This window comes from Ochotona curzoniae, unplaced genomic scaffold, assembly GCF_017591425.1.
Source record: "Ochotona curzoniae isolate NIBS_2020 unplaced genomic scaffold, NIBS_Ocur_1.0 contig_2210, whole genome shotgun sequence".
Classification (NCBI taxonomy): Eukaryota; Metazoa; Chordata; class Mammalia; order Lagomorpha; family Ochotonidae; genus Ochotona; species Ochotona curzoniae.
Genome location: NW_024465369.1, coordinates 3,457,991 through 3,667,011, shown reverse-complemented (window position 1 = coordinate 3,667,011; position 209,021 = coordinate 3,457,991). Strand labels below are relative to the sequence as shown.

The following is a 209,021-nucleotide window of genomic DNA, read 5'->3' as shown; positions in this document are numbered from 1 at the left end:
AAGGTTGAGTCCTTTCGTCCAGAGAGCTCAAAGTCATTATAAAGACAGACCCAGGCATTCTGTACCCTATCGCTTGGCAGATGTCATCACTCTTGGGGAGACCATAAAAACAGTCCGTACTCACAAGCCATCTGAGAAACAAGCTTGCTGGGCCCGGCGGCGTGGCCTAGTGGCTGAAGTCCTCGCTTTGGACATGCCGGGATCTCATATGGGCGCCGGTTCTAATCCCAGCAGCTCCACTTCCCATCCAGCTCCCTGCTTGTGGCCTGGAAAAGCAGTCAAGGATGGCCCCAAACCTTCTGACCTTGCACCTACATGGAAGATGCAGAGAGGTTCCTGGTTCCTGGCTTCAGATCAGCATAGCATCGGCCGTTGCACTCACTTTGGGAGTGAGTCATTGGACGGAAGATCTTCCTCTGTCTCTCCTCCTCTCTGTATATCTGACTTTCCAATGAATAAATCTTTAAAAAAAAAAAAAAAGAAAAAAGAAACAAGCTTGCCCACAGCTAAGGGAATAGCAAGGAATTGGGTTTTTCCTAGTGGCATTTGGAATGAGTGGCTCAGGAGGCTAACAGAGGTTCCTACCATAGCGAAGTTAGCACAATTTAGGTGTGCATGACTTACACATGGATATTCACTACTTAAAAAAAGGGAAGACAGTTCTTTCATTGCTAAAATTGTTTTTAGAACCGTTAACAAAGATAAAGATTTGGACTCTAGTGGTGGCTTAGTGGGCTATCCACCTGCAGCACCAGCAATGTGCCAGTTTGAGTTCTGGCAGCACTACTTCCAACCAAATTCCTTAATAGCCTAGGAAAGCAGTAAAGGAAGGTGTAAGATTTTGACCCTGCACTCATATGGGAGATCTGCTGGAAACTCTTGGCTCCCAGCTTTGGATAGGTCCAGCTCTGGCCATTGCGGCCATTTGGAGAGTGAACCAGGGGGTGAAAGCTCTCTCTTTTCTCTCTCTCTCTCTCTCTCTCTCTCTCTCTCTCTAACTCTTTCAAGTAAAATAAATATTTTTTGAAACAATAGGTAAAGAGCGCCCAGTATTGTGACACAGCAGGTTAAGCAGCCAGCTGTGATACCATCATCTCATATGAGTGACTGATTTGAGTCCAAGCCACTTCATTTGCAGTCCAGCTCTGTGTCAGTGCACCTGGGAAAGTAGTGGAAGACAGCTCAAATACTTAGGCCCCTGCCACCTATTTAGGAGATCCAGATTAATATCCTGGTTCCCTGGATGCTGCAAGCATTTGAGGAGTGAACCAGTGGATGGACACTTCTCTGTGTTGTTCTCTTATTTTGTTGTCAGTCTGCTTTTCAAATAAATAAGTAAATTTAAAAAAAAAATTTTTTTAAGGATACTGGGTTAGAGAAAAATAAATATCTATGAAGTACATTTTAAAAGAAATTTATAAAAAATAAAGGTAAATATCAAACCCTTATATTCCTTAAATAATGACAATGGTGAACTTATCATGAAAAACTAAACAATATTAAGTTAAATTGAACAAAGTAAAAAATAGCAAAAGAGAACCTGGATAATGACTTGGGAGAGTCAGACAAGAGCCCATGAGAGTCTTGTAGTCGCAGTTACTAAGGTTATGCTTTTTCTCTCATGTACAAGTCTTTTCATATGTATTTACCTTTGCTTTGTATTTTACATCTGAATTCCCTGGGGAGAAGCTTTCTGAAGCCTTTACAGAGTTTCTGGATGTAACTGCTGTGATAGATGGAATTACAAAATAAGACTGGAGATAATCTAGCCAAATGAATTATTGTGTACCTTGAACTCTCCAGTTCCCCACAGTTGTAGAAAATCTGGTCTTTGAGATAAGTTAGAGATGGATAATGTTAAAAAGGGAAAAGCAACAAAGATTTTGGCTGATTTTTGAATGTTAGGGAGAAAAGAGAGTCTTAGAAAAATGAGACAAAGATTAGGACCTAGCTGAAAAATGAATGGTTAAACTTCCAAGAGTGGTTAGGGAGGTGAGTGGAAGGGAAAGTGAACTGTATTGCAAGAAAGTATTACAAAAACCAGTTTGGATCTGATAGAACATATTAAGGGAACCTAGAAACCATCCAGCATTTTCTAAACATCCTGATAACCCTGGCCTACTTGTATCTAAGACAGGGTCCCCCTCATTGTCACTTTATGAGACTATAACTTTTTATTATTCATTTTACTGTTTGTCATTTATTGAGTTGTTTGTACCCAGTGTGCTTACAGCTCACATAAAATACTGAAGACAATCAAATATACAGAAACAAGTCCAGGAAATGCAACTTCCCCAGTGAAAATGTCATTAGCATCTAGTGGCAGCTGCATACTGTAAAACAATTGGAATTGCCTCGGATAGGAGGCAAATGAAAAACAAGGGAAATGAATATCTAGATTCCTTGATGGAAAGCTTGCTTTCTTCTTTTTTTTTTTTTTAACAGAAGTTGGTTTTAAATGGGCCATCGGGGAAGGAGGATAAGTTGTCCAAGTGAGAAACAAGACAATCAATCAAGAACAGAATCCCCCGAAGAGAAAAAAAGGTAAAGTTCTCATGGGAACAGGATATACAATTGATGACAATAGGCCTCCATAGAGGATGAAGAGCAACCTAACAATGTGTGCAACGCAGCATTTGCATAAACTCCAAAGAACTTGGCACCATTTGTATTTTCCACATCACAACCATAAACCAGGAAGTAAGAAAAAAGGGCATTTCAAGCAGCCAAAACAGGAGTGGGAATATCCTACTTTACTCAAGGGAGTCCTCAAGTTCTCACTTTAGAAGTAATTCCAACATGCTTGGCTATCTGCTTTTCCATATTTAACCGTGTAAGAGATTCAAAGTCAATATTTACAAGTTATCTGCCACAGTGTTGTTGGGTGGTAGCTATACATGAAGCATTGCTCTAAATTCCATCTAGAAGGACTGATTTACCGCCGTATCAACCTAAGATGTAGGAACTGGATTGTTCACATTTTACAGATGAGCGAATTAAAACATCCCAAAGTACTCAGCTGGTTAAGTGGAAAAGTTGGGATATGAACCTAGGCTACTCAGACTCTTAAGTCGTTAACAAATTAGACCAGCCTTCTGTAAGCTGAGTGTGTGTAGAAATTACTTGAAGTGCATTTAAAACACAAATTTCTGGGCTTTACTCTCAGAATCTCTAATTTGGAAGATCTTGGCTGGGCAGTCCCCCAGCTGTACTGGTTTGCTACAGCTTTTCTCACATACACAGTGTGGCTTAAACAGCAGAGGTTTGTTTTCTCAGTTATGTAAGCTGTAAGTCCAAAATCAAGATGTTGACAGATTGGTTTTTCTCCAGCACCTCTCTTGGGTCTCTCAATAGCTGCCTTCCCCCTGTATGCTCAGGCACTATTCCCTCTGTAATAAAAGTCTAATTTCCTCTTCGTATAAAGACACTAGTAGCTTGAATTGAAGCCCACTCCAATGATTTTATTTTACCTTATTACCATTACAAGATCCTGTCTTTAGGTATTGGGTCTTGAACACATATTTTAGGAATGTAGAGATGGCAGATTAGGGGAGACACCACAATTAAACCCATCCACTGTGCCGGTGTTGACGTTGTGGGTTCAGGGATCACAGTTAAGACCTACTGAACCAGGTGATAGCACGTGCCATGGACTGTCTTGGGTGTTTTGTATGTGTGTGTTTTCATTTCAGTGATCATGTCACTCAATTCTTACATAAGTAAAATACTGTTATTCTCATTCTCTTGCAAGAACTGAGGGTTCAAGACGGTTAGTGACTTTCCTTACCCCATATAGCTAACATAGTGGACGTTGCTAGCTGTTTATTCATGTGCAGTCTCTCTTTCTTCCTCCTTCCTAACAGAATCTGATTTTATTTTATTTATTCATTTTTTTAAAGATTTATTTATTCATTTATTTATTTATTGGAAAGGCAGATATACAGAAAAAAGGAGAGACAGTGAGGAAGATCTTCCATCCAATGGTTCACTTCCTAAGTGGCTACAATGGCTGGAGCGGAGCAGATTCGAAGCCAGGAGCCAGGAACCTCTCTGCATCTTCCATGCAGGTGCAGGGTCAGAAGGTTTGGGGCCATCCTTGACTGCTTTCCCAGGCCACAAGCAGGGAGCTGGATGGGAAGCAGGGCCGCCAGGATTAGAACCAGCATCCATATGGGATCCTGGCACGTTCAAGGTGAAGACATTAGCTGCTAGGCTACCGCCCTGGGCCCAGAATCTGATTTTATTTATGTGCACCCTCCCATGTATTCACTTGATTCAGAGGAGATGATGTCCCCATCTAATCCTCCAATGTCAGCAATACCCGCGTCTTACCCTAGCCAAATGGAGGGACTAGGGTTACAAAAAAGACAACACACAGTGGGTCATTCTTGTGAAGAGAATGCCCTTTATTCAAACTTGATCCGCATCTTTTAGTCTGCTTGGCTCCTCCCAGTATTTTCCCAATGCTCAAGCAACACCTAAGCTCTCCCAAGGGCATCTTAAAAAAGGGGAAGCAGGGAAGAGGCAACTTGCTGTCAAGCCAGGAGCTAAATGTATCAGGCCAAGATTGCCCATCCTGCTACACCTTGAGAAACAAGCTAAGCTGTGGAGTTAACCCTTGGGAGACCGGGGCCTACACCCCAAGTTCTGGGAAAGGCCTCATTGGTCTGTTGATCCCATATCCTTTTCAGATAAATGGTTCAGACCTAGGCACATGATCCTATTCTGGTCAAGATGTGAAGGCAGGTTTCAGGGATGGGAGGAAAGGCTTCTATGTTTCAGAGAAAGGCAGTAGCCAGTAGGGAACATCACCCCTCCTCCGATGATGCCAGACTAGATGTGATGCCTGAATCAGTAGCAGTTAACTTTCTATCAACTATCAAGGAAGCCTACAGAACTACAGGGAGAAGGGAAAAGCTACTTTGGTTCACATTGTCCTTCCTGAATTGGCCAAACCTTGACTCTTTCTTTTTCTAAATTTCCTATTATGCCAACAGCATGTTACTCTACCGTTTGAAGCATCTGAGTCAGGTCTTTTTTTTCCCTCACAGCCCAAGGTATCCTATTTGTTTCAGCTGGTAAATAGAGAGCTAAGATTTGAATTAACGTAGGCAAGAAAGAAGTAACAGCTAAATTCAGCATGACATTAGGGCTGGAGCCAAAACAGATCTGCAAAGCAAAGAATTCAAAAAGCTTGGAGACTTACAAAAGGGCAAAAATAATTCCTCTTATGTGCGTTATCCAGAGTAGTCAAAGTCATGAAAATAGAAAAGAGAATAATGCGCGGTAAAGATTGCAAAAGGAGAATGAGTTATTGTTAAATGGTGTCTTAGTCTGTATTGTGAAGCAATGACAAAATGCCTGCGGTTTGCTGTTTTATGAAAAATTTAAAAAGGGGTCTGTTTGGTTCATGGTGTTGGTAGCTGGAATGTCCAAACAAGATGGTGTCTGACATCTGGCTGTGTCCCAATGTAGCAAAGAGAACATTCCAAAGGGGTGTGTATGTGAGTAAAACATCAGAGTGGGGAGGAATCAGGCTGACACTTCTATAATAACTACTCACATGTGAATTATCCTGGTCCTGTGAAAACTGCATTAATCCCCTGTTGAGTGTGGTATTCCATGATTGATTACTCTTCATTGGACCCTCACTACCTTACCACCACCTATACTGGAGCTTTAATGCATGAATTTTTGGGGGTATAAACTACATCTAAACCATAGCACATGGTATGGAGCTTCAGTTTTTAGAAATTTTTAAAATTTCATGCACATAAAAAGTGACTTCTGTATTAAAATAACAAATCTAATTTTGCTCTCAAGACTAATCCCATCACAACTATTATGAAGGCAAGGGGAAAACAGGAGGCAGAATTCCCTAAATGTGGGATGCTAAAAAGCAGCAGGTCAGTGGTAACCTACCTGAGAGGTATGAATGCTGAGAAACAATCTAATTTGTACCACGGAAACCTCAAAGGACTCAGGACAAGCAGCACCTGGCATCTCTGCATGTTACACTGAGGAGCAGGTGTTTAAAGAAGACATATTTGGGAAATGTACATGAGAAGACTGATCCCTGATCCTTCCCTATTCTACTGTTTTAGAAGGGTTGTCTCCCACCCCGACAAGACACAACTGTCTGGAAAGATTATAAGCACGGATATCTGACTTCAGGAAATGGTCACTGTACCAAAACTAGGGAAATTCAGTGATCACATGTAAATTGAATGCTGGCTATTCCCAGGACACAGGGAGGCAGGCCTTCATCCTTCAGGTAAGAAATAAAAAAAAAAAAAAAAGATTTGTTTGTCTATTTTGAAATTTTATTTTTGATGATTTTTACATAGGTGATTAGGGTGGGAAGCTTCAAGGGCTGGAGGAAAGTGGATGAGACCATTGCTTCCACATTCTGTTTTTTCCTTCCTGTATATAGGGACAAGAGGGAGACAAGCGGAGAAAAAAACACATCCAGCCTCCAACTGCCTCTGTACACTGAGATGTGGGACAACCATTGATGCTATACCAGGGTTCCCAATGTGGCGCATGTTCCGAAGGTCTGACTCAAGTGGTTTTGATAGTTCAACAGTTCTGAATTACTGCCAATCTCGCCACTCAAAGTATGATGGAATCTCTCCAGAATCCACTGGCTGACACAGTTCACCTTAGAGTCTCTATTTGCCTAGATATTCACTACCAAAGCTTGGCTGGAGTAGTTGATCAATTTGACCTGTCCTCCATCTTCTGTTGTGGTACCAGGTGTCCTCTGCAGGCTCCAGTATACTGCCATATTCTCCATGTGCATCTGGCTATGCTGTCCACTGCTCCATCCAAGCCACTGAGGAGGCTCGGCTCTGACATACGCACTCCACAGTCAGTCCATGGAACCTGCAATTCTTTCTGTGGTTCAAGTTCTGACTCCAGTGGTTCAGTTGTGGGGAATCCCCCCAATAAAACCTCATCTGAGGTGATCCCAGATCTGACTCCCATGTGTGTGCTTGCCAATATAGGGTGTAGCACAGTCCATTGCCCTAATTGGCCTACACGCAAACTGGTGGTTACTTGCTGGATCAGTTCTGTCTGCAGCCCTATCTTTTACGCAAAGCAATGGATGTTGCAGCCTAGCCCAGTCCTGCCCACCACACACTCAGCCTTCATGTAAACCAGCAGGAGTGAAGCCTAGTTGGAGCAACCCTGCCTCCTGTCCTTGGGCAGTATGAACAACAGATAGGTACATTCTGTCCCACATTCCATTCAGCTCTCATACATGTCAATGGGCATTGAAGCCTAGTTCAAAACAACCAGACCCACTATTTAGTACACACTGATGACAGTGGGTGTCACTCTCTGTCTTGCCATGCCTGTTCCTAGTCCTGGTTTTCAAGCTCACCAGTGGGAGTGGCAACCCAAGAGGAAGGTGCCTACTATTTCCCTAATGAGTCCACTTCCACATCTTGCACATCTGCAGTTTAGTTTGACAGAATTTGCCCCCAATGCCAGCATCTGTCAGCTGATGCTGCAGCAGAGCCCAACCAACCTACACTCACTCTGGCTTATGCATGCACCAGTAGGAATAGTCAGCCCAGCCTGGCTTTCCCCATGTTCAGCTCACTTGCAGGCCACAGGTGTTGTAGCCCTGTCCAGTCTAATCTGACCCCAATCCCAGCATTCACACTCGCCAGTGGGAATAGTGGCTCAGCAGTGGAGCCCTCAAGGCCCTTCTACTGAGCTTACCCTCCTGCCCCTGACTCTCATGTGTGCTGGTTGGGTACTGTGGGCCAGACTGGCATGGCCCGCCTCACCTCGGCATTTGTCAGTGGGTGCTGTAGCCTGGCCCAGCCTGCCCACCCCAGCTTCAGTTCATGCTGGTGGGGGCTACAGCCCAGCCCAGCCCAGTCAATCTCTAGTCCCAGCCCTAATGTAAACTGGCTGGTATTGCGGCCCAATCCAGCACGTCCCACACATCATCCTGGTTCTCAGATCTGTCAGCAGGTGACATGAACTGGCCCAGGCTGGCTTGTCCAGTCCTGAACCAAATGTATGCCAGTGGGTACCATAACCTGGCCTGGTCTGGACTGCTCCCTATCTTGGTTCTTGCACTCATCTGCAGGGATTGCGTCCCAACAGAGGAGTTCCCCAAAATCCTCCATCAGAACCCCTCCAAATGCCAGATCTTGCATATACTGGTGGGTTCATGTTCCAACCCTACTTAGTCTACCTCCTGTCCTAGCAAGAACAGTGGCCTTTCCTGACCAGCCCTCACACATTCCTAGTCCCAACTCTCATTGGCGGATGCAGCAACTGGATCCTGCTCAGTCCACTCTCATCTCTAGCTTGAGCAAACCAGCAGGTGTGACAGCCTAACCTGGCATGACCTGTGCTCCAGCATGGCTTCTTCACTTTCTAACTGAACTAAGATTTGCTCAGCCCTTCCTGGTTCATGCCCTTCCAAGACACACTTGCCAATGAGTGGATCTACCTTGCCCAGCCTGTCTAACCCAGGCCTGAAGCACCTGGAGCTATGACCCACTAAGGGAGTTTCCCAACTTCTCCTGCTTGGGCCAATTTCCAGACCCATATCTCACACTTGCCAGCAGGTACTTGGCCCTTACCCAGCATAGCCTGCCCAATCCATCCTGGCTTTTTTTTTTTTAAGATTTATTTATTTTTATTGCAAAGTCAGATATACAGAGAGGAGGAGAGACAGAGAGGAAGATCTTCCCTCCAATGATTCACTCCCCAAGTGAGCACAACAGCCAATCTGAAGCTGGGAACCAAGAATCTCTTCTGAGTCTCCCACACGGGTGCAGGGTCCCAAGGCTTTGGGCTGTCCTCGACTGCTTTCCCAGGCTACAAGTAGGGAGCTGGATGGGAAGTGAAGCTGCCAGGATTAGAACCGGTGACCATATGGGATCCCGGCAGGTTCAAGGCGAGGACTTTAGCTGCTAGGCCACGCTGCCAGGCCCCATCATAGCCTTTGTATGAGCCAGTGGATTTTGCAGCCTGGCCCGCCCCACACCCTGTTTTAGGGTGCACATGTGGGTGCTGCAGCTTGGACCTGCTCAGCTTGTTCCCAGCCCCTGTACCTGTGAGTTTTGTTGGATTCCATGATCATGCCTAGCTTAGCTCATCACCACCCCAGCTCTTAAACTAGTCAGGGGGACTTGCACTTCCACAGGGGTAGGCCGACAGAATATACTCCTGGACCTGGTTCTCTTGCATGCTGGTTAGTGTCATGGCCCAGCCTAATGTGACCTGTCCCCTGTTCCGACATTGTCAGGTACTGGCATCTAGCACTGCCATACAGGCCGCATGTGGGCTTTTATGTGGGCTGGCATGTGTTGGTCAGCAGCGTGCCATGCTAACAAGCCCAGCTCAGGTCTCCCATGTGGGCTGGTGCATCCATCTGACCCATAAAGGCCTTCCGGTCTCACCTTTCCAAACCACCAGGTCTCAGTCCCCTAGCTTACCAGCAAGTACAGTGGCCTTGTCATTGGGAGTTCCTCGGGAGTCATTCCTCACCTACAACATACTCCCCCGGCAGTGCTTCCTACCCCGTATCCCTTTGCTCCATTCTGTAATCAATCTATAATTCTTTTATTTTAAATAAGATTTATTTATTTATTTATTTATTGCTTGCAAAGTTAGATATATCGAGAGGAAGAGAGGCAGAAAGGAAGATCTTCCATCCTATGACTCACTCCCCAGGTGACCACAATGGCTGGTGCTGCACCGATCTGAAGCCAGGAGCCTCTTCCGGGTCTCTTCCAGGTGTCTTCCATGGGTGCAGGGTCCCAAGGCTCTGGACTGTCCTTGACTGCCCTCCCAGGCCACAAGCAGGTTGCTGGATGGGAAGTGGAGCAGCCAGGACCAGAATCAGCACCCACATGGGATCCCAGCAAGCTCGAGGCGAGGACCTTAGCCACCAGGCTACCGCACCGGGCCCTAATTTAGCATTCTTGTGCCCAAGAGCACATGAGTTTTTTAGCCCAGCCCTCAAAACCCAGTGGGCGGTGTGCTGTTTCAGAGCTCTGCCCACCCACAAGAATCGCAAGCTGCTGGCACATGTGCTGGCCTGGAGCCTTACCCTTCCACACACCCAAGATCCAGACCCATTGAAGATCTCCAGGCCTGACATACCACACACCAGGGCAGCGAGCTGACCTGAGGCTCATTCCTCCCCTCCCCTCATCTTGTCCTGGGCCAAGCGCATTGGGAAATTCCCAGGTTTGCTCCACCTGCCTAGAGGTGAGCTCCCAGGTCCTCAGATGTCCCACCCCTAGTACTCCTCTGACCCAAGCCCACATCCCCCAGGGGCCAATACTGGCACCGAGCAGGAGCTTCTTCCAGTTCTCCCACATGGGTGCAGGGTTCCAAGGCTTTGGGTTGTCCTTGACTGCTTTTCTAGGCCAGAAGCAGGGAGCTGGAGGGAAAGTGGAGTTGCCGGATAACAAAACAGGGCCCACATGTGATCCCAGTGCATGCGAGGCAAGGACTCTAGCCACTAGGCTACCATGCCAGGCACTCAAAAGGGTTTTTGCTGAACAGCCTGACCAACCAAAGCAAAATATCTAAAGACAGTGACACATGGGGTTGCTATTAATATTGTCCAAGCAGATCATGATACAGTAAAACTCAAACTTTACAAGCCACATGCAAGGGTGCTGTGTTTCTAATCAGTTCTTCAGTTCTCTTTTTAATGTTAGCAGACTATCATTGCTTCACAATGTACATCTCTAATTCAGATCATAGATAATGAAAACAAGACTGAACAATTAAAAGCACCATGTGAAAAATTGAGTATATAGGGGCCCAGCACAGTAGCCCAGTAGCTAAAGTCCTCGTCTTGCATTTTCTGATTACTGACCCAGCTGCTCCACTTCCCTTCCTGCTCCTTGTTTGTGGCCTAGGAAAGCAGTAGAGGATGACCCAAGCCCTTGGGATCCTGTATCTGCGTGGCTTCATGTCAGTTTAGCTCCAGCTGCTATGGCCACTTGGGGCGTGAATCAGCAGATGGATGATCTTTTTTTCTGTTTCTCCTTCTCTCTGTAAATATGACTTTTCAATAAAAATAAATAAATCTTTAAAAAAAGAAATTGTCTTTTTAGAGAGCACTTTTTGTAGATCTAATTATTATTTCTTGGAAAAAGTAGAGTTACAGCAAAAAGAGTAAAGAGGGAGAGAGACAGAGAGAGATCTTTCATCCACTGGTTCACTTCCCAAATGGCCACAACAGCCAGGGCTGGGCCAGGCCAAACCTTAGAGCCTGGGACTCCGATCTGGTCTCCTAACCAGGGTCAAAGCACTTGGACTATCTTCTGCCATTTTATCAGGTGCATTAGCAGAAAGCTGGATCAGAATCGAAGCAGCCAGGACTCAAATCAGCACCCATATGACCACCACTGGCTCCATGAGTTTCTTTTTTTTCTAGGAGAAAAAGAATCATTCAAAAGATTACAAATCACAATGATGTTTTACATGTCTCAGTAGTATCACCCCAAATGCAGTCAGCAAGCAAGCCATCTATCTGGTCTACTTGGATGGTTTAAGATGGACATGTTGGTAGTTGACAGAATACCACATTGATTCCTGTTAACACAGGAACACAAAATAAGCAAGGCCAAGTTCAAGGGTGATTAATTTAATTGATAAAACTGCAAAAAGTCAGTTTTAGATTTAGACAGTTTATTACTTACACTGAGAAAAGAAGGATAAGCCATAGGGGCAAGCTTTGTCCCACATGCCAACATGGAGTACACTAAAACAAAATGATCCAGATTAGTGCCACGTGAGTTGCAGAGCACACCCTTGCTGAAGGGCCATGACTAGGCTCCAGCTACGCAATTTGTACTCTGCAGTTACACTGGGATAAGAGACAAGGAATTCTGTACCTTATCAGAACCCTGGAGGTGATGAGGGAGCAGCCCAAGACAGCCTCCAAGGGAGACAGTGAAGGGAAGCGAAGACAATCTCCCATTCTCCTGTGTTCCAGAAAGATCACAAGGGATCTATCACACTCAGATCAGCCGTGGCTTTGCCCATTCTGCAAGATACCCGGGACAACATGGTGCAGCTATTCCCCTGGAGTTGCTTGATCTTTGAGATAAGACTATCTTGCTGCAGAAATCTAAAAGAGACTTCTACAATCACGTCCCCAGTCCTGCCTCCCCTGTTAGAATGGCAAATCCTCAGGAGTATGACAGATTAGCGTAAACCTTAAGTAGCTGATATTTGATAGAGTCTATCATCTTCCTGTTTCTACCAGTATGACTGCTACAGAAACCAGACCGACACAGGAAGTAGATAGTAGACCACTGCACATTCAAGCTAAGTGACGAGAGTGGTGGATTCATAAATGCCCAGGCACACTATTGTGAACCTTTATGGCAAATACTACTTTCCATTACTACAGGAGAGAGTGCCAAGAAGCAAGAGTACATATTTAGCCCTATTCCTGAATAAGAATAATCTATCAAGAGAGTCAAAAATAGATGAAAAGTGGTTGGAGAAGTCACAGAGACAGATGGAAAGACGAGGTTTGTCTAGCAGGGAGATAGCAGAGAAGGTTTATATTCAGATGTCTGACCATCATTTTGCGAGAGGAGTTAGCCTTGGGTAGTAGGCAGTTAGGGTATTCTGGGTCCCCAAGTCATTTTTCCTCAAATATAAAAGAGTATTTTCCCCACCATGTCTTGGATTCACCTGAGCACCTCTCTTCCAAGGGACAAGGGTGATATTAGCATATCAATTGCCCACCTGAAGCATTAGCCATTATCTCCAGCCATTGTGTGGGAGGGCCTCAGGCTGGTCTCCTCATCATTGAAAAGAGGACTGGAGAAAGTACTCCTATTCCCAAGGCCAGGAATGTCCAGTGTCTGACACCTGTCTGGTCTGTTGCCCCAAAGCCAGATACCAGGGGGACCAGAAATTTTGTTTTGTCCTTGGAGAGCCCCTTTGAAGTAAACCTTTAAAGGTGTTTTCCCCACCATTAATATGGGTCTCTTTTTTCTCCACTTTTCCTCCTGCCACTATGGCAGGGGGTAAGAGTCCTTTCTATCTCAGAGCCCCCTCCCTACAAGTTCATATGTCAGGACTATTTCTATTAGAAAGAATAGGGCCTGGCGGCATGGCCTAGTGGCTCAAGTCCTCGCCTTGAATGCCCAGGATCCCATATGGGCACCGGTTCTAATCCCGGCAGCTTCACTTCCCACCCAGCTCCCTGCTTGTGGCCTGGGAAAGCAGTCAAGGACAGACCAAAGCCTTGGGACCCTGCACCCACGTGGGAGACCTGGAAGAAGTTCCTGGATCCTGGCTTCGGATCGGCATAGCATCAGCCATTGTGCTCACTTGGGGAGTGAATCATTGGATGGAAGATCTTCCTCTCTGTCTCTCCTCTTCTCTGTATATCTGACTTTCCAATAATAATAAAAAAAAAAAAAGAATAAAAGCTTTAAAAATTTGAAGATGAAGCAGCTTCACAGCCTCCATCTATGTTCGGATGCTGTTAGCATAATAAATTATACATTTATTAATGGAATGCCTTTGTGATCACAAACATGTATTATTGCTCCCTCAGGAATGATTCAATGTCCAAACCCTATAAACTCGGGAATGGCACTTGAGCAGGACCCTCAGAGCATGGCCCACATCGGGGACCTGGGATAAGTGGGAGACTGGGTGGGGCTTCTCCTTTTATCTCCCCCTTTACCCCAGATACAAAAAAAAAAGTGGAAATAATAGTCTTACCGACTTTCCTGTAGCCCTTGAACCTTTGTGCCCTAATTTAAAGATTGTTAAAAAAAGGCATGAAAATAAATAAGTATTTTAATTAAAAAAAACTCAGGAATGGCTATGTGACATTTTTTGACTAATGAAATAGGAGAAGATTGTATGATGTGTCACTTTCAGAAAGCCAGTTTCAGAGCTAGGATCTCTTCCTGTCTCTGTGATCACAAAAACATTTGTCAAGATGTGGTATTAAGAATAGAAAGATAGTAGTAAGAACAGAAACAGAGGCCAGTGTGGTGCTACAGCGGGTAAACCTGCCATCTGGCACCCAACTTCCCATGTGGACACCATTCGGCATTCTGGCTGCTCTCATTTGATCAGCTCTCTGTAGATGCACCTGGAAAAACAGCCCAGGATGGCCCAAGAGTCCCACACCACGCTGGAGACCTGGGAGAAGTTCCTGGCTCCCGACTTCAGATGGGACCGGCTCTGGCTGTCACCACCATGTGAAGGAATGAAGCAGTGGCTAGAAGACATCTCGGTCTCTATGTAAATCTGGTTCTCAAATAAAATTAAATCTTTAAAGAAAAAAAAGGTAAAAAGGAACTTTCAAAAACTAGATGCTTGTAATTACTGATCAATTAAATGGGGACAAAATTTTATCCCACCTACAGAGAATAAGCTATATGAGAGTAGCTTCCTGTTACTGTATCCCAAGACCCAAAATGAGGGAGCTTGTAGACTTTTCATTTGTTTTTTTGTTTTTGATCTTTTATTTGTTTGGTGTGTACCTGAACCCTTTGACAAGCATTAGCTAAACCACTTTGTGTGAATCTAAGGCAATAATACAAGCAGAAAAAATTTGATGGAGTTCAAACGCTGGCAGAGCAAAGAATATTAAATCAAATCCCCTACATCACTACTCATTTTGATAAGACACTCATTAATCGCAGCGTTTTTTTAAAAAAAAGTCTAACGTGAGAAAGATTTGTTCATTGAACAACCCAAGCCAGTCCCTGGCAACCAAGTACGCTTGCGTGGGTCTTGGATGTTGCTGTGGTTGTATCTACACCCCGCGGATCACGTAGGTACTGAGACCCCATAGGACCCCAGGAGCCACCCCATCGGACCCCAGGTGCCACCCCATCGGACCCCAGGTGCCACCCCATCGGACCCCAGGAGTCACCCCATAGGACCCCAGGAGTCACCCCATAGGACCCCAGGTGCCACACCATCGGACCCCAGGAGTCACCCCATAGGACCCCAGGAGTCACCCCATAGGACCCCAGGTGCCACACCATCGGACCCCAGGAGCCACCCCATCGGACCCCAGGAGCCACCCCATCGGACCCCAGGAGCCACCCCATCGGACCCCAGGAGCCACCCCATAGGACCCCAGGAGCCACCCCATCGGACCCCAGGAGCCACCCCATCGGACCCCAGGAGTCACCCCATCGGACCCCAGGTGCCACCCCATCGGACCCCAGGAGCCACCCCATCGGACCCCAGGAGCCACCCCATCGGACTCCTGGGTCCAACACACAGAGCAACGTGCCTTCTAAGAGAACTCTGACCCCAAGAAGAGTGAAAGCAGGGAGGTCCGACGAAGGACAAACCGAGACCGGACCTTGGGTGGATGTTTTATTGACTAGTCTTCATTACGGGAGCAATCAGAAGGACTGGGAAAAGGACAAAGCAGGAATGACAGCTGGGATGAGGACAGATGCCATTTAACACCCGGAACCGACAGCACCAAGACACTCTGGGATCCCGCGGCTTAGGGTAAATCCCGCGATATTGCCTCGAATTCCCGAGGGCCGCGCCCGCCTGCGCGGAGCGCTCCCGCAGGGGCGGGGCTGGCGGCGGTTCGCGCGGACCCTCGCCGCGTCGTGCTCTGAGATATCGCGACAATCTAGGCTCTCGCGATCTCTCCGCAGCCCACGCCGCACGCGGAGGTTGCTGGGCCGGGAGGGCGGAGACGGGGCCGGAGGGAGAAGCTTGCGCTACGGAAGCCTGCAGGGGAGAGCAGGGTCTGCTGCCCGATTTGGGGTCGCGATGCCCAGTGCCAACGCCAGCCGCAAGAGTCAGGAGAAGCCGCGGGAGATCCTGGACGCGGCCGAAGTGGGTTTCCTCCTTCCGTCCGCGCTGAGGGAGGGCGGGGGTGCCGCGTGCGGGGGGGTCCCTGGCAGTTCCTGGCTGACCGGCCGTGGGGCTGGGGCTGCCCCCATGCCTAGGGCTACTGCGGAGGCTGGGGGTCGGGGGGCGTGCAAGCACCAGCTGCCCCGGAAGGAGGAGAGGCCCCACTTGAGCCTCTCGGGGTCAGGCACGTCCTGCACGTAGCGCTCCTTGGCCCGGGTGCATTTCCATGTTACCTAGCGGGTGCTAAGCAAGCCTTCCTTTTCCTAAAGCTTTGGCTGGGGATTGACGGCTCTTCTGCCCCCCCAAAACCACACCGTCTGCCAGATTGCTGAGTGACCCACTTTGCATGTGGCAGCATTAAAGGGCACCTGTCGTTTAATTTCCTTTTGCCCTCACGAGTAAGGGAGCTTGAAGTTTGCGAGACACCACATGTGAGATCGCTTGCCCCCGAACCCCGTGATTAAAATAACATCCAGTGATTTTTTTCACTGCTTTTCAAAAATGGAAGTTTAAAACCAAGGAGATTGTGTGTGTTGTCATGACATTGACATCCGCTTAGCCTTGCGTGGCCTCTGGTTTTCTTTTGAACAATTGTGAACTTGGGTTAAACTATACATGAAGTAGCTTATCTGGGGATACTAAAGGGAGTGTCTGAATAGCACCAAATAGAAGGGGGCGGGCTCTTCTCTGCATATCTTTGACCTATTAGTACTGCTTTCAGGCCTCATTGTGCCACTGTATGTCTCTTGTGCCCAGGTTAACCTGGTCTTTAAAGTGTGCTTTGTATTTGGGGGAAAAAAGCCAGGTAGGCACCTGAATGTTTTTTGGTTTGTTTTGCTATAGGTACAAAATCCGATATGCTCCAGATGCAAAGGAGAGATTCCAACAGTTAGCTATGCAGTAAAATAAACTGATTTTGCCATACTCATCTTGGGTTACCTTTTAAGAATCTAAGGAAGTTATTATAATTATTTTTAAAACATTTATTTTTATTGGAAAGTCAGATTTACAAAGAGTAGGAGAGGAAGGAAGATCTTCCATCTGCTGGTTCACTCTCCAAATGGCTGCAGTGACTGGAACTGAGCCCATCTGAAGCCAGGAGCCAGGATGCAGGGGCCCAAGGCTTTGGACTGTCCTGGACTGCTTTCCCAGGCCACAAGCAGGGAGCTGAAAGGGAAGTGGAGCAGTTGGGACACAAACCGGCACTCATATGAGATTCTGGCCCTTTCAAGGGGAGGATTAGCCAACTGAGGTATCACCCTGGGCCCTCTGTTTATTCTTGATTTTATGAATTATATGAACCAGCAGTGTATCCTTCCACATACATAGGTCTAATGATATTAAAAAAAAATACTGTGGCAAAGTTATGTGATTTTTATAGCTAGAAGGATCTTGAGATAATTTTATTAGTAAAGTAAGATTAGAGGCCATGTACCTATTTTAATAGATAGTTTATTAATAGTCTAAAATCCAAGTCTCCTGTTGCCTGTTCCTTATTTTAAATCTGTAACAAGAGATATTATTGGGTTGTCACTTTTGAGTGCTTATAACCTGATGCCCTGAAAGCCGGTTTTTAGATACTGGAGCTGGTGATTTTTTTTTGATGATATTTTACAGAAGGAAAGTTGCAGTTGATATCCAACATTCCCAGTTTCTAGAAACTGTGAATGTCTGAGGTTCAACAGCTTACCCGAAACATTGATTCTTTAAACATCTTTTCCTGCAATAGTTATAAAATGGTGATATTTCATCCCACTTCCTTCACAGAGGAAACTTATATTCCTGTTTTGAAATCTTTTGATCTCTTTTTTAAAGAAAGTAGTTTAGATGTTGTGCATGTGTGTAGATTTTATGAGACTGTTATGTATCGTATATCTATCCAGGAGTGGTGATCTCCAAAAGCAACTAGAAACTGGGTGATTTTTTTTTCTTTATAGAGTATTTATGTAAATGGATGGCAGATTTCCACATTTTGAAGCTACTGATTTTGAAATATTGCTGAAGGTTAAATCTGGCTCGTTTTTATATTTTGTTACTATGTTTGCACTTACTTTGCTACTAATGTTTAATTAAAATCATGCAAACTTCTTTTGTAGGATTATGCTAAGGAGAGATATGGAATATCTTCAATGATACAGTCACAAGAAAAACCAGGTCAGTAGCTAACTGATAAGAAATAAATCCTTTTTTTTTCTCATTCCAAGAAAATTTTTAATGAGGTTTTAAGTAAGAGGGCTGGTGTTGTGGGTCAGCGTGTCAAGCTTTCACCTACAATAGTGGCATCCCGTATGAACACTGGTTCATGTCCAGCTGCTCTCCCACCAGTACATCTGTGAAAAGCAGTAGAATATGGCCCAGGTACTTGGGTCCCTGCCAACACCATGGGAGACCCAGCTGGACTTTCAGGGGCCTAGCTTCAGCCTGTCCCTACCCAGCTGTTACCACCATTTGAGGAGCAAACTCAAGAATAGAAGATTGCTCTCTCTCTCTGTATCTCTATCTTTGTAACTCTGACTTTGAAATAAATAAATTAGTCTTTAAAAAGAGAAATTTTAGGAGCCAGCATGATGGCTAAGATGGCTAATCCTCAATCTACAAGTACCAGCATCTTATGTAGGCACCTGTTTGTGTCTTGGCTGCTCCACCTCTGATCCAGCTCCTTGCTTACTTATGGCTTGCAAAGTCAATGTACAAAAGGGTGGTCCAAAGGCTTGGGACCAGGGACCCTACACCTTCATGGGAGGACGAGGCTCCAGATTCTGTTTCTGGCCTTCGATCAGCTCAGCTCCTGCCATTGCAGCCATTTCAGGAGTGAACCAGAGGAAAGAGAATCTTTCTGTCTGTCCCTGCTTCTCTCTAAATCTGTCTTTGCAATAAAAATAAAATCTTTTTAAAATGAAATTTTAAGTAAGATTGAGATAATTAAAGGCATGATGCTGCAAAAACTGAAATGACATTAATAACCCAAGTAGATGCCATACCCCTTGTAAAGAGGTCTCTGTTTAAATAATTGAGAAGCAAATGGGTGAAGTGATACTGTAGATTTGGTGACACATTTCAAAGGGTAGGTGCTTTTTAAAATATTGCTAAATAATTAGGTAAAAGGTTTAACTCTTGGGATAAAGAAAAGTTGTTAATAGTGGTAAATGCCTTCATCACTTGCTTTTTTTTTTTTGGCATGCTTTATTGACACTGTCATCATTTCTGTACCTTTCTTAACATCTGACTAGTTTGGGTTATTATTTATCAGACTTCTGTTCTGCTTGTCTCTTTTCCAAAAATCTTATTTTTCTATCCCATCTTTAAAACATCCTCAAATTCTAAGCCAAGCTGAAAGATAAGAAACTGAATCTCACAAGGCAGGAAAGCATATACCAGACCTGGAATACAAGAACCAGGTTTATCTGATCCTGGAGTCCGTTTGTCTTTGCACCCCTTTGAGGCCTAAGGTTGAGCAATAACCTAAAACTCAGTTCCCTGTCCCCTCACATTTTGCTTATTTTTACCTGAGTATCTTAAGAATGAAACTATTCTTAGACTCTAGTCTGTCTTTTCTTATTACAACTTTCTTTAAAAAAAAAAAGAGTTTCATCTTCATGCTTCTTTGAAATTGCTTTTATTCATGTTAATTGGCTCTGACCTGTATTCTTTTGAGGAAGGTTGCTAAGATTTATTCTAAAAGGGCAGTGTTGGCCTTCGTGTTGCCCATTTGCCTTTGGAAACTGGCGAACGTGGTGTCAAGGAGGGCGTACATTGACTGCTTGGCAGCCTTTTCCAGCCCGGAGATTCCGTATCTCTGGTGAAGGATCTGCACAAGTGACAGTTGAAGCTAAAAAAAAAAAATCATTACCATAAATCAAGCATTATTTTGTCATAGTTAATGATGTTTCAGACCATTTGATGTTATAATAAATGCTGATGACCTAAAATCCGTGCTGTGCCTCTCAATTTTGATGTCTTAAAATCATCGTGATGTCATAAACCATTATGTTGCTCTAATTGTAATGTCATAAACCGCCATTCACATGTTTTAATCAATTATGATATAAGCTAACCATTTTAATGTTTTGAATTCTTACATGAGGGCCCAGCGCTATAGCGTAGTGGTTAAAGTGCTCACCTTGCACACACTGGGATCCCACATGGGCGCTGGTTCTAATCCCGGCGGCCCCACTTCCCATCTAGCTCCCCGCTTGTGGCCTAGGAAAGTGGTCGAGGACGGCCCAAAGCCTTGGGACCCTGCAACCCATGTGGTAGACCCGGAAGAGGTTCCTGGCTTTGGATTGGCTCAGCTCCAGCCATTGCAGCCACTTGGGGAGTGAACCATCAGACGAAGACCTACCTCTCTGTCTCTTCTTTCTGTATATCTGCCTTTCCAATAAAAATAAATAAATCTTTAAAAAAAAATTCTTATGTGATACCACATTCAGTTGTAAAGTCACAAAAATGATAGTTATAAGCCAGTATTATGCTATAAACCATCGTGATTTAATAGTCAAACATAATTCATGACAACCATTATGACTTAACCTGGTATCATTTCTTACTTGTGATGTCATGAGCATTTGTGTTGTCAAGAGCCAGTTATTGTGATGTCATATTCAACTGCAATGTCATAAACCTACCATTGTGAGATTATAATCAATCATGATGTCATAAAACATGTTTGTGATAGTTTTATGTAAAAAGTATTACTTGGTTCAAAACAACATGTTGGTGCCATAAACCTACCATTGTGATATCATAATCAACCGTTGTGTTGTCATGATGAATTTTGAAGTCAAAATCTATTATGACATCATAAACCCAGAATTGTTATGTCATACACCTTTATTGTGATGTCATGTCAAGATTTCAATGCTATAAAAGCAACATAATGATATATTAACTGATGTCATAGACAGTTGGCTAGAAATCTATTGTGATCACATAAAAATTATTGTGATGTTATAAGCTGCCGTTGTGATGACATTAAAATCCTTGTGCTGTCATAATGGATGGGGGATGGAAACATGGTGTTAGGGAAAGAGAGGGGAGAGAGATCTTCTGTCACCAGTTTACTCTGCACATTCTGGCTGGGCCAGGCCAAAGCCAGGAGTCAGAAATACATCCTGGTCTGCCATGTGGGAGCTGGGACAAAGTATGTGTGTGCTCTTCCATTATCTTCCCAGATAACTTTGCAGGGATCTGGTTCAGAAGTGAAGTAGCTGAGGCTTGAACCTGCTCCAATTTGGAATGTTGACATCATAGGCTGCGTCTTAACTGGCAAGGTTTTTTTTTTTTTTTAGTAGACACCCATAAATGTATTTTAAGACCTACCTCTAAGAAGACTGGTTTTTATGTTTTGGAATTAATACATATTCACATTGATTTTATTGCCATTTTAGATGTGGTTTTACTACATGATTATAAAATCACTTTTACTTCTTTTTTTCCTATTTTGTTGGAAAAATATATGAAATTAAAAAAAAATCAAACTAGTTTTCTAAGAATTCAAGTGAAGTATTTCAGTCATCATTTGCATCCCTAGATTGGATTTAGGGGGTTCAGGCAGCATCTTAAGGGGTTCCTTTACCCTTGGCAGCTTCTTCTAAGATATCAACAATTGGCCGCATTTTCTTGTCTTGACACTCATGCTAAATGGGACAGAAGGTAGCTGCAAATCCTGAGCTTATATCATCTCACCCAAAAGAAGAGGGCCTGGATACATCACTTGCAGACCCGGGAATGACTTCCTAGAGAGGGACTTTGTGCATCTCCCAGTGTAAGGGTACATACTCTAACTATGTCATGAGGAATGTGGCACTAGGACAGCTTTCCAGGCTAGCTAATTTATATGCTATGTCAGGCAAGCAAAACTACTGTGTCTACTTAGGGATGAGCAGGTAAGGGCAGGCTATGTTTGACCTTCAAAATCTTTCAGGTGTTTGGCAGATTTACATTTTCAAGCTGCCCCTGCCTACATTACAGACTGTTGCAGAAGGGGTCAGAGATTGTTAGATCTCTCACACTGTTGCTAGAATTTAAGAGATAATAGTTCGTGTCAAGGTAGTAACAGTGAAGAGAAAGAATTGCATGGATTCTACAGATAAATTTGGAAAGTTTAATTTACAAAACTTGAGAATTACATATGGAAAGGATAAAGGAAAAAGTGTCATCAAGGATTGAGATTTATTTAGAATGCTACCAAGTGCTTATGCTAGCTGCCAGGCAGAAACAGGTATATCATTGTAAATTCTGAATTTAGAATTGTTTTACCGTTTTTCACAGATCGAGTGTTAGTTTCGGTTAAAGACTTGACCGTACAAAAAGCTGATGAAGTTGTTTGGGTGCGTGGGAGAGTTCACACAAGCAGAGCTAAAGGTAAGTTTAATGTAGTAGTTACAGCCCTTTTGATAAAAGACCTGAGTATTTTTGTCTTGCAAATTCCTAACAGATTAAAGTACATCTTTAGAAATGGAACAACATAAGCATAATTATCTCTGTTAAGTTACTATGCCATGGTTAATCAGTTTTGAATTCTTGTAAAATATTGTTAAGGACAGCTTGACCGCAAAGACTAATGAAGTGTAAGACTTATTGGTGCCTTTCTAGCATCTCTTAAAAATTTAATTATTTGAGCAGAGAGATAAGGCTAAGACATTGGGCTGTTGAATATGGAAGCCACTGATCATACATATGTGTTTAAGTTTTGATTCAAATGCAACAGTTTTGTCACACTAGCTGTGATTTGGAATGTGGCTAGTGGCTTCCATTTGGGATGGAGAGCACAAATATAAAAGTTAAGTCATTTTGAACGGTGCAAGGATTTAGTGTGAGCTATACAGAAGAAACACTAGGATAATTTAGATGAACCTTGGATTCTTATGAAAAGTTGGTCTAACCTAATATTCAAAGTTATATGAAGATATTAGTGATGCTTGTATTATTTTATATGTTCATATTTCTCACACACTGTTTCACATTTGATCATCCCAAACAAAATAGGGAAAATAGGTATTGGTGTTCTACTTGATAAAAACAAAAAGACTGAAGTTAAGAATGATGATGTTATACCAATGTCTCAAAATAATTGTTACAGTATGCACAGAATTCAGGGGCTTTCTATTATGTGGCTCTTTTTCAGACTTCTTTGTTTTTATATTTACCAAGTTAGAAAGTTTTGTAATAGTTTTTAAATAAATTTTATTGTAAAATTAGTATAAAGCTATTTCAGTTTGTAGGGAAAATGAAATTAATGGTTGATTTAAATATCTAAAAACATTGAAATCTATTCATAAGTTTTTTTCAGAATATACATTTTTTAAGAAACTTTTGAAGATTCTTTGTATACATGAATTTAAAATTTTTATTGCACCAAAATAAAGTTTTTAATTCTAGAAATTTCTGGAGCCGTCCCCATATGTGTTCATTGTTTTAAAAATTCTAGTATTTTTTACATCTGTCTCAGTCTCATATCCTGCCTGCACAAACATGAATATGTTGGACTTTAGGAACAGTACTGATAGTGTATAATACTAAGTTCCCTTGCATAGACTTGACAAAAGATAATCACATTGTATTATTATTCTTTATTTACTTTCCTTTATCCCATTAGACTGGGAACCTTTGCTGTTTCCAAATTGAGCATTTTGTTTCCTAATCAGTAACTTAGCAAATTTAAAAATAGAACACAAACTACATGTAAACCTTCACTATAATACTTACGTTCATACCCACTGCTCCATTTCGTTCTTTACATTTGTTTATCTTTCTTCTCAGCATTTAAAACACAAAACTGAGTGATATCTCCGACAGGTTTATGTTATGGGCATGTATATGTATCTCAATTTTTATTCTAAATTCTTGCCCCTACAGAGATAAGAATTTGAAGCCAAGGCACAAACAGTGACAAGTGAAAGTAGGACTTATTTAAAAGCAAGAGAGTGAATATACCTTCATTGGGCGGGGGTTGCTGGGAGGGGCTCCTGTATATAGTCATGAGTTTGTATTTGGAAAGAGTGACAGGAGGTCAGAGAAGGGCCCAGAAGCATGTGTATTAGTTCCTTATATGAAGTAGAGGGTGGTGCCCCAACTGAATAACAAACACAGTGGCGTTTCAAGTATAGCAGGCTCTGTGGTAATCAATAGTTCCAGCTTGTGGGAAAGTGGGCATACTAGATTGACAGTTGAGGGGGTGGGACTGTAGTCCATGACAATGCAGAAATTATGAGAAAATATTCCAGCACAACTATTCCTACCCAATTTTCTTGCCTAGTTCACCACATCAGTTATGATCGTGGACTTTGGCATTAGATTGAGCTATGTTAGAATACTGGGTTTGTATTTACTTGCATTTCATGGTAGATTTTGTATATATTTTTTTCCTATCGTAGGCTCATGCAAGGTAATACTGCTGTTTATTTTATTTCTTTTTTGATGCACAACACCCAGTAAAATCCCTAGCATATAATTGATGACTAAATTAAATACTAAGTGAGAGTTGTTTTATACAAATATAATAGAGCATTGTTGCCTAGGTCTTATAATTGACCTACATTAGCTTGAGATGATCAGGCAGATAGTTTAAGAAAGTAGAGACCATTATAAATCATCACACAAATAAAAGAAGTGTCATCTGCTCGTGGTTTTTTCAAGTTGTAACAAATAATTTTTGCCTTCCAAGTGATAGTGCTTGTCTAAAAATATGCAAAAATTGTAAAGAATTTAAAATGATCATGTAAGGTGATAATGTAGCTTAGGCATTTCTCCTGTGTGTGTATGATTCTGTTTCATAATTTAATGACTATATAGTATTTGTAGCATGGCTGTACTTATGTTTTTCCACTTGTGGAAGGTTTAATTTTAATTTACATTTCAATCATTGGTTAGAGTAAACTTTTTTTATACTATGCTAGCTATTTTTCACTTCTGTTGTACATTGTTTCTTCTTGTCATAACAGGTAGCAAAGAAGGTAGTAAAGACTATGGTTCCATGAAAAGGAATTTCGGAACCAACTTAAAGAGACTGCCACAGATTGAAAAAGAGTAGTTTGAGGATTAATAAAAATAACAGTGGTTAGTTGAAACACCTCAGACATGTTTAAATCTGTAACCTTGTAAGAATGCAAAGACAGGAGCCCGTTGCAGTGGCCCACTTGACTTATCCTTCTCTCACAAGCACCAGGATCCCATATGGACACCAGTCGTGTCCCATGTCCTGGCTGCTCCACTTTCTGATCCAGCTATCTCCTGATGACTTGGGAAAGTAGAGGAGGATGGCACGTTGGAGACTTGGAAGAAGCTCCTGACTCCTGGCTTCAGATCAGCTTAGTTCTGGTCATTATGGCCATTTGGGGAGTGAACCAGCAGATGGAAGATCTTTCTATCTTTCCTTCTCTGTAAATCTTCCTTTCTGGTAAAATAAATGAATCTTAAAATGGTTAAAGTCATTGCCTTGCACATGCCGGGATCCCATATGGGCACCGGTTCTAGTTCCATCAGCCCTGCTTCCCATCCAGCTCCCTGCTTGTGGCATGGGAAAGCAGTCAAGGACAGCCCAAAGCCTTGGGACCCTGCACCCACGTGGGAGACCTGGAAGAAGTTCCTGGTTCCCGGCTTCGGATCGGCACAGCACTGGCCGTTGCGCTCACTTGGGGAGTGAATCATCAGATGGAAGATCTTCCTCTCTGTCTCTCCTCCTCTCTTTATATCTGATTTTGTAAGAAAAATAAATAATCTTTAAAAAAAAAAAAGACAAAGTAACAAATATCTTGGGACCAAGGTAATTATATGGAAAACTGGCAAAGGGTTTTGTGTATAGATTATGTATCACTTGTCAACAAAATGCTAGATAAGATATGAGGAAGGTTCTGGTTAGAGAACTCTTCCAGCCTGTAAAATGAACAAAAAAATGTTAAAGTGTTGCCATTTGCCCCTAATAAATTATGCCTGCATGGATCATCAGTGAATGCTAACCTAGCAATGGAGACACAATCAGAAATAGTCTGCTCTTCAAAGAATACAACTACAGCTGTGGAATAGTCTTGCTCAAGCCATGCCTGAATTTGACCTTAGATATATTTACAAACATTGGACTTTCAAAGGAACGTGTGAAATGAAAAGGGATAGATTTATTGTAATCCAGTAGGGAACTACCAAGTAAAAACATCCTAGTTCCTTCAATAAATTTGAAAGGAGGACCCAGCATGGTGGCCTAGTAGCTGGGGTCCTCACTTTGCACATACTGGGATCCTATATCGGCACAGGTTCTAATCCTGGCAGCCCCGCTCACCATCCAGCTCCCTGCCTCTGGCCTGGGAAAGCAGTGGAGGACAGACAGCACAAAGCCTTGGGACCCTGCACCTGTGTGGGAGACCTGGAAGGGCTCCTGGCTTGGGATCAGTTAAGCTCTGGCCATTGCAACTGTCAGGAGAGTGAATCATTGGACAGAAGATCTTCCTCTCTGTTTGTCCTCCTCTCTGTATACCTGACTTTGCAATAAAAATAAATAAAATACATCTTTAAAAAATGAGAGTTGAAACATATGAATTAAACCTTAAAATTTAAGATATCTCTTATCACTTATTTATTTATTTGTTTGTTAGATTTATTTATTTATTCATTTATTTATTGTTGCGCTCCCCAAGTGAGCGTAACAGCGGATCCGAAGCCAGGATCCAGGAACTTCTTCCAGGTCTCCCACACAGGTGCAGGATCCCAAAGCTTTGGGCCGTCCTTGACTGCTTTCCCAGGCCACAAGCAGGGAGCTGGTTGGGAAGCAGAGCTGCCAGGATTAGAACCAGCGCCCATATGGGATCCTGGCGCATTCAAGTTAAGGACTTTTAGCCACTAGGTCACGCCATTGAAGCCCTGTAGGTTTTTTTTTTTTTTTTTTGTAAGGTATAACATTTGTATTGTCGGATGTTTGAATGTTAGCTGGATGTTTGAAAATTTTTAAAAATTCTTCAGAGGTTCATACTAAAATGTGTATAGATTAAATAATATGGTTACAGTTTGTGTTGGAACAGTACCAGAATTGAGGGAAAATGGGATGGGGTGAAGCTGAAATAGGAATGCCATAAGCTGATATTTATTGAAATGCAGTGGGATTATAGTTAATGATATTGTTGATGTATAATGGCCATTCTGGTCTTTCTGTATATTTGTATCTCAATACTTGTTTCTTTTGGCAATAAATACATTCTTCTTACCATGAAGAATGTTTTCAGCAGTGGAGATTTAAGCTGCCAATGACTCTTTCAAGCTTTAGCAATTCTACATAAAATATCATTTGAAAATAATGAGGCAGTTTAAAAAGTACATTAAGAGTAGTTTTCATCTGACTATTAAGAACAGGTGCTGATTTTTGTCTGATGTTTTCAAAATATAGTGGTTTTGAGTGATGCATGTACAATGAAAAATTTAGAGATACAGTTGATTCTCATTCATGTATTATGTATTTGTAAATACACATAAGTATATTTGCAGCTCTCAAAACAATGCTCATAGCATGTGCAGATCCGTAACATTTGAATTACCTAGTGTTTATATTTCCCACTAAAAAGCAGGATGTTTTCCTCCTTATTTCAGCTCTCATAAAATGGTAGCTTTACCTTCTTGCTACAACACCACCCCCTCTGTATTTTTTTCTGTTTATTTCAAAGGAATGGTAGTAACAGGGAGGCAAAGATGGAATGATCTCATCCCTCCCTAAATGGCTTCAACAGCCTGGCTGAGCCAGGCCACAGTCAGGAACCTGGAGCTCTATCTGGGTCTTCCATGTGGGTGACCGGGACTCAAATTCTTGGGGCATCTCCTGCTGTTTTTCCTGGTGCATTTGCAGGGAGCTGAATCAGAAATGGAGTAGCCAGGACTTGAACCAGTACCCATATGGGATACCAGTGATGCAGGTGGCCCCTTATTTTTGTATTTAAAATGGCTACCTAATATAGCACTTAGTGTTCTAGCATTCCTCAGCACGTGAAGGCTATGCTGTTCCTTGTGAAAATACCTGTGTTCAATATCGTCTTTGTTTCAGCTTGAGGTACAGTGTTTTTGGCTCTGACGTACATGTTAATGACTCAACATCTGCCAAATAAGCTACCTTTAAAAGGAAACACACAAAACAAGACCATGTGTTTATTCATCGGTTAATGAAAATGAGGATTATAGGCTTGAAAGAGGAAACCCTATATTTCCCCTAGGAACAGTATTTTTAAAAAAAGATTTATTTGTTTTTGAAAGGCAGATTTACAGAGTGAAGGGGGAAGTGGGAGAGTGTCTTCCATTTACTGGTTTACTTTGCAGATGACCAAAATGGACAGTGCTGAGCCAGTCCAAAGCCAGGAGCCAGGAGCTTCTTCCAGATTAGCCCATGTGCAATCAGAGGCCCAGGGACTTGAGCCATCTTCTGTTGCTTTCCCTGTTCCATAAGCAGGTAGCTGGATTGGAAGTGGAGCAGCTAAGACTAGAACCAGCACCCATATGGGATACCAGTACTACAGAGAATTAACTTGTTAAGCCGTTTCACCTGGCCCTGTGGCAATTCAGTAATTAAGTGTTATGGCAACTCAGTGCACATAAAGTGAGCTTGTGTAATTATGGTAGTTTATAAGAATGGAGATGGAAAAACAAAAATAATCTTCCAGCTACTGGATCACTCCTCCAATGGCCACAGGGCCAGAATTGGGCCTGTCTGAAACCAGGATCCAGGAACTCCCTCTAAGTTTCCCTTTTGGTTGCAGGGTACCAAGGATTTGAGCCATTCTCTGCTGCTTTTCTTGGAGGCCAGGGGAGGGAACTGGATCAGCAGTGGAGCAGCCACAACTCAGATCAGTGCCTGCGTATTCCACTTCTAAACCAGCTTTCTGTTGCCCCAAGTAAGGACTAAGTACTGGGCCCTGCCACCCATGTGGAGATACGGATGGCATTCCTGACTCCTGATGAAGCCTGGCTGTTATGAGCATTTAGGGAGTGAGGCAGATGAAGGGGCTCTCCATATTTCCCTCTGTATTACTCTACCTTTCGCATAAGTAAGTGAATCTTAAAAAGTGAGATGGAGAATCTGCTCCACAAAACCAGGGCTGAGACCCAGAACTCAATCCAAGCCTCCCACACCTAGGTAGAAGGGACCTGAATGTCTGTTCTGTCCTCCAACGCCTCCTGGGGTGGGCATTAGCAGGGAAGTGGAGTGGAAGCAGAACTGTAACTTGAGCCAGATGCTCCAGCGTGGGATCAAGTATCCCATTTGGCATCTTTTTTATTCCTAAACAGTTATCTGTTTGTTTTTAAAATTGGTTTATTTATTTGAAATAGTTATGGAGGTGGGGGAAGATGACAGAGAAAGATCTTCCATCCAGTGGTTCACTCTTCAATGGCCGCAACATGTGGTGCTGGGCCAGTCTGAAGCCAGAAGCTAGGATCTTCATCTGGGTTTCTCAAGTGGGTTGCAGGAAGCCAAAGACTTAGGCCATCATTCTTGCTCTTTTTCAGCACATTAGCAGAGCCAGTTTGAAATTGGGGCAGCTAGAACTTGGAACTGGGGCACTTTCGGGATGCTGGTGTCGCAGGTAGAAGCTTCACCCACTACAGATGGCAGGTTAACCCACTACACCAGAATGCTCCCCACAGGTCTCACAGTTTATCTCCTCTGTTCTGCCAAAATCTTTCTTTCCCAAAATAACCACTGTTGTCTCTTGTGGTTCCTACCAGGAAAAATGTATTAATAAGTATGATCAAATCCTTTGTTTTTAGAGTTTGCATAAAATAAGAATTATAAAAACGCTGCTCCTAGTTATTTCTTAGTGAATGTTAGGTAGTTCTTTGCAAAACACTGAAGTAAGCAAATCATGCCGTGAATGTAGTATGTCACCAAATAGAACCAAAAATACACTTTTTAAAAGAAGATTTATTTTTATTGCAAAGCCAGATATACAGAAAGGAAGATCTTCTGTCCGATGAATAATTCCCCAAAGTGACTGCAACGACTGGTGCTGCGCCAGTCCGAAGCCAGGAGCTAGGAGCTCAGAGTTCTTCTGGGTCTCCCACATGGATGCAGGGTCCGAAGGCTTTGGGCCATCCTCCACTGCCTTCCCAGGCTACAAGCAGGGAGCTGGATGGAAAGTGGAGCTGCCAGGATTAGAACTGGCTCCCATATGGGATTCCAGCACGTTGAAGGTGAGGACTTTAGGCGCTAGACCACCACGCTAGTCCCAAGTTATTTTAATACTACAAGAATGAACTTCAGTCTCAAAAGTACTTTAAAGTGCTTGAGACACAGAAAGCTTAGGTGCCATCATATTGATCACATGTTCCACTGACAGACTACATACAAGTGAAATGAGTGATAATAGAAATTCATTTTTATACAGATAACATTTTTTAGAATGTTTATTTAGAACATTTTCAACTTTTACTTAACCTTTTAATGCCCACTCTCCAGTTCTTCAAAAACATGGTGCAAGTGTACCCCACCGATAACAGTTTATGAAGTGTTTTTATTCAGTTTATTCAAGCATCAGATTCATAAAAATCTTTGCTCATTTTAGGAGTGAGTGATATGTTGTTATTGCTTCAACTTGCTTTGTTTTCGTTAACTTTTTTTGTGTGAGTTTGTGCTTTTCTTTTTCCTTCAAATTAGCTGTTTTGGTGTATTTTCTATTTATTGGAAATCTCAGTATTTTCTCATAAATCTTAGAGATCTGCATGTATTAAAGATAGTCTTATATTTCCTCTTTTAAACTTGGAATGTGTTGTTCCTTAAAAGTATAGTTTAATATGCAATTGCATTTTTTACTCTGTTTTCTTCTTTGTTGCTTTTTAATTTGCTAAATTCTTAAAGGGTAATACATTTTCTCTAATAGGATCTAGTCTTTATTCTTTCTTATGCTTGTGTGTGTTGGTATATTTTTATGTACCATATTGGTTTATAATATAACATGGTTACAGTACTGGTCACTTCTTTGCTCCTTTCTGCCCCATCAATTGCCTACTTTTAAAATGAGAAAAGATTTCATTTTTATAGGATAATATCTAATATACACACTAAGCATTTAAAGGGAACAGTGAACATCCTTCAGTTCCCTTGTAAGCATTGATTTTGTGATTCCTTTTCCTTTTAGGCATGTCAGATCCTAGGGGTGCATTTCCCCGCGTGTTAAACCTCCTAGAGCTTTGCGAGTTCTACTTCTCGTGGTGAATCTTGAATTTGGCCAAGATTTTCTTTCAGTGCTTACATTTTCTCTATACCTACAAGTACTTCTCCCTTTAAAATCTTTTTCTCAGTAAAAAAAAAATATATTATAGAGAGTATGGAAAAATATAAAAAACAGAATAATTCCTTGGTAATTTCGCTATCTTTTTGTAACCACAGCTTGATATTTTTGCCCAATGCAAACATAATATAAATGTAACACAAAATTGGAATTATACCTCATACATGGTTTAGTCATTTCCTTTCTTTTTTTTTTCTTCCTTTTTTTTTTTTTTTTTTTATTACATTGCATCATGAGACAGTTTTACAGGCACTTGGATTCCCAGTCATTTCCTTTCATGAACTGCTCTGTCATGGGTGTCTACTATTTAATTTGTGTTTCCAGTACTCAGCATGAGTTTTGTACAGAGTCATCCCATTTTGAAATAGGAATAATAATCAGTCCTCAAATAAGTAGCCATTGGTGATGACACTATTAATAATAATCAATCCTAATTGATTTGGATCTGTCTTGACTTTAAATGTATCATATGCTCTTTAGAATTACAAAAGAAAACCTCATGAGTAGTATACTGACATTTTCTCCATTTTACAGATGAAACACCAAGATACATGAAGTGGCTTAATAATTTTATATTAGGCCCCTTTATTGGAAGTGAGAAGATAAATTCACAGGCCTTTTCACTTCAAAGTTTTTACTCTTTACTAAACCCATCCACTAAATGTTATACCCTGGTGCTGACTTACAGTCTGTTTTCTGTACTTACCCTTTGTAAGTACGTAAGTGCTTTAGTGCTTCCAGTTCTGTCAAGGTCTTTGTGTTGGATTAAAGATTGTTTGGCTTGGCTGCCTCTCTCTCCACTGTCAGAGAGAGTAAAATATCCTGATTAAATCATGACTTGGGCTGGTGCTGTTGTGAGCACATAACCCTCCTTTTCTCACTAAGTGGGGGAATGTCAGACTGTACTTGGAGTTGTAGATCCTAGGATAATGTCATTTTGATCCATCTGCAAGTTTCCCTGGGCTACCAACCTTTGCTCATCTAGTATCTTAAAATCCCTTAAAGTTTGTTTAACACATTTCTTCTATTTTAAGATTTTGCTTTCTGAGTCATTCACACTTCAGAGGAAAAGAGAAAATTACTGTCTCTTTAGTGGCAAAACGTGTCAGTCACATGACTGCAAGTTAGTAGATGGAGTTGGCACTTTGCAGCATTTTTAACAAATCATGATATCTGATTTGCATTTCAAAATAACATGTATTTGAACAAGTAACTATCATTTGCATGCATTTTTGCTTTTTTAGTAAGGATAATTGTCAGCATAAAAGCTAATTCTCAGTTTAAAAATTAACATCTTTTGATATTTTCTGAAGCAGTCTAGAGAAAAAAGTGATATTGAGGAAATTTCGCTAGTTTTTGTGAGGAAGTAGTTTCTCAGAACTTGATCAGCGACTTTAAAATGGTCTGTTTTGGTGGCCAGCTCAACAACTCAGTTGGCTAATCCTCTGCCTGCAGACGCTGGCAGACGGTATTCTGGCAGTTCCACTTTCCATTCAGCTCCTTGCTTGTGGCCTGGGAGGAGTGGAAGATTTCTCAAGCCTTTGGGATCCTGCATCCATGTGTGAGACCCAGAGGAGGATCTTGGCTCCTGGTTTCAGATGGGCTCAGCTCCAGCCTTTGTGGTCATTGCGGACTGAACTAGTAGATGAGAGATGTGTATGTGTGTTTCCTTTTCTCTTTATAAATTTGATTTCCAGTTAAAATTTTTTTTAATCTGCTTTTAAGGAAAAGGGATTGACAAAAGGATATATAATGACTGAAGTCTATTATGAATACTGTTTTTCAGAAGGTTTTAAAAAATGGCAGTTCAGGTCCAGCATGATAGCTTAGTAGCTAAATCCTCACTTTGCATCTGCCAGGATTCCATATGGGCAATGATTCGTGTCCCAAATGCTCCACTTCCCATCCAACTCTCTGCTTGTGGTCTGGGAATGGCCCAAGGCCTTGGAACCTTGCACACGTATGAGAGACCTAGAAGAAGCTACTGGCTCCTGGGTTTGGATCAGCTCAGCTCCGGATGTTGCAGCCACTTGGGGAATGAACCAGCAAATGGAAGATCTTTCTCTCTGTCTCTCCTTCTCTTTGTAAATCTGCCTTTTCAATAAAATAAAATAAATAATGAAGGAAGAAAGGAAGGAATGGAGGAAGGGAGAAAAAAATGGCAATTCTTTGTGAAAGGAGGAGGCTTCAAAGCTTAAGGAAAGTTTTTTTGCTTTGTTTTGTTTTGTTTTAGTACATAGGCAAAGTAGGCGTTTGGAGTCCAAGAGACTATAAGTGAGAAGGAGACATTTAGCTTAGTTATTAAGTCACGAATGTACCATAATACAGTACCTGGTTTCAAATTCCACGTCTGGATCTTGATTCCAACTTATTACCTGTGCAGCCTCTGGGAGTTGGCACTGATAGCTAAATAATTGAATTCTTGCTACGCACATAGGATATCTGGATTGAATGCCTGGCATGCAGCTCTTGGCCCTTGTAGGGGTCATTGCAAGACACTTGGCACTCAGTATACGAATTTTATGAAACTGAAGAATTAGGAATATGATAAAGGAAAAAAATAGAATACCATAGAAAACATCCTGTTAATAACTCAAGAAAAATGCTCACTCTGCAAAGTACATTGTGTTAGAGCTCTGCGGGTAGACCAGCCCCTATAACGTTTGTGTTCTTGTTTTTGAGCACTTTTGTGGTTGTGTCAATGAAACTTCCATAGAAGTCAGGTTGTATTGCTGGTAGAGTATCCTTCATAGTTTTGAGACTGACACCACGGTATAGTACTTGTGGCATCAATGTTCCATATGGGTGCCAATTTGAATCTTAGCTGTTCCACTTCTGATTTTGCTTCTTGATGATTCACCTCAGAAAACAGCAGAGGGTAGTTCAAGTGCTTGGGCACCCAGAAGAAGCTCCTAGCTTCAACCTGGCCCATCCCCAGCTGTTACGGCCATTTGGGGAGTGGGCAAGTGGATGAAAGGTCTCTTTCTCATGTCTCTCTCCTTCTCTCTCTAACTCTGCCTTTCAAATAACATCTAAAAAAAAAAAAAGGACTAGTCTAGACTATACTAGAGTGCTTAAGTTACTTTAAATTTGTTTAATAAATCATCTCAGTGATGGGGCCTGCATGATGATGTAGCTAGTAAAACCACGGCCTGCGGTGCCAGCATCCCATTTGAGTACTGGTTCAAGTCCTGGCTTGCTCTGCTTACAATCCAGCTCACTACTAACGGCCTAGGAAAGTAGCAAAAGATGGCCCAGGTCCTTGGCTCCTGCCACCAAAGACACATATGAAACTTAAACCTGGTTTGGCCTGGCCTGGCACTATTGTGGCCACCTGGGAAGTAAGCCAGTAGAAGGAGATCTCTCTCTCTCTCTTCTCTCCCTCTATGTAACTCTGTAATAAGTACATTTGTAAAATGAGTAAGTAAATAAAAATAAATAGTGCAATGACAAAATAATTTTTTAACTTTACTATTTGTTTTTGAAATTAGTAATTGGTCTGTGTTTTCATAAGAGAAGTGCTACTTACAGTCTTAAGTTGGGTTTCTTTAAACCTTGTAGGTTGAGTGTGAATGTTTTGGCTGTGGAAGCTGGATGAATACTCATCTGATTATGGTAGATTCTGGCCCAATTCTGTAAAATTTGAAGAGCCATATCCTTAATACACACACTTGTGTTCTTTCTTCTTTAGGGAAGCAGTGCTTCTTAGTCCTTCGTCAGCAGCAGTTTAATGTCCAGGCTCTTGTGGCAGTGGGAGACCATGCAAGCAAGCAGATGGTTAAATTTGCTGCCAAGTAAGTAAGCAATTATATCCTGTTGTCAGAGTCAACAATGGTGGGAACTAAGACTCCCTAGGGTTTGGACCATTTTCATACATTAACATCAATGCTTCGTTTGTATAAAAATGTAGTTATTTAAATTGTCAGTTCAGTATTGCTGAATACATTAAACTTACAAAAGACAAAATATGGAGCACAGGCTTGAAATTCATTTGGAATTGCTGAAGCAGCACTCTCCACAGACAAGTCAAATTTACTTTCAAGTAGGGTAACGAAAGCCTGGCTGTCTCAACACAACAGAGCAACTTTATTTTGTTGTTTGTTGAGCTTCATTTCCTCCCTCCGTCCCCTCCACCCCTCTGCCCTCCCCCTGCCAGTTTTAGATTTGCATATTGAGCAACAAGTTCCCTAACTGAGTAATAAAAGTATATAAAATTAAGGAATCCAGTTTGCAAAGTGTTTCCTCTGGAAAGAAAGAAAACACATGTTCTAATGTGTTAGAGCTTTTAGCTTTGACACCAAACGGTTTAGGGAAAAGATAAAACTTGCCTTTCTCCTTCAGCTTTGCCATCTAACTCTGAGTTCCTATACAAGTACTTTGTTTTGTTCAGCTTGCAAGAAGCAGGATGTTGAAACAGAAAAAAAGAGTGTTTGTGAATGCCGGGGCTGAAAGGCAAAAGAGTATTTCACTTAGTAGTTGCTTTTGTGGCTCATTTAGTTGGCATGTGAGAGAATACTTCTTGGAAACATGGAATTTTTCTAAAAGAAAAGCTTGTTTTGGTACAAAATTTTTTGAAATCCTTTTATAGCCTTTGCATGAAACACATTTTCCATGAATATTTTGAAAGAACACTTGTATTTCTTAGTTTTTTATTTTCATAATGGTCAAAGAAGACTTGAAAGACATTTTAAGTAATAGAATACTTCATCAGTGTAAATTTTTTTAAATTCAATTGAGTTAATGGTGTATTTTTTCTAAGAGCTATTAAAAGTCTATTTTATTTGTATCTGTATTTTCAACAATGGAGTGATAGAGATAGAAACATGAATTTTAGAATTAGAAAAAAAATTGATCAAATTTGACATCCTGATTAATGTTTGACCCTCTTTTTACCTCTGTCATAGTGTTCCCATATAGTGTTTTCAAAGTAACTGGCTTTGGTTTAGAAATTTATCATATTGAATGTTACTGTATCATTGTAAGACTTGTACTCATGTCTCAAAACTATATTGTCATGAAATAACAGCAATGTGTTGATGAGTTCAGTAGTGTTAGTACTACTATCACCGTAGCCCTCCTCTCTGTGACACATAGTCCTGCACCCAGATAGTGCCACCTTCGTGTCTTCTACCGTCTCTGCTGGTAAATAGATTTGCTTGTTTTCATCTCAGTCATTGAGGGTGTCCGCTTGGAGGGTGCTTTTGTCACCTAGCATTTTAAGGTCAGTGCATATCCTGTGAAGTGGGGGACACTCATGAGCTTGATTGCAGGAAGTAGACTTTATCTAAAGAGATTACCTTCTGTAAAGAAAAAAAAAATGACTCTGGAAACTGCAGACATCTGTGGTAAATTCTACAGTAAATCTCCTAGAAAAACCCAGTCTCAAATCAACAAAGAAATCTTTGTTTTTGGTTTTTTTATACATTAAATTGATTCTGAAAACTAATATATAAAACTGACAGTTTTATAGAGCATATATTTCTTCCATTACTGCATCAGAACCTTAGTGTTACATTAAAAAAGAAGGGATTGTAATATAAAATTCTTGTAAAAATCCTACTTGCCCATAATATTCACTGAGACAGTTCTGTTCACGGTGAGCAGTCAATCTACTTGAAGTAATCCACAAGTAAGTTACTCTTTATTTCTGATCTTCTCAGAAACTGAAATTTGAGTAACAAAAATGGACTTTATCAAATTAAACCAAAGCCTACTAGCTGGAAGAGTTACTTGCATAGTCTCTCAAACAGAGCCTGGATCACTGTGGCCTCATGATACTTTTAAAAAGGCATACATTCAATTGTGATCATAAAGAGATAATCTTCCAAATAAAAAATTAGATGATTCAGCCTTAATATCATATTTTCTGAAATGGAACTCAATCAAGATCAAGATGTAATTCAAATTTAACAATTTGTTTGTGACTTGGAGTTTTTTGTTTTAACAAAGAGCAGATAGCTATTTTTAGTACCTTAGAAGAGCAGACTTAGTGTGGTTAGTAATGTGTGAGAAAAGATTGAACTGTAACAAATTATAAAGTCTTGGACCGGTTATATACAAGCAAATGGAGCCAATTTCAACAATAGATTTAACATGTGGTACTCAGATTATAATTATTTAACTTTTGGCTCTAGTATATTAAGGAATCAAGCTTGAGTAATTAAAAGTAGGTGCGTAATGGTTTTTACTAGCTTGTGAAAAAGAAAAATTCTCATGACTGAATTTGTGATGATAAATGATGACTTTTTTTCTGGTAGATTAATAATCTGATTTCCTAGGAATATGATTTCATACTCCAGAAAAGTCAATAAATTTGTCTTTTGAATGTAATTGTAGTCTAATTTTTGGTTCTGAAAGCTTGACCTTGATAGTCACATCTCCTTTCTGGTAGTCAGCAGTGTGACAGTTCAAAGTCCCATTTTTTAAATATCTTTTAAAGTGTTATTAATTTATTTACTCAGATAAGTACCAGTACTTAATATCTTCTGAACTGTTATTTGTTCATTTACTCACTCAGAGATAAACACAGTTCCTAGCTGCTGACTCACTCCCCAGATGCCTACAGTACCTGGCTGATAGAGAACTCCCATATGGGTTTCAGTAACTTAGTTACTTGAGCCACCTGCTGCTTCATTGGGTCTACATTAGTGTGAAGTGGGAGTCTGGAGCAGAGGCAGGTGTGGAATCCAGGAACCTTAATATGGGACACAGGTCTAGTTCACAAAGGACTGGTTTTCTTTTTTTTTATTAATTAATTTGTTTGAGAGACAGAGTTACAGAGATAAGAAGAGACAGAGAGAGAGATCTTCCATTTGCCATTTTACTCTCTAGATGGCCACAATGGCCGGTGCTGGGCCAGTGTGAAGCCAGGAACCAGGAGCTTCTTCCTGGACTCCCATGTACATGCAGGAACCAAAGTACTTGGACCATCTTCCACTGCTCTCCCAGGCACGTTAACTGGGAGCTGGATCAGAAGCCTAGCAGCAAAGGCGCAAACCAGTGCCCATATGGAATGCTGGTGGAAGCTTAGCTCACTATGCCATGGTGCTGGCCCCTGTGCGTATACATTTTTAGGAGCCTGGATATTTTCTAGCTATGTTTATATTAATTTTAGTGTAACTTTATTTTTTGGTTTATTCTGTGGCACCTTGAGGACCAGTTTGTAACTGAGAACAGCTGTGTGAATGCAGTGCTTTCGTTAGCATTTGCTCTCAGGTTTATGGTTGCATTCATATCATCTGAAGCCAAATGATACCCATATTCTGTAGAAGTGGTTTCATAGTAACTCAAATAGAAACTTATGCTGACTGACCTGTGTTACCTGCTGGTGAAGAGACATTCTGAATTCATACACATGTGTACCATTCTAGAAGTTGTACCTCAACCCTGTTTTTGTTATTATAGGGGCAGTGTTGTCACTAATAGTATAGTAGTGCTCATGCAAGGAAATATGTGTCTAATTCCAGTTTCAGTAACTATATTAGGTGTTTGAACTACATTTTGAATTTTGACATAAACAAGGAGTTTTATAAAATATCAGTGAATTGGGCCCGGTGCAGTAGCTTCTTCGCTAAAGTCCTCGCCTTGAAAGTGCCAGGATCCCATATAGGGCACCAGTTCTAATCCTGGCGGCCTCGCTTCCCATCAAACTCCCTGGTAGTAGCCTGAGAAAGCAGTTGAGGACAGCTCAAAGTCTTGGGACCCTGCACCCACGTGGGAGACCTGGAAGAAGCTCTGGCTCCTGGCTTCAGATAGATGCAGCTCCGGCCATTGCAGCCACTTGGGAAGTGAATCATTGGATGAAAGATCTTCCTTTTTGTCTCTCCTGTCTATATCTGACTTTGTAGTAAAAATAAATAAGTCATTAAAAATAATAAAATTTCAGTGGATACTTTATATAGATTGTTATTCTTGAATTGTTCTCTGGAAAATTTTGGTTAATTCTAACATCCAGTATCCTGAACCAAGCTCAGCATTAATGTGTTATATAATTCTAACAGGCGTTCTTCACATTGCTAGCCTTGAAGGCAAATGCAGATTAAATATAGAATTAGAGCTGAGTCTACAGCTTTTTCAGTAAACCAAATGTCAGCAATTTTGTCTTAGCAAGTTGATATTGTTTATCATTTTGTTACTTTCTTTAAAAATTGGTTTTGATTGTAATGTTAAAGATTGTAAGCACAAGCATTTATATTAATTTCATACTTGTAAATATAAGCTAATTTCATTGATTACTGAGAGTACCTGACTTTTTGTTCCACTAAAGAAAGCATGCCTCTTGTAGTTTCTGAACCGTCTTATGCGTATTGAATTGTACATACTTCTCACCTAGATTATTTTAGATTTGGAATTCCCAGAGTTTTGGTGCAAAGGCATGAATTCATGATTAAGTCATCCTAGAACTGATTGATTCTTTGTCAACTGATGACAAAGAGTACCTCATTGACTAAACTCACACTGCTTCTAAAGTTTCTAGTCAACTAAGCCGAGTTTTGGACTTCGGAATTTTTATTGCATGTGAAATATTTTAATATTTGAATATACTTTATAAATTAAAATTCAGTATGGTGACTGTTCTAATTTTATCTTGCCAAGGTGACTAGCATGAATTTTTATACTTTTTGTGACTCTTTTTGGTTAATATCATGCCTAAAAAGTACATTGCAGTGGTGTGGTCATCAGAACATTTGCCTGTCCTGGCATACAGGGAAAATAAGTTAGCTTATAAGAATAGCAAAGACAGGAGCAAGCTTTCCCTACCACAGGGAAGAGAGTGCTTGTGGGGCCAGCATAATGACTCCAATGGCTAATCTCCCACCTGCAAGCACCAGCATCCCATGTGGGCACTGGTTCACGTCTAGGGAGTCAACCAGCAGATAGAAGATCTTTGTCTCCTTGTCTCTATTCATCTGCCTTTCCAATAAAAACAAATAAAGCTTTTTATTTTTTTTAAAGATTTATTTATTTTTATTGCAAAGGCGGATATTCAGAGAGGAGGAGAGACAGAGAGGAAGATCTTCCACCTGATAGTTCATTCCCCAAGTGGCTGCAATGGCCAGAGCTGAGCCAATCCGAAGCCAGGAGCCAGGAACTCTTCCAGGTCTCCCACGTGGGTGCAGGATCCCAAAGATTTGGGTCGTCCTCAACTGCTTTCCCAGGCCACAAGCAAGGAGCTGGATGGAAAGCAGGGCTGCCGGGATTAGAACTGGTGCCAATATGGGATCCTGGCGTGTCCAAGGCAAGGACTTTAACCACTATACTATAGCGCCGGGCCCAAATAAAGCTTTTTAAAAACAAAAAAAGAAAGGAAAAGACCGTGCTTAGGGTTAAGTTCTAGCCGTACTCCACATTCCAGCTGCCTGCCAATACTCTGGCAGGTAGCAGATGATGAGTCAGTTAGGGGCCCCTGCCACTGACGTGGGCAATTTGGTTTGAAATTCCGTGGTTCTGGTTTCAGTCTGGCCCAGTATCAGAGGCATTTGGGGAACGAACTGGCTTATGGAACTGTCTAACTCTTTCTGTCTCTGAGGTTTTGAAACAAAGAAAATCCATACATACATACTTTTTCAAAATAAAAGCCATAATAGTTGACTATACTAAGTGTGGAGATGTGAAGTGCCTTGTTTGAGTTTTCTTGTACTTCGTGATACCCCTAATAGGGGTATTCTTTTGCTTGGTTTTCTTCAGCTTTTTTTTTTTTTAAGAATAAGGATTGAAATTTGAAATATTAGATTTTTCAAAATACTTATTTTTATCCAAAAGGCAGATTTATAAAGAGAACAAAGATAGAAGGGTCTCCCACGCGGGTGCAGGGTCCCAAAGCTTTGGGCCGTCCTGGACTGCTTTTCTCGGCCACAGGCATAGCTGGATGGGAAGCGGAGCTGCTGGGATAGAACCGGCACCCATATGGGATCCCAGGCGTGTAAGGCGAGGATCCTAATCACTTGTGCCACCGCGCGGGGCCCTGCAGGCAGGTTCTTAACTTGCTCTGCCACTACACCAGCTTTATATTAAATATTTTGACTAAGATCTTGACTGTGTGGGTCACACTGTAGTCCTTTTATAATCTTGCTGTTCTGAGATAACATAAGGGTGTTAATTCAAAGCCCTTCACAATCTAAGTCTACTTAGTCTGTAGTCTTTTAGACACTTCCTACAAGTTATTGAGAATGAGAACTAGCAGCGAATGTAACTTAGGGGCTTGTGTTTGGCCTAAAGACTCTACTTGATCCCTGCATTTTGTATCCTAGCATCTGATGTAAGTGCTGGATTAATTGCTATTTTACTTTTCTGCTCTTGTGATCCTGGTTGCAGTAATAACAGGCTGAAATGCTTAGGTCTCTTCCACCCACATGAGAGATTTGAACTGATCTTATTGATTCTACCTGCTACCCAGCCCAGTCCAGCTGTGACAGACATTTGGGGAGTGAATCAATTGGTGCAAGGGATCTCTGCTTTTCAAATAATTAATTGAAAAGCTTTTGAAACGTGGTTGCAGGGTAATAAAAAGCTTTTTATTTGGGGAATAAGTTGATGCAAAAATCAAAGAAGTGGTCCCAGCACTGTGGCACAGTGGCCAAAATCCTCAGCTTGAATGCGCTGGGGTCCCATATGGGTGTCAGTTCTAATCCTGGCAGCTGTGTTTCCCATCCAGCTCCCTGCTTGTGGCCTGGGAAAGCAGTCGAGGATGGACCAAAGCCTTGGGACCCTGCACCTGCTTGGGAGACCTGGAAGATGTTCCTGGCTCCTGGCTTCGGGTCAGCACAGCTCTGGTTGTTGCAGTCACTTAGGGAGTGAATCATTGGGTGGATGATTTTCCTCTCTGTCTCTCCCCCCTCTCTGTATATGTGACTTAGGAATAAAAAAATAAATTAATCTTAAAAAAAAAGGAATGTGGAAGTTTCCTAATCTTGAGTTGTGCTGATGAATTTTTCTCTTCTATGAAGCAGTAGTTGCTTTCCCAATGAATCACTTAATTGTTAAAAAGTACGCTATAAAACAATGGAAAGAGAATTGAAAGCTAGAGAGTTTTGTGGTTGCATTTAGTTATTTTTCCTGAATAATTTAATAATAAAAGTTTGATATTTTTGTTACTACAAACACAAAACTCAACATTCCTGGGCAGATTTAACAATTAACTGCATCTACTTTTTTTAAGCTTTTACCTTTGTTTTTTCTTACAAGCACTGCACATTAACACAGTGTTATCTTCCCCGTTCTTACCACTCCCACTGTGAGAAACAGAACACAGTCACTCAGCAAGGCAGCTCTGCCATGTGCCACCGATGTGCAAAAGGGCCACACCATGTCTGTTCTAAGAAATATTCTCACTGCAACTTTATCATCTGTTCTCCATCTCTGTTTTTCTACAAACCCCCCCATCCCACACATACCTGATTCCATTATGTGGTATGGACATTGAAATGGATCGTGTGTTGTATGTTGGTATAATGATTAATTCTAAACTTTGCTCTTGTTTTATATATCCTGCTTTTTAATGAAAATTGAGATTTTTAGATCACCTGTATTTTCATTATTGTGATAAACTCTTTAGAATCTCATTGCTCTTTATTCCTTTATTTTTATAATTACAAAGGAACCATTTGGGAAACACTGTGAGACCCATTCTGTAATATTCTATCAACGTTCAGTCTTATTTTAAAAGCATATATCAAGCAAAATGTGAATCAGTCCTGGTGGATTGTGTTGCTTAAAAAAAGCAAAAATCCTTATTTATAAATAGTCTCAGCTTAGGTTGGAAATTTGAGAAACAATGAAGCATGACATAACCCAACAGTGTGTTTAGTAGCACATTCTTTAGTGGGCCAACTAACCATTCTGCCAAAATCTGATTTAGAAAATAGTGTGCATAGAAATATATCTATGAGAGAAAGAACGTTCTAAACTCCGTTTCATTTTTTTCTGCCTTATATCAGTTTTTGTGTATGAAATGCTTGTAATTATTCTTAGTATTCTGAGAGTGCCTAAAGACTATTGACTTAATTCTCAAGAAGTTTCCATTTTACATGTTACTACCCAGAGAGACCAGACATTAAAACCTATGAACTCTCTCAGCAAAATGGGAGAAATAATGGTATTTATATGTTAATTCTACCGGGCCTTACGTTTACTCTATTCCCTCTGGCCATACCAGGTGGAAAAAAGCAAGGACTCCACTATTAAAAATATCACATCAGATAGTTCCAGCTGGGGTTTTATAATCATTTAAAAGGCAAAAAAAAATATGAGGTCACTTTTAATATCGTAAGTAGATAACCATCTTAGCATTTACTTTAGATATTAAATCTGAAGTACTTATTTTTGCCTTATTGACTAGATTAAACCTGCTAGAAATTTCTAGCTTTTTAGCATTTTCTTTAAAAGAAACATTGGAGTTTACTGTGTGGATATCTATTTTTACTAAAATTTGTCCTAGGAATATTCAATTTATCAATATACTAATTTAGAAAGTTGACTCACTAATTGGATTTAAGTGCCAGTGGAGTCTTTACCACATTACTTTAATCAGTTTGTTGGAAAGATCAATTTTCTCATGGCTGAGTGCATATATATAAAAAATGAGAGAACTGAATGAAATACTAGAGAGGCTTACAGATACAATTTCCTAGAGATTTTAAGAACAGATTCTTAATTGTGCATCTGCAATGGTTTGAGCTTTTTAAATGAAATTTGTCTGCAAGCAGGAAGATGTACTCCCAATCTAGGGCCCATGTGTCTGGGTCCTCATCTTCTGTGCATATTAATTACCTAACATTTAGCAGCTAATACTGGAGGAGTCAAGGCAGAAAAATTTCCCTTTTATCTTTTTAAATTTTTTATCGAATGCCTTTAAATTTTTGAAGACGTGATTATCCTGAGAGCAGATTCGGTTGAGTCCTGTGAAGCTCAAGCTTTTAGAAGGCAGCCCTGATGGTGTTTGTGTTTTGATTGCTATAGAAGTCAACACTAAATGGAAAGTGATAGTGACTGTATCAGGGTTACAGTTACTGGTAACAGTGTTTTAGAAGTGAAAAGTTCTGCGTATATAACACATACCCAGTGAAGAGATGTTTTGAAAATAAGATTTATATACAGTACCATTATTTGTGTATGTATTTATTTTATTTTTCTTGGTGTTAGTCATTGTGGTTACATGACTTATTGGTAGCTGGTGAGTCATAGCAGTGTTTTTCAGGCTCTAATGCATCACCTAGCTGCACACAAGTTTGCTTACCTACTTATTTCCCCTTTCTAGATCTTTCACTTAAAAACAGGTACTTTACTGCTTGGCAGGTTAGGATTTCAAATTGCCACCTAAACTGTTAGATTTAGAAAAGACCATAAAAACATTAAGGAAAAGTGTCCTTGATGTAGAAAACTATTATTTGTGGTCATGGCACTCTTGAGGGATTGAGAATATGAAGATGTGTATATGATACATGTGTTGTAAAAGAAGCTGTATTGTTGGAGAGAAATAAAGATTAAAAAGTGCTTGCTGGAGTTACAGGCTCAGTCGTAGGAATATTTATGGTATATAGTGGAGGCAAGTTTCTGTCACAAACGGTAAAGGAGAATGGCAGCTCATGAACTTCTAAAAATAAGAATGTATTATTTATTTTTCTAAGATTTACTTTTATTTGAAAAGCAGAGTTTCAGAGAGAAGGAGATAGATTTTCTACCCACTGGATCACTCCCCCAAATGTCTGCATCTGCTGCTTTCCCAGGCCATACAGTAAGACAATGGATGAGAAGCAGAGTAGCGGGGACAGAAACGGATGCTCGGATGCTTGTATGAAATGCCAGCACCACATGGGAGGCCCAGCCTGCGATGCTTTGGCTTCAACCCTGATAATGTATTATAAAAATAAAAAAATAAAATAAAAAAAAATGGGCCCCCGTGGCATGGCCTAGCAGCTGAAATCGTTGCCTTGAACCCGCTGGGATCCCATATGGGCGCCGGTTCTAATCCCGGCAGCTCCACTGCCCATCCAGCTCCCTGCTTGTGGCCTGGGAAAGCAGTTGAGGACAGCCCAAAACTTTGGGTCCCTGCACCCGCGTGGGAGACTCAGAAGAGGTTCCTGGCTTCAGATTGGCACAGCACCGGCCGCTGCACTCACTTGGGGAGTGAATCATCGGACGGGAGATCTTCCTCTCTGTCTCTCCTCCTCTCTGTATATCTGACTTTGTAATAAAAATGAATAAATCTTTTTTTTTTAAAAAAAAGAAGTGAATTGATGAGGTCAGTGTGGTGGCACAGCTAGCTATTGCTCCATCCTGTAGCCCCAGCATCCCCTAAGAACGCCAGTTTGTGACTCAGCTGCTTTACTTCCGATCCAGCTCCAGCTTCAGATCTCCTCAGCTTGAGCCACAGTGGCCATGTGGAGAGTGAGCAGGCAAATAGAAGACCTTCTCTATCTCCCTTCCCCTCTGCAAAATCTGCCTTTCAAATCAAAACATAATACATCTTTAGAAAAGAAAGGTGAGCTGATGATACATTCTCAAGTATTTAAATTTGATGCTGATTTCTGAGTATCTAACAAGTAGGACAGGTTTTTGTTTTTTTTAAGATTTATTTATTTTGAATGGAAAATCAGATATACAGAGAGGAAGAGACAGAGATAAGGATCTTCAGTCCTCTGATTCACTCCCCAAGGAGCCACAACGGCCAGAGCTGAGCCAATCTGAAGCCAGGAGCCCAGAGCTTCTTCCGGGTCTCCCACAAGGTGTAGAGTCCTGAGGCTTTGGTCCGTCCTCGACTGCTTTCCCAGGCCACAAGCAGGGAGCTGGGTAGGAAGCGGGGCCGCCAGGACATGAACTTACACCCATATGGGATTTCTGTGTATGCAAGGTGAGGACTTTAATCACTAAGCCACCACACCAGACCCTTGGGCAATAATCTTAATAGTGTTGTGCTGGTAGGCTTAATATGTTGAGTCTCAGTTTTCTCATCTGTTAAAGGTTGTTAAAACCCACCTTTAGACTTTTGTGAATCATAATTGGCTGTGTAAAGCATCCCACACAGCAACTGTAACATAAAAGGAAAGTATTAAATGATAATGTAACAACACTGTGGGGATTTATACATATTAAGATCTCTTTTAGCACAAACAATTCTATTTTCCATTGCTCACTCAGAAGGCGCAATCTGGATTGGAGCTCTTTGCTGTTCTCCAAGAAGACTTTATCTGGGTCAGCCCCTTAGGTTGGGACCCAGCAGCAAGAGATATATGAACTGCTTTTGTCTGTCATTTTTATACAAAGTGGTAATCCTTTGATGAAAGTTGTGTGCTATCAGAGATGTTTTTGCTTAAATCCTCCGCTAGGAAACTCCAAATTGCCTACTTTAAAAACAGCCTTTTCTTAGTGTTTGTCGTTCTTGTTCTCTACCCCAGTCTCTATCAGTGGTTTTCAAAGTGTGATTTGCTTTAAGAGGAAGAAAATAATGAACCAGGGCCAGCACTGTGGTGTAGTGAGTAAATCTGCTGCCTGTAGCTCTGGCATCCCATATGGATGCCACTTTGAGTCCTGGCTGCTCCATTTTCAATCCCCTTCACTCCTGAAACAGCAGAACGTGGCCCAACTACTTGTTCCCCTGCATATCCATGTGGAATATCCATGTGGGAAACCTGGATGAAGTTCCTGGTTCCTGGCTTCTGTCTGTTTCTATTTCTCCCTCTTTCTCTCTAACTCTGCCTTTCAAATAAATAAAGTCTTTGGAAAATCAAAACAAAACTCATTTTTTTCTGACTGCTCATGTACCCTTCTCAGTCTTTGTCACTTCTCTCTAATCCAGAATTATACTATGATCTTCAGTATTTCTGAAGGATAGTTAAGCAATCTGCAAAAATAGATAAACCTGCCCAGAAGAAAGCAAATTTATGACAGGTTACTCCAGATGTATTTCAAAGCCTTTATGGCACACCATAGCTTTGAACTTTTATAAAGTTAATTATAACTTTATCACTTTCTTAAGATTGTGGAGTCAAAAAAATGTGTAGCAAATCATCTCAAAACTCAGCATGGGGCTGACGCAATGGCAGTGAGCTGGATGGGAAGCGGGGCCGCCGGGATTAGAACCGGCGCCCATATGTGGGATCCCAGCACATTCAAATTGAGGACGTTAGCTTCTAGGCCACCGCACCGGGCCCATCAACGTACTTTTAAATAGTACATTATCAGGGTTGAAGCCAAAGCATCGCAGGCTGCGCCTCCCATGTGGTGCTGGCCCTATTTTATTTTATTTAAGATTTGTTTGGAAGACAAAGAGAGATAAGGAGAGAGAGCTGTCTTTGACCTGTTGGTTCACTCCCCATATGGCTTTAAGCTTTGGAGCTAGGCCAGCCTGAAGCCAGGAGCCAGGAGCTTTTTACAAGTCTCCCATGTGGGTGCAGGGGTCCAAGAAATTGGGTCATGTATTGCTTTCCCAGGTCATTAAGCATTGATACCAAGTGGAGCAGGACTCAAAGCAGCACTCATGGAATGCTGGCACCACACAGGTAGAGATTTAAATTACTAAACATGGTGCCAGATCCCCTCCTCCTTCAAGCGATCTTTAAAAGAATGAAGTTGGAGGACTCCTACTTCTTGACTTTAAAATTTACTAAAGATAGATAGCATCCCTAATCTGCAAATCCAAAATCTGAGACTTTTTGAATCAATGTGATTTCACTGTTTGAAAGGTCTGCACATGCCCTAAAGAACAGGTCTGCATCATGATCTTGGAACTACAGATAGTGGAAGTGACCCTGAAGTGAGGGGTGAGGCCACAAGTAGTTAAGTGTATTTCACTAAATCCTTTCCTTTGAGATTACTGGGTACTGCTTAGTTTTCAAAGTTACATAGTTTGTAACTGTGAATTAGTCATGCTTTATATAATTTTTGATAAGAAGCTTTAGGAGGGAGTGGAGTAGTATATAGCCTAATTGTTAAGATATTTGACTGTCTGTTATGAGAGTACCTGGATTCAATTCCCAGCTGGATTCAATTCCCAGCTTTGGCTCCTGACTCAAGAAGTGAGATCCTAGGGTAGAAGCAGTGATGACTGAACTAACTGGGTCCATGGCACTCATGTGGGAGACTTGGTTTAAGTTCCCAGCCCTCAACTTTAACCATGGCTGTTATGAACATTTGAGCAGTGGGCAAGCGAATGGAGTTCTGTCTCTGTAACTCTGTTGTTCGAAGAAGTAAATTAAAATTAAAAGCAAAAAACGCTTGATAGTTACCTCTATTTTTATAGACTACTTTTCATAAAGATTTATGCTTATTTTCTTTTATAAAGACAGCTTTAGTTACCACTAAACTATGTAAATTGATGGTTGACAGTTCCTAATGGATTACATAAAATCTGCTCTTCCTGTTAGCTGGAGCACTTTAATATCAAGATCATAGTAATGTATCTTATTTGACGAGTGATTAATTACACAGAGGGTCAAAAGGGTAGTTAGAAAATGAAAGAGGTATAAAATGCAATACAGTGATAGTATGTGAGGGGGGAGATAGTAATAATAAAAATAGCTGACTTAGCTTTTGAGAAGATGTGTTTAATTTACTTGATCCATTTCCCCTGCAATAAAATAGTTATTCTTTCCACCATGGTTACTCCCATCCCCCTCCCCACTCTATCTTCTGTAAAAACCCAAGCTTTTAGTTGTTAGATGCAAGCTTAAAAAAAAATAGAGACATAGTAGTAAGTTTTAAAATGGAAATCTGAAACCTTAATAGGGTCATTTATGGTAGCAGTCAAAACTGTAACATATATACTATGTAGTGTACCATCTTTATGGATGATGTCAGTTAAAATATCAATTATACTGTATTTCTACAGTCCTGGGAATTTTTTTTTCTTCCATAGGTAACAACTTACTGGGTATTCCTATTCCTCTTGACTTGTAATGTTGTACACATATGAACCCCTCTTAAGCATTTTACCAATTCTAACTAGCAAATTTTGTCTGACCCTTTCCCACAAACCTTTGAATTTGCTATTATGAAAAATAGATAAGAGTAAGTTTGGATATAGATATTTGAGATGAAGTATCCAAAGTTTAAAAGATTAGAATGATTTTAATGGTACGTTAATAGGCTTATTTGTTTATTTTCATTTACTTGAAAGAGTTGACAGGGAAATCTGTCTTCGAGTACTAGCTTCCCCAAGGTACTTGGCAAAAGCTGGGACCCTGGCCCAACCCTTTAGGGACCATTTAGGTCTCAGAAGAGTCTTATCTTAGTTCACCAACTGTTTCTTGTGCTATAATAAATTCTGAGTTTCTTTAGTGCACAAGATTATTAACTAGTTTATAGGTGATAGTTTTAATTCATATAAAAGTCTAATTAATACAGGAGATATTGATTGATGTTTTTAAGTGGTAGTTTATAACAAGTGATGCAGAATTCTAGGCAGTGTAACAAAATGAAAAATGTTCTTACTTCACCACTCTTCAGCTCTTAGCCTTGTTTTGATCCTTTGAAACTTGGAGCAAATGTTCATTAAATTGGATTGTGGTATTCTTGTGTAAAATAAGTTGAGTTTCTGGAATACCTAGCAATGCCACAATTAGTAAAAATCCAGTTTCCTCATCAGAATGAATTAAATTTTCCCACAAAAACTCCTTTTCACTGAATATTGTGACATTCTATCAGTGCAACACTTGACACAAAACTGGTGAGTTTTATATCAGAATCACTATTTTGGTTTATAACCTTTCTCCTCTGGTATGTGCTAGAGATAAATAATTGTGTTTATTAATAAGCTACTTCGTAGGGTTTGGATATTCAGATTTCAAGTTTGTTATAGAGTAAGCTGCCCTAGAGATCCATTTGTTTTATGCTTATTGTATATTAACATTATTATGGGTGTTCTTTTAAGTGGGAATATATAGTTCAGTAGGCTATTAATAAATTGATGACAAAATATTATCAGAATCTATAGGTGATGCAAGTATAATTGCAAAACAGCACCCTAATGTCCTTTTACTACCCCGAGATCTTTTTAGTTGACCTTCTTTGTTTAATTCCATTTTATATCAGTAATTGCGTTTGTTGAAACCATTGTTTTTCATTATAGGAAATGCTGATCATAGTGAATCTCAGCTATAAGGAGAGAAATGCTCTTTCATAAATAATTGAAAGAGGGTTTTTTTAGGGGACTTTTTGGGTTGTTCGTTCATTTTATTTTGATTTGCTTTTGTTTGGTTTTTTACAACTTGTCACTATCCCGTGCTGCTCCTGTTAACTTTTGCATTCAGAGTATTTTATAAACGGAAATCAGATTATGGCATCTAAAAACACAATCTCTTCAAGGAATCTCGCAAAGTATGATACATAATAGCTCACTGTGAGTAGTTAATAGACTATTTTGTCTGCATTGGTTTACTGTGTTAAGGAAGAGCATAGTATATTCAGCTTTATTGCTGAAATGCTAAATAAATTCTGACATCAGATAAGATGATTAAAACTGTAAACTGCTTTTGACAGCATTAACAAAGAAAGCATCGTTGATGTAGAAGGCGTTGTGAGAAAAGTGAATCAGAAAATTGGAAGCTGTACACAGCAAGATGTTGAGTTACATGTTCAGAAGGTAATTTTCATTAAAATATAAAAATGTGTAGAAATAGATTTGAATAGTTGTTAGAACTTTTCATGTCAAATCTATGTGTTGGTAATAATTACAGTTGATGTGTAAGTTGATTGCTGAATTAGGTGGCTTTTGTCGTATAACAGATCTTCCCAATATTTGGTAACCTAAAACAGCAAACACTTATTTGCTTACGCTTCTATGAATCAGGCAGTTTGGATGGGCCCATCCTCAGTGGTTTGGCTGCTTCTTGTGGCATTGACAGTGTGGTACCAACAGGGCTCCCAGAAGAAAGGTGGCAGCACTGCTGCACACTTTTTAAGCATCAGCTTATTTTATGTGTTTTGAATATTCCATTGGTCAGAGAAACATGCAAAAACAGACTTATGGGATAGAAAAATATTTTCCAACTCTTGGAGGGAGGACAAGTAAGAGCATGGCGAAAGAATGTCATTACAAAAGAACAGAAGCAGGAGGAATTATTGCAGCTCTTTTTATACAGCCCACCACAGTCACTTTGGGAAAAGTTTAGACCACTTCTAAACAGTTTTTACTATTATGAACCTACTCTGGGAAATTTCTTCTGAAGGTGTACTTTTGAGGATTCAGTAACCTGATTCATAGTCATTATATTTAATTGTAGTTATTTTATGACATAGAAAAATCTTTATATTTCAGCAGTAATTTCTGTCCTCATTTTGATTGAAGCTCTGAAATAGTTTCCGGCAGGTTATTCATGACAAAATTAGGCCTGCAGTTCAGTTCCATCCATCCCAGTCTACATACTAGAGTCATATGACCCTAGGATTTGCAAGTATTTGTTGGTTTAGCAGCATAGAGCTAGACAAAAAAATTATCATTATCTTTATTTTATAGATCAAGAACTTTTTTTTCTTTTTTTTTTTTTTAGCAAGCAGTTTCAGTTAAAGATGTATGCTAATGCTACCTCATGTTTTAAGTCAGTGGCAGATTTTTTTTAGCTGAAAGATAGCAGTTTTGTTATGCTTCCAACTATTTTTAGCAGTGTCTCACTTTCAGATTTATGTGATCAGTTTGGCTGAGCCCCGCCTGCCCCTGCAGCTGGATGATGCCATTCGACCTGAAGTGGAGGGAGAAGAGGTAAAAACCACCTTTCAAAAATACTGTGCTGATTTGTCTATAAAACCCTGAAAGTCTGATGCCCTGTTTGATACTTGTAGACTGTTTGGAACTCTGTTTTTATTTATACTTACTCTTAAGTCAGTGAACCTGAAATTTCTTGGTCTCAGAATTCTTTTTTATAAGTTAGGACTCTAAAAACTTATTTTTGTTGTTGTCTGTCACAATTTATAGTTTTAGAAATTGAAATGAATTTTTAAATATTCATATAAATATATTGTATGTGTTATATAAATAAAAATTTAAGAAAAATAGCTATTTTCAAAACCAAAAAATAATTACATTTTAGCAATGACATTGTATTATGTATGTGTCTACTAATTTTCAGAGTATTTCACGTAGTGGAAAATGACTTGATTCTTATATTGCCTCTGTATTCTGTTGTGATGGTAAACACATCATGTAACCTTTGGAAAACTCGATACTAAAGTGAGTGCAAAAGCGTTTTTATGGGAGAAAAAACTAGTTTTAACTTCATTGACTCCCCTAAAGAAAATACACAGAGACTGTTATGTCAGCCTTTATCTGTTCCTCCAATTTAAGACTAGCAGGTTAAATCCAGGAATCACTGAAGGTAAGGCAATTACTTCTTCTGTTGTACCAATGATGAGATGAGGTTTTTGGAGGTACAGAAGATAAAGAAAACTTAAACATCTTTCTGTTCATTCCCATTTATCCACTTACTATTTCTCTCTTTCTGCATTAACTTTTCTCTAGCCCCACTTGTTTTTGTCATTATTTTGAATCCCTCATTTTCACATGTATAATTGTCATACCCGTATCCATCCTCACTTAAAAGTAAATAAGATTTCTAAAAGTGTTTTTCTGTATTCTTAAAAAACTTAATAAAACCTGATTTTTTGTTTGTTCGTTTTTGTCTCTTCTTTTTTTCCATAGGAGGGAAGAGCTACAGTTAACCAAGATACAAGATTAGACAACAGAGTCATTGATCTTAGGGTATGCCTCATTTGTTAAATGAAATGATTATGCCAGCATTGAGATGGACAGGAATATTGCACCTTTCAGGCATATCAGACCATTTGTATTTGCATATACAAGAAACCATTTACCTTTCTAACTGTTCTCATTAACCCTTCTTCTAAAAAGAACTGTAGACAAAGTCAGCAAATAAAGCTGTTTACCAAGACTGGCGTCCCCCATCAGAGGACCAGTTCAAGTCCAAGTCCTGGCCCTTCCACTTTGATCCAGCTTCCTGTCTGTGTACCTAAGATGGCAGCAAATGTTGACCCAAGTGCTTAGGTCACTGCCATCCTCATAGGAAAACCAGGTAGAATTAATGCATCCTGGCTTAGGCCTGGCCCAGCCTTACAGTTTTGCAGCCATTTGCGTAGTCACTCAGCAGATGAAAGATCTGTGTCTACTAATATGCCTTTCAAATATATTTTAAAAATTAGAAATCTTTTTTATTTCTTACAAGGCAGAGGAATAATCAAATACTGTTGTTCTATTGGATATTGATTCGATTTATTTCATAAGTCACAGATGACCATAAAGCCAATAAATGAGCTTGCTTCCAGGTAATACTTATTTGGGGCAAGTTAGGTTGTAAGGTGAAACATTACATTGAAATCACTGTGAAACTGTGAAAGAATCATGTTCACACTTTAAAAAGACCAAGTGGAAATGAATAATTAATGCCTTAATGCTTTGAATTTGAACTATGTATAGAATTTATAAAGACTTTTACCGTAGTCTTATGAGTTTTCCGTTTCTGTTACCCTTTCTGGTTTGGTTGCAAACGAAAGAGTTCAGTGGTTTCATCGTCATAATAAAATGATTATCTTTCTTGATGTTTTGACCACATCTTCCTCTTGAAATAGATACTCAACCTGAAGCTCAAACTCTTCGTCACCTTCCAAGTTCTGTCAAATTCTTCTAGAGCCTGCCCTTATTTTTCACTCATGCGTGACTACTACATATTGGTTTTTTGTCAGTTCTTACTGTCTTCATTCTAATTTGCATAGAAAAAGTGAGTAGGAATCAAAAGTCCTCTAGATTCAACATAGAAACCTCAGGTTTTTTGTGTATTTCGGCCACAGGAGTTAGGGAGGCATCATACAGTATGTGCCCTTGCTGTGTATTCAAAAGAATTGTTACTGGTTTGTGCTATGGCCCTGGGTTTTTGGTGTTTTCTTAATTTAAATTTATTTTCACAATTGAAAAAATATAAGGATTCACGGTAAAATCTGGATACCTTTTTAGGAAGTTGGAAAAGAGTGGACCGATGCACTGGTATAGGTGCTAGAACTGCTCCCTGTTGTGCTGCATCCCTTCTGAATGCCAATATGAGTCTTGCTGCTCCACTTCCAGTCCAGCTCCTTGATAATATACCTGAGAAAAAAGTAGAGGGTGGCCCAACTCCTCAGGATCCTACACCCATATGGGAAACCTGGAGGAAGCACATGCCTTATGACTTTGGCCTGGCCCAGCTCCAGCTGTTAGAGCCATTTGGGCAGTGAACCAACAAATGGAAGAAGACCTTTGTAAATCTTAAAAAAAAAAAAAAAAAAAAAAAAAACAGAAAGAAAGAAAGAGAGAGAGGGAGGGAGGGAGGGAAAGAAAAGAAAAGAAAAGAAAAGAAAAGAAAGAAAGAAAGAAAGAAAGAAAGAAAGAAAGAAAGAAAGAAAGAAAGAAAGAAAGAAAGAAAGAAAGAAAAGAACGAGAGAAAGAAAAAGTTGGAACAAGAGCAATTTTTTTTTTTTTAGATTTATTTATTCCTAAGTCAGATATACAGAGAGGAGGAGAGACAGAGAGGAAGGTCGACTGCTCTCCCAGGCCACAAGCAGGAAGCTGGATGGGAAGTGGAGCTGCCGGGATTAGAACCGGCGCCCATATGGGATCCCAGTGCATTCAAGGCGAGGATTTTAGCCACTACATCACGCCGCGGGGCCCAATACAGCATGATCTTATTACTTCTATTGAAAATCATTTCGTTTTTTTAGGATCTGCTTATTTGTTGGTGGTGGTGGTGGTTTTTTTGTTGTTGCTTTGTTTTGTTTGTTTGTTTTGGGTCTTTTTTGGAAAGCCAGAGTTACAGAGACAAGGAGAGAAAGACAGGGAAAGGATTTTGCATCCCCTGGTTCTCTCCCCAAATGGCTTCAATAGCTGGAGCTGGTCTGCAGCTAGGAGCCAGGAACTTCTAGGTCCCTGCTAATGCACCCGAGGAAGCAATAGAGGATAGCCCAATTCTTTGGATCCCTGTCTCTTTAGAGGAGACCCACATAGAATTCCTGACTCCTGATTTTGGGCATTGTCATTGCTGCCATTTAGGGAATGAGCCAGTGGATGGAAAATCTCTTTGTCTTTTTCTCTGTAACTCTGCCTTTAAAATAAATAAGTAAACCTTTAAAAAGTGTAATGAGGAAAAAGTACTCTTTCTTATACAAATCATAGATGTTTTTCTGAAAAATATACATTAGCACATTTGTTTATGTAATCAGGAAATCAAGAATAGGAGCAGAGAACACTGACTCTATAAAACTCTGCCTTTAAAGAAAAAACACATGCAGCTTTTTAAAAAGGTACATAGGCTGTCACAATCAGTTTAGTTTCCATTGATTGTTGACGTGAGTTTAGTTAGGCTAAGTAAAAGAAAAGTGGGGGTAAAGTGAGTTCAATGACTATTTTGTTGACATAAGTAGAGTATAAGTAATAGTGAAACAGCGGGCCCTGCATGATGGCCTAGCAGCTGAAGTCCTTGCCTTGAACACACCAGGATCCCATATGTGTGCTGGTTCTAATCCCAACAGCCACACTTCCCATCCAGCTCCCTGCTTGTGGCCTAGGAAAGCAGTTGAGGAATGGCCCTAAGCCTTGGCACCCACATGGGAGACTTGGAGAAAGTGTTTGGCTCCTGACTTTGCATCAGCTCAGCACTGGCCGTTGTGGTCACTTGGGGAGTGAATCATTGGATGGAAGATCTTCTCTGTCTCTCTTCTCTGTATATCTGACTTTGCAATAAAAATAATTTAAAAAAAAAAAAATTAGTGAAACGGCATTTGATTTTAAGCAGGTAGAAGGTTTTTGGAAGCAAAAATTTACGCAATTTGTTTTGATTGGATCTACCAAATAGCTCCCTAAACCATATATAAAACAGAGGTCACAAATCTTCCTGACATAAATGTAAACATCTTTTAAATAAACAATTAAATGGTCTAACAAATCCTAAAGATCTTCACAGTGCTGCTCTCCATTGTTTTGTGAAAAACTTTTTATTTGATTTAGAAAATGTTATTTAAATATGACCTGGCTTCAGTCCTGCTTTTTATAAATTCAAGATTATTAAATGTTGTTCTTTATAGTGAAAGAAATGCAGAGCAACTATTCTGTCATATTCAGTGTTTCCAAAAGGCAACTGTTCTCTAAATGAAGAATGTTATGTATGTTGAGTCCTTTGATAAGGATATGGGATCTAAAAGTGAAATTTCTGAAGCAAGATAATTTCTCATCAAACTTTGTGCACAGTTAAATTAGTGCCTGAGGTCAGGTATTTTACTGAACACATAGTCATAGAATAATAATTTTAATAGGCAAGACCTGAAGATAAAAGCTACGTTTTTGATTAGAGAAACAGGTAAAAAAAAAATCGGACCACTAGTAAGACTGATTTTTTTTTGTTTAAGATTTATTTATTTTCATTGGAAAGGTAGATATACAGAGAGGAGGAGAGACAGAGAGGAAGATTTCCATCCGATGATTCACTCACGAAGTGATCGCAATGGCTGGAGTTGAGCCAATCCGAAGCCAGGAGTGTAGAGCTCTTCCGGTTCTTGCATGCGGGTGCAGGGTCCCAAAGCTTTGGGCCGTCCTTGACTGCTTTCCCAGGCAACAGGCAGGGAGCTGCATGGAAAGCAGGGCTGCTGAGATTAGAACCAGCGACCATATGGAATCCCGGACTTTAACCACTGTGCTATCGTGCCGGGCCCTGATTTTTCTTCTTTAAAGATTTATTTGTATTTATTGGAAAGTCAGACTTACAGAGCTAAGGAAACACAAAGATCTTCTATCCAACGGTTCACTCACCAAGTGGTCACAGTGGCCAGAGCTGAGCTGATCTGAAGCCAGGAGCTTCTTCTAGATATCCCATGTGGGTACAAGATCCCAAGGCTTTGGGCTATCCTCTGCCTCTCTCCCAGGACACAAGCAGGGGAGCTGGATGGAAAGTAGAGAGGCTGGAATATGAACTGGCTCCCATATGAGATCCCAGCAAATGCAAGATAAGGACTTTAGCCACAAGGTTATTGTGCTAGGCCAAGACAGTACTGATTTCAACCAGAAGTAAAATAGGGGGAAACAGAGAAAGAAAGAAGAGGGAAGAAGAAAACAAAAAATAGAAACGGTGATTGTGATTGACACACTGTTGTCACTGATTGCTTTGTGTCATTTGAAAAATCATCATGGTTAGGAGACCTACCCTTTTTTGTTTACTTGTAGCAGACACATGAGTATCTGCAGTTACTATATTGTTGAGTAATAGTTGAAATAAAAATGAACATGGGAATATTGTTTGTCTGTTTTCAATTGTTATATTTAACTTCCCTAAAGAAAGCATTCATATACTTCAACCTTTAGTACATTTCATTTAATGGGTTGCCTTTAAAAAATAAACTAAGAGCATTTGCAAGTACCACTTTTTACTAATTGGTTTAGTGCAATTCTTAGACATTAAGACATCTGCTTCACCAGCCTTTGCAGGGAGGTGGTTGCTAGAGCCATCATACCATATCACTTCTGCCTCCTGCTTTGTTTGTGTGCTTTTGCCTTCTCCCCCTTGTACTAGGCTTTTAGGCTTTCTTCAGTGCTTGGCATATAGAGAGTGCTGAATAAATGTGACAAATGGATTTAATCAGAGTATTGCTATCTTACAGACGTCAACTAGTCAGGCAGTCTTCCGTCTCCAGTCTGGAATCTGCCATCTCTTCCGAGAAACTTTAATTAACAAAGGTTTTGTGGAAATCCAAACTCCTAAGATTATTTCAGGTATGTTTCATACTATTTCCCTTAATTTTTAAAAGTAAATATTCCTTCCCCAAATTTATTTATATTAAACCTTTGGTAACTTTAGAATTCCAAGCATCTTTCAAGGTTTATTGCTACATGCCAAGTCATAGATCAGCACAATCAGTAGCACGTATCCTGAAGCTGTAAGACACAAAGCAAGAGTCTTGTTTTGTTCTTGTCAGGCCAATAACAATTTACATTAGGTAGGTTTTATTTAAAACTGGTAGTCTAATTTTGTTTTCTACAAACTGTGTTCTAAAAGCTATTAAATACTGCAAGTTCAAAAATAACATTGATTCTCATCCTTACATGAATATCTTCTAGATCATTTTGTCTGCTTTAAGAGTTACTTAACTAACCCTTTAAAGGAATATACACAACGGACAATTATTAAACACAAAATTGTATGTTGTCTTTTTTTTTTTAATACCTTCAAAGCAGCTGTAATAGGTTTCAGATGAAATAAAAAAGACACTGCATGTATCTAAAGAGATCAATCTAGCTAGTCTAAAATGTGTAGACTTGAATAAAATAGTTTATATATACACATATATAGGCTATGATTAACCTGAAATTACTGATTTTCTATATGTTTGTTTTTAAATGAACTACTTGGTTCAAAAATATAAACTTAATTTTGAAGTGTTATTCTTTTCATTAACTGCTTGCTTTTGGAATTAATTTTAATAATGTAAATGTTTCAGCTGCCAGCGAAGGAGGAGCCAATGTATTTACTGTGTCATACTTTAAGAATAATGCATACCTGGCTCAGTCCCCACAGCTGTACAAGCAGATGTGCATCTGTGCTGACTTTGACAAGGTTTTCTGTATTGGACCAGGTAAGATCTTAGCAGTTACGGTTTTTTCCAGGTTTATTAATTATATTGTCATTATAGGTTCCGAAAACATTGGGAAAGCTTATATTCTTGTGTCCACTGACTGCATGAGAACTAGACTTTGAGGCAGAAATAACATTGTATTTGGTTAGAAGCTTGAAAAAGAAACTGTGTGTGTCAACAATTGTAAACATTTGGGCAAAATTCAAGTGGGTAGGATCCTAAGTATTATATTTCTATAGAAAATAACAGAAGAAAAGTTTCATCTTGGGAATATCTTATTTTAAAAATGAGTGCTTTTGTGGACTGACATGGTGGTTTATCAGTTTAATCCTCCAGCTATGGTGCCAGTACCCATTAGGGGCACCAGTTCACATTTCAGCTGAACTACTTCATATCCCAACTGCTCTATTTCTGATCCAGCTCTCTGCTTATCACCTGGAAATGGAGCAGAGAATAACCCAACTTCTTCTTCTTTTTTTTTTTTTTAAAGATTTATTTATCTTTATTTTTATTTGAAAAGCAGATTTACAGAGAGAAGGAGAAAGATTTTCTATATGCTGGTTCACTACCACAATGGCTACCATGGCTGGAGTTGAGCAGATTTAAAGCCAGGATATAAGCAAAGAACTGATTCGGAAGTGAGGCAGCCAGGACACAAACCAGTGCTTATAGCCTACTGAGCTGCTATATCAGCCCCAAAATAAAGAAAGGTTTTGTATTAAAAAAAATAATGCTTTGAAAATATATACCATCTGAAATGTATCTAATTATTATTTTTTAAGAGCAATTAGAATAGTATGAGCTTCTATTTGGCATTTGCTTTTAGCTGTTAGTACTATAGAAGGAAGAACTACATATATATATATTTTAAAATTTATTTATTTTTATTGCAAAGTCAGATGTACAGAGAGGAAGATCTTCCGTCTAATGATTCACTCCCCAAGTGACCGCAACGACTGGAGCTGCACCGATCTGAAGCCAGGAGCTAGGAACTTCTTCCAGGTCTCCCCTGCAGGTGTAGAGTCCCAAGGCTTTGGGCCAACCTCAACTGCTTTCCCAGGGCACAAGCAGGGAGCTGGATGGGAAGTATGGCTGCAGGGATTAGAACCAGCGTCCATATGGAATCCTGGCACGTTTAAGCTTTGGACTTTAGCTGTTAGGCCACCACACTGGGTCCAGGAAGAACTATATCATAACTGTCTTATACTGTTGAAAGTTTGCAGGTTGGCTCTGCTTCCTGCTTACAAGTTTTTTCCACAGGCTAGTCTTTTTACTACTATTATTTGTACTGTCTGTAGTGTTAGGAATAGGCTAAATTTCATTAGATTCTGGGTCTCCTGTGGGAGACCTGGAAGAAGGTCCTGGCTCCTGGCTTTGGACTGGCTCAGCTCCAGCCACTGTGCAGAACTCTATTAACTTGGCTTTAAAAATAAATTTGCTGGTGCCTGGTGCAGTAGCCTCGTGGTTAAAGTCATTGCTTTGCTCATGCTGGGATCCCATAGGGGTGACAGTTCTTGTCTCAACAGCCCTGCTTCCCATCCAGGTCCCTGCTTGTGGCCTGGGAAAGCAGTCGAGGATGGCCCAAAGCCTAGGGCACCCGTCACCCATGTAGGAGACTAAGAGGATGCTTTGGATCAGCTCAGCTCTGGCCGTTGTAGCCACTTGGGAGTGAATCAGTAGATGGGAAATCTTCCTCTCTGTTTCTCCTCCTCTCTATATTTCTGACTTTCCAATACAAATGAATTTGCTGGGCCTGGCAAAATTCTCGCCTTGTGTTTGCTGGGATCACATTTAGGTGCCGGTTTATGTCCTTACTGCTCCACTTCCCATCCAGCTCCCTGCCTGTGCCCTAGGAAAGCAGTGAAGGATGACCCAAAACCTTGGGATCCTGCACCTACCTATGTGGGAGTTCCAGAAGAGGGTCCTGGCTTCAGATAAGCTCAGCTCTGGCCACTTGGGAGGTGAACCAGTGAATGAAGGTCTTTCTGTCTCTTCTTCTTTCTGTAAATCTGACTTTCCAATAAAAATAACTCTATATAAACAAATAAATTTGCTAGAAGTCAACTGCAGAACATAATCATTTGGCAGTTTTTAATAAGGCTGATTACATACAAAATCAAGCTTTAGTCTATTGTTTGAAGCTTACCAAGTTTCATTTGATAGCATAATAAAATTAGAATATTGTTTATTTGTTTGATTGCATAATGAAAATTAAATACTTGACAGTAGAGAAAGTGGCAAGTTCATGAAGTGTCTTCATTTTCCTAATTTATTAACCAGTTGTTTATTGAGCACCTGGTGCCTATGTCGCATTGTACTGGATAATATGTTCATAAAGGAACAATCCATTAGCACTTCTCAAGTGCTAGTTAACAGGAATCATCAGTGAATCTTGTTAAAATGTAGATTCTGACCAGTAGAACTGGGATGCCATGATTCTGTAGCTCTGTCGCTTCTGTTCATGTTGTTGATTTGTAGACCATGCTTTTGACAAGGGAACAAACATTGTTCCAGCTCCCAAAACTAAGATTGACAACTTGTAACAGTGACAGGGAATAATCAAATGATTTTCAATACAAGTAATAAGATTATGCTGTATTGGTCGCAGCGGCGTAGTGACGTAGTGGCTAAAGTCCTCGCCTTGAAAGTGCCGGGATCCCATATGGGCGCCGGTTCTAATCCTGGCAGCTCCGTTTCCCATCCAGCTTCCTGCTTGTGGCCTGGGAAAGCTGTCGAGGATGGCCCAAAGCCTTGGGATCCTGCACCCATGTGGGATACCTGGAGGAGGTTCCTGTCTCCTGGCTCCTGATCGGCGCAGCACTGGCCGTTGCACTCACTTGGGGAGTGAATCATCAGATAGAAGATCTTCCTGTCTATCTCTCCTCCTCTCTTTATATCTGACTTTGTAATAAAAAAAAAATATTATGCTGTGTTAATCAGTAAATGAGTATTAATTAGTAAGTTTAAAAAAGGGCGAAAGTAAAGTTTGTCAGTCACCATAATGAAAATTTAAATTTAAATGAGCTTTAGCAACATTTATAGGCAACAAAGATGCCATTCTAAGCAGAATAAATAAACAGAATATAAAACAGTAGTTTTCTACAAAAGCAATAGTAAGACTAGTTATCGTTAAGGAATGAGAAATGGGCTGATATTGTAGTATAGTAGGTCTGTGGTGCTGGCATCCCGTGTGGGTGGTGGTTTGATTCCCAGCTGTCCCACCTCCAATTTAGATCCATGCTTGTGACAGCCACGGATGGCCAGAGTCCTTGGGCCTCTGCTCCCGCATGGGAGATTTGGAGGATGCTCCTCCCTTTTGGTTTCACATTGGTTCAGCTCTACCATTGTGGGCATTTAGGTTAATGAACCAGCAAATGAAAGATTCATCTCTCACTTTCTCTTTTTCTCTGTAAACCTAGTTTTAAGTAAAAATAAATCTTTAAAAAAATAGAGAAGTTTAGGTTAGAATGAAATTGTGAAAGCATAAAGATTTTTGACATTTTATGACTTAGAACCATCATTCTTGACCAATCGTAAGTTGCTAAGCAAGGATGTGTTGCAGGAATATGAATTTGGTAGTAATGTAAAAGATGAACTGAGCTAGATTCAGGAATTCTGGAAAGGCTATTGCAGTGAGGATATAATAAGAGTTAGACTAAGATTATGGCTGTAGTATCTATAATGTTACTTTGTTGGTATACTTTCATTTACTTGAGTCTAGTTTTGATAAAATTGCGGACCCTTATTCAAAATCAAATTTTTTTATTTATTGAGAAAATATCTCAGGAGCTTACATTCCCTTGCAGTTCTCATGAACCTGCACTATTCCTTTACATTTGATCCAGCTGTTTATGCATCACTGTAGGAGTTTGTAATGCACGTGCTGTACAGAAGAATGCTGAAATGATAGTTTGTTAAACCATTAAATCACTGTAGTGATAACCGTTGGGTACTACTAAATTGAAGTTCATGCTTAAATTGCCATTTACCAAACATTTTAAATAACATTTACTGTTTAACTTCATAGTATTCAGAGCTGAAGACTCTAACACTCATAGACATCTAACTGAATTTGTTGGTTTGGACATTGAAATGGCTTTCAATTACCATTATCATGAAGTTATGGAAGAAATTGCTGACACTTTGGTACAAATATTCAAAGGACTTCAGGAAAGGTAAAACATTTTATATCTCTAAATTAATTTGTTATCAGTTTGGGTTCTTTTTTTAAAGATTTGTTTATTTGTTTGAAGAGCAGTTTAAGGAGGTGGGGTGGTGCTTAGAGAAATCTTCCATCTTTTGGTTCACTCTCCAAATGGTTGCAACTGCCAGAGCTGGGCCAGTGCAAATCCAATAGCTCAAGTACTTGGGCCATCTTTCACTGCTTTCCTAGGTGCATTAGCAGGGAACTGGATCAGAAGTGGAGTAAACAGGGCTTTGAGCCATGCCCATATGGGATACTTGTGCTGCAGGTGGTGCCTTTATGTGCTCTGCTGCACCATGCCCTAGTGCTGGCCCCTAGGTTCTTTTTAAACAAAAATCATAAGTTGGAGACATATTTCTGTTGGAGCTGTTCGCATGCGCACCCAGAATTCTTACAATGCTGCATTGGTCACAGTAATATGGTACAGAAGAACATTTTGGGGACCAGACCTCAAATTTAAGGTCTCCATAGGGTTATGTTATGTTTCCCAGCTGCTCTACTTGTGATTCAGCTGCCTGCTAAAGGGCTGGGGAAAGCAGCAGAGGATGTCTAACTACTTGCTTTCCTGGCTCAGTCTCAAACGTTGGGATCATTTGGAGAGTGGACCAATGAATGAAAGATACCTCTATCATTTGCATTGCCCTGTGTTCTCCTTTCACATAAATAAATCTGTAACACATGAAAAGAAAAGGTGACGTGGCCTAATAAGCATCTGTGGTAGTCATACAGTAGCAAAATCACCTAACAATGCATTTGTCATAAGATTTCCTCATCTTTAGGTGATACATGACTGTAGCTGGGAATATACATACCCAAAATAATGCTGTAGAGGATTCTTTTTGTAGTAATACAGGTTAAGTCACTTCCTGGAGAGCTAGCATCCAATATAGGTGCTGTTTTAAGTCCTGACCACTCCACTTCCTATCCAGCTCCCTGCTAATGTGGCTGGAAATGGTGGAAAATGACCGAAGTGCCTAGAGTCTGTCACCCATGTGGGAGACCAAGATGAAACTCCTGGCTTAGCCTGGCTTAACTCTGGCCATTGTGCCTGGTTGGAAAGTAAGCCAGTGGATGGAAGACCCACTTCTGTTGTTTTCTGTCTCTCTAACTCTGCCTTTCAAATAAATAAATCTTTAAAATGTGTGTGTGATGCCTTAGTATCAAAGTCAATTGAATGTTCAAGTGATTAGCTTCCTTTTGGTAATGAAACTTTACCAGATTGTGAACAGCCCAACTATATTTGTTACTTCCTTCATAGTGATATCCTGAATGTCTGAACACAAAGAAGTGTATTATTTCTCTAATGACTTATGATTTGAGAGGTAGTATGAAACGGTAGGTAAGAACTTAAATTCAGGGTCATGTAGACAACCTGAACTCAAAGTCTTTCTGTATTGCTCAAATGTTTGGGTCATGAAAAAGTAATTTAATTCTGTGCCTCAATTTCCTCAGCTATTAAATGGAATGTATCATTCAGAGGCAAGAAGTTTTTTCAATCTGTTTATTATTTTTGTGAACCTGTCCATTTGTTACTTAAGTCTGTGTTAGAGATGATGAATTCTTAAATTGATTTGTATTTAGATGAAGTGCTCAGTAAAGATTAGAAACTACTAGCCTGAAAGAACTTTTTTTAAAATTTGTTTGTTGTTATTTGAAAGGCTGATTCACAGAGAGAGGGATAGACAGAGGGAGAGAGAAAGAAAGATATCTTCCATCTGCCGTTTCCTGTCCCAAATGGCTGCAAATGCCAGAGCTGAGCTGATCTGAAGTCAGCAGTGCCTTTTGAATCTCCCACATTGGTTCAGGATTCCAAGTACTTAAACCATTCTGTTGTTTTGCTTGGCAATCAGCAGGGAGCTAGATTGGAAATGAGCAACCAGGATATGATCCGGAACCCATATGGGATGCCAGAGCTATGGGCAAAGGATTAGCTTGTTAAGCTACTGTGTCAGTCCCCTGAGGAGACTTTTTACCTGTTTGGGTGTATAAATTAACATTTACCAAAATATTAGATGTGTTCCATTTTAGGTACAAATTAGCAAATCTTTTTTTTTCCCTTAAAATCATTGGAAATGGTTTATTCTCATGATGTTTAGCAGAGCAAATAGGAAAAACAGATGGAAATCAAATTAAGTTGAACAACAGAGATTCTTTTTTTCCTATATTTGAACATATGTCAAATATTAAGTGGATATAATTGAGTTATCTAGCATTTTAATAGCATGAGGGATTAACTTTGAAGGTTTTCTTTAAAATTGCAGATCTGTTTTTTTTGATAGATAGCTGCATTGATATGTGTTCAAAATAAGAATTTTATTTACTCTATTGCAAAGCTAAGAAGTAAGTCCAAGAATTTATGAATCGCTCTTAATATAGGCAGCCTTAGGTGATTTGCAAAAACGGGTTGCTACTCATTTGACCCAGAAAAAGCTCACAGAATTCTGCAAATCAAGAGATTCAAATCTTCATGTTTACTTAAGGAGCACCAAGAAACTGCCTGTCCATTAAGGGTATGCACATCCAAAAAGCCACTGAGTATCTGAAAGATAACACATTAAAGTAGCAGTGTGTGCCATTTTGTCATTAAAATGATGGTACTAGTGGGTGTGCCTAGCTTGGACAGTGAGACTAGACATGGTGTGCAACCCAAAAAGACTGCTGAATTTCTACTGTAAATGGCTTAAAAATACCAAAAGGAACTTAGGGGTTTGGTTGTAGAATTTTTGGCCATTAAGTATATCCTGGTTAACAAAGCACCCAGGATGTACTATCACACCTTCAAAATTCATGAATTAACTCACCTGTGAGCTCCATTGTGCCACGCTGAGATGGTTGTTACTGAAAAGAAACAGAGTGTCCCTAAACCAGAAGAGAATGTAGTAGGGAAGAAAAAGATATTCTAGGAAAAACTGAAAAAAAAAATACATACAACCCTGAAATAAATTTGGCACAAAATAATGCAAATTGAAAGAAAAAATTTACATGGGCCAGAATTGTGATGATTAAGGCACGTCTTCCAATATGTCTCAGCAGAAGATGGCCCAAGTGTTTGGGCATTTGCCACCTGCTTGAGAAACCTGCATGAAGCTCTTTGTTCCAGGCTTCATCCTGGCTCAGCATTGGCCACTGCAATCAGCCGGAGAGTGAACCAGTGGGTGTCCCTGTCTCACTTGCTGTTTGTCACTGTCTCTGTAACACTGAGTTTCTAATAAGTCATTAAGTTTTTTTTTTTTTTTTTAAGATTCACTGTTATTCAAAAGAAAAATCTTCCATCTGCTGGTTCACCCTCTAATTGACCACAACGGCCAAAGATGAGCCAGTCTGAAGCCAGGAGCCTCTTTCAGGTTTCCCACACAGGTGCAGGGTTCTAAGGCCTTAGGCTGTCCTCAACTGCTTTGCTAGGCCACAAACAAGGAGCTAGATGGGCAGTGGATCAGCCAAGACATGAACCAGTGCCTATCTGAGAATGTGTTGCTTGCAAGGTAAGAATTTAACAATTGAGCCATCATACCAGGGCTATACGTAAGTCTTTAAAAACAGAAATAGGGGCTGACACAGGTTTGCAGCAAGTTGATCATCCTGTGACCCTGACATCACATATGGGAGCTAGTTTGTGTTCTGAATGGTTCGTTTCTGATCCAGCTCTCTGCTTGTGGCCTGGGAGAGATGTTTGCAGTCCTTGAGACGCTGAATCCATATGGAAGACCCAGAAGAAGCTCTTGGCTCTTGGTTTCAGATTGGCTCAGCTCTAGCCATTTTGGCCATGACAGGAGTAAACCAGCACATAGAAGACCTTCTCTCTCTCTTTCCTTGTCTCTGTAAAAGTCTACCTTTCAAATGAAAGGTAGATTCCAAGTATAAATTAAGCACTGGTCTTAAAGGTATGGTGGTAGAATGGATATTGTAGTGGGATAAGCGTTGTGGTACAGTAGATTAAGCCATTGCCTGGGTGTCTACATCCCATAGAGGAGTACCACTTCAAATCCTGGCTAGAGCCAGCTTCCTACTGCATGAATTCACCAATTTAAGTGATAGCTAACCTGAAGTGTTTGGAATACTACCCAGATGGATGCTGGGATTCAGTTCCCAGTTCTGGCTTTCGCCTGGTCATTACCTGGCTTGGACATTTGTAGAGATAGCAAGCTACTGGGAGGTTAGTTAAAATGTGTGTGTGTGTATGTGTGTGTCCACTCTGCCTTTCAAATAGATAGAAATAACATTTTAAGAAGTACTAAGGAATATGCGCCAACATTTTCTAGGGTTTGTATTGCTTTGTACCTTTGAGGAGCTAATTGCTAACAGCCATTTTTTAACCTTTAAATTCCGAAGCATTTTTTAGGTTTTCAGCAATATCTATTCAAGCAGTCTATGAAACAACTGCTATTATAAAGTAAAATCTCCCTTGGAACTGCAAAAAAAAGAGCATACTTTTATAATCTCTTTTCACATTTATAATTTAAGTTTCTGAAACTTTAATATCAGAACTGGAAATTTCTACTTCAGCTTTTATACAATAGTCTAAGAATAATTCAGGCTCTTGAGAATAGTCAGAGCTCTACAAAAATTAAAGACTTGGACACTATTATTGCTGAACCTTTTTGTGATAATTTGAAAATAAAGGCTTTCAGGCCTGACACGGTAAACAGGCAGCTAAAGTCCTCATCTTGCACATGCCATGACCCATATGGGCACCGGTTCTAATCCCAGTGGCCCCACTTCCCATCCAGCTCCCTGCCTGTGGCCTGGGAAAGCAGTCGAGGATGGCCCAAAGCCTTGGGACCCTGCACTCTTGTGGGAGACCTGGAAGAGAGTCCAAGCTCCTGGCTTTGGATTGGTGCAGCTCCAGCCATTGTAGCCACTTGGGAAGTAAATAATCGGATGAAAGATCTTCCTCTCTGTCTCTTCTCCTCTCTGTATATCTGACTTTCCAATAAACACAAATCTTTAAAAAAAAGATTTATTTTATTTCCAATAAACACAAATCTTTAAAAAAAAGATTTATTTTATTTTCATTGGAAAGTCAGATATACAGAGAGGAGAAGAGACAGAGAGGAAGATCTTCCGTCCAGTGGTTCACTCCCCAAGTGACTGCAATGGCTGGAGCTGAGCCAATCTGAAGCCAGGAACCTGGAACTGTCCAGGTCTCCCACGTGGGTGCAGGGTCCCACGACTTTGGGCTGTCCTCTACTGCTTTCCTAAGCCACAAGCAGGGAGCTGGATGGGAAGTGGGGTCGCTGGGATTAGAACCAGCGCCCATATGGGATCCTGGCGCATGCAAGGCGAGGACTTTAACCACTACATTGTTGCGCCAGGCCCATAAATCTTTAAAAAAAAAAGAAAAGAAAAGAAAAGCTTTGTTTCTCTAGTCCATGAATCATTTAGGAATTTTAGGTTTCTGAGTTGAGTCATTTATATGTTAGGTTATCTGATTTGTATCTGGTTCTTAAATTTTTAGTATTTATTTGGTTTTATTTTGTTGTTTTCATAATTTATTTATTTTTACTGGAAAGGCAAATATTTAGAGAGGAAAGACAGAGAAGATGATATTCTATCCACTGATTCACTTCCCAAAGGGCCACAGTGGTTAAAGCTGAGCTGATCCGAAGCCAGGAGCCCAGAGATTCCACTGGATCTCCCTCATGGTGCAAGGTCCAAGTGATTGGCCCATCCTCTACTGCTTTCCCAGGTCACAAGCAGGGAGCTGGGAGGGAAGTGGGGCCCCCCGGGTACAAATCATTGCCCATATGGGAGCCCAGTGTATGCAAGATGAGAACTTTAGCCATTAAGCTATCGTGCCAGGTCCTACTATTTATTTCTAATAGAACACCGTACAAATTTTTTCTTAAATTGTGGATAGTCTTTTGTGCTATCATTCATAGCTTTGATTAGAGATTAATAATAACTAGAACAAAAAAAAAGCTATTTAAATAGCAGTCATTGAGGTCTTCCTAGCCATTTTTAAATCCCATGGTGTAAGCCTCATTAAATCAAGATTTGAATAACTCAGACTAAACTTTGTTTTTTATGTCATGAAATCCACTCAAGAAGGAATAATGTCTTCATTTCTAGAATGTAAATTCTCGTTAAAGGATTCTATATAGGGCCATCCACAGTAGCCTGATGGATGGATGCTTGCCTTGCATGTGCCAGAATCTGATATGGGCACCAGTTCATGTTGCAACTGCTCTGCTTCCCTCCCAGCTCCCTGCTTATGCCCTGGGAAAGCAGTCAAGGACAGCCCAAAGCTTTGGGACCCTGCACCTGCCTGGGAGACCCGGAAGAAGCTCCTAGCTTCTGGCCTCAGTTTGGCTCAGCACTGGCCATTGTGGGCTCTTGGGGAATGAGCCAGTGAATGGAGAAAGTTCTTTCTTTCTATAACTCCTTCTCTCTGTAGATCTGCCTTTACAATAGAAATAAATTATTTTTTTATTAAAAAAAAGATTATAGAGAACTGAAATAGCAATTTTAGAAATCTACAAACTAAACAGCTTCACAATACACAAGTATGGAAACTAGCCTAATGATTTCTCAGGTACTCATCACCTATTGTCAACCCATGACAAATTTGGGATTTTCCTTGCTTTTGCTTCTTTTTTAGTTTATATGAGGCACATAGAGACAGAACTATGTGTGTCCTGTCTGCCTGTCTTTCCTCATATGCCCACAACAGCCAGAACTAGTCCTGGACTGAGAACTCAGTCTAGGTCTCCCATGTGAGTGGCTGAGAAGTGGTATTAAATATTTTAAATAGTTACATTTCAGTTTTAAGGGCCCGGCGGCATGGCCTAGCAGCTAAAGTCCTCGCCTTGAGCACGCCAGGATCTCATATGGGCGCCGGTTCTAATCCCGGCAGCTCCACTGCCCATCCAGCTCCCTGCTTGTGGCCTGGGAAAGCAGTCAAGGATGGCCCAAAGCCTTGGGACCCTGTACCCACGTGGGAGACCTGGAGAGGTCCAGGTTCCTGGCTTCAGATTGGCTCAGCTCCAGCCATTGTGGTCACTTGGAATGAACCATCGGACGGAAGATCTTCCTCTCTGTCTCTCCTCCTCTCTGTATATCTGACTTTCCAATAAATAAATAAATCTTTTTTTAAAATTTCAGTTTTAAATTTAAATACTTAAATTTAATATCTTGACAACTTGGTAACGCTTTTCCTAGTGCATATGCTGATTGAAATAATTTAATATATTGCTAGAGTGACCTCTTGTGGCAGAAACATTAATCTAACATTAACTCAATCATCTTATGACTAGGTTTCAGACCGAAATTCAAATGGTGAATAAACAGTTTCCTTGTGAGCCATTCAAATTTCTGGAACCAACTTTAAGACTGGAATATTGTGAGGCATTGGCTATGCTTAGAGAAGCTGGAGTTGAAATGGGAGATGAAGATGATCTGAGGTTTGTCCTTTCTCTTTTTAATTATTTTTGGAACATTGGTAATTAGGTATAGGGATTGAAATGGCAAAGTTATGAATGCATTATTTTTATGTAGCTAATAAGTTTATATTCCAATAATTTGGTATATATTATGCTGCTTTGTATAATGTATGTTCTGAAACAAAAATATTTCGTGTGATTTACCTAAGTTTCAATAATTTTGTTTTCAAGCATTATTTTTTATTTCTTCCTTCTCACATTTATAAACCTTTAGAGAAAATGGGAGTTTTCCTGTGATTTTATAACTTAATATATTATTTCAGTTTTCAGAATTGATGATATTATTTAGAGTTGGTGGCAAATTAAATCCATCTCCTCCGGGATTTTAGCATAAAGGTGTTGCTATCTCTAGAAGACCACAAAAATTACTATTAATTACATGGCATATAGTACTGTCTAAATTCAGATCATAAAGCTTATGATTTTGAAATATTATAAATTTGGTAAATATGAAAGTTGCTTTCAACTCTTTTTTATTCAGGGGTTCCTAGTGAAAATATTTAAGCCCTCATAGCAATATACATACATATTTATATAGTAAAAAAGATGATTCTCAGTTTTCAGATTTTTAAAGAAAGGTTTCATTTAAAACCCTTATTTTCATTTGGTTAATGTACATGCACAAGTTTTTAAGTCTTTAAGCATCTCCTATATTGCTAGGTGACATTTTAAAACAAATTATAAATTTAATATTAAGTATTTCTGAAATTATTCCTAAATAAAATAGAAGTATCACCTTACTTTGTGCAGAAATTTAATTTTTTGTATAAATACAATTACATTTTAAGGACTTAGAAATACAGATTTTTACGTTACAAACCTTTGATAAATACAGGCAAAGGTGGCAACTAGACCATGTTATTTTGAGTCAGTGAATTGCTAGATCATGTTTTTAAATATTTGAGTAGAACCTACTCAGCACTAAGTCACTATATCAAGCACATTGATTGTAATGGTTTTCAGTAGTATTTGCCTATTAAAAGGGAGCAAGATAGACACCTATGTGTTTTGGCCAGATCATTTTTTTTTTTAAACTTTTGCAAACTTCAGATGTAAGGGATTCTGTATTAACTTCAAAGTCCTTTGCTCTCTGAGTGTGTGGTTTTATGTTTCTTTTTCAGTACACCAAATGAAAAGCTGTTGGGTCGTTTGGTAAAGGAAAAGGTAAGACGTTTTGTACATGTTGGGTTTCTTTTTCTATAAATGAAATGTAACCTAATATTATGAAACAGTCACAGAAGAGACTAATCTTCCAAGAATAGTACGGTCACAGAATAAATAAAAATGAAGGGGCAATATTTAAGAAGTTCTCAGCAAAATGTTGAAAAACAGGCTTTGCCTCAGTTTGAATCAGTATTTGTTACTGGTATTAAGTTATGTCAAAAGTGTCTCAAAGTGATACTGGCTGTGTCATGTTAGAAAAGACCTCCAAAATGTTTAAAAAAAAAAATATTTAGATATAGATTTGCCTGAGCATTCCTGCTGTCTTATGAGATGAAATTTCCTTTCACTCTCATGTGAAAGCTACTTTCCTGTACCATACTATTTTCTAACAATATATGTAACTCTATAGAATATAAAAACTAAATTTGATGCGATCTCTAAAGAAAAGTAAGAATAAAAAGAAATGAAGAAGTGCTTGGGCTCCTCCTGCTGGTTGTACTTGAAATGGCTGACAGGAAATCAAACATAGGAAACGAACAGTAATGATTTTATTAGATATTTAAATATTGTAATTAAATCTGGTCTCATAATGGGTAGTTTATCAAAAATGTTATTATTTCATGTTAATATTATTTATTACTTTTAATTATAGTGTTCACTTATGCTACCCAACTTCATTTAAATATAAGCAAAAATTGAAATTATTGCAAAAAATAATTTAGGTTTTTCAAATATTCATGCTATGAAAGGTGTGATATCTTATAAAAGGTTTTATATATTTAGTGCAGTTTATATAAAGCCCAAAAGAATTTCAGATAATATAATAGTTATTAAATGTACCTATAAGTCTGGATGAGGTAGACAAGCAAAAAATAATTACTTTTTAATCACGGCATAATTGACAATGGGAGAGAATATAGAAAGAGAGCATATGCTTAGAAATGTAAAAAAATAAACATTTGAAGTGTGATTGAATAGTAAATAGCTCTTAATTAGATATAAGAAGAACTTCTGGCTTGATAGAATAGTATAGGATCAGGTGTTATTTGACAAAAACAGGAAATATTAGCCTTTTTATTGAAGAAATATATTCTAATTGTCTCTATTCTTTTTGCAGTATGATACAGATTTTTATATTCTTGATAAGTATCCATTGGCTGTAAGACCTTTTTATACCATGCCTGACCCAAGAAATCCTGTAAGTGTTTTAATTTAAAAGAACTTTTTTTAGGAGAAGAAGAAAAATCTCATTCACTGCATGATATTATATAATTATTTATAATAGGAATAATGGTTTTCATGAATAATTTGTTTCATTATTCACATTGATTTCAATATTATAACCTCCATTGGTCAGTACAGATCAAAGGAAATTGTAGGGTTTGAATATTCCAGCAAATTAGTCCTGACAATGTAAATTACAAATCATTTTCTTGGGTCACTGTTTTCAGATTTATCAGGTAGAAAGATTGTATAAAAGAAATAGCACTACAAATTTATACACTTTACTTAATTATCTTTTCATTGATCTTCCACTAGAAATTCTTGTTACATCCTATGAGTTTATATGAATAAAATTGTTTTGGCTTTTTACTGTCTTAGCATTTAGCAGTGGTTCCCACTCTTTAGTGTGCATTAGAATCAATTTGAGGGCTTTTGTAAGATTTTAAGTCTGTATTTCTTCATGTATTTCTTTTATTTGAGAGGCAGAGAGAAAAATATCTCGCCTATCCACTGTTTACTCATCAGTGGCACAGGCTGCGCCAGGCCAAAGCTGAAACAGGAACTGTTCCAAATCTCCCATGTGGGTGACAGGGATTCACCTGGTCGAGTCATCCAAAGGTTCACATTAGCAGGAAACTCAAATCCAGACCAAATACAGGACTTGAACCCATGGCCCTCTTATGTGGAATGCAAGTATTTACACCAATTTCTTAGCTGCTAAGCAAAAATATCTACTCCATGTGAAAGACGTTTTTTTAGAAATTTATTTGTTCTACATGAGAGAGTTACAGAGAGGCAGGGGCAGGAGGGATTGTAATGACAGAACTTCCATGTGCAGATTCACTCCCCAAGAGGCCGTAAAGACCAGAGCTGGGCCAGTCTGAATCTTCCTCCAGGTTTCCCACATAGGTGCAGTGGCTTGAGAACCTGAGCCATCCTCCACTGCTTTTGCATGCCATAGCAAGGGGCTGGATCAGGGAGTGAAGCATCCAGGGCATGGAACCAGTGCCTACATGGGATGTTGGAACTACAGGCAGAGAATTAGATGGTTATGCCACCACACCAGCTCTCAAGCATTTATTTACTTATTACACTTTTTAAAATTTATTTTTATTGGAAAGGCAGATTTACAGAGAAGGAGAGACAAAGAGAAAATGCTCCATTCTTTGGTTTACTCTCCACATGGCCACAATAGCCAGAGCTGTGCATAACCAAAGCCAGGAGCCAGGGACTTCTAAGTCTCCTACCAGGGTGCTGTGTTCTAATGCATTGGGCTATCCTCCACTGTTTTCCCAGGTCATAAGTAGGGAGCTGGATAGGAAGTGGAATAGTCAGGACACGAACTGGTGCCCCTATGGGATGTTGGCACTTGGAGGTGAAGGATTAGCCATTTTTACCAAGATACCAGTCCCCTGCCCCTGAAGACTTTTCAAAACACAAATTATAATGTCTCACTTCCAGAGTTTCTAATAGCTTTGGAGTAAGGACTGATGATTTATATTTCTACTAAGTTCCAGATAGGAATAGGCAGCGTCTCAAGGCTTTCAATCATCCCTTGCTGCTTTCCCAGGCCACATGCAGAGGGCAGGATGGAAAGTGAAGTAGCTGGGAAACAAACCTGCACCCATAGGAGAGCCTAATGCATGTAAGGTGAGGATTTAGCCTCTGAACCATTGCGCTGGGCCCGTGGCTGCTCTACTTTCAATCCAGCTTCCTGCTTGTGGCCTGGGAAAGCAGTAGAGGCTGGCCCAAAACCTTGGGACCTTACAGCTTCATGGCAGACCCAGAAGGAGTTCCTGACTCCTGGCTTTGGATTAGCTTAGCTTTGGCCATTACTGCCATTTGGGGAATAAACCAGAGGATTGAAGATGTATCTTTATCTCTGTCTCTCCTTCTCTCTAAATTTGTCTTTCCTGTAAAAATAAATAAATATTTTTTTTACGTTATTAAAATGATAATTCAGGAGATGGAATCATGGTATAGTGAGTTGGGCCTCTATGTGTGATAAGCAAGCCACATGGTTGCCAGTTGAACTCTCAACTGCTCCACTTTCAATTCAGCTTCCTACTAATGTGCCTGGGATGGCAGTGGAGGATGGCCCAATCTTTGGGCCCCCTGCCACTCACATAGTAAACTCACCCAGTTTGAACTCCAGGCTCCTGGATTTGGCCTGGCCCAGCCTCAGTCACTGGGGAGTGAACTAGCAGATGAAAGATTCTGTATTTCTGTTTCCATAACTCTGCTTTTCAAGTAAAGTTTTAAAATGACAATTTGAAGTTCCAAAAATGAGCTAAATATTGTGACATTTTTAAAATATTTCAGGTGATAAAATAAGGTTGAGACTACTTCAGCCAAGTGTGTTACCTTTTTTAGTTATTGAAGGATATAAGAAAAAGAGAGCACAGAATCTTTTATAGTCAAGAGAGCCGTCTTAGTAGTTTCATTCTGCTTTATAGGAATAAATTATATTCATTGAAACTGGTTGCTTCATTAATTCTTCAAAAATAGACTTGCTCTTCATGTAAGGTAGTTTTATCCCTATGTATGGGTAATGGAAATAGGATAATCATTTCTTGAAAAGTAGTGTTCTTTTGCTTGTTTTTCCTGCAGAAACAGTCCAACTCTTATGATATGTTCATGAGAGGAGAAGAAATATTATCAGGAGCTCAAAGAATACATGATCCTCAGCTATTGACAGAAAGAGCCTTACATCATGGGATTGGTAAACTACTTAAAATATTTTTAGGAGTGTGTGTATTGTAAAAATTATACATTATAAACTTTTTAAAGATCTCTCAGAAAACATTTTAACCTTCATTGAATTTTTAAATAATTTTTGTTTTGCTTTGTATTTTTTGTAGATTTGGAGAAAATTAAAGCTTACATTGATTCCTTTCGCTTTGGAGCTCCTCCTCATGCTGGTGGAGGCATTGGTAAAAGGCTGCTCTTACTTACAAATAATAATGCTAAGTATAGTTCACATTTGAAGTTTAAGAATCTGTTAAAATAAGTTCCGAGTAAGGGAATGTTTGATTTTGTGGGGAAATTATAACAGCCAGCATTTCTAAACTATTGCTTTAATATAATTCTAACCATTCTTTCAAGAACTTCAAGAGAATTCAGAATATGGAATTTTCTTACAGTTTTTATTTATGATTTGCTTAGATTTTTTTTTTTTTTGGTTGATTAGGTAGTATACTTTAGAATAGTAAAGTCTGCAAGCTCTGAGAGTGTGGATACCATATACAGAAGTATGAAATTGGATACTTACCTAACACATTATTCAAAAACTAGACAAGATCTGGCGTGTTCAGGGTGGTATGGCCATAGACACATTATTCAAAAATTAACTGAAAACAACAACAACAACAAACTCTTAGAAGAAAACGGGGCAAAACTTCATGACATTTGATCTAGTAATGATTTACTGGATATTACACCAAAAGCACAGACAACAAAAGCAAAAAGCAAATTAGATACAAATTTTTTTTTTAAATTTTATGTACCAGGGGACAGTGATGATTATCAGCACAGAGGCAGCATAATCAATGGGAGAAAACAGTTAGAGATTATGTGTCTGAAAAAGGATTCACATGCTGGAAATAAAAATTCTAAAAACAAAACAATTCAACTTTAAAATGAGTGAAGAATCTGTATAGACGTTTCCTGCACCGGTAAGCACATGAAAAGATATAACCACAAGTCATGGAAGCACAAATTAAAACTACAGTAAGATGCCACCTCAAATCCAGTAAGATAGCTACTGTTCAACATACACACAGAGAGAAAATTATTGCTGGCAGGAATATGGAAACATTGGAACCTTCATATACTTTTGATAGGGAGTGTTACCTCCCCTCCAAAAAGTCAGAAAGAGTATAGACATTTCTCAAAGAATTAAAAATGCAATTACTAAATGATCCAGCAGTTTCACTTCTGGGTATATTCACAAAAGAAATGAAAACAGGATGTCAAAATATTTGCACAACTGTGTTCATGGCAGCATTCATCACAATAGCTAAAATACGGAAAAAGCAGTCCAACAGTGTATTAGAAATTTAGTATTACTTATCTGAAAATTTTACCCCAACAGTGTTTTAAATTTTGGAGTTTTTTGGATTTTGGAACACTTACATAGACTTTACTGGTATAACGTCATTATTCCAAAAACCACAAATCCAAAACTTTTGAACACCAGTTTAATGCCCAGAAAGTTTCAGATTTTGGAGCATTGTAGATTTTTCGATTAGGAGTGTTCAGTCTGTGTGTGCAGTGCAATATTTTTTCGCCTTTAAAAACAAGGAAATTTTGACATATGCTACAATAGGGTGGTTAAGAAAAATAACTGAAATACATAAAAGCAAGTTAATATAATTCTACTTATGCAGTCTACGGCCATACCACCCTGAACACACCAGATCTCGTCTGATCTGACACTTCTACCTATACAATGTACTCATATAGGCAGAGTATACTCATAAAAGAGAGAATGATGGTTGCCAGGGCCTGAGCGAAGAGTAAATGGAGAGTTATTGTCCAGTGAATATTGAATTTTTACAGATAAAGAAATTATTTTCCACCAAAGGAAAAAACTGTTAGAAAAAATGAATTCAGTAAAATTAGAGGATACAAAATCAGCATATAATAGTAGCATTTCTATACATTAACATAAACTATTCAGAAAGCAAATTAAGAAAAGCCCCATGTACAGAACCGTAAGTAAAATGAATACTCAGCAATAAATTCAACTAGGGAAGTAAAAGATCTATACCCTAAAAACTAAAAATGTTGATGAAAGAATTTAAAGAAAGTTTTTGTGTATTTGAGAAACTTAACATTGTGAGAATGGTCACCCGGCCCAAAGCAATCCATAGACTGAATACAATCCCTATCAAGATTTAAATGAGAGTTTTCATAGAAACAGGAAATCTTAAAATTCACATGGAACCACAGTAGCTAAAGCAATCTTGAGTGAAAATAAATAACAAAGCTGGAGACATCATACTGATTTCACAATATGTCACAATGGTGTAATAATTATATCAGCATGGTACTGGTATAATAGCAGAGACAGACCAGTGATATGGAACAGAGATTTTATAGTCAGTTGGTCTTTAATAAAAGTATCAACATCACACATGGGAAAATGGAAGTCTGTTCAATAAATGTAGTTGAAAAACTAGATGTATACATGTAAATGGATTAAATTGAATCCCTAATTCACAATATTCACAAAAATGAACTCGAAGACCTAAATGTAAAACTTAAAACTGTATAGTAACAGAAAAGTAAAAAAAAAATCAAGACATCTGACATTGGTCTTCTTTTGACAGAATTTTTGATTGGCTTATTTTTCTGGGAAGTCAGATTTATAGAGAGGAGAGACATGAGAGCTGTTGGCTGGTTCACCTCCTAAATGGCCACAACAAACAAAGCTGAGCTGAACTGAAACCAGGAACCAAGAGCTTCTTCCGATTCTCCCACATGGGTGCAGGATGCCAAGGCGTTGGACCATCTTGTGCTGCTTTCCCAGGCCACAAGCAGAGAGCTGGATGGGAAGTGGGGCTGCTGGGACACAAACTGATGTCCATGTGGGATGCCAGTGCTTAGAGGTGGATTACCCAGATAAGCTATAATGCCAGTCCCCTTGATGAGAGACGTTTAATGAAGTCCTTTCTCCATTTTTTAATTTGTTGATTTGTTATGCCATATAAAAGTTCTTGTATAGCGATAGCTAGTGGCTAAATCCCCACCTTGCATGCCACAGGATCATATGAGTACCAGTGGTGTCCCAGCTGTTCCACTTCCCATCCAGCCATCCTGCTCCCTGCTTGTGGCCTGGGAAAGCAGTAGAGGGTGGTCCAGAGCCTTGGGACCCTGCTCTGGGATACTGGGAGGAGACACCAGGTTCGTGGCTTTAGATCAGCTCAGTTCTCTCCATTTTAGCCACTTGGAACCAACAGGTGAAAATTTTTTCTATCTCCCCGTCTGTACATCTGCCTTTCCAATAAAAATAAATAAATCCTTTAAAAATTAAATATGGTTTGCAAATAATCTCTCCTAATCTCCAAGATACCTCTTTACTGTTTGATGTATAGTAACTCTTTAGTTTAATGGAATTCCATTTATCTATTTTGCTTTTGTTGCCTGAACATCAAATCTTTTACGGAAAACTGTCTGGTTTTCTTCTAACTTTTGCAAAAATAACCTTTATATATATAAAAAGATGCATGCATACACTTTATAAAATGTTATAGCACAAGTTGTAATATGCTGCATAAACCGTTCATTACTTTTAACTTAATTCCTAATTGTTACTTATCTGTTCTGCCTCTTGAGTGGTCCTCAGACTTAGTTCTTCTTAGTAATACTGGATTTATCCACAGGGCAAAAGCCAGCCTCTTTTTAGACTCAGAACACTTAGTGTGATCATCACCCTAGAGCTCTTCGTGCCAGGGACTACCTTGTGAAATGTCTTTAGAATCACAGTAAATATTTTGGTACTTCTAGTTAATAGCCTTCCTCAAACAAGTTTGTGATTCTCTGCTGTGTTACCTGAACTGCATAATCAGAGGCTGGTATCATTTGAAACATGCATTCCTTTAAAGTACCTTGATTTAGGTTTTTATTGTTTCAAGCATAGATTTTGTTCTTTTATATAGATATTTTTAGTTCACTTTCCAGACTCCATGCCACTTAAGGATATCTCATTTAGTTTAATTCATAGAGCAGCATCCCTCTTTTTTAAATCAATTTCAAAAATAGACTGTGTTAAAATAAACTCAAATTACAGAAATCATTCCTCTCATAATAAAGAAGTATATTTCATCAAATAATAATTTGCTACTTCTAAATAAGCAATTTCTTAAGAGATTTTCAGAAATGGAATTAATAATCATTTGTTTCCCCAGGGTTGGAACGAGTGACCATGCTGTTCTTGGGTTTGCATAATGTTCGCCAGACCTCGATGTTCCCTCGTGACCCCAAACGACTCACTCCTTAAAGAAAACTAGGCTTTTGATTCTTTCCAGTAACTTGCTACTGATCAGGCTACGCCTTAGGTACTTAAAATACACCTTGTAATAAATGTCTTATCAGAAGTGCCACAATTATTTTTGAATTAGTATAGCTTGGTTTAAAAGAGAAGAATTTTTTAATAAATTTTGACATGCTTCAGTAGGAAATACTGAAACATTTTTTAACAAATTCATATGGTTACGTTGAAAATTTATATTCTGTTACTATAATAAACACTTAAGAATTTTAAGCAGTGAAGATTTGTGCAGTTTTTTAATTTTTTATATTATGTTGGCACAGTATTAATGTTTTAAAATTTTAAACATTTGAACTTATTTCTTAAAACTCTGACACTGAGATAATAGTCAGTGAAGTATCTGAGATTTTAATTAATGTATTGCCAGTCTCATGAAACCTTAAGCAGAAAACTATGTTCAGAAATTATGTAAAGCAGGTGAAAATAATTTGTTAGAAAATATTCAGTATATTATTAAATTGTTATTCTACAACTTAATTTCAATAAAATTTCAAAGCTAATTATAGTTTGTCGTTGTGTAATTTTATTTCAATCTAATTTTATCATTCCTGGGATTAATAATTTGGGAAAAGAAAAAGTACATTAAATTTTAAATTGCCGTAAGAGTGAAGAACACTGTTAGGGACTGGTGTTGTATAGCTATAGAAACTAAGCCTGCTTCCTGGGTGCAGGTCGTGTTGCAGCTGCTCCACGTCTGCTCTAGCTCTCTGCCGATGACCTGGGAAAACCAGTAAAAAAAGTCTCCAGAACTTGGGCCCCCCCTGCTACCCTTGGGTTCCTGGCTTCAGCCTGACCCAGCCCTGGCTGTTGCAGCCATCTGAGGAATGAGCCAGCAGATGGCAGATAGTCTGGTTGGTTTTTGTTTTGTTAAGTGTGTGTGTGTGTGTGTGTGTATGTATTTATGTATTTATTATGGGTTCTTTTTGTGTTTTGTTTCATTTTGAGAAACCAGTAAGAAATGCTGCTTGGATACTACATACTGTTTTTTGTGCTACTGAAATCATTTTGCTATTTCCATTAAATAAACTTTTTAATCTTTAGATATATGGTAAAATTCACTCAAAGAATGCAGTTTTATATGTTTGTCATTTTGTACAGTTAGGTAACCTTCACTGTAATCAAATTAGACATTTTCATTGTTCCAGAAGGTACCACAAAGCTTTTTTTTTAAGAGTCAGTCCCCACTGCTGGCAACCAAAGGGCTGCTGTTGCCTTTTCTAAAGTTCCATAAATATGAAACAATATAGTACGTAGTCTTTTTATTTTATTTCTCAATATGCCTACTTTTTTTGTGTTTCATGTGTTTCTTTTTGTTAATGAATTGTATTCTATAGAATGGATATGCTATGCTTTGTTTATACACTCACCAGCTCCACATTGTTTCCTTGGGTGATAGAAGGGACAGAGAAGCCTGTGCTGATTTCCTGTATCCGTTTATGAAAGCAAATTTCAGCACAAATTTTGGAAGGGACACATTCAGACAGACCCTAACTTATGTGTTTAAACTTTGTAAGAAACTACTACATGGGGCCCGGCGCGATGGCGCAGTGGTTAAGGTCCTCGCCTTGCACACCCGGGATCCCATATGGGCGCTGGTTCTATCCCGGCAGCCCCGCTTCCCTTCCAGCGCCCTGCCTGTGGCCCGGGAAAGCAGTCAAGGACGGCCCATAGCTTTGGGACCCTGCACCCGTGTGGGAGACCCAGAAGAGTCTCCTGGCTTCGGATTGGCTCAGTTCCAGCCGTTGTGGCCGCCTGGGGAGTGAACCATTGGGCGGAAGATCTTCCTGTCTCTCTTCTCTGTATATGCACCTTTCCAATAAAAATAAATCTTTAAAAAAAATTTTTTTAAATAAAAAAAAAGAAACTACTATATGGTTTCCAAAGCTATATCGTTTTATATCACTATCAGCAGTGAATGAGAATTAAAGCTGCTCCCTCCCCATCATCACCAACATTTGGGAGAAGTACAAATATTTAGCTTCTCTAGTCATTTATTAGAATAATGTTAAGACTTTGATTTCCCTCAAATGATACTGAGCATCTTTCAGTGTGATTTTTGGCATCTTCATATTTATTATTACTAGAAAGGCAGAGTTACAGAGAGGAGAAACAGAAAGATCTTCCATCTGCTGAGTCACTGCCCGAATGTCCACAACAGCAGGGACTGAGCCGATCCCAAGCCGGGAACCTCTTCCAGGTGTCTCACACAGGTGCAAGGTTCCAAGGTTATGGGCCATCTTCTATTGCCTTCCAATGCATAAGCAGGAAGCTGCATGGGAAGTGGAGTAGCCAGGGCATGAACTGGCACACATATGAGATGCTGGCACTTGGAGGAGAATTAGCCAGTTGAACCTTCGTGCTGGTGTGTGCATTTTTTTAAATTGTGTTATCCTCTGCTTAAATTGTTAGATCTTTTTTTATTTTAAGTTTTTTTTTTTTTTAATTGGGAAGTCAGATATACAGAGGGAAGGAGAGACAGAAAGGGAGCTCTTCCGTCCATTGATTCACTCCCCAAGTGGCCACAACAGCCGGAGCTGAGCCCATCAGGAGCCAGGAGCTTCTTCCAGGTTTTCCACGTTGGTGCAAAGTCTTGGGCTGTCCTCGAATCCCTTCCCAGGCCACAAGCAGGGAGCTGGATGGAAAGCAGGGCCGTCTGGATTAGAACCATTGCCCATATGGGATTACAGCTCATGCAAGGCAAGGACTAGCTGCTAGGCTACTAATTTTACCTCTTAGCCTTTATTTTAATGATTCATTCTAAGCTAATTTTTTAAAATGAAATTTACAAAGATTAAGGTTCATGCCTTTTTGTTGCTATTTACATACATACCCGTTATGCTGATGCTGGAAAGGCTATCTTTTCCTCTCAAATTATCTTTCCACCTTTGTGAGGATCAGTTGTTTATATGACTATAGATTTAATTCTAGATTGTTCTATTCTGATCTGCCTGTACTTGGAGCCATTACTAAAGTGTCTTGGTTTCTGTAGCTTCAAGGTAAGTCTTGAAATCAGGGGGTGTAGGCCTGGCACAATTGCTCAATTGGCTAATCCTTCCCTTAAAAGCACTGGGATCCCATATGGGAACCAGTACATGTCCTAGCTGCTCCATTTCCCATCTAGCTTCGTGCCTACGGCCCAGAAAAAGCTCCTGGTTCCTGCCTTCAGCTCGGCTCAGCTCTGGCCATTGCAGCCATTTGAGCAGTGATCCAGCAGTTGGAAGATCTTTCTGTCTCCCTTTCTCTCTATAAATCTGCCTTTCTGATACAAATAAGGAAGAATTTTAAAAGGGGGAGAGAAGGATATTTAGTAGAAAGGCAGTTACAGAAAGAAATGTCTCATTGGCTGGATCACTCTCCAAAGGTTCCAGGAACTCCAGCTGGTCTCCAAGTGGGTGTCAGCGGCCTCAGCACTTATGCCGTCTTCTGCTGCTTTCCCAGAAGCATAACCCGGGAGCTGAGTGGGAAGTGAGGAAGCCACGGTACAAACCCACATCCCTACGGAATGCCAGTGTTACAGGTTGCGGCTTCACCCACTGGTTTAGAATTCTGGCCTCCGTCTATTATTTTCAAAGGGCAAGTCTTTCAGAGAAGATGAGGGCAGATCCTGGTTAGCAAATTTCCTTTGGGGATTCTTAGTTGTGAATATCCAGGAAGCTTATGTTATTGGTTCCTAGAACATGTTCACTGGGTGATGTCAAGTGGCGGAAGAATAAAAGGTCTCAAATGTTTGTTCACTTAAATGCCCAATACATATAGATACACGTATATACTACAGTACACTGATAATGCATGAGTTCAATAACACTGTAAAGATGTTATGAGAAGTGTATTTGTATCTGGTGACTCAAACACCTGTCTGTCTGCTTAGCATTTAAAATTCCTTTGGGGGCCCAGCGACGTGGACTAGCGGCTAAAGTCCTCGCCTTGAACACGCCGGGATCCCAATCCCATATGGGTGCCGGTTCTAATCCCGGCAGCTCCACTTCCATCCAGCTCCCTGCTTGTGGGCTGGGAAAGCAGTCGAGAATGGCCCAAAGCTTTGGGACCCTGCACCTGTGTGGGATGCCCAGAGGAGGTTCCTGGATCATGCTTTGGATTGGTATAGCACCGGCCGTTGTGGTCATGTGGGGAGTGAATCATCGGACAGAAGATCTTCCTCTCTGTCTCTCCTCCTCTCTGTATATCTGATTTTCAATAAATAAATACATCTTTAAAAATAGAATAAAAGGGCCCAGCACGATGGCGCAGTGGTTAAGGTCCTTGCCTTGCACGTCCGGGATCCCATATGGGCAATGGTTCTAATCCCGGCGGCCCCGCTTCCCATCCAGCTCCCTGCCTGTGGCCTGGGGAAGCAGTCAAGGACGGCCCAAAGCTTTGGGACCCTGTACCCGCGTGGGAGACCCAGAAGAGGCTCCTGGCTTTGGATTGACATAGCATCGGCCGTTATGGCTCACTTGGGGAGTGAATCATTGGGCGGAAGATCTTCCTCTCTGTCTCTCCTCTCTGTATATCTGCCTTTCAAATAAAAATAAATCTTTTTACAAATAAATAAAATAAAATAAAATTCCTTTTTGGCCTAGTGGCTAAAGTCCTTGCCTTATATGCTGCCAGGATCCCATATGTGTGCCAGATTTAATCCTGGCGGCCCCACTTCCCATCCAGCTCCCTGCATGTGGTGTGGGAAAGCAGTTGAGGACAGCCCAAAGCCTTGGGACCCTGCATCCATGTGGGAGACCTGAAAGAAGCTCCTGGCTCCGGATTGGCTCAGCTCCAGTCATTGTGGTCAATTGAGGAGTGAATGAGCGCACAGATCCTTCTGTCTCTCCTCCTCTCTGTTTATATCTGCCTTTCCAATAAAAATAAATAAAACTTTAAAGAAAAAAGAGTAATAGGCCTTTAAAAACTCCTTTTTAATGTGTTGCAAGTTGGAAGAAAATTTAAGGCGCTACAAAGGCAGCATCTCATATTGGGAGGTTTGTTTGAGTTCCTGGCTGCTCCCACTTCCATTCCAGCTTCCTGCACCTGGAATGGTAGTAGAAAATGGCCCAAGTTCTTGGATCCCTGTCTCCTATGTGGGAGACTACAATGGAATTCTAGGTTCATGGCTTTGGAATGACGTCGACTTGGCTCTTGCCACCATTTGGGAAATGAAGTGGATGAAAGGTCTCTCTGACACCCTCCCCTTCTCTCTCTGATGCCCCCCCTTTTTAAATTACATTGCATTATGTGACAGTTTTATAGGTACTGGGATTCCCCCCATCCTTTTCCCAATCTCTTCCCCCATGGTGGATTCCTCCACCTTGTTGCATTACCCAAGTTCACATGAGATTCTTTCATTGCAAGCATATACCAAGTATAGAGTCCAGCATCTTATCGTCCAAATTCAGTGGCTTGTTGGGGAAACCATCTCTGGTCTGAAGGTAGAGCCGGCAGAGAATCATCCCTATCAATTAAAAGCCCCAACATAACATCAGCCACAATTTATAACGTTATGAAATGAATTGACCTAGTATTGAGTAACCAACATGTTAAAAAAAAAATGCAAGTTCTTTACCACATCTGATGCCCATACAAATAAGACTATTTTTCAGAATTTGGATTGGGGACCAAGGAGGGACATATTCCAAGTTCTTTTTTAATGATTTGGAGGTTCAAAATTTTCTGATTGGTGACACATTTAAGAGCCATCAGCTCCCGAGACATTAAATTCAATGAACGAAGGGCCCATCCAAGAGAGAAAAGAGGGCTGTGGAATCAGAACACACAAGGGAATGGTTATTTAAAAGGGGGTGCTTGCAAAAGAGGCAAACCAGGAATGGTTAGAGAAGCAGCAGGAAAACTTAGGGAAAAGAAATCAGGAAGAAATGGCCCCAAAGGAATTTGGAAATAGAAGCCCAGGGTGTGGTTTTAGGGGTAGACCAAGTTACAGGGCCTAATATATGCCCGACTTCCTTCCATCAACACCAATCAGAATCAAGACCAGCTTCAGCAGCAGGTTTTATTGTTGTTATTGTTAAGATTTATTTTTTTTTACTATGTATTTATTTTTCCTGGAAAGGCAGATGTACAGAGAGGAGGAGAGACAGAGAGGAAGATCTTCCATCTGATGATTCGCTCTGAAGCGGCCTCAACGGCTGGAGCTGAGCTGAACCGAAGCCAGGAGCCAGGAGCTTCTTCTGGGTCTCCCACTTGGGTGTAGGATCCCAAGGCTTTGGGCCGTCCTTGACTGCTTTCCCAGGCCACAATCAGGGAACTGGATGGGAAGTGGGGCTGCTGGGATTAGAATCGGGGCCCATATGGGATCACGGCGTGTTCAAGGTGAGGACCTTAACCACTAAGGTATCGCGCTGGGTCCGCCAGGCGTTTCTGTCTCACCAGGTTCTATTCTGTCATCTACAGCCTATTTCCAACTCTACAGCAAACACAGGTCTGAATTTTATTCACTTTTCTCCTCCAGGCAACCTTACTCCTACCACTCAATTAAAACCCGTAGAACGATGGGAAAGAATTTAAAAAACGGAGGGGGGGAGAAAAAACCCAACACACACACAACAGGCGCAAAAAAAAAAAAAAAGGAAAGAAAAACAAGACACAAGACACACACGGCGCACACACGGCCGACACACGCACGCGTCACGCCCACCCTGCGCAGGCGCAAAAGCAGATAGCTGCCGCCTCGGCTTATGGGTCTTTGCATTTGGCGCGAAATCCCCGAGCAGTAGGTGGAGCTTTGTGAGAAGCCACCGTTCATTGGGCAGCTTTGGCGCGAAACCTCCTCGCTTCTGTGCCACGATTGGTTGCGACTGCGGCAGGGGGCGGGGCGGAAGCGGCGGCGGCGCGCGCAAAGCGGCAGCGTCTGAGGGGGAAGCGACTCGTGGCGGGCTCGAGGTGGAGGCCCTGAGCTCTGGGCAGCCATGGACCTCGCGGCGGCAGCGGAGCCGGGCGCCGGCAGCCAACACTTGGAAGTCCGCGACGAGGTGGCCGAAAAGTGCCAGAAATTGTTCCTAGACTTCTTGGAGGAGTAAGTGGGCCGGCAGCCTGGGCCTCCCCTAGTCCGTGGGCGCCGGGCCGTGTGGTCGATGCGCGTTCGGGAACCGAGGGTCGCGCGCCTGGGAGGAGCTGCCCCGGCCGGGCTACCTGCGGCAGGCCGGGGCCTCGGGCGCGGGGCTGGGCTCGTGTCCGGGGTTCCAGCCGCTGTAGCTGTATCCCGTGCCCTCAGCCTCTGCGTGGCTCGTCGTGTGTCCCCAGTCCTGGGAGGCGGCAGTCTGGGCGGTTTTCGCGGAACCCGAGGCTCGGCCGGGTCGGTCCGGGGGCGCCGCAGGCCTGGGCCACCCCAGCAGCCGGTGTGGAGGGGAGTTTCGGTTTTCGGGGCCGCAGTATTCTGACGGGCTGCTCCGGAGGGTGAGCGGGGCCGGGTCTCCATGCTGCAGGCTAAGTTGCAGGTGCCTCCAGCCCTTCCTCCCTCCGCCTTGGAATAATTACCTGCTACTTTAGAATCTCCGTCTCCTAACCCCTCGGCCCGCTTGGCGTGTCCCCACCGTAATTCTCCTAGCAGCTGTTCTCTCTGAAGTGTTTCGTGATGAAGCATACTTGACGAGTTAACATACTAACCCATTTTGAACGCACAGTTCAGTGGCGTTAAGTTCATTTGTTTTGTACCTTTATCTGTGTCCGGAGCTCTCCTGTTTCCAGACAGAAGCTGTGCCTGGCGAACACTAGCCCCAGTATTCCCCTTTTCCGCCCACGGGTAACCATCCTCCTCTTGTCACCGCGAGTTTGATTACCAGTGGAGTCACACCAGTGTTTGTCTTTTGTGTCCGGCTTATTTTTCAGCTTAATGCTCAGTCTGATGTCATCGAAGTTTGTGTTGTAGGATGGGTCAAAATGTGCTTGCCTACTTTGAGTCGCATTACATTGGGGTGCTGCAGGTGAAGTCATTGCTTGGCGCCCCACATACCAGCCAGCATTCAGTACCAGAGTGCCTAGGAGTCCTGCCTCTGCTTCTTATCTAGCTTCCCACGGATGTTAATGTGCCTGTGAGGCAGCAGGTGGTAGCTCAGGTTGTTAGGTTCCTGGCTGCTTGCTTTAGCCTGGCCTACCTCTGGCTCTTGTGAATCACAGGCAGAAATGGAGTTCTTTTTCCATGTAACAACCTGTCAGTCGCTTGGAAATGTGAACCCCATCCTCAGTGTGGTTTTCCTGCCATCCCCCCCTTTCTTTAAATGTATCTGAAAAGCAGCTACAGGGAGAGTGAGAGAGAAGCAGAGAGTCTTCTGTCTGCTGGTTCCCTCCCCAAATGGCCACAGTAGCGAGGATGGACCAGGCCCAAGCCAGGAACATGGAGCTGCATTTAGGTGTTCTGCATGGATAAAGGGGTCCCCAGTACTTGGAGCATGCAAGCCATGTTGTGTGTGAGACCTAGAGAAAGCTCCTGCCTGTCTTCGGATCAGCCTGTTGTGACCATTTGGGAAGTAAGCCAGTGGACTGAAGAGCTCTCTCTCCATCTCCTTCTGTGTGTATTTTTTTCAAATAAATAATAAAATTTTTTTAAGATTTATTTTTTATTGTAAAGTCAGATATATAGAGAGGAGGAGAGACAGAAAGGAAGATCTTCTGTCCATTGATTTACTCCCCAAGCGGCCACAATGGCTGGAGCTGTACTGATCCAAAGCCAGGAGCCCAGAGCCTCTTTCAGGTCTCCCATGTGGGTGCAGCATCCCAAGGCCCTGAGCTGTTCTCAACTGCTTTCCCAGGCCTCAAGCAGGGAGCTGGAAGGGAAATGGAACCACTGGGACATGAACTGGCACTCATATGGGACCCCCCTGCAAGGCAAGGATGTTATCCACAGAGCCATTGCCCCAGGCCCTAATGTTTTTTTTTTTTTAGATTTATTTTTATTTATTTGAAAGGCACAGTTATACAGATAGAAAAGGAGATACAGAGAGAGAGAACAATCCACATGTTCACTCCTCAATGGCTAGGACTGGGCTAGGCTAAACCCAGAAGCACAGTAATAGGGACCTGGATCAGAAGCAGAGCAGCAAAGAGCTTAATGCAGTAAGCTAAAGAGCCAGTCCCTCAAAGTACATTTTTCATGCTACTTTTTATGTATATAGATTTTTTTCTGTAGGTTCCAGTAGGCAGTTAGTTTTTATTACCCTGTCACATTTCTTACACTTGTTAGAAGGACCAGCTTTCATACCTGTCTTAATTGTTGACATGTCTGCTACCTGTGAGTATCCTCCTGAGAGAGGACAACTTTGCCATTTTCAGGCTCAAGCACTTCTTTTGGCATAGTGGTTTTTGCACAGGGGTGGTGTTTCATAAATATTTAGCAATCAGAACATGCTATATTTGGAGGAGGGATTGATTTTGCCTCAAAATCTTGGTATTATGTTAAAAAAGCAAAGTAAATCTGTATGATTGTCTGCTTGGCCTTTTGGGAAACATTTTGTTTTGTGTATATTCATGTTTCTATCTTTGTATGTCTTAGGAAGTAAAGTGCATTTTCGGGTGGGTATTTTTTCAGCCTTAGATCACCAAATAATTGTTCTTAAGTTTCCAGTTGGAATTACATCTTTGAATTTTGCCTGAATATCCTATTTTAACATGTTCTATTTTTGATTGTACGAAACTAAACAGCATTTTGTTGATTGGAAAATATTAAGAAATTTAGTTTTAAATTCAGACTAAATAACTTTACAAGCATTGTCTCATTTAGTCTTCATAGCGATTCCACCAGGTAAAATGATGACCTATTCTATTTTGAAAAACAATAACAGAAAGATTGATAAGAGTAAGTTGCTGCAAGTTAAGAACAGTTACACAAGGGGCTTGTCTTAACCAAATACTGACTCTGTAGCAAAAGGAATTATCAGACATTTAGATGATTGTTTTGGCTGCTTAACTCTTCAATTTAACTGACTTGTATATATCCACAGGTTCCAGAACAGTGATGGAGAAATTAAGTATTTGCAGTTAGCAGAGGAGCTGATTCGTCCTGAGAGAAACACATTGGTTGTAAGTTTTGTGGACCTGGAGCAGTTTAACCAGCAACTTTCCACCACCATTCAAGAGGAGTTTTATAGGTATGGACGCATTTATCTTCCTGACTCTAGTAGTAGAGCCAGGAAAACTAGCTGCTAGACTAGAAGTCTAAGAATGGGCAAAAGGGTAGCTGTTGTGCTTTTTCATAGTGATATTTTATTTCTTGTTCCCCTTAAAGTTTGTTCTTTTGAAGTCGTAAACTCAATATGCATATTAATTTTATACTGGTAAAAATTGAGAGAATAGTAAGGCCGAAATAACCCTGTTTTGAGACTTGTAATTCCATCACCTATAATTAACCACCGTTAGTAGATCTGCTGCAATAGAGTTCAAAGACCCTTCCAAATCTGCAGTTGCAGTGATTTGGAAGGGTCTTTTTGTGTGTTTTGTTAAAGGGTGTTCTTTTTTTATCCTTTTTCACTTAACAGTATTAAACATCCCCCCCCCCCCCTTTTTTAAGATTGTTTAATGTGAAGGCAGAGTTAGAAAAATAACTTCTATCCTACTGATTCATTTGTGTCTGCATTTGGGTTAGATAAATGTGACCATAATCAGTTTAAAATAAACACTGGGGCCCTGCAACAGTAGCTCAGTAGCTAAATCCTTGCCTTGCAAGTTCTGGGATCCCACATGGACATCAGTTCATGTCCCAGCTGCCCACTTCCATCTAGCTCCCTGCTTGTGGCCTGGGAAAGCAGTCACGGACGGCCCAAAATCTTGGGACACTGTACTTGTGTGGGAGACCCAAAAGAGGCTGCTGGCTTGGCTCAGCTCTAGTCATTGTGGACATTTGGGGACTGAACTAGCAGGTGAAAGATAGTTGTGTCTCCTCTGAAATCTGCCTTTCCAGTAAAAATTTAAAAAATAAATTGAAACACACACGGGGCAGTCATGAAAGAAAAATGGAATGTAGGAATAAGGCATGATAATGCTCTTGTGGTAGGTGGAGAGATAGATTGTGTCAGTGTTTCTAGTCATGGGATGCTTGGAGCAATATTGAAGGTAATGGGTAAGGCCACTACCTATGATGCTGGCATCCCTTTAAGCTCCTGTTGGAGTCTTGGCTATTCCTCTTCCGATCCAGCTGCCTGATGTTGTGCTTGAGAAAAGCAGCAGAAGATGGCCTAAGTGCTTGGGCACCTCTGCACCAACGTGGGAGACCCAGAAGTTTCTGTCGTTCCCTTTCTGTGGAATTCTGCTATTCAAATTAGTAATATAAATCATTAAAGAAGAAAAAAGAATTGTTAGAGAAGACTTAAAACGTTCATTAAGTGGGAGGGAAGTAGAAAATTAGGCTTGGTGATAGAAGCGCCTGTACTAAACCTCCTACATGAAGTGTCCAGCATTTTTCTCTTCTCAAAGTAGCTCTTACGTCCAAAGATATGCTGAGATCTTACGTCAAAAGATATGCACACATGAGATGAACCAGTCAATTGTAACATTTCTGCTTATTTGCTAAATTACTCCCTTGTCTTTATTTATCATCAGTCAAGAATGAAGCAGAAATGTTAGTCTGATACCAAATATGAGGTTTTAATTACATTGAAAATAGCCCAGTGCAACCTCACAGTATTGAACATCACATTACTTTAGCTAGAGTTTGGTTGAACAAAGCAGTGGCCTAGAATGGGAGTGATAAATGATTATTTAAACATAAAATAAAGTATTTACCTTTGGTGCTTATTCCCTGGTGGGATGGTAGAGGGTTGATGCAGACGCTTAATCAAAGATTGGGTAGTGCAGCAAGTCGTTGTGTTCAGGTGAAATTCCCTAGTCTCAGCTGTTGCAAGCATGAAGATGAAAGAGAACTTGGTAGACCTCTGAGTTATCAGTTGACTTTTTCTTTTTCAGAGTTTACCCTTACCTGTGTCGGGCCTTAAAAACTTTCGTCAAAGACCGTAAAGAGATCCCTCCTGCCAAGGATTTTTACGTTGCGTTTCAAGACCTGCCTACCAGACACAAGTAAGAAAAACTCATCTTAGAAAAGGAATTCACCAAATAGTAATGATACTATTTAGCTGATGTTCGGAAAACTTCGTAGATTGCTTTAGATACACTGATAGGCTGTGAATGAGTTATTTAATATATACATGATGTTTGCTCCCCTGACCAGGGCCTTGGTTGTTTCATCTGTAAAATCTGGCTTGATTTTTTACTTAAATAATGTGGAAGGTATCTTTATTGCTGTAAAATTACCTTGTCATGACAATGACAAGAATTGTACCAAAAAAAGAAGATACTTACAAACTGATGTGAAATATAGGGGAAGGAAAATGTTTTGTATGTGCGCTTTGAAACGGATTGGCTTTTTTTTTGAGTTATAAACAGGTACACAGAATATGTAGTTTTGAAAAACATTTGATGTGAAGGTGGGGTGGTAAATCAGTGAAACAGAGCAATTCTCTAAATTGTTAAATTTTAGAACACCTTTTAAAGAGGTTGGCAAAAAATGAGTCACACGAGAACATGCAGTTAATGAGAACACTTGTAGAGATTTACTGATCTAATGATTTTGTCACTTAAATACAGAGTTTTCAAGCACTCCTTTTACAGTTATTTAAAATTAAATTGTTTAAACAAATTTCAGTGATATTTTTGAAAACTGAAACTACTGAAAGTGCTTTACAAAATTGCCAGCTTTTTCATATAAAATGGGTATATGAAAATAGTTTAAACTTCTGAGTAGAAAATTTTTTTGTGATAACGTCATTATGAAAGTAATTCATTCTTAGAGATTATAGATGAGAAAAATCTGTGTAGAAGAAAGCTAGGATTATCCTGCTTGTAATTTTAATTTTTATTCATTTGGCATCCTTTTTTTGTTGCTGTTCTCTCCCACGCCTGTTAAGTGTTTTATTGTGAATGTGTATGCACTGCAATTTAAGAATGCCTGTGTTGACTCAATTGTTTTTTCAGTAAAGTCCAAAGAACTACTTTTGTTTTTATTATCATAAATTACTGAATTTCATTATTAACAGGTTTCTTAGTTGAGAAATGAATATTTACTAGTAGGATATTTATCTTTAAATAGGATTCGTGAACTCACCTCATCCAGAATTGGTTTACTCACTCGGATAAGTGGGCAGGTGGTACGGACTCACCCAGTCCACCCAGAGCTGGTGAGCGGGACTTTCCTGTGCTTGGACTGTCAGACGGTGATCAGGGATGTGGAACAGCAGTTCAAATACACGCAGCCCAATATCTGCAGAAACCCAGTTTGTGCCAACAGGAGGAGATTCTTGCTGGATACAAATAAATCAAGATTTGTTGACTTTCAGAAGGTATTTATTTCCTTCTCTTTAAATTAGCTTATGTTCCAGTTCCCTTTCACACCCTTGCATTTAGTTTATTTAGGTAATATTACATTTTAATTTTATGTGAATTACTGTCAAGTAACCACAGAGATAGTTGTTTAGTGGTTTGGATACCAGTGTCTCACACTTAAGTACTTATGTTTCTCAGCTGTGTCTCCCAGCAAGCTTCCTACAGATGCAGATATTGGAAGGCAAATAATTGGATTCCTGGCAACCTCTTGGGAAACCTGAATTGCGTTCCCAGCTTTGGTACCTGGACTAATATTAGTCATTCTGGACATTTGCAAAGTGAACCAGCATATGGGAGCACTATCTTTGTGTCTCCCGCGACCCTTGTCAAATAAATAAAATAGGGAAGCAAGAAAGAAAATATTTGTCAGAATTTAAACAGTTACTGAAGATTACAGTGATGATTAATTGAAACTAAAAAACATGGGAGAAGTAGCCTTGTGTTAAGTGTAAACTTTGGTAGATAGGTGCTGGACAGACTAGGTAGAAGCTCTGAGATGATCATGACTGAAGTGAAGCATCCAACTTGGAGGTCATCTGAGAGATGATTTCATATGGGGTCTTGAATGGCTTGATCCTTAAATCTTGCTTGTAAGTTTGGACCTGTCTTGATAAACATTGGAAATACACATATATTATCTGACAGGAGCTCCCACCCACTGGCTTATTCCCTAAGTGGTTAGGTTGTGATGGGTTGGCCAGGATCTGAGAATTCAGTCCAGTTTTCATTGAGTTGCAGGAACCCAACCATCTGATCCATCACCTTTTGCTTTCCAGATTATGTTTCATCAGGAAGCTGGAATTAGTGCAAAAATTTATAAGCAGTAGGATAGTTCATAACACTTCTGTTATTTGTTTCATTTAATTTATATTGTATGGCGTTATTCTTGTTGTAGGTTCGCATTCAAGAGACTCAAGCTGAGCTTCCTCGAGGGAGTATACCCCGCAGTTTAGAAGTCATCTTGAGGGCAGAGGCTGTAGAGTCAGCTCAAGCTGGTGACAAGTGTGACTTTACAGGGACACTGATTGTTGTCCCTGATGTCTCCAAGCTTAGCACACCAGGTCAGTAATCTGTCTAAAATAAATTGTTAGTGAATTGTAGTTTAGGTGCTTTTCATATCTTCTTGTCTTTTTGACCTCTAATCAGGGATGGCCAAGGAGATATGAAAAGAACAAAAACAAATTGGTTATGCTACAGCAGATGCTATCAAAAATGTTATGAAAGTTTTCAAAGCTTACATGAAACTTGGATTTCATATTTGTTTGATGATCTTTGGATCCTAGAACCTTTCTTTTTGGAACTGAGAAATAACCTACAATTCAATCTTTCAGGAGCACGTGCAGAAACTAATTCCCGTGTCAGTGGTGTCGATGGTTATGAGACAGAAGGGATTCGAGGACTCAGAGCTCTTGGTGTCAGGGACCTTTCTTACAGGCTGGTCTTTCTTGCTTGCTTTGTTGCACCAACAAACCCAAGGGTGAGTCCTTATATTTGTCACGTGCAAAATTTGAAAAAGACCTCTGGATGCTACCAGAGTTAATACTTTTCAATAATTCAGTTTTAATACTTTTTCAGGTTTGTGTTTCCATACATAAGAGCTCAGTGCTTTGAATGCAGTACAAAAATTATCCCTGTTGGTTTTGTTAAGTGTCAAGTGTCATGGTTCCTCTGTTCTGAGTAAATAAAAAATGCTTGGTACTAATGTGGGAAGTGAAGTTAATTTTTGTTTCTGAGAGTAATTTACCTCTGACAAAATTGTCATTCAGTTAACTTTCTGACTCGAATGGAAAAAGATTTGAAAAATAATGCAGTATTACAAAAGAGGTGGATAGGCATGACACAATAGCCTAGTGGCTAAATATTCACCATGTAACTGATGGAATCCCATATGAGCACTGGTTCCTGGCCCAGCTGCTCCACTTCCCAACCAGCTCCCTGCTTGTGGCCTGGGAAAACAGTGGAGGATGGCCCAAAGCCTTGGATCCTGCATTCATACGGAGACCCAGAAGAAGCTTCCTCGTTCCTAACTTTGGATCTGTTCAACTCCAACAATTGGTGGCCACTTGGGGAGTGAACCAACAGACGGAAGATCTTTTTTATTCTTTGACTATCCTTTCTGTAGATCTGACTTTCCAATAAAATAAAATCTTTTAAAAAAGAAGAGAGAGAGAAGAACAGAATATTATGTTCTTTGGATGTGTTGGTGATTAACATTTTATGTCTCATTTCTTCATCAGATTCATTTAAATAATTAACTGATAAGAGCTTGTTTTTATTTTTTTAAAGATTCATATTTATTTATTTGAAAAGCAGAATTATATATAAAGACAGAGATATTCCATCTGCTGGTTCACTGCCCAAATTGCTGTAATGGCTATGACTGGAACAGATCTCCCAGGTGCATGGCCAGGATCCTAGGACCTAGGGTCGTGTTTCTACTGCTTCATCAGATATGTTGCAAGTAGTGAATGGAAAGTAGAGCACCTGGAGTTGAGCCAGTGACCAGATCGGGTGCTGGACTGTAAGTGGCAGCTTAGTGTGCTAGACAAGTGGTACCAGCCTCCTGGTGATTCCTTTTTTTTTTTTTTTTTTTTAAACTTATTTGGATAATTGCAACCTGGGGTCTTATTTCTGGAGTTCAAAAATGATAATTATGAAACTTCATAGACAGATTAGATTGTTGATCTGTAAGGTATGTTCTGTTTCTTGTTTGTGGTATAGTTCTTTCTCCTCAAAACTGTTTTGGTTGCTTCTTCACTGGGTTTGCTTTTTTTCCATTCCTCAGTTTGGAGGGAAGGAGCTCAGAGATGAGGAGCAGACAGCTGAGAGCATTAAGAACCAAATGACGGTGAAGGAGTGGGAGAAAGTATTTGAAATGAGTCAAGATAAAAACCTATACCACAATCTTTGCACCAGCTTGTTCCCTACTATACATGGTAAGAATTCTTCAGTTTGTGACCTATACTTGAAATCAACATGATTGTAAATGACATTAGTTATCTTATGTGTGATAATTATAAAACACTTATTTTCATGTAAGCATTGTTTTCATGTAAACATTATTTACATGAAAATGTTTTTCATGAACTTGGGAGTCTTCAGGGACTGTGGAAATGGGTCATATGGAGAGTTTCTATTTGAGAAAGGGCAGTGGTAGTTATGTCATGTAACATGCTTAATACCAGTTAATTGATACATTTAAATGGTTAAAACGACAAATTTTATTGCCTGGACATGAGATTACTTAGTTTATGGGAGAATGGAACTGAAATAATTTTGAGAGATGGAGATTTCATTTTATTTCATGTTCATTACCGTCTTTCTTTACCTTTCACACTTTCTTTGTTTTTTCACTTTTTAAAGTAGAAATGTAAACTAGTAATGTATTATCATGTTTAGTTATATGTACTATGCATAACTGCTGTCATTTTGTTACTGGTAGAACTCTGGGATGATTGACAACTGATTTATCAGAAACAGATGCAGCTTCAGGGTGGTACAAAGTCAAGGAGAAGAGGAATTTTTCAGCTTCTTTAAAATCTTATAGAGTCATCATAGAATGTGCTACTAGTTGTTAACCAAAACCTTGTTACATGGCTGATGTAGCTCCTGTTTAGTTGCTCACTGATATTAAATCAAATCCCCCCTCCTTTTTTAAAAAGATGTATGTATTTTTATTTCAAAGTCAGATATATAGAGATGAGGAGAGATAGAGAGGAAGATCTTCCATCTGATGATTCACTCCCCAAGTGACCACAATGGCCGGTGCCGTGCCAATTTGAAGCCAGGAGCCAGGAGCTCTTCCAGGTCTCCCATGTGGGTGCAGAGTCCCAAGGCTTTGAGCCGTTCTTAACTGCTTTCCCAGGCCCCAAGCAGGGAGCTGAATGGGAAGCGGGGCTGCTGGGACATGAACCGGTGCCCATATGGGATCCCTTTGCATGCAAGGCGAGGACTTCAGCCGCTAGGCCAGTGTGCCAAGCCCATCAAATCCCCTTTGTGTGTTTAAGGACATAATTAGATTTTCAGGTTTGTTGTTTTGCGCTTGGAGTCTTCTGTATTTGTTATCCATACTTAATCAGATAAGACTGTGTATTTTTCTCAGGGATCTATTTTCAGTTATTTAAAATTAACCTTTTCTACCTGTGTATTTGGTCAATAAAACAACCAAAACCTGGTATGTTAATTCTTCATAGATTTTAGGCTGTTATGGAGAGTAGATATGGACATTTTAATACTGCTCTGTTCCCCCATAATTTAGTTGCTGTTCAACTTTCAATATTTAGTTCCTTTAAAAAAATTGTCTCCATAGTCTGCAAGTTCAGAATCCAGAAATGTAAGAGCCTTAAATGAGTGGTTCTGGTTTAAAATCTTAGAATGAGGTTGCAGTTAGGAGACAAAAGGCCCTGTAGTCATCTGAAGACTTGACTAGGAGTGGAGGAGCCGCTTGAAGAAAGCCTTCTCATACGGCTTCCTAGTTACCACTAGTTGTTAATGGAAGTGTGCATGTAGGAGAGCGCTTTGAGTATCTTTATAACGTAACATCTTGCTTCTTTCAGAGCACGTGATTTAAGGGGAAGTAAAAGCCATCTTTTTTTTTTCCTAAGTTATTTTATTGGAATGGCAGATTTACAGAGAGTAGAGACGAAGAAAAATCTTCCATCTCTGATTCACTCCCCAAATGGAGCTGAGCCAGTCCAAAGCCAGGAGCTTATTCCGGATCTCCCACATGGCTGCAGGGTCCCAAGGCTTTGGGCCGTCCTCGACTGCTTTCCAGCCCACAAGCAGGGAGCTGGATGGGAGGTGGAGCAGGCGAACTTGTGCCAGGATGGGATCCTAGTGCTTGTGACGGGAGGATTAACTAATTGAGCCATCACGCCAGGCTCATAAAGTGCTTCTTATGACTTAATGTTAAGATGTTACAGGCTTTCAATTAATGTGCTGTTGTTAAAAGTAGGTCGTTTCGAAGATACAGTTCAGTATTACTCCCAGATAAAAGATGAACTCCCAATGAAATTCTTAAGTATGTCTTGACAATAGGATGCTCTACTTTGTACTGTTGTCTGTGCCTATGGTATCATGATACATTTAAATAGCAGAATGATGAGCTTCTGACTGTTGTTGAAGGACTATACTATTGTAATAAATATAGGAGAAATCACTGAGCCTATGAAGCTGTATCATGGAAAAAATATTTTTTAATTAAAAAAAAAAAACGGGGCCAGGTGCAATAGTCTCACCTTGCACACACCAGGATCCATATGGGCGCCAGTTCTAATCCCTGCAGCTCTGCTTCCCATCCAGCTCCCTGCTTGCGGCTTGGGAAAGCAGTCGAGGACGGCCCGAAGCCTTGGGGCTCTGCACCCACCCACCCATTTGTGAAACCTAGAAGAAACTCCTGGCTTGACATCAGTGCAGCTCTAGCCGTTGTAGCCACTTGGGGAGTGAATCATCAGACAGATCTCTGTCTCTCCTCCTTTCCTGTATATCTGACTTTGCAATAAAAATAAATAATTTAAAAATAGAATGTTAAAAAAAAACACCATATCCCTCTAGAAATATTTTGTATCATAAATTTGTGGAATGGATTTTTTTGATTGATAATTTTATTTATATTAAAATCACAGAGTTAACATGTAATGGATATCATTATGAACCTAGAGGGGAAAACAGAGTGGAAGGGAGGGATTTTGGGGAAGGGGAGAGCCCACTGCCAACTAAATTGTAACAAAAAACAATTTAAAAAAAGAAAAAAAGTAGTAGTTTTTTTAATAATGAGATTGAAGTGGATTAATATATAATGTCATTTTTCATTTAATATGTTTAAGAGTTTTTAGCCTAGCTTTGCATACTTTTTATGTTTTTAACATTTAGAAATCAGTACACAGGAAAAAATTCTCTAAATTTGCTTTTATTTATGCAGTTTTCTACACTGATACTACTTTGATTTAAAAATCATCTGTACTCTAAATGGCTTTCTGTTATTAAAAATAAAAGATTTAATACCAGATGGAACTCAAAATGCATAGATACCATCATGCATTTTAAAAGAAAAATATTGCTTTTGCAATATCACAAATTAAATAATTTCTAAGATTTAAATCAAGAGCTACAGAGAGGAGAGATTGTTCTTCCACATACTGGTTCACTTCCCAAATGCCTGGATCTGGCCAGTCCCAAAACAGAAGTTCCAGATTTCCCTCATGTGTACAAGCAGTTGGGTCATCCTCCACTGCTTTCCAGGCACATTAGCAGCTGGCTGGATCAGAAGTGGAGCAAGCAGGACTGGAACCAGCACCCGTATGGGTTTCCGGCACCACAGATGGAACTCCAACTCTGGAAATTTTAGGCTTCCGTTTTTTTGATAGACAGTGTAAAACACCAAAGCACTGATCAAATAAGATTGTTTTGAATTGAATAACATATGCTAGCATGTATCAATTGAGGATAAAAGGATAACAAACTGTACTTCTGTTTGTAAACAATTTTCTTTGCAAATAATTCTGTGTTTTCGCAATGCTTGAGTGACAGTCTTCTTTGTGTGAAGAAGAATCTGTTCTTTGTTCTCACTTAAGTGGCTCTTGTGGACATGCTGTGTTGTTCAGTATGCAGCAGCAGCTCAATGTCTGGTAACCAAAAGGAATTCCTAATTGCGGTACGGGGATCATGAGGAATAGTATCTGTAGGAATCTTTCTGTTAGCACTGAGGCAAAGGAAAATGTTTTTCTAGACATTCCCCTAAGGTAATCAGTAATCTGCTTATATTCTTTCATGTTAAGCATTTTAGTTTTTAGTGTATAAGCAATTGAGAAAATGTCGCAACCTACTTCTTCAGTTTATCGTATATTTCGTTAAGAGGTTCTGTCATCTGTTCAACCAAACCGTATTGCTCTCTTTGTAAATTTTCCTCTTTTTCACTGTTGAAATAGTAGATAACGCTTTCTCAATGTCATGTCTCGGGTTCTTTTTCTTCTTACTTGGAAATTTCTTCAGGTGCTTTTTTGTGCCATTAAGTGAGTTCAGCAGTCAGACATTTCACTTGCAGAATTAATGCCAGCCAAAAATTTGAATCAATGAGCATGTCAGTTCTCCTCAGCAGTAGTTCTGACAACCTGTATCCTTCCATCTTGTTCTAAAAGTTCTTTAGCATTTGCAACAACTTTCACATCTGTAGTACTACTATTCAGATTTAGATAATGGCGATTCACTGATGTGTTTGATGAATTTTTTTTTATCATCCCATAAGGAATATATAGAAAAGTTTTAACTTTTCTTACAGGCTTTATGAATAGGTTTCAGATAAAAGCAGCTATAGAATGCATTCAGTGTCTTACTTAGTCCATGTCAGTTCAGTTAGCGTGTATTCAGGTAATAAATGTGAAGTGGCATGGACCATTTTCTTAAACCCTTGGAAAGATAGTTGGAAACATCAACATCTTTGTCTGCTATTCACTCCCCAAATGGCTGTAATTTCTTTTCGGCCTAGCTGAAGCCAGGATTCAGGAACCTCTCGTCAAGGTCACCCACAGGGCTAACGGGGCCCAAGCACTGGGGCCATTTTCTGCTGCTTTCTTTCCCAGGCTCATTAGCAGAGAGCTGGATTGGAAGCAAAGCAGTCAGGATATGACTGACAGTCACATGGGATACCCGTATCATGAGTGAAGCCATGTGTACCACAAAACCATCCCTATTTGTTCAAATTCTTGATGGGTCTGCAAGAGCTGTCATTAGAACAAGTGTGGGAGACTGTGGTAGAGATAGATACTTCAGATTGTTCATAAAGAAATCGAATTAAAAGTTGCTTATTTTGGTACCAAAAAATTTGTGCATATATTTTAAATAATACCTTGACCCCCTTCTTAAAGACCCCTCTTAATTCAGTTACAAAGAGGAATGTTTGAGAACCCATACACTTGGAAGGGTTTTTGTGTGGGAAGGCCTCAGTGATAAGGAAAGACTGTTAGGATGGTGAGCACTGGAATGACTGATGTGATGTAAGAGAGCACATTCAAGCCTGGCTGCCTGGCTGAGCACGCAGCACAAACCAAAATGGGAAACCAAGTGTCTTTTCCCTATTCTTGGGCCTTATGTGAGCTTTCCCTGCCTTTTGGTTGATAAACATGGCTCTGTAATATTTCCTGTGAAATTGTTTTAACTTTATGTTGAAAATTAACTGCTTTATAACTTTAGGTTCTTCTGATTTCAGGCAATGATGAAGTGAAACGAGGTGTCCTGCTGATGCTCTTTGGTGGTGTTCCAAAGACTACAGGGGAAGGGACCTCTCTTCGAGGGGACATAAATGTTTGTATTGTTGGTGACCCGAGTACTGCTAAGAGCCAGTTTCTCAAGTAAGTTTTTGTCAACAAGAAAGTATGCTCGGGGGCGGTGTCCTGATGTAGTAAGCTAAGCCTCTGTCTGTGGTACAGGTATCTCCTGGGCACTAATTCAAGTCCAGGTTGTTCCACTTACAGGCTGGGAGAGCGTCAAAAGATGGCTCAAGTCCTTGGGTCAATGTGGGAGACCCAGAGGAGGCTCCTGGCTTAGGATCAGCTCCTGCCACTGTAGCTATTTGGAGAGTAAACCATTGAATAGATTTGTCTCTGTCCTCTCTGTAACTTTGCCTTTATAATAAAAATAAACTAATTTGTTTAAAAAAATACAGGGGCCCGGTGCAGTGGCCTAGTGGCTAAAGTCTTCATTTTGAATGCTCTGGGATCCCATATGGGTACCGGTTCTAATCCAGGCAGCCCTGCTTCCCATCCAGTTCCCTGCTTGTGACCTGGAAAAGCAGTGGAGGATGGCCCAAGGTCTTGGGATGCTGTGCCTGCCCGGATCTGAAGCTCCGGGCTCCTTGCTTTGGATTGGCTCAGCTCCAGCTGTTGCAGCAGCTTAGGGAGTGATTCAACAGACAGAAGATCTTCCTGTCTGTATATCTATATCTGACTAAATCTTTTGTTTTTTTTTTCCAAAGGTACACATAGGCCTAGACTTGCTGTGCTCGCAAGAGTACAGTGTATAAGCGTGAGAGAAGGGTAAATTAACTGTTGATTACATTACTTAATGATTTGTGAATTTTAAAGCAATATATTTCAGTGTTTTAAAAAAGAATTTCATGATTTCAGTCGTGCACAGAACTCCGAATCATGGGTAGATATTTTCATTATTGTAAGTCATGGTTTACATATATTTTTTAAAAGATTTATTTTTATTATTTTTTTATTGGAAAGGCGGATATACAGAGAGGAGAGACAGAGAGGAAGATCTTCCATCCGATGATTCACTCCCTAAGTGAGCCATAACGGCCGATGCTATGCCAATCCAAAGCCAGGAGACTCTTCTGGGTCTCCCACGCAGGATGCAGGGTCCCAAAGCTTTGGGCCGTCCTCGACTGCTTTCCCAGGCCACAGGCAGGGAGCTGGAAGTGAAGCGGGGCTGCTGGGATAGAACCGGCGCCCATATGGGATCCCGGACGTGCAAGGCGAGGACCTCAACCACTTGTGCCACCGTGCTGGGCCCGGTTTACATATTTTTATATTTACTCTATAAACATTTTGATGTTGAGACTAAGAATTATAAAAATCTGTAAGGTTTTAAGTAGGATATACTTTCCAAAAGCGTTGCTCTTAGATTCTTCATATTGGCTTTAACATGACTAAACATTAGCATTTTGTGTCTGGTTTTGATTATTTAAAAAATTATTTACTTGAAAGAGTGGAGGAACAGAAATATTCTGTCTGCTCCCCAAATGCCCACAGGCAGCAGGGATGGTCCAGAGTTCAGTTACTTGGGCCATCACCAGTACTTCTTCCAGTGGTGGATATTAGCAGAAAGTGGGACTTGAGGTACTTGAAAATGGGACCAGACCTGGCGCAGTGGCTAGGTGGCTAAATCTTTGCCTTGAACACAATGATATCCTATATGGGCGCTGCCAGAGTCCAGCTCCAGCTGAGTTTGGAGCTCGAGAAGGGTGCGTGAAGTAGGCGTAGAAAGAAGAGATGGACCACTACAATTCCAACATCATTGTGGACCACGCGAGAAAGCTGTCTGCTTTATTTATACAGAAGCAGTACACAGTCTTTTTTTAGGGCATTTTTACATAGCTTCAAGGGGGGCACAATTTACAACCGCTTGAGAGGCGAGCGAGGGAGGACCCCACATTCTTTGCTTATCTCGGCTTGCCAGCCCCTACTTATTTCCCTCAAGTTTGGGTCCCATCCTTGGCACTGCCTGTGACAACCAGACCCCTACCTTGAATTACGCATGGGAAAAGGGCTGAGACCTTGGTTTATGGGGATTAGGGTTGGCACCAAAGGTCATTAGGTCTGCAGGCTCACACAGTTTGTTAACTAAGCAAGAGTTACAGTGACGGAAAGAGCTGCAATTAGCAATGAGCCATGTTTACTCCATTTAAGTTTCTGCTCTACAATGGGCAAGTGAATGTTTCCAAAGATAACTCTACAGATAGTTTCACCTTAAGACAGGGCATTATCCATTCTGATGTTGCAGCCAACATTTTCTCAGTAGACGACACATCTTATTCAGTAATACATTCCTACTACAATTCTTATTCTATAACTTATCCATCACTTAATGAGAGAAATACATCAAAAGAGAAAAAATATAAAAATCTAAGACAAAAGTTTTAAACATTAAATCCCTCTACAACTGTAGGCTCTACAACCTCATAAGTGATCAAACAATAATCAAAAGTATACATGATGTTAGTAAAGTCACCCTATATTTCCTCTAGTTAAAAAATTATGAAGGCAGCCAAAGCAACTACATTTACTATGTTCTAAAGAGTTGAGAGTTGCAAGGACAGGCTAACCTTTAAGGTCACAGTAGCTATATTTTTGCCATAGCAGGATAGCCTTTAGGGTCCCAGTAACTATATTTTTGCCATAGCAGGATGGCCTTTTGGGGTCACAGTAATTGTAACAGGATAACCTTTAGGGTCCCAGTAACAGGATAGCTATATTTTTTGTCATAGCAATTTCAACCCATACTCCCATCACTTCCATTAGTTTGTGAAACTCTTATCAGGCCATTTCCCAGAAAGCATGCTAAATATTTGGGCCAGATCTCAGAGCAATGGTTAGGCACACAATAAGGTGTCTGGAAACAGCATGGGCTTAATTGTACTCCTGTGCGCAGTTAAAGGCCCACTCACCAAGACATTATCAGTAACATTAACTTTTAAGCTCATGTTGGTTGTAAAAGCCATCTCACAGGGGCAAACTATGCCTAATAGATTGCAGAATTCTTAGTGGGGTGGTTGAGTGTCCATGTAAACAGGGGGTGAGACTGCGTCAAGGTGGTCAGAAATCCGCCGGGCCCTGCCAAACAGCTGTAAGCTCCCCCAGGCCCTGCCAAACAGGGGAGCTGTTCTCTTCACACCTTCGTGTCATTAACACCTACTGCACGGACACCAGGAGGGCGCTTGTGTGTGTTCTGGCTGCTCTACTTCTCATACCACTCCCTGCTTGTGGCCCGGGAAAGCATTAGAGGATGGCCCAAAGCCTTGGGATCCTACCACCCACATTGGAGACCTGCAAGAAGCTTCTGGCTCCTGGCTTTGGCTCGGCCTAACTCGGCCACTTTGGGAGTCAATCAGTGGACAGAGGATCTTTCTGTCTCATCTTCACTCTGTAAGTTTGACTTTCCAATAAAAAAAAATCTACCCCAGGACCAAAGATTTATTTATTTTTATCAGAAAAGCAGATGGCTACAATGGCTGGAACTGCACCATTGCAGTCTGGAGCCACAAGCTCGATCTCCCATGAGGGTATAGGAACGCAAGGCTTTGGGTCATCCTCCTCTGCTTTCCCAGACTACAAAGAGCAAAATCAGAAGTTCAGCAGCCAGAAAACAAACCAGGGCCAAAAGGGATATCAGTGCTTTGATTACTACATGGGTGTGGAAGCCCAAGCATTTGAGCCGTCATCCGCTGCTTTCCTAGGAAAGGGCAGGAAACTAAATTGGAAGTGGTGCCCATATAGGATGCCAGCACTGCAGGTGGAAGATTAATTTGCTAAGCCACTGTGCTAGTCCCTAGCCTTTCATTTCTCAAGGGTGGTCTTATCTATGGGGTTTTGTAGATGCCCTTTATCAGGTTTAGGAAATTGTTTTACTCCTGCGTTGTAGCACTTTTATCGAAGATTATTGACTTTTGTCAAATACTTTTTCTGCATCATTTTAAGTACTTGTGTGGTTTGCATTTATTAATGTGGCATATTGATTTCTCAAATGTTACATCAGTCTTGTTTTCTGGAATAAATCCCATATCTTGTTATTTTACTGTTTTGTTCTTTTATTTTATGTTTAAGATTTATTTTTATTGGAAAGGAAAATTTACAGAGAAACAGATTTTCCACCTGCTGGTCACTCCCTGGTTGGCCACAACGGGCAGAGCTAAACTACTCTGAAGCCGGGAATCAGGGTCCTAGTAGTTTGGTGCATCCTCTGTTCCTTTCCAAGGCTATAAACAGGGAACTGCATGGGAAGTAGAGAGCAGCCAGGGTACAAACTGGTGCCCATATGATGTTCCGGCTCTTACAAGACGATTTTCTAATACATTGTCACAGCTTAGCTGTTAACTGCTTATAGTTTTTAAATTGTAATTTTTTCTAGTATCATCTTTGATTTCTTAGGAATTAATTTGGGTATTTTTTTTTAAGATTTACTTATTTTTATTACAAAGTCAGATATACAGAGAGGAGGAGAGACAGAGAGGAAGATGTCCCGTCCGATGATTCACTCCCCAAGTGAGCCGCAACGGCCGATGCTATGCCGATCCGAAGCCGGGATCCAGGAACCTCTTCCTCTTCTGGGTCTCCCACATGGGTGCAGGGTCCCAAAGCTTTGGGCCATCCTCGACTGCTTTCCCAGGCCAAAAGCAGGGAGCTTAATGGGAAGCAGGGCTGCCGGGATTAGAACCGGCGCCCATATGGGATCCCAGCATGTTCAAGGTGAGGACTTCAGCCGCTAGGTCACGCCGTCAGGCCCTATTTGGGTATTTTTTAAGAAGCCTAGAGATAAGCCTTACTATTTAATTTGTGGCATGTCTTTATGCCATGCTTAAGCATAATGCTATTCTGTAGTTCTTCGAGAAATTTAACCTTTAGTTGACATAAACTGCCAGTGTCTATTGCTGGAAAATCTGCTTGCTGTTCACATATTAATGAGTCTCTGATAACCTTGAACAGGCACGTGGAAGAGTTCAGCCCCAGAGCCGTCTATACCAGTGGCAAAGCATCCAGCGCTGCTGGCTTAACAGCGGCTGTTGTGAGAGATGAAGAATCTCATGAGTTTGTCATTGAGGCTGGAGCTCTCATGTTGGCTGACAATGTAAGAACATTTTACACTCAAGTCAGAATGCCTTGTACCCTCTCAGTAAAGGCCTAACAGTTTCTACTAAAAAAAAAATCCTTCAAAATATAAGTATTCTTTTGTCGATTAGATTGTTAATCTAGAATCTAATTGGATTGTCATCACTATCATCACTTTGTGATGAGCTGAGCAAGTGTGCTTGCTGTGATTGGTACTTCTAGCATTATTTTCCAGATCGTAATAGGTACTGACATAGATACATAATGAATTTTGCATTTATTTGGTTTACTTCCATAAGATTTGTATAAATGATATACAGACTGAAATTTGTTGCACCCTACCTTCACCCTTTAATTCTTCATCTTTACATCAGTGCTGAGTTAATTTTATGTGATGATGAATTTTATGTGATGCTTCAACACTGAATTAAACTGCAGTGTATATGTTTTGTTTTTCCCTTAGTTTTAGTCAGTCCGGTGTGTGTTTTTTATCTCGTTCTTGGATTGTTGAATTATCTTGCCTAGAAGAAGAAATTGAGAATGTTTTCTTACATATATTTCAGTTGTTGGAATAGAAAGATGTGACAGTAAATTTGGGTTTGCCTGTTTTATGTTTAAAAGAGAGTTTATGATAATGGAATTGTTTGGTTACAGGGGGTGTGTTGTATCGATGAATTTGACAAGATGGACATGCGGGACCAAGTCGCTATTCATGAAGCTATGGAACAGCAGACCATCTCCATCACTAAAGCAGGAGTAAAAGTATGTCTGCTTTGTTCAACTGAATAATACCTTGTAGACTGATGTGGTACTGGAAGTTGGCGTGGGTTTACTTCAGCATGTAATGGTGTGAGAATTAGCAATCCCACTTCTAGGTGTTTGGAGCATTGTGTAAATGTTTCTGTGACAGGAATTAGAGAAAGTCTTTGTGAACATTTTAGCATTTCACTTCATAATTTTCATGAAGGGTTTCCATATTTCATAAAATGTTTCTAATTAAAACAAAAAGTCATAGATCAACTGAAAATAATAATATTAGCCACTACTAAATTTTGAATCTCTTTCATTACGATTTAGTATTCAGTTGTATGCATCACAGTTTTATTTTTCAGCTTCCTAAAAAGCTGGATTGGATAATTTTTATCTTCCATATTAGGTAGTAAACATCTTTGAATAGACATTTTCCATAATTTGCAGAATATATTCCTAACTGCTGAGGTGTGCACTGTGCCAACCCTTAGTCTTTCACTTCTCAAATGTGGTCTTATCTGTGGGGTTTTGTAGATGCCCTTTTTTCAGTTTAGGAAATTGTTTTATTGCTACATTGTTTGCAAATTTGCAAAATAAATTCCTAACTGCTGATATGTGTACATCATAACACTAAAATCATAGAAGTACCTGTGAGCTGCACTTTGTACTCTTTTTTTTTTTAAATCGGGAAGGTGAAAGATAATAGCTTATGTAAGTGGCAGCAATCATATTACATGTTTATCATCCAGCCAGATGTTTTTAACATTGTCACAATTCTTTCTTTTGTGATCAGGCTACTCTAAATGCCAGAACATCCATTTTGGCAGCAGCAAACCCGATCAGTGGACACTATGACAGATCAAAATCATTGAAACAGAACATAAATTTGTCGGCTCCAATCATGTCTCGATTTGATCTCTTCTTTATCCTTGTGGATGAATGTAATGAGGTAACCACGTGAGCTGTCCTGTCACTGCTAGCTTTCCTTAACATTTCCAGTTTGAATAATTGTACCACACAAGGCAGAAAGGGTACTCTGCTCAACACCTGATGCATTGTGTGCGCTGACCCTTTCATTCTGTCAGGTTGATGTGTGCCGTAAGTACTGTTTTAATGCCCAGAAGAAAAATGAGGGAGGCAAATTACAGTTAACTGCTGTCTGTAGTCTTAGATGTTTGTAAAACACAAGTTATTCTGTGTATGTTTGGTTCTGTTGGTTCTTCAGTTTATTTTTGGAGGGGGGAGGTCACCTTGAAAAAGCTTAGTTGCTGTGGAGTTTTTTCTTTTAATTAACTATAAGTCATTTTTTTTTCCCTAAGGTTTATTTATTTTTTGGAAAGTCAGATATACAGAGAGGAGGAGAGACAGGGATGAAGATCTTCTGTCCGATGATTCACTCCCCAGGTGGCCACAATAGCTCGAGCTGAGCTGATCTGAAGCCAGAAGCCTGGAGCTTCTTCCAGGTCTCCCACACGGGTGCAGGGTCCCAAGGCTTTAGGCCATCCTCGACTGCTTTCCCCGGGCCACAAACAGGGAGCTGGATGGGAAGTGGAGCTGCCAGGATTAGAACCAGCACCCATGTGGGATCCCAGGCTTGCAAGGCAAGGACTTACCACTACGGTATCACACTGGGCCCTAAGTCATTTATTTGTTATTTCTTCCCTGCGTACCGTTGAATTGTTGCTTTTCTTTCCTCCTCAGTATGTGATAGTTTTAAGATTGGAAAAATGCAGGTGTACCTCAATTCTTACATGTTACTTTATTAGAGCTAATTATACTTAAATATTTAAAAACATTGCATAGCTCAGATATATACAGAACTATAAAATGGCAATCTGTCATAGCTAATACTAATAGAGACTTCATCTTAATTACTAAGCATAGAGGTGTTCTGCTTTTCATTTTACACCATCATGACTTACCATGGGAAGTTTAGATATCTAAATAAATAAAAGCCATCTGGCTTATAAATGGAGGGTTTATATTTTTCTTTGTTTTCCCCTACACAAATACACTTATATTTAACTATGCACAACCAGAGGTTCCCTGTGCTTCATTAATTAAGTTAGTTTTGTGGGCAAATGAATTTAGGATTCACTCTTTTTTAAATTAAGAGAGATAACCTTTTTCAAATTTTAATTGGAAATAATTTTACACTTAAAGTTAAAAGAAAAATTCCAGTATATACAACGCCCATTCCATATTAACTGCTCCTTTGCTTTCTCAATATATACATATATTTTTTTTAAGATTTACTTACTTTTGGGCCCGGTGCGATGGCGCAGTGGTTAAGGTCCTCACCTTGCACGCCCGGGATCCCATATGGGCGCCGGTTCTAATCCCAGCAGCCCCGCTTCCCATCTAGCTCCCTGCTTGTGGCCCGGGGAAAGCAGTCGAGGACGGCCCAAAGCTTTGGAACCCTGCACCTGTGTGGAAGACCCAGAAGAAGCTCCAGGCTTCAGATCGGCAAAGCATTGGCCCATTGGCTGCTGCGCTCACTTGGGGAGTGAGCCATCAGACAGAAGATCTTCCTCTGTCATTCTCCTCTCTGTATATCCGCCTTTCCGATAAAAAAAAGTTTTCACTGTGAATCTGAACAAATTACTTAACTTTTAAGGGCCTCAGGTAGCCAATTTACTGAAAATGGAGTTACTGCCACTTACCAAGTTAGATTTATGTGAAAAATGTTTAATACTTTGGGATATGCTTACGAGGACCACATAAATGTTAATTCTGCTATTGTTAAAGCTGTATATGCAGGTATAGGGTAAGGCACCCCAAAAACTTATTACCAAACTTTTTTCACAAACTTGTTACTTAATACTGTTTGTTTCTGTAGCACATTAGAACTTATTTTTAACAGTGAATCATTTTTTTATTTGATGGGATAGTCTGAAGTGGATCATGTGACTGATCAAAGTGATTTTTCTTATTTTGATTTAGGTTACAGATTATGCTATTGCCAGGCGTATAGTGGACTTGCATTCAAGAATTGAAGACTTCATTGATCGAGTCTATTCCCTAGATGACATCAGGAGGTATCTTCTCTTTGCAAGACAATTTAAACCCAAGGTAATGCGCTTCTGTACAGGGGTAGAGGATAGTGGGTGTATTGAAGTGGTATTTAAACAAATAGCTCATATGGCAATGTATCTGTATTTTCAATTTAAGTTTTAGACCTTTTTTTATTTTTCTTTGAAAAAGCAGCAGTTTGTTTCATCAAAGTGATTCCATATATTTTATTTATGAGGCACCAGTTTCTTATGGAGGGAAAAGTATGGGATTATTGCATAAGAAGACATCCTTTTATTGCAGTCATTACTAGACTATTTGATGAGTGTTCTTGAATAAGTTAAAACATTGGATCCTTATGACTCATTATGATGAATATGAATTACTAGTTGAATAGTTGATATAGTTCCTTGAACTCTATCTTATCTGTGCAGAACCCAGGATACTGATGTGATCTGGTTTTTGTTTACTTTTGCTTGAAAGAGTTATGAGGGAAAGGAGAGACACAGTGAGAGATCTTCTACCCTCTGTTTCACTCTCCAAATGGTCCCTGCAGCTGGAGCTGGACCAATCCAAAGCTGGAAGCCCCATAGGATTTATTTTCTTTTTAAAAAGCCTAGAGTAGGGGGAGAGAGGAAAGAAAGAGGTCTTCCATCCACTAATTTACTCCCCAAATGACAGTAATGACCAGAGCTGGGCCAGACCAAAACCAGGAGACAGGAGCTTCCTCACAGTCTCCCATGTGGATGCAGCGACCCAAGGACCTGGTCTAGGTGCCACTGCTTTCCCAAGTGCATTTGCGGGGAGCTGATTTGGAAGTGGAGTGTGTGAAACACCAACCAGTGCCCATCTGGGGTGTTGATATTGCGGGCAGTAGCTTTATCCACTTTGTCTCAGAAGCAGCTCCCTACCATTAATAGGGGTCAGTGTTATGGTATATGAAATAAAGGTACGGTGATGCCAAAAAATCTGCATGGATGCCAGTTGTCCCAAATGCTATACTTTCAGTCTCCCTCCCTGCTAATTGAAAAGTAACAGAATATGGCCTGAATGTTTAGACCCCTGCCTGTCCACATGAGACACCTAGAAGAAGCTCCTGACTCCAGGATTCTGCCTAGCTCAGCCATAACCAGAGGCCTTCTAAGGAGTGTAACAGCAGATTGAAGATCTTGGTAGTATCTCTGTATCTTTATAACCCTTTCAAAATAAGTAAATAAATCTTTTTAAAAAGCATATCAATGATGAGGCCCGTTGCAGTTGACTAGTGGCTGAAGTCCTCAACTTATATTTGCCAGGATCCCATATGGGTGCCAGTTCTAATCTTGGCGGCCCTGCTTCCCATCCAGCTGCCTGCTTGTGGACTGGGAGGGCAGTTGAGGACAGCCCAAAGCCTTGGGACTCTGCACCCATGTGGGAGACCCAGAATAAGCTCCTGGCTCTGAGCTTTGGATCAGCTCTGCTACAACTGTTGCAGCCACTTGGGAAGTAAACCATTGAATGGAAGATCTTCTCTGTCTCTCCTCTCTGTATCTGCCTCTGTATCTGCCTTTCAATAAAAATAAAAATAAAGTGATGCATATCTGTTGATAAATAGCATAGGAAAAAAATAAATTGGATCTGACTCAGTGGCTAAATACTTGCCTTGCACACGTTGGGATTCCATGTGGGTGCCAGTTCATGTGCTGAGTGCTCCACTTGCCATCCAACCTCCTGCTTGTGCTCTAAGAAGGCAGTCAAGGATGGCCCAAAGCCTTGGGACCCTGCACCCACGTGGGAGACCCAAAGGAGTTCCTTGCTTCTGGTTTCAAATTGGCTCAGCTCTGACCATTAGCAGCCACTTGGGGAGTGAATCAGTGGACAAAAGATCTTTTCTCTGTGTAAATCTGCTTTTCCAATAAAAATGAGTAAGTCTTTAAAAAAAATTGTGTGGCTTGACTTTTGGGAGTTACCCTTAGCTATAAAGCATTACCTTCACGTGACTGTATGATTCTCACAGAAGAAATTTAATTGGAGAGTTGGGGTCATTTGAAGGAAAGAGTGCCCATTCTCTAAGACTGTATACTTGTTTCTTAATGTGCTAAGCTCCTCACTTTGAAAAATTGGGGGTCTTTTGGCTATAATGTTTACTGAAACGGTTGGTAAATATGTATGTGTTGACCTCTTTTTTTCACCATACACTGTGTGTTAATTGAGCTTCTAATATAGCCTAACCGTTAATTTAACAAATTTGACTTCTGAGGTGTAAAAGGCAATTGCATCCTATTTCCTTGTTTCAGCTTATTTAAGCATCTTTCAGCAACAGTCATTTGCTTAAATATTAAGTCTGTGGTCATCATGGTCATAAATTTAGTGCATGAAATTCACAGCTTTCTTAGTATTAGTTCCTTTCAAGACTCTTTAACAGTAATTCACTGTCACTGACATAAAGATGTCAATTAGCTCAGTTCCAAAAACATTGCCACATGAAGGACCTATAAATCTTATCAAAGTAAATATTGTCAAATAAAAGCCTTTTAACTTCACTCATGTTATGAAACAGATTTCCAAAGAATCAGAGGATTTCATTGTGGAACAGTATAAACGGCTCCGCCAGAGGGATGGGTCTGGAGTAACCAAGTCTTCATGGAGGATCACAGTGCGGCAGCTTGAGAGTATGATCCGTCTGTCTGAAGCCATGGCCCGGATGCACTGTTGTGATGAGGTATGAGTCACCTGGGGATGTGGCAGCAAAGAGAAATTGATTTGTTGCCTTTTAGACATTTTTTATCTTCGATGTGGAATGTGCCAGAATTTACTGCAGATTTATTACTGTTGAGTACTTACAGGACAGATGACCCTGCAACTTTATTTATCAAGATTGTTTTCAAGTGTTAGTTCAATTAATAGTAATGGAGCTCTTCTCCTAGGTTGTATAAAGTACAGTTTTTAAACTGATTCTTGAGACCTTGATGCTACAGGTATTGGAGAGATCCATGCCAGAGTATCGAAGGGCATTTAAGCCCTGTAACTGTAGTTAGCCAAAGCTTCCCCCTCCCCCCACTTTTTTTTAAAGTTTATTTAAAATGATGAGATCACAGATACACATGGGGCATGTTCTGAGACTGGGGTGGGCCAAACAGCAGAGAACAAAATGTTTCTGCCTTCCATTCTATGTTAGCAGGAAGAGAGTCCTCCTCTGCATTGACAATCTTCATATGATCTCTTTTTATTTAAAGACTTATTTTTATTGGAAAGTCAGATATACAGAGAAGAGAAGAGACAGAGAGGAAGATCTTCTGTTCGATGATTTACTCCCCAAGTGTCTGCAACGGCTGGTGTTGAGCTGATCCGAAGCCAGGGGCTCTTCCAGGTCTCCCACGTAGGTGCAGGATCCAAAGGCTTTGAGCCATTCTTGATTGCTTTCCCAGGCACAAGCAGGGAGCTGGATGGGAAGCGGGGCTGCTGGGATTAGATTTGGCGCCCATATGAGAACCCCGTGCGTTGAAGGCCAGGACTGTAGCTGTTAGGCCACTGTGCCGGCCTGGTCTTCATATGATCTTGGGAAGGGAATTGGTGTCATGATAACCACCCAAATCCCTAGTGAGGGGAGATATATCCTGGAAGAAAGGTTATTTGATTGATAGATAGGTGAGTGAACTTACAAAGAACAGTGGGAGTGTGGCTTCCAGCTCATAACCCTAAGCTGGCTCAGAGACTTCTGACCCTTAATCTAAGGGTTGCTGAAGGGAACAGTCATCACATCTCCTGTACCTACTTCCTGCTTAGGGGCATAGAGCCTGCTTATTCTGGGTTTGTTTCTATCTCATCTCACAAGCTGGAGAACTTCCTGTTTAATGCTAGTGACTGTATTTCCAACATCAGTTGTTAAATAATCTTTTTCATTCTAGTGTGGTACTTCTTTACAGTGCATTGTTACAGTGTAACCATACAGTGTATTGTTAAAGATCTCATTTTGGAAATGATACTATTGACATTTTATTGGCCAGGGAAGTGCCTTCTTGCCAGGTTCCCAGAATGAGAATAGGTGTGACTACTGAAAATACTGTTATCTTTGCATTTGAATCTTTTAATTTGATTCAGTAACATTTTAAATTTCTTTTCTATAGTTTGTGCATGTTTCTTGATGATCTCATTACTGGACATTTTGTTGTTTCTCTTGGCAAGAATCTTGCATTTCATTTTGTTTTTATTCCTCTGTAATACTCAATAATTCTCATGATTTATTCACCACCACTTCTGTAAATGGACATTTAGATAATTCGCAGTTTAAGTTCTTAGGAGACTTACATGTCTTGATCCAAATATTGCACGTGTGTTTCCAGCTCTGTGATTACATGCTCAAGAGGTGAAATTATCAGGTAATGTGTCACACATGTGTTAAGTTAAAAATACCAGGTAATTTTGACAGTTGATATTCTTGCTGGTAGTGAATCAGAGTTGTACATTCTTGTCAGCTCTTCTGAACGTCCACCATTTCAGCCATTCTAATGAATTCGTTGTGGTGTCTCTCGTGTGTGTGTGTGTGTGTGTGTGTGTGTGTGTGTGTGTGTGTGTGTGTGTGTGTGTGTGTAAAAGAGGATCATCTTAGGATGATCTGAGAATACTGAGTTAACTGAATTACCTCATTTTCATTGGATTAGGTCCAGCCAAAACACGTGAAGGAAGCTTTCCGATTATTGAATAAGTCAATCATCCGTGTGGAAACCCCTGATGTCAATCTAGATCAAGAAGAAGAAGAGACCCAGATGGAGGTAGATGAGGGTCCTGGTGCCATAAATGGTGAGATGTTTGTTCATATAACTATTTTGGAATTAGGAACAAAAGCATTCTCTGAGCTGACATCTGGTAAAGAGTACAGGTGTTAGTGGTTACAGAATCTGTGGCAGAAGGGGAGAAAATAAATTTGAATTGAATTCGTTGTTTATAAATTAAAGTACAATTAAATCATTGATATGAAATGTATGTGCCTGAAAAATGAAAGAAAATGTATCATTGTTGATAGTTGGCTTCAAATTGCCTGGTATAGATTTTAATTTAGTATTTTGGGTTTTGAATTAGAAATGTTTTTAAGCGAAGCGGACAGAATAATTTTTATTTTGTACATAATTGAGCTTAAAAAAATTGTTTATTTGAAAGGAAGAGTTACAAAGAGAAAAGGAGAGTCAGATCCTCCTACCAGTTATTGATCTTCAACAGCAAAGACTGGTCATTATTGAGCCTTCCACAGGGTTAAGCACCTGGGGCCATCTTCCATTGCTTCCTCTTGTTCATTAGTAGGGAGCTAGATCAGAAGTGAAGCAGCTGGGACACCAGTGCCCATAGATGTCAGCTGAACCATATCACCAAATGTAATGAACTTTTAAATCATGAGATCATTACATTTCCCACTGCTCGGGTTCAAGCTCAATTAAGTTTTGTCTTCACTAGTACAGCTGATAAATTTGCTTCTGATTTTTTGTGAAATTGTGTGATATACATAATTGTATATGCTTGTTTTGAAATTAATACTAAATAAATAGAATATGAGTCAATAGAAACACTTGATACAGAATGCTACTGACACTGTTACAACATTCAGGAAGTTAAATTTTCGCTTAGGTCATGTTGATAGCCCCGCTCCTGTGAACGGAATCAATGGCTACAGCGAAGCTGTCAATCAAGATGCTGTTCAGAAACCTTGCTTAAGATTGGGCTTCTCCGAGTACTGTCGGATCTCGAACCTTATTGTGCTTCACCTCAGGAAGATGGAAGAAGGTGAGTCTATTCATAGCACTACATACATACTCAGTCTTTTATATGAACTTTTTGGTTGCTATACACTTGTATCTCAGAAAAGATAATAAATTGTTAGGCTCATATTAGCAAGATAAACTAATAGAATCAGTATGTCTGCTGTTCTGAATAGATCCATACAAGCTGATTGTCAAAGATTTAAGTGTATTCTGGACTTAACTTTACTAGCTTTAAAGCAGTTTAAGACCTAATAACATTAAGAAACACATGCAGTTTTGTTTTGTTTTTAAAGATTTGTTTTTATTATTTTTTCATTGGAAAGGCGGATATACAGAGAGGAGAGACAGAGAGGAAGATCTTCCATCCGATGATTCACTCCCCAAGTGAGCGCAACGGGCCGATACTATGCCGATCCGAAGCCAGGAGCCTCTTCCAGGTCTCCCACGCAGGGGCAGGTTCCCAAAGCTTTGGGCCGTCCTGGACTGCTTTCCCAGGCCACAGGCAGGGAGCTGGAAGGGAAGCGGGGCTGCCGGGATTAGAACCGGCGCCCATATGGGATCCCGGGTGTGCAAGGCGAGGACCTTTAACCACTTGCGCCACCGCGCCGAGCCCAGTTTTGTTTTGTTTTTACCTACAATGGCTTTGTTTAAAACAAACAGACTCCCAGAGTATTAGAACTTCATATACTATTTAAATTGAACCCAGAAAAATCTAAACTACTTAAAGGCAATATTGTGTATCCCTCTTTGCAATATGTGGGTATTCTACACTTCTGCCTTAACTGCTTTATCATACTATTCAACGTGTTATCACCCAACAGATGGAGAAACAATGTAATGGAGTTTATTTAAAGTTTTCATTTGGTAGTTAGGGTTAGGCATCAGGTGATTTTTTTTTTCAGTTTATTTTTAAATTTTAAAATGTTTATTTTACTTGAAAAAGTTAAAGAGAAGGAGAGACAGATGTTTCATCTGCTAGCTTACTCTGTAAATGGCTGCAATGGCCAGAATTGGGCCAGTCCAAAGTTGGTTGCCAGGAGCTTCTGGATCTTCCACGTGAGCGCAGGGCCCAAAGCCTTGAGCTGTCTTCTGCTGCTTTTCCAGACTGTTAGTAAGGAGTTGGATCAGAAATGCAGTAGTACCCAGACACTGCAGGCAGAGGATTAGCGCACTATATCAGAGTGCTGGCCCCAGCAGCAAGTGATTCTTATTTAAAACCTTGAGTGATAACTGAGCTGCTGTCTGGACTTGTTTTGTCATCACAGTGTCCAATCTGTTACAGAGAGAGAGAAAACACTAGAGATTGTTTTAGCTTACTGAAGATACGGAGTTGATTAATGTTTCTTGGCTTGTTGCCTAGGAACAGTGGACCAGCAGGAAAGAGAAGGGTTTCGCATCAGGGTTTATCTCCACTCCTCTTAAAAGAGATTTAGTAACTCCTATGTTCTTGTATTCGGTAGTACCTCATTATTCTCTTTCTCCTTGATGATAGGGACAAAATTTTAGACTTACAAAACCACTGATGGTGGGACCGGTGTGATGGCTCAGTTGGCTAATCTTCCCCTGCAAGCAGTCACATCCATATGGGCTCTGGTTCGTGCTCCCTGCTCTGCTTCCAATCTGCTCCCTGCTTGTGGCCTGGGAAAGCAGAAGATGGCCCAAAGCCTTGGGACCTTACCCCTATGTGGAAGACCTGGAGGAGGCTCGTGGCTTCTGGCTTTGTATTGCTCAGCTCCAGCTATTGCAGTCATTTGGGAGTGAACCACTGGAATAAGGATCTTGCTGTCTCTCTCTGTAAATCTGCCTTTCCAATAAAAGATAAGCAGGTCTTTTTTTTTTTTTTTTTAAAGAAAACTAATAGAGCAAAGATACCGTTGACATCCACCTATTTTTTCAAAGCCATTATTACTAAGGCTGAAATTTCCTCATTGTGTTTGCAATGACTAGAATTGAACCTAAGTAGAATTTTTTCTATTGCACTTCATTTCTGGGATAGTTATGATGTTACTCGACCCACCTTTCTCTTGAGTTTAGTTGTTACTTTCACATTTTAAAAAATTTATTTATTTATTTAATCCCCTCCCTCCACCCTGCCCTGGGAACCACCTCAGGAGACGGGGTGTTTATAATAGGCTGCTCCTGAATGGCCAGTGGCCTCAGTTATGTGCAGGTTTGTGCTGTGGTGTTGCAGCCTGCTCCCCACCCCTCCCCTCCAGCGTCAACATGCAGATGCAGCAGGGGCTCAAAGACAGCATGTTGCTTTCACATGAGAGTTCAGTTTTTATGTCTAGGTTTTGCTGAGTTTTCTCATTTTAGGTGAAAGCCTATGGATTTGACTTCTTAGTTGACTTTTTTCCTTCCCAAAAAAGGAAAAGTTACATTCAAGAACATTTTTCTTTTAGATTTATTTTATTTAGTTGAAAGGCAGAGTTAGAGATCATTCATCTGTTGGTTCACTCCCCAGACGACTACAACAGCTGGTGCTGAGCCAGGCCAAGGCCAAGCGCTTTATGTGGGTGTCCCACAGGGACACAGGGTCACAACGACCTCGGCTGTCTTCCAGTGCTTTCCCTCACACATTAGCTGGGAGCTGAATTGGAAGTGGTTCAGCTGAGACTTGAACTGGCACTCTTATGAAATGTCCATTATAGGTGATGGTTTAACCCATTACACCTTTCTCTTACCGTTGGCAAGCATCTTCGTAATTGAAACATACAAAGGAAGGAAAACTTCATACTTTGAAATATTAATACATTTAAGAAACATTTGTTCGAATCTATTTAGAGTCTCCATTTCTGGATATAGTAATATGACAGGATATTTTAGGCTTATTATGACATTGTGGAACCTTATATTTCATCACATATACTTTCTGACGTAGTGAGTTATCTGTATAAGATCTTACTGTGGGGCCCGGCAGCATGGCCTAGCGGCTAAAAGTCCTCGCCTTGAACGCGCCAGGAATCCCATATGAGCACCGGTTCTAATCCTGGCAGCTCCACTTCCCATCCAGCTCCCTGCTTGTGCCCTGGGAAAGCAGTCGAGGACAGCCCAAAGCCTTGGGACCCTGCACCTGTGTGGGAGACCTGGAAGAAGTTCCTGAATCCTGGCTTCAGATCAGCATAGCACTGGCCCATGCACTCAATTGGGGAGTGAATCGTCGGACAGAAGATCTTCCTCTGTCTCTTCCTCTCTCTCTCTAGATCTGACTTTCCAATAAATAAATAAATCTTAAAAAAAAAAAAAAAGAGATCTTACTGTGTACATAAACCCTGGGGATTGGCAATTCAATTTGGCTTGACAGTACCGTTTGCCAGAAAATGAGTCTTTTAAAATGTACTTTTTGTTGCAGAAGAGGATGAGTCGGCACTTAAGAGGAGTGAGCTTGTTAACTGGTACTTGAAGGAAATTGAATCAGAAATAGATTCTGAAGAGGAACTTATAAATAAAAAGAGAATCATCGAGAAAGTTATTCATCGACTCACACACTATGTATGTATACATCTGCATTACCATAGTATGTCATGGGGGAAGGGGGTTCACCTATTCTCGGTGAAGATTTGTTTGATGTTTATTTATTTAGTATTATTTGAACGTGGTTGGAGTTACTCATTATGAAACAAGGGAGACAGCGTCAGTGACATACTCTGCTACTACAATGAAAACTTGAGCAGGTTAAATCTGGGAAGATGGCTTTGGATTCTTGCTGTTTTGAGTATTGTTGTTCTTTATGTCCTGTAGCCCTTTGCACCTTTGGTCATGCAGTAAATGTTTAAGTATCTTTACCACTTATTTCCCTATGTTTTATCTTCCTTATATCTTGGTTTCCGCCTTACACAGCCCAATAATCATTCTCATTTTATACTTTCAACTTTTTCCTTTATCTCCTTTAACCCCAGCCTTGATTAATTTTCAATTTCTTTGTGCACCTTCCTATCTCTAAGCAACTAAAAGTGTTTGGAGAAAGGCATACAGTCCACATGCCCTGTGTTACTTAGATTCATGACCATATGTCTGAAGCAGACATGTTCTAACTTCTGTCTTGGTCAGCCTCATAATAGCATGGTAGAATTCTCAGTCCATCTCTCTCTTAAAGCCCTTAGTATGTTTTCTGTACTTGCCACTGGTCATCCTAGATATTCAGCTTGTCAGAAGTATTTGTCACAAGGTATTCCTTCTGGCAATATTTTGTTCACTGGATTTCTAAGTGATCTCATTTTCCTGGATCTTCTCATACTGGACGTACCTTTAATCCCTTTTCCTGGAACTTTATCTTTGTGTACTTTCGACCAGTTGCATTCACTGCCCAATTTATCTTCCTTGGCTTAGGGATTTTCCACCTGCTGTTGTTTCCTAGATTTCTATCTTTATCTCTTACCTTTTCACTGAGCTTGAGATGTACGTACACAGTTGCCTACCAGTGTCACTGGGTGAAAGGGCAAGGGGAAGAGTGCTGTGCTATGAGGTGCATGAGGGAGACAGAGCTAGACTGCAGTGTACTGCAGCCCATGGTAAGAGTACATTTTATTATAAGTCTAACTGGCAAACAGGGCAGTAAAACAATTTATCTTTAAGAAGACAACTGCTGTTGACAGAGAAGAGGTGCTAAAGGAAGCCCAGGCATGGTACACTGTGCAGGCTGCTGAGGCAGTGAACAGGAAATATAGACACACAGGGAGACTCACAGGTTTTGATAAAGAGGAATTATGAAGACATCAAGGAGGATTCCTGCGTGTTTGACCAATGGTTATTGGGTAAATGACACTGACTGAGGAGGGAAAAACTGTTTTTGAAAACATTTAACATGAAATGCCTGTTAGTTCATTGGTAACCAGCATCCCTAAAGCCAAGGAAGGTAAGTTGGGCAGTGAGTGCAAGTGGTCTAAAGTATACCAAGATAAAGTTTCAGGACGAGGGATTCAGGTTATTTTAATAGGTCTGTGGAGGAACAAATTAAAGGATAAATATTTTTAGGTGCACAAATTTTTTGGAACCCATACTTTTTTTTATGATGGCATTTTCCACAAAGTTTGAACATCTTCGTTTGCATAAGTTCTGTGTACCAAAGTAAAGTAATATTTTAACTCTATTTTCCATTAAATTTTAGAAGCATTCTTTTTAATCTTAAAAGTGTGTTATATATGAGGAAAAACTGCTTTCCTGAGGAGTCAGATCAGTATTTGATTACAGGGTGTGTTTATATATGTGTGTGTGTGTGTTGTGTGTATGTAGGAAATTGAGAACACTTAGATTAGAATTAATACATGAAATGCATGAAAGGTCAAGCTAAACTGAAGTGAAACATGCTCAGAATTACGTTTGTACTGGTGGGAAATGTCTTAGCACTGGTCAACTTGTCCCTCCTTGCCCCTTGAGAAAATGACCCAGTAAGAAACCCAGATCAGGACTGTGGAACAAAAGGTGAAACTCACTGATCTAAAGCAGGGTTGCCTTGCTCCAGCAGACTATAAGAACTTACATTGTGCTGATCAGATGTGCTTCCTGAGAAGCTGTGGAAGGGCACACAGTGAGGGCTTCAGAATATTTAATCCCCCTTGTTGACATCAGGGTATTTACTGTAAGGCTTTACTTATATTCTTAGGATTAAATAATTCTTTTTTGAATTTCTTCTTGGGCATATGGTTCTCATAGTAAACATTTTCAGATGACAGTTATACCTGGGCTTGAAATCTCTAATCAAGATTTGAAGCTAAATGACAGTGTACTTTTGCTTTTATTCTCTCTTGATTCTACTTCTGAATTATGCATGAGGGGTATATGATTATGTTCAGTGGGCAGTAAATATGAAATGACTAGCATTAAACTGAATTTTGCACAATTGTATAGTCCTAATTATACAACATTGGTTTCTGTTTGTCTTGTTAAAATTACATTTATAACATTTGATTTAATGATCTGGAAAATACTAAAATCACAATATCCATTGAACTTAATTTTTTAAGAAGGAAATAAATGAAAAGATCCCCATCCTTTTGGGAAAGGCATTTAGGAGAGTGTTAATAATGATTTTAAGATTTAGTCCTGAGACTTTTATTGTGGCTACTGGGTGAAGCTATTGCCTATGATGCTGATGACCCACTTAAGTACAGGTTTGTATCCTGACTGCTCCACTTCCATTCTTACTTTCTGTTAATGTATCTGGGAAAAGAGTGAAAGATGGTTCTAATACTTGGACCCCAGATAGCCATTTTGGAGACCTGAATTAAGCTCTTGGTCTTGGCCTCATTCAGTCTTGACCATTGTGGCCATTTGAGGGGTAAACTGGCAGATAAAAGATTTGTCTCTGTCCCTGTCTCTCTATCTCTGTAAATCTGCCTTCCAAATAAGTCATGTTTAAAAAGGAAGAAAGAAAAGCAAATGGATTCCAAGTATCCCAACAGCAACCAAAAAGATAGTCTGAGTTTTTGCTGAGAATAGGAAAGAAAAATGTCAGTATTAAAGCATTCAAAAGGATTGGTGTGTGGACATTTTTTCATAAAACTACTGGAGATCTGAGGACAAATGTTCATGTTTGACAGGATCACGTTCTAATTGAGCTCACCCAAGCTGGATTGAAAGGCTCCACAGAGGGAAGTGAAAGCTATGAAGAAGATCCGTACTTGGTAGTCAACCCCAACTACTTGCTTCAAGACTGAAATACAATTACTGACCAGTGATGGGAAACCACCATGGCTCAAGCCTGGATATGCCTGCTAGGGAGAGATGTGTCTTTGCAAGTGATGCTTCAGGATTTGCTTTGAGAAACAAGAACTGATGGCCCTGTGTGTGTCACAATTCTGTCCTATGCTTTGAACCAACGATAGGCTCTAGCACGTCCTTTAGTGTGCTGCTTGTCCTAATAGAATTGGAACCCAATAATGTATGATTTCTATAGGACTTGTTTTCAAGTAGAAGAAGAGGCCCATGTTATATATACTATCTTACTGAAGAAGTAACTTTTTCAATTGCCAACTACTGCTTTTATTCATCAAAATAAAATAACTTGCTTGAGTTGTCCATTGATTTATTTCTCTAGTCTGTTGCTGCTTCTCGTGCTCCTTTTTTGTTTTGTTTGTTTGTTTGTTTGTTTTGATCCAGGGTGAAGGGAGGAAAGTATGTCATTATGTATATGTATTTAGTATATGTTTCCTGTAAGGAAGGGATAAGGAACCTTTTTTCTTCCCTAAACACTGTGTAGGTATACACAAGCTATACAAAATTATGAAGTTACCCAGCATCCGTGTGGGAGACCCAGAAGAGCTCCTAGCTCCTGGCTTTGGATTGGCTCAGCTCCAACTGTTGTGGCTGCTTGGGGAGAGAATCATCAGACGGAAGTTCTTCCTCTGTCTCCTTCGTCTGTATATCCACCTTTCCAATAAAAACAAATAAATCTTTTAAAAAATAAGCTTTTTAGGGCCCGGTGTGGTGGTGCAGTGGTTAAGGTCCTCGCCTTGCACGCCCGGGATCCCATATGGGCGCCAGTTCTATCCCGGCAGCCCCGCTTCCCTTTCAGCTCCCTGCCTGTGGCCCAGGAAAGCAGCCGAGGACGGCCCAAAGCCTTGGGAGCCTGAACCCATGTGGGAGACCCGGAAGAGGCTCCTGGCTTCAGATTAGCACAGTCTGGCCGTTGCGCTCACTTGGGGAGTGAATCATCGGACGGAAGATCTTCCTCTCTGTCTCTGCTCTCTGTATATCCGCCTTTCCAATAAAAAAAGATAAAAATAAATCTTAAAAAAAAAATAAGCTTTTTATAAAAATGAGCCACGATAGCTTTATTAAATATCAAGTGCCACCTATAATTGCCTTGGCAGAGCCAAACCAAATGATTTTGGGGACTTATATAGCCCAAAGGCTAGATGTTGTCTGCCCCTGCTAAGGAGTCATTATACAATGAATATGAAAATTAAAGGTCTTGTAGGTAACTTTGTAAAGTTGATTCCAGGATTCTTCCCCCCTCCCCTTAAATAGTGAATGATTTGTTTTTAAATAACATGCTGGCAGTTGTAATGTAGTCCTAAATTAAGCAGTATTGTTTCATATGTTTTGGAAAAGTAGTTGGTCCATGAGGTAGAATGGAGCCTGTTGGGCCTGGTGCAGTGGCCTAACAGCTTAAGTCCTCACCATGAATGCTCCAGGATCCTATAGGGGTGCCACTTCTAATCCCAGCAGCCCCACTCCAGCTTCCTGCTTGTGGCCTGGGAAAGCAGTTGAGGATGACCCAAAGTCTTGGAACCCTGCACCCGCGTGGGAGACATGGAAGACGCTCCTGGCTTCGGATCAGCACAGCTTTGGCTGTTGCAGTCACTTGGGGAGTGATTCATTGGATGGAAGATCTCTCTCTTTCCTTCTCTCTCTATATCTGACTTTGCAATAAAAATAAATCTACTAAAATTGGAATAATACAGAGAAGATTAGCATGGTCTCTACGCAAGGATGACACGCAAATTTGTGCAGCATTGCATATTTTTAAGGTGTTGCATCAAAATAGACTTATCTTTGAATTCCATTCTCCAAAAAAATTAATCTTCATTAAAAAAATGGGGCCTATCTTTGTAGATGAGGTTGAACATTTACTTAACAAATAGTTAAACACATGATACTTTACAGAAAAAACAAATCAGAGCAGGTTTTGTAGCCTGGCAGAGCTGAGGGGTTTTTTAATTTGTTTTTTTTTTAAGTTATTTTATGACAGGTTGGGTTCTTGACAACCACTTAGGGCACACTGATGCAGTTCTCGACTCTACGCTTTAGCCTGACCCCAGCATGTGAGTGAAAGAATGATTCTCACTCAGAGCTTGAAAATTTGGAATACATTAAGGAATGATGGATATGACAGTTTAAAAATGCATCTTAGATATGAAATCCTTTGATTCAACTCAAAGCTGATTGTCAACCAGATATTCCACTATATCGTGACCAGCAATTTAAGTCCACTTAACATACATGTGAGTGTGTGTGATCAAGTCCTGACTGCTTTTGAATCTGCTTCCTGTTAATGTACCTGGGAGGCAGAAGGTAATGTTCAAGCATTTGAATTGTTGCCACCTACCTGAGAGACCCAGATGGGGTTCCTGACTTCTGGTTTCAGCCAGGCTATTGGGGGCAGCTAGGAAAGTGAGCCAGCCAATAGAAGACCATTGATTGCTCTACCTTTCAAATAAATTTTAAAGTACTCTGCTGAAAATGACATACAAAATTTCTGATTGAAAATCTGAAGGATATTACAACAAGTACTTTTCCTAATAGCAAAAGGGATAAACTTCAGGTGTCAAACACTGCATTTATGACTGATCCGATGCTAGCAACAATTGTCAAAATTAAAGCTACATAATATACAAATTACATTAAAGAACAAGGGGATGGAAAATTCTTAATAGGTCAGTGTTTGGGCACAATGGGTTAAGCCACCACCTGCATCTCAAGCCAGTTGGAATCTGGGCTGCTCCACTTGATCCGGCTCCCTGCAGTTATACCTTAGAAAGCAGCCGAAGGTGGCCCAAGTCCTCCATGTGAGAAATTGCCTCCTGGCATTGGCCTGGCCTGTTTGGGGAGTGAACCAGCAAATGAAAAATTCCTCTCTGTATCATTCTGCCTTTGAAATAAATATTTTTTAAAATTTAAGCTTAGTTTAAGATGTTACATAGATGAGGGGATTGCAGACCCATGAAGGTCTCTAGGTGGGATGAAGCAGAGGGGAGATAGGCAATGGAAAAGACCCCATCTCCCCCCTGTGACCACGCATGAGAGGGAGATGTTGCACCACTCCTTGTTGCAGATCGCTTCAGCACCAGGGGACAGAGATAGTCCCCTGATTTGGGGAAACCAGGTACCCTGATATGGAAAAAATGTCCTAAGGGTGTTCCTTGAGTACTCTCAATTGCTCTGAGATGCTGTTGGCTTCCTAGCACCAAGTATGAGACACCACTTTCCATACTTGTCGGTAGCCTGTTTCATTATGCCCATATCCTTAAATGCCTGGTAGAGATTTTGGCTTGTAACTTTCAACCCTCTCTGTGTCTTTTCATGAAGTACTCAAGATCCTCTATTGAGTCACAGAGGCCAGTTGTCCTGTCACATTCGTGTGTATCTGGTATGTCGTCTTTCCTTACATGAATCAGCAATGGAGGTGGCCCATTCCCACAACAAACCAGACCAAACTTCCATGTGGTGTTCCCTGAGTTTGGGGATCAGGTGGAGTAGACCCATTGAACTGACTCCTAAGAACCCTGGTTGCTGTGTGCACAGGCAAGTGCTGTGGCCTTGATGGAGTGACCCCTAGGAAATCCAGCCAGACCCACTCCTGAGCTTAGCCCCTGCATGTGCCAGTGGGTGCTATGGCCCACCTGGTCCCACCTGCAGACCAGACTTGTGCCAATGTGTGCTGCAGTCTAGTCAGGAGATCCTAAAGACCCCCTCCAGGCCTGCTCCCAGAGCTGGCTCTCAAATGCACCAACAAGTGCTACTGCCTAGCCCACCCCAAGCTCACTCACATGCTAGCTGGTGGTTGCTATAGCCCAGCCTGGCCCCGCCAGCCCCCAGCCCTAGTTTATGCATGAGCAAGTGGGTGCTGTGACCTGACTTGACCCCTCACTAGATCTGGCTCTTAGTGTGCACTAGCAGATTCTGCACCCTGGTCCACACCTGGCACCTGTATTTGTGGGTTCAGGTTACTAAGCAGCCTAAGGAGACTCCTTTTTTAAAACAGCCACACTGGATAGGTTGAATAGCCAATGAATTATTTGCATCAATTACTGAATGTAAGAAGACTAAGATAATACACTCATCTGAAACCTGAATCCAAGTCACATTAGTGAGTTTTGCTAAAGTACCCACTCTTGCTGGTGATAAGTAATCATTTATAAGACAGATCACATGTACATTCATTGTTGCTCTAGTTCATCATCCTCAAGTGCAAACCAAGGTATCAGTACCCAAGCTAGGGGACGCTGTATGAAGTGGAAAAGAAAAAATTATAATTGAACAACTATCTGGGTGGAATAATGGTGAGTTCAGTAGCTATTAGAGCTGGCTGAAAGACTCCCAAACTTTACCCAAGGCACCCCACATTTAGCAGGAGTTAAAGGATAAAGGACACCCACCATGATTTCACCTGGACAAACTTCTACCCCAAACATGCTAAGCACCACAGCCACAGCGTGGGGGCCATGGGGATCACTGTCCAATCCAAGATGTGCTCAGAGAGTGAGCAACCCACCCAGAGAACAACTAAATTGCTGGTCATTGCCTACAACCAGGCTGCCAGCTCACAAGATCCCATGCTTAATGTAGGAGCTTCCCAGGACCTGCATCCAATTTCTAGCCCTCCTCACAGCTAGCTACTCCTACTCAGACACAGGTCTTCCAGTTCCAGATCCTCACTGTGTTCCAGCCCCGACCCAAGAGCTCACCCATCAAAGGGATTGAAAGGCACTCTTCCTTTAGATGGTCTAAAAACAAAAGCTTATTGTGCTGTTTTATTATTCTTTAATAGTTTTTTTCTGTGCTTCAAGAGGAATTTCTGGGGTGTTTTTTTTTCAGCCTACATTTTTTAAGAGGGAAAATATGAACTTTGGATACTACAAGCTGTCCCCTACTCTTGTGGCTTTCATTCAAGAGAAACATTGTTTGTGCTCCTGAAGTTTCTGAGGCTGACATTTCCTGAAACTCAGCTACCATTTGTAGGTTGAGGATGCATCACTTCTTACTGTTGCTTCCTTTACCAGCAGAGGGCATCCTAGGTCCTGCAGGTCCAATTAGGGAATGTGTGTCTATACAGAGTGAAAGGCAGAATAACAGAGAGAGGGAGAGATAAATCTTCCATCCACTGATTCACTCTCAAAGTGGCTTAACAGCTGGGCTTGAGCTAGGAACTGGAAAGTCCGTCGGGTTCTCCCACATGGATGACAGGGGCCTAGCACATGGGCCATCTTTTGTAGCTATGTAAGGCAAATTAACTGGATAAAGTGGAGCAGCCAGAATTTAAAGGGGATGCCAGTGCAGGCCCCTTCACACATGTTTGTCAGGAAGGTGAAGTGATAAGTGGATAATGAGGTGTCCCCAGAGGCTATGTCCAGGTCCTATATAACAAGAAAGTCTAGGGCTAGACAGTTTTGAATAAAGCAGGCAAGCAGCTTATTGTAAAAGGAAGGGCTCTCTTTATAGGCTAGCTGGTAGAGCTGGAACATCTGCCAAAAGGGTGTAAGGGTTTATTATTATTGTTTCACTTTAATGGTGGGGCAAGAATATTCATGGGATAGGGAAGAGTTCTGGGAACAAATGAGGCTTTCCTAGAGTAGAAGCACTATGTATTTTCTTTCCTAGTGAGGTCCTTTCAGGACTATCATGACATTTCTGGATTCAATTGGCAGCGGAAACTACAATGCTATTAATATCATGAACCTAAAGTTAAGGTCACTATACTGCTGACAGTATGGTAATTGATAAGTCAAGTCCTGGAAAGTTCTGAGGACATCTGGGCTCCTCTCTTATCTAGCTGTCTGCTGATACTAACATATAAGATCTTTATGAAGACAGTTAGGTATTCAGATTAAGAGATAGACATAATATTACACAATGGGAAAGTTTGAATATTTGAAGATGCCAAATGGTCTGTAAAAATCATGGCTTTTAAAATCCTAACAGATACCTATCCATAGAGAGAGCATTGCATAAATTATGACATATATACTGTGGGATAGGCACTAAACTGAGGTAAAACTAGATGTTTAGAAATGGAAATATATCCAGGTCACATGGAAAAGGAAATAGACATTTAAGGGCCAGTACGATGGTTCAACTGGCTCTTCCTAGCCTCCAGGGGCTGGCATCCCTTATGGACAGTGATTCACATCCTCGCTATTCCACTTCCTATCCAGCTTCCTGCTATGGCCTGGGAAAGAAGTGGAGGCTGGTCTAAGCGTTGGGAGACCCAAAACAAGCTCTTGGCTCCTGGTTTCAACAATCTCAGCCACAGCCATTGTAGACATTTGAGGAGTGAACCAGTGGATAAAAGAGCTTTCTGTCTCTTCTCCATAAATCAGTTTTTCCAATACAAATAGTACAACTTAAACAAAAAAAGAAAATGCGTAAATATGATCAGGAAGATTTGGAGAAAAAGCAAGATAGGAGGGGTCATGTCCTATCAGAAAATCGAAAAATATTTACAACACTACAGCAGTTAGGGTTGTATTATACTGACACAGGACTATATAAATTAGTCAAAGTCCAAAAGTGTCTACATGTATTGATTTTTTTTTTTCAGTATTGGTAAGGTAGCATTTCAAATAGTAAGGGAAGACTGGGCCCAGTGGCGTGGCCTAGCGGCTAAAGTCCTCACCTTGAACACGCCAGGATCCCATATGGGTGCCGGTTCTAATCCCAGCAGCTCTGCTTCTCATCCAGCTCCCTGCTTGTGGCCTGAGAAGGCAGTTGAGAACAGCCCAAAGCTTTGGGACCCTGCACCCATGTGGAGACAGGGAAGACATTCCTGGTTCCCGGCTTTGGATCGGCATAGCACCGGCCGTTGCACTCACTTGGGGAGTGAATCATTGTGTGGAAGATCTTCCTCTCTGTCTCTCCTCCTCTCTGTATATCTGACTTTGTAATAAAATAAATATATCTTTAAAAAAATAGTAGGGGAGGAATGGTTTATGTTGGAAATGACCTACCATGGTGCTGGTCTTTATCTGTAGTGATGAAGCCACTGCCTATGTTGCCGACATCACATATGGGTGCCATTTCATGCCTTAGCTACTCCATTGGTGACTTAGCTCCCTGGTAATGACCTGGAAAAAATAGCAGAATATGGCCTAAGCCCCTGGGCTCCTGCCACCCACATGGGAGAGCTGATAAAGCTGCTGACTCCTGTTTTCATCCTGTCCCATCCCTAGCAATTGTGGTTGTCTGGGAATGAATCAGAAAATGAAACATCTGTATGTGTTGTATGTGTGTATGTGTGTGTCCCTCTCAATAACTGACTTTAAAAAAAAAAGATTTATTTTTTTATTGGGAAATCAGGAAAGGCAGAAAAAGGAGGAGAGGCAAAGAAGATCTTCTTGCCATTGCGTTCACTCCACAAGTGGATGCAATGGCAAGAACTGTGTCGATTCTAAGTCAGGAGCCAGGAGCTTCTTCTGAGTCTCCCACATGGGTACTGGGTCCCAAGGCTTTGGGCCATTCTCCATTGATTCCTAAGGTAACAAGCAGGGAGCTGAATCAGAAGGGGGTCCACCAGGATTAGAACTAAAACCCATATTGGATCCCAGCACATGCAAGTCAAAGACTCTAGCCACTAGACTACTGTGCTGGGCCCCTCTATAACTTAACTTTCAAATAAATACATCTTTTTTTTTTTTAAGAAATGGACTTACCACACAACATATACAGTTATAAACCACACTAGTTGAAGATGTAAAGATTAAAAGCAAAAATATAGAGAGAATCAAGATGGTGGGATAGAGTAAGGACATGTTTAAACAGACTAATAAACATTAACCAGTGTAAAGCAGAGAGGGCACATTCCAGGAAATAGGAGAGGACAAAAAAAAAAAAGCAGAAGGGTATCTGGAGAATGACAGACACAAAAAAACAACAGACACAGAAAAACACAGACACAGAGGTGTGGTATTTCCCAGTGACATTCAGTGAGCAGTGATCTGAATTGCACCAGCAGCCAGAAGTCCACCAGAAACCAGGTGGGAAGTGGGGAGTCTACTGGAAGCTTAGGCACTGAACACAAAAAACTGCCTATCCTGCTGGTCTGTTTGATTTGACCAGGAGAAGAGATAGAGAAGCAGGTTCAAGATGGACCATACAGGAACAGGGTAGATATCACAGCCCAGTCCGCCTCCTAGAGCTGAACTGGGCACCATTTTGTATTGGAAGGCAAAGGCAATGGGACAGTACTGTGCAAGCATGAGCTGGGAGTGCATTCATTTCTAGCGCAGTGAATTGCAACAACATGGCATCCTACAGGTTACTCCCAAGATCAGTCCAGTAGCCTTCACCTGACAGCCAGCAGATTAAGAGCTCTAGCAGTGGCACATCAAGCACCATTTTATATAGTGTAGGCAAAGAGTTTAAGACTGCAGGGACAACAGTGAGCTGTGTTTGTGCAGAACTGGGAGCAAACTCAGCTTGGTGCTTTGTACTGGTCCCACAGGGAAAATAATACCAACTTTGGCACTGAATGGGTCAAAATAGGTCCGTGTGGCCCTCAGACCTAACAATCAACAGGTTCTGGCAAGATCAGCACCACCAACAAACTAACTACATAGGACACTTTGTGTCTCCCTAGTCTTGGGACCTGCTCTAACAGGAAGTGGGAGAAAACAGTGCAGAAAATAGTGTAGCCTCAGCACAGTATCACAGGAGGTGCAGAGTGGTGAGGTAGGAACTGGAGATACGAAGATCATGGTGGAAATCTGACATAAGAATCCAGAGCTGGAACTCACTGGAGGGAGTGGCACAAATGACTGCCAACAAAGAGCCATGTACCAACTGCAATAAGTGAAGTTGAACTGTAGACCTGTGGGTGACACAGCTTAGAAACCTGCCCCAGGAAGAAGAATCTGATAACCAGAAGTACAATGACCAAGAGCAAAAGAAGAGACAAAGGCACACTAAATATTACTGAAGACTCCCCTGCAATGACCAAAAGTGTTTGCCAACCTCAGAGTTCAGTGAGGAAGACATCAAGAAAATGGGGTATACAAAATTCAAAACACTTGTTATAAAGATTTTATCAACAATGAGAAACACATAAATCAGGCATTCAAGGAATTCAAGGAATATGTCACACAGGAATGAATCAAATGAAAGCTAATATATCAAAAATGAAGAATACAGTGGAGCAAATTAAAAGTACAGTGGAGGGTCGCCCAATAGAATGAAAGAGGCAGAAGAAAGAATCTCAGAATTAGAAGATATTTCCTGTTACCATGGGGAAACAAACAAAAAGTTGGCAGCAGAGCTAGATCAGGCCAAAAAAAGTATTCAAGAATTGGAAGACACTATTAAGAGGACAAATATAATAATTATGAGAGTCCCAGAAGGTGCAGAAAGAGAAGCTGAGTTTGCAAATGTATTTAATGAAATAATCTAGGAAAATTTCCCTAATCTGGAGAAAGAATTGGGAAACAAGATCCAGGAGGAGCACAGAACTCCCAACAGGCTTGTTCAAAAGCAATCTTCACCAAGACACATGATTACCAAGCTCTTTCCAATTGAACATAAGGAAAAGATCCTTAAATGTGCACGTGAAAAAAATCAACTGGCATATAAAGGAATGTCAATTAAACTCACAGGAGATCTCGCATAGGAAACTCTACAGGCCAGAAGAGAATGGAGTGACATATTCCAGATTCTAAAAGAAAAAATTGTCAGCCCAGAATAACGCACCCAGCAAAGCTTTCTTTTCTCTTTGAAAATATAATAAAATTTTTCCACAACAAAGAAAAGTTAAAAGGATTTGCCTCTTCCAAACCTACCCTACAAATGATACTTCAAGATGTTCTCTTGACAGAGAAGAGGAATAGCACCTACCAAAACCAAAGGCAAACGGGAAGAACATCCCAGTGAAATGGCAACAGAAGACTAAATTAATGAACAACCCATTCCTAAAATGACAGGACCAAAGTACCACCCATGTATGTTTAACTCTGAATATAAATGGCTTAAGCTCAATCAAACGCCATAGAACAAAACCCATCTGTTTGTTGTTTGAAGGAGACACACTTCACCAACAAAGATCAGCAGAAACTATATTGCATGGGTGATGTTGTTTTCTGTTGGTTTCATCTCTTCAAAGCACTTTCTTCTGATTAAATCATTTAATGACTCGTAGATCATGCAGTGGCATCATTTTCTTCAAGAAGGTTCTTGACTTTCATTTCTTCAGCTACACGTTAGTCATTTAATAGCATGTTATTTAACGTATTGGTGTTGTTAATTTCTCTTTTCTCCCTGATGTTGATTTTGTTTTGTGGCTCTTCATTAAAGGGGATGTATAGTAGCTGTGTAATGGAGACTGTCATATCTAGTAACATGTCATTTAAGTTCATGGCATTGTAAATTTCTATTTCTTTCTATTGTTGATTTTGTATTATGACTTTTCATTTAAGGGGTTGTATAGTAGCTGTGAAATGGAGACTAACATCCAGACAAAGATGGACTTACAATGAAACTGTTTACTATATCTTGACAATAGGATTCTGGACTCTCTGCCATTGTCCATGCCTGCAATGATGGACATATGACTGTTTATGAAGAACTATATATTAGTAGTGATATAGAGGAAGTAGGTGGGGGGAAGGAATTGGAGAGGGGATAAGGGAATAAAGAACTGTATCATTAAATGATAATAAAATGTAAAAAGAATAGAAAAATGTCTATTCTTTTCCTTTGCTCATTTTGTTAGTTTTTTTCTTTCTTTCTTCCTTTTTTTTTTTTTTACTATCCCTAGGTATCTGAAGCTCTGTGTAGATCCTGAATATTAGTCCCCTATCACTTGTGTAGTGTGCAAAATTTTTCTCCCATTCCATTGGCTGCTTCCTTGCTTTGTTAATTGTTTCCTTCGCTATATAGAAGTTTTCTTAGAGTTTTTGGTAGAGTTGACATCTTCCTAAGCCAGGACACTGATTGAACATAAAAATTGACTTGTAGACATGTAGGTAATACATCTTAGAAAACTGCACTAAGATGGATTGCAATGGCAAAAGTTAAGAGACAGAGGCACAATGAATGTTACCGAAGACTCCATGGTAGAGGAACAAAAGCCTCTAACACCCTCTTGGTTAACTGAGGAAGACATTTTAAAAAGGGGAAACACAGAATTCAGAAAACTTATTATAAAGTTTCTGACCAACAGTGAGTAGCACGTAATACAAGAGTTCAAAGAATTCAAAGAGTTTGTTACACAGGAAATGAATCAAATGAAAGCTGACATTTCAGAAGAATACAGTGGAGCAAATTAAAAGTATAGTGGAGAGTCTAAAAAATTGAATGAATGAAGCAGAAGAAAGAATATCAGAATTGGAAGACATTTCCTGTCACCAGGGGGAAACAAAAAAAAGCTGGAAGCAAAGCTAGGCCAAGCCAAAAAATAAATAAATAAATATCTCCAGGAATTGAAAGATACAATTAAAAGGTCCAACATAAGAATTATGGGAATTCCAGAAGGTGCAGAAAGAGCAAATGGGATTAAACGTATATTCAATGAAATAATACTCGAAAACGTCCCTAATCCAGAGAAAGAATTTGGAAACAACTTCCAAGAGGGGCACAGGACTCCCAACAAGGTTGACAAAAAGCGACCTTCATCAAAACACCGGAGAATCAAGCTCTCCTCAGTGAACAAAAGGTAAAAATCCTTATTGTGCACAAGACAAAAATCAAGTGACCTATAGACTAACCCCAATCAAACTCACAGTTGACCTCTCAGAGGAAACACTGTAGTCCATGAGAGAATGGAATGACATATTCCAGACTCTAAAAGGGAAACATTTTCAGCCCAAAATAACGTATCCTGCAAAGCTCTCCTTTGTCTTTGAAAATGAAATAAAATTCTTCCACAATAAAGAAAAACCCCAAGAATTTGTGTCCTGCAAACCAGCCCTACAGCTAAAACTCAGAAATGTGCTAGTGAAAGAGAAAAGGAATAGCAGCTACCAAAACTGCAGGCATATGTGGAGAACATCTCACTAAAAAATCAACAGAAGACTCAACGAAAGAACACCGCATTACTAAGATGACAGAACCAAATTGCCACATATCCATATTAACATTGAATGTAAATGGTTTAAATTCATCAATCAAATACCATAGAATAGAGGAATGGATCAAAAAACAAAACCCATCTATCTGCTGCTTACAGGAGACACATCTCACTAACAAAGATCAGAGGAAACTGAAAGTGAAAGGATGGAAAAAGATATTCCCAGTGAATGGTACAGATGATATAGACATTGATGTGAAAAACATTAAAAGAGATGAAAAAGGATACAGTATAATGATCAAGGGATCCATTTAGCAAGAAAAGATCACCATAATAAATATATATGCACCAAATGCCAAGGCACCTAACTATGTGAAGCAAACATTAATGGACTTAAAGGGAGAAATAGACTCCAATACAATCATAGTGGGTGACCTTAATACCCCTATAACATCAATGGACAGATTTAAAAAAAAGAAGAAGAAAGAAAAAGAAAAGAAACTCAGCAAAGAAACAAAAGAACTCACCCAAACTCTAAAGCAAATGGACTTAGTTGATGTCTATTGAACCATTCATTTTACAGATAGAGAATACACTTTTTTTTTTCATCAGTGCATGGAACCTTCTCCAGAATTGACCATGTTATATGCCACAAAACAAGCCTCAGCAAATTTTAAAAAATCGAAATTATACCATGCATATTTTCAGATCATCATGGAGTGGAGTTAGAGACTAAGAAGTCAGAACACCCAAGAACACTTACAAATACATGGAGACTGAATAATATGTTACTAGATGAGCAATGGATCAGAGAGGAAATCAAAGGGGAAATTTAAAAATTGCTTGAAACAAATGAAGGCATCAATACAACATATCAAAATTTGTGGACACAATCAAGGCAGTGTTAAGAGGAAAGTTCATGTCAGTCAATACTTACATTAAGAAATTAGAAAAGCATGAAGTAAATCAGCTGACCTTACAGTTGAAGGAACTAGAAAAGCAACAGCAAAGCAATACCAAGATTAGTAGGAAAAAAGAAATCACCAAAAATAAGGGAGGAAATAAACCAAATAGAGACCAAAAAAACTATACATAAGATCAATGAATCAAAGAGCTAGTTCTTTGAGAAAATCAACAAAATTGATTCCCCACTAGGCCAACTAATCAAAAGAGGGAGAAAATACACATCAATAGCATCAGAGACAAGAAAGGAAATATAACAAGGGATACCTCGACATACAGAGAATCATCAGGAACTATTACAAGCAACTATATGTGAACAAATCAGAAAATTTAGAGGAGATGGATAGATTTTTGGACACGTACAATCCATCAAAATTGAATCAAGAAGCAATTAACAATCTAAATACATCAATAACATGCACTGAGATTGAATCAGTAATTAAAGCCCTCCCAACCAAGAAAAGTCCTGGACCAGCTGGCTTCACTGCTGAATTCTACCAAATATTTTAAGAGGAATTTACCCCAGTCCTACAGAAGCTTTTCCAAAAAATAGAAGGCAATCCTTCCAAACTCTTTCTGTGAAGCTAATACCACAGCCAGATAGAGAAACACCAGAAAAAGAGAACTACAGATCGATAGCTTTGATGAACACACATTATCCTCAATAAAATACTAGTCAACAGGATCCAACAACACATCAGGCAGATCATTCACCTGGACCAGGTGGGATTCATCCCAGGCACGCAGGGATAGTTCAGCATTCACAAATCAACATGTGATACATCACATCAACAAATTGAAAAATAAAAACCATATGATCATCTCAAAGATGCAGAGAAAGCATTTGATAAAATCCAATACTACTTCATGCTGAAAAGCCTAAACAAGATAGGCATAGAAGGAACATTTTATAACACAATCAAAGAAAAATCCAATGCCAGCATCATACTAAATGGAGAAAGATTGGAAGCCTTCCCACTAAAATCTGGAACTTGACAGGGATGTCCACTGTCACCACTACTCTTCAATATAGTATTGGAAGTCCTTGCCAGAGCTATTAGGCAAGAAAAAAGAATTAAAGGAATCCAAATTGGAAAAGAGGAAATAAAATTATCTATTTGCAGACGACATGATTCTCTACATAGGAGAACCAAAAGACTCAGTCAAGAAACTATTGGAGTTCAGAAGAAACTTTGGCAGTGTGGTAGGATATAAAATTAATGAACACAATTTGATGGCACTAGTGTAGACAAATAATTCCATGCATGAAAAAGAAATTTTAAGTACAGTCCCCTTTAAAATAGAGGAAAGGAATCTTAAATACCTAGGAATTAAGCTAACTAAATATGTGGAAGACCTCTATGATGAAAACTGTAAAATATTTAAAAAGGAAATAGAAGAAGACCTTGAAAAATGGATAAAATTATTGTATTCCTGGATTGGCAGGATCAACATCATCAAAATGACCATTGTTAGAATCCGGGCTAGAGCCATCCGGATGTTAGGGTGTGAGCTAGTCAACTCCCAGAAAACGACGAAGAACCTCGCTGGTAATGCAAAAAGCAAACAGAGTTTATTGTGCCAGCATGCTGGGGTCAGATTGAACTTGGGGCACACAGGCCAACCAAGCGGATCAGACCTCGACTTAACATAAGGCTGGAGATTATATACGCCATTTTGGCTGTAACATATATCAAAGTCAACTCAAAAGTAACAAATTTAGACTTATGTGGCTCCCAGGTGCAAGCAGTCTATTCCATTCTCACACTCATTATTTACAATCCCACCCTTATTGTTTACGCTCTCACACTTATTATTTACGGCTCATCCCATCCTGGCACCCTTATCTTTATGGCCCCTCCAGTCTCTGGGACCAGGGAACTGGGCCCCTGCCTTCCTGCACCCAGGTTAGTTGATAGATAAGGTTACAAAGAAGCAAAGGACAGATTTATCACTAAAGTGGAGTTTTCCCACAGTTCAGGCGTCTCCTAACCTAGCGAAGTAGTGGCTTCTCACCCCAAAGGGCGTAATATCGCCTAATGCTAATATTCTTAACATTCTAACATACTAACATTATACCAACACTCTAACACCATATTACCAAAAGCAATATACACCTTGCCCGCACTGGAATCCCATTTGGGCTCTGGTTCTAATCCCAGTGGTCCCGCTTCCCATCCAGATCCCTGCATGTGGCTTTGGGAGGCCGTTGAAAATGGGCCAAGGACTTGGGACCCTGCACCTGCCTGGTTTCAGATCAGCTCAGCTCTGGCCATTTGTAGCCACGTGGGGAGTAAATTGACACCTGGTGGAAGATTTTCCTCTCTGTCTCTTTTCTTCTCTGTATATCTGACTTTCCAATAAAAATAAATCAATCTTTAAAAAAAAGTAACTTAGAAGTGGGGCCCAGTGTGACAGTTTAGTGGTTAAATTCTCACCTTGCATGTGTCAGGATTCCATATGGGTGCTAGTTTATGTCCTAGGTGCTTCACTTGCCATCCAGCTCCCTACTTGTGGCTTGAGAGAGTGGATGGAGGATGGCCTGGGGCATTGGAACCCTGCACCCACATGGAAAACTGGGCAGGGTGGGAATATTCCTGGCTTCTGGCTTCAGATCAACTCACCTCTGGCTGTTGTAGCCACAGGGGGGAGTGGACCAGCAGATGGAAGATATTTCTTTCTGTGTCTCCTCTCTGGATATATGCCTTTCTAATGAAAATAAGTAAATCTTAAAAAAACAAAACCCAAATAACAAAAAACCAAAATGTCAGGGAGCTGGTATTGTAGCACAGCAAGTTTATCCATCATCTGCAGCACTGGCCTTCCCTATAGGCCCCAGTTCCAGTTCTAGCTATTCCATTTATTCTACTGCTCCCTCTTAATGCACCTGGGAAAGCAGCAGAAGATGGCTCAAATTCCTGGGCAACCTACACCCATGACAGAGGAGACTCCAAACTCCCAGCATCAACATGACCCAACCTGTCATTGTTGCCATGTGGGGAATGAACCAGTGGTTGAGATCTTTCTGTCTCTCTCTCTGCAAATACGCCTTTCAACTAAGTCAACAGATCTTTAGAAATGAGTACATACGTAAGTAAGATAAAACTCAATGGAAACCGAAGTTCAGTATTAACCATCCTTATGGAAGATTATACATCTGTTAAAACATGAACTATATGTCCTGAAATATACACAGAGCTCCAAGAGCTATTGAGGGGCGAAAAAAAGAAAGCAGAGGAAAAATTCATCTAATGTAGTCATGTATGTATTACCTTAGACAAATTAAACACTATAAACATATGGTTGCATGTGAATATAAGTGATAATGATGAGTATTGAGTTACATTGGTTAAACAGACTGCAAGAATGACCCTTTCATTTCCATTCTGTCATTAATATTTTTTAAAGATTTTTTTTGGAAAGTCATATATATAGAGAGAGGAGGAGAAACACAGAGGAAAATCTTCTGTCCGCTGATTTACTCCCCAAGTGGCCGCAGTGGCCAGGAGCTTCTCCCAAGTTTCCCACATGGGTGCAGGGTCCCAAGGCTTTGGGCAGTCCTCAACTGCTTTCCCAGACCACAATCAGAGAGCTGGATGAGAAGCGGGGCTACCGGGATTAGAACGTGTGCCTATATGGGATCCTGGCACATGCAAGACAAGGACGTTAGCCGCTAAGCTACTGCGCTGGGTCCATTAATACTTTTTAAAGATTTTATTTTAATTGGAAAGCAGACATGTACAGAAAGGAGGAAACTGAGATCTTCCGTCCACTGATTCACTCTCCAAGTGACTGCAACAGATGCAGCTGAGCTGATCCGAGGTCAGGAGTTCAGAGCTTCTTCTGGTTCTCCCACACGGGTGCAGAGTCCCAAGGCTTTGGGCCATTCTCCACTGCTTCTCCAGACCACAGACAAGGAGCTGGATGGGAAGCAGGGTGTCTGGGACATGAACCAGCACCTATTTGGGATCCTGACACATGCAAGGCAAAGGCTTTAGCTGATTTTAAAAAAAATTTTTAAACCCATTTTTAAAAGGAAGATTACTTGTAAGACAAAATGACAAAGACAAAGGGGAAACCAGAAATAGAGAGAGAGATCCACCATCTGCTGGTTCTATCCACAAAGGCCTACAACAGCCATGAGCTCCATTCTGGTCTTCCACATAGGTGGCAGGGACTTGATTACTTGCGACATTATCCACCATTTTCCCAGGCACATTATCAGGGAGCTGGATTGGAGGAACAGTTGGGATATATGCTCTGATGAAGGGTGCAGGCATCCCAAGCAATGGCATATCTAACTGAAACACAATGCTTGTCCCAATTATCATGAAGAAATAGGCACATGGAAGTAACTTTTTCTAGATAATATTTAAACCCAGGCACTCTGACTCTGAATAACCTTTGAGCTTGCAGAGGAAGAAAACTGGAGAGAAGACCATTGTTGTAGGTGCTTATCCTGCAGAAGCATGGGTGGTGGGTTTCTGTTTCTCTTTTTTCTTTCTGCTGTATCCACAAGGAGAGGAGGAAGAGAGGGAACCACTCCTTGCTGTCAAACTACATTGGCATCTGGGGATAGGGAACACGCCTTACAGACTGATGTGGGGAACAGCATTCTAAGGGTGTTACTTGAGTGGTGTTACTATGATGGTTCAGAAACGTTGTTGGCTTTGTTTCTCCAGGGCTGAGAAAATCTTTCCAAGGTCTTTTGTTTGACAAAGTCCACCTCAGTGCATCCACAGACTCAAGAATATGCTGCAGAGCTTGGCCAGGGGTGTTGTCTAATTGATGAGGCAGTTGATATCCCCCACTGGCCTAGATGAGCTGTCCTTCATGTCCCCAGTCGCAAGGCTTTGGACCCAAGCATTTGGACATGCTGGCCACTGAATAGGCAAATGCAACTGAGGAGGTCCAGTCCCAATACATGCATTCCAAGGTAAGACTACGCATCCTGTGACTTATCCTGTGGCCAGGGTATGACTTCAGCAGTATAGTTTGGGAATTCCCCAAGAAACCTTACCTGTGAAAATCTGTGGTTCAGACATTTTCCAAAGTTCCTCTGTTTTTGTGGAAAATTTGAAGTTTCTGTGTTATTTATTTTAAAAAGATGAAAGAGGAAGTGGGAAAAAAGAGAGAAAGAGGCAGAAGTGGAGCAGCCAGGAAGCAAACTCTTGCCTATATGGGATGCTGGCATTGCAGGCAGTAGCTTAAATCATTATGCCAAAGTGCCAGGCCAGTGTGTTATCTCTTATAGTGCTTCAGTGATTCTGTGTATTGCATTAATGAATCATATATTGATTTCTTTATCCTAGATAATTTGATTAAATATTAAGAGTTAATAATCACTTAATATTTTACAACACGGGCTGCAGCTATAAAATCAGGGGTCCTTCCACATGCCTTCTGCCAGCTCCTTGGAAATGGAGATGTTTTGGAGTGCGGTCTTTACCGTGCTCCTCAGTTTATCCTGCCAGGGGGCAGACTGGGGATCTGACAGCAGTTTCATCTCAGCTGCTGGTCCTCTAACCACTGACCTGCTGCCCAGCCTGAACTGTCCACCGGGAAAGCAGAGTTCTGGGTCTGCAGCAGGACACGAGGACATTGTTGTGTGTTGCCAGCCACTGCCCGCTTCCCTGCCAGAGTATTTCAGCAGTCTTCGTGCCAGTGAGGTCAGCCATTATAAGGTATTTCTGTCATGGGCACAGCTGCTGCCAGCAGGGAGCTCCAGGGAGCCTGATGAGAAGGTGGTGCGGTGCTACCGGCAGCTCCTGGAGGCCCTCAGGGCAGCGCAGCTTGAGCCCATGGTCATCCTGCACCACGGGACCCTCCCTGCCAGCCTGGGGCCGAGAAGGGAGGGCTTCTCTGACCTCTTTGCCGAGTATGCGGCCTTCGCCTTCCGTGCCTTTGGGGACCTCGTGGGAATCTGGCTCACCTTCAGTGACTTGGAGGCAGTGGTGATGGAACTTCCTCATGAGGAATCCAGAGCTGCACGCCTCCAGCTCATCACTGAGGCCCACCAAAAAGCCTATGAGATTTACCACCAGAAATACGCTCTGCAGGGTGAGTAAGCTGAGTTTCCAAACCTCTGAGCAGTTTAGAATATTTTCATCCCTCTCCTATGCGTACCCTGCCCTTCATGAATCTCCAAGTTGCCATGTATCTCTGTATCTTCTCTACACCCATTCTTCATAGAATCCTTCTATTTGTTAATCCTATAATTTATTATTATTATTATTGTTGTTGTTGTTGTTATTAGAGAGATGACAATTAAGAAATCACGGATAATCTGTACAATTGGAAGCCATTCTTGGGTCATAAAATTTTTCTTTTTAGTCAAAACTTAACAGTCTTTATTTCTAAAAACAAGTTTAAGTTTAAAGAAATACTTCAGATGGCAACTTGCTGCCATAAGCCCTCTGTCACCAGACTCAGATTTCCCTATATTAACATTTTCTTAATTAGATGCATTTGTTATGAATAATGAGCCAGTATTGGATACTTTATTATTTTTATTTTAAAGATTTATTTTATTTTTATTGGAAATTCAGATATACAGAGAAGAGGAGAGACAGAGAGGAATATATTCCATCTGTTGATTTCACTCCCCAAGTGACCACAACGGCCAGTGCTGCACCTATCACAAAGACAGGAGCCAGGAGCTTCTTTCAGGTCTCCCACATGGATGCAGGGTCCCAAGGCTTTGGGCCATCCTCCACTGCTTTTTCAGGCTACCAGCAGGGAGCTGGATGGGAAGCGGGGCCACCAGGATTAGAACTGGCACCCACATGGGATTCCAGTGCTTTTAAGGCAAGGACCTTAGCCACTAGGCCACAGTGCTGGGCCCTGGATACTTTATTATTAACTAAAATCCCTATTTTTCAGATTTTTCTTAGCATTTGGTTAATGTCATTTTTGTGTCCCTGGCTCTTATGCAGAATGCTGCATTACAATTTTCTGTCACGCTTGTTTTGGGTTCTTTGAGCTGGGACAATTTCTCATAACTTTCTTATTTTTAAAAAATTATTTACTTATTTAAGTAGTTAGTGAGTTAGTTAATCTGTTATTGAAGATGCAAAGAGACAAACTGGGAAAGAGAAATAGAAAGACCTTCCATCTACTGGTTCACTCTTAGAGTGCCCCGTTGGATGGAGCTGGGCCAGGTTGAAGCCAGGAACCAGAAATACAATCCAGATCTCCCACGTACGTAGCAGGGAGCCAGCTACTTGGGTCATCACTGTTTCCTCTCTGCATGTACATTAGCAAGAAGTTAGTATGACATTGGAAGCAGATCAGGTAGTTGAACTCAGGCACTCTGACACATTGAGCCTTGCATCATCACGACTAGGCCAACCAAGTGTCCCAGACATGCATTATTATACAGAAGTAAGTGCTGTTTTCATCACATCATATCAAGGGTTTATACTGTGTACTTGGTTTATGATTATTTGATTAAATATTTGGCTAAGGTAGTGTTTGTCAATTTTCTCCATTATAAAATTATTTTGATTCTCGATACCACTTTATACTCTTTGGAAAAGATGTCACTGTGTATGGATCATGCTTAACAAGTGAGGAGCTGTGTAGCCCCAATTTAAAACATTTTTGAAAGTGCTTTTCTAGGGGCAAATGTTTGACCTAACAGTTAAGATGCATCCAGGATAGAGTACCTGGGTTCAAAACTAGCTCTCATCACAGTTCTAGCCTCCTGTGGCTTCCAGATAACATACCCTTTGGAATGCAGCAGGTAATGGCGTAAGTGTCTGTGTTCCTGCCATCTATAGGGGTCTGTGTACATGGGTGAGCAGAATGAATTCCCAGCTCTTCGTTTCAGTCTGGTTCAATCCTGGTTGTTGCAGGCATATAGGGAATGAACCAATAGGTGAGAGATTTCTCTCTGTCTCTGACTTTCTCTTAAAATAAATTAAATTAAAAATTATTTAATGTATTTCCTAAACTTAATAATGGGGAATACTCTAGAACTATAGAAAATTATTTAAAGAAAATAAGAGGGCACAAGTAAATGGAAAGATATAGTGTGTTCTTGACTTAAAGGCTTGGTACTATTAAGATATTACCCAAAGCAATATAGTTTTCATAAAATCTCTATACAAGTCCCATTGACTTTATTTCAAAAATAGAAAAACTCACCCTTACATTCAAATCTTAAGGAACTCTAAGTAGCCAAAATAATCTTGGAAGAAGAAAACAAAGTTAGAAACCTCATAGTTCCTGATTGCAAACCTGCAAAAATCAAAACAATGTGAAACTGACAAAGAACAGACACACAGACTAATGGAATAGGAGAGAAAGCTCAGAAATAAACCCTTCATATTTGGCAAAGCTGCTGAGATCATTCAAAAGGGAAAGGATAATCTTTTCACCAAGTATTGCTAGGATAATTGAATATCCTTATGTAAAAGACTGAAACTGAACTCTTCCATTTTGGCATGCATAAAAAAATGCTTAAAATTTGTTAGAGACCTAAATGTTACTACAACTGCTGCAAAACTCTTGGAAGAAAACATTGGGGGAAAAAAATTGAAACATTGGCAGTGAATTCTTAACTATGACACCAAAATCACAGCACACAAGAAAAAAATCAGTAACTTAGACTTCAACATAATTTAAAACTCGGTCTATTAAATGATACCATTGACAGAGGAAAAAGCACACAGAGTTGGAGAAAATATTTGAAAATCATTTATCTGATAGCATTTTTATCTGGAATATGGAAAGAGAGAGAGAGATCTTTATGTCCTGGTTCATTCCCCAAGTAGCTACAATAGCCAGGGTTGGGCCAGGCCAAAACCAGGAGCCAGGAGCTTCTTCCAAGTCTCTCATGTTGTGGTAGGAGACAAAGCACGTGAGCCATCTCTTCTGGTTTTCCCAAGCCATTACAAGGAGCTGAATCAGAAATGGAGCAGATGGGAAATGAACCCATGCCCATTTGGACGCTGCCAATGCTGGCTGCCACTTTACCCACTGTCACAATGCTGCCCTCTTATGAAGAAGTCTTAACAACAACTAACCTCATTAAAATTAGGCAGAAGGGGTCCAGCATAGTAGACTAGCAGGTAGAGTCCTCAACTTGTATGCATCAGGATCCCAGATGGGTGCTGGTTTGTGTCCCAATTGATCACTTCCCCTTCAGCTCCCTGCCTGTGGCCTGGGAAAGCAGTCGAGGATGGCCCAAAGCCTTGAGACCCTGCACCTACATGGGAAATCCAGAAGAAGCTCCTGGCTTAGGATCAGCTCAGAACTAGCCATTGCTGCCACTTAGGGAGTAAAGTAGCTAACATAAAACCTTTCTCTCTGTCTCTCCTCTCTGTATATCTGACTTTCCAATAAAAATAAATTTTGAAAATTAGGCAGAAGATTTCAACAAACATTTTTTCCAAACAATGGGAAAAGCCAATAAGGTAGGAAATAATCATTCTGGAAATGCAGATAAAAAGCACTGCTTCATAGCCATTAAGATGGCTGCTATAAAAATAAATGTGTATACACACAGAGATTATATGTGAATGGGCATGTGGAGAAATTGCAATCCTTGTAACTCCTGCTGATGGGGATATAAACTGGTATGGTTACTGTGGAAAACAACATAATAGTTTCTCAAAAAACAGTTAATAAGCACATTTACCATATGATCCAGCAGTTCCATTGCAGGATACATACACAAAGGAACTGAAAACCCAGCCTTGAAACAAGTATTTGTAATGGTAGTGTTGTTCACAATAACCTTGAGGTAAAAGCAACCCAAGAAATCATCACTGGATGAATAAAGGAAGAAAACATATGCACAAACAATGAAATATTTTTCAGTCTTAAAAAGGAAGCAACTCCTGACACAATCTATAGCATAAGAAATATGCCCAACCCACAAAAGGCAAATAATGTATGATTCTACTCAAATGAAGTTCTTTCTCTAAAAAATCGAAATCACAGAGCTAAAAAATAGAAGACTAATGATGAGTGTGATGAGTTATTGCTTACTGCCTAGAGAATTGCCGTTTGGGAAGGTGAATAGAGTTATAGAGATGGGCCATGGTGATGATTGCACAACATTGTGAGAGTTGCTAATGCCAGAGTTATACACAAAAAAAATGTTTAAAATGGTAAATTCTATGTATATTTTACTACAATTTTTAGATTTTTTTAAAGTTTATTTGAAAGAGTTACACAAAGAGAGAAAGGTCTTTTATCCACTGGTTCATTCACCAAATGGCTAAAATGGCCAATGAAAAATCGAGTATTAGCGAGAGCTGGAAACTTCATCTAGGTCTCCTGAATGGCTGATAGGGGCCCAAGCACTTGAGACATCTGCTGTTTTCCCAAGCCATTAGCAGGTAGTTAGATTAGAAGTAGATATATTTGAACCTGTGCCCATATGGCCTACCTGCCTCAGAGGCAGCAGCATTACTAGCTACACCACAATGCCAACACCTACCACAATTCTTCACAAGTTCAACTGCCATTCTTTCTAATCTTTAAATGTGTTATTGTAAACGTGCTGGGTTATTCATTGATATAGTCTTCTATTTTAATTTTTTAAAAAAGATTTATTTATTTTTAGTTCAAAGTCAGATATACAGAGAGGAGGAGAAACAGAGAGGAAGATCCTCCATCCGATGATTAACTCCCCAAGTGAGCACAATGGCTGGAGCTGTGCTGATCGGGAGCTAGGAGCCAGGAGGCAGGAACTTCCTCCAAGTCTCCCATGCAGGAGCAGGAGCAGGATCCCAAGGCCTTGGGCTGTCCTAAACTGCCTTCCCAAGCCACAAGCAGGGAGCTGGATGGGAAGTGGAGCTGCCGGGATTAGAACTGGCGCCGATATGGGATCCCAGTGCGTTCAAGGCGAGGACCCCAGCTGCTAGGCCACACCGCTGGGCCATTCTGTTTTAATTTGACTAGGATGTGCTTCCCGTTTGCCTTTGGTTTTGGTAGGTGCTATTCCTCTTCTCTGTCAAGAGAACATCTTGAAGTATCATTTGTAGGGTAGGTTTGGAAGAAGTGCATTCTTTTAACTTTTTTTTTTCTTTACTGTGGAAGAATTCTATTTCATTTTCAAAGAGAAAGGAAAGCTTTGCTGGGTGCGTTATTCTGGGCTGACAATTTTTTCTTTTAGAATCTGGAATATGTCACTCCATTCTCTTCTGGCCTGTAGAGTTTCCTGTGCGAGATCTCCTGTGAGTTTAATTGGCATTCCTTTATATGTCAAATGATTTTTTTCACGTGCACATTTAAGGATCTTTTCCTTATGTTCAATTGGAAAGAGCTTGGTAATCATGTGTCTTGGTGAAGATTGCTTTTGAACAAGCCTGTTGGGAGTTCTGTGCTCCTCCTGGATCTTGTTTCCCAATTCTTTCTCCAGATTAGGGAAATTTTCCTAGATTATTTCATTAAATACATTTGCAAACTCAGCTTCTCTTTCTGCACCTTCTGGGACTCTCATAATTATTATATTTGTCCTCTTAATAGTGTCTTCCAATTCTTGAATACTTTTTTTGGCCTGATCCAGCTCTGCTGCCAACTTTTTGTTTGTTGCCCCATGGTGACAGGAAATATCTTCTGAGATTCTTTCTTCTGCCTCTTTCAATCTATTTGTGCGACCCTCCACTGTACTTTTAATTTGCTCCACTGTATTCTTCATTTTTGATATATTAGCTTTCATTTGATTCATTCCTGTGTGACATATTCCTTGAATTCCTTGAATGCCTGATTTATGTGTTTCTCATTGTTGATAAAATCTTTATAACAAGTGTTTTGAATTTTGTATACCCCATTTTCTCGATGTCTTCCTCACTGAACTCTGAGGTTGGCAAACACTTTTGGTACATTGCAGGGGAGTCTTCAGTAATGTTTAGTTTCCCATTGTCTCTTCTTTTGCTCTTGGTCATTGTACTTCTGGTTATCAGATTCTTCTTCCTGGGGCAGGTTTCTAAGCTGTGTCACCCACAGGTCTACAGTTCAACTTCACTTATTGCAGTTGGTACATAACTCTTTGTTGGCAGTCATTTGTGCCCCTCCCTCCAGTGAGTTCCAGCTCTGGATTCTTATGTCAGATTTCCACCATGATCTTAGTATCTCCAGTTCCTGGCTCACCACTCTGCACCTCCTGTGATACTGTGCTGAGGCTGCACTGTTTTCTCCCACTTCCTGTTAGAGCAGGTCCCAAGACTAGGAAGACACAAAGTGTCCTATGTAGTTAGTTTGTTGGTGGTGCTGATCTTGCCAGAACCTGTTGATTGTTAGGTCTGAGGGCCACACGGACCTATTTTGACCCATTCAGTGCCGAAGTTGGTATTATTTTCCCTGTGGGACCAGTACAAAGCACCGAGCTGAGTTTGCTCCCAGCTCTGCACAAACACAGCTCACTGTTGTCCCTGCAGTCTTAAACTCTTTGCCTACATTATGTAAAATGGCGCTTGATGTGCCACTGCTAGAGCTCATAATCTGCTGGCTGTCAGGTCTGAGGGCTACTGGACTGAACTTTGGTGGAACATTGTTGCTCGTGGAGGTCTGCTGCCGGTGCCATTTAGGTCACCACTCGCTGAATGCCGCTGGGGTATCAGTCACTGCAACACCACACTGCTGTTTTCACTGCTTTCCTGTGTCTGTCAGTCTCCAGGTACCCTTCTGCTGTCATTCTGTCCTCTTCTATTTCCTGGAATGTGCTCTCTCTGCTTCACACTGGCTAATGTTTCTTCATCTGTTTAAATGTGTCCATATCCTATCCTGCCATCTTGATTCTGTCTCCCAGATATCTTTAAAAAAATACAAAATACATTGCTATGCTGGCACACTGGTATAGTTAACACAAATTTGGAATAACCCAGGCCCAGGATCCTTACTAGCTATTAGCTGTTTTTCTCCAAGCTGTATAACACTTACCTAGGTACAATACAAACCTGGGCTGTTGGCATTACATAGTCTTGACTAAGAAAAAAAGGAACATTGTTTTTCTGTAAGTCACCTTTTTTCTAACATCACTCCTCTGGAGTGAAGTCATGTCGGTGATTTCTTCATGAAGACCCTAGGAAGCTGTTGAACCTCAACTAAAAAGGAAATGTTCTCCTCCTCTCCTCACCCACCCCTTACTCACAATGGCCTGCAGTCAGAGCCTCGTGCCCTCACTTAACTACTGTCCTTTTCTCTTCTTGGTTTCAGGAGGAAAGATGTCCATCGTCCTCCAGGCTGATGAGATCTCGGAGCTGCTGCTAGAACCATCCACAACTGCACTGGCCAAGGTGAGAATAGTCTGCAGGGAGCATTGGTGACAGCCAAGGAAGCGGTGATTAAGTGTTAAGGACAGAGGGAGGATTTTGTCTTTGGGTTTGACAGTCTTACCAATGCCTCTTCTGAGCGGTGTACATTCTCTGGATGCTTAATCACTTTCCAAACAAAATCTCATTTGTTGCAGTTCCAGCTCTTGCTGGGCCCCACGTCACCATGCCCACATGAAGATATGAGATGCCTCTGCTTGCTCTGATGTTTTTAGTTAAAGGAGTCCAAATTGGTTTCCTAGAGAGGAGATCAGTATACAGCAAAATATGTATTGTGGTAAAAGAGTTTGTAAGTTGCGCTCCCTAGAGTAATCAGGCCAGTGTCTACATATGTCTTATGCTGATTTTTTTTTAATGAAAAAATTCTAAGACAGCAATAGCTTGGTCTCCAGTCTGACTATGGGAAAATGTGAAAAGACATCAGAAAAAGTGCTGATTTCTGTAGTCCGGTGGCACTGACAAGATGTTATTGATGCCATCATGAATCTGGACTTTCTTGGGAGCCCCACGTGTCAGGGTCCAGTCTTTAGAACCACCAGTTCACTTGTGATTAGGTCTAGGTAAACAACTCCCAGAAATATTACATGGCCATATGCCATCTAAATTAATTTACACCAGGTGATAATAGCCATCAGTTTCATACTCATGAGACTTGAGCGCTGATTAGAAAAATGCTTATCTTGCAGTAGCCTTTGAACTGGTCTCCCTGTCCAGTCCATGCCATATAGTACTTCTGGATTATCAATATAGCTCTGAGACATTCCCTGTTGGGGGCCACACTCACTTAAAATGGTAACCAGTCCGTCAGTACTTTCCACTGTGTGTGTGGCCTGTAATTTCTATCTTACCCAATATGTATTTTGTTTACCTCCTACTTTCCTGTCCTTTCTACTTCTTTTCTGCTCTCCATCCTTTCACAAATCTTCCTCTCTAGAATTCCCATACATAGTTCTTGTCTAGGTGAGTGTGCTTTTGCTTGGGAGGCCTTGCTTAGTAATAATCCCTCTCTAAACTTGAGGAACCCATTCCCTTTTGGAAACCTTTAGCCATTTGTCAGACCAGCCATACCAAAGCTGTGTATAACACTGTTACCATGGGATCTAGTGAAGGATTTAGAGACAAACATCAACTTGATTAGGGAAGCAGTAAGGAGGCCTTGGGAAATCAATTTTCACCAGATACCATTTTCCACCATCGTTCATGTGTTTTGACTCTGTGAGTATGATATTCTTTGAGCACACACCAGGCCAATGATGTGGCAAAGGGATAGGTCCTTAATCAAGATGTGCTTGCAAATAAAGAGGACCAGGGTCATGATGTCTGTGCTCTTGGCTAGTAGAATGGGCCAAGTCAGGACTAACTGGGTGGACTTCAAACTTTGTGCTAAAATTAAAACAGACACCAGAATGTTAGTTAAGATGACTGTGGAGCCAATGGGTTCCAGCAGACTACTCCCTCGTCCTGGTGGAGTGTGAGGGCCAGGAGGATGATGCTACCCAGGGCAGTTGACATCCCTAACAGTTGTCCCTGCCGCTCCTGTATGTTTTTTGGAAATTACCAGTTCTGGATACTCATTCACGTTTATCATACACATACCGTTGAATAGTGTTTGCCAGTTCCTGGGATGAACACATATATGGTGTATTCCCAAAAACACACAGGCACCCCACTCTTCCCCACCCCCTAGACAAACACACACATATTCTCACTAGATGTGCATCTTTTCTCCTGGTTCCTTCCCCTCTGGAGAATTCCACCTTGGACAATTGATATTAATAGTAAGAAGGAAAACAAACAAAAAGAGCAATTCTGAGCAGCTGTTTGTCCTGAAATGCTTATGCTCCAAAAACCTCTTTATTTCTAGGACTCAGTCGATTTCCTCTCTCTTGATTTGTCTTATGAATGCCGAAGTGAAACAAGTCTACCAGAGAAGCTCAGTAAACTGCAGGTAATTTGAGACCTTTTCATATCAATGGTTAATGGCAAAGATTCCTGAGAGCATATTAGACACTTAATGCTTTGTGTAATGCATGGATGAAAAGGCATTTAGGGAGCTTGCCATCAAAGGTACCCTTGGGTTGTCAAGCAGTCTTTCTAGAAATGGTGATAAAGGTTATTGCTGGACACCAGCGCAGTGCCAGCTAACTTGAGAGCTTGTAAAAGGATGCGTGGATCAGTGAAAAGACAAGAAGAAACGTGGACCACTACGGCACGATGCTCATAATGGACAACTCAAAAAAGCTGCCTTCTTTATTTATACAGAAATCATCACAAGCTTTCGCAAAACATCCAGTTGTTTAATTTTTACTTCGTGGCTAAAAGAATGGTTACAAAAACAATTCTAAAAATATTATTATGATTTTATTTCAAAGGAAATATTTTCAGCAAACTATTATGCATTCAAACCTGCAGTTACTCAGCTAAAGCCAAGAACTCCATGGTTGGCCGCACATGTGCTTACATAGTGACAAGTGGTTTACTTATGTCCAAAATCAATTTTCACTAAGCCTAAACTAATATTGCTTAAAATATCAAGAGTACAGAATTGAAAAGAAAGCTCATAAATGAAAGGAATTTATAAAGGCATCTATCATAGATTCTTTATTAAACCTTATAATCAGTCATATACTAATTACCATCACCATCTCCTAGTACTGATTCAGTTGTTTTGTTCTTTTGCTAAAGGGCAGTGAAAAGGATCAGGGCAACCCAGCCTTTCTATGAACAGAGGACCTTTTTTTTTTTTTTTAACATCTTTAAAAAAATTTTTAAATATTTATTTATTTATTTATTTGACAATCTTGATGTAATTAGGGCAAAAAGATTCAAACACTACAGGAAGATGGGCAAGACAATTAGTTCCATATTGTTTCCTTAATATATCTAATGTAAAAGGGGATTTTAAAGGGAGAAGCCCCACCCGGTCTTCCACCCCAACCCCAGGTCCCGGATGTGGGGCATGCTCTGAGGGTCTTGCTCAAGTGTTTTTGATAGTTCAACAGTTCTGAATTGCTGCCACTCTGAACAGAGGACCTTTACAAGAAACTTCTTTTTATCTTTTTAAACTGTTCTTTCCCTAAATATGAGTGCCAATATAAGGTAGAAGTTTTAAATGATTTTTCTTTGGGGGTTCACATTTGTCTCCCTTTAGAAGATGCTCCATATATTTTCTGCTTTCTGTGGTGAGAAACCAAAATGCATCATTTCATGTGTTGTGACAGTTCAAGGCTGTACAGTAAACAAACTCTTTTTACCTCCATGATTGCCGTCTGTTCCAAGATATTATCAAGCCATTTCTTAAGGAAAACGTTACTTATATTAGGGTAAGCTCCGGGATAAAAATAGGCACATAACAGGATGTTTGGGGACAATGTGAGTTCAATTGTACTGTTGTATGCTTTTAGCTGATTGTTATTGCCTTAAGTTGCTGAAGACCTTTTTTTTTTTTTTTTTACCATAAATTGATTGATCACTTTGAAGTGTTACACCAGTTACAGGAATCATTTCACATTTGCAGAAAAACAACAACAACACTCTCAGGAGAATTCTTTGAAATATTAGAGAGGTGATCGAGTGTCCATACAATGGGGTAAGGCATCAATGAGGTGATTAGGGACATTCTGCCAGGCCTTGCCATACAGCCAGAAACTCCAGATAGCCTGGCTAACTGAGGAGTGGTGCTAGGCACACCATCACTCCATCTGTCCCAACTGCATGGGAGTCTGTTATTAGCTCCCTTGATTAGCTAAGATAGGTAGAAGTCATTTCCAAAGCATTGCAGCTTTTTATCTTGGAAGTTTGTCTGGTATCAGAAGATATTTCCTAGGCAATTTTGGTTCACTTTTGAACCTTTATCTTTTTTCAGATCATTGAGCCAAAAATGAGGGTTTTCATCTTCACTCTGAAGCTCCAGGACTGCCCCTCCACCAAGAAGGACCCAGGCAAGCTGCTCTTCAGCCTTCTTGAAGGTGAGAGGACCACTAGGGGAGAGTTGCTGAGTGACATTTGGTGCACTGGCTTGGTAGGTAGCAGTCTTGACAGTCTGAGGGTCCTAAGGGTGGAGGCTGGTGTGAGAGCTCATCTGTGGGTTTGGTGTCTCCTGCTCTTCTGTTGATGCCTTGAAGCCAGCTCTCCAGAGCCAAGAAAGAAGAGAGGTTTCTGTTAAGTAAGCCCAGAATGACTGAAAACTGATATTTAATCCTGTTACCCTATTCACAGGCAAGAAGTCCATGGTGTTTTTCCCCACACTGTAACCCCTTCTGGTGCTGGATGGTACCAAAGGCCTACTGGTGCCATCATCTACAGATCCCAGTCAGCAGCCCTCACCCTAACTCAGTTTTGACAGCATAACCAGTTCGTTCTCTCTCTCTGTGCCAATTGTCCCACTCATGGGGCCCGTGTCATGACATAGCCAAGCCAGGATCCCAATGGCTGCAATTTGTGTCTAGCTGCTCCACTTTGAATCCAGTTCCCTGTTTATGCACTGGGAAAGCAGCAGAAGATGGCTCAAGTCCTTGGGCTCATATACCCACCTGGGAGATCCAGAGGAAGCTCTTGACTACTGGCTTTGGTTTGGCTCAGCTCTAGTCTTTGCCACCATTTGGATAATGAACAAATGGATGGACAATCTCTCAATCTCTGTCTCTCTCTGTCTCCATCTCTTTCTCTCTCTTTCCTCTCTTTAATTCTTCCTTTCAAATAATAATGAAATAAATCTTTAAAAATAAGAAAATACTACTCATATTTAGTGGCCAAATAATTATTTCTGATTGTGCATATCTTACCACAGATTTAAAAAATATCTGCCAATTTCTAACATTTGAATTCTTTTATATTAATTGTGCCGCATGTGTGGGCACCAGCATCAACTGCACCATTAGCATCATCTGGGAATTTGTAACAAGTCCACCTTCCTGGATCCCACCTCGTATCTGGTGCATCAGAAGCTTAAGGTGGGCTCTGTAGCCTGTGTCACAACAAGCTCTGTGGGTGATGTTGATTTATACTGATGTGTGAGACACACTGTTTCAAGTCATACAAAGGAGAAATTATGTCTGACCACTATAACTTTTAGCCCAAGGTATTTTCCATAGGTGCTTGGAGCCATTCCTTAGTGTTTGATAAGTGAGGCAGTTTTTTTTATGTCAGACATATATGTTCTTAATCAGCTTTCAGATTAATCAAGCTTTTTCTCTTATAGCCATAAATAAAGACCAAGTGCTCACTATTGGATTTGATTTTAATGAATTTCTGAGCTGCTCATCACCTTCCATAAAAAGGTAATGTTATATTAATATAAAACTCTGCTATTCTTTCAGCTGCATAATCTCCTAGGAGTGGTGTCATTGCCTCTCAGACCAGTGGGTTTGTTATAGTCACTCACTAGGAAACAAAAAGGAAGGCTCAGAGTGAAAGTAAGGAGAATCTGTTTCTCCATGAGTCCTACTCTGTGCCCTATACAGTGTGGCTTTCTCACATAGCAGCACAAAACTAGCAGCACTAGAATTTGAACCCGTTCCAGTTAAGATCCTTTTAAAGTGGGCCAGGTGTTTGGTGTCATGATTAACACGTTTCTTGGGAACCCAACATCCCATGCTGGAATCCTGGGATTTGAATTAGGACTCCATTTCCACTTCCAGCTTATTATTAATGCATACCCAGAGAGGCAGCAGATGAAAGTTCAAATTCTTGGTTCCACTGGATCCTTATCATCCACATTGGAGACCTGAGTTGAGTTTGTCTTATGGCTTCAGCCTTTCCCAGCCCTGCCTGTCTCAAGCGTTGAGACCATAAAGCAGCAGATGAAAGGTTGTCCTCTTCCCTGCTACTTGTCTTTCAAAGAAACAATAATATTTTTTTAGAAAGATACTCTTGGGCCTGGTACAGTAACCAGTGGCTAAATCCTTGCCTTGCAACCACTGGGATCCCATATGAACACTGTTTCACGTTCTTTGTTCCAGCTGCTCTACTTTCTATCCAGTTCTCTGCCTATGACCTGGGATAGGAACAGAGATTAGCCCAAGTCCTTGGAGCCTGCACCTTTGTGGGAGACCCGGAAGAACTCACACAAGATTGGGTCAAATGTTCTAACCACTTGGGGAGTGAACCAGCAGATAGATCTTTCTTTCTGTATCTGTCTCTTTCTCTAAATCTACCTTTCCAATAATAAATGTATAAATCTTAAAAAAGAGAGAGGGAAGAAGAAAGATAATCTTGGAGGTATGCACATGAGGAAGAAAGGTCAGGTTAGACAGATATGACTGAAATCAGAAAACATGAGTTCTGTCAAGGTTTTACATTCTATTTGTTTGTTTGTTTTGAACATCAGTGTTAGGGGGAGAGAGAGAAAAGACAGCTCTTCCATCACCTGGCTCACTCACCAGTGGCCATAATGGCCAGGGCTGAGCCAGACGAAAGTTAGGATTGTCAATCAGGCTTCCCAGTTGGTTTCCAGGGGTCCAAGCACTTTGGCTATCCAGGCTGTTAGCAGGGAGCTGGATCAGAACTGGAACCTGTGAAATGAACTGGTATCCATATGGGATTCAGCATTGTAACAGCAGGTTCATCTATTACACCAGAAAACCAGTCCCATGTTCTCTGCACTTTCTTTCTTTCTTTTTTTTTTTTAAGATTTGTTTTTATTGCAAAGTCAGATATACAGAAGGAGGAGAGAGAGGAAGATCTTACGTCCAATGATTCACTCCCCAAGTGAGTGCAACGGCCGATGCTATGCTGATCCGAAGCCAGGAGCCAGGAACTTCTTTCCAGGTCTCCCACATGGGTGCAGGGTCCCAAGGCTTTGGGCCATCCTCGACTGCTTTCCCAGGCCACAAGCAGGGAGCTGGAAGGGAAGTGGAGCTGCCAGGATTAGATCCGGCACCCATATGGGATCCGGGTGCATTCAAGGCGAGGATTTTAGCCACTAGGCCACGCCACCGTGCCCCTCTCTGCACTTTCGATGTGACATGTTGTCTCTGTTAGCGAGGACAGAGTAGCGAGGAAAGTCAGCTGCTACAGAAGCTTCACTTGACAGTGTTCTTGTGAAAGAGATTTTAATCAATGGTGAGCTACAAATGATTTCTTAATAAATGATGAATGTCTCAATGATTCAAGTGATATACTTTTTAGAACATTTAAGCATATTTGAGGTTATCCACACAATTGTATCAAATTGAAGCAGTGAGAACCTGATATACTTTTTTTTTCTTCAAAGATTTATTCATTTTCATTGGAAAGCCAGATATACACAGAGGAGGAGACAGAGAGGAAGATCCTCCGTCCGATGGTTCACTTCCCAAGTGAGCGCAATGGCTGTAGCTCAGCCAATCCGAAGCCAGGAGCCAGGAGCTCCTCCGAGTCTCCCACGTGGGTGCAGGGTCCCAAGGCCTTGGCCCGTCCTCAACTGTTGTCCCAGGCCACAAGCAGGGAGCTGTATGAGAAGCAGGGCAGCCAGGAAAACCTGATATACTTTTCAAGCAGGTGAGAAAAGTGTGGTATGTTTTGCAGAACCTCAGCATTCTCCAAGCATGTGCTATACATGTGCACGACACACAGGGTGCCTTAAGGTGGGGTGAACACTGTCCATTTCCAGACTCGGCCAGAGCTCTTCTGTCATATACCTCTAATGCGTATCAACAAGAATGCCACAACTGCCACCTTTGTTCTTGTGGTGATTTTCTTATGGTAGCTGGCTCTTCTGAGCCATGACCCCCTTTTTGCCTTCAGTCCTCTAGCTCTCTTCTGACTGGATAGCAGACTCAGAGTAGCTGCTGTTCTTGAGGCTTTGTGCTGGGAGTGTAAGCAGAGCAGTGAACTCATAGCTGGAACTGCCCCCTCCTCACTCATAGGGCCAGCCAACGGTGCTGGGCTATGTCCCAGGAAAGAAACTGAAAACCAGAAATAAAACGGGTTTTCTGAGAGTTGAGTGATTACAAACTACAAGTGGCACCCATCCTGGGATCCCTGTCTATCACCTTGACCTCAGTGCTTCACCAAGGCCCACTTGACTCACTGTGATAGTGACACACGGGCCCGTACTAAGGGGATGTCGGTGGACAACTCTGGGCATAGGCACAGCTGGGAGGGGCTTCAGAGAAGGCTAACATCGATTTCTCCCTTGGGATTTTGGACCGTTCATGTGAGGCAGGCTCAAATGACTCCCACACCGGAGTGTGGCAGGGGACACACAGCACTGCATCCCCACAGGAGAAGAGGGCATTGGGATGCTGCGAGGCTCAAAGAGGGAACAGAAGTCCTGGGCAGAGAGCACGAGGCTTCCTTTGGCAGATCTCTTCCCAAGTCAGACAAACCCTGGAATCCCACTGCAGTGTCTGCATGGCAAGTTCTCTTTCACCAGGAGGTGTTTATATGTATCCTGAGACCAGTTTTCATCTAAGCCAGAAGGGCAGAGACTGAGGATTGGGTCAGAATGAGGTCACACACATCTGGGGCAGCACACGCTCTCCAGGCTGGACTCCAGGGTAGTGAGAATGTTCTGGATGAGCCACACCATAGTCTTCTCCCCTTACCACTGTCCTAGCAGATGTGGGTAGTGGTGCTGAGCAGCCAGAACAGCTGAGGTTTGGAAGACTGCTTCACATTAACTTGCCTCTGAGGAGGGAGATCTTTCAGCATTGTCCCTGTCTCTTTTGCCATTTCTGTGCTCCAGGAGACCTGCTGTGTATGTAACTCCCTCTCTACTCTGTACTGGACAGATGAGGAGGTGCTCTTGTGCTCTTGTGCTGGGTCTGGTTTTCCACCTGCCTATTGCCTTCTCCTGGCCAGCACACCTACTTCTGCCAACCTCTGCTCAGGGATGCCCTCTGCTGGGTGTCATTGTCAGCCCATTTTTTTGCTTGCAAAACGAGACAATAGATTTTTGTTTGTTTGTTTAAAGGCCAAGTTGCAGAAAGAGAAAGGGAGAGGGGGAGGGAGAGAAGGAAGAAAGGAGGGACGGGAGCTGGGAGCAGAGTAAGAGGAAAATAGGGAGGGAGGGAAGGAGAGAGACAACATATTCTATTTCACTGGCTCACTCCCCAAATGGTTGCAACAGCTGAGGGTGGGCCAACTGAAGCCAAAAGCTTCATCTAGGTCACCCATATGTGTGACTGTTGCCCAAAAACGTGAGCAATCCTCTGCTGGTTTCCCAAGTTCCCAGATATCAGAGAGCAGAATACCAAGTGGAGGAGCCGGAATTTGTGCTTGTAAGGGTCGTAGGTGTTGCAGACAGGGGCTTAATCTAATATACTGCAACATCAGACATAAAATTTGAGTTTAAAAATTTTGGTTAACTAGTTTTCATTTTATATGAAAGTCAAAGAAAAAGAGACAGACACAAATTTTCTAACTGCTGACTTATTCCTCAAATGCCCACAATAACCAAGGCTGCACAAAACAAAAACATAACTTACGGATTGTGAAATTAATCTAGAAGCTGGCAACCAAGATTTCTGCCTCATACCACCACCCCTCAAATTAGAAAGGAAGGGAAAAAGAAACGAATGGGAAAGGTAGATAAACAGACAAGAATAAAATAGAAAATTTAAGGCTGCATATGAAGATAGCACATTTCTGTGCTGTTTTTGTTCAAATGTATTTATTAACATGTATATAAACTAAAGTATCATCAACTCTACACATCCATATAATGGCAAAGTGGTTAAAAAACACAGTCTTGGGGCTAGCACCATGGTTTAACATGCCAATCCTCTGTCTGAAGAGCAGTATGCCATATGGACACCAGTTTGAGTTCCGGCTGCTCCACTTTTGGTCTGGCTCTTTACTTACGGCCTTGAAAAGCAGTGGAGGATGGCTCAGGTTCTTGCACAACTGCACCCACCTGAGAGACCACAAAGAAGCTCCTGGCTCCTGCATTCAAATTAGCGTAGCTTCTGTGGCCATTTGGGTAGTAAAGCAACAGACGGAAGATATGTATGTCTCTGTGTGTCTGTCCTCGTCTGTATAAATCTGCCTTTCAAGTAAAAGTAAATAAATCTTAAAAAAAAAAAAACTTCACAGCTTCTTATCTAGAAAAAAAAAAAGACACAGACTTTCCTTTCAAGCTTGTGGTTAAAAAGAAGTTACTTACAATTATCAGGTATGCAGACCAAATTTTGTTGCTTGCTCATCTTACTAAGGCCTCTTACCTCATGGAACCAGATAAATACTTGAGCTCCCAACTGCAGAAGCATAAAGAAGAAAGGAACTTGTAGCCAAAGCTGGTATTAGATTACATACTAACCGAGGTTCAACTATTGAATACTGCTGCACCAGCTGATAAATAGCTTTTGATCCCATAAGGCCCAAAAGTTACTCAGTTCTTTAAACCTATTTTCCCCTATAGGATAAGGATAAATAGTTGAAGCATCTATCTCAAAGTTTACTGTGGAAATTATATAATATATATTTATTCTTATTAGAGTGACAAACAATAATCCAGGGTTGAACAAAATGAAGTCATCACTATGTTTTAAAATTTTATTCATTTATATTATTTATGTGAAAGAGACAGAAATACAGATAGAGACAAACACAGGCAGAAATTTCCCAACCTCTGATTAACTTCAAAAATGCTCACAGCAGCGATGGCTGGCACAGACAAAAGCCAAGATCCAAGAATTATATCTGGGAATCCCGTGTGGATTATAGAGATCCAATTATCTCAGCAATCACTGTTGCCTTTCAGGATTTGTGTTAGCAGGAAGTTAGAAATGAGAATGCAGCAATACCTGAATCAGGCACTCCAATATGTGCTGTGGGAAGGCCGTCTAGTGGCGATATTGCTGCTGCAAACACTTTTTTCTGAAGTCACCAGAAGTAGCAATATTTTATAAACAATACATATTTTAAAGAATAATATATGGCACTAGAAGGGAAGATAGTATTCAAGCACAATCTAAGCTTTGTTACTGCTTATAGTCATACAAGAGAAATGAGAAAAAAAAAGATAGTCATACTAATTTTTCCATCTGCTAGGCACTTTCCACCTATGACATTTGGAAATTTTCTTGACACAGTGCTTCTGCAATCTTTCTTAATTAATCACATTGCCACTCTCCATCAGCATAGGGACATCTGTCTCTCACAAGGTCATTCATCACGATGTCCCTTTATGTCCCTTCTGTCCACAGCATGTCTTGCTCTCTGACTGACAGCCTGCCCCTTCAGACTGACCAGCATCAGCACCAGGAGAGATCTGCTGGCCCCTCACCCGCAGGCTCAGCCTACCAAAGAGTGTGGGAAATGTTTGCTAAGCAGCCCAGGGCAGAAAGGGATGAGTTCCTGCAGGATGCTTTCCCCCAAGGCTTCCTCTGGGGCGTGTCCACAGGAGCCTTTAATGTGGAAGGAGGCTGGGCTGAAGGTGGAAGAGGGCCCAGTGTCTGGGATGGATTTGGGCTCAAGCAGGCTGCCAAGGACAGGGCCACAGCGGAGGTGGCCAGTGACAGCTACTACAAGTGGGCCTCTGACGTGGCCCTGCTGCGTGGCCTCCGGGCTCAGGTGTACAAGTTCTCCATCTCCTGGTCGCGGATCTTCCCCAGTGGGCGCAGGAGCAGCCCCAGCCCCCAAGGTGTCGCCTACTACAACAAGCTGATCGACAGCCTGCTGGACTCCCACATTGAGCCCATGGCCACGCTGTTCCACTGGGACCTGCCTCAGGCCCTGCAGGATCAGGGTGGGTGGCAGAACGAGAGTGTGGTGGACGCCTTTGTGGACTATGCCGCCTTCTGCTTCTCTGCCTTTGGAGACCGTGTGAAGCTGTGGGTGACCTTCCACGAGCCGTGGGTGATGAGCTACGCAGGCTATGGCACTGGCCAGCACGCACCGGGCATCTCGGACCCAGGACACGCCTCATTCCAGGTATTTCCATCTCTGCTGTCCACTCATGCAAGGAGAGGGGGTATATGGCTGGAAGAAAGTCAGTTATCTGTTTTCCCTTCCCATCCACAAGTCTTTACTTGTTTTTAAAGCAGTCAGAGGGAGGGGAAGAACCACAAGTTGTTGGTCACATTATTTTGTCCTGACGCCATGCTTGCCTTGAGAAACAGTTCTTACATCCTCAGAACAGCTCTGAAGGGCGGGGCTCAGAGAGCATAAACCATGTGATGATAGAGACAACATTAGCAGGTCACCAGTTGGAAGCCAAGCATCCAAACCTAAGACTTCTCGGCCCTGAAGCAGGAGTCACATGTCAGTTGGGACTCTTAGTGGCAAGTGACAAAACAACTCAACAGTCCTAATTGATTCTCAGCAAGGAGAGAAGTTATTGCTTCAGGAAACTGACAACTATTGATTTTAGTTTGATCAGAGCTCAGGCAGTGTCACCAGGACCCAAGCAATGCTGGGCTCTCCTTCCCTGTCCCCCTCATTGATGTGAGCCATGCCTGTAGTTCATGACCAGTGTGAAGGAAAGCATGTCTGTCGCCTGCACTCCAGCGCGTCTGCCTGGTTGCTGATCTCTGCCTAGGCTGCATGCCCACACCTGAGACCATACTGTGTCTTAGCTTGGGACTGTGGTGACCTCTGTCTGCTCTCTCCCTCACCACGCGGGCTGAGAGGTGGGTGTGGAGCAGCAGAGAGGGGTTGGTTTTCTACAGGACATTGCTTGAGCAAGAGTAGATGTCATGCTGAGGGCAAAAGTTTTAATGATTTAGCCTGGGGTTCCATGCTTTCCCCTTTTCTTCAAAATCTACCTCCCACCCAAAATCCTCTTTTTCTTCCCCATATTCATTAGTGCAGAAATGTCAGAAATTTCCCTTGTTTGGAGTTCTGTTCTAAAATTTGAATATGTGCTATGTCCCATGCTAGCTTTTTTTTTTAAAGATTCAATTTTTTCTTCTTTCTTTCATTCTTGCTCTTTCTTTTCTTTTCTTCCTTCCTTTGCTTCTTTCTCTCTCCCTTTTTTTTTATTTGAAAGGCAGAGATACAAAGAGGAGAGACAGAGAGAAACATCTTTTTTTTTAAAAAAAAGATTTATTTATTTTTATTATAAGTCAGATATATAGAGGGGAGGAGAGACAATGAGGAAGATCTTTTGTCTGATGATTCACTCCCTGAGTGGCCGCAATGGCTGGAGCTGAGCCAATCTGAAGCCAAATGCCAGGAGCCTCTTCTAGGTCTCCCACATGGGTGCAGGGTCCCAAGGATTGGGCTGTTCTTGACTGCTTTCCCAGGCCACAAGCAGGGAGCTGGATGGGAAGTGGGGCTGTTGGGATTAGGATCTGTGCCCATATGTGATCCCCGGAGCACAAGGCGAGGACCTTAACCACTACATTGTCGTGTCAGGCCTGAGAAATATCTTATGCAGTGGGTTCACTGTCCAAATTGCTGCAGGGACAGGAGCTGAACTGATCCAAATCCAAATGTCAGAGACTTCTTCCAGGTCTCATATGTGAGATCGGGCACCCAAGACTTGAGCCATTCTTCACTATTCATGCTATGCCTAGGGCATAATCATGAATCTGGATGGGAAGTGAAGCAGCTGGGACACGAACTGGCACCCATATAGGATGCTGGCACTGCAGGTGGAAGCATAGCCTTCTAATCCTTGGTGTCAGCCCCTTACCATACTAGTCTTTAGAAGGGAAATTCAAGGCCCAGGGCAATGATTCAATGGCTAAATCCTCACCTTGCAAAAGCCAAGATCCTATATGGGTGCTGGTTCACGTCCTGGCTGGTCCTCTCCCCATCTAGCTAATTGCCTATGGCCTTGGAAAGCAGTAAAGGACGGCTCAAAGCCTTGAAACCCTGCACCTGTGTGGGAGACCCATGTGGGAGACCCAGAAAAGGTTCCTGGCTCCTGGCTTCAGATTGGCTCAGCTCTGGCCCTTGTGGGCATTTGGGGAATGAACTGGTGGATGGAAGATCTTTCTCTTTTTCTTTCTCTCTATATATTATCTGCCTTTCCAATTAGAAGATTTATTTTATTTTTATTAGAAAGTAGCGTAAGCAAGTAGCTGAATAGGAAGAGCAGCAGCCTGGACATGGGCAGATGTCCATTTGGGATCCCAGTGTGCATAAGGCAAGACCTTCAGCCACTAGGCTACTGTGCCGAGCCCAAAAATAAATATGTCTTAAAAAGAAAAAAAAGGAAAGAAAGAGAGGAAACTCAAATATGCCCTTTTTGTGCTATTACCTTTTAGGGAAGGTGATGCTTATGCAAGTAATAAAATTCTGAGAACCACTCAGAGTCTCCATAGGTAAGGTTAGCTGGTATACCAGGAGAAGTAGATTCAATGAAATGCCAAAAGTTTAACATAGAAGTGAAAGCATCTATTCATCTTACAATTTTATTTATTAATTTTATTTGAAATATATATATATACATGTACACATAAATCCTGTATCCACAGTTCACTCCCTATATGTATATAGCAGCTACGTCTGGGCAGGAGTGTAGAAATTCTTCTGGGTCTACCATATAGGTGACAGGAACCCAAGTTTTTGGATACATGTTAGCAAGAAGATGGAATGAAGAATGGAACCAGTACTCAAATCCAGACACTCGGATATGGGATTCAGACATGTCAGAGGCAATTTAACTGTTGGCTCAACATGAAGCTTTTACTCTGTTGTCACTCAGCAAAGTAACTCATTGGTGCATGAAGCATTCTCCTGAAATGGGTTGTTTGCACTTCTCTTTTTGCCTCCTTGGTATGAATTTCATCCAATTGTTTCTGATTAGGGTTTTTTCTTATGCTTTAAGCTATGGCTATTCAAATATTTTATAGTTTCTTGGATAAAAAAATTCCTTTATGTTTCTCCTTCACTTTTTGCTTTTACTCCTTAGGATGTTTTTAAAAAGTTTTTAGAAAAATGGAGTTGAAATATGTTTGTTGGGTGGCAAGGATTTTTAAATGCATGCAGGTTTCTGTCAAATGCCTTTCTTATGAGCTTTTTGGAGATTCTTCATATTAAATTACAATGCCATAGTTATAGTTCAGGTTGCTAGAATGCCCTAGCATGATGACAATAGATGTTTATTTCTCATAGTCCTTGAGTTGGAGAAGCCCAAGATGAAGGTGCCAGGTTGGTCATGTTGTGATGAGGGCTCACTTGCTGTTTGCAGATAGCCACCTACTTGTTGTGTCCTCATAGTCCTCAAATGGTGGGGGTATTGGACAAATTTCTTTCACATGTGTTTTTCAAATAATTTTTCACCAAGGAAAGCTGTTAAGTTGTAAAACCACAAGTTAAGTCAATGAAGAGATTCCTCTGGTTGTGATTTTTCACCCCCAGATTTCATTCAGTAGAGAAGCAAACAGGTGGGAAAGAAAGAAGGTCTCTCCCTTGTGAGTTGTTTTTAAAATCCTGTCCATGAATCACTAATTTGTCAATGGCACTTATTATAGACAGAAGCAGAATAGAAGTGATGGTAATAGGCCTAGGTCAGACTGCCTGGATTTTACTCATCACTAGGATCCTTGTTGAGCTTTTACACCTTTTTTTTAATACTGAGAAAGTTAACAGTTTATTATATTTTATTTAATATTCTAGGAAGTTCACAGCCATCAGCAGTTCCAAAGCAATTTCAGGTACAATTGGGAATTTAGGAATCTCAGAGGAGCTGTTAGTGTAATGAACCTTGTAGGTAAAATAAATGCATACTTTTGATAGCACATGGGAAGGGATCTCTCTAAAATTGACCTCATTGGTTTCTTTTTCAGCACACTGACCTGGGCCACTCAACATGGCTTCAATTGTTCCTGATGTTAGTGCACGTTCTCTTTTTACAATTAAATTCATGGCCATCAGAGGATATTAACTTGATATACACAGCATCATGGCCGTCATAGCTACCATAAGTTTTCTCCTCTCCATCTATTATGTTCTTATGAAGTTCTACTTTGCTTCCACAGGAACTTCAGTAGTTTCTCAGCAACCCGGCAGTGAGTGTAGCCATCACAGCTGGGTCCCCGTGAACCACCACAGCCCCTACTCAGGGCCACCCCCCGCCCCTACCCCAGCAGGTTCCAAGATTTTACACCTTTCTGGCTTATATTTTCATCATCTTTAAAGTGCTAATAATAGAATCAAGATGGTGGAAAAAGTAAGGATACCTTAAACAGAGAAACATTAGCCAGGGTTAAGCAGAGAAGATACATTCCAGGAATTAGGAAAGGACAGACTGAAGACAGAGGGGCACCTGCTGATTGACAGACAACAGGAAAGCTGTGGAGACAATGGTGTGGTGTTGCAGTGACCAGATATACCAGCAGCATTCAGCCAGCAGCAATCTGACCTGCACTGGTGGCCAGAACTCAACCAGCAGCCAGGTGGGAAGGGAAATTCACCAGGAGCTCAGGAGATGAACCCAGACAAAGAGCTGCCCATCCTGCTGGTTTGTTTGATTTGACCAGGAGCAGAGGCAGAGCAGCAGATCTCAAACAAGCATTATGGGAACAGGGTGGAATTCACAGCCCAGAGAACCAACAGAACTGAATCTGGCAACATCTTGTACAGGGAAGCAAAGGCTATGGGACAGGACAGTTCATGCACTAAGCTGGGAGCAAATTCATTTCTGGCTCAGTAAATTGCAATGACATGACATCCTACAGGTTACTCCCAAAATAGGTTCAGGTATTCTCCAGACCTAATGGCCAGTAGATCAAGAACTCCATGAGTGGCATATCAAGCGCCATTTTGTATAGTGTGGCAAAGGCTTTGAGACTACAGGGACAACAGTGCGCTGCACATGCACTGAGCTGGGAGCAAACTCATTGAGCTCAATGCATGTACTGGTTGCCACTCTCTGTAGGGAATGGCACAAGTGACTATAAACAAAGAGCCATGTACTAACTGCAATAAGTAAAATTGAACTTATGGGTGACACAGGTATGAAACTTGCCCTAAGGAAAAGAATTTGCTAACCAGAAGTACAATGACCAAGAGCAAAAGAAGAGACAGCGGTACAATGAATATTACTGAAACTTCGCTGCAAAGAAGCAAAAGCTTTTGCCAACCTCAAAGTTCAGTGAGGAAGACATCGAGAAAATGGGGAGACACAAAATTCAGAAAACTCGTTATAAAGCTCCTTATCAGCAATGAGAAGCACATACAAGAGTTCAAAGAATTCAAGGAATATATCATACAGGAAAAGATAACACAGAAACAAATCAAACCAAATTACTGAGAGTGAAGGCTGCAATAGATAAAATTAAAAATTCAGTGGGTGCCTCAATAATAGAATGAATGAGGCAGAAGAAAGAATCTCAAAATTAGAAGATATTTCTTGTCACAATGAGGAAACAAACAAAAAGTTAGAAGCAGAGCTGGGTTAAGTTAAAAAAAAGTATTCAAGAACTGAAAGACATTATTAAGAGGCCAAATATAAGAATTATGGGAGTCCCAGAAGGTGCAGGAAGAAAAGTTGGGCTTACAAATGTGTTTAATGAAATAACCAAGGAAAATTCCCTTACTCTAGAGAATGAATTGGGAAACAACATCCAGGAGGGCCACAGAACTCCCGACAGGGTTGGCCAAAAGCAATCTTCACCACAACACTTGATACTCAAGCTCTCTTCAGTCAAACATAAGGAAAAGATCCTTAAATGTGCACGTGAAAAAAAATCAATTGACATGTAAAGGAATGTCAATTAAACTCACAGGAGACCTCTCACAGGAAACTACAGGCCAGAAGAGAATGGAGTGACATATTCCAGATTCTAAAAGGAAAAAAATTATTGGCCCAGAATAACGCACCCAGCAAAGCTTTCCTTTGTCTTTGAAAATGAAATAGAATTCTTCCACAGAAAAAAAAAAGTTAAAAGAATGCACTTCTTCCATACCTACCCTACAAGCAACACTTCAAGATGTTCTCTTGACAGAGAGGAGGAATAGCACCCATCAAAACCAAAGGCAAATGTGAAGACCATCCCAGTAAAATAACAACAGAAGACTAAATCCATAAACAAACCTTTGCTAAAATGGCAGGACCAAATTACCACCCATTCATAATAACCCTGAATGTAAATGGATTAAACTCATCAATTTAATGTCATAGATTAGTAGACTGATTTAAAAAACGAAACCCATCTATATGATTTTTTTTAATTTTTCAAAATTCTTTTAGTAATCTTTTAATCAACCCTAGTTGATTAGGGCACAAAGGGTCAAGGCCTACAGGACAGTGGGTAAACCATTGCTTCCACATTGTTATTGTTATTATTTTTCTGTATCTGGGGTAAGGATAAAGGGAGAAGAAGCCCCACCCAGCCTCCCACCCATTCCGGGTCCCCGATCTGGGGCATGCTCCAAGGGCACTGCTCAAGCAGTTCTGAATTGCTGCCAGTCTTGCCATTCCAATCACAATGAAATCTCTCCAGAATCCACTGGCTGACATAGTTCACTTTACGGTCTCTGTTTGCCTAGATTTTCACTGCCAACAAATGACAAAACCCATCTATTTGTTACCTAAGGAAGATACATCTCAGATCAGCGGAAACTATACATCATGGATTTTTATGTTTTTATTTTTAGTTTTATTTTTTATAAGGGTTTTTTTTTAAAAAAAGATTTATTTTATTATTGTTGAAAAGTCAGAGATACAGAGAGGAAGATCTTCTGTCTGATGATTCAGTTCCCAAGCGGTTCCAACGGATAGAGCTGCACTGATTCGAAGCCAGGAGCTCAGAGCCTCTTTTGGGTCTCCCTCGCAGGTGTAGGGTCCCAAGGCTTTGGGCTGTCCTCAACTGCTTTCCCAGACCACAGGCAGGGAACTGGATGGGAAGTGTGGCTTATGGGATTAGAACTGTCATCCATATGGGATACCAATGTGTTCAAGGCAAGGACTTTAGTCACTAAGCTGTCACGCCAGGCTAGTTTCATTTCATCAAAACATTTTTTTTCTCATATTAAGTTCTTCACTGACTCATAGGTCACAATATGGCCTCGTTTTGTTCAAGAAGGTTCTTGATTTTCATTTCTTCAGTGACACATTAATCATTCAGTAGTATGTTATTAAAATCGTGGCATTGTAAATTTCTATTTATTCTTCCTGTTGTTGATTTTGTTTTATGGCTTTTCATTTTAAGTGGATGTATAGTAACTGTGATGGAGACTCTCATATCCAGATGTGAGGATAGAATACAGTATACATCTCTACTTCCAGATCAAAGATGGACTCCCAAAGAAACTGTTTACTGTATCTTGACAATGGGATGCTGGACTCTCAGCCATTGTTCATACCTGAAATAATGGACTTATGACTGTGTATGAAGAAGTATATTATACTAGCTTTTCTGGAAGATGGCAAGCTTGTGTGTCTCCGGTGGAAGCCGAAGAGGTTTGACGTGCATAGACTTGAGGGTGATGCGTAGAGAAGTTTGGTCTCCATCCAGAAAAGAGAAGGATCCAGTAGAAGAGGTAAAGATAGTAAAATAGGTGAAAAAAGAACCTAACTTGGTGTGTCCACCCATACAAAGCCAAAAGTATATGCCACCTGAAGATCTCCAGAGTCGTCTGGAATTTCATGTTAAAGAAGTTTTTGGCACATCTCTTCCTGGAAATTGGCAGGACATCTCTCTGGATGATGGTCACATGAAGTTCAGTCTCTTGGCACACTCAGGGCCATGCAGTGCCCAACTCCAGGCTTCAGCAGATGTGCAAAGTCAGAGATGTTCTTGATTTCAATAATGTCCCTATTCAAGGTGGATCTAAATTTGATGAACTTAGTACAAGTAATCTACCCCCTAATTTGAAAATCACTTGGAATTACTGACTTATGTGAAAGAAAAACACATTGATAACATTTTCCCCCTAAGCAAGGGAGCTGTTGACTAGATCTTCTATTATTTTACCATCAGAACTGTTCTCTAAATCCCATTTTTCTATAGAAGAGTACATCAGTCTTTTAAAAAAATTTTCATGTATGAGTTCACAAAGAAATATAAGTACTTTTTTTTGCATTTGCTGTAACCAGTATCATTGAAAAATTGACTCATTAATATTGTTAATTTATGAAACATTTTTTCTTCAGAGGACATTGGAGTTGACTTAGGAAGTTCTAAATCTGCCTTTTATAAAACAAATCTTTAAAAAAAAGTCATGATGGGCCCGGCGGCATGTCCTAGCAGCTAAAAGTCCTTGCCTTGAACACCCCGGGATCCCATATGGGCGCCGGTTCTAATCCTGGCAGCTCCACTTCTCATCCAGCTCCCTGCTTGTGGCCTGGGAAAGCAGTTGAGGACAGCCCAAAGCCTTGGGACCCTGCACCTGTGTGGGAGACCCAGAAGAAGTTCCTGGATCCTGGCTTCGGACCGGCACAGCATCGGCCATTGCGCTCACTTAGGGAGTGAATCATCAGATGGAAGATCTTCCTCTCTGTCTCTTCGCTCTGTATATCTGACTTTCCAATAAATAAATAAATCTTTTTTAAAAAAAAGTGATGAGGTATTTCAACTTCAGACATGATCATGTCCTTCACAGGCATCAAGTAGTAGTTGAAAGAAAGTGCTTAAATCCAAGATGAAATTATTATGTATTGCATATGTATAAATAAAGAAACTTGTATGAGATAAGATACTTAAGAAAAGTATGTGTTGTAAATTACAGAAAATATTTCACTGCTTTATTGCATGAGTAGAATTAACAGAAAATAATAATGTCCATTTGGTGTTGACCTGTTTTGGAATTAAAAGTCCTTTCTTAAAGTTAAAAAAAAAAAGTACACTATAGTAATAATGTAGGGAAACACAGTGGGGGCAGGTGGAGTGGTTTGGAGAGGGAGTAAGGGAAACCAGGTCCTATGGAAATGTATCATAAAATAATAATAATGATGGTGATGAAAAAAAAAGTTCTAATAATAATTGTACTTTCCACATGAAATGGTTGAGAGAATTCTATTAAAGAATTCACTGAAGGGCTGGCACTGTGTTGTAGTAGGCTAGGCACCTGCAGCACTGATATTGCATATAGTATGGGTATTACCAGCCACTCCACTTCTGTCTGATCCAGCTCCCTAATTATGGCCTGGGAAACAGCAGAGGATGGCTCAAGTCCTTTGGCTCCTGTATCTTTGTGATGATCTGGAAGAAGCTCCAGGCTTCCAGTTCCAGCTCTGTCTGTTGCTGCCATTTGGGTGTGAATCACTGGATGGAAGATTTTTTTCTCTCTACCTCTCCCCTTCTTTCTCCTCTCTGTGAGTCTGCCTTTCAAATAATTTAAAAAATTACAATTATCTTTTTTTAAAAAGCTAAGCTGTGATAAATATGTTATTGGTAAATGTAGTTGTTGATGCTGTTGTATTGTTAGTATTATTAACTTGCTTTGTTGGCGCTGTTGATGATGTAGGTGTCAAATTGCTGACATTTTGTCAATACTGTTGTTGACTTATTTATATTATCAATGCAATTAATATTGCTGACATTGTTAATAATGGTGTTGATGTTAACTTGTTCATATCAATGGTAAATTCCTAATATTGTTGAATTACTGACATTACTAGCATCCTTTTTTCTTTTTAGCAGAGATGTTTTGTTTATTGAATGGCAGAGTTACAGAGAGAAAGCAATATTCTATACTGGTTCACTCCTTAGATGCTACAATGGTTAGCTAGGTCATGCTGAAGTCAGGAGATAAGAGATTGTTTCAGCTCTCTGATGTGGATAACAAGGGCACAAGCCCTCTGTTCATTTTCCCAGACATTTAATAGGAACTAAATAAGAAGTGGAGCAACTGAGGAAAAAAAGCATTTGCTCATATGGGTGTTAGTTTTGCTTAATATGCCACAATGTTGGCTCAACGCCAATTTTATCTTGTCAATATTGTTGACTAGTTGAATTATTATTGACTGGTTGTCCATGTCTGTTGACTAGGTCTCTGTGTTTTTGTTTTTGTTTTTGTTTTTAACGTATGTCAGGTTAATGGTATTGATTCTGACTTTGTTGTTATCTTCACTGGCTTGTTGATACTGTTGACATTGGTATGAATTTGATTATGTTGTTGTCGACTTATTATTGTCTTCTTAGTCCTGTTGCTATCCTTGCTGTTGATACTGAACACTGTTTTCCCTTCTTTCTTCCACACAAGGTGGCTCACTTGGTCCTCAAGGCCCATGCCAGGACTTGGCACCACTACAACAGCCACTATCGCCCACAGCAGCAGGGACAGGTGGGCATTGTGCTGAACTCAGACTGGGCAGAACCCCTGTCCCCAGAGAGTGCTGAGGACCTGGCAGCCTCTGAGCGCTTCTTGCACTTCATGCTGGGCTGGTTTGCACACCCCATCTTTGTGGACGGAGACTACCCAGCCACCATGAGGGCTCAGATCCAACAAATTCGTGAGCGCTGCCACAGTCCTGTGGCACAGCTCCCTGAGTTCACCGACGCAGAGAAGCAGCTCTTGAAAGGCTCTGCTGATTTTCTGGGTCTGTCTCATTACACCTCGCGCCTCATCAGCAAGGCCCACGAAGACACCTGCATGCCCAGCTATGATACCATCGGAGGCTTCTCCCAGCACATGGACCCTGCATGGCCTCAGACCTCATCTCCTTGGATTCGCATGGTGCCCTGGGGCATGAGGAGACTGTTGCAGTTTGTATCCCTGGAATACACAATGGGGAGAGTTCCAATCTACCTGGCTGGGAATGGCATGCCAACAGGGGAGAGTGAAAATCTCCTCAATGATTCCTTGAGAGTAGACTACTTCCGCCAGTACATCAATGAGGTGCTCAAGGGTAAGAACCGTGCACCTGCTGGTGCTGCCAGGAGGGTGGATGGTATCTCTGCAAGTCTTCAGAGACTTGTTTAGTGGGAAATGAAGACACAAAGGCAATAGTAGCAGTAGACATGGGGATTCTGTTACCTTGATCTCCTAATTCTGTTTCTCAACGGCCCTGACCCTTGAGTCCATGTTCTTACTCCTTTCTACATCTTTCCATCTGAATCCTGTCCAGCCATGAAGCCTCATCTTTGTACAATTCATTATTCTGCAAATCTTTCTTAAATGGCTATTATGTTCCTGATAATGGGTAAGAAAATGGGGATAAAATATTCAAATATCACATACATCTTTTGGAGAAACAAGCATACTGTGCAGCTCACTGCATCTGGGAAGATGTTTTGTTAGATTTTATTTACTGTTTAATAGGGAATATGTCATTATTTGATGTCAGTTTACCAAATGTAAATAAGGAAAACAAAATTCCATTACAAAGAAGTGATTTATGTAGTCTATATGAGACAAAGGCACAAAAAGGGAGCACATCCTCTCTGATAGTTCTTTTATGACCAGGATGCTCCTTTGACTTAAGGATTATGGCTCTTGAAGTAAACTGATGTGCTGTGGGAGCCTTGCAGATTTTCCTTTAATTATCTTGATAAGAAAGGATTAGGTTGAGTAGTAAACTAGAAATAACAGAAACTTTACTCTCTCAGCTATCAAGCAGGACTCAGTGGACGTTCGTTCTTACATCGCTCGTTCCCTCATTGATGGCTTCGAAGGCCCTGCCGGCTACAGCCAGAGATTCGGGCTGTACCATGTCAACTTCAGCGACAGCAGCAAGCCCAGGATACCCAGGAAATCGGCTTTCTTCTACACAAGCATCATTGAAAAGAACGGTTTCCTCACCAAGACAGTAAAGCAGCCGCTGCCACCGAGTTTGGTGCGCTTGCCTCCCAGAACCAGAGCCTCCTCTCTGCCATCAGAGGTGCCCTCCCAGGCAAAAGTGGTTTGGGAGAAGTTCTCCAACCAAACCAAGTTTGAAAGAGATTTTTTCTATCATGGCACCTTCCGGGATGACTTCCTCTGGGGCGTGTCCTCTTCAGCCTATCAGATTGAGGGAGCTTGGGATGCTGATGGCAAAGGCCCCAGCATCTGGGATAACTTTACTCACACACCAGGGAGCGGCGTGGCAGAAAATGCCACTGGGGACATTGCCTGTGACAGCTACAACCAGCTGGATGCTGACCTGAACATGCTTCGAGCTTTGAGGGTGCAGGCCTACCGCTTCTCTCTGTCCTGGTCTCGGATTTTCCCAACTGGGACAAACAGTTCCATCAACGATCGTGGTGTTGACTATTACAACAGGCTGATTGATGGCTTGCTGGCAAGCAACATCTTCCCCATGGTGACCCTGTTTCACTGGGACCTGCCCCAGGCCCTGCAGGATATAGGAGGCTGGGAGAACGCTTCCCTGATTGAGTTGTTTGACAGCTATGCAGACTTTTGTTTCCGGACCTTTGGTGACAGAGTCAAGTTCTGGATCACCTTTAATGAGCCCACCTACTATGCATGGTGGAGTTATGGCACAGGGGAATTTCCCCCAAAAGTGAGTGACCCAGGCTGGGCACCTTACAGAATCAGCCATGCGCTCATCAAAGCTCATGCTAGAGTCTATCACACGTATGATGAGAAATACAGGCAGAGCCAGAACGGGGTCATCTCTTTGAGTCTTGTTGGAGAATGGGCAGAGCCCAAGTCACCGGATGTTCCGAGAGATGTGGAAGCCACTGACCGCAAGATGCAGTTCACCCTGGGCTGGTATGCCCACCCTATTTTTAAAACTGGAGATTACCCCGATGCCATGAAGTGGAAAGTAGGGAACAGGAGTGAACTCCAGCACTTAGCCACATCCCGCCTGCCAAGCTTCACTGAGGAAGAGAAGAACTACATCAGGGGTACAGCTGACGTCTTCTGCCTCAATACCTACTCCTCCAAAATTGTACAGCACAGGACACCTGCACTGAACCCACCGTCCTACCAAGATGATCAGGAGTTGAGCGAGCAGGAAGATACCTCATGGCCTACCACAGCCATGACCAGAGCTGCGGCCTTTGGAATGCGTAGACTGCTGAATTGGATCAAGGAAGAGTATGGTGACATCCCCATTTATATCACTGAAAATGGGGCAGGCCTGTCAAATTCAAGACTGCAGGATATTGAGAGGATATTTTACTACAAAACCTACATCAATGAAGCTTTGAAAGGTATGTGAGGTTTCCATTTCCCCTACGGATTCTTATACATTCTGTATCATGTGTGAAATGCTTTAGCAATAAGGTTTATGAACCATTAATCAATCTCAAGACCAATTTTTTTCAGTCTTTCCCTCATTTTTGTAGTACTGCCATGTACCATGTTCTGGTCTAATGCTAGGGCTTAAATACAAGGTGCTTTGCCCTCATATAACTCATATTCTAGAGGTTTCTCTGTACCCTAGAATAAAAAACTCTTCTCTATGCCTCTGTGCTTAATCTCTCAAGCTGGCTTAGGCTCTTGAAGGTGAAACATGTCTCTATCGTTAAAGAACTTAATTTTGTGAAGATTAGTCCTCAGTACTTGGTGTGGGCTCATCAGAGAAGGCAAAGAGTAAAATCAAAATGATGATCTAGTCTACTTACAGCATAGGTCACTTAGTGTGCAAGTTGATGGTTTAGAAGCATTGCTTTGGGTGGAGGAGCCAGCACATTGCTGGGCTTCTTGGGCTTCTTGTCTGCGGAGGTAATGCTCTCCTCTGCTCCCTGGAATGTTCTCAGCCTACAGGCTCGATGGTGTCAACCTTCAAGGCTATTCTGCCTGGTCTCTGATGGACAACTTTGAGTGGCTCCGAGGCTACACAGTCAAGTTTGGCCTGTATCATGTTGACTTTGAGAATGAGAACAGGCCTCGCACAGCAAGAATCTCAGCCGCGTACTACACAGAACTCATTACCAACAACGGCATGCCACTGTCCAGTGAGGATGAGTTTGTGTATGGACAGTTTCCTGAGGGGTTCACCTGGAGTGCGTCTACTGCTGCGTTTCAGGTGAGGAGTGTGGGGCAGTGCACACTGCTTACAGATTAGCCACTGTGTCCCAGGCTCCTGCTTGCTGCTGCAGATGGCAGAACAAGAATAGACATTTCTGCATCTTTTGTAACCGCCTCTTCCATTTCTTTTTATGGACAGTCTCTCTTCTTTTTATCCCCAAATTTAGTCCAACCAGTACAGTTAGATTTGCTCAGTTAGATTTGCTGTCTTGAGATTCATCATAGGGCCTGGTAAAACAGGTACAGCCTAGACAAAAGCATAAGGACAAAAACATGCACATATGAATAGTCTCAAATGGACACATTGATTTCCCTCCTAGTAGAGAGTTTCTTGTATGACAAAGATCAGTGGGGAGCTATGTGCATTTCCTACCTCCATTTATCATTATTTATGCAATGGTGGGCTGTGTTTGCTGCTTCTGGAGCCAGGGCAGGGCTGGTGGTCTGAGCTGAACTGACTCTGGGTGTTCTACGTCCATGGGTTTTTCTCATTGGCCACAGTGGCCAAAGATGTGGATATGGGTACCTACTCGTATACAACCACATTACCAGGTTGTCATGAAAGTTATCTATCAAATTCTGCCCTATACAGATAGTTATTGACGAAAAATCAAATAGCAGTAAAACAAATACTATTCATGTGTTATGTTGTGTTTTTTAAGGTTTGTTTTATTTTTATTGGAAAGTTAGATACACAGAGAGGAGGAGAGGCAGAGAAAGATCTTCCATTCACTCCTTCACTTCCAAAGTGGCTGCAATATCTGGAGCTCAGCCAATGCTAAACCAAGAACCCAGAGCCTTCCCTTGGGATCTCCCACACAGGTGTAGGGTCCCAAGGCTTTGGGCATCTTCAACTGCTTTCAAGCAGAGAGAAGACACTTCTTTCAATCTCTCCTTTTCTCTCTGTAGAAATTTGCCTTTCAAATGAAAATGAATAAATCTTAAATAAAAAAAAAAGGAAAAGAAAGAAACAAAGAAAAGAAATCACTGGGACTTGAACCAACACTTCCCCATAGGATAACGTTGCTGCAGGCAGTCACTTAACGTACTATGCACAATGCTTGCCCCAATGTTAGAGTCCTCAACTCTGCCCATCCTAAGGGCATGGCATATCTATATCTATATATCTATGTCTATATCTATATATTATTGTTTGTTTTTTAATTTTATTTTTAATGATGGCTACAAAGTTGATCAGGGTGGGGAGGATCGAGGGTTAGGGAAAAGTGGGCATAATTTTTGTTTCCAATTTTTATACTTCTTCCTCTTGTTTCTGTGGGAAGGGAGGAGGTAATGGGATGAGCCATGCCCAGCCTCCCAACCGCACCAGCACCCAGGGATGGGGAAAGGCCACGCAAAAACAATCTTTGATCCCAATGTGGTGCACTCCCCGAAGGTTCTGCACAGGTGGTTTCAGTAGTTCTGAAGCTCTCGATCTTGCCAATGCAAAGATGAGGAAACCCTTCCAATGTCCATTGGCTGACATAGTTGACCTTACCGTCTCCATTTGCCCAGATGATTGCTGTCATTGGTACCACATGTCCTCTGCAGGCCCCAATGGGCTACCATATCCCCCATGTACATAAGGGGCTACCGTCCACTGCTCCATCTTTTCCACTGAGGAGGACCAACTCTCACAGGCTGGCTCATGAAACTGGCACCTACTACACAGGCGAGCCAAAGAACCCAGGTCTGCTGACCCAGGTCCTGCTGGACTCCACACCCCCAGGGCTCATGGGTACCCACCATGCAGGTGCATATCTAAAAACATTTTAGCTAGCTAAAATGTTGAATTTTTGAGTTGTCATTAATGAGCACTCATGTCTGTTCATCATGACAGTCAACAAGTATAATTCTCAGTATAGTGAGATGGAACATTCTAAGTAGCCAACTATGGAGCAGGAATTAGAATTGAATGAGGTGACTATCACATAGGTTTCCTGGTTAGAGTGCCAACTGATCCCTCATGATTATGTGTTTGTTTATGTGTCATTAGAATACATTTATTTGTGACTCTTTTCAGAAAAAAATGTCACAAAAATAGTACAGGAGATTTCTGTATACTCACATCAGACTCTTCAACTCTACAACATTTTACTGTATTTTATGTTTTTCTCTCTGTGTGTCTTCACAATGTTCATAGACAATGAATCTTCATGGATGTGAAAATCTTTACACAAAATAAATGAATCTTTTAGTTGAATGTTCTATAAGCTTTGTAAAGTACTTTCACATGTGTGTACACATACAAGTTATTGAAACAGGTTTTCTCACATGTTAATTTTTCTCACAGGTTAATTCTAACCTACCTATTTGTCACATTTACATTTCCTTCCTCCCATGGTGAGAAATATGGCTACTAAGGTATTTACCCTGACCATTTATCTGTCCAACTTCTCTGCATTAACTAATCTCCCGACCAGTCAAAACTCTTCTTCAGCCCAGGTAGCCCTGCCACCCTCATGGCCACCATGTACAATAAGCTTAAAGTGCTGTCAATGGGCTGTATCCAGCCACATGCCATTCCACATATGCTGAAGTGTTTCAAAGTAAAATAGAGAAATTGTACTGTCAGACTGTGTAAATTGAGAGGTCAGTGTTATTCTAGTGGCTTGTGGCAAATAGAGGGATGAAAAAAGGGAAGTCTAAAACAGTAACATGGATCCTTCATAGAAATCTTTTGTCATGATGAGAAATTCAGCTTTCACACTTTGCATGATTTCAATTTATTTGAACATGATTCTGGGAGGGAAAAGTGTGGATTCAGGATTTTTTTATTCTAACCTTTAGTGAGTGCCAACTATACACCAGACACTGCTGCATGCATCACTGGGAAAGCCTAGACATTGACAACTGTGAAACACAGTGTGATGAGGCTACAGGTGTGTAGAAAGATGGGGATCTCAGAGATGGCCAGAGAAGGCTCCTGAGGTGATGAGGCTGGGAAATATACTGACGTGGTACTCACTCACAGAAAGAAAGGACTGTCTAAGGGCTTGACTTGATGACTTAATTTGATCATGTCTTGTCATCTTTAAGATTGAAGGTGCATGGAGAGAAGATGGCAAAGGCATTAGTATTTGGGACACATTCAGTCATACAGCACTGAGGATTGAGAATGATGACATCGCAGATGTGGCCTGTGACAGTTACCACAAGATCGCTGAGGACGTGGTCGCCCTGCAGAACCTGGCCGTATCCCACTACCGCTTTTCCATCTCCTGGTCCCGCATCCTGCCTGATGGAACGACCAACTACATCAATGAAGCAGGCCTGAAACACTACGAGCAGTTCATTGATACATTGCTGGCTGCCAACATCCAGCCCCAGGTGAGGGTGGGCGCTGGCCAGGCCTCAAGGAAGTCCACAGGCTGTGGGGCTGAGGAGCACATTTACTCTGAAAGCCAAATGCTGCTCTCAAACTTAATAATTGGATTGCCATTAATTTCTTATGGCACGGAATTAAGCAAGAATAATAGAGTTTTACTCCCCATCCTGAGCAATTCCCCTCCTTTGAAGTAGCTTATTCTGCCTCTCCTTGTTCCACCCCAAGAGGAAAAAAAGCCTTTGAATTTTTGTCTCATAATTCCTTCTCAGTTTTGGCAGAAGATGTTTGTGCTTCCCATGGAAGGCACAGTGGATAACTGCAGATCTGACCTATTCACAGGTGACCCTATACCACTGGGACCTGCCCCAGGCACTCCAGGATGTTGGAGGCTGGGAGAATGAGACCATTGTGCAGCGGTTCAGGGAGTATGCCAATGTGGTATTCCAGAGGCTGGGAAACAAGGTGAAGTTTTGGATCACACTCAATGAGCCCTTTGTCATGGCCTACCATGGCTATGGCACTGGGTTATATGCCCCAGGTAAGGATCTCAGGCCTTAGGCAAAGAGTTACTATTTGGCTCCATCCATTCAATGTTGACATCTATGTATGTGTTTCCAGGGATTTTCTATAGGTCTGGCACTGCTCCCTACCTTGCTGGCCACAACTTAATAAAGGCTCATGCTGAGGCCTGGCATCTGTATAATGACGTGTACCGGGCAAGCCAAGGAGGTGTGATTTCCATCACCATCAACAGTGAATGGGCTGAACCCAGAGACCCAGCCAATCAAGAGGACGTGGAGGCAGCCATGAGATACGTTCAGGTCTGTTTTTCCACTGGGTGCCACTCTTACTCTTGTCCATTTCCCTTTCCTTTAGGTGTCTAATGGAAGATACGATGTGACTGAGAATCAATTATTCAGGACTATAATTTTGTTGAGTTGGGCAAAATCGTATTACCTTGTTTTTTTCTTCAAATAAGGTTCTTGGTTTATTGTAATACAAGCAGTAAATTTATTGGGCTTAGGCTTTAAGTCTTAACAAAGTATGTGTATGTGTAAGTCTGCAGTGAATATAACATTGGTCTGAAGATAAGTAATAGAAAGTCCATATGTTCTATCTCTGCTTTGGCTACTAGCTACTACTACTCAAGATCCACTAATCTTGACTGCAGTGACAAAAGACACCACTAGGTGTCCTGATCTAATTTCATTTGCTCCAACCTAAGAATTTCTTAAAACAAGGGTTGAGATTCTATTACATGATAGTCCCCTATTTTACCAATTTCATGAACTTAAAATAAGCACACATCTCTTTTGCTTGTGTAACTTTGCCCCTGGAAGCAGAGACTCTAAGAAGGGTCTCTCTTTACCAGATCACTTTGTGCTTTTGGTTCTCATGGAGGAACCTGTAAATTGTAGCATTTGTGACCCTTTCAGGGAAACTCCTAGAGCTTTGTTTTGCCAAACACTTCCCAGGCAACAGATTAGTGAGACAACACTAATAAGAACTTTCTGGGTTGCTAGTCAGCTGGGATGTGTTGCAGCAAAAAGAGCAAATTACTCATTTCACATCTCAGATATGGTGAATTAAAGCTATTCTGTTTTCTTCCAAAATCAAAACCCCAGCCCTCAGGAGACATCAGGCTGTGCTGTCATTACATTGAACCCGACTGGTGGACTGTGACTGTGTGGTCCAAGACCATGACAGACATGACTGCTGGTAGGACCCACTTCCTTCCACAGAAACCCTTGGAGCGCATTTGAGCCTCTTGTGCTAGGCAGTGTGTGATCTGGGGTCTCACTACTGCCTAGAATGGAGGCTCTCCTCACTGCACATTCTAGGCACCAGCCTCTCTGGTAGTGTTCGGGTGCTGTGTACCCCAGGATAAGGATGGCCCTGATCTCAAATTGGGAAACAGGTTCTACACTGTGGGGTTATGAGCCCAAAGCCACTGATGGGTCATCCTTTGGCTGGGAAGACAGGAAATATTGCAGTTCAGGCATTTCCTGAAAATTCTAGTTGCTTCCTAGACAATGTGATGAGAAAGGACCCATATTGTTACTTCAGCTGCTCTACGTTAAGAGAGCAACTCAGGGGGCCAGAAGCTTCCAGTCTGTTCCTCTGCATCTCAGGTTCTTTCTGACAGAGGCCCAGGAGGACGGCAGTGCAGGGCCAGTACCCAGTTCATCTCACCTCCACCTGTAACCATGGAGACCAGGACAGGGCCCTCAGTGAGATGGCAGCTTTACAGGCAGACCTGGGTGGTAAGACCTGCTGGTACCTCAGCTGCAACCTGCACAGGGCCACGGAAGAGATGCAAGATCATGTTCCCGAGTTGGAGAGCCAAGGCAGGAGGTTGTGAGAGCAGCTCGTGAACTGGGCTGTCACTGTCCCCTGGTGGCTTTGTTGGGATGCCATGGCTGACTGTCCCCCAATCCTTACCTTGCAGTTTATGGCAGGCTGGTTTTCAAATCCGATTTACAAGAATGGAGACTACCCTGAGGTAATGAAGACACAGATCCTAGAAAGGAGTTTGGCTGCAGGCCTCAATGTGTCTCGGTAAGGTCCCAGTACCAAACAGGGCATGCGTGGCTGTGGGTCAGAGATGTGTGTGTGTTTGTGTGATGGAAGGTAAACAGGGTCACCTATGTGGAGGGCTGTATCCAGCACCCAGCTCTCCTGTGTGCCTGACAACAGGCAGCTGCTGTTACCTTGCTGCAGAACAGCCAGGACAGTGGTCTTGTGAGCACCCACCTCTTAGCAGCCTTACTTACTACCTCACTCCAAGCATGATTTCCCCAGTCTATGCTTGGCAGTTTCATCCCTCATGAGGGAATCCAAAGAGCCTCCAGGGAGTGCCAGGCATGTGTTTCTGATCACTCAGCAGCAGGGGGCAATGATGTACATCAGGACACCCCCTTCCTGACTCACCAGGCCTTCCTGTGCAGGAAGAGATGAGAACATCCACAGCTCACGTTTGTGAGTGTTCTGTTGTACTCTCATTGAAGGATGAGTAAGCTTGGGGCTTGAGTACCTGCCCAGAGATGGAGCTGGGATTTGAAACTGACTCCAGGGCCCATACTCTGGTTTGAGATCAGTTCCTTTGTATTTGCGGTGTGACTTGTGAAAGTGTCCAAAGTACTGCCAAGGGTCCTGGATTCCCTCACTTGCAAGTGTGGACTCAGAAGAGGAGGAAAACCAAACCACCCCCCCCCCCCCCCGCACCAGAAGGACTCACAAAGGCAGAATGCAGCAATAGAAATCATAAAGGCTCTCATTTCTTTCTGAACATAATGGAGCCATTCTGGAAGACCTACTTGTAGTTTTGAAATATACCTTAGAGGGCAAATATGTTAGTGTTAGAAGGAAAAACAAAGTGTGTGTGTGGTATGTGGCAGGTGGAAGGTTGTCAAAGGTCAACTCTTAGTTTCCTTTTGCAGACAGGAAGTTAGGCTCTAGTCACATCAGTGGGCAAAGCCTCAGGTGCACACTGCACTACCTGAAAGGTCCTTCCTCCTTCCTCCCAGGCCCCCAGTCACTTCCCCACCCTGCCCCTGACACTGTCACCTGAAGCATTTGATTGATTCATCCTGAAGCCCCACTTACTGGCTGTTTCTGCCCAGGCTCCCAGAGTTCACAGAGGAAGAGAAGAGGAGGATCAACGGCACCTATGACTTTTTTGGGTTCAACCACTACACCACTGTCCTCGCCTACAACTATGAATACCCCACAGCCTTTGCCTCTGTTGATGCAGACAGGTAAGTGTTCTAACAGAGCACCTGGAGCAAACTTTGGGAGGGCAGAAAGTTGCCCTTTACTCCTACTCTTATGCAGATACCTGTATTGTTTCACAAATTGTTTTGAAGATGCTCATCAACCAGTATCTCAGTTGAAATATCCAGCAGCCTAACACTAATAGAATGTTAGGTTTTTTCAGAGCCTCCTATTAGGGCATATGTGTTTGGCTTTAAAAAAGTAGTTTCCAATAAAACATTTTCTTTCCCTGGTCTTCCGTTTTTTTTTTTTAAGCCAAATTTTATTCATTTTTCTAATCTAGTTTAGGCATATTAGTTCTTTGTTTTTTTCTTTTAAAAAGCTTCACTCATTTGAAATACAAAGTGAAGAAAGAGAGGTAGAGAAATATATCCTCACTTGCTCCTTCCCCAAATGACTACCTTGTCTGGTATTGCTCCAGGCTAAAGCCAAGAACCTTGACTCCATCTTGGTATATCATGTATGTGGCTGGGGCCCAAGTATGTTGAGCATCTTCTGTTGCTTTCCTAAGTGCAATTGCACGTAGCTAGATCAGAAGTAGAATACCCAGAACCTGAAACAGTACCCTGATATGTGATGGATGCCAGCAGCTTAAGCCACTGTATTGTAACACTGACCTTTCCTTCTTCTGATTTTAGCCCATTGAGTCCCAAGTTTTCAATTCGGTAATTTTTTCAATGAATTATTTTATTTGAGGGACAGAGTTAGGAAGAGAGGCAGAAGGCAGAGTTAGGGAGAGAGGAGGAGAGAGAAAGAGATCTTTCATCTACTGATTCAGATAGAAAGATAGATCTTTCATATATTGGTTCACTTCCCAAGTCACTGCAGTATCTAGGACTGGATCATGCTGAAGTCATGAGCTTCTTCTTGGTAACCCAAGTGTCTGGTAGGGGCCCTAGTACTTTGTCCATTTTCCACTGATTTTCTAGGCTTATTAGCAGGGAGCTGGATAAAAAGTAGAGGATTCAGAATACAAACTAATGCCCATGTAGAATTCCAATATAGAAAGTTGCAGCTTAATCAGCCACACTACATATAGGCTTTATTCTGCAAATGTTTTAAGAATGTAATACTTACTTTAAGATGATATATGTACTGGTCAATTTAAGTCTTTATGGATTTGCTATGTAGAGAATGAGTGGACATAATGGGTTAAGGAAAGACCATAGTGTTATTTTTGTATTATACAAATAATGTGTGTTTCTGATGGGAGCATCAGAGAACAGGCATGGAGTAAGCATTTGGAGCAGTGGTAAAGATGTTGCCCAGGATTCCCTCATCCCGTGTTGCAGTGCCTGCGTCTAGTCCCAGCTTCTCTGCTTCAGGTTCATCTGCTTGTTAATGTGCACCACTGGAAGCGGCAGGTGATGGCTCAGTTACAGTGTCCTGCCACCCACACGGGAGATCTAGGATGGGCCCTGGGCTTCTGGCTTCAGCTTGGTTCAGTTTTTGGTGGTGTGAACATTAAGGGAATGCAAGAACAGATGGAAGATCTCTATCTTTACCTCTGTTTCCATGCTTTTAACATTAAATGAAAATATACAACGAATTTGTTTAAAAAAGAATATATGTACACATATGTATACATATATATGTAGATTTTTTTCACAAGAAGATTTTCAATCAGTAGCTCTGAATCTATCAGTTCATTCTTTCAAAGTAAGACCCTACACTGCCACACCTTCATTGCACTCTGAAACCACACCATTCAGGCTTACTGAGAGACTGAAGAAAAAACAAAGTATCCCTGTTTGTTCTGCATCTTCCTCCCCACACAACACTTGGTGCCTCTCAGTCCTGGACCTCCCTCCCCAGGAACCCCATGTGACCTTACCAAAGCTTCTCATTTTCTCATTGAGTTCAGCTGAGAATGCTCAGTCTAGGCACTGATCACACATTTCCTGAGTGATTTGGAGGTAAGCAGCAGCTGAATGGCTGGTTCTTAATGGGGCTGTGGGACTTGGGATATCACATATTTATACACACCCTGGCCAGCAGGCATTCCTGTGGTGAAAGTGTTTCTTGCTTTGTCTGTTACTAGAGGGAGAGTTCAGTGTCAGGGACACTTAAAGACCTATCAGGGTCTCCTGTCCCGCGGAAGAAATTACCCGACACTGGAGAGAGTCTCAGAGGCGCTTTTATTCAGATCTTCCATTAAAAACTGTTATGTCCGTTAATTCCATTAGGCAGAAGCCCCTCTCCCGCCAAGCCCCCGGCTTATACGTCAATCCTGTCCAGTCAGCACCAAGGCACACCAATCAGGGCAAAGGGCCAATCACAGGGCAGGAAATTGTCAGTGCCCCCAACGGCTACCCCTTCTTGTTTTATTAAGCAAGAGACCGTGCCTGTCTGAGGTGTTCCAAGTTCGGGTTCCCTTTACGCGTCGTGGGCTAACCACATGGCTAGGAATGTGGCACCTGTCTTAGGTTGGTAAAGCCGTATCGGATACTTACCCATCTCTGGCTACCGGTCCAGCATGCCTAGCCAGAGTTCTGGGGATTCTCTGTTGAGAAGGGCAAGCACAGCTTGCACTAGCAGCCGCTGTTGCTGCTGCTGCTGACGCTGTGCTCGAAGATGAAGCATCTACAGACCCCAAAGAATGATAATAACCCCAGGCCTACTATACTGGCCCATTGGCGTGCAAAGGAAAGATTCTTTAGTATCCAGTTTGTCCATTGCTGTACCGTGGCAATCTCTACTTTGGTGCTATTTATGGCTATAATTTGGGATCTTAGTTCCTAAGTCAAATTATCAAATCGTGTGGACCAGCTTCCATTAGGGGATAGCAGAGCGGATAACTCTGGACAAATTCAATGCTCGGGAACCATTGGTGGCAATAGAGGGAATGACACACATTCCAGGTAGACTAAGCACACAGGAGGTCCCCATATGATGGAGCAGTTGTTCCACTGCCTCCTGCAAAAGATCCACTCTCTGATTAACAAGTAAAATGCCTCTTTTAAAATGTATGATGAATAAGAACCTGAAGATCACTTTCCTTCACCTGAACGGGCATGGGAATAGGTTGTGGAATGTGTACCAGCACCACAGTGCCGGAGCCATTCCAACACTGGTTAAAGGCTCACATAACCACAGAGCAATTCAAAAGGGTAACATTAGCACTCATGGAAACAGTAAACATAAATGGAGCTTGTACACATACATAAATAGCATTATAGATAACATCATGACTGCAATTAACTATTTATTTTTTTATTATTGATAACATTGTATTATGTGACACAGTTTTATAGGCACTGGGATTTCCCCCGCCCCTCCCACAACCCTTCCCCCGTGGTGGATTCCTCTACCTTGCTGCATAACCACAGTTCAAGTTCAGTTGAGATTCCTTCATTGCAAGCATATACCCAGCATAGAGTCCAGCATCTTATTGTCCAGATAAATTTAACGGCTTCTTGGGGAGACCTTCTCTGGTCTGAAGGTAGAGCTAACAGAGTAAAATCCCAGTCAGTTAAAAGCTCCAACAAAACATCAGCAACAATATATAGTGTTATGGAATTAATTGACATAGTATTGAGTAAACAATATGTTAAAAATAATGCAAGTTCAATTTTTCAAAACACATGTGTTGAGACAGTATTAATGACAGGTTCAAAAAGAGAAAAAAAATTACAGGTTAAATTAAGGCAAGGGCCCGGCGCGGTGGCGCAGTGGTTAGGGTCCTCGCCTTGCATACCCTGGGATCCCATGTGGGCGCCGGTTCTAATCCCGGTGGCCCCGCTTCCCATCCAGCTCCCTGCCTGTGGCCTGGGAAAGCAGTCAAGGATGGCCCAAGGCTTTGGGACCCTGCACCCATGCGGGAGACCCGGAAGAGGCTCCTGGCATCAGACCAGCATAGCATCAGCCATTGTACTCACTTGGGGAGTGGGTCATCGGAGGGAAGATCTTCCTCTCTGTATACCCGCCTTTCCAATAAAATACATAAATAAATAAATAATTAAGGCAAACATTTGGTATCTAACCTTTTGGGATTCGCTCATTTCCCTTAGCATTATAGTTTCCAGTTAGGCCCATTTAGCCACAAAGAACTGCATTTTTTTTTTTAAATAGCTGAGTAGTATTCCATGGAGTAGATGAACCAAAGCTTTCTTATCCAATCTTCTGCTGATGGGCATTTCGGTTGCTTCCATGTTTTCGCAATTACTGATTGTGCTGCTATGAACATAGGGGTGCATGTTGGTCTGTCGTGAAACAGGTGTTTTGGATGCATTCCTAGGAGTGCTATTACTGGATCATATGGTATGCAGATTTTGAGTTGTTTAAGTGTTCTCCATCCTGATTTCCATAAAGGCTGTACCAACCTGCAGCCCACCAGCAGTGGAGTAGGGTTCCCTTTTCCCAACATCCCCGCCAACAAGTGTCGTTGGTGTTCTTTTTTATGTGGGCCAATCTTACTGGCGTTAAGTGGTACCTCATCAATGTCTTAATTTGGATTTCCCTTATTGCCAGGTAACTGGAGCATTTTTTCATATGTTTGTTTGCCATTTGGACTTGTTCCTTTGTGAAATGTTTGCCCATTTCCCGTGCCCATTTCTTGAGTGGCTTATTTGTTTTGGTGTTTTGGTTGTTTTGAAGTTCTTTGTATATTCTGGAGATTAGCCCTCTATCACCTACACAGTGCGCAAAGATCTTCTCCCATTCTGTGGGTTGCTTTTTTACTTTGCTGATTGTTTCCCTTGATGTACAGAAGCTTCTTAGTTTGATGAGGTCCCATTTGTTTATTCTGTTCTTAGCTGCTATTGCTTTTGGTGTCCTTCTTAGAAAGTCAGGACCTACTCCTAGGTCTTGCAGGGTATTTCCAACATTTTCTTGCAAGAGTTTGAAGGTTTCTGGATGTAGGTTTAGGTCTTTTACCCATGTAGATTGAATCTTAGTATATGGTGATAGATGTGGATCTATCTTTTTGTTTCTGCAGGCTATCAGCCAGTTGTCCCAACAACATTTACTGAAGAGGCCTTCCCATTTGCTTGGACTGTCGTTGGTCTTTTTGTCAAAGATTATTTGGCTGTATCTGTGTGGGTTCCCTTTTGGTGTTTCTATTCTATTCCATTGATCTTCCTCTCTATCTTTGTGCCAGTACCAGGCTGTTTTGATAACCACTGCTCTATAGTATTTCCAGAGGTCCGGAACTGTGATTCCCCCTGCTAACTTCTTGTTCTTTAGGATGGTTCTAGCTATTCGTGGTTTTTTGTGCTTCCAGATGAACTTTTGAATCATTGTGTCCAGTTCCGTGAAGAATGTTTTGGGCAATTTGATTGGAATTGTGTTGAAAATATATATAGCTTGTGGTAGTATAGACATTTTAATGATATTGATTTTACCTATCCAGGAGCACGGGATGTTATTCCATCTTTTGAGGTCTTGTTCAATTTCTTTTTTGAATAGTTTATAGTTTTCTTCAAATAGGTTTCTTACACTTTTGGTTAGATTTATTCCCAGATACTTCATACTTTTCTCTGTTATTTTGAATGGTATCTTGCTGGTTAGGTCTTTTTCCATCTTGGGGCTATTTGCGTACACTATTGCTGTTGATTTTTGTTCATTGATTTTGTACCCTGCCACTCTGCCAAACTCTCATATAAATTCTAGCAGTTTCTGTATTGAGTCTCCTGGTTTTTCTATGTACAGGATCATGTTATCTGCATATAGTGAAAGCTTGGCTTCTTCGCTTCCCATTTGTATGCCTGTGATTTCTTTTTCTTGTCTTATGGCCTCTGCAAGTACCTCTAGGACTATGTTGAATAGCAGTGGAGATAGCGGGCATCCTTGTCTTGTTCTAGATCTCAGTGGGAAGGGTTCTAGCTTTTCTCCATTCAGTATGATACTGGAGTTGGGTTTTTCATAAATTGCTTTGATTTATGTTGTGGATTTTTCCATCTGTGCCTACCTTGGTTAGAGTTTTTAGCATGAAGAGGTGTTGAATTTTATCGAAAGCTTTTTCTGCGTCTATTGATACTATCATGTGGCTCTTGTTTTTCAGTTTTTGGATGTGGTGTATCACATTTATGGATTTCCAAATGTTGAACCATCCCTGTATTCCAGGGATGAATCCTACTTGATCCGGATGAATGATCTGTCTGATGATTTTTTTAATTCTATTGGCTAGGATTTTGTTGAGAATTTTAGCATCAATGTTTATCAGAGAGATAGGTCTATAGTTTTCCTTCTTTGATGATTCTCTATCCGGTTTTGGGATTAAGATAATGTTGGCTTCATAGAATGAGTTTGGAAGGGTTGCTTCCTTTTCTATTGTTTTGAAGAGTTTGTAGAGGATTGGGGTTAGTTCTGTTCAGAGTATTTTGTAGAATTCTGTAGTGGAACCGTCTGGGCCTGGGCTTTTTTTCGTTGGGAGATCCTTGATGACTGCTTCAATCTCTGCCTCGGTTATGGGTTTATTTAATTCTTCTGTTGCCTCTGGACTAAGTTTTGGTAAGTGGTGGAAGTCTAAGAACTTTTCCATTTCTTGGTGGTCCTCAAATTTATTGGAGTACAGTTCTTTGTAGTAATTTCTAATTATTTTCTTAATGGTTGCAGTGTCTGTCGTTATGTTGCCTTTTTCATCTTTAATGGACTGCAATTAACTTTAACATCTTCTTCCCATATTCTAGAACTATTACTACTATAATTACAATTTTTTATCACTACCTTATCAATAAATGCAAAAGCTGATATATCTGAACATCCACCCCTACTAGTGCAAAGTACCCAGGCATTCCAAGGCTGAGCAGATACAGATTGAACAGGGTTACCATATGTATAGTTATACCCCACAAAGGTAGAATTTGAACAGGTAGGAAATAAACTGGTCACAGCAAGACCAGGTGCTACTCTTCTAGGAGTCACAGTACTTTGACAGCAGTCCATTCTGGGGGCCATTTCCAAGGCCCTAGACAGCGAGGCAATATTTGCTGCACCCCTTTAATAGTGCAGTTATAGCTGAAGATTCTGGCTGTCTTCTCTCGGTATCTGAATGAACATCAGGCTGGTCAGCATCCACCACGTCCACAGGTTCATCTTGCTCCGGCTTTCTTATCACTTGCGTCAAATGTTCTGGCACCCACACCAGTCCATCTGAATCCTGCGGAAAAACACAAACCGCTCCTCGTGTCCATTGTAAGACAGGATGCGGGCCTATCCATTGTTTTGTTAAAACATCCTTCCACATCACCCAATCTTTGCAGGGGCCTGCACCAACAGCGTGGCGTTGGCAGCAGAACGGCCATCCAAATCCAAAATCAAAAAATTAAAAATATAAGTAACTAAAGCCAATTGATGTTTAGGACTATTGGGATATAGGATGGCTCCTACTCTCCCTTTTTGTTTTATTGATAATGCTTTGAGAGTTGCATGGGCACGCTCTACCACAGCCTGACCCACGGGATTATATGGGATGCCAGTGGAGTGTTTAATCTCAAATTCAGAACAAAACTTATCAAATGCTTTGGCTGTATAGGCAGGTCCATTATCAGTCTTATAACACTGGGGGATGCCCCAGGCTGCAAAAGCCTGAAGGCAATGAGATATAACATCTTGAACCTTTTCCTCTGTGTGAGCTGAGGCATAAAGAACCCCAGAGCAGGTATCGATAGAGACATGAACAAAAGAAAGGCGACCAAAACTGGGAACATGGGTAACATCCATTTGCCATATATGATTAGGCATAAGACCAAAGCAAGGCTGGGATAAAAAGGGAACACAATTTTGGCATTGTCTAATAATACAAAAATATGGTCGGATTCAATTAATATGCCTCAATACCTGCTGAAAATCATTAAGGGTCTTTAAACCATCCATTCTGATTTTTTTTTTTTTTTTTTTTTTGCGTCTCCATAAGACTTTCTCACCTTCCTGTATAAGTCCTCTGAATTTATCAGTGCCATCTGTCAGGCAAGACTTAATCAACATTCAAACATCCAGAACCCAACCGTTCCTGGAGGGAGGGGCTCCTACTGTTCTGCCCTAGGTAACGCTTTGCCTAAGTGCTCCCATTGTGGCAGGATCAAAAGGCCCTCCTCCAGAAACCACGGGGCAATCCTCTGCACAGTTTGCAAAAACGACAATACTGTCAGCAGCTTCTACAGTAAAGGCTGCATGCACGCTGAAGAAGTTAAATTGCCCATATTTCTAACACCTCAGACAGTGGCTAACCTGCGAACTTGACCGATGGTTAAACCGCGAAATTGACCGATCCTTAAACCGCAAATCTGAACGGCCGCTAAACCCACAAACCTGAATGATCGCTAAACTCGCGAACTTGACGTGCACATCCCCGCGTAGTGCGGCTTCCTGAGCAAAAAGCTCAGTTGTAAACTAATTCCCACTATAAGCAGCTCTTTGAGCAATCTGCTTAACTTACCTTCCTGATGTTCACCAGCTGACGTGTGTCCGAGTCACAGCGCCAGTTATCGGGGTCTCCCGTCCCATGGAAGAAATCATCTGACACTGGAGAGAGTCTCAGAGACGCTTTTATTCAGATCTTCCGTTAAAAACTGTTATGTCCATTAATTCCGTTACGCAGAAGCCCCTCCCCCAGCAAAGACCCCCATCTTTATGCAGCTGGTCATCACACAAGTGAGGGTCCCACTTGTGGCCTGTGTGGGGTGTTCACAGACAGGTGACTCAGGGGAGCTGCTTCTCTGAGGACACAGCACTTGCATCCCCAGGAGGACTGGAGCTGGTGACCCGCACAGCCACTCACATCTAGTGTCAAGTGTCACCTGTGAACCGGGACCACAGTCAAGACCTTGCTCTGCACAGGCAGAGAGCTCACAGAACAGAGAGCTTCCAGGGCTTCCTAAGCTGCAGCAGCACTGGGGAGGGCAACTAGAAGGGAAAAGAGGAGACTCTGGGGCAACTTGGTGCTCTGACTCTGAGTCTGGACCAAACTTGAGACTCCTCTGGAGTAAATCCTGTTGTGGGTGAAGGGTGTCTTAGGATGGATTAATGGAACAAAACCTAATCTTCAGTTTTTGAACTTGAAGGGGAGTTGCCTCCATCACAGATCGCTCTTGGCCAGACTCTGGCTCCTTCTGGCTGAAGATGACACCTTTTGGCTTCAGAAGGATCCTGAACTGGATAAAGGAGGAGTACAACAACCCTCCAATTTATGTGACAGAGAATGGGGTGTCTCATCGGGGAGACTCATACCTCAACGACACCAGCAGGGTCTACTACCTGCGCAGTTACATCAACGAGGCTCTCAAAGGTAGGCCAGCCCAGCCCTTCCTCTACACTCACCTTTCCCTGTTGGAAACACACACCAGCATCTGCAGGAGGGGAGTGCTCATCCCCACCCACCGTATCACATGCCCAGTGTTTTCCTTCCCCTAAGCTCAGCATGCCAACCCATTACACAATACCAAGAAGGTGTTTCCTGCCGGCCTGAGACATCTGCTGTCGTAGCCACTCTGTGAGGTCTGGTGTTTCCAGTTATCAGTGCCTTTCAGAAGCCAGTCTGGGCAGAGGACAGGAAGAGTAGGCTGAGCAGTTTCCTACATGTAGGATATTCTATTCCCCAAATTAAATTTTAATATTCTTGACCCAGCCCTAACAATTTGGAATACGACTTTCAGTAAGAGTAGGGAAGAGTGTAATGCTGAGTGAACAGAAAAGGTAAACTATATACCAGATAAAGGAAATAGCTAGAAAATCCTGTCTAAGCTAACATATACTTCATCTAAATGTATTAAATTTGAGATTTATTTATTTTTATTGGAAAGGCATATTTGCAGAGAGAAGGAGAGACAGAAAGACAGATCTTCAATCTTCTGATTCTTTCCTCAGTGGCCCCTATGACTGGAAATGAGCTGCTCTGAAGCCAGGAACCATAGCTTCTTATGTGTCTCCTGTGTGGGTGGCAGGGTTCAAGATTTGGGCCATCTTTTGATGTTTTCCCAGGTCATAAACAGAAGCTGGATGGGGAGTGAAACAGTGAGGACACAAACCAGCACCCAAATAGGATGCCAGCACTTGCAGGCAGATTAGCCAATTGAAAAAAATCATACCAGTCCTGACTCTATTTTTTTTTTCTTTTTTAAGTTGTTTTATTTGAAAGGCAATTTTTAAAAAAGATGTATTTATTTTTATTGGATAGTCAGATATACAGTTGTGGCCACTTCCTCCCCAAGCAGCCACCATAGCTCCGATCTGAAGCCAGGAGCCAGGAGCCTCTTCTGGGTCTCCCACGTTGGTGCTGGGTCCAAGGCTTTGGGCCATGCACAACTACTTTCCCAGGCCACAAGCAGGGAGCTGGATGGGAAGTGGGGTGGCCGGGATCAGAACTGGCGACTATATGGGATCCTGGCATGTGCAAGGCGAGGAATTTAACCACTATGCTATCGCGCCAGACCCAAAAGGCAATTGTAAATCTCAGATTTACTCCTCCAATGGCTGCAGTGGCTGGTTCTGACCAGGCAAAACCAGGAGAGCAGAGCTCAATCTGAATCTCTGCCATGTGTTTTAGGGAGCTAAATGCTTCCAAAATTTCAGTTGCCTTCCCTGGATCATGAGCAGGAAGCTGGATCATAACAAGAGCACGATGGATTGGAAACAGAGCTCCAGTATAGAATGGAGGCATTTGCAGTTGAAAACATTATTCAGTGTGCTGCAATATCACCCCACGGGAACCTTCCTTTTCTATAGGAGAGATCACGAACATTCTAAGGAATTCACTAAGATTAATGTCTTGCAGTTTAGAGGGGAGGAGGAATACAGATCATTCAATGGGATTAGTTCACTGTGCCTGCGTGGTGACTCTCATGCAGGGTTGAGCCTTTATAGAAAGATACTGGATAGGCCCGGAATGGTAGTCTAGTGGCTAAAATCCTTGTCTTGCATGCACAGGGATTCCGTATGGGCACAAGTTCATATCCCAGCTGCTTCATTTCCCTTCCAACTCCCTGCTTGTGACCTGAGAAAGCAGTGGAGGACAGCCCAAAGCCTTGGGACTCTGTACCGGCATGGGAGAACAGGAAGAAGCTCCTGGAACCTATATTCAGATTGGCTCAGCTCTAGCTATTGCAACCACTGAGAAGCTCATTAGCAGACAGAAGATCTTTCTCTGTCTCTGTTTCTCTCTGTAAATCTGCATTTCTAACAAAAATGAATAAATCTTTTAAAAACAGATACTAGTTACAGTAAAGTGCACACAGGTGTCACCAAGAGCCAAGCCCAAAGTTCCCCTCCACCCTCAGAGGGGACAACTGTGCACTGAACTGACAGCAGGAGCCTTAAAGGGGAGACTGCAGAGACAAGGAGAGCTCACACCTGGCCTCTGTTTGCACAGCTGTGCGGGACGGGGTGGATCTTCGAGGATATACAGTCTGGACTCTGATGGACAACTTCGAGTGGTACACAGGCTACTCTGATAAGTTTGGTCTGCATTTTGTGAACTACACCGATCCTTCTCTGCCAAGGATCCCCAGAGAGTCGTCCAAGTTATATGCCTCTATAGTCCGGTGCAACGGCTTCCCTGACCCTGCACAAGGGCCCCATCCTTGTCTCCTCCAGCCAGAAGGTGAGAAGGGGCTGTGGGAGGGACAAAAGGCCAAGGCTGAGGGGCCTGGCCGAGGGCTTCTTTCAGCCTCTCTTCTCCAACTGATGACCTTCCTCTCCACCGCCTTCAGTCCCTCAGCCAATGTTGAGACACTGCTGGGATGCAACAGTGGACACTTGGTCTCATGTTATGCCCCAAACCTGGAGCCTTGGAGTGGGGACAAGCAGGTCTAGATCCTTGTTCCAGGCACCCCCTCTCCACTGACTTGCTGTGTGACTTTAAGGAAAAAGCTAGGCAGATGCCTCTGGAAGTGGGAAGGGGCAAACACAAGCACTGGGAAAGTGCACTGAGGGCCTGGAGAGAGAGGGGCCCAACATGGGCTGAGGCGGGAAAGTGTAAATGACTATTCAGATATTCTATTATATTCCAACTGTTTCATGGGCCATTAGAATTGAAAATTCACTCAGAGGCTCTTGGCACATGCCAACAGGGGACAGGCATCGTCACCTCAGCAAGGCCTCACCCCATCTGTGTGGATCTGACCCTCAGAACCCCAAGTGCTCGAGGGGACTTGAGAGGGGTCCCTGCCTCAGCACTAGAGCACTAACTGCTCTCTGTTGTCCTGTCCTAGACTCCAGCCCCACCGAGAGCCCCAGCAGAGAGGATGCGGTCCAGTTCCTGGGGCTGTCGCTCATCTCCACGGAAGCAGAGACGGCTTTGTACGTCCTCTTTGCTCTCGTGCTGCTTGGAGTCTGTGGCCTGGCATGTCTGTCATACATGTACTGCAGGAGGTCCAAGAGCAAGAAAGCACAACAGAACCAACAGGAAATGAGCCCTGTTGCTGCATTCTGAAGTCACGCAGGCCTGCTTCCTGTCTCACCACTGTGCCAGCCGTAGCTGTGTTCTCCATCCTTGTGTTCTCTTGTTAGAGATGACTTGGATCTCAAGGGTTTTGAGTTCTGGTGGAAATGGGGATGTCTGCACATTGCCCCAGTACTGGGAGCTCTCTAAGGCCTCTGAGGGACCTGCTGGAGGCCCTTCTGGACATGTGCAGCTACTTGGACATGTGTAAACAATGGGATGGTGGACTCTCTGACATTGTACCAGCAATGTTGTGGCACACTTAAATAACAGTCTTATGGAAGGGCAAAAATCAGTCTGGAGGGGTTGAGGGGAAATCCCAGACTCTCTGGAATTGTAATGTAAAATTCAAAAATCAAAGTAAAGATTCAAAAAATATATAGCATCCAAAAAAAAAAGAAGGAAATGTGCAGGTACCGATCTGGTCCAATGGGCTCTGAACCACCTAATTGAATTAAGCAGGCTGGTGTAAGTTTTGGAATTTCAAAAGGTGAAATCCTAAGTAAAAACGACAGAAATCCTCTCCTAAGAAGAAAAAATCAAGTGTACTGGGAAAATGGGCTATATCTTCATCTCCTGCTCTCTTCAAGCTCTCCTCTAGCCTCATTCTTGGTGTTTACCAGGAAGTGAAAGCACTCTGTCCAGTCTCCTACTATTGTGATAAGTTGTGATACATCTCCTAATATTGACAAGTCTGTGATAAGTTGGGCACACCAGAGCTAAACAGCCACACAGGTCATTTGGGTCTTTTACCAAACTTGTCATTGGAAAATTACTTTCTGCATACTTTATACTCATTGGGTAGACACCATTAACATGAAGAGATATCATTTGTTCCATACTCAGTTCCACACATTTAAATATCCCCCTTTGCCACCTACTGTGTTATCCCTGGATCTTCTATCACATGACTTTGTCTTATTTGAAACAGTAATGGTCAGTGAGAAATCTTTCATCCACTGGTTAACTCACTAAATTTCTGAAACAGTTTGGGTTGAACCATCTCGAAGCCAGAGGCCCAGAACTTAATTCAGGCCTCCCACTTTGGTGGCAGGGATCCAACTGCTTGTGCCATCACCCACTGCCTACCAGAGTGTACATATGCAGGAAGCTGGAGTAGAATGCAAAACTGGGATACTAATGCAGGTACTCTGATCCATCATTGGCAAGCATATTTTGGAGACAGCAATGTAAAGCATGTCTTCTGCACATGTATATAAATTCAAAAAACATAACCAGAGCATTCATAGTAACAGAGAAGGGTGTAATGTCCTCAGTCCACTTGTCATCGTTAAGATACTCATGGTTTGAAAACATTATAGAAATCCTGAATTAGAAATAAATATCATGAAACCACATGATGCGTCAAAATTGTCCAATGGCAGATAGATTCAATATCCTATTAACAAAATATTTTTAAAAGATTTATTTATTTTTATTGGAAAGGCAGATTTTACAGAGATGAAGGGAGATAGAGAGAAAGATCTTCCATCCACTGACTCACTTCCCTGATGGCTGCAATAGCTGCAACTGAGCCAATCAGGAGTCAGGAGTTTCTTCTGGGTCTCCCACACAGTTGCAGGGTTCCAAAGCATTGGACCATCCTCCACTGCTTTCCCAGACAACAATAAGGGAGCTGGATTGGAAGTGAGGCAGCTGGAACATGAATTGCTGCCTGTATGGGATGCCAGGGCTTGCAGGTGGAGGACTAGCTAGTTGAGCCAATGCACTGGCCCTCTGTCTTAATTCCTTTCTATGAATACTATCTTAAATGTAAGTGAATTAAATTCTTCAGCTACAAGATATAGGTTGGCTGAATGGATCAAAAAAACAATAAACAAGACTCTGCTGTATCCTATCTATCAAAAACTCATTTCACAAAGATACACACAAATTGAAAATGAACAGATGGAAAAAGACATAACTTGAAAATGGAAACCAAAAATGAGCAAGAATATTTACCCTAATATTAGATAAATTTTAAATCCAATACCCCCCCAAAAAAAGATAAAGGAAATGTATTTTGATAAAAAGTTTGGATCAGCAAAAAAAAAAAATTATAAATGCATATGCTCCCAACAAAAGACCACCCAGATGTATATGTATATGTATATATATATATATATATATAGCAAATGCTGTAAGGCCTAAAGGGAAAAACAGACTGCAAAACAATGGTACTATGTGACTGCAGTGCTTGACTATCATCAGTGGACAGTTCATCCATACAGAAAATCAACAAAAAAATATTGAAATTGAAGTATCTATCAAGCAAATGCCCCTAACAGCTTTTGCTGGGCATTTCACCCAACAGCTGCACACTAAGCCTTCTTTTCATTAGTATATGGAGTATGTTCAATGATAGATCACATATTAGCCCACAAATCAAGTCTCAGCAATTTTAAAGACTGAAATCATACCATGTATCTTCTCAGACCAGAAAGGGATGACACTAAAGATCAACAAGAACAATACAACATTCATAAATATTTATAAATTAAACAACATGCTACTGAGTATCAATATATCATCAAAGAAATTAAAAAGAAAATAAGGGCCCGGCACAGTGGCCTAACTGCTAAAGTCCTCACCTTGAATGTACTACAACCCAATATGGGAGCCAAATCTAATCCCAGCAGCCCCACTTCCCATCCAGCTCTCCCTGGTTGTGACCTGGGAAAGCACTCCAGGACTGCCCAAAGCCTTGGGACTCTGCACCTGCTTGGGAGGCCTGGAAGGGGTACCTGGCTCCTGGCTTCAGATCGCTGCAGCTCCAACCATTGCAGTCACTTGGGGAGTGAATCATCAGATGGAAAATCTTCCTCTCTGTCTCTTCTCCTTTTTATTAGGAAGTCTCTTGTGACTTCCTAATAAAAATAAATAAATTTAAAAATAAGAAGAAAATGAAAGTTTCTTGAATAAATGAAAAATTAAAATACAACGTATCAAAACTTCTAGGATGGGCCCAGCACAATGGCTGAATTGGCGAATCCTTCCCCTTTAGGCACTGGGACCCCATACGGGCACCAGTTTGAGTCCTGGCTGCTCTGGTTCCCATCCAGCTCCCTGCCTATGATCTGGGAAAGCGGTCGAGAATGGCCCAAAGCTTTGGGACTTTGCACCCACATGGGAGACCTGGAAGAGGTTCCATATTCCAGGCTTCAGATTGGCGCAGCACCGACCATTGCGCTCACTTGGGGAGTGAATCATCGGATGGAAGATCTTCTCTGTCTCTCCTCTCTGTATATCTGACTTTGTAATAAAAATAAATAAACCTTAAAAAAAAAGGAAAGAAAATTATTCAGGAGGCAAGAAGTAATAAGGATCAGAACAGAAATAAATGAAGTTGAAAAGAAAAAAATTACCAAAGATCAACGAAATGAAAACTAAATTTTTTAAGATGAACAAAATAGATAAGCCTCTAGCCACACTTAAACAAAAAGAAACTCAAATAAATGAACAGAATTAGACTTAAAGAGACATAAGTGATAACAATGAAATATTAAAGATTTTAAGAAACTGCTATGGAGAACTATATGCCAATAAACTGGTGGAAAACCTTTCAGAAATTGATAAATAAAGTATGTTATTAATATCTATGATCTACCAATAATAGATCAATAAGATGCAGGCAATCTAATCAGACCTGTAACAAGCATCGAGATTGAAATTGTAATCAAAAGTAAAAGTCCAGGACCCAATGGCTTCACTACTGAATTTTACAAAATATTCAAAAAGAAAGTAACTCCAACATGTTCAAAACTATTGCAAAATTTTCAACAGGATGGAACTCTGCCAAACTCCTTCTATAAGGTGAGCATTACTTTGTTACTAAAACCAAAGACATTACGCAAAGAGAAAACTACAGACCTGTATACTTAATGAGGATAGATGCAGATCCTTAAAAAATGTTCGTCATTTGAATCTAAGACCACATCAAAAAGATCATTCATCATGATCAAGTAGGATTTATCCTAAAAGTGTAAGGGAAGTCAACATTTGTGAATCAATAAATATAAATCATATCAGTAAAATAAAAACCATATGTTCATCTCAATAGATGCTGAGAATACATTTGATAAGATTCAACACCCATTCACGATAAAATTCTCTATAAATTAAGTATAGAAGGAACCTACCACAAAATTATAAGGACCATATATGATAAATGAACAGCCAACATCATCCTGAATGGAGAAAAACTGAAAGCATTTCTGCTCTGGAACAAGAAAAGTACATCTACTCTCGCTACTCTTAGTAGTACTGGCACCCTAGGTGAGGTTTTTTGGGGGAATCCCCAACTGGACCACTGGACTCAAAATTGGCCATAGGGAGACTCATAGGATTTGTGATCCAGCCTTGCAATGAATGTTTCGGGACTGGGTTTCCTTAATTGTTGATGCCTGTCAGTGGACAACATACCCAGATGCATTTAGGGAATATGATGGCCAATTCATTTGGGCCTGCAGAGGATGTCAAGTGCCTTGTAAGAAGATGGAGAACAGAACAGGTTGGATAACTCCTGGCTAAGGTGGACTCTGTCAGCCAATGGACCTCAGAAGGATTTTCTCAGACTTACAGCAGCGAAACCAACAATGTCTCAGAACTCTCAAAACTATTCAGACAATAACCTCAGAACACTCTTCTCCGTATTGGGGAAACTAATGATAACATCAAGTGGACATCCTCATCCCCAGGTACTGTTGTAGTTTGGCAGCTGGAGATACCACAATACCTGACTTCAAAGCATACTACAAAGGTATAGAAATTAAAATAGCATGGTACAGGTTCCTTCCTTCCACTGGAGTCCTGCAGGCTGAAAGCAGCCTCCAGGGGCCTTGGGACTCATGCTTGGAGCCAGTGGAATGGAGCAGACATGGAAACTTCTGCATATGTTTGAGTCCCAGGCAAGTGGGAGGGAGGAAAGGGGTGGGTGTTAGAGTCCCAGGCTGACATGCTAGCATGGTGTGCTGGTAGACTGAGTTTGGGGACTCATTATTAACATGCTTGGATCCCAGGTGGCAGAGGGGTAGGATCTCAGGCCGGCACATGTGCTGGAAGATTGGATCTGGGGTCCCAGGTAGGTAGGCAGGGCTGCAAGTCACCCCTACAGAGGCTGAGCTGGGAAACACTGTGTTTGCAGCTCTGGAGACTGGATTGATCAGTAGGCCAGTGAGATCTGGGTCTAGGAATGGGCCTGGTGGGGAAACTTGGTGAACTCCCCTGGTGAGCTGCAGCTCCTGCTGGTGAGCACATGGGTCAGGGCTGGGTGTTGGTCAGGCCAGGTAAAAATGCTCCACTTACCGGCAAGTGTGTGGGATGGTTTTGAAGGGGGCGGGGAGATGAGCTAGGTCAAACATTGGCACCGTGGCATGCATGGGAGCCAGGATGGAGTATGGGCCATGTTGGGCGGCTAGGCTATCACACCTACCTGTTTGCATGAAAGCCAAGGATAGGACCAGCTGGACAGGCCTGGGTTTTAACACCTACCAGTAAGAGTTGGGGCTAGAGGTGGGCAGGGCCAAGCCAGGCTTCAGCATTTGATGGCAAAGACCAAGATGAGGGTTTGGCTATGCCAAGCTGGGTCAGAGCAACCACTGGCACATGATCTGTGGCTGAGAGCAGGCTTGCTTGAGGAGTTAAGGGGATGCCTCAGCTTGGCTGCAGTTCCCACTGGTCAATACAAGAGTCAGAATGGGGGTGGGGGTGGTGAACCGGGCAGAACATAATTGCAATGTCCCTCAGCATGGGTGTGGTCTGGATCAGGGATGTGCCAGACTGGGCTAGGCTCCAGCACTGGGATAGGCTTGAATTGGCTCAGCTCCAGCTGTTTCAGCCGCTTGGGGAGTGAACCATCGGATGGAAGATCTTCCTCTCTGTCTCTCCTCCTCTCTGTATATCTGCTTTCCAATAAAAATAATAAAGAAATCTTAAAAAAAAAACCCATTGGGTTGCATGTGAGTTAGGTTAGGGGGAGAGCTAGGTTGGGCTAAATGACTGTATCCGCTGGTGCATGAATAATCCAGAGTAAGTACAGGCTGCTCAGACTTTGCCACAGCTTCAGCTGGCAAGTGCTTGGAATGGGGGCAAGCCTTGTCAGGCTAGACCACAGTACCACCTGAAAAATGCAAAATCTGGGGCTTGAAGTGGACCTAGTAGGGAAACTGGTCACCCCTTTAATGAGCTACAGTTCCCACCAGTTAGCATGAGATCAGTGCTTGGGGTGGGACTGGCTGGGAAGAACGTAGCACCTGCTAGCATAAGTTTAAGCTTGAAAGTGGGGTTAGTCAGGTTGAGCTAGACTGCAGCACCCATTGATGTTAGGAAAGCCAGACAACACTAGTCTACTGCACACACCAACATGTGCAGGCACTGGGGTTGGGGGTGGGCCTGGTGGAGGTTACTGGGGGTTGCTCTAACTAGACTGCAATTTCTGCTGGTATGTATGAGGGCCAAGTGTGTGGTGAGCAGTTAGGCTGGACCTCAGCATCCATTGATTTGTGTATGGAACTGGAAACAGAACTGACCAGGTGACTGCAGTGTGACTGCAAGTGACTAGTGTGTGTGTAGGCTGATGTGGGTGACAGACTGAGCCAAACCCTGTACTGGCTGGCACACATAAGAGTCAGGTCTGGGGTCACCTCAGAGGAGCTTTCTTTGGGGACCCTACCAACCAGACTACTGAGTTTAAAACTCCAACCATGGAGAAAATCACAGGATCTGTTTCTGACCATGGAGTACATCTGTCAGAACTGGGCCTCCTCAGTTACTGAAGCCTGTATTGTAGACAGCATGCCCAGATGCACATGGAGACACAACAGATCATTGAGGCCTGCAGAGGACATCTAGTACCATGGAGGATGAAACTGGACAGCTCTCCTGGCCAGGCTTTGACAGCAAGTATGTAGACAAGTGGAGACTTTAAGGTGGAATATGTCAGCCAATGGACCTTGGGCAGATCTTCTCAGCCTTGGAGCAACAAAATCAGCATCTTAGAACTATCAAAACCACTTAAGTAGTACTCTTGGATCATACCCCACATCTGAGACCCTAGGATGACATCGGATGGCAGTCTCCCATTCCTGGGTGCTGATGCAGGTGGGCTGCTGGGAGTGGCCTGCACCCCTCTTTCTCCCCTTCCCCAAGATACAGTAAGAAAGAAGTCAAAATTGGAAACAGTTGTCTCATCTACTTTGCTTTGTTCCTTGACCCTTCCCACCCTGACTGGTGGTCCATGTGGGAATACATCCTTCTGAATTACATAAATATCATCAAAATAAAACAAATTAAAAAAAGAAATTTATATTATTATAGTTTTAATGATCTGTGATTAATCACTTTAAAATAAATTTTAAAATAAAATAAATAAAATTTTAAAATAAAATGTAAAGTGATTACTTTAATCACTTTAAAATTTATATGAATAGGGCCCGGCGGCGTGGCGTAGCGGCTAAAGTCCTCGCCTTGAATGTGCTGGGATCCCATATGGGCACAGGTTTTAATCCCAGCAGCTCCATTTCCCATCATGTGCTCCCTGCCTGTGGCCTGGGAAAGCAGTTGAGGACCGGCCCAAAGTCTTGGGACCCTGCACCCGTGTGGGATACCCAGAAGAAGTTCCTGGATCCTGGCTTCGGATTGGCATAGCATCGGCCATTGCGCTCACTTGGGGAGTGTCTCTCCTCCTCTCTGTATATCTGACCTTCCAATAAATAAATAAATCTTTTACAAAAATTTATATGAATGAAATGGTCGTTTTCCATTCAGTATTTTTTATAGCCATTGTATAGCCATTTTATAGCCATTTTTTATAGCCACTAAGCTAGGGTATTTTATTTATTTTTCTTCTTATTTTTTTACTGTGATTTTGGGGTATAAATTTTATTTTTGATAATTTTTACATATTTGATTAGGGTGCCAAGGGTCAAGGGCTAGAGGAAAGTGGGTGAGACCATTGTTTTGACATTCTCTTTTTTCCTTCCTGTGTCTAGGGGGAGGGGAGAGATAAGGGGGGAAACCACTCCCAGTCTCCCAGCTATACCTGGGTCCCCAATATGGGGTATGCGCCAAGGGGCCTGCTCAAAATGATTTTGATAGTTCAACAGTTCTATATTGTTGCTGATCTTACCACTCCAGTTGCAATGAAATTTCTTTTTTTAAAAAAAGATTTATTTTTATTATTTTTTTATTGGAAAGGCGGATATACAGAGAGGAGAGACAGAGAGGAAGGTCTTCCATCCGATGATTCACTCCCCAAGTGAGCGCAACTGGCCGATACTATGCCGATCCGAAGCCAGGAGCCTCTTCCGGGTCTCCCACGCGGGTGCAGGGTCCCAAAGCTTTGGGCTGTCCTCGACTGCTTTCCCGGGCCACAGGCAGGGAGCTGGAAGGGAAGCAGGGCTGCCGGGGTAGAACCGGCGCCTATATGGGATCCCGGGGCGTGCAAGGCGAGGACCTTAACCACTGCGCCACCGCGCTGGGCCCTAAATCTAAAAGAACCATTGGAATTGTATGAGTTACAACTAATGTTCACAGGAAACATGACCTGTGTTAGAGCACTTGAATGGCATGTTTCTTAGGCTTGTACTTCAGTTCTTCTCACGCAAGATCTATAAAGTACAGTAGTTGAAGTCTGGAAAATTAGAAACTTTCCTTTAATCTGTGTTGATTTTGACTTGAATTATTTCCTAAAATTGAGAGCTTTATGCCTACCTATAAATGTTTCTCATAATACTATTTAAGGTTCTTAGTTAGTGTCTTATGTCGATTTGCAGATTAGTTGTGCCTTAGTTTTTCTTTTTAGAATGCTATCAGTGTGCATGCCTTTATGTTTTTCTCAGAAAGGAGTGTGTTTGGATGGAAGTTGGAAAATAGTAAAATTTTCGGGCCCAGCGTGGTGGCCTAGCGGCTAAAGTCCTCACCTTGAATGCCCCAGGATCCTATATGGGTGCCAGTTCTAATCCCAGCAGCTCCACTTCCCATCCAGCTCCCTGCTTGTGGCCCGGGAAAGCAGTTGAGGACGGCCCAAAGCTTTGGGACCCTGCACCCATGTGGGAGATCCGGAAGAGGCTCCTGGCTCCGGATTAGCACAGTCCGGCTGTTGTGCTCACTTGGGGAGTGAATCATCAGACGAAGTATCTTCCTCTCTGTCTCTCCTCTCTGTATATCTGACTTTGTAATAAATAAATCTTTAAAAATAAATAAAAAAATTCTCCACTAACAAAAAAAATTGTATCTACAAACTACATTGAAGCTGTTAACAACTAATAATTTAACAACAAAATAAATGTAAAAACATACTGATGAATTTGGAAAATGGAATTCAGAACTTCAATTCCCGGTTTGCCTTTGATACCTACATGAACATAACATGCTTATAGCCCAAGAATAATACCATGAGTTATAACCAAAGACCGTGATTGTAAAAACACAAATTAATGAATTGCATAGGCAAAGATAGGTAATTACGAGCACAGGCACTAAAGCTGCACTATTCAGTATGACCTTGGACAAATTACCTAATATTTCTGGACTTTAACTTTCTCAAATGAAAGACAGGGCTAATATTGTGTTGTAACAGGTCAAGCCACTGCCTCCAAAGCCAACATCGCATGTTGGTACCCATTTTAATCCCAATTGCTCCACTTCTGATCCAATTCCCTGTTAATGCACTTGGGAAAGCAGAAATGGCCTAAGTACTTGGACCACTGCTACCCACACGGGAGACCTAGAGGAAGCTCCTGGTTTCAGCCTAGCCATTACAGCCATTTGAGGAGTGAGCCAGTGAATTAAAGATCTCACTATTTCTCTCTCTCTAACTCTGCCTTTCAAATAAATGCATATTTTAAAAACATAACACTTACCTGGTAAGGTTTTGTGAAGAAAAAAAATGAATTAATAATTCTACATATGCATATGGCAACTTAGTCATGCATATGCTGAGGACCTATATGTGTTCAGTTGTTAAAGTTGTGCAGGTGTAGAGTGGGGCAAATCAAACTTATTACCAGCGTTTCCTCAAAATCATATCTATTACTGTTTCTTTCAGTGGAATTTTGGAACTCATTTTTAGCAATGAATCATTGCTTATTTTCTGAGACAATTTCAAGTGATCTAATGACTGATCAGTAATTTTATTTTAAATTAGGTTACTGATTATGTTATTACCAGGAATATAGCTCATGTATATTCAAGAATTGAAGACTGGGCCCAGTTCAGTGGCCTTGCAGCTAATGTCCTCGTCTTGAACGCACCGGGATCCCATATGGGCACATGTTCTAATCCCGGTGGCCCAGCTTCCCATCATGTGCTCCCTGCTTGTGGCCTGGGAAAGCAGTCGAGGATGGCCCAAAGCCTTGGGACCCTGCACCCATGTGGGATACCCAGAAGAAGTTCCTGGATCCTGGCTTCGGATCGGCATAGCGTCGGCTGTTGTGGTCACTTGGGGAGTGAATCTTCAGACAGAAGATCTTCCTCTCTGTCTCTCCTCCTCTCTGTATATCTGACTTTTCAATAAATAAATAAATCTTAAAAAACAAGAATTAAAGACTGCATTTAACATGTCTATTCTCTGGATGATAACAGGAGCTTTGTTCTCTTTGTAAGAAAGTTTAAACCCTAGGTTTAGGTACTGGTGTAAAGCATAGTAGGTATGTTGAAGCAGAATGAAAATGAATAGATTATATGAAAATAACTTGTAGTTACTTTTAAAATCAGTTTAAATCTTGCTAAGTTTTAAATTTTGTTTATGTGCTTTATTTAGGTTTCCATTTTTACAAATTTCAGCTAGAAGCTAAGTACTGGTAAGCACCAGCTTTTCTGCAGAGGGACAATATCATTCAGATTACTCCAATCCAAGTACACAAACCGTAAGCAAAGCTTCTCTTCATTTAAAGAAAATAAACTGAATAGTATTTTGCCTATGTCAGGCAGGAAATGAGTTCTACTTTTAGAACTTCGATATTCAATGGTATATATTGACACTTTATATTATTATATATTACACATTATATAATATATTAACACTTTAAGATCTCAATTTTTGCTTTTCTACTTCAAGAACTCTCATAAGTTTTTCTTTAGAATAGTGTAGGAAACAATATCTGCTCAATTACTGGGATTTTTTCCTTTATAATTTAAATGTCTTTAAAAAGAAACCACTGAAAAACACAATCCTCTATCAATTATGGTTTCTGTAACTGTGAAAGTTTTCTATTCTATAGCTGCTTTAGCTACTTCAAACTCCAGAACTGCTTTAACGGGTACAGTGGCATCCACACTCAGCAGATTACTTTAAAACAGCAACTTGGGGACAGAGATTGGAGGGGAAAAATACCAGGAAACAAATATGATCCAGTAAGATATGAGGCAAAAATGTCAAAATGAGATGGCTTTCTAACGTAAGATTTCTTTCCTGTGGTTGTGTTTTTTTGTTTTTTTATGTTTTTCGTATTCACTCTGGTCATTGGAATGAATCTGATAGTGTTCTGGAACAACAGGAACTATAGCTTAACTATTCAGTTTTTGAAAACATTATTTACAACTGTTATATTTGCTTCTCACCCAGAAAACACTGATGGCAGATGGCAGAGACAAAACCAGGACAGATGGGAAGACCACCAACAGTGAGTACCGCCTTGTGCTTTCAGATATATGTAAGCAATTCAGCGTAGAATAATCATTTCATTTCACATTTTTGTGTAAGATGCTGATGCAATGCAGAAAATACGCAAAGTATCTCCTGATACAGTCCATGTGGAAGACATCTAATTTGTTTAAATTCTGAGATGCAAATGATTAAAACAAAATCTGGGAAGATCAAAAATTTTTTTAGATTTATTTATTTTTACTGGAAAATCAGATATACAGAGAGAAGGTCAGACAGGAAATTATTCTGTCTGCTGATTCACTCCCTAAGTGACCACAATGGCTGGAATTGAGCCAACAGAAAGCCAGGAGCCAGGAGCTTCTTCCAGGTCTTCCATGTGGGTGCAGGCTCCCAAGGCTTTGGACCATCTTTGACTGCTTTCCCATGCCAGGAGAAGGGAGCTGGGGGGGCCACCAGGATTAGAACCAGCACCCACATAGGCTTCCCGCATGTGCAAGGCAAGAACTTAGGATGCTAGGCTATACCGTGCTGGGCCCAAGAACACATTTTTTTTGTTTGTTTTAGATTATTTATTTTTATCAGAAAGGCAGATTACAGAGAAGGAGAGACTGAGAAAAAGATCTTCCATCTGCTTGTTTACTCCCCAAAGGGCCTCAAAGGCCAGAGCTTGGCCCATCTGAATTCAGGAGCTTCTCCATATCTCCCATTCAGGTAGTCCATCCTCCACTGGTTTTGGGCCATCCTCCAACAGTGCTTCCTAGGGCACAAACAGGGAGCCAAATGGGAAGTGGAGCTGCTGGGACATGAATTGGCACCCATATGGGATGGCAATACTTGCAGGCCTAGGATTAGCCAATTGAGCCATTGTACTACCCCTAGAAGAGTGAATTTCAAACTGCACAGTGTTCTGTGCATTTTCTATAAACATTGTTAGGATAAAGCAGTGATATATATGTATATGTATGTATGTATGTGTGTGTAATTGTGTATGTATAATGTATTATGGCTTACTAAAATACATTGTTATTTATACAAATACTCTCATATACATGAGCATCACTTGTTACCAGTCAGCACAAGCTAAAATGTTTCCATCATCACAGAAAGTTCCTGGTGCCCCTTTCCAGGCTTAGCCCTCTTCCCCAATAATGACTATTATTCTGATTCCAAACACATTTTTTTATCCTGAATGATTTTTTTTGGCTAAAAATTTCTGTTTTTGTTTATGTTTCAAATTCTTTGCTAAATGGTGTTGTGCTCATGATGAAGCACTTTCACACTAGCCTATTTAGATTCATTTGATTTACCTAGTTTTTAATTGACACTTGAATGAGATGAAAGATGAGTAAGAGAGCTTTGCTTCCATTGCTGATAATGTGGTGGGATTAATAGATTATGCATATGCTTTGTTAAAACTGCTGAACAGGGGCCAGTGCATTCCAGCCACTAATTCTATTGCCTCACCAAAGAGGGGTGATGCTTGATCTTCCTTTAGGTGAATTACACTTGGATCCAAGCTTATACTTGAATAACTTTTTTCTATGCCCTAAAAGAAATTTCTAAGAGTTGTTTTCAAATTGCTTTCACTTTTTAAAGGAAAAAATGTGTAATTTTCTGTATCACAAGCTATCCCTGTATGTTATGACTTTCTTCCAGAAGGAGATACTATTGTTCATTATACCAACAGTTTCTGAGACTTGGCAGCAGTTCTAACTGTAGCAGCCTTTAATAGGTGAGAGCTTCCTGGGGCCTGCAGGGCCAGTTAGGGAACATATGCCTCCACTATGAGTTGCAAACAGCAACTTCAGACTTCTAAAACAGAAAAACAGAAGAGTGAGGGAGACTGAAAACGGATGAAGAAGTTAGACAATAGTTACAGGGCACAACTTCCAGCTGGGTTTGTTCCTGATCATAGAGGCTGAGAAAGGCCTTGACCATGAACAAAGGAACCTGGAGATGCAGGATCTCAGTCTCCCTATGGGGTGCTCACATAAGCCATGAACATTCTAGTGAAAATTCCAAAGACAAGCAAGAAACCATATTCTATTTGGATGAGCTTCTCCTTTCTCTGATTGCAACTTTATAAGAAAAATGGTACGGGAAGATCCTGAAGGAATGCAACTGGAACTTAAACTTCTGATCAACCAAGTATTTACCCAAAGGAAAAGTTTAAGCCCAGAAAAAAAATCTGCATTTCTGGTGAATTTGTCATCTCCCCTGTCCTGCCATTTACGTCAATGACACTTTCAGAGCAAGGTGAGGTTGCTGTGGCAAATAAAGTCCATTTTGCATGTTTGAATGTATGTATTTATATTTCCACACACATTTAAAGATACATTTTATTTATTTGAAAAACACAGTGACAGGGAGAGACAGTGAAATCTTCCATCTGCTGGTTCACTCTCCAAGTGGCCACGGGGGTCAGAGCTGACCCAAGCCAAAGCCAGAAGGCCAGAACTTCCTCTGGGTCTTCCATGTGCATAGTGGAGTCCCAAGTACTTAGGCCATCTCCCACTGCTTTCCCAGAAAAATTGTTAGGATTAAAAGTGGAGCATCCAAGACTTGAACCTGTGCTGTGAGACGGAATGCCAACCCTACCTCCTCCACACATACTTGTCAGGAATGTGTCCCCAGAGGATATGTCCAGGTCCTAGACACTGTCTCAAAAAAAAAAAAAAAAAAGTCTGGGGCTGGACAGGTTTGAATAAAATGAGCAACCAAGCAGCTTATTGTAAATGGAGGCACACGCGCCAGAGTAGACAAGCAGGTGGACTTGAGCTGGAACATTTACCCAGAGGGTGTGAGGGTTTTTGTTATCATTATTTTCACTTTAATCATGGGGCAAGAATATTCCTGGGATAGGAAAGAGGTCTAGGGATAGATGAGGCTTTCCTGGAACAGATGTACCATGTATTTTCTTTCCTAGTGAGGTCCTTTCAGATGTGTCATGGCAATTCTGGTTTCAGGTAGCAGCTGAAACCACAATGCTAATATTATCATGAGCCTAGAATTAATTAGGGTCTCTATATGGATGGCAGCATGGTAATTTTCCAGCCCTGTAGATTCTGAGTTGTTAGGATAAGGAAAGTGCTGGAGACTTCCCAGGACATCTGGCTCCACTCTGTCTGCCTACACTAACATGTATGAGATCTTTATGAAGACAATTAGGTAAATGGTTCAGATAAGGAAATAGATGCAATGTTCCGGAATGGGAAAGTTTGAATATTTTAGGTTGTCAACTGGTCTGTAAATG

At 41.2% G+C, this 209,021-nt stretch overlaps 3 protein-coding genes, 2 non-coding genes and 1 pseudogene across 6 annotated transcripts; 5 read left to right on the top strand and 1 right to left on the bottom strand.

The window, feature by feature from the left end:
* The first annotated feature begins 15,690 nt into the window (after window positions 1–15,690).
* On the top strand, window positions 15,691–80,294 carry DARS1 (aspartyl-tRNA synthetase 1). Of its 2 annotated transcripts, XM_040971513.1 has the most exons (16): window positions 15,691–15,846; window positions 17,961–18,018; window positions 22,135–22,227; window positions 34,810–34,912; window positions 50,592–50,694; window positions 51,730–51,810; window positions 52,747–52,806; window positions 57,738–57,849; window positions 58,575–58,709; window positions 62,737–62,884; window positions 70,167–70,313; window positions 71,474–71,516; window positions 72,634–72,714; window positions 75,351–75,462; window positions 75,602–75,673; window positions 79,652–80,294. In XM_040971513.1, the coding sequence occupies exons 1-16, from the start codon at window positions 15,781–15,783 to the stop codon at window positions 79,741–79,743; spliced, it is 1,506 nt and encodes a 501-aa protein (XP_040827447.1). In that variant the 5' UTR covers window positions 15,691–15,780; the 3' UTR covers window positions 79,744–80,294. The 2 variants fall into 2 exon arrangements, with proteins under 2 accessions (XP_040827447.1, XP_040827448.1); XM_040971514.1 differs by lacking the exon at window positions 17,961–18,018 and having other exon boundaries at window positions 15,767–15,846.
* Window positions 19,556–19,689, top strand: LOC121150968. The gene has a single exon (XR_005883069.1). It is a non-coding gene; the product is annotated as a small nucleolar RNA SNORA13 (small nucleolar RNA).
* A 6,371-nt stretch (window positions 80,295–86,665) lies between the features above and the next one.
* MCM6 (minichromosome maintenance complex component 6) lies at window positions 86,666–122,995 on the top strand. Its single transcript, XM_040971512.1, has 17 exons — window positions 86,666–86,815; window positions 89,736–89,882; window positions 91,693–91,803; window positions 92,873–93,122; window positions 94,061–94,226; window positions 94,497–94,642; window positions 95,951–96,101; window positions 101,369–101,510; window positions 106,368–106,509; window positions 107,145–107,252; window positions 108,034–108,189; window positions 110,184–110,312; window positions 112,792–112,953; window positions 114,893–115,031; window positions 115,851–116,006; window positions 119,337–119,476; window positions 122,524–122,995. The coding sequence occupies exons 1-17, from the start codon at window positions 86,709–86,711 to the stop codon at window positions 122,638–122,640; spliced, it is 2,469 nt and encodes an 822-aa protein (XP_040827446.1). The 5' UTR covers window positions 86,666–86,708; the 3' UTR covers window positions 122,641–122,995.
* A 1,354-nt stretch (window positions 122,996–124,349) lies between these two features.
* Window positions 124,350–124,452, top strand: LOC121151001. The gene has a single exon (XR_005883093.1). It is a non-coding gene; the product is annotated as a U6 spliceosomal RNA (small nuclear RNA).
* Window positions 124,453–141,079: 16,627 nt separating this feature from the next.
* LOC121150570 (lactase-phlorizin hydrolase) lies at window positions 141,080–194,555 on the top strand. Its single transcript, XM_040971510.1, has 17 exons — window positions 141,080–141,719; window positions 148,830–148,909; window positions 150,810–150,893; window positions 152,811–152,913; window positions 154,146–154,224; window positions 160,075–160,801; window positions 170,969–171,614; window positions 172,315–173,865; window positions 174,415–174,683; window positions 177,725–178,015; window positions 178,353–178,551; window positions 178,632–178,834; window positions 180,463–180,572; window positions 181,637–181,771; window positions 190,790–191,013; window positions 193,093–193,323; window positions 193,934–194,555. Exons 1-17 carry the CDS (start codon window positions 141,080–141,082, stop codon window positions 194,152–194,154), a joined length of 5,793 nt encoding a protein of 1,930 aa, XP_040827444.1. The 3' UTR covers window positions 194,155–194,555.
* Window positions 164,426–170,741, bottom strand: LOC121150788 (annotated as a pseudogene).
* Window positions 194,556–209,021: the final 14,466 nt, after the last annotated feature.

What these genes read in the sequence shown, in the direction of transcription:
- DARS1 (XM_040971513.1), top strand. Translation starts at nt 15,781, where the DNA reads ATGCCCAGTGCCAACGCCAGCCGCAAGAGTCAGGAGAAGCCGCGGGAG. An exon ending in TTCAAAGGACTTCAGGAAAG is followed by an intron (nt 62,885 to 70,166) that starts GTAAAACATTTT and finishes TCTTATGACTAG; the next exon opens with GTTTCAGACCGAAATTCAAA. An exon ending in GGAGATGAAGATGATCTGAG is followed by an intron (nt 70,314 to 71,473) that starts GTTTGTCCTTTC and finishes TTTCTTTTTCAG; the next exon opens with TACACCAAATGAAAAGCTGT.
- MCM6 (XM_040971512.1), top strand. Translation starts at nt 86,709, where the DNA reads ATGGACCTCGCGGCGGCAGCGGAGCCGGGCGCCGGCAGCCAACACTTG. An exon ending in CTCCAAGCTTAGCACACCAG is followed by an intron (nt 94,227 to 94,496) that starts GTCAGTAATCTG and finishes TCAATCTTTCAG; the next exon opens with GAGCACGTGCAGAAACTAAT. An exon ending in GGATGCACTGTTGTGATGAG is followed by an intron (nt 112,954 to 114,892) that starts GTATGAGTCACC and finishes TCATTGGATTAG; the next exon opens with GTCCAGCCAAAACACGTGAA.
- LOC121150570 (XM_040971510.1), top strand. Translation starts at nt 141,080, where the DNA reads ATGGAGATGTTTTGGAGTGCGGTCTTTACCGTGCTCCTCAGTTTATCC. An exon ending in CAGGACACGCCTCATTCCAG is followed by an intron (nt 160,802 to 170,968) that starts GTATTTCCATCT and finishes CTTCCACACAAG; the next exon opens with GTGGCTCACTTGGTCCTCAA. An exon ending in CATCAATGAGGTGCTCAAGG is followed by an intron (nt 171,615 to 172,314) that starts GTAAGAACCGTG and finishes TTACTCTCTCAG; the next exon opens with CTATCAAGCAGGACTCAGTG.